This window comes from Papaver somniferum, chromosome 1 (genome assembly GCF_003573695.1).
Source record: "Papaver somniferum cultivar HN1 chromosome 1, ASM357369v1, whole genome shotgun sequence".
Lineage (NCBI taxonomy): Eukaryota > Viridiplantae > Streptophyta > Magnoliopsida > Ranunculales > Papaveraceae > Papaver > Papaver somniferum.
In genome coordinates, this window is record NC_039358.1 from 43,741,149 (window position 1) to 44,029,506 (window position 288,358).

General features: G+C 38.1%; 13 protein-coding genes, 1 long non-coding RNA gene, 3 other non-coding genes and 1 pseudogene across 17 annotated transcripts; 10 read left to right on the top strand and 8 right to left on the bottom strand.

Moving 5' to 3' along the window:
• Nucleotides 1-63,336: 63,336 nt before the first annotated feature.
• LOC113284545 (probable thiol methyltransferase 2) lies at nt 63,337-66,931 on the top strand. The gene is made up of 8 exons (XM_026534047.1): nt 63,337-63,694; nt 63,856-63,986; nt 64,220-64,306; nt 64,769-64,869; nt 64,946-65,045; nt 65,209-65,255; nt 65,414-65,492; nt 66,489-66,931. Exons 1-8 carry the CDS (start codon nt 63,577-63,579, stop codon nt 66,525-66,527), a joined length of 702 nt encoding a protein of 233 aa, XP_026389832.1. The 5' UTR covers nt 63,337-63,576; the 3' UTR covers nt 66,528-66,931.
• Nucleotides 66,932-68,374: 1,443 nt separating this feature from the next.
• TRNAT-UGU lies at nt 68,375-68,446 on the bottom strand. Its single transcript has one exon. It is a non-coding gene; the product is annotated as a tRNA-Thr (tRNA).
• Nucleotides 68,447-69,112: 666 nt separating this feature from the next.
• Nucleotides 69,113-71,028, top strand: LOC113328272 (L10-interacting MYB domain-containing protein-like). Its single transcript, XM_026575390.1, has 4 exons — nt 69,113-69,247; nt 69,384-69,428; nt 69,882-70,217; nt 70,319-71,028. The coding sequence occupies exons 3-4, from the start codon at nt 69,885-69,887 to the stop codon at nt 70,532-70,534; spliced, it is 549 nt and encodes a 182-aa protein (XP_026431175.1). The 5' UTR covers nt 69,113-69,247; nt 69,384-69,428; nt 69,882-69,884; the 3' UTR covers nt 70,535-71,028.
• On the top strand, nt 70,638-72,289 carry LOC113296452. The gene is made up of 5 exons (XM_026544777.1): nt 70,638-70,883; nt 71,217-71,306; nt 71,455-71,460; nt 71,643-71,700; nt 71,820-72,289. Exons 1-5 carry the CDS (start codon nt 70,638-70,640, stop codon nt 72,287-72,289), a joined length of 870 nt encoding a protein of 289 aa, XP_026400562.1.
• An 11,495-nt stretch (nt 72,290-83,784) lies between these two features.
• LOC113296661 (putative F-box/LRR-repeat protein 23) lies at nt 83,785-85,507 on the top strand. The gene is made up of 2 exons (XM_026545004.1): nt 83,785-83,906; nt 84,958-85,507. The coding sequence occupies exons 1-2, from the start codon at nt 83,785-83,787 to the stop codon at nt 85,505-85,507; spliced, it is 672 nt and encodes a 223-aa protein (XP_026400789.1).
• A 985-nt stretch (nt 85,508-86,492) lies between these two features.
• On the bottom strand, nt 86,493-87,161 carry LOC113296744 (blue copper protein-like). Its single transcript, XM_026545104.1, has one exon. The coding sequence runs from the start codon at nt 87,159-87,161 to the stop codon at nt 86,493-86,495; it is 669 nt and encodes a 222-aa protein (XP_026400889.1).
• Nucleotides 87,162-87,566: 405 nt separating this feature from the next.
• TRNAT-UGU lies at nt 87,567-87,639 on the bottom strand. Its single transcript has one exon. It is a non-coding gene; the product is annotated as a tRNA-Thr (tRNA).
• A 386-nt stretch (nt 87,640-88,025) lies between these two features.
• On the bottom strand, nt 88,026-145,747 carry LOC113296821 (annotated as a pseudogene).
• Nucleotides 107,083-109,327, top strand: LOC113284564 (probable thiol methyltransferase 2). The gene is made up of 8 exons (XM_026534059.1): nt 107,083-107,447; nt 107,572-107,702; nt 107,885-107,971; nt 108,112-108,212; nt 108,293-108,392; nt 108,558-108,604; nt 108,725-108,806; nt 108,940-109,327. The coding sequence occupies exons 1-8, from the start codon at nt 107,327-107,329 to the stop codon at nt 108,976-108,978; spliced, it is 708 nt and encodes a 235-aa protein (XP_026389844.1). The 5' UTR covers nt 107,083-107,326; the 3' UTR covers nt 108,979-109,327.
• Nucleotides 141,059-143,228, top strand: LOC113284553 (probable thiol methyltransferase 2). Its single transcript, XM_026534052.1, has 8 exons — nt 141,059-141,263; nt 141,398-141,528; nt 141,733-141,819; nt 141,964-142,064; nt 142,139-142,238; nt 142,371-142,423; nt 142,558-142,636; nt 142,872-143,228. The coding sequence occupies exons 1-8, from the start codon at nt 141,143-141,145 to the stop codon at nt 142,908-142,910; spliced, it is 711 nt and encodes a 236-aa protein (XP_026389837.1). The 5' UTR covers nt 141,059-141,142; the 3' UTR covers nt 142,911-143,228.
• Nucleotides 145,748-153,807: 8,060 nt separating the features above from the next.
• LOC113328281 (probable thiol methyltransferase 2) lies at nt 153,808-186,561 on the top strand. The gene is made up of 8 exons (XM_026575398.1): nt 153,808-153,841; nt 163,446-163,576; nt 163,857-163,943; nt 185,369-185,469; nt 185,547-185,646; nt 185,799-185,848; nt 185,976-186,054; nt 186,190-186,561. The coding sequence occupies exons 1-8, from the start codon at nt 153,808-153,810 to the stop codon at nt 186,226-186,228; spliced, it is 621 nt and encodes a 206-aa protein (XP_026431183.1). The 3' UTR covers nt 186,229-186,561.
• A 6,381-nt stretch (nt 186,562-192,942) lies between these two features.
• On the bottom strand, nt 192,943-198,685 carry LOC113284571 (probable glycosyltransferase At5g20260). Its single transcript, XM_026534065.1, has 8 exons — nt 198,257-198,685; nt 196,461-196,607; nt 196,165-196,229; nt 195,748-195,817; nt 194,931-195,149; nt 193,746-193,889; nt 193,534-193,669; nt 192,943-193,434 (listed from the first exon to the last, which is right to left on the bottom strand). Exons 5-8 carry the CDS (start codon nt 195,066-195,068, stop codon nt 193,205-193,207), a joined length of 648 nt encoding a protein of 215 aa, XP_026389850.1. The 5' UTR covers nt 195,069-195,149; nt 195,748-195,817; nt 196,165-196,229; nt 196,461-196,607; nt 198,257-198,685; the 3' UTR covers nt 192,943-193,204.
• Nucleotides 195,774-198,616, bottom strand: LOC113296911 (probable glucuronoxylan glucuronosyltransferase F8H). Its single transcript, XM_026545305.1, has 5 exons — nt 198,257-198,616; nt 197,523-197,585; nt 196,461-196,607; nt 196,165-196,229; nt 195,774-195,861 (listed from the first exon to the last, which is right to left on the bottom strand). The coding sequence occupies exons 1-5, from the start codon at nt 198,614-198,616 to the stop codon at nt 195,774-195,776; spliced, it is 723 nt and encodes a 240-aa protein (XP_026401090.1).
• A 20,898-nt stretch (nt 198,686-219,583) lies between the features above and the next one.
• Nucleotides 219,584-219,656, top strand: TRNAK-CUU. The gene has a single exon. It is a non-coding gene; the product is annotated as a tRNA-Lys (tRNA).
• Nucleotides 219,657-220,167: 511 nt separating this feature from the next.
• Nucleotides 220,168-221,189, top strand: LOC113296990 (1-aminocyclopropane-1-carboxylate oxidase homolog 1-like). Its single transcript, XM_026545396.1, has 3 exons — nt 220,168-220,334; nt 220,494-220,812; nt 220,929-221,189. The coding sequence occupies exons 1-3, from the start codon at nt 220,168-220,170 to the stop codon at nt 221,187-221,189; spliced, it is 747 nt and encodes a 248-aa protein (XP_026401181.1).
• A 934-nt stretch (nt 221,190-222,123) lies between these two features.
• On the bottom strand, nt 222,124-222,657 carry LOC113297068 (pentatricopeptide repeat-containing protein At4g18840-like). Its single transcript, XM_026545497.1, has one exon. The coding sequence runs from the start codon at nt 222,655-222,657 to the stop codon at nt 222,124-222,126; it is 534 nt and encodes a 177-aa protein (XP_026401282.1).
• A 4,650-nt stretch (nt 222,658-227,307) lies between these two features.
• LOC113328288 lies at nt 227,308-228,514 on the bottom strand. Its single transcript, XR_003349344.1, has 3 exons — nt 228,408-228,514; nt 228,141-228,190; nt 227,308-227,515 (listed from the first exon to the last, which is right to left on the bottom strand). It is a non-coding gene; the product is annotated as an uncharacterized LOC113328288 (long non-coding RNA).
• A 25,105-nt stretch (nt 228,515-253,619) lies between these two features.
• On the top strand, nt 253,620-256,265 carry LOC113284578 (alcohol dehydrogenase 2). Its single transcript, XM_026534072.1, has 10 exons — nt 253,620-253,838; nt 253,956-254,092; nt 254,203-254,249; nt 254,375-254,700; nt 254,801-254,883; nt 255,013-255,088; nt 255,220-255,281; nt 255,374-255,469; nt 255,642-255,803; nt 255,917-256,265. The coding sequence occupies exons 1-10, from the start codon at nt 253,802-253,804 to the stop codon at nt 256,028-256,030; spliced, it is 1,140 nt and encodes a 379-aa protein (XP_026389857.1). The 5' UTR covers nt 253,620-253,801; the 3' UTR covers nt 256,031-256,265.
• The last annotated feature ends 32,093 nt before the right edge of the window (nt 256,266-288,358 follow it).

Consider the following 288,358-nt stretch of genomic DNA (forward strand, 5'->3'; position numbering starts at 1 on the left):
GAGCAAATTCGCAGCAAACTGGGAAGGTCCTTTCACAATCCCAAAAGCGGCAGAAAACAGATACTATAAGTTACGACGCATGAATGGGACTAAAGTCAAGACCCCCATCAATGGCAAATGGCTGAAAAATTCTACGCATAAGTGATATTATGTAAGCACCCACTGCAATAGATAAAGTAAGTTGCGAAAAGACTCCTCGCATGAACAATAATCTACAAAAGGTCTCAGGTTAGCCAAAGGCACCTGGTCGACTGACAAGTATACAAAAGGTCTCAGGTTAGCCAAAGGCGCCTGATCGACTGACAAACTTTACTAAAGGTCACAGGTTAGCCAAAGGCGCCTGATTGACTGACAAACTCTACAAAAGGTCTCAGGTCAGCCAAAGGCGCCTTATCGACTGACAAGTATACAAAAGGTCTCAGGTTATCCAAAGGCGCCTGATCGAATGACAAACTTTACTAAAGGTCTCAGGTTAGCCAAAGGCGCCTGATCGACTGACAAACTCTACAAAAGGTTTCAGGTCATCCAAAGGCACCTGATCGACTGAAAAGTATACAAAAGGTCTCAGGTTAGCCAAAGGCGCCTGATCGACTGACAAACTTTACCAAAGGTCTCAGGTTAGCTAAAGGCGCTTGATCGACTGACAAACTTCAAAAGGTCTCAGGTCATCCAAAGGCGCCTGATCGACTGACAAGCATACAGAAAGTCACAGGTTAGCCAAAGGCGCCTGATCGATAGACACTCTACAAAAAGTCTCGAGTTAGCCAATGGCACCCGATCGACTGCAAAGTATACCAAAGGTCTCGAGTCAGCCAAAGGCGCTTGACCGATTGACAAATTCTACAAAAACCTCATGATAGCCAAAAGCGCCTGATCGACGAGGGGGAGTAGGCGCGTTTAAGTAACGCACGCCCAACCATCACCCCTTTGCCACAAGAAAAAATAGGGGAGTAGGCGCGCTTAACTAATGCATGCCCCACCCATCACCCCCTTTGCCACAAGAAAAAAGAGAGGGGGAGTAGGCACGTTGAACTAACGCACGCCCCACCCATCACCCCTTTGCCACAAGAAAAAAGAGTGGGATTAGGCGCGCTTAAATATCGCCCACCCCTCCAATCACCCCTTTGGCATAAGAAAAAAGAGGGGGAGTAGGCGCGTTTAACTAACGCACGCCCCACCCATCACCACCTTTGCCACAAGAAAAAAGAGGGGGAGTGGGCGCGTTTAACTAACGCCCGCCCCGCCCATCACTCATTTGCGATAAGAAGAAAGAGAGGGAGTAGGCGCCTTTAAATATCCCCCACGCCCATCACCCCTTTTCCATAAGAAAAAAGAGGGAGAGTATGCGCGTTTAACTAACGCACACCCCATCCATCACCCCCTTTGCCATAAAAGAAGAGGGAGAGTAGGCGCGTTTAACTAACCCATGACCCACCCATCACCCCTTTGCCACAAGAAAAAAGAGGTGGAATATGCGCGTTTAACCAACGCCGGCCCCGTCCATCACCCCTTTGAGATCAGAAAAAAGAGAGGGAGTAAGCCCGTTTAAATATCGCCCTCCCCGCCCATCACCCCTTTGCTATAAGGAAAAAGAGAGAGTAGGCGCTTTTAAGTATCGCCCTTCCCCGCCCATCACCTCTTCGCCATAAGAAAAGAAAAAAAAAGAAAGAACTGGGGGAGTAGGCGCGTCTAAATACCGCCCGCCCCGCCCATCACCCCTTTTCCATAAGAAAAAAGAGGGGGAATAGGGGGGTTTAACTGATGCCTGCCCCGCCCATCCCCTTTGCCACAATACAAAAGAGGGGGAGTAGGCGCGTTTAACTAACGTCCACCCCGCCCATCCCCCTTGCCAGAAGACAAAAGAGGGGGAGTAGGAGCGTTTAAATATCGCCCGCCCCGCCCATCACCCCTTTGCCATAAGAAAAAAAAGGGGGAGTATACGCGTTTAACTAACGCCCGACCCACCCATCACCCATTTACGATAAGAAAAAGAGGAGAGAGTAGGCGCGTTTACCCAACAACCACCCCACCCACCACCCCGTAAAAAGGGGGGTAGGCGCATGAGCCATCTAAAAGAAAGAGGGAATGGAATAAAGGAGCCGACGCGTTCAATAAACGTTTGACCCACAAAACAACCTTGTAAGATAAAAACAGACCACAGACAAGCCAAAGACGCGATATATTTGCATAAAAACAAACAACTTAACAAAAAGTAAAGGCGAAAACTTCGCTAACACAGGAGAAAACAACAACAGAACTAAACATTTGAAGGTTGTGCAACCTAATCGGCTAGTAGCGCTCGACACCTAGAGATGTCAGCATCCAAGGATTCTACCATCAGACGACCATCTTCCTGCTGCGCAGTAGCCAAACAAAGATCCTGGTCGGCTTCATGCACCAAATCAAGGATGTCCTGGAATACATTACCTTCAACCCCAACCTCACGGGCAATCGAAAGAGTATCCCCATGATTATCGTATTCCTTGCGCATCTTATCCCGGTGAATCAACCTGAGCTTCCATAATAAGCCCGCTTCCTCTTTCAGAATCAACAAACGAGCCAACTCATCCTCAAGATAATGATGAGGAACGAGCGTGGACGCAGCTGCTAAAGTTAGCGTATGACCAAGGAGTGGGGGAGTTGCCCGACCCGGAACCCAAAGATGACAATCGGAGATTGCACGGTCTATAGCATTTAACATCATCAAAGAGTCCGCGAATAACTGGTTAGCAGCATCACGAGCGGAGACAGCTTCATCCAACGCTCGCTGGATCTCAAACGACACCCGACCGAAGGAAGTATCTCGCTAGGCAACCTGAAACGATTCACGATGTGATCTGTAAGTCGCAGACTTAACATCCTTGTTTATTCTCCGTTGTGTCCGCAACTCTTCAATCTAGGCTTTCACGAGCAGAAGCTGTTTCAATTCATCCTGCCTGAATTGCACTGAGACCAACATGGGGATAGGCGCCAAAGACAATACATAACCATGAAGAGAGTGATCCATGAGCACAAACGATATAAATATAAAGGAAGACTGAGCTGAAAAGTGACTGAATGTGCAGCGCGATATTACTATATAAAGGAAGCAATCATAAATGCTTCGACAACCGCCCTTCCTACGATGATGCATGGCATGAAGAGGAGCGAGAGAAGATTTGACTATTAGATTATTTGATAAATAATCCAATAGTCAGGGGACTAATGTTGATACATGAAAAATACTCCCCTTAACGGGTTAAGGGTACCCTTAAGAGGGGTAACAAACTTGGATCAAGGCATGGATACTTGGGGACTAAGCCCAAGTCTAGGTGGAAAAGGCCCAAAAGGTTTGAGGGATTAAAAAGGAATTAACAAAGAAGAAAGGCTTTAGCTTAAGGAGTGGCATTAAAAGTAATTAAGAAGTATTAGGACACATGGCGTGATGTCACAAAATGAGGGGCTTTTGGAAAAGCCTATAAAAGAAAGGACAAGGTACAATGGAAAGGGGACTTTCTCTCTTACTATTATTGGAATTGTGAGGTTGTGTATGATAGCTAGGACGGGTAGAACCTAGACCGAAATTTGGGTATTAACAGTCATGAAAACAGTAACGACTCTAAAAAGTCGTCATTGAAACAATAACGACACTTTAGAGTCGTCACTGAAAACAATAACGACTCTTTAGACTCTTCATTGATTTAAAAAAATTGTAAAAAAATGGGTAAAACAGTATTTTCACTATATTATATTATTATTTATACGCCCCTGAAAATTTTGGGGTGCAAATAAAATGGGTGAGGCCCCAATTAGTATTAATGGCCCCCAATCAAACGAGGTAAAACATGACTAGAGGGACAAAATGAAAAATTTTAAAGCGCCCTAACAATGGGCTCAAACCCACGACCACAAGGTCGAGGGCCTTGCGCTCTATCAACTGAGCTAGACGGGCTAGTCGAGCTAATACAAGAACGGTTTTTTGTGGACCAGCCTTTTTTGGGGGATCATTGTTTTATTTTGGGTAAGACATTAAAAGTAAATCTAGGTCACCCCTTATCTAAATATTTATATTAATACCAAAATTACCCTCCTTATTATTTTTGTATAATGATTAGTTAGTGTGATTAATCATTGATTAAGGTTAAAATTAATAGATGATTTTTTTTTAAAAGAAGTAGAATAATTGAGTGACTAAAGTAATAGAAGAAGAAGAAGATCGAGAAAAAATTATTTTTTGAGATGGGTGAATATGGAGAAAAAACATCCTCTGGATACCGCAGTATGCTTGTAATTTAGTGAATGTTGTTACAAATAACCTAAAATATCTTCAAAATCAAAATTGTAACAAAAAATTTCAACCAGGTCAACTAAGTTCGGTTATATTATATGAAGAACATGTAACCGAACTTTCTACAAATGCAGTTCGGTTAATAAATCCAAAATCACAGGCGACCGAACCATAGCTTTAATGGAGTTTTTGTTTGTTCGGCTAGCTGATGAAAAATCAAATGTATCGAACTACTATGCTCGAGTTTACAAAGTTTTGTTCGGTTCAGTCGACTCGACCACGTTGTAACCGAACTTTAAGCAACAAAGTTTGGTAGGTTCGCAAAATCTCTACGAACCAGTCATTCTGTCGAACCCTTAGTTTTTCCATGCATTTAAAATCTATAGGTTCGGCATGATCGCAGCGTTTATAAAACATTGCGGAACTCTACGTTCGGTTAGCAGAAAAAATTGCGAGTTAACCGAATTCATTATATAGGTTTTCAGAGTAAAGTTCGGTTAGGATTTTTTTTTTTTTTTTTTTTTTTTGCGGTTAAACCGAACTCAACATTTGGCTATACAGAGAAGAATTTGGTTATGAAATTATTTTTGCGACTCAACCGAACTCAGGTGTTCGGTTAGGCAACAAAAAAAAAATCTTCGCCGAAGTGTTTTTCATTTTTAAAAGTTCAGTTGTAAAACTAGGGTTTTTTTCAAAATTATTCTAACCGAACTTACTACAGTAACCTCCAAATTCAACATATTTTGATGACTACTGCTCAAAATTTCAATGAAAAGAATTAGAAGTAATGGTTTGTGGGAAAATAACTTATGGACAAGTTTGTTTATAAAAGATTGATTAATCGACGATGAAAATTCAATGAATTGAAAACGATGAAAATTTGATGATTTTGATTAGATTTGTATATGACCAGGTTTAGATGATCACAAATTGATGAAGAAGAGACGAAGAAAAATTGTAGAATAGATGAAGAAGAAGTTGTAGATTAGTTATAATTTTAATTAGGTAAAAGGGTAAACTAGTCATCTCCACCTTTTAGGGGACACCCCTTATAATTATAGGGAAGGTGGCCTAATCAAATCATGGCCCAACAACGGTGCCCAAAAAATCGTTCTAATACAAATATAGAATACCAAGCACAGTTTGGACAAGTTAGGCAAGATAAAGAGAGGTCCAGATTTTTCTACGGAGAAGATAAATCAACGACCTTGGTTTGTTCAACTTAAAACCATTAAAAGTGTTTTATCAATTAGTGTCTCGTTAATTGCTCATAATGAATAATTTATTAGATTTTCATTATAAATGCCCTCTTAATTAATCTAATGATTATATATTTCAACAATAAATAATTTTAGTAAAAATTATATTGATAGAAATAAATGGTGGTAGTGGAGAAGTAGTGGCTGGTAGAGCGGGTGTTGGCGAGTGGTCGATGCAATAATATTAGTGATTGTGGAAAAAATAGTGGCGATGTGTGGTTTTATGGTGGTAGATGTTGGTGAATAATCGTAGACAATATTAGTTCTGAATATTTACAATACGAGAAACATTGTATTGTGAAAGATGTAGTTGACTGTTTTTAGCGCGGTTGATAAAAACAGATACCATATTTTGAGGATGATACTATACCATTTAGGAAAAGATGATCATGACCGTCGCATCAACTTAAATCTACGGTTGTGGTCTGTTTAACTTAAATGTTATTATTAGTGTTTTATTAATTGGTGTCTCATTATTGCTCATGATGAATGATTCCTTAATTAATCTAATAAAAAATTTCACTAAAAATTATATCAGTGGAAACTATTAATTGGTTGTTTCTCACAAGTGATAATTGTGATAGAGATTAAAAATACATCTAACCGACAAAATTTACTTATCATACTACTAATGTCTCATTATCTTTTTATAACAAATATATTATTATGTCATATTAAAATTATAATAAATAAATTACTATATTAATAATTATATAAATATATTCTTATAACTAATGCTTAGATTTGCTCAGAATTATATAAGGAAGTGGTGGTTGTGGTGGAGTTGGTGAACAGTGGTGATAGAAAAAATATTATGGCATTATGGACAGTGGTGGAGGAATTTGTTTCATTAGAAAAAGTGGTAGTGGTAACTATTGGTAAACAACGGTGACCAGTGAAAAATAAAATGCATTCATGTCCTTCGACCATAATAGCAGGTATTTGATAAATCTATTTTTGTTTCTTTAAATCGAGTTAGTTGCATAGTCTCAAATCACTATCACTTTTTTGCTTGCTCCCAGGTCATGTTCTATTTACTTTATATAACTTTGAATCTGAATCAGAACAAGCGACTAAAAAATAAAATTATGGTTATTTCATCGAACATTGTTTATTTTGGATGTTCCGTTGGGCTTTCGACGAGCACAATTCCCAAATCTTCAATAGATTATGTTATTTTTATGATGTTCACTTCCCCGAAAATTATTTTCCATGGTTATCTATTTTATTTATTTTTACTTTTTTTTTTTTGGTTAAACTTTGAAAAATTATGAAATAGTTTTCCTTGATAACATATTAAAACTAAATTACTTGTAGTTTCGGTTTTAATATTGGTTATCTAAAGTGGTATGTGAAACCTCTGTGCTTAACTCTTATAGGTTTTTTACAAGTCTTTTAGATTTGTAGGATCCTTTCGGTTTGAACTTTATTTGATCGAACCTTTGTCATTTTGTGAAAAAAATGGGGAGAAATATATGGAGTAAACAAGTGATTTGCAATCACTAATGAAAGGACAATTTTGCTTAAACGTTATATCTAATGAAAGAGTAAAACATTGACTAAGGGGGGGGGGGATATCACATTGTTGTGTAGTAATTCTGACTACAAAAGGGGAATAACAAAGATTTTCAGATTGAATATCTACATATCTTACCTTTAGGGGGAGTATAAGTTTTATTATTCAAATGTCAACAACGACATTTATTGATTGAATACATGCAGGTTATTGTGCTGCTGAAACTTGGAATAAAGCGTATGTATAATGAATTCTTGTAATTTGTTTTTCCATATGTAATAAGAGTTTTGTCACTAAAATTTACAAAGGAGGAGATCGTTAAGCATAGCTCGGTTGAACCCACCAAGCGTTGGTATGTCAAGTTTGCTTGTCATATTTTAGTGAATCAAAACTCATCTAAAAGTCGCCTGATTATGTACTAGAGGCAACTTCGTTTAGGTTAGACTAAAAAGTCTAGGAATGTTGAGACATACAAGTATTACTCAAAGACCTGAAGAACGTGAAGAAGTAACGAGCTACAACGACGACATCATCCTTCCTCTTGAGGTTAGTAATATTGACTTGAACTGTTTCATTCCTAACGTATCTTTCAAGTCGTGCTATATTGAAAACATAACTGCAAAGCTATGTATTGGATATATTACTCTAGTAGTGAGACATGATCACATGATCATAGTATTAGGGAATTAGACTAAGAAGTATAACACTTATCTTTTGAACTTCATAGATATGATACCGACATAATCTTATGAATGCTGCTATGATTATGTGAATGGGTAATGGTGAAGATTTCATCCTAGGAAAAAATGTTTCACATTTGTTTAAAGGAAGTACATTCATGAAATTTTTTTATGAATTGAAAGTGAAATCACGAGGCTTATTGAGTATGAGAATGAGAATAGAAAGGGAAACCACTAGAATTGAAAGGGAAATCGTTGCGGTTTGCAAAGTGAATTTGCATTCCTTAAATCATAAATGTTTTAGTTCATGAGTATGAGAATCATATATAACTTATTTTAGAACTTAACCACTGAGTTCACAAACTAGGTACGCGAACAGCAGCTCCGGACCTTGGCCTAGTCAAGCTGTTCGCAAACTCGGTTCGCGAACAACTGTTCTGGACCCAACTCAGGTATACCTGTTCACATACTAGGTATGGAAACAAGAGTTCTGGACCTTCTTAGGTAAATACGTTAGCATACTAGGTATGCAAACAAGAGCTCCGGACCTGAATCATCACAATACAGTTTGCATACTAGGTATGCAAACCGTGTTGTATCTAGACATGGGTAATTGTTCTAAACTCTCATTTAAATCGTTGAAACATCCTTGGAAGACGAAAATGGTAATCTCACACATACCATTAGCTTCAAGTAATTTTCAAGTGATCGAATGATCAATACGAAACTTCCCAAGTAAACATCAAATGACCGTCTCACACCAAAAATGTAAGATGTTCATGTACCTGGGGGTGCCTGATGGAGATATTTTGCATTTTTGGCCAATAAACATTTTTGGAAAATCGGCTCGAAAAGTTGTCCAAAGCACCCGGAGGCAGTGATTTTGGCACCCACACTTTGGATAAAGGGCACCACCAGAGCACCCCTTCTTCTTCACGGTTTGAACTTAGTTTTGGTGTGAAGTTTGCAGAGTCGAACTGCATACTTATCTGAACGAAGTTGGACGAGCTTTTAATGGATTTTTGTCGCGGGTTTGAGAAGTTTGGGCCTGGCTTGGTAAGGTCTTTGGTTTACACAAAAGAAGAAACCTTCACGTGATTAATCTAAAACAGGGAAGAGTTCTCTTCTCGGGTTATTTTTGTTACATGAATATTCTCGGAGATTTTTAAGGGATTGGTTTGTGATCATCCTGTGCGACAAGATAGGAGTGTTAACAAGTTTGGATTGGAAGAAAAAGGAAGGTTTCGATAAAACAGAGAAGGTTGAAATATCTTCAGAATTGTGTGATGATTTGGGAGTTATCTGAGACACAGAAAAGGGACAACTACCGCAGGATTGGACTACATATCCTCTAGGGAGTTTTGATAGTTCAGCAGAGACGCATGAAGAAAGTTTCATAAGGAATTAAAGTCCGAGACTTTATGTGAAAGAAAGGGAGGATTTTCTCGAGATATTTTGAATTTGTAGGCTATATAAAGGGTGTTGAGAGGTCATGGAAGGGCTACGTTCACTTTGGGGAGGTTTAGGAGCGTTGCAGAGAGAAAATAATCAAGTTGCAGAGAGAACACATGCGAGGGGTAGAAGAAGAACACAGAACATCACATAGGAGCAGTCGCAGATCCGTGGCCTTTACTTTCATATTCAATACCCTTTGTAACAATTCTTGCAACAATTATATTGAGTTCGCAACAGTTCTGTTAAGGTTTCTCTGTAACAGTGGTTCTGTAACAATTATATTAGTTACAAAACACGCTGCTTTATACCTTTTCATCCTTTTAATCAACCTTTGAGCAACAAACATGAATTTTGAGCAAGTGACTAATATGAGGAGCTAAACACCATTGTTGAGGCGATAGAGGAAGCTATTTCTCCAACAAAAAGTGGTATATTCTATTTTATCTATTTATTTGCAATTATTTTATGATTATTTGCCTTGATTGAAAATTGTTTTAATAATTTTTGTTAAACAATTGTTATTTCTTTTGATAGAGCATGCTTGGACCTATGTTTTTGATGTTCTATGCTTCGGATTTACACTTGTTATTTTGAAAATCTACATGTTGCAATAGTTTAGAATCAAATTGAACGAGAAATGCATGAATATAAATATTAGATTAAATCACTTTGAACTTGGAAAATAGTGGTATCTTAGCCTCAATGTTCTTTTAATATTGATATCAACTTTGTCAGTGTTTGCTATAATTATTAGTGAGTTTTTCTATTTTAATTTAAGTCCAAAAAAAAATCCTTCACAAGTTCGAGAATCGAAACTCTTTTTACCACTATCTATAATCACATCAATTTTTGGCGCCGCCGACGCGACCTTGTTTTTAGGGTTTTAGATTTTTTTTTTTTAGGTTTAGTTTTTTTTTTTTTTTTTTTTTTTAGATTTTTATTTTTTGTTCTATTTTACGTTTTTGGGTATTTATCTTTTGTCTACAGGTTCCGGGTCATAAAGAAAATTGAGCCAAGGAGTTTAGTGATTTCATAAAGACTTGGAGCTAAAGATTAAAGCGAAAAGAACGAAAAAGAAGACAATTTTATTTTATTTTAGTTATTTTTATTTTTATTTTTAGGGTTTTTTTTATTTTTATATTAGAAAAAAACTGTTTTAGGTTTTATTATTTTTGTAATTTTTCTTTTCTCTTTGGACACTTTGGACTTTGGGACATTATTTTTATTTTTACCCTACGGAAGGGTACTTATAAATATAAATTGTTTGCAGAGAAGGAGGACAATTACGATATTGTCTCTGCACCTTGGGTTCGTACACTGACATAGGAGTCAGTGGCCCGAGTCGACTACAATTGATTCATCCACCGTATGGAACGGGAGGTAAGACTCTAAACACTCGTGAATCCCCTGTCAGCGAGTTACTGGACTCCTTCGTATGCTTATATGTTGAGGACTGAATACATACATTTATTTTTCTAGTAAAGGGCAAGGCCTGGCCATACAAGATAAGGGTTCGGATTTCATCAGCGTGCTCTTCTTGCCCGCCTTAGGAACACGTTACCTACGCGAACCTAAGCCTTAAAATTTTGACTAGAACGAGACCAATAAGGTAACGAGATTATAGGAAAGTCGTTCAAAAGGATAGTATTGGGTATCTTGTTAGACTAGCTCAAAGTTCAGGAAGATTACTGGAAGTCGATTAGACCCGCCTTGTAACCGAGGGAAGCGTTGCCAAAGAGGTGGGGGTATCAAGCTCCCCTGAACTTCTCCTGCTTCTCTTCGACTTACTTTATTCGGATCGTCCTACGAGGTTTACTAAAATTGTACCTAGTTGCCTCTTGGAAGAGTAAAAGCTGTTCTAGAAACAATCTAAGTGGAGCCATCATGATTTTTGTTTGCTAGAAATCAATAGGTTTGATTTGGTTGAGTCAACCTTGATTTGTGATTGCTTACCCTTCCAATTTAGGAAATTCTCTTGTATGCCTGAACGTAGAAGAGACCCTCTAGGTCGATTTATTAGTTCTAAGAATCTCGATTCCTTAATTTAGAAAGTCCGATTTTTAAAAAATCCAGTTTTGAACATCCATTTTTCACTGAGGAGAGAATCCCTATTACTCTGATAGAGCTAGTACTGGAAACTTTGAAAGCTTTGTTAAATATGACTAGGACTACTCGTCCCTCGTGTATCAGGTTAGCTGACACGGAAGCAAATTATGAACTTAAACCTGGGACCCTACAGATGATCCCAATCTTTTTAGGGAAAGAAAATGAAAACCCCTATTTCCATGTTAGGGAATTTGAGGAAATTTGTAGTACCCTAAAAATTAGAAACCTTGATGATGATGCTTTGGAACTTAGGTTATTCCATTTTTTCTTGAAAGATAAAGTTAAATCGTGGCTATATAGTTTGGTTTCCAGGTCAATTGAAACATATGAACAACTTACATCTGCCTTTTTGAACAAGTTTTTCCTTAGGCACAAAACATCGTCTGTTAGGACGCAAATCTGCATATTTTCTCAACAAGAGGGAGAATCTTTGTATAGGTATTTGGAAAGGTTCAATGATTTGTTAACACAACGTCCTCATCATGGTTTAGAAAAGGTTAGGTTAGTTCAGATCCTTTATGAGGGTTTAGATTATCACACTAAAACCACAGTAGAATCTACGTGTACAGGTGGGTTTGAAAACCAAACAGTTGATGAAGCAATGACATTTTTGAATGAAACCGCTGAAAAGACCCACCAATGGGAAAATAGTAAGGAACCCCAGAAAAAAATTCTTCTAGGAAGAGGAAACGTTAATAGGGTAGAAGGAGGCTTTGAATCAGATGCCAAAATTGCTGCTATAGCAAAAAGGTTAGAAGCTTTAGAAGTGGGTCACACTAGTGGTAAAGTGGAGCCTTTTTGGGAAGGCCAGAATCATGAAGAGCAAGCGAATTCTCTTTATAATAACACTATATTTGATAATCGTCAAAAGTTTGACCCATATTCAGAAACCTATAATCCTTGTTGGAGAAACCATCCAAACTTTTCTTGGTCTAAGGGTCAGGGTCAAGGTCAGTTTAGTAATTCTAATGATCCCCCAGTTTTTGGTTCAAATAAGAACTCTTCAGGTCAGTTTCAGAACCCTTCAGAGAATAGAATGACTAGCTTAGAGGAATCTCTTAGTATATTAAGAAAGAGCCAGGATATGTTAGCACAGAGCCAGGAAATGTTAGTAAAGAGACAAGTTAGTTTTAAACAGGAAACCAAGAGGAACTTTCAAACTATAATGCTCAGACCCTTGCTAAGTTAGAACTTCAAGTCGGCCAAATAGCTAAGACCTTAAGGTTCCCTAGTCAGACTAATCCAAATCCTAGAGGAGTTCATGAAATAGGTGCAAAACCATCGAATCAATTAAATGCTATTAGAACCCTTAGGAGTGGTAGACTTGTAGATAATAAGGTAACCATGCCGTTAGTGAACATACTGTTGTTCACCCCTCAGGACCACCACTAGCTGAGGGGACTGATAAAATTTCTGATGATGCCAATTCGGTTCCTAAGAGGTCTGATTCTGTGCCTACAACCCCATTTCCCCATCTATTAGTACCAACAAAGAAGGAATCAAACTTTAATGACATATTAGAGGTTTTTAAGAAAGTTACCATAAACCTTTGTTTATTAGATGCAATTAGGCAAATTCCTGCTTATGCCAAGTTTCTTAAGGATATATGTACGCGAAAACGAAAACTTAGCGTCCATAAGAAATCCTTTTTAGCTAGTCACGTAAATTCAATCATTCAGAACACTACAACTCCAAAATACAAAGATCCAGGTTCCCCTACCATTGCTTGCACAATAGGTAACTTCCGAGTAGAAAAAGCTTTACTTGACTTAAGAGCCAGTGTGAACTTGCTGCCGTACCATGTGTACTTACAGCTAGGACTTGGTGAAATGAAACCTACTCAGATGACACTACAGTTAGCTGCTAGGTCTGTTAAAATTCCTCGAGGTGTTATCGAGGATTTTCTTATTGAGGTCGACAAGTTTATTTATCCAGTGAATTTCGTGATCCTAGATACCCAACCTGTCCTCGACCCAGAGAACCAGATACCTGTGATTTTAGGTCACCCATTTTTAGCTACGTCTAATGCGATCATTAACTGTCGAAATGGTGTGATGAATTTATCTTTTGGTAATATGACTATGGAGATGAACATTTTTAATGTCAGTAAGATACCTTATGAGCTAGATGACACATGTGTTGAAGAGGTCAACATGATAGAAGCCTTAGTTCGGGAGTCATTACCAAACATTTTGTCTGAAGACCCATTAGAAAGTTGTCTATCCCATTTTGGTTTGGATTTTGACGACGATAGCACTATTGAACAAGTAAATGCTCTATTAGATTCTACCCCTGTGTTAGACACTGGTAGATGGAAGGCTAGGTTCGAACCATTACCATACTAAGACTACCTTAATTCCTTCTTTAGAAGAGCCCCCTAAGTTGAACCTCAAACAATTACCAGATACCCTGAAGTATGTGTTTTTAGGCCCATCAGAGACTTTACCCGTGATTGTAGCCTCCAATTTAGATAGTGATCAGGAAAGTAGGCTAGTGAATGTACTTCAAGATAATAAGGAATCTTTAGGGTGGACTATAGCAAAATTAAGGGTATAAGTCTTACTGTGTGTATGCATCAGATTCATTTAGAGGAAGACTCCAAACCTTCTAGGGAGATGCAACGTGGACTAAACCCTAACATGAAAGAGGTAGTTCGAAAAGAGGTGCTTAAGTTGTTATATGGGGGTATTATCTGCCCAGTTTCAGAGAGTAAGTGGGTCAGCCCCGTTCAGGTTGTCCCCAAGAAATCAGGTATCACTGTAGTCCAGGATGATAATAATGAGTTAATCCCAACCCGAGTGACCACGGGATGGCGTGTCTGTATTGACCATAGGAAATTGAACAAGGTCACAAGGAAGGATCACTTTCCCCTGTTGATGGTGGTTTTCAATTTAGGGTCAAAACTGTAAAATCCCGTATGTAATGCGTTGTTATCCTGCAAAGGAGTAAAGGCCATTTAGAAATTAATGAGTGTTCAAACCTCTTTACTTATATATATATATGTTGAGCAATTCGATACGTTTATGAAGTTTATCAGGATGGTGCATCAATCCCAGATGCCCTATAAATTTCAACATTTCGCAATAATAATTAATGCATAATTAACCTAGTATTTTCCGTGCTATGTTCTCAGCCGAACTCTCATAATTGACACGACATGACGATAAGTGTTCACTCTCAGCAGAGTAGCATGAATCTCCCGAAGTGCCAGTGTTGAGATCTGCGCAAAATACCCGCACAAGCTACAAGAATCTCGTATTAACACGCTTTTAAATCGAACACGTTTAATTTTCTTAAAGAAAATCTAGACTATTAATGTCAGTTTCAGAAAACAATCACGGCCACACAACTTGGCCGCACGATTTAACAAGCATAGCTTACTCATAATAGAATTAGGCAATCACCGCAGTGACCACCGACGGGCCCACTAGTGCCCTAGTCGATCGGGTTCCATTTCGTCAGCCACAAGTGCTTTAAATGCCAACCCCCAAATATGGCTGATCGCTCTGTATAAAATAGCTCGAACGAGCCGAGACTGTTAAGAAGAGTCTCAAAACGCATCACGACCGTTCAAATTTTCCAGCCTAGTTGGACGGCTTAGATATTCCTACAAACGATTAAAGAAGCATCAACATGATCATTGGTGGCCCCGCTATCCCCTTGAACAACCGACTTGCTGGCGGCAAGCCTATAGGGCGCTAAATCGATCACCCAAACTCGAGCAGACACGCTGCATTCAAGAAAACCTAAATTTGGGTTGTGGAAGCTTACAACTTTCGCAAATAAATCCTGTCCTTCCAACTTTATCGGCTTAGTTAGACGGCTTGGATCGTATCTCGAGCAACCAAAGAAGTGCCAACGTGTTCACCGTTGGCCCAACCTCTCCCTTGGTCGATCGACGTCTCCATGGAAAAACCAGAGCATACTAAATCGTTTTCCCAAAGTAGCTTGGATGCGTCTACTTTAAATCCCTAATCGGTGTTTGCGACAATGCATTACTGCCGCAAATCAATCACGGTCGTCCATCTTCGCCAGCATAGTTGGACGGCCAGATCCAATTTTAGACAACCAACAAGATGCTAACGTGTTCACCTTCAACCCAACTTTATTGTTGGTAGATCGACTTGCTCATAGCAAGCTTGGAACACATAGAATCGTTGACCCAAAGTAGGGCGAACGCGCAAATTTTGAAACACTAATTGGCGTTTGCGGATGTATGTTACTGCCGCAAATCGATCTCGACCACTCCTCTTCGCCATCTGATTTGAGTGGCTTAGATTTAATCTTAAACGACCCCAAAGATGTCAACGTGATCATTTTGGACCCACCTTTACACGTGATTGACTGGCCTACGAAAACTAGGGCTCAATGCCTCGAAACGCTCGCTCAAAAAGGGGTTGGACGATCGGCCCCTAAACCCTAAAATTGCATCAAACGGCGTTGAACAACTGCCGCAAATGATCACGACCATCCAACTTCGCCCGCCTAGTTGTGAAGACCGGACATCCTTCTTCCACATGAGGCGATCGGCCAAGTAATGGTGGGCCCTAGAGTCACCAAATGTTCACCTAAAGGTGGTCGATCACGCTTCCACTTTTAAGACGCTTATTCGCAACTTATTTAATCAAGCTAAAAAAACAATGATGCTTCATACACATCGATTAATTTGAGATGCTTTACATGCGTCGAATACATACACAGTTTATTTTGGCCTCATAAACAACTTAGTTGTTTCACCTAATAGCACCATGCTATTCTCAGCGACAGGTCCCACGACTTGACCCACTCACTCGAGACATCAAACATGTCACAAATTGGGGATGCTTACTGGGGTATTGGTCTGGCGGTTTACAGCGTGCAACGCGCTCATTACGAGAACGTGTTAGGAAAAAACGGACGGTTAACAATGATGGAGTCGTGGATGAAGGTGTGATCACGCAATGTTCACCACCTCTTACAGAACTTCATTACTCCACCACTTAACTTTCTCCACTTTCCAACCTATTCAAATAAAAACATAAGTGTTATCAACACAAGTAGCCAGAAACCATTTTCTGATACACAAGTCATAAAAAACCACACCTTCATTCAACACTCTGATCTCAAACACCTTCTTCGCTTCCCTCCCTAAGATCAACCCTTCTCCTTCACCTTGTGACCGAATTGAATCTGGAACGACCATTTCTTGGTTTAGGCGAGAGTCTTACAGATTTATTTCTCGAACCTAAAAGCATTCCTATGCAGTGCATTTGTTTAGTGTTTAGATTCGTTTCTCATTCAACACAACCCAAATTACCAAAAACAGCAGAATCAGTTTTTACCCATAAACATCCCCTTCCTTTTATCGACCAAATGCTAGAGAGATTAGCTGTACATAGTCATTATTGCTTCTTAGATGGATACTCCGGTTATAATCAGATTGTTATTGCCCAAGAAGACCAAGAGAAAACCACTTTTACCTGTCCCTTTGCTACCTCTGCGTATAGACGCATGCCTTTCGGGCTATGTAATGCCCCTGCGACTTTGCAGCGTTGTATGATGAGCATATTTTCTGATATGGTAGAACGTTTTTTAGAGGTCTTTGTGGATGATTTTTCAGTGTTTGGTTCATCTTTTGATGAGTGATTGCATCATTGACATTAATGTTGACTAGGTGTAAGGAAAAGAATTTAGTGCTTAATTGGGGAAAATGTCAATTTATGGTTAAATCAGGAATTGTGTTAGGGAACATTGTATCTTCGAAGGGTATACAGGTAGACAAACCCAAAGTTGACCTTATTAAGACTTTACAGGTCCCAAAAACCATAAAATATATTAGGTCATTCCTAGGGCATGTAGGTTTTTACCGTCGATTCATTAAGGATTTTAGCTTGATTTCTAGACCTCTTTGCAACTTGCTTGCAAAAGATATTAAGTTTGTTTTTGATGATGCTTGTTTAGAGGCTTTTGAGAAGCTTAAGAATTTACTCACTACCGCCCCTATAATCCAGGCACCTAACTGGAACCTACCCTTTGAAATTATGTGTGATACTTCAAATTATGCTATAGGCGTTATGCTAGGTCAGCGAGAAAACAAATTACTTCATGTGATTTACTATGCTAGAAAAACTTTGAATGATGCCCAACTGAACTATACAACTACCGAGAAGGAACTGTTAGCCATCGTGTTTGCCTTGGATAAGTTTAGATCCTACCTATTATATCCGAGATCGTAATCTATACTGATCATGCTACTTTGAAATACCTTTTATCTAAGAAGGATACCAAACCTAGATTGATTAGATGGATCATTTTGTTAAAAGAATTTTGTCCAGACATTAGAGACAAAAAGGGTGCAGAAAATGTAGTAGCATACCACTTTTCTAGGCTAGTTGTTAGTTCCCCTAATGATTCCCTTCCTATAAGGGATAGCTTTCCTGATGAACAATTGTTCTCTATTTCCCAATCACCTTGGTATGCAAATATAGTGAATTATCTTGTTACTGGCCAAATGCCTCAACATTGGGGTAAGCAAGATCGTTCTAGGTTTTTAGCCGAGGTTAAGCATTTATTTTGGGATGATCCTTATCTATTTAAGTATTGTCCAAACCAGATTATTAGGAGATGTATACATGAGAGTGACCAGTCCAGTATTATCTCCTTTTGTCATGAACATACATGTAGGGGTCATTTTAGTGCTAAGAAGACTATTGCTAAGATATTGCAGTGTGGATTTTACTGGCCTTCGTTGTTTAAAGACTCTCATAGTCATTGTGTTTCTTGTGAGCGTTTCCAGAGATTATGAACCATTTCCCGCAGAATATGATGCCTTTGAACCCTATTTTAGTGACTGAGGTCTTTGATGTGTGGGGCATTGATTTTATGGGTCCATTTCCTAATTCTTTGGGTTATCTTTACATACTTGTCGCTGTAAACTATGTGTCTAAGTGGGTTGAGGCGGTTCCGTGTAAAACAAATGACCACATGGTCGTAGTCCAGTTTTTGAAATAGAATATACTTACACGTTTTGATACGCCGCGAGCTATAATTAGTGATGGAGGTTCACACTTTTGTAATAGAACGTTTGTTCTTTTAATGAAACAATATGGTATTACCCATAAACTAGCTACCCCATATCACCCACATACTAGTGGTCAGGTAGAAGTTTCCAATAGGGAAATTAAGCGTATTCTAGAGAAAACAGTTAATCCCAATAGGAAAGACTGGTCGTCGAGGCTTACTGATGCCTTATGGGCTTACCGTACTGTGTTTAAGACACCCATTAGAATGTCACCTTATCGTTTAGTGTTTGGAAAGGCATGTTACATGCCTGTTGAGTTAGAGCATAGGGCCTATTGGGCTATTAAGAACCTAAAATTTTCACTTGACAAGGTAGGAACTCACAGAAAGCTCCAGCTCAATGAGTTGGATGAGATTCGTAGAGATGCATACGATAGTTCTAAGGAGTATAGAACAAAATGAAACTTGTGCATGATAAGAATATTTTACGAAAGTCATTTTCTACAGGTCAAAAAGTTCTTCTGTATGAACTCGTTTGCATCTATTCCCCAGGAAGTTGTGCTCTCGGTGGACCGTTCCTTTTGTGGTCCGCACTGTTTTTCCTCATGGCGCTATTGAGATTGAGACACCAGATGGTAGTATTTCTTCAAAGGTTAGCGGTCATAGGTTGAAGCCATTTTTAAAGCCTTTTCCTACAGGTGATGTTGAGGAGGTCCCTCTGGAGGACCCTGTTTACCTTGATTGACCATCCAGGCGGTTTGTATGTTGTATATTATTTTTGTAGGTTTTTGGTTACACTTCACCCAGGTACTATGTTTCCGACTTCTCTCTGTACTGATTCCTCATGTTATTTATACTTTTGGTACTGTTCTTTCAATAGAAACATTGAGGACAATGTTAGATTTAAGTTTGGGGGTGGGGTAGAAATTTTTTGTTACCTTTTTGTTTCAATGAATAAACTCCAGAGCCTAGAAATTTATACTTATTAAGGATGTCACTAACCAATCTAAGTGGATGGAAGCATCTTGGTTGTAGGAGTTGAGGAACCAATCTGATTAGATGGAAACAATTAAAGAGTTTATTCATAAAACACGGAGCTCAGGTGTAGTTTCGCGATATCTCGTTGAGTCCTTTTCACTTCTATTTTTATTTTGTTTTCTTTTTAAAATATGTTTCTCTAAGTGATTAGGTGGAGCTCACGATTCAAGTTGTTACCACTGCTAGGGTGAAATAAAGTGATTGAGATACCAAAATCAAAAAAAAAAATGTGACCAGACCAACCAGAATAAATTCAGTAAAGTCGACCGCTGGTACCCTTGTATATGCCAGTTGTGTTGACCTAGAGTTAGGGTTATCGACCACTGGTTCCCTTGTATATTCCAGTTGTGTTGATATTAGTCAGACTACTATCTCAGTCCATTAAGATAGTTTCATTTTGGCAGTGGCCTTCAGAAAGATATGAGAAACACCGTTCACCTAGTCAACATCAAAACCATTTATGTTTTTCTCTATATCCATCTCTTAATCTATCCATGTGATTTGTTGACTCCGGATATTGATGTCCATAGTGGGACTATCTGAGTAGAGCTCTGTCACTTATATATGAATTTTAGTATGCTTGAGTGCAAACTCGTGTACAACAATTGGAATTTCGCATCAGGCTACTTCCTCCTGTAGTCAATAAGTATGTCAACCAAGGAGATTCTTTAGTGCCTTCCAAGGTTCTGCGTAGATATCTAAGGTCTGGAGTAAAGGTTTTGTGGGTACACCTCTTGTAAACCCTCCCGAGACTATAACTCGGCCACTAGGGCCACCTAGGGGTTCAAAGGCTTGTTGCACATGCTAAGTGCAATCGCGATGCCTGCGACAGTGAGTTAGGATTTTATTTTTTAGATTTGATTTGATCGAGGACTAGCAAATAATAAGTTTGGGGGTATTTGATGGACACATTTTTGTGTCCGATTTGTCTCGATTCTATATATTGTTAGGTCTCATTTTCGTACTTATTTTGGTGTTTTATGTATGTGTAGGTATTCTTGGCCAATAAACATTTTTGGAAAAATCGGGTCGAAAGGTTTCCAAAGCACCCAGAGGAAGTGATTTTGGCACCCACACTTTGGATAAGGGGCACCACCAGGGAACCCCTTCTTCTTCACGGTTTGAACTTAGTTTTGGCGAAGTTTGCAGAGTCGAACTGCATACTTATCTGAACGAAGTTGGACGATCTTTTAATGGATTTTTGTCACAGATTTGAGTTGTTTGGGCATGTTAGTACCAACCAGGCTTGGTAAGATCTTTGGTTTACACAAAAGAAGAAAGCTTCACGTGATTACGCTAAAATAGGAAAGAGTTCTCTTCTCGGGTTATTTTTGTTACGGGAATATTCTCGGAGATTTTCAAGGGATTGGTTTGTGATCATCCTGTGCGACAAGATAAGAGTGTTAACAAGTTTGGATTGGAAGAAAAAGGAAGGTTTCGATAAAACAGAGAAGGTTGAAATATCTTCGGAATTCTGTGATAATCTGGAAGTTATCTGAGACACATGAAAGGGACAACTACTGCAGGATTGGACTATATATCTTCTAGGGAGTTTGGATAGTTCAGCAGAGATGCGTGAAGAAAGTTTCATAAGGAAATAAAGTCCGAGACTTTATGTGAAAGAAAGGGAGGATTCTCTCGAGATATTTTGAATCTGTAGGCTATATAAAGGGTGTTGAGAGGTCAAGGAAGGGTTACGTTCTCTTTGGGGAGGTTTATGAGCATTCAAGAGAGAAAATAATCAAGTTGCAGAGAACACAAGCGAGAGGTAGAAGAAGAACGCAGAACAGTACATAGGAGCAGTCGCAGAATCCGTGGCCTTTACTTTCATATTCAATACCCTTTGTAACAATTCTTGCAAAAATTACATTGAGTTCGCAAAAGTCCTGCTAAGGTTTCTCTGTAACAGTGTGTATGAGCATTGCTCGGTCGAACTCGCGTGCGTTGCTATCTCAAGCATGTTTGTCAATGTTAGTGATCGAACTCGCGTGCGTTTCTAGCTAAGGTCTCAGACTAGGATAAAAAGTGTAGTTGAGCTCAAGAACTCCATGGCAATCATCATACAAGACGAAGGACTACTCAAGGAACCGGTGGATCTTCATCGACTAAAAGGTATGTGGAGACTTGAACTTATCCATCACTCAAAAGTCTATTTATATCCTATCTTGAGACAAAAGTCGTTTTTCTATATAGACTTAGATTATACACATTTGCTATTTCGAGCCGAGGTTATCTCGCCTATCTATTTCTCGAAATATGTGTTGGTAAGCTTTCGCTTTAGCCAAGTTCATCTTTACCTAGTGATGAAAGTCATGACAAGTTTCAATCACTTTGATAATTGCTTACTTTAACGAAAAAATAGTTTGTGAATAACAACTATAGAATATCAACGTCCTCTAAGAATGTTTCAATGATTGAAATGAGAGTTTAGATTATATAACCATTGGAGGATATAAGCATTGTTGTTGAAACACATATATGTATAAGTCCTTATTCCTTGAACCGAAGTTTGCGAACTTTGTTGGTCAAGAGAACCAAAATAGTGGTGTGAGCCAAGTCCACGAACTCAGTCCGCGAACTGGCGGAAGTTCTCCACCCGAGAAATTTTGCTGGAGTTTGTGAACTCCGTCCGACAACTTGAGTAGGTTATATCTAAAAACGATGTTTGTGAACTTATTCTTATATCTAAGGAATGCAAATTGCAAACGGTGGCTATATAGTTCATGAACCGATTCAAGTGAATCAAATAGTTTTTGCTTCGATTGTGTCTTGTGTAGTTACATAAGATTTCCTTGCAATTGAACAACTCTCTAACTAGTTCATTTGAGTCACTTGAACTAGTTATCGTTATGAAGAATATGGTTGATATGAAATTGATCCTATGGATAACCATTTTGTTGACTATTGTTGAACCAATAAATATACAAGTTTGGGTACGGTTACACAAGCCTAGAAACGTGCATTTCATTTGTGTGTAACAAGCTAGTTTTCGATCAAACGGTTGAAAGATATTAGCTTGAATCTAATCAGGTTTTCATCTAACGGTGAATATTGAATGCTTTGTTACCAAGCTAACATTGATTGCAAACCCTGATTTGAAAGACTATATAAGGGAGAACTCTAGCAACTGGGAAACTTAATCCCCACACCTTCTGTGTGATACTAGTTGTGCTAAGATAGAGTCGATTCTCCTTTAACTTTGGTTTCTTCTTCTAAACCAGGTTAACGACTTAAAGACTTCATTGGATTGTGAATCCATACCGATCCTACTTTCTTGTAGTTGTGTGATCTGATCTTGTTGTTTCTATCGTACGAGTACAATTGTGATAATTGGCTTGAGATTGATATCTCCGATAGGAAAGATATAAAAGTAATCACAAACACTTTGTCTCATCGTTTGTGATTTCGCAATATCTTTTTTCGCTGCTTTGATTAAGATTATTGTGAGGTGATTGATAATACTAGGTTGTTCTTTGGGAATATAAGTCTGGTTTATCAATTGGTTCCTGTTCACCTTGATTTATCAAAAGACGACAAAAAACTTGTAGGTATATTCGTGGGAGAAGAATTTATCTATTACCGTAGACTTTTCTGTGTGATACAGATTTGTTTATTAAAGTCTTCGACTTTGGGTCGCAGCAACTCTTAGTTTTGGGTGAGATCAGCTAAGGGAATCAAGTGCGTAGCATCCTGCTGGAATCAGAGACGTAGGAGCATAATTGTACCTTGGATCAGTGTGAGATTGATTGTGGTTCAACTACAGTCCAAACCGAAGTTAATTTGGAGTAGGCTAGTGTTTGTAGCGGCTTAATACAGTGTGTGTTCAAACTGGACTAGGTCCCGGGGTTTTTCTGCATTTGCGGTTTCCTCGTTAACAAAATTCTGGTGTCTGTGTTATTTATTTTCCTCATTATATTTTGTTATATAATTGAAATATCACAGGTTGTGTGTTGCTCAATCAATTAGAATATCTGACCTTTTGGTTGTTTATTTAAATTGATTGACACTTGAACATTGGTCTTTGGTACCATCCAAGTTATCTCTCTAGTATTTGATAAAGACTCGCAGATTTCTGCTTGCTTGAGTAAAGATCAAATCGAGAGATTGAGATATAAACTCTTTGATATACTTTTAATCTAGATTGAGTCTTACTGTCTAGTTGATTCTCTAGAAAGTATATTGGAGTTTGTCCATATAGATTGCTAAGCGAAATATTGGGTATGGACGTTGTTGTACCCCCGCTTTTTCACAGTGGTTCTGTAACAATTATATTAGTTACAAAACACGCTACTTTATACCTTTTCATCCTTTTAAGCAACTTTTGAGCAACAAATATGAATTTTGAGAAAGTGATTAATATGAGGAGCTAAACCCCGTTGCTGAGGTGATAGAGGAGGCTATTTTTCCAACAAAAAGTGGTATATTCTATTTTATCTATTTAATTACAATTATTTTATGATTATTTTCCTTGAGTGAAAATTGTTTGAATGATTTTTGTTAAGAAACTGTTATTTGTTTTAATAGAGCATGCTTGGACCTAGGTTTTTGATGTTCTATGCTTCAGATTTACACTTGTTATTTTGAAAATCTACATGTTGCAATAGTTTAGAATCAAATTGAACGAGAAAATTGCATGAATATAAATATTGGATTAAATAACTTTGAACTTGGAAAAATAGTGGAATCTTAGCCTCGGTGTTATTTTAATATTGATATCAACTTTGTGAGTGTTTGTTATAATTATTAGTGAGTTTTTCTATTTTAGTTTTGAATTTAAGTCTCAAAAAAAAAAAAAAATCCTTCAAATGTTCGAGAATCGAAATTCTTTTTACCACTATCTATAATCACATCAGTGCCCCGTATCGTATTAGTGTCTATTTTTAGTAATAATTGTATTTAGTATAATTGGTAGTTCTAATTAGTAGTTAATTGTCAGTTGTGTAACGGGTGGATGTGATGTAACCACCTGGAGTTGTTAGCTATTAGATATTAGGTTAGAAGAAGGGTTGCTATATTAGCCGAAAGTATGTAATGAAGAGGCTATCTGAATATAGGTTGGAGTTGTGAACGGGTTTGCACAACATTACCTCTCACTGAATTTTTTACTTCCACAACCTGTAAAGAAACATTTTCTTGTCATTTCACCTTGCAGTTAAGTGGTTAAGTGGTTAGTGGTTTCCAGGTCAAGTTTACCTTGGGGAAGAACAATCAAGAGTTAACTCCGCCGGTTTATTTTGAGATAGTAATTACACCTAGGAGATTCACAGGTAGTCTACAAAGAGGGCATTGGACTGTTGGGCTCGGTATGAAGGTGTTTATGAGCCTCACATGGGTTTTCAGTGGCATCGTAGGTTCTGATGAATTTTTTGATGCATGACTCTCCAACTTAATGGTTCACTTAACTCTCATCCGAGGAAAAGGATGTTTTGAAGGACAGTGGAATGTCATGTACCTGGGGGTGCCCCATATCGTATTAGTGTATGTTTTTAGTAATAATTGTATTTAGTATAATTGGTAATTCTAATTAGTAGTTAATTATCAGCTGCGTAACGGGTGGCTGTGATGTAACCACCTGGAGCGTTGTTAGCTGTTAGATATTAGGTTAGAAGAAGGGTTGCTATATTATCCGAAAGTCTGTAATTAAGAGGCTATCTGAATATTAATGAAATTAAATCGCTTGACGTTTTTATGCAGTGTTCTTCATTGAACTGAAGGCTTGATTCGTGAGAATCAGGAGGTTACCCCTAAGTCTCTATCCAATCTTGTCATCGTACAATCAAGTTCATGACAATAATTTTCACATGATCACCATTTGACTTAATATTTAGTTTCCAACAAATAGATTGTTTCCAACTAAACTCGTCAAGAATATGATGTACATAGTTAAAGCAAAAAGCTTCCAACACATATTTCGAGAAATAGATAAGCGAGATAAACTCGGCTCGAAATATCAAATATGTATAATGTAAAAGTATATATAGCTATACGACTTAGTCTCATTAGAATATAGAATAGAATAAACTTCTGAGTGATAGATAAGTTTTAGTCTCCACATACCTTTTGTTGATGAAGTTCCTCCAATCTCCTCAGTAGACCTTCGTCTTCAATTGGTGAACGACGTAAAGCCTAAATCTTAAATACACATTCTATCCTAATCCGAGACATAACTATAAGTAGACTAGAAATCAAGTATATAGTTTTGATCAACTAAACTTGACAAACAAGTTTGAGATAGCAACGCTTGCGAGTTCGACCGAGCATTTCTCTAACAATTAGGTGGCTTTGTGGGGAAATTATGATTGTAAGACAGTTAAAGAAATATTGTGAGAGATTTCTTGTGTTAGCTTTTCGGGGAAAAAACTAGGTTTTCGAGGTGAGTGAAAATTGGTGAGGAACAATAGACAAAGTAGTCGTCTCGGGTAAATGTTGTAGTGTAAGCAAGTATTTGCTTCGATTCACATGAAAGTGTTCTACATTGTTATCATTCCTTCATAATGGAGTTGAGTTTATACGGCTCAAAGTAGATGTGTAAGACTATACATACACACATTATATATGTCGTTCAACCACTATAAATCTTGTGTCTTGTGAGTTTCATTTATTTTTTCGTTTGTTATTATTGTTTGTGCTTGTTTAATTATTAGTCATTATAACATTCCAAGATCTTATGTTCCCCGATTAGTTAGTCATCATAACATTCCAAGATCTTAGGTTTCATTAGATTTTTTTTATAACAACTGGTATCAGAGAGCTACTTTTGGTACAATTGTTAATGGAAGTTATCAAGTTTATTGAAGTTTATTGACAACAAGGTTTATTTATTTTCTTCAATAATGATTGCATCGGAAGTTATAGGTGATAATAATAAAAGTACAGTAGCAAGGGCTAAATGTTTTAATGGGAAGAACTTTACGTATTGGAGGTCCCAGATGGAAGACCATTTGTATGAGAAACACCTTGGTGTTCCATTAGGGAGAGCCAATAAAAAGAAGTGCTCAAATAAGCGTGCTTTAGGTAAAACCAAATTTCTAACATATCTCAAGTAACTGATGCTTACGAGTTACACTTTTTCTAAAACACTATACATAACATAAAAATTCGCCAAATTGAAAAAGTGATAGTATCTCTTGTTTATATATTTTTTTAAATACGGAGGTAGTACATATGTTAAGAATCCAAATTGTAAATTTCATTTTAGTTGGATAAAAACTGTAACGAAATCTCACAAATATCTCGAAAGAAAGTTTAGAACTCTGTCCCATTAGAATTGTAAATTTCTTCTTACTTTAATAGAAACTGTAAACTTACAAACATCTAAAAAAAAAAAGTTTACAACTTTGTCCCATTAGAATTAAAAAAAAAAACTAACTATATGCAAGAATTAATTTATATGTCTAACTCGCTACCCATTGTTATCCCTCTTGAGAGGTGCTGATCGATTTGTCTTGACTACCAGACTTGTGGGAGTAATGGGTTTGAAAATAATCTAGCACCACTTAAAGAACAGTAACAAATGTAGCGATCCCGGACCAAGTATCACGAAAATATTCACCGAATAAAACCCTTTTCCTTTAGGGCCAAAATTTATGAGATATAAGTTTCATTTGCAACATAAACCGTCATATCAAAATTAGTTACTTCGACTCCCATGCCTATTTCTTTGATCTTCAGTACCAATTCTTCATGGCTTCCAAGTACATCATGGATAATCCTAATATAACCGAGGATTTTAACATGCATTCAGAGTTCACTAAAATATTCAATAACATCACAGAATTTTCAAAGACACATGTCGATCTTATATCAAACTCGATATCATAAAAGTATTCATGCATGGAAAAACTTAATATATATTCATATTAAGTTAATGTATTTTTTTCATTAGTACTGTTAACTAATTATTGTTATACATGCTAAGTGTGACCGTACCCTCGACGACACGGGGTTGTATGTATGTTTTAGAATAAGTTTTGTTTGATTTGCTCGAGGACTAGCAAAGTCTAAGTGTGGGGGAATTTGATAGGTGTCGTAAACACCTTAGTTATTATCTAATGTTTATGCTTTCTTTGCTATTTTTCTTGTAAATTATGTATCTTAGGTTTGCTTTTGAGTTTATTAGGTACAATGGAGTCATTTGGAGCAAAAGGAGGAGAAATCACTCATTTAAAGCGAAAAGCACAAAAAAATCAATTCACAGGCGATATTCGGAGCATAATAGGTCGTGCAACAAGAGGTATGCAGGAAATTAGGAGACTGACAGTTGATCACAAAAGAGAATAGACATGTCAGTTCTCTGGAACCGACAAGCCATATACGAAGTGGTTAGCCCTTATCCAGGAATGCAGGGTGCCAATATCAGTTTTAATCATTACATCCCTAAAACCTGGAGGAGAGTTTCTCATCATTCATTTCTTTTGCATCTGAAATTGAGAAAAGGAGGCGATGTTATGTGTCCATAGAGATGCAGAAATTCAGAGAAAAGGGAGATCGAGAAGATGATGCTATCATGCATCGATGAAGATGAATTAGGGTTGGTGATTAACAAAGAAGAAACTGATGTTGTTGGATTCAGAGATGAATAGCGGAGGTCGAAGAGATGGGTTATGTTGGTTGAATCTCGTGGGTCTGAGAATGGAATTAATTGAAGAAATCTAGAGCAGTTGAGTTGTTGAGACTTGGGTTTTCTTTCTAAAATTGGTTAGCAGTGAAGATGGGGGTTGATTTAGGGGTTTGGTTCACATCTGAAGCTGTTGGGGTTGCTGTCGGAGAAGTGTTGATGATGGTTGTCTGATGCAGTACTAAACGAAGAAGAAGGGTTTGAATCTGGTGTTATGTCTGTGGTTAATTAGACAAAAATGGTGTTCCAGTAAGTCAAGAATCTGAGAAGAAGATGTTGAGCAGCAACTGAGATTTGCAAATGAAGAATCTGAAATTGGAGAGAGGGTGATGAAGATTTGGGAATTAAGATGAAATTGATGGGGATAAAGTTCTCAGGCAAGAACTCAATTGAAAAGAAAATGGGTTGTGCTGGACTTGGAACAGTATTGAGAGATGCAAACTGGTGAGATTGTAGCTCAGATGGAGTTTGGTTGTGTGCAGACTAAATTGGTGCCAATGGCAGTGACGAGCATATGGAACTGAGCTGGAGGAAATGATATTGAAGCTGCAATGAAGTGAAAGGAATGAGGAGCTGAGTCTGGTTATGGTGGTTGGTTGCAGTTGCAATTGGTGATGCTTCTTCTAGGGATTGGCAAGATGATTTTGCAGCTGTGAGATAAGCAAGAGAAGACAGAACCAGTGCCACTGAGGTTTGAGAAGCTACAGTTTGCATTGATGTAGCAGTGTGTTGCTGCTGAGAAGGTATAGCCGTGAATGACCATTATAGGCTGAGAAGATTATTGCAGATGAAAGGACTTAATGGATTTGGATTACAAGGAAGAGCTGATGTTGTAGCTGTGATGTTTCTGGTGGTGCGAAATAACTGAACTGAAATGGAACTGAGTTGCAGAGGGTAAGGCATGAGCTGAATGGTTTCCATAGACGAATGTGTAGGAATGAATGCAGGATTTGAAGTGCCTGGAATCGTCCGGCACTGATCAGAAATTAGTCAAAACCCTACCGGAAACGGCTATACCTGAGTTAACTCAGTGAGTTAGCCGATTTGACTCAGATGGACTTGGACCTCGGCTTGACTCATGGGTTGTTTTATCAGGAACCAATTTCAGCAGGGGAAAATTAGAACCCTGATTTTAGGCATACCAAAATCTTTCAAGGCATACCACATGAAGACAAAAAAGGTTGTGAAATAGCAAAATCAGATTACCCCTTAACCCAATTTTTTTAATGGCAAATCTGCCCTTTACGATTAGTGTTAGTAGTATTGATTAGTGATTAAATATTTTGTTTAGTGATTAAGATAATTTTCAAAATTATAAAAGGTTGTTTAGATGATTTTTTTGATCATGGTTCGGCGAAACATGTTGAGGTTCGGCGAAACATGTTGAGGTTCGGCTCACATCTATGAGCCGAATCTACCAATTGATGAACGGTTCGGCTCACATCTATGAGCCGAACAACATCTTGAATAGCCCAGAAAAATAATAATTACTGGTTCGGCTTATATTTCGAAAATCGTATGAGCCGAACATCAATTTGTTATTTTTTGGGTTAAAATATTGTTATTGGTTCGGCACATATTGAGAATATCGTAATAGCCGAACCTCATAAATCTGCTAGGTTCGGCACATATTATGATTATCGAATATGCAGAACCCCTATGCATCTCTATCTGTGACTAGGTTCGGCTTGAAATTTCATGAAATTTTAAGCCGAATTGTTCATATACACTTACAGGAAGCTTTTGTGATGAACAATTTGGCTAAAAATGCAACTCAATTTTGAGCCGAACCCAACACTGTAACCGTCATTTAATCGATGAAAAACAACAAATAGGAGATTGGGTTTGTAAAACTTACTTTCTTATCCTTATTTACGGAGTTGGAGATGCAGTTGGTTCAGTTTCTGGTTCAATTGGTGGTTGATTTTCAATTTCTACACCTTCATCTTCAATTGGTTCTTCTTCTTCAACTGATGGATTAGAAGACGATTTGGTTTGCCTAGTCCCTAGTTTTCTTTGTACGAGTCATTATGTGGTTGAGTTTAATCGACGATCAAATTTTTACGAATCGACAATTAATCCCGATGATGAATTTTTTTTTCGCATGAGGGGGAAGAGTTCGGCTAGAGGAGGAAGAAGAAGAAGAGATGTTAAGGGAAACTGATTTTGATTAGAAAACTGATTTTAAATTTTTATATTAAGGGTATATAGGTAATTGAACTACCCATAGGGTACCCCTTATAAGGTCACCCAAGATGGGACTATTGTTTTGTATGCCTTGAAAGATTTTGGTACGCCCAAAATCAGGGTTCGAAAATTAGGCGCAGGCCCAAAAAAAATAATATTATCATTGTCAGGCCCACAATTAATTTTAAGTACCGTGACACCCATAATTATTTCTGTGACACCCATAATTATATAAAATTATTAAAAATGTCTGCATGACGGATTATGCATGCGCATGACGAGTTATGCATCGGGGGTATAATTGGAAAAACAACTTGGATATAACATATATAAAAATCCGCGCCTTTGAATCTTACAAATTTTATATCGTTGGAAATCTTTTTAAGAGAGATACGCAACGAGTACAAACAACAATATAAATTTTTTGTTTTTCACGAAAAAATCGGAGGTGATCATCATTTTAGGAAAAATTTCGAAAACTGACTACATAACCATTATGCATCCACCAAAAAAGATGCATAACACATTTTGCAGACGCATAACGAATTATGCAACCATTTTCTCAACTGCATAACAAATTATGCATCTGCATAACAAAGTTATGCATCTATAACAAGTTATGTAACCATTGTTTTGGTTGATTTTAGTGTGTACATAAAAAATTGATGCATAATGCAGTATGCATCCATATTTACGGATGCATATCAGGTTATGCATCTATTTTCTCGATGCATAAAAGATTGTGCAACAATTTTCTCGATGCATAATGCATTATGCAGTCATATTTTCACGACTGCATAACATGTTATGTAGATATTATTGTAGGTGCATGACAAGTTATGCAACTTTATTTTTTGTCGGTTTCAATACTAAGAAAAAAAGTAACTACATAATGTGTTATGCGACCGTTTTCTGAACTGCATAACAAGTTATGCAAAAAAACAACAACAATTGCAGAACGTGTTATGCAACCAATTTCGAGAATGCATAACAAGTTATGCAACCAATTTCGAGAATGCATAACAAGTTATGCAACAAATTTGTAGATGCATAACAGGATGCATCGATATTCACACTTCCATATTCTTTTAATTAGACCCCAAAATGTTTATTATATTTCAAATAAAATAAGCTAACAAAAATGTTGCTAATGTGTCACCGTGTAGCATACACCGTATAATTATTTTCTAATGAAGATACTATAGGAAGTTCTCCATATTTCACCTGCTACTAGCCACGTATGAGTGCATGACGTACAAGTGTAGATAGGTTCTAAAATGTAAATATAACACAGTAATTTGGTCATAGATAATGGAAGAAGAAAAGAATTAAATAATGTTATGGTGTCCTACTGTCTGTCTCCAATTTCTTGTCGTCTTTCCCTAGCTCGTCGACCGTCAAATTCATGAAAGCTTTATACCTGAGCCATGCTCAAAGAGGAAGAAATGAAGAAGAACACATAGTTATCCGAATAGGGTTATTGAATCGTTTAGGTTTTAGTTCACTAGGTTATGGAGCTATGAACGTTTCCGGTAGATCTTTAAAGGGCTCAACTGTTTCTTCTATGTTTGGGTTTTAGTCTCTATTGTTTCTTCTATGAAATCAAACATTGACCGAGAATCTTTCGCTTTTACCCTACATCGAAGGAAACCATGTCTTCTGGTTCGTTGAATGCTCGGTTCTTATCGAATTTCTTCAAATCGATCGTTTCATGGTACAAATTGTCGTTTTCTAAAAATATAAAAGTGGGTTTTGAAATCAATTGAAGTAGAATTGACTTAATTATCCTAATATGATTGATTTTGCAAAATTGGAAAATTGGAAAAGTGATTTTAGTTTCCTAATTGATCGATGCTTACCGATTTACTGGAAGTTTTTGAAAAAAACTTGAACTGTACATTTCTTTGTTTTCTATAGTTGATTGAGATTGATTATCTCAAATTGCATGATCTCAACTTCATGAAATTGGTAAAAGAGAACAACTTGTTTTCTTTTTCTGGGAGGAACATAATTTTAGAAAAAATGGGTGCACCAGAAATTTTTCCCCAAAAGTGGGTGCGCGCCTTAAGTTTTCTGCTCGTGGGTTTCTTAGTTGAGAAAAACTGAAAAATGGGTGTGACAGTAGTTTTCACTTTTAGCAGATGCGCGTGACTCAATTTTAGAGATCGGTGGAGAAAGAAAAAGCATATAAAAGGAAGCTCTCATTTATTCTCTAAAATCTTTATCTTTTCTTTTACTTTTGTTCTAGGGTTTAGAGATGAAAACTCTTCTCTTTATTCTTGTTATGAACTCCATAACATGAGTACTTAATTTTCTTTTGGTTATGGATTAGTCGGATTTCACATAACATGATTCTTTGATTCAATATATTAGTTTTGTCTCGTATTTATCGTTCATGATTCTCTGAAAATATAGTTGTATGATTGACGTATTACAACATGATTGATTGTTTGTTTTTTCAAGTTGCAAATTGGTAGAACCTGTTGTTAGAGCATAGCTCGGTCAACCTTGCATGCGTTGCTATCTCAAGAATGTTTGTCAATGTTAGTGATCAAAACTACGAGTCTTGATTTCTAGCCTATTAGCTAAGTCTCGGACTAGGATAAAAAAATGTAGTTGAGCTCAAGGAATTCATGGCGATTCAACTACAACGACGAAGATCTATACAAGGAACCGTGGAACTTCATCAACAAAAAGGTATGTGGAGACGTGAACTTATCTATCACTCAAAAGTCTATCTCTTCTATCTCCTACTTCTTATGAGACAAAAGTCGTATGCTATATAAACTAGATTATACACATTTGATATTTCGAGCTGAGCATTCATTGCTTATCTTTTATCTCGAAATCGTGTGTTGGTAAAGCGTTTCTCTTTGATCAAGTTTATCTTCACCTAGTGACGAAAGTCATGAAAACTTTCAATCACTTAGAGTATTGCTCTGACGTGAATCGGTTTGTGAATAACGGCTACATAACATCCTCTGAGAATGTCTCAATGATTGAAATGAGATTTTAGATTACATAACCATGTATTCATTGAACCGAAGTTTTCGAACTTTGTTGATCAAGAGAAATAAGGAGGATTGTGGAATTGGCTTGCCAAGTCCGCGAACCCAGTCCGCAGACTCAGTCCGCGAACTGTCGGAAGTTCTCGACCGAGAATTTCTGCTGGATTTTCCAAAACTCGTTTGTGTGCTTAGTCCGCGAACTGGCAGAAGTTCTCTTTCCGAGAATTTCTGTTGAGTTTGGAAAACTCAACCGATTAACTTAAGCCCGCGAACTTGTTTGTGAACTTAAGAGGTTATGATCTAAAGATGTGCTCTGAACATGAAACATTAAATTAATAAGGAATGCTTTATGCAAACCGTGGCTATAATGTTCATGAGCCGATTCAATCGAATCGAATCATATTTGTTTCAATTGTGTCTTGTGTAGTTACATAATCTCTTTAACTAGTTCATTTGAGTCAATTGAACTAGTTATGGTGAAGAAGAACAAGGTTGATATGAAATGCTCATATGGTTAACCTTTGGGTTACTATGTTGAACCAACATACACGTACACATTTGGGAATGGTTTTCGCAAACCCAATAAACGTATATCCAAGTGTGTGTGACAAGCTAAGTTTTCGATCTAACGGTTGAGAAATATTAGCTTGAATCTAAATCAGGTTTTCATCTAACGGTGAATAAGGATTGCTTTGTAACTAAGGTAAAACCCTGATTTGAAGGCTATATAAAGGAGATATCTAGATTTGAGAAAAACTAATCCCCACACGTATGTGTGATACTAGTGCGATTGCTAGAGTCGATTCTCCTTTAACCTTTGGTTTTCTTCTCTAAAACCAGGTTGACGACTTCATTGGGATTGTGAAGCCAGACCGATACTACTTTTATCGTAGTTGTGTGATCTGATCTTGTGTCTTCTATCGTACGAGTACAATCGATTGATTAGCTTGAGATCGTGAGAGTTCTCCGATAGGCAAGATAAAGAAGTCACAAACATCTTCGTCTCACTGTTTGTGATTCCTCGACAAATCGCCTATGTATTCAGGAAGGATTGTAGAGAGGTGATTGATTAATCTAGGTTGTTCTTCGGGAATATAAGACCGGAATATCAATTGGTTCCTGTTCACCTTGATTTTATATCTTAAGACAGAACAAAACCTAGGGTTTATCTGTGGGAGACAGATTTATCCTTTGATAGACTTTTCTGTGTGAGACAGGTCTGTTTATTATCAAGTCTGTGATTTTGGGTTGTGGGTGAGATCATCTAAGGAAATCAAGTGCGCAGTATACTGCTGGGATCAGAGGCGTAGGAGTACAAATGTACCTTGGATCGGTGGGAGACTGATTGGGGTTCAACTATAGTCCAGTCCGAAGTTAGCTTGGAGTAGGTTAGTGTCTGTAGTGGCTTAATACATTGTGTATTCAATCTGGACCAGGTCCTGGGGGTTTTCTGGATTTGCGGTTTCCTCGTTAACAAAATTTCTGGTGTCTGTGTTATTTATTTTCCGCATTATATTTTATATAATTGAAATAATACAGGTTGTGCGTTCGTGATCATCAATTGGAAATCCAACCTTTGGTTGTTGATTGACTCTTGGACATTGGTCTTTGGTACCGTCCAAGTTATTCCTTGTATTTGATAAAGACTCGCTATTGTTTTTAGCCTGAGTAAAAATCAAATCAAGAGAGAGATATTAACTCCTTGAGATACGTTTATCTAGATTGAGTCTGACTGTCTAGTTGATTCTCTAGCAAAGTATTTCGGAGTTAGTCCATACAGATTACTAAGCGAAATATTGGGTGGTGTTGTTAGACCCCCGCTTTTTCAATTGGTATCAGAGCAGGCAAATACGTTTAAGACCTAACAAGTCTGTGTTTGTAGCGATCTGACTATATGGACCGTAAAGTCTCAATTGACGCTTCACCAGGTGTAAAAAACAACCGTAGGAAAAGGTCTGATCAACTGGTTAATCTTCAAAAGAGATTGGAAGAACAAATCCGGATCTATTCTGGTCTTGTTGCAGAAATTGCAAATCTTAAGGATTTGATATCTAGTAAGAATCTCTAGTTGAATCTGAGAGAATCCATTTGTTCCTTTCTAAAGAATTGTCACCAGTCAGATAATGTTCAACGGTCGCTTGTTGAGAAAACTGATGTGACTAGGAACCACTCAGACAAATGTCAAGGGTCTGTCTTATATGGATGCTCATCGGATCATACTCAACAAGCCTGTATGTCTTTATTAAGGAGTCTGGAGACTGCAAGTAATCCTTGTAAGAATACTTTGCAACCTTGTGTTACTCAAAAAGTACATACAATTCTGTCAGGAAATTCAAAACAGAAGAGTACTGATAATATGAGTAACCTTGCCTTGTGTTCTACCTCTTCCCTTCAATGGTGTAGTGACAGTCGATGTGGTCCTTTTCTACATGTGCTAGGCGATTCTCCACGTTGTGTGTCGTCTATCGTTTCTAAAAGAGGAGAACTTACGGCTGGTTGTTATTTTTCTCAATCAGAACCAGAAAATGTTGATACAACTCTAAACAACCTCTCTTGGAAAAAGATATTGAATGATGAGTTAGATCAACTTCACAGACAAGCTGTGTGGAATTTTGTACCGTGCAAGTCCCAAGTCTATAATATTGGTTCTAATTGTGTTTCCAGGAATAAGGGAGATTGTTTAGACAGTTTCAGAGATAATCTCAGGTTCATTCCTCAAGGACACTCACAAATTGAAGAATTTAAGTTTAAATAAACGATTATTCATATGGAATGCCCTTTAGCCTTTCAGCCTACTTATAATTGTCGCAGGTCCTACGTGACAAGTGCTTCAGGGAACAAAAGAAGAAGAATATCTGCACATGTGCCTTATCTTAGAAAGTCACTATGGGATAAACAAGGGGAGCTTTTTGGTCCCATCATGTCTTCTTAACCCTAGACGTTCGCGTCCCCGTGTTTGTCTTGAGAAATGGGGATTTGTGTCTTTTGGCTCAAGAAGTGTATTTTTGGTTATTTTTGTTTTTATCTATATAAATCCCTAAAAATACAAAAGATCTTGTTTTTCCAGGGTTTCTGTCGTTCACGGATGGTATATCTCAAAAGCTTCTGTTCCATGACACCTATTACTAGATACAACACAAGCAGGAATGCAACTCTGGCAGCTAACATACGTCGGTGTACTGGGATCCCCTCCACAAGTTTGAAGAAAGTGAAGGCTACAATTAATGGTAAAAATCCTTCCTCAGACTGGTTCTTGTCTTCTTATCAATGTGATGTAAACTTCAGGAACCTGGTAAAAGAATTCGTCAGCAAAAGAAACAGCTTAAAATCTCGGATCGCTACATCCTTAGAAGATATAATTCACTATGACCGAATGTTGTCTCAGTCTACAAACACTGTACGAAAACTGGAAAAAAAAAACTTAGTAAGTTGACAGTGTTTTCAAAAGATTTGGAGGAGTTGAACGATCTCATTGTCAATGGATTCTTCAATAACGAGAAGGAGTTCTCTGAAGAAGCTTTGAAAGAGATTATTGATGCCTAGTATGTCTTATTTTTGGATTAGTTGGAAGAATAACTAGTGCTTTGAATAGCGATGATTGTGACTACACATAGCTATTTTTGTTTTCATCTTCTTATGTTTTTTTTAAGTTTATTGGTTTTAAATTCTAAAAATATTTGGAGGATGATGTTATTGCAGTATTTATCTTTATGATTGTGTGATATTGCAATTTGTTTATGGGATATGTATTGTTTGCGTCTGTGAACTTGAAGGTCCCATATTGCGGTCAAAAGTAAAGTCGTTCATGAATTAGTATTCGTATTGATGAAAGGACGAATGGACTTTTGACAATTACAAAAGTTATGCCTATGCAGTCATGTATTTGATGGGAAATAGGATAAAATCTTTTATTTGACAAGGATAAAGTCTATTATATCGTTATGATGGAAAATAGAATAGATCCTTGTATGTTATCCACGGTATTGATCTTCATTGATCCATCTTGCTATGTTTTACCGTGAAGGCTCCATTGTGTGTCTTATGTTGAGCACGATACAACTAAGTTGATTATTCTTATTGGCTTGTTGGTTGTTCCATAAGATAATATATGTTGAGCATTAGGAACTAAATTAATCAACCAGTTTGGTTATTTAGTTTGTACTCCATAAGTTTTCTTTCTTATGTCGAATACATGTACGGTTAAGGTTGTCATATTCTATGATGAACTTAGTCGTATTCCATAAGTTCTCTTATGTTGAGCCCAAAACAATTAAATTAATTACTTCGGTGATTAGTTTGGTTGTTTGTGTTCCAGTTAGATTAATTATAGGTTCTCTTGTAATTAATCTAGTTGAGTTTTCATATATTCTACAAATTCTTGTATTGAGTATATGAACGACTATACTAATCATGTTCTATTGGTTAATGTAGTCGTATATTCCGTAAGGTTTTCCTTATGTTGAGTATGTGAACGATTAAGTTAGTCATCTCCGCATGATTACCTTAGTCGTAGCTCCGTAAGTTTACTTATGTTGAGCACTTTCAATTAAATTGATCACTTTTGTGGTTTGATTTAGTTGCGTATTCAATTTGAATTAATCACGGGTTTACTTGTGATTAGTTTGGTTGAGTTTTGGATATAGAAAATCATTTCTATGGTTTTTGGTGTCCAAATTAAAAAATCCTTTTTTTCTTTCGAAATTAAGGTCGCTCTTTTTGTTCTTTCGGGAATGACGTCAAATGGGGGAGAGTTCTTTTGAACTTGTGCTTAATGGTAATATCTTGCGGGGTGGGCGGCTGTGGAATTTTATAGGGGTTATCTTGTATCTTAAAACTCATTGATGAATGAATTTAGCTTCGGCTTTATGATTGCATCTAAATTAAGTTGGTATGTATTTTTCTTTTAGTCTATGAAATGTCTCTTGTGGAAATTTCATTATGATCCCGTTCTTGTACCTTTGCCAATTTTATTGACAAAAAGGGGGAGAAATATTGTAGTTCACACTACAAATACATATGGTTTTCGGATCATTGTGTAAGGGGGAGTGGTTTCCATGATCGATATGGAGTATTGACTAAGGGGGAGTGATACATATCACTGTAGTATTATTGTTAAAGTCGTGATACAATTGGACTTTGATATTACATAATAATACTATATCACTGTATAATAATGATCGAGAATCTCGATTTCTCTCATTGTTAAAGCTACGGATCTTCAACAACGGTGATGCTAAACTTACAACCTTTGGGATCATTGGAGTACTTGGAAGGACGAAGATTTCAGGGAACGTTGAAGATTAGACTATGGAATAAGAGCCACTAAAGTTTATCTTTTTTGTATTCCATATGTATTAATAGTTTTGTTACTAAAATTGACAAAGGGGGAGATTGTTAGAGCATAGCTTGGTCAATCTCGCATGCGTTGCTATCTCAAGCATGTTTGTCAATGTTAGTGATCAAAACTATGAGTCTTGATTTCTAGCCTATTAGCTAAGTCTCGGACTAGGATAGAAAAGTGTAGTTGGGCTCAAGGACTTCATGGCGATTCAACGACAACGAGGAAGATCTATACAAGGAACCTTGGAACTTCATCAATAAAAAGGTATGTGGAAACTTGAACTTATCTATCACTCAAAATTTTGTCTCTTCTATCTCTTACTTCTTATGAGACAAAAGTCGTATGCTATATAGACTAGATCATATACATTTGATATTTCGAGCTGAGCATTCATTGCTTATCTTTATCTCGAAATTGTATGTTAGCAAAGGGTTTCGCTTTGATCAAGCTTATCTTCACCTAGTGACGAAAGTCATGAAAATTTTCAATCACTTTGAGAATTGATCTGACGTGAATCAGTCTGTGAATAACGGCTACATAGCGTCCTCTGAGAATGTCTCAATGATTGAAATGAGAGTTTAGATTACATAACCATGTATTCCTTGAACCGAAGTTTTCGAACTTTGTTGATCAAGAGAAATCAGGAGGATTATGGAATTGGCTTGCCAAGTCCGCGAACCCAGTCCGCAGACTCAGTCGGCGAACTGGCGGAAGTTCTCTTTCCGATAATTTCTGCTGAGTTTGGAAAACTCAACCGATTAACTTAAGTCCGCGAACTTGTTTGTGAGCTCAAGAGGTTATGATTTAAAGATGTGCTCTGAACATGAAACATTAAATTACTAAGGAATGCTTTATGCAAACCGTGGATATAATGTTCATGAGCCGATTCAATCGAATCGAATCATCTTTGTTTCAATTGTGTCTTGTGTAGTTATATAAGATCTCATAGCAATTGAACAACTCTTTAACTAGTTCATTTGAGTCAATTGAGCTAGTCATGATGAAGATGAACAAGGTTGATATGAAATGTTCATATGGTTAACCTTTTGGGTTACTATGTTGAACCAACATACACGTACACGTTTGGGCATGGTTTTCGCGAACCCAGTAAACGTATACCCAAGTGTGTGTGACAAGATAAGTTTTCGATGTAACGATTGAGAAATATTAGCTTGAATCTAAATCAGGTTTTCATCTAATGGTGAATAAGGATTGCTTTGTGCCTAAGGCAAAACCCTGATTTGAAGGTTATATAAAGGAGACATCTAGCATTGAGCAAACCTAATCCCCACACGTCTGTGTGCTACTAGTGCGCTCGCTAGAGTCGATCTCTATTAACCTTTGATTTTCTTCTCTAAAATCAGGTTAACGACTTAAAGACTTCATTGGGATTGTGAAGCCAGATCGATACTACTTTATCGTAGTTGTGTGATCTGATCTTGCATCTTCTATCGTACGAGTACAATCGATTGATTGGCTTGAAATCGTGAGAGTTCTCCGATAGGCAAGATAAAGAAGTCACAAACATCTTCGTCTCACTGTTTGTGATTCCTCGACAATCCGCTTGTGTAGTCAGGAAGGATTGTAGAGAGGTGATTGATTAATCTAGGATGTTCTTCGGGAATATAAGACCGGATTATTAATTGGTTCCTGTTTACCTTGATTTTATATCTTAAGACGGAACTAAACCTAGGGTTTATCAGTGGGAGACAGTTTTATCCTTTGATAGACTTTTCTGTGTGAGACAGATCTGTTTATTATCAAGTCTGTGATTTTGGGTTACATCAACTCTTGGTTGTGGGTGAGATCAGCTAAGGGAATCAAGTGCGCAGTATCCTGCTGGGATCAGAGGCGTAGGAGTACAACCGTACCTTGTATAAGTGGGAGATTGATAGGGGTTCAACTATAATCCAGCCTGAAGTTAGTTTGCAGTAGGCTAGTGTCTGTAGCGGCTTAATACAGTGTGTATTCAATCTGGACTAGGTCCCGGGGTTTTTCTGCATTTGCGGTTTCCTCGTTAACAAAATTTCTGGTGTCTGTGTTGTTTCTTTTCCGCATTATATTTTATATAATTGAAATAGTACAGGTTGTGCGTTCGTGATCATCAATTGGAAATATAACCTTTGGTTGTTGATTGATATTGATTGATCCTTGGACATTGGTCTTTGGTACCATCCAAGTTATTCCTTGTATTTGATAAAGGCTCGCTATTGATTTTTGAGTAGAAATCAAATCAAGAGAGAGATATTAAATCCTTGAGATACTTTTATCTAGATTGAGTCTGACTGTCTAGTTGATTCTCTAGCAAAGTATTTCAGAGTTAGTCCATACAGATTGCTAAGCGAAATATTGGATGGTGTTGTTAGACTCCCGCTTTTTCAATTGGTATCAGAGCAGGCAAACACGTTTAAGACCTTACAAGTTTGTGCTTGTAGCGATATGACTCTATGGACAATAGTGTTATCTCAATAAATGCACCACCAGATCCAGGGATTTCAGAATTCTCTTCCATGACTGATTTGATAAAATCTGTAGAAGAAATTCTATCTAAACCTCCTTTAAAATCCCTTGAAGTGTTTTCAGGGCTTGAAAAGAAGCTTGAGAGATTATCTCTTGATGTTGAGTTATACCTCCAGAAAGAGCAAGAATCTCTTGACAGGCTAAATCAAGTTATGATGAATAATATTCATGTTAAGGTTGATATTGATTTACTAATCAGTGAGAGCAATGCTCCTCCTCTGCGTAATCCAATTAGTTGTGATAAATTAAACGAATTACAAGAGGATTTTAAATCTCAGTCATCTGAGTGTATCACCTCAAAGCATGAATTGATTTGTTGCTCAATTCCTGATACTTCCTATCAAGATAGTAGTATTGTCTTCTTTTATGAAGAATCTAGGATGTCTCTTTTTATCAAAAGAGTTTCCCTTCGAAGTACTAAAAACTATCTGCAGAAACTGTTTTTTATAAGTTGGAAAACAAGAAATCAGAAACACAACTCTTTTTGGATTCTCTTGAAGTTCTTTGATAGACTTATAAAAACAGTTCCCTGGGTGTTTATCAACACTACAAGATTTAAGAGTTGTTGGAAAGAAACTCTTTCTTGGTTCCATGGTGAGCAAGACATTTTTCACCTCAACACAACTTGTTTGTGTTGAAAGTGCATCCTCACCAAGAAATTCCCTGCTATGTATACGGTGAGGGAAGCACAACAACTAGGGCGCACAGATTATTTTTGATAAGGCTGTAGAATTCTATTGGACGTTTCTAAAAAGGTATGTCTATAAACTTGAGAAAGTTTTATGTTTTCATTACTTGTTTGAGTACTTATAATGATCCATGTACCTTGATTATCGTTCGTTTCTACCTAACTTGATATGTGTTTAAGGTTCTTATATGTGTAGGTTTGAAAATAATAGTTCGAGATGTTTGGACTTCATGGTAGACATATCAAGTATGCATAACATCTTTAAAAATCAAAATCCAGGGGTTTAAGTCCGCAAACCCAGTTTGCAAACTGCTCAAAGTCATGAAAATTCGTTTGTGAACCCGTATGCATACTTGACTGTAGACGTCGATATTCGGGAAACTTGTTTTGGCCGTATTTTCTTCGTCCGAACTCGGAATGACCTCATTTTTTTTGCATTCTATTTCTTTTTGAATTCTCTTCAAAATGGAGATTAGAAACCTTGAATTTGGATGAGTTAAGATTGGTATTTGTCATGTCTCTTGTTTTTGAGTGTTTTGCTCCATTTCGTCGCACTTGTTCCACTTCTTGGACTTTGGAACTTGGATTCTTGGAGTAATACTCTTCTAAGATAATTTATAGCTTTTAAAAGAATGTTGTTCGTGAATCACAAAGAAGGAAGTTCAATAATGTACATTAGTACGCATTGCTATGCGATTCTTGAATGTTCACAATCATCCTTTGTGAACTATGGTGCATGGTCGTTAATGACATTGTATGTTCTTCTTTGTGAAAATATTTTTATATGCCTTTGGTATCTATTCTTGGTGTAAATCCGGGCGAAAAAGATTGATTCTACCCTCTAAGGACAAATCTTCTTATATACGCATTACGAGTTTGTCTTGATGCCTAGGAAACTTCTTATGAGAATTTATTCTTGTTTTGAGAAGGATTACTAGAGTTTGGAATAGCCATTATTGTGATTAAACATAGCTATGTCCAACGTTGTCATCTTCTTATTTTTTAGGTTTATGGTTTTTAAATTCTAAAAATACTTGGAGGATGATATTATTGCAGTATTAATCTGTTTTGAAGCATTGCAATATTTTTATGGGATATGTATTTTTTGCGTCCGTGAACTAGAAGCTCCCATATGCGGTCAAAATTAAAGTCGTTCATGAATTAGTATTCGTATTGATGAAAGGACGAATGGACTTTTGACAAATACAAAAGTTATGCCTATGCAGTCATGTAATTAATGGAAAATAGGATAAAATATTTTGTTTGACAAGGATAAAGTCTATTATTTCGCTATGATGGAAAATAGAATAGATCCTTGTATGTTATCTACGGTATTGATCTTAATTGATCCATTTATTATGTTTTACCGTGAAGGCTCCATTGTGTGTCCTATGTTGAGCACGATACAACTAAGTCAATTTTTCTTATTGGCTTGTTGGTTGTTCCATAAGATGATATATGTTGAGCATTAGGAACTAAATTAATCAACTAGTTTGGTTATTTAGTTTGTACTCCATAAGTTTTCTTTCTTATGTTGAGTACATGTACGATTAAGGTTGTCATTTTCTATGATGAACTTAGACGGCGTTCCATAAGTTCTCTTATGTTGATCCCAAAATAATTAAATTGATTACTTTGGTGATTAATTTGGTTATTTGTATTCCAATTGGATTAATTATAGGTTCTCTTGTAATTAGTCTAGTTTAGTTTCATATGTTCCACAAATTCTTGTGTTGAGTATATGAACGACTGTACTAATCATGTTCTATTGGTTAATGTAGTCGTATATTCCATAAGGTTTTCCTTATATTAAGTATGTGAACGATTAAGTTAGTCGTCTTCGTATGATTACCTTAGTCGTAGCTCCATAAGTTTACTTATGCTGAGCACCTTCAATTAAATTGATCACTTTTGTGGTTTGATTTAGTTGCGTATTCCAATTAAATTAATCATGGGTTTACTTGTGGTTAATTTGGTTGAGTTTTGGATATAGAAAATCATACTCATGGTTATTGGTATCCAATAAAAAAATCCTTATTTTGGTCGCTCTTGTTGTTCTTTCGGGAATGACATCAAATGGGGGAGAGTTTTTTTGAAATTGTGCTTAATGGTAATATCTTGCGGGGAGTGCGGCTGTAGAATTTTATAGGGGTTATCTTGTATCTTAAAACTCCTTGATGAATGCATTTAGCTTCCACTTTATGATTGCATCAAAATTAAGTTGGTATGTATTTTTTCTTTTAGTCTATGAAATGTCTCTTGTGGAAATTTCACTATGATCCCGTTCTTGTACCTTTGCCAATTTTATTGCCAAAGGGGGGAGAAATATTGTAACTCACACTAAAAATACATATGGTTTTCGGATCATTGTGTAAGGGGGAGTGGTTTCCATGATCCAGATGGAGTATTGACTAAGGGGGAGTGATACATATCACCGTAGTATTATTGTTAAAGTCGTGATGCAATTGGACTTTGAGGTTACATAATAGTACTATGACACTGTATAATAATGATCGAGAATCTCGATTTCTCTCATTGTTATAGCTACGGATCTTTAACAACGGTGATGCTAAACTTACAACCTTTGGGATCATTGGAGTACTTGGAAGGACGAAGATTTCAGGGAACGTTGATGATTAGACTATGGAATAACAACCACTAAAACTAAAATTGACAAAGAGGGAGAATGTTAGAGCATAGCTCGGTCAACCTCGCATGCGTTGCTATCTCAAGCATGTTTGTCAATGTTAGTTATCAAAACTATGAGTCTTGATTTCTAGCCGACATAGCTAAGTCTCGGACTAGGATAGGAAAAGTTTAGTTAAGCTCAAGTACTTCATGGAGATTCATCATACAACGATGAAGATCTATACAAGGAACCGTGGAACTTCATCAACAAAAAGGTATGTGGATACTTGAACTTATCTATCACTCAAAAGTCTATCTATTCTATCTCCTACTTCTTATGAGACAAAAGTCGTATTCTATATAGACTAGATCATACACACTTGACATTTCTAGCGGAGCATTCATTGCTTATCTTTTATCTCGAAATCATGTGTTGGTAAAGTGTTTCTGTTTGATCAAGTTTATCTTCACCTAGTGACAAAAGTCATGAAAAGTTTCAATCACTTTGAGAATTGCTCTGACGTGAATCGGTCTGTGAATAACGGCTACATAGCGTCCTCTGAGAATGTCTCAATGATTGAAATGAGAGTTTAGATTACATAACCATGTATTCCTTGAACCGAAGTTTTCGAACTTTGTTGATCAAGAGAAATCGGGAGGATTGTGGAATTGGCTTGCCAAGTCCGGGAACCCAGTCCGCAGACTCAGTCCGCGAACTGTCAGAAGTTCTCGACCGAGAATTTTCGCTGGATTTTCCAAAACTCGTTTGTGTGCTTAGTCCGGGAACTCATTCCGCGAACCCAGCCCGCAACTGGCGGAAGTTCTCTTTCCGAGAATTTCTGCTGAGTTTGGAAAACTCAACCGATTAACTTAAGTCCGCGAACTTGTTTGTGAACTAAAGAGGTTATGATCTAAAGATGTGCTCTAAACAAGAAACATTAAATTACTAAGGAATGCTTTATGCAAACCGTGGCTATAATGTTAATGAGCCGATTCAACAGAATCGAATCATCTTTGTTTCAATTGTGTCTTGTGTAGTTACATAATATCTCATAGCAATTGAACAACTCTTTAACTAGTTCATTTGATTCAATTGAACTAGTTATGGTGAAGAAGAACAAGGTTATATGAAATGCTCATATGGTTGACCTTTTGGGTTACTATGTTGAACCAACATACACGTACATGTTTGGGCATGGTTTTTCACGAACCCAGTAAACGTTTACCCAAGTGTGTGTGACAAGCTAAGTTTTCGATCTAACGGTTGAGAAATATTAGCTTGAATCTAAATCAGGTTTTCATCTAACGGTGAATAAGGATTGCTTTGTACCTAAGGCAAAACCCTGATTTGAAGGTTATATAAAGGAGACATCTAGCATTGAGCAAACCTAATCCCCACACGTCTGTGTGCTACTAGTGCGCTCGCTAGAGTCGATCTTCATTAACCTTTGATTTTCTTCTCTAAAATCATGTTAACGACTTAAAGACTTCATTGGGATTGTGAAACCAGACCGATACTACTTTATCGTAGTTGTGTGATCTGATCTTGCATCTTCTATCGTACGAGTACAATCGATTGATTGGTTTGAGATCGTGAGAGTTCTCCTATAGGCAAGATAAAGAAGGCACAAACATCTTCATATCACTGTTTGTGATTCCTCGACAATCCGCTTGTGTAGTCAGGAAGGATTGTAGAGAGGTGATTGATTAATCTAGGCTGTTCTTCGGGAATATAAGACCGGATTATCAATTGGTTCCTGTTCACCTTGATTTTATATATTAAGACGGAACAAAACCTAGGGTTTATCTGTGGGAGACAGATTTATCCTTTGATAGTCTTTTCTGTGTGAGACAGCTCTGTTTATTATCAAGTCTGTGATTTTGGATTATAGCAACTCTTGGTTGTGGGTGAGATCAGCTAAGGGAATCAAGTGCGCAGTATCCTGCTGGGATCATAGGCGTAGGAGTACAATTGTACCTTGTATCAGTGGGAGATTGATAGGGGTTCAACTATAGTCCAGTCCGAAGTTAGTTTGCAGTAGGCTAGTGTCTGTAGCGGCTTAATACAGTGTGTATTTAATCTGGACTAGGTCCCGGGGTTTTTCTGGTTTTGTGGTTTCCTCGTTAACAAATTTTTTGGTGTCTGTGTTATTTCTTTTCCGCATTATATTTTATATAATTGAAATAATACAGGTTGTGCGTTCGTGATCATCAATTGGAAATCCAACCTTTGGTTGTTAATTGATCCTTGGACATTGGTCTTTGGTACGTCCAAGTTATTCCTTGTATTTGATAAAGACTCGCTATTGATTTTAGCTTGAGTAGAAATCAAATCAAGAGAGAGATATTAACTCCTTGAGATACTTTTATCTAGATTGAGTCTGACTGTCTAGTTGATTCTCTTAGCAAAGTATTTCGGAGTTAGTCCATACAGATTGTTAAGCGAAATATTGGGTGGTGTTGTTAGACCCCCGCTTTTTCAATTCACTCATTCAAAGATAAGATAATCGGCCCAACAATACTGAAGTAAGTGACTCTACTTTTGCCTTGTCGAACGAGCTTTACAACCAAATGAAACACTATATTCAGAATTTGGATGGATCACTCCAAGAGATTCAAAGAGGTACTTCCAACGTAATAAAGGGAATTGATGAATGCAAAGAGGAAATGGACAATTGTGTTGAAAAGGACCAACCTTTAGAAATATTTGATGACATTAGTGTAGTTGACTCAACTATTGATCTTTATAATGATCAAACACCTATTAAAAAGGTACATGAGTATGATGAAACTAGTGTTTTACATAACTTCCTTGCAACAAGGTTTGACTCTACTGATGACGAGTGTGTTGAGAATGAGACCGTTATAACCAATATTGTAGAAGACCCAATTGAGCTTGCAAAGGATTTTAATGATGATGTTAATGCCGAGACTTTAGTTAAGTTAGAAATGGTTGAAGAATGGTTGCAAGGGTTGATAGAGGACCATGATATACAAGAGGTGAATAGTTCACTTGAATTTTTCAATGATGAAGAGGATTCCGTGCTACAAGAGATTGTGCGAGGTTTGTCTAACCCTTTGCATATTTATTCTTCTCCTTTACCTCTTATTGGTTTGAATGTATGTGCTTTGAGAGTATTGTTGAATGACTTTATTTCGCGATATCCTCCATTAGAGATACTTGATTCTCTTACTATGCAGGTTTTGGAACAAGAAACCGTGGAAGTTCGTGAATTCTATATTCTTTACCCACTTCCAAGTGTGGACAAGAATAAGTGTGGGGGAAAATTTTATCGGTTAATAGCTTCATTTATGTTTTATATTACTAATATTTATGTGACGCTAGTGTTTGCGAACCAGGTGCTCTGGGTGGATCCCCAACTTTTCCGATTATTGGTGTATGGAGAATTCGTCTTGCAAGTCGGGCTGACGACTTTAAACTAAGCGCTAAATGGGAGGCAACCCACTGGTTTTGTGTATCTATCTCTATCTTTTTATTTCTCAAGTCTTTTATCTTTATTTTTTTATTTTGGATATTTGCATATCAAAACTCCAACTTTTAGACATTTTTGAACAATTTAGAATAAACACTAGCCTTTCTAAGTAGATGGAATTTTTTCTTGACGATGAGGTATATATTGGCTGAGTTGGGATTAGATGCTAACTAAATTGCTTGTTTAGTGTTTATCCTCTATTGTTCAAAAATAGCTATGAGTTGGAGTATCAGTTTTCATTATGCATTTTGTTTTCTTATTGTGTGTATATATCATGTTACGAATTTCCCATCTTGAATTTTACTTTGATTGACTAAATTTTACATTAAGGACAATGTAAAGTTTAAGTGTGGGGGAGTGTTCTCATATAGACTTTTAAGCCTTGTTAGTTTTCCCTTGTGTTTATTAAAAAAAAAAGTAGAAAAACTAAAAAAAAAAAGTAAAAAGAAAAAAAAAGTTGATAAACTCCTAAGTCTAGAAACTTGTGCCTTACACTAATGGAAACATCATGGTTGTAGGAGTTGAGGAACCCATTAGTAGAGTCTATTCATATAAAAATAAATAAAATATAAAAACAAATAACATGATAGTTGTCACCATATCTCGGAGTCTTTACCATATCACGTTCTATTTTTATTTTTCCATATTTATCTATTGTTTCTCTAAGTGATTTGGTGGGGCACCAGCATCGAATTGTTATCACTGGTAGGATGAAATAGAGTGATTGAGTTACTATATATATATATAAAGAAAAAGAGACCATACCAATTTGACCAAACAATGTACATATATAGATATATATATATATATTAAAAAAAAGATTGACACTTGGATAGCAATATGTGTGTGTTCTCCCTGTCTCTGTCGCCTAAACAAGCGTGGAATGCAGGATCCATGGGAATTACCATGTAATCTGCTGACAAGAATCATGCGCTTGGATCCAAAAGATCCAATCATGTTGTCGATTTGAAAAAAAAGATAAAGAAAAAGAAAATATTATTATTATTGTGTTGAATAAAATCGATCACTGGTTCCCTTGTATATATCAGTGAATTGATCTAGAATTAAGTTTGTCGACCGCTGGTTCCCTTGTATATGCCAGTCGTGTTGATATTAGTATTCAGACCAGTAGCTCAATCCAATAGGATTTTTAGGTTTGTTTTGGCAGTGACTTCAGACAGATATGAGAAATACCGTTCACCTTAGTCAACAGTCCGCCACCATCTACTTTCTATATCCATCTTCTTAATCTTTTCATGTGATTGTGGTTGATTATATTTCGAGTATTGTGGTTGTGTTCAACTTTCAGAATAAAGCTATATCACTAATTTATGAATTGGACTTGAAAGTGGGTACTTCCTCTTGTAGTCATTGATAGTATGCCAATTAATAAAAATATTTAGTGTCATTCTTAAATTTTCACAGGTGGCTGGAGTTTGGAAGTATAGGTTTTGTAGGTACACCTCTTGTAATCCTTCACGAGACTATAACTCGTCCACTAGGGACACCTAGGGGTTTAAAGGATTGTTATACATGCTAAGTGTGACCGTACCCTCGACGACACGGGTTGTATATATGTTTTAGAATAAATTTTGTTTGATTTGCTCGAGGACTAGCAAAGTCTAAGTGTGGGGGAATTTGATAGGTGTCGTAAACACCTTAGTTATTATCTAATGTTTATGCTTTCTTTTCTACTTTTCTTGTAAATTATGTATCTTATGTTTGATTTTGAGTTTATTAGGTGCAATGGAGTCATTTGGAGCTAAAGGAGGAGAAATCACTCATTTAAAGCGAAAAGCGCAAAAAGATCAATTCACAGGCGATATTCAGAGCAGACTAGGTCGTGCAACAGGAGGTATGCAGGAAATTAGGAGACTGACAGTTGATCACAAAAGAGAATAGACATGTCATTTCTCTGGAACCAACAAGCCATATACGAAGTGATTAGCCGTTATCCAGGAATGCAGGGTGCCAATATCGGTTTTAATCATTACATCCCTAAAACCTGGAGGAGAGTTTCTCATCATTCATTTCTTTTGCATCTGAAATTGAGAAAAGGAGGCGATGTTTTGTGTCCATAGAGATGCAGAAATTCATATAAAAGGGAGATCGAGAAGATGATGCTATCATGCATTTATGAAGATGAATTAGGGTTGGTGATTAACAAAGAAAAAACTGATGTTGTTGGGTTCAGAGAGGAATGGCGGAGGTCGAAGAGATGGGTTTATGTTGGTTGAATCTCGTGGGTCTGAGAATGGAATTAATTGAAGAAATCTGGAGCAGTTGAGTTATTTCAGACTTGGGTTTTCTTTCTAAAATTAGTTAGCAGTGAAGATGGGGGTTGATTTAGGGGTGTGGTTCACATTTGAAGCTGTTGGGGTTGCTGTCAGAGAAGTGTTGATGATGGTTTTCTGATGCAGTGTTGCAACTAAATGAAGAAGAAGGGTTTGAATCTGGTGTTATGTCTGTGGTTAATTAGACAAAAATGGTGTTCCAGTAAGTCAAGAATCTGAGAAGAAGATGTTGAGCTGCAACTGAGATTTGCAAATGAAGAATCTGAAATTAGAGAGAGGGTGATGAAGATTTGGGAATTAAGATAAAATTTATGGGGATAAAGTTCTCAGGCAAGAACTCAATTGAAGAGAAAATGGGTTGTGCTAGACTTGGAACAATATTGAGAGATGCAAAATGGTGAGATTGTAGCTCAGATGGAGTTTGGTTGTGGGCAGATTAAATTGGTGCCAATGGCAGTGACGAGCATATGGAACTGAACTAGAGGAAATGATAATGAAGCTGCAATGAAGTGAATGGAATGAGGAGCTGAGTCTGGTTATGGTGGTTGGTTGCAGTTGCAACTGGTGATGCTGCTGCCAGGGATTGGCAGGATGATTTTGCAGCTGCAAGATAAGCAAGAGAAGACAGAACCAATGCTACTGAGGTTTGAGAAGCTACAATTTGCATTGATGTAGCAGTGTGTTGCTTCTGAGAAGGTATAGCCGTGAATGACCATTGCAGGCTGAGAAGATTATTGCAGATGGAAGGACTTAATGGATTTGGATTGCAAGGAAGAGCTGATGTTGTAGCTGTGATGTTTCTGGTGGTGCGAAATAACTGAACTGAAATGGAACTGAGTTGTAGAGGGTAAGGCATGAGCTGAATAGTTTTCATAGACGACTGTGTAGGAACGAATGCAGGATTTGAAGGGCCTAGAATCGGCCGACACTGATCAGAAATTAGTCAAAACCCTACCGGAATCGGCTATAGCTGAGTTGACTCAATGAGTTAGCCGATTTGACTCATATGGACTTGGACTTGGGCTTGACTCATGGGTTGTTTTATCAGGAACCAATTTTGGCAGATGGGCGTGGCTCAATTTTAGAGATCGGTGGAGAAAGACAAAGCATATAAAAGGAAGCTCTCCTTTATTCTCTAATATCTTTATCTTTTCTTCTACTTTTGTTCTAGGGTTTAGAGATGGAAACTCTTCTCTTTATTCTTTTTATGAACTCCATGAGCATGAGTACTTAATTTTCTTTTGGTTATAGATTAGTCGGATTTCACATAACATGGTTCTTTGATTCAATATATTAGTTTTGTCTCGTATTTATCGTTCATGATTCTCTGAAAATATAGTTGTATGATTGACGTATTACAACATGATTGATTGTTTATTTTTTTAAAGTTGCAAATTGGTAGAACTTGTAATCACATCTATTGCTAGTTTAGGGTTAATCATCGAGCGACAATCCTTGAACACAAGTAGCATAAATATGGTGAAAGCTTATAGTGATATATCCTTGTAATCATATGTGAACCATGACCTTTATTCGAATTGTTTGCGCAATGTATTTCAATTGCATTGATTAGTCTAATTTTATGAATCTTAATGCTTCATGGGAATTGAACTTGATTAGCACAAGGTGTTAGGTTATTCATGGTAGATATCATACTTGCATCGTTTTACATGTATGTGTGATGAAATCAGGAAATTGCAGGATATTCTTTCGATTAGGAATCCTATGGATTTTGATAATGAGAGATTAAGTATCAATTCTAGTTATTAAGACAAGAACATGTTAGTGAATGAAAACGAAATCCTGGACCAATACTTTCACATATTTATTGATTTGCTTGTTTTATTTTCTTGTTTTACTTTTATTTATTTTAGTTTACATAAATCAGAAAATCCCCCTATTGTTCTATATAGGAAACCAATACATATTGACAACCTAAGTCCTCTCTGTGGGAACGATCTTTTCTTTCCCTTGCTTCATTATATATTTTGAGTAGTAAGAAAGTGTAATTATTTTTGACGCCTACGACAGCGATCATGTAGCATGATGTTTTTTTGTTTGCACATGAATACTCTTTTAATGAGTTTGGGCATTTTGGTAATTTCATATTTTTAAATAGTTTATCCAGAAAAATAATCACCAGCTTAAGTAGTTAATTAACAACCCGGAACAAAATCTTTAAATAATCTTTTTCTCAGATATAGATAAATATTAATTGACAAAATCGTAATAAACCCACCATTTTGTCAGTTTAATATAATTCTTACTCGAGGAAATGACATGATTAGAAATATGACTTTACAGAAGAAGAAAAAAATGGCAACACTAAATAAAAGAAAAATAAAAAATGAAAAGATAGAAAAGAAGAATAAATGAAAAAAAGAATAAACAGTTAGATAGAAAACAAGAATAAATGAAAAGAAGAAAGACGTTCATTGTGTTTCTCAACCAAATAGTTAGATAGAAAAGAAGAATAAATGAAAAGATAAAAGACATTTATTGCGTTTCTCAACCACCCCAACATTGAAATTGAGCGAATTCAACGTAGCAAAGAGATGACAACACTAAATAAAAGAACACAACAATAGAATTATAATAATAATTAAATTTCAATGATACCGATTAAAATGTTCCATTTGGTAAGGGCTACAACATTCTATAGGGTTATTACCAGAAATATTAATCAACATGCAAATGCTTCCATTGTTATCTGTGAGATGTATACACTAGTACTAATTCACTAATTAGCAAAATAAATAAATTATTTGATCATTTGGTTCTCCTTAACCAGTGAACATATATTTGTTACATACTGATCATGAATATGGCCATTTATAAAGTAAATAAGGCTCATCCCTTCCCGTGAAACCATATATTCCATCTGATCGAACATCACATTTACACCACTCCTTGCATCTTTTAAAGTCCCTTTTAGCTTTGTAAACCTGAAATACTTTTTTTCTATGCTTACCATTCTCGTTCCATGGAAAGTTACACCAGTAAAGTGTGGCATCAAGATAATTAGTATAAAATGACCACTCCCAAGCTTCACGAAAAGCCAGATAACGTTCACCAAGATTATCATCCGCAGATTTTCAATAGAAAGTAAGCGTTATATTTGGAGATTAGTCATTCCTCACGACTGCATGCGTTTTATTGTTATGATATCCGAAGCCATTCGTTACCGACGAAAACCCAAACAATATTATTAAAATGACAAGAAAGAATTTGGAAGATACAAGACCAATAATACCATTGTACTGAAGAAGAAACAAGCCATTTTTTGTTGGTTTTGTTTTGCACAAGAAATGCATTTATAGTATTTTGTAACTTTGAAGAGAAAAGGAGCAAACATGATTAATATTCTAATTAAAGGCCATTAATCCTGTTTTGTCCTCTAATAAGATGTCATGTTACTAGGAAATGACCTTACGGCACGGGTTATTTCGCATTATCCTAAGTTTGGCATCAACTTTTTTCTAATATATTAATGTTTTCTTTTAATTTCCGTATTTAAAATTCGTACTTATCTTTTATTTTCTTGATATATATATTAATATTTTAATCATGCGTTTTGGTGGAATAATCAGGCGTATTATTACAAAAAATTCACCCAAATTTGACATCTATACAATATGTATATAGTGTTGTTCAACATATCTAGAGATTGCCGGTTTTAGACTGACTAAGTGGTTAACTCTTATCAGTATCATCATAATATTGAAAAGTCAAGGGATCCCTCTTGCGTAGAAGTACACGACAGTAATCCGCAAATGGGTGAAATGCTGATGTGGTTGAGGCAATTGGGATAAAGAGAGTAGATTTACTGACTACTTCAACATTCAAGCCACCACCAGAAGTCATAGTGTCAGTTGGAAAACTCTAGGAGTTGTATCCATGTCAATGACTTCATCACCTACACGTACTTGAGTATCTTACACTACATTTGGAGTATCACTTTCTACCACTACATTCTGCATAGAACGACTTCTCAGATTTCTTTGACTTTTTCCACTTCTATGACTTCCACGACTTCGCGACTTGAACCCCTAAGAGTCCTCTACCACCAAGACTTGAGCGTACATAAGGACTCGTACCTCTACCACCATGGCTTGGACCTGTACCATCATGACTCGTGCCACCATGACCGGAATATCCTAGGGTACTCATGTCAAACATCATACTTTGCCTCACTTATTGCATCTTACTCAAGTGGAATATCTGAAATCCATGTAGTAGATCATGATAATCATTCAACTAAGTCTGATACTTCTCCAATGTAGCATCTACCTAAGTATGGATAAGTCCGTTTGAGTTCACTATCTAGGAACTATCAGAACAGTAACAAATCTCCTGACATAGATCCAAGAAACTGGTGGCGTAGTCGACGATGAACCCGCTTGACTCGAAAATAAAAATGTGTTTCCCATCTCTGGTGGAGGTTGGGAAGATAATAATCTCCAAGTGGCATCCTACCTACATCTGCATAATCCATTCAACCCAAATTTTGCGGTTGCATAGCAATATCGGGCATGAAAATAGTGTTAAACCAATAACGGTAGTCATCTCAAGGAATCTTGGTTCATGGATCAAATTTTTAGCTTCTTCCCTATGTAGACCATCCCTTATCGATTTCTCTCAGTCATCTCAAGATATCTCTTCACTTGGATAGGGGTTGATGGATATCACCATTCTTTCTGCAACTGAAGAAGTAGTCTTTCATCGTAATATCGAACACCCTTTCAAAAATAGGACTGTATAACACAATCCTCTTATGGATTAGCTCTTGCATTCTCTGGGCTTCCACTTCTTCAAATTAAGGAAATTTTGCATACGACACGGAAACAAGGTAAAGGCTTGTTCTACACAACTGTTGAGTCCTCTAAACAATCACAACATGTAGACCATCTCCAATATGTTCTTTTTGCCAATTTTCTGCTCGTACTTCTGTATGACTAGAAAAATATTGGTGTTATTGTGAAGAAAAGATTCACAAACACGAAAAATATGTATACCACCATTATTGAAAATATTGTTGCTTAGTACATTTATCATGTCAAAATAATAAATAAATAGTGCGACAAATATTTGTTTTTACCCCCCCCCCCCCCAGAAGACATTGCTTTCTTTTGACACACGTCAAACACCTACCGAGGGTTATATAAAGTTATGATAAAATTGGACCCCCTCATTCATATCTGGGTGGGTGCTTTTTCTAAATCTTCGTCGAATGATTCAAGAAAACCAATTAACACTACCGAGTTAGCATTTATTTGTGTATATGCTTGACTTCCTTCCAGATCATTTGAGTATAAAGGAAGTTTATCTTTCCATCTATCTTTCGATTTCCATTTTAGTTTGTTAAATGGAAGTACATTTCCTTCACATGGAATTCTCGTCAACATGTACAAATCCAACGGTGTAACTTCTATTTAACAACATATTCATAATCATAGTTTGTTCATTTAATAAAACTAAAAACAAAATCTAAAAAGAGAAAAAGAGAAGAAAAAAAATCTAAAAATTTAATTACAAGAAAAAACAAACTTACCACATTAAAAATCTTTGAAAAAGAAAATATTTGTAGTCTTCAACCATCGTTCGAATATAACTTGAACTATTTGAGCCCCATGATTTCTACGTTGTATGTCATATAAACGCCACCAAGTATATCTTTGGGCTCTGTCTTGAAGAAAAGTGGGAAGTACATAGAGATAATCTTCGTACACCAAGGATGTGCACAAAGATTATCTCTTTGAACTGAATTAAGTCGGTCTGGATGACCAGATATGTGCACAGAAAGTGCAACATCGCCAGCTAGTTGTCTAACATGTTGAAACTCATATTTTTTACCCCAACACATAGTTTACTCCACCGGTTGGGGTGCTAATAGATCCTTTGACTTTAGGGTTCCTGAAACTGCAATTAGGGCATGATGTTGTTTCTGATGGGTTGTGGTAATTGATGGAGATAAATGGTGGAGATTCATGGGCATTATGAAGTTCAGAAAGTTTAGAAAGAATGGGTTCTGTTCGAATTGGATCTGGGATCTGAATTTGAGTTGCAGGCAATGAATTTGAGTTATGAATTGATAGTATGAATTGCAGGGGCTAATTTGGTTTGCATAGATGATGTTGTTAAGTGGTGCCGGTGAAGATGCAGTTGCAATGCTAAATGGTTGAGGCTGATGTTGTTGTTAGTTTGCAAGCAGCTGCAGCAATGGGTGTTATGGACGTTATGTTGTAGTTTGGTGGTGATTTACAAGATATGTTGCAGCTGAACTGAAATGGGAGTTGCAGTGGTGGTTGATTTCTTTATTCAAGTTGGTGATGTTCTTAACAAAGAAAATGGAACTGAGTTTAATATTAGTGAAGGCAACGATGGCTAATTTCTAGGCAGCAACATCAAATGGGCTCCGGTACTGGAATTGATTGAGCAATTGAGGTGTATATGCTGGATGATTTGAATTGGTTATTTGTGAGGATTTTGGTTCAAAGTGCTGCGACAGATTAATGGAGATGAGTTGAGAAGATACATATGATGGAGAAACGAGATAAAAGGGTGGTGTTCGGGTATCTGGAGTTTGGGTTTGTGGTAAATTTCTTTTGTGAACTCGTGGTGTTCGATTGAGAGCAGTAGGCAGCGAACATAGGAAATTAGTAGAGTTATGTGTTGGTTGAATGGCCGTGATTAAATGGTAGTCGTGAACGGAAGATGGCAGCAAACAAATTTCCTGAGATGCTGTGGTTGAGGGAATTACAGATGCACTTTGAATTTATTTAGGGGATTTTTTGCTTGTTGTGCAATTGGTGGAGGTGATTGATCGAAATGGAAGTTCGAGAAGGAAATGAGAACGGGAAGAGGCTTAGATCGTCATGGAACATCATTTGGCTGCAACCTCTTATTGGTGGTGGCTATATAGATAGAAGATGGAATCAAACTTGGGTTAGTGGTAGTCTGTATTATGCACACTTGAATTAGTGATTGTCTATATCTGGCGGACATTTCTACTGTGATCGTTGGGTGAAGATGAGATGATGTGATTCAAGTGGTAGTTATATAATGGTCAAATGAGTGGTGCTGCCATTGAGTTTAAGAGATGTTGCTGCTGCCGTTGAGTGGATGGGTTTTGCTTGAGAAGTATGTGATGTAATTTTCAACTGAAGAACAAGGAGAAGAGGATGAAGCTGTTCATTGAGAACAACGAGAAGTTGGTGCTGCAGTGAAGAATGAATTAGATGTATGCGAGGATTTGTTACAGGGAATTGGAGAAAAGGACTAAAAATGGTCTGAAAATTGCCCGGATAATGGACAGAACTCTGTCAGATTTTTCATGCCGACGAGTCGACTCAGAACCTGTGACCGATCCACTTCACTAAGTAAGATCCAGTAAGACCGAGTAAGGCAGCTAACTTGGCTGACTCTCTCTGCCTTGGCCCTTGACTAACTTGAGACCGTCTGTATGATAGTAAATACAATGGATCAGTGACGGAATAATCCGTTGAATGAGGGAAGATTCCAGTGATCGGTGGTGACTATTTTGGCCAGATTCCGGCGACGATAAATGCTATTCGGGCGATCCAAATATACTGAATTTTTTAATGAGTATTTCTCATGGGTTTGAAGACCTAGATTTGGAATTGGATGAAAAATTAGGCTTTGAATTTGGAAAGAGAAGATGGAAAAGTAATACTTTCACATTCTGTTTTAGGAAAGTGATACTTTCGCCTCGTTTAGGGAAAAGTGATACTTTCGCTCCGTTTTGGGAAAAGTGACATTTTCGCTCCGTTTCAGAAAAAGTGATTATTTTTCTGAAACGGAGCGAAAGTATCACTTTTCCTGAGACGGGACGAAAGTACCACTTTTTCGGAAACGGATGAAAGTATCATTTTTTCGAAACAGGGCGAAAATATCACTTTTCCCTAAACAGAGCGAAAGTAGTCGCAGACAAACCCATCTTCAGATTCTTCTTCGGTCGGCCCTCCCACCGTGGCAACGGTTGTACTAGTATATATGTATATAAATATAGAAGTGACATGGACAACACTCCAACCAAACACCTTAAAAATTCCAAAACTATCTATATATTTTCTAGAAGCCATATAAATTCCCTTAATCTAACGGGTATGGATGTCCAACGGATTTTCAAGGTTGCATAGGGGCCAATCCGTAATCCGTTGGATTTCAAAAAGCCCATTCACATCCAATCCATTAGCGAACCGTTCGGGCATCCATCCGCAAAAATATGATTGGTCCCGGTTAAATACACGGATTACGGGTAAAATGTTCACCCTAGTGTGACACAAAGAAAGAGACAGAGAAACTAGAGACAAAAGAAGATTTCTTATTAATGTGTGTAACAAGAAGGGAGAATACAAACTCTATTTATATAGGCTAGACACAAGGGCATCTAAGTAAAATAAACGTAAAACCCTAGATATTCCATATATTACAACCCGTGCAATAACGTTTATAACACTCCCCCTGATGACCACTGTGTCTAAGTCACAAAATATATCAGGAAAATCAAGAGAGAAAAAATCTGAAATGTGTGAGACTCAGAACAGTGTTGGACACGCATATGCTGCCTCATTAAAACCTTGACAAGTAAACCCAGTGGGACAAACCTTGACGAAGGAAAGAGTACAACGCGTTTAAGTCCTAATGATTCTCCCCCTGATGGATACTTCAACGAAATCTTGGCATACAAATATTTAAGTCGACGCTTTCCAATCTTGTGAACTAATTTCTTGAGTGTAGAAGTTCGTAATGCCTTAGTGAAGAGGTCTGCTAGATTGTGATTTGAACGTACTTGTTGGACATCAATCACACCATCATTCTGTAGATCATGTGAATGATGTGCTTTATTCGATCACCTTTGGTAAATCCTTCCATTAGTTGTGCAATGCAAGCAATATTGTCTTCGTATAATATTGTTGGTGAATCTTTAGTTGAAGGAAGTCCACATGATTCTTGAATATGATATATTATTGACCTTAACCAGACGCTCTCACGGCTTGCTTCATGGATTTCTATTAGTTCATAATGATTTGTAGATGTAGCTGAAATTATTTGCTTTACTGACCGCCAAGATATAGTTGTGTCTCCATAAGTAAACAAATACCCAGTTTGTGATCGTCCTTTGTGTGGATCTGAAAGATAACCTGCATCTGCGTACCTAATTAGTTTTGACTTAGATTCATAAGGGTAAAATAAACCTAAATCAATAGTGCCACTAAGATAACGTAATAAGTGCTTGATTCCATTCAAGTGTCTTCGTGTTGGAGCAGAACTGTATCTAGCTAACAAATTAACTGAAAAAGAAATATCTGGCCTTGTGCAATTTGCAAGATACATAAGAGCACCAATTGTACTTAGATATGGCACTTCCGGACCAAGAAGTTCTTCACCATCTTCTTTAGGTCGAAATGGGTCTTTATTCACGTCAAGTGATCTCACAACCATATGGGAAGTCAGTGGATGTGCTTTGTCCATATAAAATTGTTTTAAGAGTTTTTCTGTATAAGTAGATTGATGGACAAATATCCCATTTGAGACATGCTCAATTTGTAAACCAAGGCAATACTTAGTTTTATCAAGATCTTTCATCTCAAATTCTTTCTGCAAGTAAGCAGCGGTTTCAGTGAGTTCTTTTAAAGTTCCAACAAGATTTAGATCATCAATGTATACTGCAATAATAACAAACCCAGAATTGGATTTCTTAATGAAAACACATGGACATATAGCATTATTGGGATATCCCTCTTTTAATAAATATTCACTGAGGCGATTATACCACATTCTTCCAGATTGCTTTAATCCATATAGAGCTCTTTGAAGTTTTATTGAGTATATACTACGATCTTTGGACTTGTCTGCTTCAGGCATACGAATCCCTCGGGAAGTTTCATATAAATGTCACTATCAAGTGACCCATAAAGATAAGCTGTAACTACATCCATAAGACGCATTTCAAGCTTTTCTGAAGCTGCGAAACTAATAAGAAACCCGAATGTGATGGCATCCATCACTGGAGAATAAGTTTCTTGATATCAATACCTGGTCCTTGTGAAAAACCTTGCACAACAAGTCGAGCTTTATATCTCACAATTTCATTTTTTTCGTTACGTTTTCGTAAGAATACCCATTTGTATCCGACAGCTTTTACATTTTCAGGAGTTACAACAACAGGACCAAAGACTCCACGTTTTACTAATGAGTTGTACTATGCTTGGATTGCAACCTCCCACTTAGGCCAATCTTTTCTACGACGACATTCTTCGATAGATTGTGGTTCAAGATCATCAATATTTTCAATGACATCCAAAGCAACTGTGAAAGCAAATTTACTATCAGGAATAATTGTATTCCTATCTCAGTTTTATCTTGTACCAACATAGTTTATAGAGATCTCATTATTTTGAGGTACATGTGCCTCTTCAGGTGCAACTCGTGTATCAGTATTTGATTGATCAATCAATGTTTCAGAGAGAATGGCTTTTTCCGGAATGCCAACTACTGATCTCTTTTTCCGCGGAACTAAATCCTTTGCACCAAGAGGTCTTCCACGCTTTAAGCGTATCGTGGACTGATTATCATGATGTCCTTATGGGATACTTACTCTCGCAGGAGTATTTGCAGCAGGTATATGTGATTTTGTTACCTTACCTGTATCAGTAAATGTATCAGGCATTTGGTTTGCAATATTTTGCAAATGTATGATTCTTTGAACCTCAAGTTCATATTGTTTTGTACGAGGATCAAAGTGGGCTAATGATAGTGTATTCCATGAAATTTCACGGCGTTCCTCAAGTTTTGGCTTATCTCCCCCTAACGACGGGAAATTTGATTCATCAAATTGGAAATCAGAAAATCTTGCTTTAAAAATATCTCCTGTTTGAGGTTCTAAATACCGAATGATAGATGAAGAGTCATAGCCAGCATATATGCCGAGTCTACGTTGAGGACCCATTTTCGCTCTCTGTGGTGGAGCAATGGGAACATACACAACACAACCAAAAGTTCTAAGATGAGATATATTTGGTTGATGCCCATATACGAGTTGTACATGTGAGTATTTTTGATAGCTGGTTGGTCTTATACGGACCAATGCTGCAGCATGTAATATTGCATGACCCCATGCTGAAAATGGCAAGTTAGACCTTAAGATTAATGATCGGGCAATAAATTGTAAGCGCTTAATAAATGATTCCGCTAAGCCATTTTGAGTGTGCACGTGAGCGATGGAGTGTTCAACATCAATGCCAATTGACATGCAATAATCATTAAATGTTTTAGAGGTAAATTCACCAGCATTATCAAGACGAATAGTTTTATTAGGAAAATCTGGAAACTACGCTCATAACTTAATAATTTGTGCAAGAAGTCTTGCAAATGCAACAGTACGAGTAGAAAGTAAGCAAACATGTGACCATCGTGTTGAAGCATCAATAAGAACCATAAAATAACAAAATGGTCCATACAAAGGGTGAATTGGTCCACATATATCACCTTGAATTCGTTGCAGAAAATTAGGTGATTCGATGCCAACTTTCATCAATGATGGCCTAATAATCAATTTTCCTTGATAAAAAGCGATGCATGGACAATCATTAAATGATAAGACTTTTAGTCTATTTAGAGGATGTCCATATAAGTTTTCAATTTATCTACGCATCATAGTTGATCCCGGATGACCCAAACGGTCATGCCAAAGTTTAAAAACACCGGGATCAGAATTCTTAGGATGACTCACAAGATGTAACTCAATAAGGATAATATGATACAATCCAGAAGACAAAGCAGGAAGCTTTTCTAATACTTGTTTCTTTCCCGAGACAATGGTAGTAATACACATATACTCTATGTTGGCCTCATTTGTCGTCTCAATATGATACCCATTAAGACGAATATCTTTAAAACTCAACAAGTTTCGGTTAGATTTTGTTGAAAATAGGGCATCATTAATATGGATTTTTGTACCATTAGGTAACATTAACAAGGCTTTTCCATAACCCTTAATAAGTTTAGAGGTCCCTGATATTGTACTAACAGTAGCCGCAACTAATGTTAAATGGGAGAAAAACCGTTTGTCACGAAGAATTGTATGTGTTGTAGCACTGTCCACAAGACATGTATCTTCACCGTTTGTTGTAAACTTGCCATTAGCAAAATCCACATATTCCTTTAGAAAAAAAAAAGAAAAGAAAATAAATTGGTTAGACGGCATAGCCAGACATGACCAATAAATAATTAATATGCGATAAGAAAAGATACATAAAGTACAGAAAGAATGAGAAAAAAATTTGTGATAGTATATTATCATGGATACCAGAGTTCCCTTTATAAAGAAAGAAACATATATTTTTGGAAGTTTGACTTCTGTGTTTTGGCTTGGATGGATGTGTAACATAATTACATGAATTGTAAAATATTTTCACCAAACCAAGAACCTATCATCTTCTTTGTCTTGTCAAAGGAGACAGAGAACACATAAGGAAAAGAAAATAATAACATGACAAATATCACATGAAAATACAAAGGGATTGTAGATCTGCTCCAGGTTAAAAAATAACAAACAATAATAACCTAATGATGTCTAATATGTAAACTGCAGGCACCACAACTTTCGGTGAAAACAACAACAAACGATATAAGACAAAATAGACTACAACATCAGGTGTCGTATGCTGTTTAGTTGTCTACGGGTCCCAATAGCATCGATTCCTTCTGTTTCTTTATTGAAAAAACAAATAAATTATAGTCTGATATCTCGTGGGTACTCATCGATATCAAACACGCGTACCAAATACCCTAACGAAAAGAAAGGAAAACCTAAAAAGGTAAACCGTAAATAGCTGTACTGTTTTTATTTCTTTTCTGAGAACAAATAATGAAACGAAACTAAAATCAATCAATCATCACGCAGTACGCAATGTACGTGGATGTTTTTGATCGACAAAAGAGAAAATAAATGTTTTTTGCTTTTTTATACGACTACCGATCGATCAAAATCGATAAATATAAAACAAAAAAATATAAAATAAAAATTAGGATTTTAAAAAATTACCGATTAGCTAGTAGAGCTTCGTTGCTGATTAGGTAGTGTGACACGAAGTAAGAGACAAAGAAATTAGAGACATAAGAAATTTTTTTATTAATATAATAACAAAAAGGGAGAATCCAACCTTTATTTATATAGGCTAGACACAAGACATCTAAGTAAAATAAACGTAAAACCCTACCTATTCCCCATAATTCTTACAGTAAAAGAGGTGGTAGGTGCAGCAAAACCCCCTTGAAACCCCTAAAAACACAAATCCTACTCCTCTTTATCCTTTTCCACCACCACCGTTGCCGCCACCCTCTTCTTCCCCAACAACCCATTTTAAATTTTCTCCTTTGCCCTTGCGTATTCGTCCCCACATTAACTACCCATCAATTTGCCCTCCAGGTTGAGGTTGGGCAACAAACCCAAAAATGGAAGATAAAAACCCAAAAATGGAAGATAGAAGAGGAGAAGAAAATCATTCAAATCATTCTCCAATATTTAGTTCCAAGCTGGAAAAAATGCAGGGTCTCTCGGATGAGTACTCAGGTAACAATTGTGCTTTTCAATTGAGAGTTATACATCTCGCTATACTCATTCAATTTTAATTTTTATGCAAGCTGTGTGAATTCAATTTAACTTTTTTTTTGTTAGCTGTTAGGGTTTCATTGTTTTTTTGTGAACGGTGATTTTAATTTTTTATTTTTCAGGTCGTTGGGAGAAATGCTGGGAGCAAGGAGACACGGGATGGGATTTGGGTCAGCCAACGCCTGTACTGCTTCAACTTCTTGAGAAGGAAACCCTTCCCAAAGGCAGAGTTCTAGTGCCTGGATGTGGGGCTGTGAGTTTCTTATTATCAAACTTCTCTTTACAACTTTAATGTATTACACCTCGCAGTTTAACTTAATTTGATGAGAAATTGTGGTCACATACTATTCACCCGGGATAGTAGCTACAGATACATCGTGGTCTTATAATTCTGTAACTTAAGTTTACAATTTGTAGATTTAAGTAGCTACAGATGTTTTCTTCCCCTTACATTTTTCGTTGCTTACAGAATATTCAAACTGGCAGGGGCACGACGTGGTTGCAATTGCAAACCCTGAACGCTATGTAGTAGGCCTGGATATATCGGAAACTGCCATTAAGAGAGCAATAGAGGTAAGGGTTGCATACGGGATAATTAGATATATGTGCATGATTAGTGCTTATGCAATTACTGTACGGTATTGTTCTTTTTTAGATTTAAATAAAGAATGTAAATATTTTGTGGGAGAAGAAGTGCGAGGTCTGGATGATTATATTACCTTCCACTGTTACTGATCTGTAACAAGCTTGGACAATTGTGACTTAATAGATGAATTTGTCACCTGTGCCCATCTATTTCATGCTAAGAATAAGAGTTCATGTATCTGCCCAAGAATTAGTACGTATTCGGAATGTGGTGTAGGACTAGAAAACTTGAAATCAATCTCAGATTACTGGACTGATTAACTATGCCCATCTATTTCCTTTATTCTACTGATTCTTGTCCGCTAAGCACCTTAGTTTTGGTAGATCTCGGTTCCTTCTTTTGTGTCATTAAATATCACCTACCTAACCTTCTGTGAGATTGGTCGCTAGATATCTTCTTCATCGCCGAGTGCCAAATGTTTTGAGTTTGTAGAGGCGGACTTCTTCACCTGGCATCCAACTGAGATGTTTGATCTCATATTTGATTATACGTAAGTCGATAATATATCAACTTCTTTCATTCAGTAGATTGCTCCATGTTGCTGACGTTAATATGGATCTTTATAGATTTTTCTGTGCAATTGAACCTCGCACGAGAGCATCTTGGGGAACACGAATGCATGAGCTGTTGAAACCAGATGGGGAGCTCATAACTCTAATGTATCCTGTAAGAGCAAGGACCCATTTATTGCTCATAATATATCTGTCTAACTTGAGTTTTCTCAAATGATAAATATAGTCTATGAAAATTAGAAAATCTGAGAAAATCTGAGAAAATCTTACATGCTTTTAAATTAACTGTAGAATGTTCGTTTTTATTTTAATTGCAGACTAATGATCGTGATGGAGGTCCACCTTTTAAAGTTTCTGTGGCCGAGTAATTTCTAAATTCAGTTTTTTTTCTTTTAGTTCAGTGGCTCTCTTCATGTTTTTTTTTTCTCATACATTACTTACTACAGCTTGTACCAATAAATGAGTGTTTATGTTCTCTTGGTATCATCTGATTAAATTATGAATATTTTCATCTATCTGCAGTTTTGAAGAGGTTTTGCATCCCTGGGGATTCAAGGCGACTTCTATTACAGATAACGAGCTAGCTGTAGGAAAACGAAAGGTACGTGACATAGTTCATATTTTTAGGATAGAATTCACTGTAAGGTATGTGATCTCAATGCCAAACATCCAACTATGGTAAGGTGCGACTCTTACCACTGCTGTCATGCAGTTATTCGCGTGACAGCATGTCTCTGTCACTAATGTATGTCAAGGGCGGGGGAACTGGTACACCACCTCTCTACGTCCTGCATTAAAACCAGGGTTTGGGATCATCAACCTAGGTTACCTAGCATAATAAATATCAGTGCTGATATAGTTAGATGGTCATAACTTTCTCTAAAGAAATCAAGGTGGCAACAACATCAATTTTGATTATATGGTGTGTTATGTTGAGGCTCATGCCTAGTGTGCCATATTATGCTCCCATTTAAGTTTTGTATAATTATATTTAAACAAGAGAAGGATTCCAATCACATGCCCAAAGACATTTACACTTTGTCGGGCCTATGGCACCCAAATGAGAATAAATTTGAAGCTAATTTTTGGTGATGATGATTTTCCATTATGTATAACATCCTTAAGAAAATCAGCATATTTTCTAAAAGGTAACAGCATCATCTACGAGGAAGTTTGGAACCTCCTCCTCTTAACTTAGTAGGGTAATATAATCGCTAGCATACTAAATAACGGCTCTAGATCAAGTGAACCCTTCCTTAACTTGATACGATAATAGCATACTGTATAAGCACAAACTAACATATGCCGTACCTGAAGGTCCTGAACTGCACACCATAACAGAAAGCGTTTCAGTTAATATTAGGTGTGGACAACAGCATTCTGTTCCTGATAGTATTTGCAGAAACGACTGAATATGTTTCTCGTGGTACTATAATATTATTATTAAGCTCTGTAATCTGTTACTTATTTATTGATTTGGAGTCGTTTTACACATAGAATGGAAAAGATATACTCCGTACGATACAACTATTATGACTTCTGATTGCACAAATGTCTTTACTAGGGATAACAGAACTTGTTGTTTTCGCTTTTGCAGGGCAACGAGAAGCTTGGGAGATGGAAGAGGTGTCATTAAAAATTTCTCTCCATTTTGCACTAATGGAAAAGAAGAAAGCTAGTAGTACTCGCTGTATCTATCGTAAATATTTCATCTATCTTGGCTCGTATACACAAGCAGAGATGTGACAATCACAATGACAACCATCCTCGGATGATACAATCCCCATTTGAAGCTGTGAGAGAGTTGTGTGAGGTGTAACCTGAGTGTTAGAATAAACATTTTTATTTTATGTTTTTAGCTGTTACAGTTTTCTGCAGCTGTTATGACAGAATTGTTCAGTTTCAATTCTGTTATCTGTTATACACCTCTCTCCTCCTTCATCTCTAGTGTACTCTGTCGCCTGAATAAGGCTCTCTTCGTTGTACTTGTAATCCTTTGTTATCGAAATTAATAAAATATTTTGATACTAGAGTTCTAAATCAGGATCTGCTGACCGGAAGGGGATTGCAAACAAAATAATATAGTCACAGATGATGAATTATCAAAACTTAAAAATAATAAATAAATTCCATTGAAATTTTAATCAAAGTGCTAATGCAAATTTCTTATAAACACAAAAACAACTAGAGACAGCTAAGACTAGAAAAAGACTGTTGGAAGAAAACTTGGATGCTGAAGAAGAAGTAGGAGAATTAGGCATCCCCTCCTGCTGCCTCGGTAGAAGAAGTAGGTGACATAGTCGGAGTCGAAGCTGGTGCCGATGAAGCTGAATCACATGATACGGCTCCATTTATGTCTGCTCCTTCATCATATGGCCATCCATAACCGGGTACGACGAAATAGCCAAGACCAAAGGCTGGTTCGGTCCTAAAATTCCTAATATATTCAGAATTGGTAGCCATAATATCAATCTCGAGGCCGTTCCTACAGTCAACAGGATTGCCACTGATGAAATACTGGTGGCCTACTTTTGTTATAATCAAGTTGAGACTGACCGGACCAACCAGCATCATCACCAACATTCCAAACAATACCATTCACCATTAAAGGAACCGCAATAACCAAAAGCAACAAGGAAAACAAAAACTTGCTGTTGAAACCCATGACTGAAAAAAGAAGAAGCTGAATTTTGTTAAGTAATCAGAGAGTAATTCGAGAGGAGAAAAGAGATCGTGTGTGGGGATTAAGCACAGGCCATCAGGGGTATATATAGGGCTTGGTTTTGGGGATGACCTGTGATGCTCTAAACGGATTCAGATATCCTGTTTTGCTAGAAATTGGATCATAGAGCTTGGTTTTGTAATACAGTATATTGTTGTAGTCGAACAAATTAAGGATTCACAATTCTAGTAGCAGTAGGAATCATTAGGATGATCATAAGAAAGGAGGTTCCGCACTGTTGTACTCTAAAACGGATATTCAGAATTTCTAGTCTTGCAACGAATAGGGGAGAATCATAGATCTTGGTTTTGGTATGACTTGGTGGTGTGCTCTAAAACGGCAACGGAGGATTCAGAATATCAAAACTAGACACGTCTTGAACACGTGGAGATTGCGGTGATCTGCCGGGAGCTACGTAAGTTGATTGGTCGCAGATATGGGAATAAGTTTGCAGTGGAATTGCTCCAATATACTCCGCATCTGTCAGGTTTGGCTTTTAACCCATATTAATAGTTAACTTGTATGTGTCATTTGGTCTCCTATCTTAGTATTCTTGTTTCTTTGGCTTGTCATCAAAACTCCCGCAACTTTCTTTGAAAGACGTCAAGTTCAGATAGATTGATGAAAGAAAATTGCCTTGACTCATGTTAGACATACGTAAAAATGATGTTAAACTGATCGTTGTGGGGCTATAAATTTATGCAAGGAATAGTAATATAGTCTTGTCTTGCACAAAAACGAAAAGAAGTAAAAATAAATGGTGCCCTCACGCAGGATTGAACTGCGGACCTTCAGTTTACAAGACTGACGCTCTACCACTGAGCTATAAGGGCAGGCTTGACGTATTTACGAGAATTAAACTAACATCACTTACCAAATGCTCTCTTGTTTCGAAGAAACTGTCGCTCTGGAAAGCCAATAGGAATAGCGACTGTAATTTCAATTGGAAAAAGAAAAAAATATAAATGAAACAGATTCAACATTGTTTCTCGAATTGTGCATTATGGATGCATGACAGATCTTCTTAGTTGGGCAGTGAAATTTGAGGAAGCATTCACGTAAATTACCAGTATATGCCGAGGAAGCCAAATGCAGTTATATGGGGTGCATTATTTAAGCACATAATTAAAAATAAAAAATAAAAAAAATTCAATCACTTCAAAATTCATTACTGGATTTGTAGTTTAACGATGCACATATTTTTACAGATTAATGTTACCGAGCACTTTTATGCGGTGTGACCCAATGGTATAGAAAAAAGTGTGTTACATTGTCCACGGAAAAGTTATCTTTGCGAAATTCCCAAAGAATAAGGTCGCGTTTGGTAGCTTGGATATCCCCATTCTAGGATGGGTTATCCAGATTAAACGGTTTTATTGTGTTTGTCTCTCCTAAATTCTAATTTGGGATAAGAATAACAAAACCCACCGTGATTTTCGTAGCCTCAAAAAGTACGATTAAGGTATTCTCTCGAATACCTGTTTTTCTCATTTCCTCACCAAGAATAGAATGGCACAATCCCACTCTGAAACCCACGAATTCCAGTACAACCACTAAACCCACGATTGAGATTTTCATACTTCTTTTCCTCTATATATACCGATGCATATCTTCATCGTTTACATCGATACAAGGTACTCTTCTTTACATCTGATTCAATTTCTATGATTCAATTCATCCTAGTAATTTCTATGATTCAATTTCTTATCATGCAAATCTGATTTGCAAGTTGCTATAAAATCTGATTCAATTTGTTTTTGTTTTTTACAGAGGGTTTTCATATCATATCTGCTAGGAATCAATTGCAAGTTACTGGTACCATATTCATCCTCTTTCTTTTTCTTATCATCTTTGTTGATGCATGAATATTTATCCATCTTCTTATTATTGTGTATGTTGTCTTTTGTTTTTTTCAATTGCATGTTGCTGATATCATCTTCATAGATTAATGATTTGGTTTTTCTGTTGATAGTGGTTTTTCTTCTCATTACTACATATATTTTCTTTTGTTTTTATCAATTGCATGTTGCTGGTATCATCACAATTATAATGATTTAGGTTGTTTGTTTATAGTAGGTTGGTATGACTTATATTTGGGAAAGATTTTTTAGTAGATTTGGTTGAATCAGTAGGTAATTCATTTTGTTTATGACAAGCTTTGTTTGAGTAATTACTAGCTTCCCAAGTTCACAGGGTTAAGCTTTGTTGTGCGGCCAAGTTTCCTGAAAATTTTGTTTAGCAATAGCTTACATATTCAGTTGATTATAGAATATGGAGAGTGATCAATCATCCAACCCCCAAACTGGAAGGACAACTTGGACTCCTCCCATGGATAGACTATTCATAGGTCTAATGGAAGACCAAGTACAGAAAGGACAACTACTCGATGGTCAATGCAACAAATATGCTTGGACACACTTTGTTGATAATTTCAAGCAGAGTTTTGGTTCTTCTTTTACCAAGGATGTGTTGAAAAATCGTATGAAAACTTTGAAGAAGAACTATGTTGCTGTGAGTACTCTTAGAGGTCAAAGTGGATTTGGATGGGATCAGTCGCGAGAAATTGTGATTGCTGATGATGTTGTATGGGATGATTATATCAAGGTTTGTAATTTATGTTATTCTTTAACAATTGAATGAATTTTGATTTTCGTTTTGTATTTAGAAGATATGCTAATAGGAAAATTTTATAATTCCACTTGTAGAAGCATCCTGATGTCAAATGCTGGAGGACAAAGACCCTTGCTCACTTTGATGAGTTAGCTATTATATTTGGGGATAATAGGGCCAATGGAAGGTATAGTCGTTGTAGGAATGACAATATTGTGCAAGATGATGATGACCATGATAATGAAAATTTAGATAACACGCAATCTCCAGATACCCCTCAAGAACAGAATGAGAATGGATATAAAATATAAGGATGAGGACTTGCGTACATCTGACACTCAAAAAAGAGCTCGAGCTTCAACAGGTCTGAATTCACGTCCTTTTAGAAAGACCAAAAATAGTACAGGAGAAGGAATGGTAGATGCAATTCAGGTAATGGCAGCGACTGTGAACAATGTTGCGACTAATAAAGAAGAAAACAAAATTTCATCATCTTTAGAGGCAAGTTTAGTGTCCGCACTCGAGGATGTACCAAATTTGGATGATGATACTTTTGTGAAGGCGCTAGATTTATTGGAAGATGAAAAGAAAGCTAAGATTTTCATTGCATTGACTGGGAACAGGAAACGACAGTGGTTGTTATCGAAGCTCAATATTCCCGCATATTATCCTTCCAATTTAAGTGACTAGGTGTCTGATAGGGTGAAGTTTGGCCACATAGTATTCTCAGGGATTTCGAATTACTAGGTTATGTTTAAGTTTCTTTTCATTTAGTAGTTTGTGTCAGAGATTTAATTTGGTTAATGTTTAAGTTTAGTGTTGTTATGGTACTGTAATAGTAGTTTTCCTTTCATTTTTTATGAACTATGTTCCTGCTCTATGAATTAAATTGAAATGTTTTTATTTTTAAAGTTTCCATGTTGATTTTTAGTTTTATGTGTGTTTTCTATTGATATAATGATTTTTAATCTTCTATATTCTTTCTGTTGGTAGGTACATATAAGATATCGTAATATGGCGAGTTCTGACGATGAAGAAGATTTGGTAGTAGTTGTAACAGCAGCCACAACAACACTAATTGCTGTTTGTTACCAATATTTTTTGGAGAACTATTTGTCTGTTTTTTTAATGATTATTCCTAGAGCATGATATTTAATCTCATCTGTGAGCATGACATTTTAATGATTATTGGGAACTATTTCTCTGTTTTTTTACACTTCCCATGTCTCAGTTGCTGGTATCTTCCGAGACCCACTTAATCTCATCTGTGAATCCATTTCATTGATACTCACGGGTGGATCTCAGAAAAGAGCTAATAACTCATGGGTGCCTCTCAGTTCAGTGGTCTTCCAAATGGTAAACGAGTAAAATACGGGAAGTAACAAGGGTTTTGGTTTTGGTAGTTACTGTTGGTTTTAGCACTGCATTGCAATAGCTGCCATTCCTATTCCTACTGTTGCAGGGAAAATTGTACAATGTTTGTACTTCATTTTAGAATGGGGAAGAAGATCCTATATGCAGTAGAGTCTATAATCACATTTATGTTATATCCACGAAGAGCTTGATTGATAATTTAGCCTTTTTTTGTTTGTACAGGTAAATTTTATCTCGCTGATGCAGGATTCGCCAATATGCCGCAGTTTATTACTCCATATCGTGGTGTCCGTTATCACTTGAAGGAATTTGGTGGAAATCGTCCAAAATATGCAAAGGAATTATTCAATCTCCGACATGCATCGTTACAGAATGCAATTGAACGTGCTATCGGTATACTTAAAAGACGCTTCACTATTTTGCAACTGCAGCCTCAATATCCATTCGAATCACAAGTGAAAATTGTACTTGCATGTTGCATCCTTCATAACCACATCCGCAGAGAGTGCATTAATGACTTGATTTTCGATGATGAGAACTTACAAAACCTACTAGAAACCGATCCAAGAATGCAACAAGACAGTGAATGCCCTACACTTGGGAGAAATAGACAACGAGAAGTAGCTTCAGAACTTCGAACTTCAATCGCAGATGCAATGTGGAATGATTATCAGCGTCGCCGCTGCGGCTAATGTTTGCATACTGTTGAGTTAGACTTCGATACTGTTATTTGCATATTGTTGTTTAAATTGGATGAGTTAGACTTGGATACTGTTATTTGCATGTTGTTGTTTAAATTCGAGAGCGAAACAAACATGATTCAAGTTATACTTATGATTTCTGTTGGGTGATTGAGATGTTAACCAAACAACTTCTATGTTAATCTGGGATAAGATAAAATTTGAGACAAACACAATTCAAGTTAACCAATTCCTAGTTAGATAACTGATATCTCTACTTAGGATATGTTGTTGGGTTTCCAAGCTGCCAAACAGACCCTAAGAGATCTACGAAAAGTAGCTCTTGATCTCGCCCTTCTGAATCTGCACGAGGTATATTGTTTATATTGATCTCTGATCTGTAGATTGCTTTATTTGTTTGCTTTTCTAGGTTTCTTTTATTACTGGAATATTTTCTCTACCCAGTGATTTGGCAATTCTTATTTAACCTAGTATGCATTAATCCCCTCAGTTGATATGCAACTCGCGCACTGCAATGTACTCGTCTATAAAGCTATATTTTAATGGTGCTCTTATCTTTAGAGTGTCTGTATTTATATTTTTTGTTACTGTCAGTCTCACATGTGTAAACTAATCTGTTCTGACCACTGTTGTTACTACACGTGTATAGTGTAGATTGGTTTGTCTATATAATTGTAATGTCATGACAGCTCCTGTAAGAACTTTGACTGCTTTTCATTAAATAAAATATTCATTTCTTTTCACCTGTCATTATGGTATCAGAGCAGGTTAAGATTTTTAAGCTATTTTGATCCTTCAATGGTAATTTTTTCTTCATCTTCAACAAAACTCTGTTTCCTTTTTATCTTGCGACGGTGATTCACAGATACAATCTTTGGTGAAGATTATTTTTCTCCGGTATTATTTGTTTCCAATTCTTGCGAACTTTCTCAGATCTACTTTTATTTTTTTTGAGCTTTTCAATTCGTTCTTTAATCAAGATTTACTCAAAATCTTGATCTGTTTGTTCATCCTAATCACTACTATCTTGATTTACTTTTCTTTTCTCTCAAATCTTGATTTCTGTTTTTCAATTTTATCTCAAATCTTGATTTCATTCAATGGATCAAAGACCTAACGTTCGCATTTCCACACTTCTGCTCAATACTATTGCTCATATAATTCCTTTGAAAATCAAGGATGATAGTTTCATCACCTGGAAAGCTTTAATGTTACCATTTTACAAGAAATTCCAGGTTGAAAAGTTCATCGATGGATCTTTTCCATGTCCTGATCAAGGAAACACAAGAGCTCAACTAGCTGAATATCAAGATTGGATTGCTGAAGATACAACTCTTCTTCTTTGGATTCAATCAACAATTTCTGATTCTGTTATTGGTTACGTTGCTGGTGCTGATACTTCTAGAGGACTGTGGCTTAGCATTCAAGAGAGATTTGCTCATACTTCTGCAACTCATGCGATTCAACTTCGTACCAAGCTTCAATCTCTCAAAATGAGCAGTTCTGTATCGAAATATCTAATGGAGATTAAAAGCCTTCAAGATCAACTTGCAGCTGCGGGATATCAAATTTCATACACTGAAATGGTGGTAACTATTTTATCTGGCTTGCCTCTAGAGTATCATTCCTTTGCTACTTCTATTCGAATTCGTAATCCTCCAGTATCTAGCAAGGAATTGTTCAATCTGCTCATGAATGAAGAAATTACTGTAAACAATACCAAAACTGATTCTGAAGCCAAAGATTTTGCGTCTCAACATTATCAACAGTTCAAACCTACTTCTGGTTACACTCCTAGACCTTCATACTCAAACTCAGGTTTTCATAGAGGTGGATCAAGAGGTCGTGGTGGTCGACATCCAAATCCCAATTTCTTCTCAAGACCTTCTTATGGAAGAGGCACTACTTCTGAAATTGAACCTCGTCAAATCTGCAAAGGTAAGAATCATGATGCTACTGAATGTCACCAGAGGCTTAATTTCTCCTATCAAGGCAAACCTCCACCAGCAAATCTTCAGGCAATGTTAGCAACTGCAGATATTTTTGATGATTCTCCCTGGTATGCAGATAGTGAAGCTAACAATCACATCACTTCTAATGATGCTAATCTGACTAATTCTTCTCCTTATGATGGTGCTGAGATGATTTCAACAGCCAGTGGCCAAGGTATGCACATCTCTCATATTAGCCACTCATTAAAACATGTGAATGATCAATCCTTTACACTCAATAACATTTTAGTTGTGCCAAAATCCTCTCAAAACCTTTTGTCAGTTCACAAATTTACCACAGACAACCACTGCTCTTTAACTTTTGATTCTTTTGGTTTTTATGTGAAGGACTTGACCTCTCAGAGGATTCTTTTGCAAGGACCACATAAAAATGGTCTTTACCCTATTCAATTCAATTCACACACTGCTCCTGCTGCATACTCCAGTTCTCTCATCACCAGTGATATTCTACACAAAAGACTTGGACATCCATCTTCTCAAAACTTGCAAAGACTCTGCCATCAATTACAACTACCTAAAGTCTCTAGCACACCTTTATTTTGTAATGATTGTAAACTGGGGAGAATGCATAAACTTCCTTTTAGTCTTTCTAGTACTGTTGCTACTCAACCTTTAGAGCTTCTTCATATGGACTTATGGGGTCCCTGTCATGTCAGTTCTCTTTCAGGCTCATACTACTATGCTAATATTGTAGATGAGTACTCCAAGTATTGTTGGATTTTTCCACTAGTTAATAAATCTGATTTTAGACAAGTCTTCATTAATTTTGTCACTGAAATTGAAAACTTCTTTTCTTTGTCTGTTAAATGTATTAGAACTGATAATGGTGGTGAATTTACTGACAATCTTCTTAAAGCTTATCTTACTCAAAAAGGAATTATTCATGATTTTTCTTGTCCCAAAACACCTGAGCAAAATGGTGTTGCTGAGTTAAAACACAAACATATTTTGGACATTGACAGAACTCTTTTGATTCAATCTGGTCTCCCTGCCATGTTTTGGGTAGAGACTTTTCAAACTGCTAATTATTTAATCAATAGATTACCAGCAAAAGCTCTAAACTTTGTATCTCCTTTTGAGTTTCTCTTTCATAAGTCTCCTAATTATGATTTTTTGAAAGTTTTTGGTTGCTCCTGTTTTCCATGGCTGAAACCATATACATCAAATAAGTTACAACCTAGGAGTAAGCACTGTGTCTTTCTAGGCTATAGTCTTTATCACAAAGGTTATAAATGCTATAATTTCACCACTGGATGAGTATATATCTCTAGACATGTCTTATTCAATGAATCCAGTTTTCCTTTCAAAACTTTTTCATCACTTACTACTTCTGCAACTGTTCCATCCATCATTCCTACTTATGATGCTTCTACTGCTCCTTCAATTCTTGAGTCAGTCCCTCCTCCACTACTCACGACCTCCACTCCCACTCCTACAACTCAAGTCATTCCTCATAATGATCATTCCATGATTACTAGGGGTAAGAGAGGTGTGTTTAAACCTAAAACTATGTTTGCCACTAAACATTTATTGCCTGCAGCTTACTTAAGTGATAAAGCATCTCCAGTTCCAACATGCTTTTCTCAAGCAATAAAGAATCCAAAATGGAAGGTAGCCCTTTTTCAGGAACATGAAGCTTTACTAAATGCTGGTACTTGGTCTTATGTGCCTTCTTCTCCTGAGCAAAATGTAGTTGGCTGCAAGTGGGTCTTCAGGATCAAATATAATGCAGATGTCTCACTGGACAAGCATAAAGCAAGACTAGTGGCCAAAGGCTTTCATCAACAACCATGACTTGACTTCACAGAAACATTTAGTCCTGTTGCCAAACCAACAACTGTGAGGATTGTTCTTGCTCTTGCAGTTCAATTCAACTTGACCATTACTCAACTTGATGTGAGTAATGCATTTCTCCATGGGGATCTGCAAGAATAGGTATTTATGGCTCAACCACCTGGATTTATTAATCCCCAATACCCCAATCATGTCTTCCTACTTCATAAATCCATCCATGGACTCAAGCAAGCACCCAAATCATGGTATGCTAAACTTGCTCAAGCTCTTATTTATCTTGGCTTTGTTACCTCATATGCTGATACTTTATTGTTCATATACAAAGTTGGATCATTCATCATAATTATCCTAGTTTAGGTGGATGATATCTTACTCACTGGCAATAATCCAACTCATATGCATAATATTGTCACTCAACTGCAAGCTAGTTTTCCCATCAAGGATCTAGGCAACATACAATATTCTTGGGCTTAGAAGTCAAGATAGATAACTTTGTTCTGCATCTTTCTCAATCCAAGTATGCACTTGACCTACTGAAGAAAATTAATATGACTGGAGCCAAAGCATGTTCTTCTCCTGCCTCAGAAACAGTCAAGCTAAGCAAATCAGATGACACTTTACTTCCTGATCCTTCAGAATACAGGTCAATTGTTGGAGCTCTTCAGTATTTGACATGGAACAGACCTGATATCTACTATGCTGTTAATCAAATCTGCCAATTCATGCAGAATCCTACCACTACTCATTTTGAAGCTGTCAAAAGAATTCTCAGATATATCAAAGGCACAATTGAGTATGGTATCAAATTCACAAAAGGTTCTTCTTTTTTACTGGGTTTTTCAGATGCTGACTAGGCAAGCAGTATTGATGACAGAAGGTCAACTGGTGGTTACTGCATTTTTATGGGTGATAATCCTATCTCATGGTCCTCTAGAAAGCAAAGTACAGTTGCTAGATTTAGCACTGAAGCAGAATATAGGACTCTAGCTCATAGTGCTGCTGAACTTGTTTGGGTCTGCTTTATCCTCAATGATCTTGATTTCCCACTACCTGCTGTTCCCAGATTAGGTTGTGACAACATCAGCTCAATCTCCTTAGCTTCTAATCCTATTCAGCACAGTAAAATGAAGCATGTTTCTCTAGACTTTCACTTTGTCAGAGAACTGGTACAATCTAAAGCCTTGAATGTTTTTTATGTTCCCACTCTTGATCAGGTGGCAGATATCTTCACCAAAGCATTACATGGTCCCAGGTTTGGCTATCCGAGAGACAAACTGCAAGTTCACAAATATGCACTTTAGTTTGAGGGGGGTAATGGTGCCCTTATCTTTAGAGTGTCTGTACTTATATTTTCTGTTACTGTCAGTCTCACATGTGTGTTGTACATGTGTAAACTAATCTGTTCTGACCACTGTTGTTACTACACGTGTATAGTGTAGATTGGTTTGTCTATATAATTGTAATGTCATGACATATCCTGTAAGAACTTTGAATGCTTTTCATTAAATGAAATATTCATTTCATTTCACCTGTCATTAGATTCATCGGATGAGCAACCTATTATCATTAGAATGGGAACAAAGACAAAGGGATTGAGAAACTGGGCAGCTGATTTGCCTCAGGATGTGTTGCTTTTAATATTTCTAAAGCTGGGTGCATTTGAAATTTTATTTAGAGCTCAGTTTGTGTATTCTGCGTGGCGAAAGCTTGTTGAGCAACCTCAACTTTTCCGTTCAGTTGATATGCGGGAAAGAACGCTGGCTTTTCCTCATGTTATGTGTAGTTGTAAGATTTCTTACAACTACACTCCACTAAAAATAATCCAATTTCTAAGTGATCATTATGAATTCTTATTTGACTAATTGAATATTGAGAATGTTTACAAGATAGATTCAAGTATTACAACAATTTTACTTGAAACCTAGATTCACTTTCTGTTTCTCTCTCTATTTCTTGATCAAAACTCATTCCAACCTCTCATAAGTAATGACCTCTCTCCTTTGTATAGAATTTTACATAGTGGATGACAGCTAAGATACCCACTATTTTCAGGATCCCTATGCGACACATTCACCCATATACAATCGCTCATCTTCGCATAACATACCTCCTCGTACAGTTCTCCACACTTTACTCGTGACTTTGCTGACATCATCTGGTGCGTCATCTCAACTTTGCTGTGTGCGATGCTCTTCCCTTAGGTTGTACTCTTTACTTCGCTTGATTACTAACGTGTGCGATATTTTACTCCTACATTTGCCTCTTCTCATATTGCTTATTCTTTAGAGTGAGCAATAAGAGAAATTCCCCTTTTGCAAATCACACATGCTTGTCTTTTGTCATTTTACTTTGCCGACAATCTTCTCTATTTCAAGCTCTCCTTATGTATGCGTGTCCTTTTAACCACTCATCTTTCGACACGTCCTTTTTAACCGTATGTTTTTATCCGTTCATTTCTTCGCATTAATGAGAATAAATCTTGAAAAACGGGTCGCTCTTCCCTATATATTATCTTCTACCTTTCTCCTTTTATTTCTTTCATTCTTCTTCACCTTCTCTGCAATTTTATACTCTTCATACCCATTCTTCAATGGCTCCTGCTGGTAAAAAGATGGAGATTGAATTTAACAGATTAAAAACTGACTTCAACCAGAGGGGTTACGAACTCTCTCTTCCTCCTTCATATAATTTCGCATCCAAACTTAATCTTGATCTAATCAAATCTGATCAATGGAATAATCAAAAAATCATCGTTGCGTTAGGTCAACTTCAATTTTTACCAATTACTTTATATAACCATGAGATTCCTCTCTTCTATAGAATTCTTGCTGATGAAAGATTCACACGAGGAATATTTCAATTGAGTGGTGATGCTATTAGGATACCGTTAGAGTATGCTCGTCGCGCAGCTGGTCTTGGAAATTCTTACCCTGATGAAGTGCGAAAAGAGGATCATCGCGATAAAATTATAGATCCTGCAGAGTATACTCTCGATAATTTCTTTAAGAACTATTACGTCACTGTTATGAAAAGTAACATGACTAAATGGGCTGTTCGCATAAGGAGAGTAGATGGTATCGCTGAAGATGAGAAAATTATGCGAGATGTTGATTGGAATTCAAACTCTAATCGCGCTGCTCGCAGATCCAATGATTCTAGTTGGCTTAATTGCCATGTTATCTTAGAAGGGTCCTTTGTATCTGGTAAAGCTGCGGATGGTTCTGACAATCCTCTACCCGAAGATTTCCTCTTTACCAACCTTGGGAATTTAAATTACTCGCAAACGAGGAAAAGAAAGTAGCGGTATGCGATCCTCATGATCCAATTTGTAAATTCTCATAACTTTCCTCCTCTTATTTTTTCTTTTTCGCAGGATGCCAAAAAGCCAATATTTCGCGCAAGGTATCAACTTCGCAGAATAAGGAAGTAAGAAACACTTTTTTTTTTAACAATATTGTTGCCTCTGTTTCTTATCTTGATTATTTGCGTAGGTGAATCCTTTGAATGACAAAACTTTAGGCAAAACTCTAGGCAAGAGCACTCCTAAGAAACCCATGTCAAAATCTGTATCCAAGAAAACTTCATTAAAAGATGATGTCTCTATGAAGCGTGCGAGATATGATTCTTCCTCAAGTTCGGAATCTTCAAATGGAGATACTTTTGTTTCTGAAGAAGAGGTATCGATCGATTCGTATCGGAAGAAGTTGTATGATCTTTTTTCTGGAGATGCTTTTGCTATTCTCGAGGATGATGAAACGAATCGTACCTTTAAGATGGTCTCAAAGATCTGTACTGCTCCTGATTTGGGGGATCGATCTCTTCGTGGAGCTGCCTCTGCGATAAACCCAGATTTTCAATTTGCGATGAATGGCTTGGTAATATTCTACAACATTTGTCTTTTATCTTTTCCTTATTATTTCTTATTTTTCTTATAATGCTTCTTTTACATTTCATAGAGTGCCCGCATATCTTATGCAATTTCTTTAGACAATGAAAGAAAGCTTCGCAAGTTGCAAGATGAGAATGCCACACTGAAACATGAGAAATCTATTCTTTCTGATGCGAATGTGAATCTTACAGGCAAGAATACGAAACTTAGAAATGAGAATTTAACTAATTGTCAATTGGTTCTCCAAATTCGAGAAAGAAACAAGGAACTCATTGGTATGCAACTTATATTTTCTCTCATTTTATTTTATACGATTGTTCGCACTTCTTACTTAATTATCTTCGCAGACCTGTATGACCTTTCGGATGAAGCGGCTAATCTTCCCGATGCTGAAATTCTTTTACAACACCTCAACTCCTCTTTAAATAATTATCCTACTCGAGGATTTGAAAACCTCATCTTAGAAGAGTTAAGATTAAAATATACTACCCTTAGAAAACGCCATAAAAGTGCATTATCCACTGCCAATAATTTTAAATGACGTTTTTATGAGGAGAGAGAAGCAATTCAAGTATTGGAGGCAAAGAAGAACAAACTTATTATTGAAAAAGATAAGATCGCTCTTAGGGGTGCGAAGGCACTAGAACAATTTCAAGAATCCATTATTGAAGTTAAAATAGAACGTGATTCAGCTTTTCGTGAGAGAGACACTCTTATTGAGGAAAAAAACTTAATTCAATCTCAACTCCTTATAGAAAGTGAAGCTGAGTTTAATTGGGCTGCTAAAGTTCTGAATGATGCTAGAAATAATTTAGGTGTAAATATTATCCTTCACACTGAGCATTCTACACTGGTCGCAGACATTATTTCCAATTATGAAGGTCATTTGTTGTTCTTTGATCTTCATTCATATTCTTTAAGAATAATTCTGTTATTTTAACTCTTTTGTCGATGCTTCGCAGAGAAAGAGAGGGAGTCTCAAAAGAAAGTTGCAGAGCTAGAAACTCGCTTGGCTGCTAAAGAAGAAGAATCATTCACTCGTAACTCAAAGTATCACAATTGAAGGGAAATTGGTTTAACTTAGTCCAAAACAACAGTAACGATGCTAATCGCTCTCGTGAGGCTGCTGTTAAAAGATTTTGTCTAGAGAATGGTATTCCTTTGTCGAAATACAGCTTTCCAGTGATTCATGAAAATGTACCCATTCCTGATATCCAAGTTACTGATGGAGAAGAAGATTCTGAAGAAGAATTTGGTGATTCTGAGACTGAGCGAAATGAGGGAGATGAAAATTGATTGCTTCTTCTTTTCAAATTTTTGTAAATTCTTGTAAATTCAGTCTTCATCTTTTTAATATAATTCTTCTTTTATTCGCTTCATATTTATGACCTCTTCATATGCATATAAGACTATCAAAATGGGGAAAACAACACTTCCTTTGCATTCCCATTCTTGCCTCTTGTTATTTGTCATATCTTGATAGACCAAATATAATTGCTATCCTTTATCAAAAACTTCTCTTGGTGAGAGTACATGTGAAACTTTATAAATAATTTCTTTTCTTATATTATCTATGAGGTCTTATTTTTGCCTTCCTATGTAAAGGTCTTATGTTGCCTCTTTTTATGTGCGACGAAATCGCATGCAGTCTTTACACCATAGTGTATTGACCCATCGATCTCGTCTTATCATTTCCTATTTGTATTATTTCTTCTTCAGTTTAATTCGCATAAATATCACAAGTCTTAATACTCGTATGAGTTACAAGTCTTGTGACATTTACGACTTTTGACTCAATTCAGCTCCCTAATGGAGGGTCCCGTCCTTATCTTCCCCCTGGTTTCCCCTTCAAGGAAGCTTACCTCTATCGGGTGAAGATTATGGCTCTTACCATCCAGTTTTTCAACAACCAGTTGATTTCGCAGTCTGGCATACACTACCTATAGGGTTTATGACAGCAAGACCGCACCCTAAGTGGGGTATCTTCGGACCGAGTGCATCATAGTCAGGACTTGTCAAGAGTGGCAAGGTACGCTCCAGACGCCCCGAGCACTCTTGACTCAACCGTGTACCTCGGCACCCTGATCGAGTTTCTACACTCCTTGGGAGAGCTTTTCTCACCTTAGTCTCTCAATCTAAGATTACTATCTTAGATTGAAAGTTTAAGGTATCTCTCATGGATGGGCATTATCGTTTTATTCTCACCCCAAATCTCCACAACTCAAGTTCCGGAGTCTGTGTAGCCTTCCCTTGAGTCATGCCTTCTAGGTTTCTCCAATTATGACGTGCGATAGGTCTTACTATATTGCCTCTTGCATATAAGCGAACTAGGGTGCACGCCACATTTGGATTCCTAGCCAATCTGATAATAAATATCATTTTCTGTAGCCTTTTATAAAGGTCTTATTATAAAGATTTCTCTTTTTGTTTTCTTATTATGGGTTTACCATACGAAACTAAAGTTTCTCATTCCAATCTTTTAACTCGTACATAAATGCTTTTATTGAATCATCTTGCTCAAAGAAAATCATATACACTTATCATTCTACGCATTTGTCTTCTTCACTTTTTGAATCTTCTTAAGTTCGCATATGTTTTTCAGAATATTCATTCGCATAACCATTCAATCGGTATTGTGAGAAAGTCATTGTGCCCTCCACCTTTTGATATTTCGCCTCTACGCTTTTTCTTTCCATAGAAATTGTGTTGCTAATCTTGATTAAAATTTTATTTGCATAAGAATCTATTCCAGCACCTCGCATCATTGTTTCCCCAACTTTGTACACCACATCAAACATCAACCATTAATCTCTCTGCTCTTTGACTGTCTGCTGCATATTTTTTCCAATTCCTTCGCTTGGATTCTCTTTCTTCGCATTTATCAACATCAGTTTCTTGGCAATTTTTATTTTCAACTGTGTCTCCTCTTATAATTCCAACGCCCTGAGGTAAAGGAAACTTGATGCACTGATGAAATGTTGATACAACAGCTAATATACCATGCAGCCATGGTCTTCCAATGAGAGCATTATAAGGCGACTTAACATCTACTACAAAGAATGTGATATCTGTTGGTAAATTTTGTAGAAGAATTCGCATAGTCACCTCCCTTTTTGGTTTATTCGCAGAACCATTAAAGCCAAAAATTTTGTATGTTGAAGGGATCAACTCATCATCTCTTCCACCCATTGTTTTATATGTATGATAAAATGTAATATCTACAGAACTTCCAGTATCCATAAGTATCCTATTTATCACCCAGGTGTTTTTCTCATTTTCTTCCTCATCTTCTCCCTGTTCTAGCGCCAAAAATGTAGTTGTAAGATTTCTTACAACTACACTCCACTAAAACTAATCCAATTTCTAAGTGATCATTATGAATTCTTATTTGATTAATTGAATATTGAGAATGTTTACAAGATAGATTCAAGTATTACAACAATTTTACTTGAAACCTAGATTCTCTTTCTGTTTCTCTCTCTATTTCTTGATCAAGACTCCTTCCAACCTCTCACAAGTAATGACCTCTCTCCTTTATATAGAATTTTACATAGTGAATGACAGCTAAGATACCCACTATTTTCGGGATCACTATGCGACACATTCGCTCATATACAATCGTTCATCTTCGCATAGCATACCTCCTCGCACAGTTCTCCACACTTTACTCGTGACTTTGCTGACATCATCTGGTGCGTCATCTCAACTTTGTTGTATGCGATGCTCTTCGCTTAGGTTGTACTCTTTACTTCGCTTGATTACTAACGTGTGCGATATTTTACTCCTACATTATGGACGGTATGGTCGTACAAAATCTGACAGAAGAAGCTGTGATGAGGAGCGGCGTTCAACTAATTGAATTGTCTGCAGAATGGGTGGTCATTGAAGATCGGCTTTTACATCGTATTCTCAAGTAAGGGATTCATTTTTTTTTCCAAGTCCAAACTTGTACGTAACGGCAGCGCGGCTTCGGGTGTAAAATCCCGAGCTGCAGCGAGGCACGGGGTATACAACCATAATTCTTCTCACATAAGTTTCCATGATTTTTATATTAATCGCAGGAATATATATAATAATTAACGAAAGCAACTAATAAATATATGTTCTTAACAAAATTAGCTTAGGATTTTCTATATTAGCTAAAACTGAAGGCTGAAGATCTTCAAAATATTTGGAAAGATCTTTTTTCCTTTTTTTGAATCACAATATTAACAAGAACAGCTAGCAATGATATGTTTTTTAATGACAAAAATTTTGGAAATATTTTTTTCCTTTTTTTTTTTTTTTGAAGAAAAATACCACTTTAACGCCCAACCAACTGGCGCCTTGGCCTGGGCGCCCCTGGGCGCCACCTTTTAAAAGTGACATCTCCTTACCCACTGCCTGGCGCCCAGTGGAAAATAAGGCCACTTTGGCGCCTAGGCGGCGCCTTGCACAACATAGCAAGTAAGGGATTCAAATTACTCAATTACTTCGCTTAGAGCTCAGTTTAAATAGTGCACAATAAAATAGTGTCTGCTGAGGTTTACAAATCCAAGCACAAATTGAAACAACGCCTACTGGCCACGATGCTTGTACTTGTAAAGATTCTAAAGTCCATCTATTGTAATTTGTTTCTAGAGCTGGAACTGAGCATTCGAAAGCTTAAAGCTTGTAGAATACTTATCATTTTTTTTAGAGCTTCTTCGCCTGGTGTGCAGACAATGAATTGATAAAACCTTCCATATTACTTCAATTGATGAACCCTTGTCCTAACCACACGGTCCACCTTTTGACATTCTTCAGCGGTTCTGTATCACTTCGCTTTTGTAACAATAAAAGTGAAATTAGTAATTTCTTGCTTCAATAGGCATTACAGTTTTAAAAAATACACAACATGCTGTGAATTTTAATGCTAGAAGATTATTTTTGCATGACTGCGACTGTGAATTTGTAACTTCTCCAAATTAACTATCTGTTTTCAGGTCTGGTTCCTTAAGATGTCTTCGGCTTGCATATTGCTCTCAGATTAGCGGTAATGCATGGATTAACATGGACAAGAAAGCTGTTTTGTCGGAGGAACTTGAATTATGCCACTGTTCTTTCTTAGAGAATATGGTTGATATGCTTAAAATTGTTCGGAGGTCATGCCCCCGGCTAAAATTATTCCGGTTCAACTGTCGAGGCTACAGGCGTCCGCTTAGAGAGTTTGATGATGAGGCACTAGTCATTGCAGGGAACATGCCTGTGCTGCTCCATCTTCATCTTTTTGGGAATAAATTGACCAATGTGGGCTTGAAGGCCATTCTCGATGGCTGGCTGCACCTTGAATCTCTCGACCTCCGTCAATGCTTTAACGTTAATGTAGAAGGGGATCTACTGAAGAGTTGCAGAGATAGGCTTATAACATTGAGGCTCCCAAATGACTCCACTGTAGACTATGAATTTGATGCTACAATCAATGATGGCAACAGTGACTATGATGAATGGCGCTATGACAACCCTCTGGCGCAAAAGATGCGGTGGTATCTTTGACTGCTGTGCTTATTTAGATTTTTCTTTTACTTCATTCTATGAACCGGTGTTTGGAGTTTTGTTAGTTATTTCAACTTGGTTATCTGTCGTTGTGTACAATGTTTAGCATTGCTTGTATTAGTGTCTGTGCTATCACACTAGTATCACAAAATGTCACATGGGTTTGTAAATGTTACCAAGTTGATCATGAGTTTAGATTGCTAAATGATACAAGATTTAGAATATTTCGGTTTTTTTTTCTGCTGTTGTTTTTCTTTTTCACTTGGGAGAGTAAAGGATGCCTTAATCATGCCATCTTTCACTTTACCCATAACGAGGAAGTAGAGGTGGATGGTCACAGATATAAAGTTATCAACCAAAGATACTCAAAGTTGTGCCTTCTAAGTTCAGATGAAATGAAATCAATTTCTGCGTGATGATGCAGCGCTTGGTGATACGATTGCTGACCTTTTTCTGATTAACTAGTATTACGAATGCCTAACTAGATTGCAAGGTTTACACTTACATGTTTTTCTTTTTTTTTTGACACATGTACACTTACATGTTGATTAATGTATATTAGTGGATCAGTTTAATGGGATGGAGCCTGTCGAGAAGCTTTAGTTTTCTCATATTTTTTTTTTTTGCTTTGCACTTATGTTGGTTGTCTATTTTCAAATACACTTCTAGTTCTTTGTTGAGGATAGAGAGTTATATATGGGTTTCTTGACATCAGCTATTTTTAGGACATGCATGCATCCTTTTCTTTTCAATTCATTAATATTATGATATTTCCCCAGAACACAGACAATCATGTGCTTGGGGTGTCGTTAAGGATACTAGAGTTCCAAATCATGATCAGCTGACTGGATCGGAATGGTCACAGATGATGAATCATCAGAACTTGTAAATAATAAATAAATTACATTGAAATTTCCATCAAAGTGTCACTACAAATTTCTTAATACAACATAAATTAAAACTCCAGTTCCAACACTAATAAGAACTAATAAACAAAACCTAACGTAGGAACAACCAGAGCCGCAACTAAGACAAGAAGAAGACCGTTGGAACAAAATTTAGATGCAGAAGAAGATGTAGGAGGCAAAGACCAAGTAGGCGACATGTTAACAGTTTTGGCTTCCCCTCCTGCCCGGGTAGAAGTTGGCGACGAAGCTGCTGCCCCTCCGGTCGAATCACATGACATGGTTTGGTCTTCTCTAGGTTCCATGTAGGGTATGGCGATATAGCCATTGGGGCCATCGTCGGACCTCCAATACCTAAGATACGGTGAATCGTAAGCAATAATATCAACCTTGAGGCCATTCCTACAGTCAACAGAGTTGCCACTGATGAAATACTGGTGGCCATCTTTTGTTATTGGAACTGTGTCGTCCCCAGAGTCGTAGGTGGCGATTGGAGATGTTGCATCACATGATTTGAAATCACAATAAGTGACTTCTAAGACATTCGTAATGTTGGGATCATAAACAAAACGAAGACTGTCATCACCAACTAAAAAGGCTGGTCTCGCCGCCCAGTGAGCATAATCAAATTGAGCCTGACCAGACCAACCAGCAGCATCACCAACATTCCAAACAACAGCATTCCCCATTAAAGGAACCGCGACAGCCAAAAGTACCAATGAAAACAAGAACTTGCTGTTGAAACCCATGACAAAGAAAAAAAGAAGAAGCTGAATTATCTCAAATAATCAGAGAGTGATTCGAGAGGAGAAAAGAGATTGTGTGTGAAGACTTGAGCATAGGCCATCAGAGGTATATATAGGGCTTGGGTTTGGGATGACTAAAAGGAATCAGATATCTAGTTCTGTTAGAAATTGGATTATAGAGCTTGGTTTTGGAATATCTTTGTTGCAGTCGAATAAAGGATTCGAAATTCTAGTTGCAGCAGGAATCATAGGATGCTCGTAAGAAAGGAGGTTTCGTATGTTAGTACTGTTACTCTAAAACGGATATGATTTAGAGGATCTTAGAGCTTGGTTTTTGGTATGACTTGTGGTGTGCTCAAAAACGAAACAAAAACACAAAAAAAAAAAGTTAAACTCGCTGCCACACTCTGCCCTCACGCAGGATTGAACTGCGGACCTTCAGTTAACAAGGCATGACGCTCTACCACTGAGCTATAAGGGCAGGCCTACGCCATGATCATACCACTACTTCAGATGCCCTTGCTGGGAAGAAACAATCGCTCTGGAAAGCTGGGAAATCAAAACAACAGGAATAGCGACTGTAATTTTTTGATTGGAAAAAGAAAAATTAAAAATGAAACAGATTCAACATTGTTTCATGAATTGAGCATTATGGATGCATGACGGATGTTCTTAGTTGAGCAGTGATATTTGAGGAAGCCAAATGCATTAGAAAAGAGACAAAGACAAAGGAATTGAGAAACGGACAGATGATTTGCCTCAAGATGGTTGCTTTTAATATTTCTAAAGCTGGGTGCATTTGACATTTTATTTAGAGCTCAGTTTGTGTGTTCTTCGTGGCGAAAGCTTTATAGTAACAAAAACATGAAAGTGAAACTAGTGGTTTCTTGCTTCAATTAGGCATTACAGTTTGTTAGTTACTCTGCAAAAAGTAAAAAAAGAAAAACATGCTGTGAACTGTAACTCTAGAAGATGGTTTTTGCATGCCTTCGACTGGGGAAAAATAGCGTTTTTACATGCCTTGCAACATTATTTCTAACTTCTCCTTATTAACCATCTGTTTTCAGGTCATGTTCCTTACGATGTCTTCGGCTAGCATTTTCCATTCATGTTAACGATAGTGCATGGATTAACATGGCCAAGAAAGCTGTTCTATTGGAGGAACTTGAAACATGCCACTGTCATTTCTCAGAGAATGAGCTTGATATAGGAGTTCTACAGATTACACTAGCTAACTTTTGCGTAAATATAATACTGATAGATAGCTATACATCTAGAAATACGAGTCCCTAACTATATCGCAAAATATACAAGGTTTGGATCTATATGGACCAGAATCTTACGTTGATGAGAGAAATTTAAGAGAGAATCAGCAATGCTTTTTGCATTGTTTAAGTACATAGTGAAAGATTCAGTCACTTCAAAATCATTCTTGGTTTCGTATCCGTTGCTCTTTCTAATGCAGTTGTCATTTGGTTTCATGGTATTAAAGGATAACTTGTCGATCAATTGTACAAGGTTCTGATTGTCCCGCGTTAAGCTGTCTTTGACTGATTTTCTTCTGAATGTCCATTGCCCTGTATTCCAATTGAAACTGTACAATGGAAGGAAGCGATGGCCGTAAAAAGAAATGAATTCCAGAGCTGACAAAATGAAATCAAATTCTTCGCTCGACATGTAATATGGAAAGCTGATTCTTGTCCATCCCGGTTTTATGCCAAGGTAACCCTGCAGATGAAATGCAACACAATATAGGAACCAGGACTCAGGATTCCAATGTGTTTCATATTCAAGTGGCTCAGAAAATAATTCTAGGCGATTATAGCTCAAAATAAAACAAGTATTAACTCTATCTTTGCCAAATTAGATTCCATAAAATATTACTTGTATATGATAAGCATGGAACATCAAGAATCCCTAGGACTAAGCATGTTCCATCAAACAAAATCACAAGTAATTAATTGAAATCATAAATCAATTAAAATCGGTGCAAAAAGTGAATTAAGAATTATTTAAATAACCACATGGCTGAAAAACAGCTTCCTCCATCATCCCAGTATTGGGGTTTAGCTACTCATAATAATCATGTTCTTAAAATACATACTTGATGCTCAAAATATGATTAAAAGAGTGAAAAATATAATACAGTGAAACTACGACCCTCTTTAAGCGTCCAGAGAAGAACGATAGAATACCACTGCTGTAAAAACGATACCTCACGGCTGCTGTTGACGCTGTTATTTTAAGACCCTCGGATGCTAGTCGTTGACACTGTTGATAAACGACTGTCTATGCTGGTGTTTTCTTCGTGTTCTTCGAGCTTTGTTAATGGCAGCAGCAGCAGCAGGTACAATTCCTGCAACTCCTCCTGCGCCTCTCTGCTGGCCTCCCAATCGACCCCTCACTCTTGATAAAACTTTCTCTCACTTCCCACCAGCCTTTATATACCAATAGGGTCCAAATAACTCGATTAAATCCGAGTTTATCTCCCTTTTTTCTTCACGTGCAGTTGAGAGAGAAATCTCTTTTCTGTTGCTTTGTACGCGTCTTCTGGCAATTTCTTACGCTCCAAACTTCTCCTAATCCTTAAACAAGACTAGATACACTTTACTTCAACGTAAAACTCTCCCAGAATCTCTAAAAATATATTTGAAAACTTCACAGAGAACACGTATTCTGTTTGGACTTTGATCGCTTCTCCCAGCCATTCCAGCCCAAGTTGATCGATAAAATCACTTGCATACGATCTGTTTATTCTTAACAGGCCTAGCCCAATTGATTTCAGGGATTTAATCTCCCTCAAAACTGCCCAGAAATCCAACAGAGAATTATCAGACGTGAACTTAGTTTTCCCGCCAAATTCCATTATTTGAACTTGAATGTGGTGTCCCCTTAACCAGACCTGGTGTCCCTTTAGCAGCTGCTTGGAAATGGGTCACCCCTTAGTAATTAGGTTACCCCTTATCCAAAATCAAGGGTCCATATAGCAAGTTTCCTCTGGGGCATTTTCCGCACTTTTTTCGGGGTTCCTCCGGGGTATTTCTGGGGTACTTCCGGTACACTTCTGGGGCGCTTCCGGCACTCTATCAATGGAGGTTCAAACGCCGCATTTTCAGCCAATTTCGCCGCAAATCCTTATTCTTCTGAAAACACCTACAAATATATAAAATAACCAAATAAGTACAAAAATGGGTGCTAACACTATATACAATTGAGATATATTAGACACATAAATGCGTCTATCAAATACCCCCAAACTTATTATTTGCTAGTCCCGAGCAAATCAAAACTACAAAATAAAATCCTAACTCACTGTCGCAGGCATCGTCGATTGCATTTAGCGTATGCAATAAGCCTTTAAACCCCTAGGTGGCCCTAGTGGCCGAGTTAAAGTCTCGGGAGGGCTTACCAGAGATATACCCACAAAACCTGTACTCCAGACCTTAGCTATCTACGCAGAACCTTGGAAGGCACTAAAGAATCTCCTTGGTTGGCATACTTATTGACTACAGGAAGAAGTACCCTGATGCGAAATTCCAATTGATGTACACGAGTTTGCATTCAAGCATACTAAAATTCATATAAAGTGACAGAGCTCTACTCAGATAGTTGCACTATGGACATCATATTCGGAGTCAAAACTAATCACATGGTTAGATCAAGAAGATGGATATAGAAAAACATAGATGGTTTTGATGTTTACTAAGTGAACGACGTTTCCCATATCTGTCTGAAGGCCTCCGCCAAAATGAACCTATCCTAATGGATTGAGATACTAGTCTGACTAATATCAACACATTGGCATATACAAGGGTACCAGTGGTCGATAACCTAACTCTAGGTCAACACAACTGGCATATACAAGGGTACCAGTGGTCGACTTTATTGAATTTATTCCTTTTGGTCAAATGGTCTGGTCTCAATTTCTTTTTTTTTTTTTTTTTTTTTTTTTTTTTTTTTTTTTTTTTTTTTTTTTTTTTTTTTTTTTTTTTTTTTTTTTTTTTTTTTTTTTTTTTTTTTTTTTTTTTTTTTTTTTTTTTTTTTTTTTTTTTTTTCATGGTATCTCAATCACTCTAATTCACCCTAGCATTGGTAACAACTTGAATCGTGGGCCCCACCTATCACTTAGAGAAACATAGTTTAAAAAAAAATAAAATAAAAATAGAAGTGAAAAGGACTCAACGAGATATGGTGAAACTATCATGTTATTTCTAACACCTGAGCTCTGTGCTTTTATGAATAGACTCTTTAGATGTTTCCATCTAATCAGATTGGTTCCTCAAACTCCTACAATCAAAATGCTTCCATCCACTTAGATTAGTTAGTGCAATCCTCAATAGGCATAAATTTCTAGGCTCTGGAGTTTATTTATTGCAACTAAAAAGTTTCTCCCATACCCCCAAACTTAAACCTAACATTGTCCTCAATGTTCTAAAGATAAAATTAAAAACATGAACAAGGAGAAACTATTACCATTCGAAGAAAAAGAGTTAAGGAAAGATATTACCTGGTTGCATGAGTTTGGGTTACCTCCCAAGAAGTGCTAAGTTTAAAGTCTTCAGCCAGACATAGAAAAGGTTTAGTCAACTCGTACCGTATAACAATAGCCGAAATAACTGTGGGTCTTTAAAACCAAAAAGAGCTGACAAAAGGAAACTGCAGTGAACCAAGAAAATGTACAAGACTAGCATGCCCTTACCTAGTTTCTGGATAACTATCGCTAATTGCGGTTCAGGTTCAGGTTCTATGAAGGGGTCTAAATAGACTATTTTCCTCGGATGCATTTCCTCATAGGTAGGATTCAAATTATTAGGTCCTAGAGTCTGGAAAAACTCAGATAAGAATCTGGAATCACAAAATAACCTAAATAATTTAGGATCCTCTAAGTCAATTAGGTATGACTTACATAGTTGACCACAGTCAGAGTAGTGGTCATTCTGAAGCAAATGTGTCGATTCTAATTTCCTAAAGTACTTAGGCTTAGTCTTAGAACTTAATAAGTGACACATTTGAAATCTAAACGTTCCCACAGTTGGAAGAAAACTATTTGGTGGGAAAACAAAGTCAATCTGGGGATCAGAGCCTGGGCAAACCACATCAACCAGAGGATGGGTTTCTAACGACTGAACTTTTTTCATGACATCATTAGGTTCGGGAAACCTAGTAGGAAGATAATCTTGTAAGATGGTTGAGGCATGGATATCAAGTCCTATGTGAGGCGACTTTCTGAGAGTTAAAGGTAAAGCACTAGGAAAGTGATAATCACCCCCAAACTTAGAGTTTTCAGTGTTTCTAGTTAGACTAGCCACAATCTCCCTAATTTCTAGGTCATCAGATTCCTGAAAATGGGCAATTGATTCTTCTAAGTTGTAATCTTGCGGTGTATCCTCATTAATATCTACGAGTTCATCTAAGACTATTGTTTCTAAATCGTACGACTCTGAAACAGTATTCTCAGGGTAAAACCGTTCCTCGAAACCATCATCGATTACAGTTTCTAAATCGTTCGACTCGAAAACAGTAGTCTCAAGATAAACCGGTTCCTCTAAACCTTTATCGGCTTCGTAAACAGGAAATATTACATCGTCTAAAACGGTGGTATCCCTAATCAAATCCTCGTACTTTTGAATAGGTGAATAATCATAAAAATTATTTGGATTTGAACTAGAAATAATATAATCACTATACAGCTCAATTGGATTACTAGACTCCTGATCACTATGCCTACATATTTCAGATTCTTCATTACTGCTATCCTCATCATCATAGTACGAAAATGATTGAACCTTATCTAAATAAGTAGTGTCTTTTATTCTAACCTCGTCCTCTAAATTAGGCAAATATTCACTATTGATATCAAGGGTAAAATTAGAAACACCATTTTGGAAATTTAGATTATTTCGAGCAAGTCTTTCGTTCGTCTCTAACTCAAGTCTACGTGTCGACTCAGCTATCCTCTCAAGGGTCTCTTCCAAAGAAAGTTCCCTTAGTGTAGGATCTAAGTTTTGAGTTAATCTATTGAGGATATCTTCTACAGATTCAGTTTTTGTTGCAGTTCTTTCGTCCATAACTACGTTATTCACCTCATCTAATTTATACGTCGATTCAGCTAACTGACGTGAAGACTCAGCTAAATTCCTAAGAGTCTCTTCTAGAGAAGGAATAGGAACTGAAGGATCATAATAAGGACTAATTTTCAATAGTTTGATTGTATCCTCTAGAGACGAAGAACTAGTACTATAATCTTCTTGATCGTATGACTGATGCGCGTGCGGATAGTAATTGGGCTCACCATGGTATGAACCATAACCTTGAAAAGGTTGGCGTCCCCAGCCACTATTCTCACTATGGTCATAATACTGATGATGTCCATATTCAAATTCAGGTCGATATTCATTGTATTGGCTTCTATCATACCAGTTCGACATTCTTAATTACAAGGGAATTTTACACAACCACAAACAAGGCCGACTCGACTCCACCAAAACAAACCTAAAGATTTCTAGCAAACAAAAAGCATGATGGCTCCACTTAGATTGTTTTCTAGACCAGCTTCTATTCCTTCGAAAAGGAATTCGTTACAATTTGAGCACACCCCTCTGGAATCAATCCGAGCTAATGTAAGTTGAATCGAGGCGAGGGAAGCTCAGTGGAGCTTTGATACCCAAGGCCTCACCGCTATCACAAGGCGGCGCAGTCACGCATTCAACTCACAGAAACCATCATGAACTTTGAAATGTGCTTAAAGAGCAACCAATATTTTTCGAACGAGTTTCCTATTAAGCTCGTTACCCTATTGGTCTCGTTCTATTCAATATTTTAGGCTTAGGTTCGCGTTTGGTTTCGTTTTCCTAAGGCGGGCAAGAAGGAAACGGTGATGAAATCCGAGTCCTTATCTTGTTTAGGCCAGGCCTTGCCCTTTACTAGGAAATTAAAAACAGTCCGGTTCGTCCTCAAACAATTATCACCTTAAGGCAGACAGTAACCCGCTTGCAGGAGATTCGCGGGTGTTTCGATTGGACTTACCTCCCGTACCAGACGGGCGATGAACCGTTGTTGTCGACTCGGGCCACGACTCCTATGCCGTGTGCGAACCCGAGGGGCCGAGACGATATAGTAATCGTCGTCCTTCCCTGCAAACAGTTTGTATTTAATTTTTTTTTTAATTTATAACCCTTCCGTAGGGTTTTTAAAAATAATGTCCAAAGTCCAGAATAAAGTCCAAATAAAAAGTCCAAAAATTACAAAAATTATGAAAAATAAAGCCTATTTACAAATTCTAAAAAAAATATATAAAAGCTATATACAAAAATAAATAAAAATAATAATAAAAATAAAATTAAATCCTAAAAAAAAATTATGTCTTTTTTCTCTTCTCTTTTAGCTTTTAGCTTTAAGCTTTTTGTTCCCAAGTCCTTAGTATTCCACTTCGAACCTGTAAATCAAAGACACAAAAAGAAACGTAAAAAGGAACAAATAATAATAAATAAATAAAAAATTAAACCTAAAAACAAATCTATATACAAGTCCCCGGCAGCGGCGCCATTTTGTTGTAGTAATTCGATTGCGGTAAATACGGATTCGATGCTCGGACTTGAATAGATTTAAAAAACAAAAATATGTAGAAAATTTGTCACAAGATCAAGAGGAACCAGGACTCAGGATTCCAATGTGTTTCATATTCAAGTGGCTCAGAAAATAATTCTAGGCGATTATAGCTCAAAATAAAACAAGTATTAACTCTATCTTTGCCAAATTAGATTCCATAAAATATTACTTGTATATGATAAGCATGGAACATCAAGAATCCCTAGGACTAAGCATGTTCCATCAAACAAAATCACAAGTAATTAATTGAAATCATAAATCAATTAAAATCGGTGCAAAAAGTGAATTAAGAATTATTTAAATAACCACATGGCTGAAAAACAGCTTCCTCCATCATCCCAGTATTGGGGTTTAGCTACTCATAATAATCATGTTCTTAAAATACATACTTGATGCTCAAAATATGATTAAAAGAGTGAAAAATATAATACAGTGAAACTACGACCCTCTTTAAGCGTCCAGAGAAGAACGATAGAATACCACTGCTGTAAAAACGATACCTCACGGCTGCTGTTGACGCTGCTGTTTTAAGACCCTCGGACGCTAGTCGTTGACACTGTTAATAAACGACTGTCAATGCTGGTGTGTTCTTCGTGTTCTTCGAGCTTTGTTAATGGCAGCAGCAGCAGCAGGTACAATTCCTGCAACTCCTCCTGCGCCTCTCTGCTGGCCTCCCAATCGACCCCTAACTCTTGATAAAACTTTCTCTCACTTCCCACCAGCCTTTATATACCAATAGGGTCCAAATAACTCGATTAAATCCGAGTTTATCTCCTTTTTTTCTTCACGTGCAGTTGAGAGAGAAATCTCTTTTCTGTTGCTTTGTACGCGTCTTCTGGCAATTTCTTACGCTCCAAACTTCTCCTAATCCTTAAACAAGACTAGATACACTTTACTTCAACGTAAAACTCTCCCAGAATCTCTAAAAATATATTTGAAAACTTCACAGAGAACACGTATTCTGTTTGGACTTTGATCGCTTCTCCCAGCCATTCCAGCCCAAGTTGATCGATAAAATCACTTGCATACGATCTGTTTATTCTTAACAGGCCTAGCCCAATTGATTTCAGGGATTTAATCTCCCTCAAAACTGCCCAGAAATCCAACAGAGAATTATCAGACGTGAAATTAGTTTTCCCGCCAAATTCCATTATTTGAACTTTGAATGTGGTGTCCCCTTAACCAGACCTGGTGTCCCTTTAGCAGCTGCTTGGAAATGGGTCACCCCTTAGTAATTAGGTTACCCCTTATCCAAAATCAAGGGTCCGTATAGCAAGTTTCCTCTGGGCATTTTCCGCACTTTTTTCGGGGTTCCTCCGGGGTATTTCTGGGGTACTTCCGGTACACTTCTGGGGCGCTTCCGGCACTCTATCAATGGAGGTTCAAACGCCGCATTTTCAGCCAATTTCGTCGCAAATCCTTATTCTTCTGAAAACACCTACAAATATATAAAATAACCAAATAAGTACAAAAATGGGTGCTAACACTATATACAATTGAGATATATTAGACACATAAATGCGTCTATCAAATACCCCCAAACTTATTATTTGCTAGTCCCGAGCAAATCAAAACTACAAAATAAAATCCTAACTCACTGTCGCAGGCATCGTCGATTGCATTTAGCGTATGCAATAAGCCTTTAAACCCCTAGGTGGCCCTAGTGGCCGAGTTATAGTCTCGGGAGGGCTTACCAGAGATATACCCACAAAACCTGTACTCCAGACCTTAGCTATCTACGCAGAACCTTGGAAGGCACTAAAGAATCTCCTTGTTTGGCATACTTATTGACTACAGGAAGAAGTACCCTGATGCGAAATTCCAATTGCTGTACACGAGTTTGCACTCAAGCATACTAAAATTCATATAAAGTGACAGAGCTCTACTCAGATAGTTGCACTATGGACATCATATTCGGAGTCAAAACTAATCACATGGTTAGATCAAGAAGATGGATATAGAAAAACATAGATGGTTTTGATGTTTACTAAGTGAACGACGTTTCCCATATCTGTCTGAAGGCCTCCGCCAAAATGAACCTATCCTAATGGATTGAGATACTAGTCTGACTAATATCAACACATTGGCATATACAAGGGTACCAGTGGTCGATAACCTAACTCTAGGTCAACACAACTGGCATATACAAGGGTACCAGTGGTCGACTTTATTGAATTTATTCCTTTTGGTCAAATGGTCTGGTCTCAATTTCTTTCTTCTTTCATTTTTTTTTTTTTTTTTTTTTTTTTTTTTTTTTTTTTTTTTTTTTTTTTTTTTTTTTTTTTTTTTTTTTTTTTTTTTTTTTTTTTTTTTTTTTTTTTTTTTTTTTTTTTTTTTTTTTTTTTTTTTTTTGGCTGAAGGTATCTCAATCACTCTAATTCACCCTAGCATTGGTAACAACTTGAATCGTGGGCCCCACCTATTACTTAGAGAAACATAGTTTAAAAACAAAATAAAATAAAAATAGAAGTGAAAAGGACTCAACGAGATATGGTGAAACTATCATGTTATTTCTAACACCTGAGCTCTGTGCTTTTATGAATAGACTCTTTAGATGTTTCCATCTATTCAGATTGGTTCCTCAACTCCTACAACCAAAATGCTTCCATCCACTTAGATTGGTTAGTGCCATCCTAAATACACATAAATTTCTAGGCTCTGGAGTTTATTTATTGCAACTAAAAAGTTTCTCCCATACCCCCAAACTTAAATCTAACATTGTCCTCAATGTTCTAAAGATGAAACTAAAAGCATGAACAAGGAGAAACTGTTACCACTTGAAGCAAAAGAGATAAGGAAGGATATTACCGTGTTGCGTGAGATTGGGTTACCTCCCAAGAAGTGCTAAGTTTAAAGTCTTCAGCCAGACTAAGAAAGGTTTAATCTCCTCGAATCATATAGCAATAGCCGAAATAATTGTGGGTTATCGAAACCAAATAGAGCTATCACAAGTAAAAGGAATCTGCAACAAGCCAAGAAAATGAACATGTACTGCATACCCTTATCTAGTTTCCTGATTAAGATACCTATGTCCCATTGTGGTTCAGGTTCAGGTTCTATGAAAGGATCTTGATAGAAAATTTTCATTGGATGCACTTCCTCATAGCTAAGATCCAACAGTTCAGGTTTAAAAGTCTGGAAAAACTCAATTAAAAATAATAACAACCTGAATAAATGGGGATCCTTAAAGTCAATCAGATTTGACTTACACAGTTGACCACAAAGAGAGTGGTGGTCTTCCTTAAACAGATGTGTCGACCCTAATCTCCTAAAGTAATTAGGTTTAGTCTCAAAACTTAATAATTGACACATCTGAAATTTATATGTTCCCACAATTGGAAGAAAACTATTTGGTGGGAAAACAAAGTCAATCTGGTGATCATAGCCTGGGCAAACCACATCAACCAGAGAATGGGTTTCTAACGACTGAACTCCTTCATGGACAACATTGGGCTCGGGAAAACGAGTATGAAGGTAATCTTGTAAAATGGTCGAGGCACAGATATCAAGTCCTAAGTGTAGGGACTTTCTGAGAGTTAAAGGTAAGGCACTAGGGAAGTGATAATCACCCCCAAACTTAGAGTTTTCAGTGTCTTTAGATAGATCTCTAATTATTTCTTGAATTTCCGTATCTTCAGAGTCCTTAAAATATTCAAGAGATTCTTCTAAGTTATTATCAGGTAGTGCATCTTTACTCATCTCTACGGGTCTATCTTCTTCTTCCAAGACTATTGTTTCTAAGTCGCTAGACTCTAAAACAGTATTTTCGAAATGAACTCGTTCCTCTAAACCACTATCGGCTTCGTAAGCAGGAAATACTACATCGTCTAAAACGGTTGTATCCCTAATCAAATCCTCGTCCTTTTGAATAGGTGAATAATCATAAAAATTATTTGGATTTGAACTAGAAATAATATAATCACTATACAACTCAATTGGATTACTAGACTCCTGATCACTATGCCTACATATTTCAGATTCTTCATTACTGCTATCCTCATCATCATAGTACGAAAATGATTGAACCTTATCTAAATAAGTAGTGTCTTTTATTCTAACCTCGTCCTCTAAATTAGGCAAATATTCACTATTGATATCAAGGGTAAAATTAGAAACACCATTTTGGAAATTTAGATTATTTCGAGCAAGTCTTTCGTTCGTCTCAGCCATCAACTTGAGGGATTCCTCTATAGAAAGTTCTCTTTCGTCAAAAACTAAGTTATTCATTTCTGCTAACTTACGTGTTGACTCAGCTAATTTACGTGTTGACTCTAGTAAAGAGGAATTATCAGAAGGATCATAAAAATGACTACTTTTCAATAGTTTGATTGTATCCTCTAGAGACGAAGAACTAGTACTATAATCTTCTTGCTCGTAAGACTGATGCATGTGTGGATAGTAATTGGGCTCACCAGGGTATGACCCATATCCTTCCAAAGGATGGCGTTCCCAACCACTATTCCCAACATGGTCATAAAAATGATGATGTCCATATTCAAATTCAGGTCGATACTCATTGTATTGGCTTCTATCATACCAGCTCGACATTCTTAATTGCAAAGGAATTCTACACAACCACAAACAAGGCCGACTCGACTCCACCAAAACAAACCTAAAGATTTCTAGCAAACAAAAAGCATGATGGCTCCACTTAGATTGTTTTCTAGACCAGCTTCTATTCCTTCGAAAAGGAATTCGTTACAATTTGAGCACACCCCTCTGGAATCAATCCGAGCTAATGTAAGTTGAATCGAGGCGAGGGAAGCTCAGTGGAGCTTTGATACCCAAGGCCTCACCGCTATCACAAGGCGGCGCAGGCACGCATTCAACTCACAGAAACCATCATGAACTTTGAAATGTGCTTAAAGAGCAACCAATATTTTTCGAACGAGTTTCCTATTAAGCTCGTTACCCTATTGGTCTCGTTCTATTCAAAATTTTAGGCTTAGGTTCGCGTTTGGTTTCGTTTTCCTAAGGCGGGCAAGAAGGAAACGGTGATGAAATCCGAGTCCTTATCTTGATTTGGCCAGGCCTTGCCCTTTACTAGGAAATTAAAAACAGTCTGGTTCGTCCTCAAACAATTATCACCTTAAGGCAGACAGTAACCCGCTTGCAGGAGATTCGCGGGTGTTTCGATTGGACTTACCTCCCGTACCAGACGGGCGATGAACCGTTGTTGTCGACTCGGGCCACGACTCCTATGCCGTGTGCGAACCCGAGGGGCCGAGACGATATAGTAATCGTCGTCCTTCCCTGCAAACAGTTTGTATTTAATTTTTTTTTAATTTATAACCCTTCCGTAGGGTTTTTAAAAATAATGTCCAAAGTCCAGAATAAAGTCCAAAAATTACAAAAATTATGAAAAATAAAGCCTATTTAAAAATTCTAAAAAACATATATAAAAGCTATATATAAAAAAAAATAAAAATAATAATAAAAATAAAATTAAATCCTAAAAAAAAATTGTGTCTTTTTTTTTCTTCTCTTTTAGCTTTTAGCTTTAAGCTTTTTGTTCCCAAGTCCTTAGTATTCCACTTCGAACCTGTAAATCAAAGACACAAAAAGAAACGTAAAAAGGAACAAATAATAATAAATAAATAAAAAATTAAACCTAAAACCAAATCTATATACAAGTCCCCGGCAGCGGCGCCATTTTGTTGTAGTACTTAAGATTGCGGTAAATACGGATTCGATGCTCGGACGTGAATAGATTTAAAAACAAAAATATATACAAAATTGTCACAGGATCAAGAGGAACCAGGACTCAGGATTTCACCAATTCTTATACTCATGCGATTCAATTATTAATTCTAGACAATTAAAGCTTATATTGATAACAAATACCGACTCTTACTTTGCCAAAAATAGATTTTGTAAGTATTATATGTAAATCTTAAGCATGGCCTATCAAAAGGATTAGTCCCAAGCATAAACCATCAAATGAAATCACAAATAATCAATAAAAAATCATAATTCCATTCATAATAGTGCAAATAGTCATAAAAGAATTAAATAAAATTACTCATGCATAAAGAATGGTTTCCTCCATCATCCCAGTATTGGGGTTTAGCTATTCATATCAATCACACACTCAACATATTAATTCAAAGCTCAAAGTGTGATTAAAAGAGTCAAAAGTTATAAAATAGTAGTTCTGAGACTCACAAAACGCGTCCAGAAAAGAACGACAACAGAAAACTGCAGCGAACTGCGACACCTCTCTTCTGATGTTGAGCGCTGAAAATAAGACTGCTCTGAAGCTGCTGAAAATAAGACTGTCCTGGAGAGTCTGTTCTTCGTGTTCTTGAAGCTTTTTAATGGCAGCAGCAGCAGCAGGTGAACATTGCTGCTACTCCTTCTTCTTCGCTCCTCCTGGCTCTGTCTCGACCCCAAACTCTTGATAAAACTTTCTCTCACTTCCCACCAGCCTTTATATACCAATAGGGTCCAAATAACTCGATTAAATCCGAGTTTATCTCCCTTTTTTCTTCACGTGCAGTTGAGAGAGAAATCTCTTTTCTGTTGCTTTGTACGCGTCTTCTGGCAATTTCTTACGCTCCAAACTTCTCCTAATCCTTAAACAAGACTATATACACTTTACTTCAACGTAAAACTCTCCCAGAATCTCTAAAAATATATTTGAAAACTTCACAGAGAACACGTATTCTGTTTGGACTTTGATCGCTTCTCTCAGCCATTCCAGCCCAAGTTGATCGATAAAATCACTTGCATACGATCTGTTTATTCTTAACAGGCCTAGCCCAATTGATTTCAGGGATTTAATCTCCCTCAAAACTGCCCAGAAATCCAACAGAGAATTATCAGACGTGAAATTAGTTTTCCCGCCAAATTCCATTATTTGAACTTTGAATGTGGTGTCCCCTTAACCAGACCTGGTGTCCCTTTAGCAGCTGCTTGGAAATGGGTCACCCCTTAGTAATTAGGTTACCCCTTATCCAAAATCAAGGGTCCATATAGCAAGTTTCCTCTGGGCATTTTCCGCACTTTTTTCGGGGTTCCTCCGGGGTATTTCTGGGGTACTTCCGGTACACTTCTGGGGCGCTTCCGGCACTCTATCAATGGAGGTTCAAACGCCGCATTTTCAGCCAATTTCGCCGCAAATCCTTATTCTTCTGAAAACACCTACAAATATATAAAATAACCAAATAAGTACAAAAATGGGTGCTAACACTATATACAATTGAGATATATTAGACACATAAATGCGTCTATCAATATGCACTTAGCCATTCAAAAAGAAAATAACGTGCAGGCATACCAACGAACCTTGCAGCAAAATCGAAGCATGCAAATGCACCATAACTGTGAAGTAGACATGCAATGGCACGCGTATCGACCACTATTCCAGTGACGTTACTGCAAGCTGAGAATGAGCCTAACATTGGACGATTTTCACACTTAAATCGCTCAAGCTGAATTTTGAGACTCTCCATGCCTACCAATCCGTCATCATCTAACCTTATTTCTATAACTTCGGCTATGCTTTGACGCCATGAAAGAATGTTGGAATGATGTTCATATGGCCCTACAAAAACTACCCATCTTTCTTCGTTCTTTATAACTTGGCTCTGAATAATTCTGTCTCTGAGAATTGATGGAACCCAAATGCCCATTACTTCTTGTAATCTCTTAATGGCTGCGGTGGTTCCCGATCCACAGAAAAGCAGCGCATCATCTAAACTTCCACCCAAGCATTTCTTTACGTACTCTGTTGCTTCCTGCACCATTTTACTCGTTTTTCTCCCCACATAACTATCACTTGTATGTGTGTTTCCTGTTCCAATATAGTAACTAGAATTAGCTAAATACTTAAAAAAAACATTTCTCATAAATCCCTATAAATGCCATGTCGAAAAGCTTGAGCATCGACTATTTTAGTCAAATCAAAGCTGCTTTTAACATCAAAACCAATTTTCGTCCAATAAGTCTAGACCCAACATAACCGTTAACTATGAATCTTTTTCGAACTCCTAATCTCAAGAATGAGAGTTCATCTTTCGGCCAACTGGGAAATACTGTTAAAATTGAGGCTCTTTTCACGGACAACTAAAAGCCGTATCTTAAAAGTTTCCCAAATTTTAGAATTTCTCCCACAATGGGTGTTGTAGGAGTCAATTTTGACAAACTATCAAATATTTGGCTCACAAAGTTCCACCACATAATATCCCTTGTCCCCCATGGCCCATGCCCAACAAACAAAAATATATAATTTAAGCATTTATTACTTGGTTGACATACCAAATCATATCCATACAACACATTTAATAATGAGGGCCTCCCTAACTTTATTACTAAAAAGAACTAGCAGTACATTTCTGTGGTTGTCATCCGGAAAGACTTGAAGAATCCAAAATGTGTGAAAATGAAATTGCAATTTTTTTTTGTTTGCTATGCTGTGGATGGATTAGAGCAACTAAGCATGTGATATATGGATGCCAAAAGAGATAAAAGAAGGAAGTGTAGAAGTTACCGTAAAATGGAAGAACATTCTGAATGATGTAATGTTCAATGTAGTGAAGACATCTTCCGGAAGCAGTATGATCCGCATAAACTAATTTCCTTTTGCCAAAAGGTGTGCCAATTTGTAAATCATCTCCGATCACTTGTGACCTTAACCATCTCAACTTCTTCTCATTTTCATCATCATCTACTACTTTCTTCTCTTTATCAGTATGTTGATGATTGATTTCGCTGCGGCTGTCTTGCAAGCTCGACTCGAATGGCTGAGCAGTATACATGACCATAATTCCAAAATCAAACTTTTTTTTAATCGATCGGAAGTAATAATGAATAAAAGAAGAGATGAAAGGAGGAAGAAGACACTGGATAGGTTCAAATAAATGAAGGCATCATATATATAGTGAGAGAAGTCAAGTGATCTTGTACCTTGGTCATGGTCAATGGTCAGCTGAAGATAATGGTATATACGTGCAAGTTGTTTTGTACGCGCAAAACACATAGAAAAACAAGTGGCACACCATGTACCAAACTTGTAGCCAAAATTAAATAGTTTGACTGGAATTCAATTCGCATCTCTAAATGTAGTCTGTGTCATATTATTTGCTCAATAAAAAGTGCAATTTTGAACACAGTTTTTAAGCAAGTACTTTACATGTTTTCAAAAACAAGTGTAATTTTTGTTGACAGATTAAACTATAGTCTAGACTTAGATTGTCGATCCTTTCTAGATTACTTTTTGTTCTTTCTTTCTTCTTTGACATGAATTAGTCAGCTATGTGCCTGCGTCAGTGTGCTTTTGAATCGATAAAATATGTGGTCTATCTTTTTATTGGTCGAACGCACGTATATCTGTTGACACTCAACACCCCTCGATTCATGGTACATAATAATCTGTATGCAAGTTGATTAGCTTACTTAGCTATGTGCGTGCGTCAGTGGTTTATGTGTATTACACATCTGGTCAAGGTCATGGTTTCAAACCGATTCTCTAAGGGTTGGATGTTATAGGCATAGGTTACATTTTTTAAGAAATTTATGTTGGGAAAATTGGCACCCGAGCGCAGCAGAAAACAGGATCACAGAGGATAGTTGGTGATTTGAACCAAACAATGGAGAAATAATAAGAGAGACGGAAGATAAAGAAGCATATACACAAGCACAACACAAGATATACGTGGTTTACCTTTACAGGATACATCCACGGCCAACATCACCAGAAAAACTTCTATTAAATCAAAGACTATTACATGCTCTTTCTACAACCCAAGACAGGAACCAAAGAATTAACAAGACATACCCGAGAAGACTATCGAAGAAACCATAGAAATCAAATCTCTAACCATTCCTCGAACCAGCCTCATGTCTTCTCTTCTACACTTTCTTCATAGCTGCCACTAACAGAGGAGAAACATGAATACACTAGACACTTGGTTTTGGGAAAAGCCCCCAAACCCTAAACACTAGAACACCAAAATCCTTTCTCTACAAGTTTTTCTATCACACCGATATTGACCTTCACGGTAGCACACGATCCTCCTCTCAAAGAGACCAAAATCCTATGCACAAGAATTTACCAAACTTTTTAGATTGGATTGTTTCTACACCTCTAATTCTAATCCTTTATATAGAGAAACTAACTTGGTCCTAAAAAAGCCCTAACTTCGGGATCAAGTTTTCCTAATTTGTCTCTTAAGATTTCATAAACTTTAGGAACAAATTTAGTCAGGATAGAGTTTGACCAACCCAAACTCTTTGCCACCGATTATACGCCACAATTTAACTATATGATTTGTTAAGTAAGTGTAACAGTAAAATTTATCAGTTGTTTAGGGCTAATACTCAGGTCGTGATAAGGTACATAATGTACAATCTGATGAATATTTAGTAAAAGGGAATCTAGACAGGCTTGTCCGCTGTTAACTAGTTGAGTGTAGTTGTAGGAAATCCTACAATCTACACTCAAGTAATAATCTAAAGTAAATCTAAGACATGATAAGAAATTCTCTAAGTTATTTCATTAAGAACATGAACATATATAAAATGCAGTATGAGAAAATCCTAACTTGGAAAACAAATAACTTTCTCTCTCCTAAATTCCTTGCACGAGCTCTCAAAAAAGGTCTCTCTCATACAATGGCTTTTGGTGCCTTTTACAGGGGTTATACATAGTGGAGGACAGGTAATAAAGCCTCTTATTTCGGATCTGGGAGGGCGATACTATCGCCCTATCTTGTGGTTTTCGCGTTATTATCACATTGTCCCTCACATGTTTTGTGTGATCCTTGTGACGTCATAGTGCGCGTCAGAAGTGATGTATTTTCGCCTGTGACTGATGGTTTTCATTATTTTCACCTTCAGCTACCCGTTGATAAATGAATTTCTCGCGTTCCTATTAGTTGAGCGATATTTTGTATCCACATTGAGCCTAAGAGATGCATTTTCATCCGAATCTGCATCCAACACGTGAGGGGGTTCCATAACTTCCGTTTAAGTATGAAGCTAAAAATCGCGACCAAAGGTAAGATTATCTTGGCTTGAGAAGAACCTAAGAAGTGCAAGATGAGCGTAGCCTCCAAAGCAAATTCCAGATGAATGAGCTATCCTTTCAAGCAAGTCAATAATCGGCAAGCTTTGGTGGAGCATGATACTTTTTGTTATTTGGTGGACGGTTTGGAACGAGAAAAAACAAAAAATCGTTTCAAGGAAAATATTTCTAATCAAACTCTGAGATGAGATTAATCATTTCAACTGGTCAGCGTGCAGAACCACTTAGTAAAAATATCTCTCTGAGCTGGTTATGTAAAATTATAGCTACGCCTGTCTGGCTAGTTGTTTTGGTTTTTGTGTAATTTTCCTTGACTACTGTGTAGCAACCTTGTGCCTCTCTCATGGCAACCAGTACTGCTTTTTGGTTAGCTCTTTGATCTATTGAGCCCTGTCGAGTATCTAAACGCGTCATCGGCTATTTTACTTCAATCAACGTTGCTGCAGCATCACCCAGTTCAATTCTTGTCCAAAAAAAAAAGACTCGCCGTGGGAAATTTTGTGATAGTCGAGGGTTCATTAGTCCACGTTTTCATCATCCTTGGTACAATCAAGAAATTGGGTCAATTGTCCAAATATTTTTGAAACATGATTCTAATGGACGAGTAAAAATTAGTATGGGTGAAATTGACACCTAAAAAATAGCAAGAATGAATCTGGATTCATCCTGGCTTAAACTTAAAAAATAGCGAGGATGAAACTGGATGCATCCTGATATAAATTAAAAATAAGAAAAAGTATTTGAAAATGGGTAGGATGAAACTGGTTACATCCTGGCTATTTTAACATTCTCGTCCATTTAAATAGTATCAAATTTTACATGTCTTTTTCACGCAGGAATTGTCGTTATTGGGTTAATTGACCAATTTTGTGTAAAATCAAGTCCACCGTCTGAGACATTTAAATATTTGGCTCTCATGCACGTCCACCTCATAATGTGAAAAATAAAGTAGCATTCCTCTTATTCCTGTGACCCATGCCCAACAAATATGTACTCTTTGGGCATATCAAGTTTTCAACCATACAAAACGTTCAATAATGGCCTTCCTAATACTTCAATGTGAATCTAGAAGTAGATTTCTGTTGTTATCATCTGGAAATGGTTAGACAATGAGATGCGCTGTATTATCACAGTAGATATCTGTTGTTATCAGCCGAAAATGGTTAAACAAGAGATTCTCTGTATTATCACCAAGAAGCCAAAATGTACGAAACTGCTTTAGTTAATACTTATATGTTTGCTTTCTTTGGTGTGAATCAGACTCTTAAGTGATTATTAGGCTAATCCCAATTAATCTAAGGTTACTGCCCCATTAATTTTTCATCAGGTAGCCATAGTGCATTAGTTAATACTTATAACTTATCTGTTTGCTTTCTTTACGTAAGATTCACATGTCAACTATAATCTTTTTCTTATTTTAACTGTTCTCAGTATCCTTGGCCCTTGAGCCTTCGTCCCTGCATTAATACTTGAACTACCCACAAATTTGCCCTCCTAGTCGGGCCTTTTCCCTATAAATAAACCCTTCATTTCGATGACAACAACAAACACAAAAATGGAAGAAAAAAGAGGAGAAGAAAATCATTCAAGTAATTCTGCAACATTTCGTTCCAAGGTGGAAAAAATGCAGGGTATCATACATGAGTACTCGGCAGGTAACAATAGTGCTCGTCAAATTGAGAGTCATATGTATATGGGTAGATTCAATTTAACTTTTATGTAAGCTGTTAGGCTTCCGTTGTTTTTTGTGAATGGTGGTTTTAGTTTTGGAATTTTCAGGTGGTTGGGACAAATGCTGGGAACAACGAGTGACGCCATGGGATTTGGGTCAGCCAACGCCTGTAGTGCTAGAAATTCTTGAGAAGAAAACCCTTCCCAAAGGCAGAGTTCTAATCCCTGGATGTGGGGCTGTGAGTTTCACACTTCTCTTTACAAATTTAGTGTATTACATAATGATACTGGAAAATTGAGTTTTGGAATGTGCCCGCCAGTACTGATATTAACCTTATAGTTTGTAGATTTAATTAACCAACTACTTATATTTTCTTTCGCTTTATATATTTTGCCACTTACAGAATATTCAAACTGGCAGGGACACGACGTGATTGCAATTGCAAACCCTGAACGCTATGTTGTAGGCCTGGATTTATCAGAAAATGCCTTGAAGAGAGCAAGAGAGGTACCGTTTATATGCATGCATGGATTACTGTTTCTAACCTGATAAGCTCCTTTATTCTACTGGTTCTACTAAGCACATTATTTACGTCTGGTATTTCTTGAAATAACACCTGCCTAACCTTCTGCATAATTTGTCACCAGAAATCTTCGTCATCACCAAATGCAAAATATTTTGAGTTTATAGAGGCGGACTTCTTCACTTGGCATCCAACTGAGAAATTTGATCTCATATTTGATTACACGTAAGTCGATAATCTATCAACTTCTTTCATTCAGTGGATTTCTCCATGTTAACTACTGACGTTAATATGGTGCATTATAGGTTTTTCTGTGCGTTTGAACCTCGCATGAGAGCATCTTGGGGAAAACGAATGCATGAGCTGTTGAAACCAGATGGGGAGCTCATAACTCTAATGTGGCCTGTAAGAGCAAAGACCCATTTATTGCTCATACATAATATATCTGTCTGACTTTGAGTTTTCTCAAATGATAGAATATAGTCAATGAAAATTAGAAACTAATGTAAATCTGATAAAATCTTGGCATGCTTTTAAACTTAAGTGTGATTCATTTTTTTTATATTGCAGACTGATGATCGTGATGGAGGTCCACCTTATAAAGTTTCTGTGGCCGAGTAATTTCCAAATTCAATTTTTTTTTTACTTTTAGCTCAATATAGCTTGTCGTACAAAGTAAATGAGTGTTTATGGTATCATCTGATTAACTTATGAGTATTATTTACATGTGTCTGCAGTTATGACGAGGTTTTGCATCCCTGGGGATTCAAGGCGACTTCTATAACAGATAACGAGCTAGCTCATGTAGGACTACGAAGGGTATGTGATATGATTTGGAGGTGTTTTATGTCGTAGAATGTAAAACAAATATGATAAAATTATTATGACTTCTGATCGCCCAAATGTCTTTACCAGCTACAGATTACAGAACTTGTTGTTTTCGCTTTTGTAGGGTTGCGAGAAGCTTGGGAGATGGAAGAGATATCTTTAAAAAGTTCTCAATTATGAATAATCAAAGAGAAGAAAGAAAGCTAGTACTCGTATCTATAGTAATATTTCATCTATCTTGGCTCATAAACACAGGCAGAGATGTGACAATCACAATGACATCCTCTGATGATACAATTGGTGTATATGTGTGGAACACAAGCGTGTCAGAGATTGTGTGAGAGAGCTAGTGTAACTTGAGTGTTGGAATTGGTCAGTTTCAATTATGTTATCTGTAACGCCTCTTTTCTCCTCATCTCTATTCTGTCTTACTGCCTATGTAGGGCTCTTTTTATGTAATCCTTTGTTATCAAGATATAATAGAATAAAATCTTTTACTATTTCTCATCAAATCGCCTTAACAGCGGCTGTATGCCTGTATAAGCTTGTCTGGAGCTAACACCTTGTTCCTCCTTAACAAAGATAGGTCCCCTGCAAAGCCCATCATGAGATTTAGATGCAACCCAAACGGCATTGGTTAGATTCCAGATGCCAATCAAAAACATCGCCATACAATCGCATTCCGGTACATGTATGCATAGACCACTGCGAATATAATAGTGAAGTTTGTAATGGGAGCTTTGATCAGATAATCAAATGCACTAGTGTCTTACCCGTGCGTTGCACGGGATCAAGTTCATCAGACATCTAATGTTACACTCGTTACAGGTGAGATGCAACAAATGAAGTCTGCTCCCTACTTAGTAGTGTTTTAAGTTTTAACTATTTTCTGCCGGAAGATATTGAGAGGGTAAGTTTTCTTTGATTTATGTGTATTAATATGGACGATGAATCCATATTTGAAATATTTGATGGATTTATGTCAGATTTCTCGGAGAAAAAGACACGCGCACTACCCAAAGGCATTTGATTTAGCCAATTATTTTTTCTCAAGATCGTCTAAGGCCATGACAGTCATGAATGATATGAAGTCGATGCTTCTATATCCCATCTTCTAATTTGTAAGGACCTTCTTTTTCTAGTATTATGGATTGTTTTAATATAATGATCTTGTTAAGCACCCCCTTGCCCCAGTAGTATGGCCTGTATCATTCCTAACTTATGCAACTATCTTGATAGTGTCGGCAATATAGCAATATTCTGAACGTAATAAATTTAAATTTTGCAGTACGTAAGACAAAAGGAAAAGGGACATATTGTAAATTTACAACCAATTGGTTCGAATATATATATAAACTTAGCACAGCACCCAGAGATCAAACCGAATTACACAATCTGAAAGAAAAAAAATCATTTTTATAACTCAATAGAAGATATGTCATAAATAATTAATCCAATTTTATTGCATTCCTTTCAGTCAACAAAACATAAGATTAAAAAAGAATTAGAAGGGTTATGTCCAGTAAAATTAAGAAGAGCACATCCTTACCCTGTTTCAGCTTGATCAAGGCTTCTTTTGAGTTGAGTTTAGTAATACCTGACATGTGATTAGCAACGGACCGATTTCTCTAATGTAATGGAAAGGAAAAAAAACTTTTTCAAGGTTAAAACGATGTATCCATATACCATATTTAAAATATATATAAAACCTTACCATTCTAAGTGTCTCATATGCTCAGGTTAAAACTTCAGTTCATAAAGCCTTATCATTATACAAAACCTCACCATTCTAAGCAATATTATAAGTGTCTAATATATATAAAACCTTATCATTCAATTGAATAATTTGTTAGTTCACATGAAACCCGAAATTTGTTTTCGAAAATTATATGGAGTAGAAGTAATTGCAGAACACACTCTAGAAGGTTCCAAATTAGTTAAGATTTAAGGAAAATTAATTACCTTTTTAATGTGTCCTCCATTACTTGATCAACACATTCTTGGAAGTTCTCCAAAGTACCTAAGAAAATGAACTCAGAAATTTAACCATTTACTAATATTAGAATGAATTAGCGGATACCAACTGTAAATAGTATTCATAGGAAAAAAAATAATAATTATCCATACAAATTTAATAATTAACCTCAGAGAAGGAAACTCTCCAATACTTGGGACTCCTGCATCTCGAAACCACTCCAATACATTGGTTTTCCAGCATTTCGAAACAATCTAGTTAATTGCATGAGCATCAAAAAAGTTTGAGTGCAGCAAATATATAGGAACAAGAAATATATCCTAAATTGAGCGAGTGATAAATAAAGCATGAGCATGAAGTTTGTTTAATTTTGAGATTTAGGAAATGATACTCAATTCAACCTGAAATGTTATCATTTTTTTCACCCGTTAAAGAGAGCATGTCAATAATTTAGATGGTTCCAACTCTCCAATTTTTTTTTTTTTGAGAATTCTTCAACTCCAAAGGAGATCCTCGTACACCATTCAAACCACCGATACCCTAATCTGTTAGCTGGTAGATATTGTTAGCATATAGTCAGAATATATTAGCGCATTAGCACAGAGAATCTGTTTCAATGAGATGATTTTAAGATATCTGGTGATTAAATCATTTGACAATGAGATTCCTTGCATCTTCTTGATGCTGGATATTTACGCAACTAAGAAGCCATGTCAGAACTTGGTCTTGACCTTTTGACATAGTTTCCAGTGCAATGTCGATTTAACAAAAATTAAGTAGGTCATCATCAACTCAGAAAAGTAAAGAGATACATAAGTTTTACTTTGTACAAAGCCAAACCAACTCTGGAAATAATGCTTAAATGTTGGAAGGACATAATATTTCAAAAAGCTTCTAAATAAGAGTCGACTGATCTTCAACCTCAAACAATGATCCCAAAAAGGCAAAAACAATCACGAAAATTTACTAAGGCTCATCTACATTCATGTCATCACATCCAAACACTAAAAATACAAACTTAAGCCTGTAACTAAGTAGCATGTATCCTTAGTAGCAGTCAAACACTAAAAAAAATATACTGGTAGTTTTAACACAATCGATTTAATAAGAAAACTCAACCAAGAACAGATGTGATTGATAGATGTTGGGAACCAAGAACAGATGTGATTGATAGATGTTGGGTAGGCCAATGGTACGACCAATATCCAAGTTACATTTACAACTTTTTCATGTTTGTAGTCAAATCAATGATCCATACCCAAATAATTACTAGTACAAACACACATTTCCAACATTGAACTTGAATAAATAATTTCAACAAATAGTTAATGAGGGTCTGTTATTTTTCCCCCAAAATGAATTTTGTTCATGGAATGGATACTAATGATTAATTAATTCTTGAAAGCCAATCATTATCGATGATAAGATAAACTGAGGGGGAAAAAAGAATAGCGGAGGAGGAAATACCTTAAAAAATGAAGAATGTTTCCAAAGCAATCTTACAAAAATAGAAGAAGCATTGCGACTTCAATGGATGGAGAGGACAACACTCGACTGTGCATCAAAACAACCCAAATTAGCGTGTTGTTTAAAACTAAAAATGAACAATCATCAACACAGAATGAGATAATTAGGAAGTGAAACTCACGTAAAGAAACAAACTCCAGCAGCCATCTCCATGCTAACTGATTACCGTCTGCAAAATCAGAAATCAAAATGGTTAGGGTTCATTGATGAGACACAAAGTAGTTAGGGTTTTGGTTTAATGGGAGTGATAACAGAAAGCGAAGCGAACAGATACAGAAAAGGGAAGAGAATAAACTCAATGGGGGTGGAGACGTAAAAGAATAGAAAACTCAATCGGTGACCTACCCAACATCTATCAATCACATCTGTTCTTGGTTCCCAACATCTATCAATCACATCTGTTCTTGGTTGAGTTTTCTTATTAAATTGATTGTGTTAAAATCAATGACCCATACCAAAATAATTACCAGTACAAACACAGATTTCCAACATTGAACTTGAATAAATAATTTCAACAAACAGTTAACGAGGGTCTGTTATTTTTCCCCCAAAATGAATTTTTTCATGGAATGGATACTAATGATTTATTAATTCTTGAAAGCCAATCATTATCGATGATAAGTAAACTGAGGGAAAAAAAAAGAATAGCGGAGGAGGAAATACCTTAAAAAATGAAGAACGTTTCCAAAGCAATCTTACAAAAATAGAAGAAACATTGTGACTTCAATGGATGGAGAGGACAACACTCGACTGTGCATCAAAACAACCCAAATTAGCGTGTTGTTTAAAACTAAAAATGAACAATCATCAGCACAGAATGAGATAATTAGGAAGTGAAACTCACGTAAAGAAATAAATTAGAGCAGCCATCTCCATGCTAACTGATTACCGTCTGCAAAATCAGAAATCAAAACGGTTAGGGTTCATTGATGAGACACAAAGTAGTCAGGGTTTTGGTTTAATGGGAATGATAACAGAAAGCGAAGCGAACATATACAGAAAAGAGAAGAGAATAAACTCAATAAGGGTGGAGACGTAAAAGAATAGAAAGATTAGAATTAGGGTTTTGGTTTTGGTCTCGATCGGGAGAAGCTATTATAACTCTTTTATTCATTTCGTTGGCCAAAATAACCGAAAATATTTAAAAATTCTCAAATCTTATTGGCCGGGGATAGAAGCTCTAGAATTCAAATATTTGGCCTAACTTTCAATGTGAGGCCAGTAATTTGTGCTCAAATTATATATAGCAAAATGAATATTGTTCATGGAATGGATACTAATTAATTCTTGAAAGCCAATCATTATCGATGATAAGATAAACTGAGGGGAAAAAAAAGAATAGCGGAGGAGGAAATACCTTAAAAAATGAAGAACGTTTCCAAAGCAATCCTACAAAAATATAAGAAGCATTGCGACTTCAATGGATGGAGAGGACAACACTCGACTGTGCATCAAAACAACCCAAATTAGCGTGTTGTTTAAAACTAAAAATGAACAATCATCAGCAAAAAATGAGATAATTAGGAAGTGCAACTCACGTAAAGAAACAAACTCCATCAGCCATCTCCATGCTAACTGATTACCGTCTGCAAAATCAGAAATCAAAACGGTTAGGGTTCATTGATGAGACACAAAGTAGTTAGGGTGGGAGTGATAACAGAAAGCGAAGCGAACAGATACAAAAAAGGGAAGAGAATAAACTCAATGGGGGTGGAGACGTAAAAGAATAGAAAGATTAGAATTAGGGTTTTGGTTTTGGTCTCAATTGGGAGAAGCTATTATAACTCTTTTATTCATTTCGTTGGCCAAAATAACCGAAAATATCTCAAAATTCTCAAATCTTATTGGCCGGGGCTAGAAGCTCTAAAATTCAAGTTTTTGGCCTAACTTTCAATGTGAGGCCAGTAATTTGTACTCAAATTATATATACAATGAGTAAATACACAAATTTGGATAAATTAGTTTTTTAGCCTTTTTGGCACATATATGGCACAAATTTGAAACCGATAATTTTACATACTTAGAGTTGTTCCTATGGACTCAACAAACATGAAGTTTGTTCATTTTGATCCCACTATAGACTCAACAAACATGAAAAACGGATGGGCAAACCAACTAAATTGTTGGTTTGTTGAGTGAGACGGAAGAACAAACGCGCGCTTGATGAAACATCGGGCGATTGAACCAGACACGCTGGCGTGTGTTCCAAAGTCGCCAGTTTTTTCTTGACACTCCGGCGTCTCTAGTAAATCCCCCAGCGTGTGACACAAACCGCCAACAGCTAAATCTAGACGGCTGAAAAATCTTGTCATCCAACGGCTAGAATTTTGAGTTCTACAACTACTCCCCATTTCAACTCCAAATGCACACATTCTACACCTCTAGTCTTCTTTACTCTTCTTCTCTAATCTTAAAAAAATTCTTCAATTCAACAAATTTGTCGATAGAAGATGTCTCGGTGATAGATGCATTTATGTGTCTAATTTGTCCTCAATGTTTCGTAATGTTAGTACTCATTTCTATACTTATTATGGTGTTTTTATGTTTATTTAGGTGTTTTTGGAGAAGTACACTTATGTGTAAAAAGTTGCTCGAAAAGTGCTTTTCGGACACCCGGAGAAAAATTACTAAAGGCACCCTCACTTTGGATAAGGGGCACTTCAGTTGGGCACCTGCTATTCGCACCCCCGGTTTGGTTAGGGGGAGGTCGTCCTCTACATTTCAAATTTCTGTTTGGCGGGAAACGGTGTTCATCACTGGAAGAAATTAGGGTTGGCGATTTGAGCCTGTTTCAGTGAGACTAAAGGGCTATAATCAAATGGGTTTAATCCTTTGGGCCAGACATGTGTGTTATGGGTGTTTAGTTGGATCAAATTTGGATGGATATTCCGTTCTAAGAGAAACAGGGAGAGTTAACCAAGTCACCTGCGATTTCTTTTGGCACTGATTCGGACGAGATTCCATTGGATTTTTCTCTTAATTTGGATACATACCAGCCTGTTACATCACAACAGGATTGGTAAGTGCTTTGAATTCTATCAGAGGGAAAGATTTCATGTAATCTCGACTAAACAGGGCAAACACATTCTCGGGAAACTTCTGCGATATTTTGAGAAGGTCTTTGTGTATTTTCAGCGCGCTAAAACCCTTTTGGAGCGTGTATGATGTTGTTGGGAGTGTACATAGTACATGAAGACGCATGTAGGAGCTGCAGAAGGAAATTATTCCCGTGAAAGGAAGAAGAGAATAAACGGAGTTAATAAAGATTATATGGAGTTATTACAGCGATTTTTAGGCCATGTAGAGTATATAAAGAGTGTTCGGTGGTCATAGAAAGGGACAGAGAGAGTTTTGGGGGAATAGAGAACATTACAGAGGCGTGAAAATCAAGTTGCAGAATCAGCATTGCTGTTGCTGCATTTTCTGAAGTACACGAAGGACAGACTATCCACAACAGTCGTTTATCAGCAGTGATAACGACACTAAGGAGAGGGTCGTAGAGCTACAGTAACGACGACGGTTTCTTTATATCAATCTCTGTAACAGTGGGATTGCAACACCATAAAAATGTTGCAGTTTCCTGGTTTATTCAATTTGTCTCCTTTTCATCATTTGTAAACCATTTTTGAGCAATGCAATCTTATTCTGAGTGTGTTTCCATGATGAAGAGCTAAACCCATCCTCTGGGCGACGGAGGAAGCCAAGTTTCACAAATGTGGTAATTTTATTAATTTTTTTTACGGCTATTTACACTGTTATTCAATTGATTTATGAGTTTCATTGAATGGTTGTGATTACAATTGATGGGTCATGCTTAACTTAGATGTTTTGATGTCTCATGCTTTAGTTTTACATTCATTACTTTCGAAATTCTACCTTAGGAAATAAATTAGAGTCAATGAAACTTCATCATACGAGCCATTATTGTTTAGAATTGATATCTGAACCACATAAGTGCGGAAATTTGGTGGAATCTTGAGCCCCGGTGTCTCCATAACTTCCTCAACACCTTTTATTTTGAGTTTTTTCATACTTTAGTTTCAAAATTAAGTCTAAAAATCTTCTTTCACAAGTCTCAACGAACCTATTACTACAACACCATTGAAAATAACCATCAATTTTTGGCGCCGCCGACGCGGACTTGTCTTTAGGCTAGAGTTTTTAGATTTTTTTTCTATTTTAGGTTTTTATTTGTTTTATTTTATTTGTTCTTCTTTACGTTTTTGGGTTTGTGTCTTTTCCTTATAGAATTTGGAATTGGAGCGAAAGAATATTTTGCCAAAGCTTTTGGTGAATACTTAAAGACTTGGAGTAAAAGGCAAAGCGAAATGAGCGAAAGAAGAAGATTTTTTTTATTTAATAAAAAAAGAGAGAAAAGAAAAGAGAGACATTTTTATTTTTTTAGATATTATTATTTTATTTTATTTTTAGACTTTTCTTTTTCTTTTGCACTTTATTTTTTTTTGGACTGTGGATTTGGACTTTGGACATTCTTTTATTTTTAAACCCTACGGAAGGGTAGTATTAAATATTAAACAGTTTGCAGAGAAGGACGGAGATTGCGATATCGCCTCAGCCCCTCGGGTTTGTACATGACATAGGAGTCGTGGATCGAGTCGACTTCAGCGGTTCATCCCCCGTCTGGAACGAGAGGTAAGTTTGGCGAAACACTCGCGAATCCCCTGTCAGCGAGTTACTGTCTTCCTTCGTGTGAATATATGTCGAGGAAATGAATACGGCTGCTTTAATTTCCTAGTAAAGGGCAAGGAATATCCATACAAGATAAGGGTTCGGATTTCATCACCGTTCTCTTCTTTCCCGCCTTAGAAAAACGATACCAAACGCGAACCTAAGCTTAAGATACTGACTAGAACGAGACCTATAGGGTAACGAGCTTAATAGGAAAGTCGTTCGAAAAATATTGGTTACTCTTTTAAGCATACTTCGAAGTTCATGATGGTTTCTGTGAGTTGAATGCGTGACTGCCGCCTTGGAATGCGGTGAGGCATTGGGTATCAAATCTCCACACAGCTTCCCTCGCCTCTATTCAACTTACTTTTACTCGGAGTGATTCCAGAGGGGTTTGCTTAAATTGTAACGAAGTATCAAGCATCAATCATTTAGGTTATATGGCAAAAATGATGATGAAATGCGCCTAGGATCTGGCTGAATTACTTGAGGTTGAGATACATGCACAGTTTTTGGTGAAGTATTATGCCGTACTTGTGGTGAAGTACTCTATCGTACTTGTGTTTCTCACACCACTGTATTATCACTCTTGTGCCATGATTTGTTGCTCCTGGTGGAATCGGAAGGCTGTGAATGCCCATCATCATTACAGTTGGACCAATCCAAACATTGTGTTTGTCTGCCATTTCCGACAAACACCCAAGTGTATAGCCTCCATTTGCCGATTCGGCCGATACATATCGTTTAGTTGTCTGTTCAAGTCTTCGTTACTAGCATCCACATTGTAGTAAGGATAATCACGTTCTATAAGTTGGGAAACAATGGGGATCGTGGTTGGCTCACTTTGTGAATTAATACTTGGCATCTCCCAGCGAATTTCGGGCATATTTGGCGAAAATGATGAAGAACTTGCACCCAGAGGGGTAAGTCATAAAGCATGGATCTTTTGAAGGAGGCTGGCTAGGAACGATATCTGTATCATGAGCCAGGCGTGATAACCCTGGAAAATCAAACCCATAGATGTGCATGTTGTATCTCCCAATTACAGGCTTCGCAATCGACCTGTACCAGGTGACATACTAAGCTTCATCAATATTTCTCCTTGTATTTAGTTCATACCTCTCTGGGAGAAACTTTTTAGTTGCAATTAGTAAACTCCAGAGCCTAGAAATTTATGCCTATTAAGGTTTGCACTAACCAATCTAAGTGGATGGGAACATCTTGGTTATAGGAGTTGAGGAACCAATCTGATTAGATGGAAACATCGAAAGATTCTATTCATAAAAGCACAGAGCTCAGGTGTTAGTAATAACATGATAGTTTCACCATATCACGTTGAGTCCTTTTCATTTTTTTTTTTTTTAGTAACTCAGTCACTCTAATTCACCCTAGCAGTGGTAACAACTTGATGATATTCCCCTATCCTGAACTGGGGTGCGAATAGCAGATGCCTTGGGGGTGACCTGAGGTGCCCCTTAGTAATTGAGCTGGCCCTTAACCAATAACGAGAGTCCGAATAACAAATGTCCTCCAAGGGTGCCTCGGGCAACTTTTCGAACCGAATTTTCCAAAAATGTTTATTCCTAAAAATACATAAAAACACAATATTAGTACAAAAATAGAGTTCCAACAATACGGACATTGAGGACAAATTAGACACAAAAATGTGTCTATCACTCTCCCACTGGATTATTCTCAGCCGATTAAAATCTGATCCAGAGGTTTGCGTCTGCGATGGCGGGTTAATTGCAATTACATATATACCTTGTAACTGGCACATCAATCTTTCTTCCAGGTACCAAACCCCAATATCCAGTTCTGGAGTGTAAAAAACAACTCTACTGAGAGAATAATCAAGAATACATTCTACATCATCACCACCATACTCAGGAAAATCAAGGTAAGGGTGAACAACAACATTCTTGTGGCTCCGAGTCATCTGTTGGAACCTCTGAACAAAACTGGAACCCGGGACGTCGCTGCCAGTGTCTTTCTCCCAGTTGGTCAAGAGGTACATGTCCAAGATTGGAATCTATGGGTATTGTCTTTAAGGGTTGGTTTACCAACACGGAAGTAGGTATACCACCAATACTGCAAATTACTCCATAATTTTAGTATTTTGACTTAATCTATATTTGTTCATCAAAATTATTTAAATTTAAAAATAATAATTTTGATATTTACCTCTATAATTGTGGGTACACGAAATAAGCTCGCCACGTGTCGGACAAAAAGGGAAGGAGTATGGATAGAAAATCTCACTTAAAGATCCCCGTCAGGGACTTGTCAATTCGAATGTCAGAATTACCTCGTCACCGATCAATCCCGCGAAGTACAAAGGGATGCGTACATAAGCGAAGAGACTTACACGAAGAATTTAAGTTACGAAAGACCAAGCTAGAGTACCCAACAAGATATCAACGACGAAATCGAAAGGGCGAAGTACGGTAACTTGGTTGAAAAGATAGATCGCGAAGTAAGTATATTGGGGAGCAAGAAAAGAGACAGGTGTCCCGACAAACCCATGTGAATATAGCGAAAGAAGGGGAATAACTTTATAGAAAATTTCCAGGGCGAAGTATAAAGTGCTCCCGAGAGAACTCGGCGAAGTGAAATGAGCTGCACACCATTAGGGTTGATTGCCCTATAAATAGAGGTCCTTGGACAAGGCATAAGGGATCGTATTTTGGAGAGAAGAGAGAGCTTAGCTTAGGGAGTGAGACTAGGATTTCCTTGTATTCAAGAACTTGTATTTGTTTCTTTGATTAATTCATCAATAAAGATTTACTAGTTTATATTACTTAACATGTTCTAGATCTTGGCTACTTTCCTTTTGGGTGTACTACTGGATTTCCAGTAGTTACATTTTGACGCTAGAAACAGGGAACTTAGATTGGGGATTTATCCTCGTATAAGGAGTGGAGAGAAGATGAAATTTTAGGAGTGAGAGATCTTAGCGAGACGTCCCTTTTAAGATTAGGGTTTAAAGGATAATCGATATTGAAACTAAGACAAGTTGATGACTAGAACACCAGATCGAGCGGCACACATGATAGCGAAGAGGAGAAGCAAGCGATTGGAGGCCAAAAGAGGAGGAAGAATGGAAAGAGGAGGAACATAGGATACAGGAGAAAGACAAGGCGTGAACCAGCAGCGGACTGAGGAGGCTAACGAAGATAACTTTAGAGAGGGTTATGTACACACTTCCGACACGGACACCATTGCAGGAGAAGAGATGACTCGTGAAGAAATGGAGGAGAATATCTGTGAAGAAGACATGACGTTGGATCAGCTGAGGGAAACGCTCCGCCTTGAAAGGGAACGAGACAGGGATCTAGCGGAGCAGCATGCCTGATTGACGAGGAGAAACGCCTTGAAAGGTTAAAGAAGTAACAGAGTCATCTATCGCTGAAAGAGATACACTCATTCAAGGTAGAATAGCTTTAAGTGTAAAGGCGAATCAACTTAAAGAACAATATTCCAAATTAGAAGAATCTTATTCTTCTCTTGCGAAGAAAAATGCCTTTCTTATTTCTGAAGAGAAAAATCTCCAGTCTCGACTTAAAGGTTTAATTGGAGATAAATTCGATGATGCGATGGATCGTTGGGAGAATAGTTGTCTGAATTTGATTCAACATCTTATTTCGCAAAAGGAAGGTAGTCATAATAGTTTGACTGCCTTAACTATCTTTTCTTTGTCATATCTTTTTGAGTTCTTCGTCTTACTGAAATTTTGTATTCTACCTTTCGCAGAGTCTGAGAAAAATCTTCATTCCTCCATTTCTGCTTTGGAGGCTAAATATGCCAAAATTCGCAAAGAAAATGCATTACTCGTCTATGTCCTTACTGGTTCTCGCGATCGAGCAGAAAGAAGACTTGATTATCTTGCTTACTTTAAGGATAGTCAAGATAGGAATCATCAAAGAGCACTTCTTCGTCAAGTTCATCTCCGGGCTGAAGTCCTTGTAAATGATATTTTATTGTCTAAATCTCTTCCTCCTATATCAATTGAACCTTTGGAAGTAGATGATAATGAAGTTCCTCGACCTGCTGACAGTGATTATGATTATGAAAGTGGTGCAAAGGATAGTTTTTTGGAAGATGGAGAAGAGATTCCTTCTAAGGAAGCAACCGCTGGTGTTAATCAAGATGAAAGCGAAAAAGAAATTTCTTCTGAAGAAGTAATTGCTGGAGACAATCAAGGTGCTAATCAAGGTGAAGATCAGAATTGAAATGAAGGAGAGGTTGGCGATAATGAGAACGTTGGCGAAGAACATCTATTATCTCCTTCTACTGGAATTAATACTGAAGCATGAGCTTTTTATCTAGTTCTATCTTCTTGAATTGTCTCATCTTTATTATTTTTTGCGAATAATGTTCTTCAACCAACTTTGGAATCAATTTTCCCTTTTATTAATTTGCTGGTAAGAAAGATAATGCCTCTTGTTTATTGATTCCCATACTTGCCTCTCATTATCTTTCTTGCGAGAAATGATCTGTTATGAATATTTATAAATATTTTGTTTTTTCATGTGGTCTTATTTTGCCTTCCTAATTAAAGGTCTTATTATGCCACCTCTTGTCATTGCGACAAAATCGCAGGACGTTCTTGCACTTTCATGCAAGAACCCATTGATCTTGCCTTAACTTTTTCTTTTTTATTATGGCCTCTTCAGGAATGTTGCGACAATATGACAGGACTAAATATTCTTGTGAAAATAAAGCCCCATGACATTGCCGTCTTGCGACGAAATCGCAAGACTTCTTCGCACTTTCATGCGAAAACCCATTGATCTCGTCTTATCTTTTTCTTTTGTATTATTGCCTCTACAGGATTGTTGCACAAATATGACAAGCCTTAATACCCTTGCGAGTAAAAAGCCTCATGATATTTGCGTCTTAAGACACTTATCAGCTCCCTAATGGAAGGTGCCGCCCTTATCTCCCCCCTGGTTGCCCCTTCAAGGAGGCGTACTTCTACCATACAAGGTTAGCTCCTCTCATCCAGTTTTAACAACAACCAGTTGTTTTCGCAGCCTCTTATCCCTTTTACCTATAGGGATTATGGTTACGAGACTGCACCCTAAGTGGGGTTTTCTTCGGGCCGACTGCAGTATAATCCAAGACTTGTCAAGAATGGCAAGGTACGCTTCAAACGCCCCTGACACTCTTGACTCAACCGTGTACCTCGGCGCCTTGATCAGATTCTGCACTCCTTGGGAGAGTCCTTATTACCTTAGTCGCCCAACCTAAGTCATATGCTTAAGCTGAGAATCCAAGGTGCCTCTCCCGGATGGGCTTTATTGACCCCAAATCTCTATGACTCAGGTTCCGGTGGCGGTGTATCCTTCCACTGAGCCATGCAACGGGTACCCCCTTATATGACGTACTTTAGGTCTTACATTTGCCTCTTGCAAAATTTTATTCGCGAACTAGGGTGTACGCCATAAAGGTTCGCCCCTTTCTTTTGTGTCATTGTTCTATGATTATCTCTGCGAAAGTTTTTTGCACATCATGATCTTGTTTTGATATGAATATTCTCGCAATTATTCTTTCAGAATCCATAACTTCTCAAAGCTTCTTACGAATAATATCTTTTTAAGTACAACCTGTTCCATGGTCTGTCAAGTCTATGACCAACATATCTACCTTCTGGATCCATTAATTTATAAGCTCCTGTTCCAACTATCTCCTTAATGATGTAAGGTCCATCCCATTTTTTCGCTAATTTTCCACCTTTTTCTCGCTGATATATTGGTGTCTCTCGCAGAACTAAATCTCCTGGTTGGAATTCGCGTACTTTGACACGTTTATTATATTCTCGGGATAATCTTTGCTGATAATTCTCCGTATGTTGTAAAGCTCTTTCTCTTTTTTCTTCTAATTCATCAAGTTTGTTTAAGATCAAACCCGCAGTAAGATTTTTCTCCGAAGCTTCTCTCTTTGTTGTCGGAATAACAACTTCTGTTGGTAACACCGCTTCAACTATGTATATTAAACAAAAAGGTGACATTCCAGTAGCTTCTCTTCTAGTTGTATTATAAGCCCATACTGCATTATATACTTGTTCGCACCATGCTCTATGATGTCCTTCCAATTTCTTCTTTAATATATCTGCAATTTTTTTGTTTGTTGCCTCTACCTACCCATTATCTTGTGGATACAAAGGAGTAGACTTTCCACATTTTATCTTAAATGCATTAAGTAACATTTCTATGTTATGTCCTTCAAACTGTTTCCCATTATCAGATACCAACTGCGCAGGAATTCCGAATCTGCAAATGATATTTTCGAATATGAATGTAAAGATATCTTTGTCGCGAATATGCTGTATTGCCTTCACTTCTGTCCATTTTGTGAAATAATCTGTTGCGACTATTAAGTATCTTCTTTGTCTAGAACCTGGTAAGAATGGCCCCACAATATCTAAGACCCACTTTCCAAAAGGTCACACACTGTTTGAAGATGACAATGGTGCTCCAGGTGCATGTATTTTCTTTCCTTGTCGCTGACAATCTTCGCAACGTCTTGATATTTGTTTTGCATCTTCGTGCATGTATGGCCAGTAATAGCCTTTCATTTTTGCTCTATGTGCCAAAGATCTTCCCCCGCTATGATTGCCAGCATCCCCACTATGTAACATTTTTAACACTTTTTTTCCTTCCTCTCGTGTCAAACATCTGAGTGATGGTCCATTAAAGGATTTTCGGTATAGCAGCCCATCTGTTAATTCATAATTCGTTGCGCGGCTTTTTAACTTGTGTTCTTCCAATCTATTTCTTGGTGTTTCTCCTTTCGCCAAATATTCATGAAGTTCTGTTCTCCAATCTGCGATATTGTTCGTTTGTTCTTCTTCTTCACCGTCTATTATCATCACGTTCACTTCTTCTTCTTCTTTATTGATTGATGGTGACAAAAGTGTTTGTATTTTTATGCATCTCGCAGTTGGATCTGTTATCATGCTTGAGATGAAAGCAAAAGTGTCTGCGAGTCTATTATCCTTCCTTGAAATGTGCCTCCATTATATTTTTGGGATTTTCGGTGACAATTCTTCAACGAGCTTCTTGTATTTCTTCAAGGATGGTTCATTTGTAGTGTACTCTCCCTTTATTTGGCGAATAACTAGTTGCGAATCACTAGTGATCCTGGCATTTTATAGTTTCATTTCTATTGCGAATTTTAAGGCATGTATCACAGCTTCATATTCCGTTTCGTTATTAGTGGATGCGAATTCCAATCTGAATGAAAAAGCCATCTTCACTCCTTGTGGAGAAATTAAAACAATTCCAACTCCATTGCCTTCTCCATTTGATGATCCATCTACCAATATCTCCCATCTATTTGGTTCTGTTAATAAGTCTTTTGGATCTCCGTGTTCTTCTTCTATATCCATCATTTCTTCTACCGCTTCATCTTCTTCTAAAGGAAATTCTGCCAAGAAATCTGCAACAACTTGTGATTTTGGTGAAGACAAATTTTCATATTTAATATCAAATTGGCCTACTTGTGCATTCCATCTCTCCACTCTTCCTGATATTTTTGAATTCTTCATCACTGATTCAATTGGTACTTTTGTTAATACCTTTATCTTGTGCGCTTGAAAATATATGCGGAGCTTAAATGATGCATAAACTAATGCTAAGATTAGCTTCTCAATCTTTGAGTAATTCTTCTCGGCAGTATTAAAAGTTTTGCTAATGTAATAGATGGGTTTCTCCACTCCTGAGTCTATTCGCAATAACATGGCACTTAATGCATGCGACGTCGTCGCAAGATAGATCAATAATTCTTCTCCTGATTCTGCTTTTTGTAAAATAGTTGTATTCATAAGATGTTATTTAATCCCTTGAAAAGGCTTTTTCGCATTCATCAGTCCATTTGAATTTCGCACCCTTCTTGAGTATATCGAAAAAATACTTGCATTTGTCTGATGATCGCGAAATGAATCTCCCCAGCAAAGCTAAAAGTCAATTCAACTTCTGTACATCTTTTATTATTGCTGGTGTTGGCATGTCACGAACTACTTGCACTTTTTATGGATCAACCTGTATTCCTTCCTTTGATACAATGTAGCCTAAAAATTTTCCCGATGCAACTCCAATAGTACACTTCTCAGGATTCAGTTTAATGTTATATTGCCGCATTTGTTCAAAAATCTCCCTGAGGTCATGTACATGGTCTTTGGCTTCTTTACTCGTTACTAACATGTCGTCCACGTATACTTCTAATGTTTTGTGTATCCATTTCGCGAACACCTTCTCTACCATTCTTTGGTATCTCGCTCCCGCATTTCGCAAACCAAATGGCATTTTCGTGTAACAATATAGACCTCTAGGGGCGAAGAAAGCGGTATGCTCTTGATCTTCTTCAGCAAGAGGGATCTGGTTATATCCTTTGTACCCATCTAAACACGATACCCTATCATTTCCCGCTGCGGATTCCACCATTTGAGGAATATCTGGTAACGGAAAACTATCTTTAGGGCAAGCTTTGTATAAATCAGTGAAATCTATGCAAATCCTTATTCCTTTGTATTTCTTTGGGACAATGACCATATTCGCTATCCACTCTGGGTATTTAGCTTCTCTTATGATTCCTGCATCAAGCATTTTCTGTAGTTCTTCTTCTATTTGGGAATGGTAAGCTGTTGCGATTTTTCTTATTCTTTGTTTAAATGGTCTCATATTCTTGTTAATCTCCAACTTGTGACATGCAATTGATGGATCTATTCCTGGTATCTCATCCATGCTCCCTGCGAAGATGTCTTTATATTCTCGCAAAAGGTTAACAAATCTTTCTTCTTCTTCTTCTACATCCATCTTGGTTCCAATTCTCAATATTAGAGGTTCTTCTATAGTCCCAACGTTTACTTCTTTTGTTGGTTCTGCGACAGTGTAACTGGACTTGGGTTCTCCCATTGTTGTTGGTTCTTTTTATTGTTTTCACAGGTCCTTCTCCTTCTTACGAAATTTCGCTGGGTATTCCCCTGCCTTCTTTTGCCCTTATCATGTATACTCTAAATTCTTCTTCTTTCTTTGTCTCCTTTGCCAACTTTCTGCGAAATTGTTTCCTTTTTGCTTGTCCTTCATAATACTTTACTTCAATTTGATGACATAATTTCCACCAAGACCAGCACCAGTACTAGCATATGCACCCTTGGACTCCTCCTCCTCGACCTTCGCTTCGTCGATCTTCCGCTCCTCGTCATCTTCGCTGAGCCTCTATTCTTCGCTAGAGATGATCCTATCATCCTTTAGTTGCTCGTCATCGGAGAACACCTCCACAGGAAAAGAAGGATGAGGAAGGCCATGCACTAGTGGAAAATGAATTTTTAACCACTTTCTCGGTTTTACGAAAACCACTGTTGTATGGCTGACGTACTACAGAAGATGTGAGCCGCAGTAGTTTTTTTGGTAAAAAAATGGAAAAGGAAAACTTGTCTCAAAAACAGTAGTTCTTTTAGGGGGTATTTTTGTAAATATACTGATTTTGAAGAACTACTATGGGAAAAAATGGTTTCACAGCTTCAGATTATCCTAAAACCTTATCTCTCTCACACTCTTTTCAATCCATCCTAGATGCGTTTTCTCTTTCATCTTCTTTATCTTTTCCACTAAAACCCTAACCCTGAATCCGCTGTTTTACTGTAATTCGTTCTACCACAAAACCCTAGGTTGTCCCACAAGCTGAATTGATTCTCCCAGAACTATGCTTCGATCTCTAGCTTTGCATCTATTTCTCCTATCTGTAACATTTTATTCTTTCTTCAATTTCTTCGATCTGTTCAAATCAACCATTCTATTTCATTTTATAACCAAAGAAGAATCAAACCTCCTTTTATTTCATCATCAGTAGTATATTGAAGAAGAATACAAAAGAAATCAGTGATGAAGATATTTTGGTTTAAAGCAGTTCTTTCACTGGGAATTATCCGCGAATTTCTTTGTATTGGGTAATTCTCAGTTTCACATCTAATGGCAAGGTAAGAACACATGAAATAAAAACCCCTAATTTTTTAGATTTTGTAATATGAGCAGGACTAGGTTATACTTTGTTTTTGTTTTTTTTTACTTAATACCTGATTCATCGATAGTATTTGCAAAATTTGATTGATTTTGTGATTTCGTGGTAGGCATATTCAATGTTTTTTTTTTCTTCCCGAAATTCCCTCGTGTTCTCATGTAATCCCTGTATTATTCTAAGTGTGTTATTATTTAGATGCCACTATTATTCTTACTTCCGGATTTGATGGTCTCAGCCTTATAAGAATTAGGTTTTCTTGATAATTTTTTAACAGGGGATGGAAATACACAAAATTCTTCTATGGTAGCAAATCAACGTGACAATCCCTGTACAATCCCATACACCCTATTTTGCATGATGTCCTGTACCAGTTCTATATGAATAGCATGTTAGAATTTTCCATTTGGTAGTGGTGTAAAGATGAAATTTTCCATTATTAATAAATTATCATATATCTGTCGGGTTGAGGGGAAGTACAAAAATTATATTTTTCCGCTTGCAGTATAAATTGTTTTATATGAGAAGTATGAAGATAATCTGGATAACATAGATGCTGTATTTTATATTGGTCAAGGTGAAAATGATGTTAAAAGGTATATGTCGACAAACCAATGACCAAGTGCATGATGCCGCGTGGGAACTTGGCGCTAAAGGTGCATAGCTTAAATAATCTTGAATTTTTTTTTTTTTTTGTAAATTTTTAATCTTTTCCTTATAGTTTTTCACATTGATCGTCTTCCCATATGCAGAACAACTATAACCAAGATGTCTTTTCGAGACTCATTCGTGGGCATGTATCAGAAGATGAGAAACCTGGAAGATTTTACACCTTCGACGGGTTGTACAAGGTCGGTATATTTAGAAGTAGATCACTCACTATAAAGCAACTTAGTAATTCTTTATTTGTGTATCATTTTGATTTTACTTGATTTGCAGGTGATTAAGTATTAGGCAGAGAAAGGCGCTACCAAATTTACTGTTTTTAAGATTCACCTTAAACGACTCTAAGGCCAGCCTCCATTGACAACTAAACAGGTATGGTGTTTGATTAGCGTATAAAAGGTTTATTGAGCTTTGCTTGGATTCATTTTTATGATTCAATTGTTTAAATTTTACTTTAATAGGTCAAGTATTGTAAAGGGCATGTTCCTAATAGGATCGCAGAATTACACAGGTAAGCAGTCGGCGGGCCAAGTTCTTTTTCCATTTTCAAAAGCATTTATCTGACCTACGCATCTAATTGTTGTAGGTTTGTGTGCCAAGTGGAGGACAAGAAGAATAGAACTTCGATAGGCGAGAGGTGTAAGCATCGTGAGGTGTTCTTGGACCTGATGCCCCTGACCTACTGGATAGCCATTCTCATTCCGGCCACCAATTTAATTGATCCTCCTCTTGCACCCAAGGCAAGTTCAAAAAATTTCCACCGTATTTAATTGATCCTCATCATATACATTTTCAGATAAACTTCTCTTTTTGTGTAAAAAGATAATCAAAATTTAGACGTAGTTGATGAGTTGTTGGAAATGCTTGAATGATTCAAATACTAATGTGAAGCACCCTGTGACGCGAAAGGACTTGCACTAATCCAAGAATTTGTGGTTGTGCAAAATTAAATGTATTTGATTTTCCATATGTTAGCAGAGACGGGGGAAGGTATGCACCGTATGTGATTTATTGATTGAATGTGCCATATGAACCATCATCATATCATATGCATTTTTTTGTGGTGCTGCTTAGTTTCATCTTATGTTTATTTATTCCCTAAAAGAGGCTTACCTTCAATTTTGCAGACTTGTTGTACCAAAGTAAATTGTATATGAATGTGGTCCGCTGTGTGGTTGCGGTGATGGTTGTGCAAACAAATCATCAGAGTGTGGGATAAAGTACCGATTAGAGGTTGCATATCTGTTTATTTTGCTGATAGAATTTGTATCAATAAGAACCCATATGTAATGTATGGCTTTATATCTATCTTGATAGGTTTTCCATACGGCAAGTAAAGGATGAGGAGTAAGAAGTTGGGAATTTATTCCCTCTGGTGCTCTTGTATGTGAATGAATACACGCGTGTTTACAAAATGTAATCAGCTTTGCTGATTCGTAATAAGACAGTGCTTATATTGCATGTAGGGATAAATTTATAATACATTAGTCTTTACCCATATTGCTCAAATAACTTAATTTGAATCCTTTGGCTTTTCGTAAGATTCTATGGAACTGCTTATTTACAATAAACAAAGTTTAGGCGCAAATGAACTTGTACTGATAACCTTCCTAATAATTTAAGGTGGTAGAAATTCTAAGAGGGAGAAAAGTGAAACATGAACACGATAAAAGAACTGGACTCATCAAGGTAAATCAACGTACTTTTGTCTTGAGTGAACTCATCTACTTGAGTTTTCCATTACATAAGAATCATTTGGAAGATTGAAATTGTCTCTGCAGGTTGATAGTAATCTCTACTCCTAGGAGGATGATGATCATATGGATGTACTTATAACGTGCAGGTATGGTGTATGATTCACATCTTGTCACCACCTCTCATGTTTGCATGACCAAAAAATTTGAATTACGATGTTAATCAGCAAATGAAGACGCAAATGATGAAGTGGTGCAAGTAAAAGTTTAATAAATTGTATGGGGGTGTTTTTAAGTTTTTCTAGTTAAGTAGGTGAAAGGAATTGAAGTTGAGTACTGTTAATGTTGAAGTTTTCAGATTTGAAATATGGGTGATTTCAGTTGTAATGAAGATTGCAAAACGATGGGAATAAATTCATATCATCATAATTTTGATCTCATTTATAATTATGAATTTATATACTGTGTTGTTGGCTGTAGCTTTAGATTCTGCCGAATCAACTTTAGATTTAGCTGAATCAAATCTATTTTTTTTTATAAATAAAATAGATATAAACAACTGTGTCTATTAGTGTTACTGATATTACTATTGAAACCAGTGGTTTTTGAAAAAAATTAACTTGTGTGAGACACAGTCGTTTTGGAAAAAACCACTTCTAAATTAGAGCTGAGGAACACAGTCGTTTTTTACGAAATAACCTCCTGTTCTGACAGTGGTTTAACTTCCATTTTCCACTAGTGATGCTCGTCGCAGAAATTACCAAAAAGAGAAACAAGATAGTTCTGAGTGTTCTTGCGAGCTAACTTCTCTACCTTCATAGTAGTTTCAATCATCTCGTCCATATCAGCGTTCTAATCACTGAACTCATTTTTGAGGCGAGAAATCTCTGTGCGAAACTCATCTCTTTCCTGGGCGAAGGACTTGCTCTTATGGCACTCTTCGGATTCTGCAAAAACCAAACAAAACTTCATCAGAAACTAGAAGTTTGACATGATCAATAGTATCTCGCACTTCACCTAAAGCTACCTTCCAGTTGCAAGATAGTGGTATTCAAGGTTTCTTGGATGTCGGTATGCAAATGATCCAGCCGGGAGATCGCTAGATCCGACTCTTGAAGTTGGACACATAATTCGTGGTAGGCATTTTCCCAACCTTTACCATGACCGGACTTCGAGGTATCTTTGTCAGATTGAATGACAAGAGCACCCTTGTTTCTGCGAGGATCTGCGGACTTGGCTTGAGAGGAAGACTTAATAGACTTCGGGAGAGATGAGTTATCTAACTGAACTTGAAGAAGTTCCACTTTCTTCTTCAGACAGTCAATCTCTTCGTTTAAACCAGCTACTTTATTACGAGATTTGCGAAGGTCAACCACAACTTTAGCTTTACTATTGATCACACGCTCGTTATTCTCTTTCAGTCTCCTATAGGCAGCTAATGACGAGGAATGAAGGTTCCTCGAAGTAGTGAGGGAATTGCTGACCCGTTGAATTCCAAGCTTAAGGCGCTCATTCTCGTCGTGAAGATGATAATTCAGTTCCTCGTTACGAGAGAAATCGATAGACAGGCGGTCCACTTGCGAAAACAGAGTCTCGACCTTCTCATTCAAAATCTGGTTCTCAGAAACATAGCAATCATTCTGGGTCACAAGGTTCAGATTCTCAGCATGAATATCTTCTAGCGAGGTGGATGCGTCGGAGGCATTTTCTTGGCGTTGCATGCATCGAGCTTGACAAGATACAAAATAAGAAAATAAAAGAAATCTAAGTAAAGGCAAAGAACGAATCTGCGAGGGGAGGGAACTTACTCAGAAGCTTCTCTATCTTCTGACTCTGCTTACTGGAATGCTCATTTTCCTCTTGAATCTCCTTCGTCAGGACTTTGATTTGAGACTCGTCCTTCTTTGCTTTCTCACGAACAAGCTTAGTCTCCACGAGGCTGGCCATGTGACGGTTGACCTCCTGCGAGTTGAAGAATTGAAACTCAGGGTATAAATCTTGGGACAGGGAGAAGGCACAATCGAAAGAGCATAAAAGTCTCACCTGGTTCATCAAAGCTGAGTGTTGTTGGAGAGACAAGTTCATGGAGGCATTTAGCAGTACGAATGATTCCTGAGAGAGGAAGTTATCGACACTAAAAGTCACCAGAGATTCTAAGGCACAGGACCTCGTGGATGGGTCTTCACGAGCTTTGTCGTAGACATATTGGAGAAACTTCATGTCAGGATCAAAGATAGGGTTAAACAGCACCTAACGGAGCCGCCTGCTTCTTCTTCTCACCAGTAGGGAGATCCTCTGTGAGTCTCTTGGGCCGCTCAAACTTGGGTTGAACAGGAGGATTAGCAACTTTGGGAGAGGTAGTTGTGCGAGACTGAGAAGGTTGAAGCTTGGGAGGAGTAGAGAGACTTGAAAGTATAACAGATCTCGGAACTGCGATCAAAGCATCTAGATCCAAGACCTTTCGTTGCCTTTTGGGCCCGCCAGAAGGGGGGAAACCAGTATGCGAAATAACAATTTCATCATGAAAGGTGGCTAAAAGGTAAGAATAAGCGAGGTTATAATAATGACGAAGTAAAGATACCTGAGAAGAGGGAGGAGGCGGAGCAGGATGATCACGCCTTTTTCGCCCCTTAGTTGACTCAAGAACAAGATGCTTAACGAGGAGAGCGTCATCCTACAAAGAATAAAATGTTAGAATTTAAGGATATCACGAGAGGAAATAATAGGCGAGGTGGATACCTGTTTGGGAGTTGAAGACTCGGTAGTAACAACCCTTTCCTCACACGTCTTGAGAAAACCAGCGGCAGGAATTGCGAACTGAAAGGAAAAGGGAACATGAGAACAAATCGGGCCCTGAAACGAGGTGAATCATAAGGAAGGAAGTTATACCTTGGCTGGCACAGACCACCGAAATCTCCAGGGATCACAACCAACGAGATATAACTGTTTAGGAAGAGGGCCTTGGCGAGGAATCCCCTTTTCGTCAAATCCCCAAACGAAAAGGCCGCCAACCACCAGGGAAAACATCGCTCAATCATCATCATAATAGCGGCGAAGTTGGGAATCCACATCCAACAGAAGAGCTTTGGTCGGAGCCACGATAACATTTCGAACAAGCTCAATGCCCCACTCCTGGTACTCTCTCATGCTGGTGAATTTAGCCGAATAGTTGGCCACGAAAGAGTCCACATTGAAGTCGCGAGAATCGAATTCTTCAGCTGCTGATGGGACTTGCGAAGTACTATTATCTGAGCGAATCCTAAACTCGTTGGAAATGCGGATGGTGTTACCAGAAAGTTGAAAAACCCCACACTGCAGCTTACCCAGAATCTCGAGAAAGATGGGGTTAGAAGGGTTGTAAAGCGGGAAAGATAATTCAGCCCTCAATTGGCCCACAGTCATGATCATCTTATCGGTCGACCAAGTATCCGACTGAATCCACCTATAGTTCAATTCCATGTCTTGAGTAGCAATAACAGGCGGATTCACAGAAGAATCAACAGCTGGAATTAGGGTTAAACCCATCTTTTGAAAATATGCTTGGAATTCCTTTAGGGATTTGAGTGAGGTAGTTGTGGAAACCTTCTTGGGAGCCATGATAACAAAAGAAGAGTAGAGGGTTGAGAAGGGTAGCAACAATGACAAAAGAAGGAGAAAGCGCAGAAACCTGATAAACACAGAGCAAAGAGAGGAAGAAGAGGAAAAGAAACCCCAAACCTAAGTCAAGTTGGATATAAATAGCGCAGAAAAGGTGACTGGCTCAGTTGGTTGACGACATGTTCGAGGTATATTAACCGGCAAACTCATGTGAAGATAGCGAAAGAAGGGGAAAAACTTTATGGAAAATGGCCAAGGCGAAGTATAAAGTGTTCCCGAGAGAACTCGGCGAAGTGAAATGAGCTGTACACCATTAGGGTTGATTGTCCTATAAATAGAGGTCCTTGGACAAGGCATAAGGGATCGGATTTTGGAGAGAGGAGAGAGCTTAGCTTATGGAGTGAGACTAGGGTTTCCTTATATTCAAGAACTTGTATTTGTTTCTTTGATTAATTCATCAATAAAGATTTCCTAGTTTATATTACTTAACATGTCCTAGATCTTGGCTACTTTCCTTTTGGGTGTACTACTGGATTTCCAGTAGTTACAATAATGCCCCAGAAACCAGTGAAGTTAGATATACCAATAGATGCTTGATCCATCCCCCAGTACATTTCTGCTAAAATTGCAGAGCCTCAGTCATAATCTGGTGCTTTGTCAAGATCTTCTAACGCTTCAAGTCAACCAATATGAGAAACATAAGTTCAGTTTGGAAAGAACGTCTGACTCAGTACCCATAAGATAAGCACCCCATTTCGAGTTCAGGATCGTCATCTACACTTTCTGAGTTTATGTTTTGGTTAAGGAAAAACTTCAAAGATGAACATAATACCCCACCTCCTTTCAAATCTTTATGATCTTCGCGTACAGGTGATTCCATAAACGAGGGAAGAAGTGTCTTCCATTTATTATTTGATATCCATTCGTCTTGGTTTTATGGTACAAGATCTCCCACTCCACTTGGGATTCCAAAAATGAAATACAAAACAAAGGGCGTAATTCCTATTACAAGAATAATATCAACTATGATTAATTCTTTTGATTATTTGATAATTATTTAAAAAATAAAATTTATTAAGTTAAACAAACTTATCAATTTCAAAATCCATAAAATGGAACATGTGCATCGTCGACCACCACCGTTCTACCAATACTGTCGTAATTTTGTTATTGTGTCTTCTAGGCTTCACGTATTATAAAGCGCACGCCAGAGATATCTGTCAACCCTTTCTCGAACTGCAGGGTAGACCATCATAAATAGCCTTTAATTCATAAAATCCACCTCTCATTCTATAAAAACTCTCAAACCGCTCTTGATGCCCACCACATGACCTTGGACTACAGATGGAGTAGCAATGACACTCGGCGAAGAAAACTTTGCTTCCCGATTTTGAGTATAATCTACATCTGTGGCAGGCCGCGGTACCGGTTCATGTCTTCGATATCTTCTTTTCTTTACAGTATTGACCACTTTTCTTATGAAGTTGCTGATAATGTATCACACAATTTTGGTTTATAAGAGATAGTAGGTTTTGAAGAAGGAAATTTATAGGTTTTGAAATTAGTGAAGAAGAAGAATTTTATAAGAAGAGATGAAATAATTTTATAAGAATTTTAATAAATCCTCTCTTTCAAAAAAAAAAAAAAAAAAAAAATTTCTTATAAAATTCTTTTCATCTCTTCTTATAAAATTCTTTGCATGAACCCTATGACCTGCAGCCTCAGCCCAAGTTAGAACTAAAGTCTTGACTTCCAAAATGAGATCATTATCAGTTTTGAAGTGGTGTGTAGGTTCAAACCTTCTACAATTTCTTTCTTTCCAGATTGTGTGAACGATAACTGCTGGGATTAAATTCCAGATGTAGTTGCCTGATTGAGAGAAGTGCTGAGTGTGCCAGATATCTTCCAAGGCTCTCATTGATCCCGGCAAAACCCAAGACCAACCTGTTGTTGGTGTTAAGTTGCACCAAATATTGTATGCAATCTTACAGTGAAGAAAAAGATGATTCTGTGACTCCTCTCCTCCACCACACAAAGCACAGTCATTATGAAGACACATATGTTTCCGTTGTAGCGTATCTATAGTGTTCAACTTGCCGTGAACCAAACACCACATAAGAAAACATATCTTTGGAGGGATTTCCTGCTGCCAGATGAAATGAGTAAGAAAGTGAGGCACGCCATTTTCTGCCACTAATTGAGAGTACAATGATTTGACAGTAAACACACCAGAGGGATGCAGTTTCCACCTCCTTGTGTCTGTCAAACCGTCACGAACAGGGGGGATATCACCAATGGTTGCAATGAGCATTCCATATTCTTGAGCCTCTGCATATGAAAGGACCCGCCTGAAATCGAACTGCCAATTTCCTTCACTAGAAATCATGTCAGCAATACAAGCATTTTTATTTCTGATTAGCTTGAACAACTTAGGACAAATAGAAGATAGAGGTTGCTTCCCGCACCAGCAGTCATTCCAAAAGGTAATGACAGTTCCAGAATGTAGAAATAAATTCGAATGATCACTAATGAAGCCTCCCGACTCAACTATTGCCCGCCAACAAGAGACCCCATAGGATTGACTAACTTTTCCGGGAACCCAAAAGGAAAAATCTTTTCCATACTTATCTTCTATATCTATACCAAAGCTTACTCTTTTCAACCCCAAATCTCCAATACCATTTAGCTAACAAAGCTAAATTCATGATTTTCAGGTTGCACACACCTAGACCACCTCTATTTTTATTAGCACGAACTACATCCCAATTAACTAAATGTGATAATTTTGCCCCATCTTTATATTCCCAAAGAAAGTTACGCATCTTCTTTTCAAGAATCTTGATGACAGAGCTTGGGGCCTTAAACAGAGAAAAATAGTAGGTCGGAATAGAGGATAATATACACTTCAAAAGAGCTAACTTACCTCCCCTCGAAAGTGAAATACGCCTCCAAACTGAAAGTCTAGCGTCAAACTTTTCGATGATAGGGTCCCAGATTCTGATGGAGTTAGATTTGGCACCAAGCGGCATTCCCAAGTACATAAAAGGTAGATTTTCTAGTGAACAACCTAATTCTTCAGCCCAAAGAGTTAAGTCTGGAACTACTCCCACGGCAACAAGTCTGGTTTTCATGGTATTTACCTTTAGCCCAGCTATGTATTCGAAACAATATAATGCTGAAAACAGGTTATGGAGTTCTTCCTTGTTATCCTTTAAGAAGAAAATTGTGTCATCTGCATAATGAAGGTGATTGACCACAATACCAGTAGGAGCTACAGAAAAACCACTAATAAGGCCTTGATTAGCAACCCTATCAATATACCTTGAAAAACCTTCCATGACAATGTTGAATAAAAAAGGAGAAACTGGACAGCCTTGTCCCACGCCTCTAGAACTAGTGAAGTAACCGAAAGAAGATCCATTAATAATAACCGAGAAAGAAGAAGTTAAATAACAAAACCTCAGCCAATTACACCACTTCCTCCTGAACCCCATTTTCAGAAGTACGAATTCAAGGTACCTCCAATTGATTCTATCAAAAGCCTTCTCAAGATCAATTTTGCAAATAATGCCCGGAATTCCAGATCGAAGTCTAGAGTCTACCAGTTCATTGGCAATAAGAGTGCCATTAATGATTTGTCTGCCATGAATATAAGCACAATGCACCGGAGAGATCAGCTTATTCATAACAAGCTGCAGCCGTGAAGCTAGAACTTTTGCAATAATCTTATACACATTTGTAAGCATACAAATAGGTCTACAGTCCTTGATAGACTCAATATGATCTTTTTTAGGCACTAGAGTGATGAAATTAGAGTTGTGTTTAGGGTAAATAGTACCTGTAGTGCAAAATTCGTTCACAGTACCCATGATATCACCTTTGATAAAGTGCCAACACTTGTGGAAGAAAATAATAGGGAAACCGTCCGGACCAGGTGCTTTGTCTTTTCCCAAGTCTCTAATAGCATGCAAAACCTCCTCCTCAGTAAAATCAGCTTCTAGGATATCATCTTCGGTGGAGGTAATTGAATCAAAGTCAATCCCTTCCAGATCAGGTCGAATGATCTCTTCTTCAGAGAAAAGAGTTTTGTAATAACCTACTATATGTTTTTGCAACCTGGTTTTATCAGAAACCAACTCATCCCCAATGTAGAGTTGCCTGATTCTGTTATATCTACGCCTGGCAGAAGCATTGCTGATGAAGAAAGAAGTGTTTCTATCACCCTCCTGTAACCACTTTTTATTTGATTTAATCTTCCACGAAGTCTCATCCATCTTAGAAATTCTTTCAAAGTCCGCTTTGTATTGTAAAAGTACATTCTGCTCCTCTTCATTTAAGTTATTATCTTCAGCCAAGTCATCAAGAGTTTGAATTCCAGAGAGAATAGATTTCAGTTTGGTATTGGTATATCCAAAAACTTCTTTGTTCCAGACCTTCAACTTTTCTTTAAGTGCTTGTAACTTCAACCATAGCACTGTGCTAGGAGTACCTGCAAAACAAAAAGAAAGCCACCAATCTTCTAGTAATTTTCTAGTAATTCTAGTAATCTTCTAGTAACGAAGTCTCTACAGTTACTGTCTCTTCTTTAGAATAAGAAAACGTTGCCTTTGTCTTGGGATAGATCGGCCGTCCAAAATAGATGGGACAAATCCGAGCGTCCATACATAAAGGAACCAAACTGCGTGAGGCTGGGATCTACAAATCCGAATCCAAACGTCCATACATAAAGGATTATGCTGCGGCCCAACCAAACCAAACCAAACTGCGTGAGGCTGGGATCTATATTGCCTAATATAACTAGGTTTCTTAATCTAATTAACACACGGTTAGGAAAACTATGGAGTTAGGAGAAAACTTAGGGTTCAAGTATCCGTTCTACTTTCTTACTCCACATGTCAAGTTGGTCAAGTTGGTACAGAGTGTTGTAGGAACCAAATATAGTTCTGTTTTTGATATTCGAGTATTAAAATTTGATGTTCGAGAATTAAAAAGAGGCGAACTTTTTTAGTTGGCCGGTGACTATTGGATGGGGTGAAAGGCAATAGCTAGCTAAATTCATTTTTTAGTTGGCCGGTGCTAATCTGAATTCTATGACAGTGGGGAAACTGGGAATTAGGCGGTACTCCTTAATTCGGAGGTGTGCAACATATATAATAGCTATTCGAAGCTGAATGTAAACTTCACATAGTGACAAATCCATAATACCACTAACTTCAAAACATCCATAAAATAATTGATTGTGGAACATTTAAATTGTTAGTTTACATGTAGCTATTGGCGGTGAATTTCATTGTAAGTTGTCGTCTCCAGACTGAATAGCATCATACAATAAAACTATACACTGATCAAGTGAACAACTTTTTCCTATTAAAAGTTTCACATGCAGAATTATTTGTTAGTGTTGCTGGATTTTACACTTTAATAAGCTTTGGATATTATTCGGTCTTCCATAGCCATTCTTAATTCATTGAGCATGTCTTTTTGGGAGCTTGAAAATCAGAGAGTGGAGATTCCACAGATACAAAATTAGGCGATTGTGCTTGTGCCGTTAAATTTGTAAACGAAAATTGAATCAGAATTCCAGTTTCCCTTATAAATTAAATAACCTCATTGTGAGTATCTGAGCATCATATGTTTCTTAGACTTTGTGGCTTGAAAAAACATACATATATAATCCAAGAATTCTCAGTTTATGATGAACACATGACTCGACTACTTTGGGTGGACCATCTGAAGTGAAGAACAAATTCCTGTATTGCGGAGCTTATAGGAATCATACGTATAATCTTTGCAAGTTGATGCCCAGGTGCCCATCAGCCATGAGTAAACCTGCTTTAAGTCTTTATAAGTTGATGCCCAAGTGCCCATGAATAAACCTCTAGAGACAAACTACCATTCGGACTAACGGGGGCTGCGTTTTTTAAACTAGCCAGTTCCATTGCTTATTAAGGAGTACGACTGCCGTCTAGCTACTTTGGTTACATTCAAAGATCAACCGATCCAAAAAATTTAGGGAATGTACCCAGTAGATTCTCCTTTGCAGGATATTGTAAGGATTTGATTGTCTTGATTCTTGAATGTGGTGGCTTATTTTAACTATATATACCACTATTTGTCATTTTGAATGAGTGCTTCTTTTACAACAATTAATGTTTCCCACTTCCATTTTCAAGTTTCATCACCCATTAATGGTGGAGGAAAACACTGCTTACTATCGGATTTTAAGCAACTACTAGCATATACATCTTCTATGAATGGTTACAACTTCGCTTTTTTTATTTCAGGAGGTTGAGGTTCTAATCTCATCATGGTAATGAGTAGCAGAGTAAGTGCGCCGTGCGCAGGAGTGTGAATAGTCATTATTAATCCATAATCGCGATCCTGACCTTCTATGAACATCTGCAAAGAATGAAGTATTTTTGGTGGTCATATTTATAGTGATGATGGCGATGGCGGATTCTTGCATGGCTATCAGGAAGTTGGAAGAAGCCGCTGATCTAAGCATAAGCGGGCAAAGTAGAGAAAAATGCTCGAGGTTGAGCTGTGACGGGTGAATTAAATGATTACCAAAAAAATAAACAAGAAAAGTAGTACAACAACACCAAATTGTCTTTGGAAACAATTTCTCTCATGATCAGACTTGGGCGTGACATTTTTTTTTTTGGTTTGTTTGGCAAGTATTGGAAACCAGTTTCCGAATGAAAATGGGAGACTTATTGCCTATGCTGATCCAACTAACCTAGAAACTCAACCCCTGAATGGATGTAGAGTGTAGTATTATTCAGTGAATAAGGCTGACTTTCCCCTAGAGAAACAGTTCTATCCTTGGCGGACATATTATAAGTAGACTAACGATACTATGACCTGATTAACTAAACACACGGGCGGGGGCTGAGTAAAACATTATGGGAGGATATAGATCGGCCGACTAAACAACAAAAACTTATATGAGGTTGAGCCCCGGCCGTACACCGGGGTGATACCTAGCCTCTCTATAAGACTGTGACGCTCTACCACTGAACTATAAGGGCAAGACACCACAAAGTGTCTGCTGATCTAGGCATTACGAGAATTGAACTTGGGATCCCTCCCACGCAGTTGGCTTCTTAGTTCAGCTATTTTTAGGACATGCATCCTTCTCTTTTGAATTTAATCAAACGCATATTTCCTCCCAAAAGACAAGAGAATCATGTGCTTGGGACTGTTTGATACTAGAGTTCCAAATCATGATCAGCTGACTGGACGGGAATTATAAACAAAATATTATATCACATATGATGAATTATCAGAACTTATGAATAATAAATAAATTCCGTTGAAATTTCAATCGAAGTGTTACTTCAAAAAAAAAAAATAAAAAAAAATAAAAAAAAATAAATCCCAGTTCCAACACTTTTGGAGTTGTTTGATTGCTTCTTTTTCTTATCAAATACTCCAGTCAAATATCTGGCTCTACGATTTTTCACTTCCACCTCATAATGCAGTGTGCACTGTATCCCGTGTTTCAAAAAATAATGTAGTATCCGCTTATTGTTGTCTGTGACCCGTGCCCAACATAAATGCACTACTCTTAGACATTAAAAAAAAATATAAAATCTTAAGTTGGCATATCAAGATTTCAACCGTACAACACGTTCAATAGTGGCCTTCATACTAATACTTTAATGCAAAGCTAGAAGTAGATTTCTGTTGTTGTCAGCTGGAAATGGTTAGACACAGAGATTCGCTATATTATCACAGTAGATATCTGTTGTTATCAGCAAGAAATGGTTATACAGGAGATTCTCTATATTATCACCAAGAAACCAAAATGTACGAAACTGCATATTTGCTTGCTTTGTTTGGTGTAAATCAGACTCTTAACTGATTATCAGTCATTCCCAATTAATCTAAGGTTACTGCCCCATTAACTTTTCAACTTCTGTACCCAATAAATTTGACCTCATGTCACTGCATCAGGTGCCATACTGCTTGCTCTTAGAACAATCGGTCTACATTCAGAACGGAAGGAAGAGTAGGGTGCAAATAAAAGACTAAACTCTGTGTTCACGTAAGATTCACATTACAACTGTAATTCTATGTAAATGTTGAATTTGCCCTTCAACTACCAATAAATATACCCTCCAAGCCTTTTCCCTATAAATGAACCCTTCATTTCCATGACAACAACACACCCAAAAATGGCAGAAAAAAGAGGAGAAGAAGATCCTTCAAATAACTGTGCAATATTTAGTTCCAAGGTGGAAAAAATGCAGAGTATCATACATGAGTACTCCGCAGGTAACAATTGTGCTCATCAAATTGAGAGATATATGTATATATATATATGGGTAGATTCAATTTAGTTTTCACGTAAGCTGTTAGGCTTCGGTTGTTGTTTTTTGTAAATGGTGGCTTTGTTTTGGAATTTTCAGGTGGTTGGAACAAATGTTGGGAGCAAGGAGTGACACCATGGGATTTGGGTCAGCCAACGCCTCTCCTGCTACAACTTCTTGAGAACGAAACTCTTCCCAAAGGCAGAGTTCTAGTGCCTGGATGTGGGGCTGTGAGTTTCTTTAATATCAAACTTCTCTTTACAACTTTAGTGTATTACACCTCGCAGTTTAACTTGATTTGTTGAGGAATTTTTGTCACACCGCCAGGTTAATCATAACGATACTCAAAATTGAGTTTTGGAATGTGCCAGCTAGTACACATATTTTTCCTTTTCTTATCTATTTTGCCGCTTACAGAATATTCAAACTGGCAGGGCCACGACGTAATTGCAATTGCAAACCCTGAACGCTATGTTGTAGGCCTGGATTTATCGGAAAATGGCCTTAAGAGGGCAAGAGAGGTAAGGTTTGCACATAATTTAGATATATATGCTGATATGCATGCATGGATGACTGCTTCTAGTCTGATTAGCTCCTTTATTCTACAGATTCTAGTCCGCTAAGCACATTGCGTTTTTTGTTTATCTAAATTCTTCTGTCACCAGATATCTTCATCATCACCAAATGCAAAATGTTTTGAGTTTATAGAGGCGGACTTCTTCACTTGGAGTCCAACTGAGAAATTTGATCTCGTTTTTGATTATACGTAAGTCGATAACTTCTTTTATTCTGTGGATTTCTCCATGTTACTGACGTTAATATATGGAGCATCCCTTGCAGGTTTTTCTGTGCGATTGAACCTCGCATGAGAACATCTTGGGGAACACAAATGCATGAGCTGTTGAAACCAGATGGAGAGCTCATAACTCTAATGTTTCCTGTAAGAGCAAGGACCCATTTTACTGCCTGAAACATATTTCTGACTTCAATGAAAATTAGAAACTAAATGCAAATCTGAAATCTTACATGCTTTTAAAATTTAACTGTAGAATGTTTTTATTTATTTTTTTAGTTGCACACTGATGAACGTGGTGTTGGTCCACCTTATAAAGTTTCTGCGGCCGAGTAATTTCTAAACTCAATTTATTTATTTTCTTTTAGTTCAGTGGCTCTCTTCAATAGCTTGAACTAAGTAAATGAGTGTTTATGTTTTGTTGGTATCATCTGAGTAACTTATGAATATTTACATCTATCTGCAGTTATGAAGAGGTTTTGCATCCTTGGGGATTCAAGGCGACTTCTATAATGGATAACGATCTGGCTGTAGGACAGCGAAAGGTATGTGATATATTTCAAAATTGTAGGATGAAATTTGCTGTTAGGTATGTGATTCTAATGCCCAAAATCCAACGGTGGTAAGGTGCGACTCTTATCACTGGTGTCATAACGGCTCCAAAGGGAACCCCAAACTTGATGCCATACAGGCACAACTAAAATATCATATGCCATACCTGAAGGTCATCGCTCAAATGTCTTTACTAGGGATTACAGAACTCCTTGTTCTCTTTTGCAGGGTAACGAGAAGCTTGGGAGATGGAAGAGGTGTCTTTAAAAGAATCTCAATTATGAATAAAAGAAGAAAGCTAGTACTCTCGTATCTATAGTAATATTTCATCTATCTGGCTCATAAACACAGGCAGAGATGATGTGACAATCACAATGACAACCATCCTCGGATGATACAATTGTTGCATATGTGGAACACAAGCGTGTCTGAGAGTGTGTGAGAGAGCTGTGTAAGGTGTAACCTAAGTGTTAGAATAAAAGTTTTATAACAGAACTTTTCAGTTTCATTTCTGTTATGTGCGACTGTAATCCTTTGGATAAATTAGTTTATTTAAAGTTTTAGCCTTTTTGGCATATTTAAAAACCGATAATTATACACATTTAGTGACACAAAATTACAGACCTTTTTCGGATTAACTAGTAATACGAATACATATTCAGATTCCAAAATATACAAGGTTCCTATCTATATCGACCGGAACTTTACGTTCATGACAGAAATTTAAGAGAGAATCAGCAATGCTTTTAGCATCGTTTAAGGAGATAGTAAAAGATTCAGTCCCTTGCAAATCATTCTTGGATTTGTGTCCGTCGAACTTTCTTATGCAGTTGTCATTTGGTTTCATACTAGTTAATGGCAAGTTGTCAATCAATTGTACAAGGCTATGATTGTCTCCCATTAAGCTGTCTTTGACTGATTTTCTTCTGAATGTCCATTGCCCTGTATTCCAATTGAAGCTGTACAATGGAAGGAAACGATTACCGTAAATGGATGAACTCTAGAGCTGATAGTATGAAATCGAACTCTTCATTCGACATGTAATACGGGAAGCTGATTCTTGTCCATCCAGGTTTTACACCAAGGTAACCCTGCACAGATGAATGGGAACACAACATTATCAAATGATAGACAATAACAAGCCTTTTTGATATGCTATATACAGCTGAAAATGTGATTATATATGAGTGCCTCCGTAACTAGGCAGTTGAAAATACCTTTTGAATGGTTGCTCGAAATGAGAGGGAGAGATTCTCATCTACACCAAGCAAATGGTTACGTAGGGTGAAGCACAGGCACAGCCACCTCTAGCTTGAATACCGAAAAGGTCGTTGAGAAGCTTTGCAGCAAATGGTCCATGTAAAGGCTTCTGCGACTCTCTTGACATGAAAAGGCTCCTTTTCCTTTCATCAACAACTGTGGTGGTAGTGTGTTGGTGTTTCATTTCATCTCCTGCAGAAGATGTGAAATTGATAGTTTTCGGGCAAATTAAAAAAGAAAGGATGGCTAGTCTTTTAACCCTGGCATTTCCTAGTATCCATATGTTTGGATTTGGGAGGAGTCTCTTTAGAGCTTTTTCTATGTAACATTGCTCCTTATTTCCAATGTATTCTTTAATCCAAAATGCCAATGATGCTCTTATCTTTTGAATGATTGGTGGTGTACCGGCATCTTCTCTTTCTTCGATATCGTCGTAGTATATCGTGTCCTGCAGTTATCGAGCATAACATTATAACATGCACATTTTAATTAAGAGTTAATTCAGATGCAACAAGGCAGAGAATTGTCGAGGGATTTAGGAGTATTACCTTTGCATTGAAGTAATTGACACAAGTGACAGTTCCTCCTCCACAGGTTGAAGGGGGAGAGGATCGCAGCTGATATAAGTTCTTGTTCGTCATAAGAATTCCTGGTGTTCCAGGACCACCAAGGAACTTATGCGGGCTTAAGAAAATAGCATCGTACCCGTCAATTTTTCCAGACTGCATGTCGATCTCCACATAGGAAGCACTGTATCAAAGACAAGGCAATCAAAGTTAATTAAAATCATGCACCTAATACACTTGGCCATTCAAATAAGTAAATTTTGCAGGTGTATCAACGCACCTTGCGGCAAAATCGAAGCACGCAAATGCGCCATATTCGTGAAGCAGACAAGCGATGGCACGCGTATCGACAAATATTCCAACGACGTTACTGCAAGCTGAGAATGTACCTAACATAGGACGATTTTCAGATTTAAATCTCTCAAGTTGAATTCTCAAAGTTTCCATGTCTACCAATCCATCATCATCTAACCCTATTTCTATAACTTCGGCTATACTTTGACGCCAGGAAAGGATATTCGAGTGATGTTCATATGGCCCTACAAAAACTACCCATCTTTCTTCATTCGTCATAACTTGGCTCTGAATAATTCTATCTCTGAGAATTGATGGAACCCAAATGCCCATTACTTCTTGTAGTCTCTTAATTGCTGCAGTGGTTCCTGATCCACAGAAAAGCAGGGATCATTTAAACCTCCACCCAAGCATTTCTTTATGTACTCTGCTGCTTCCTGCACCATTTTAGTCGTCTTTTTCCCCACATAACTATCACTTGTGTGTGTGTTTCCTGTTCGATAGAGTAACTAGAATTAGCTAAATACTTAAAGTAATTTTCTTATATATCGCGATTAATGGCATATCGAAAAGCTTGAGTGTGTGGACATGTCATCGGATGTTTTACTTCAATCGAAGCAGCCTATAACCTCAACATCCACCTCGTGACGGGTTAGAGCGCAACTAATTAACGGATGTGAAATATGGACGCAAAAAGAGAGAAAAGAAACATGTAGCAACCAAATTACCATAAAATGGAAGGACATTCTGAATGATGTAATTTTCAATGTAGTGAAGAGATCTTCCAGAAGCAGTATGATCAGCATAAACTAATCTCCTTTTCCCAAAAGGTGTCTCAAATTCTAAGTTATCTCCAATCACTTGTGACCTTAACCATCTCAGCTTCTTCTCATTTTCATCATCATCTGCTACTTTCTTCTCTTCACAAGTATGTTGATTGCTGCCGCCAGTGACGGAGCCAAGATTTTTGGTTAGATGGTGCATATGGAAATAAAACTTGTACCTTAATTAATGCTGGTCTTTCTGCAAGCAATTCATAGCGGTTCGCATCAAACACAGTAAAGAAGAAAAGAGTAACAAAAACAAATGAATAAGATTGTTACCTGCTTAAAAAAAATAAAAAAATGTACCTAAAAAGCATACGATGAAATCATAGTTTTCCTTTCCTACTTTTTATATTTTTGGAAGCGTTCCATGATTATCTCATCACTGATGGAATTGAAAATTGCTTTCTCGTGATTAAGCAAACATTAACCTTGAAAATTGATTATTTAAAAAGAACATTAACCAAAACCTTAACTGAGACTACATCATTAAAATAATATTCATAATAAGAAATGAGTACACAACCTTACGAAAGAGTACTAGAGTAGCTTAAGCCAAGCCATGATTGACATTCATAATAAAGATCGCGGCAAATCTTATTGTCCTTCGGATTACGTTAGATCTTATGGCTTCAAATCATATTCCCAGATTTTAACTCGGCTTAAGCCAAGCCATGATTGACATTTTTATGGTGAACGAAACAAGATATTCGTAAGTCGTAACTACTCTAAAACTGAAAACTTCATTGTTTCGATAATACTTCGTCTTCCTCGTTAACTTTCTAAAAACTACAAAAGAAAATTCTTCATTTCATTCCTTCGCAGTAAATATTTCCATTTTCTTTCTTCTTTCTTCATATCATTCCTTAATTACCAAGAACGAAAACGACACACAATTTTGTTTCAATCCCGGTGGCTATCACTTATTTGTGAGTGAAGAGACTTTATATGTACATGATATCTCTTGCCGTTTTTTTTTAAATCAAAATTTTTTTTTTTTTTTGTGTGTTTGATTAATTAATGCTTGTTATGTGATAAGTGACATAAGTCGATAGAGTAACAATGATTATGAAAAAGACGATGTAAAATTGTTGCATAAACTCGGCCATAACTCTAATCAAATCACAAGCAAGATTTGAACGATCACTTGTTTCGTTTTGATGATTATACGGGACAGGGTAATGACCATATCATAGCATGGTCTTCATATAAATAATTAATATAATTTTTTTTTTTTTTTTTTTGCTTTAGCCAAATTTCATCTCCCATCTTGCAAAATGTGCAAGGACTAGTGCTAGCTTATTGTTGAAAAACGATTAATAAAAAAAATAATTTTTTAAAATTTTAATAAAAAATTATAATTTATTGTTTTATTTTGTGAATGAAACTTTTTAGTCTCACATCGTGGAGTTTCCAATTTTTAGTAGTTTTAAGAAACTATATAAAGCTTTTAGTCCCACATCGGGGAGTTTTTATTCTTAAGTTGTATTTGTCAATTATATAAAGAAATTCACTACTTTTGTAAAATCTATGGGAAAGGGGTTGCTCTATATTTTAGAGGGACCCCTAAGGGAAAATATTTTATACCGGTTTTTAAGCATTCGCGATTTTCCTTAATGGTTTTTTCGGAGTTGTCAAGCTCAAGTTGAGCATCTACTACATATGCTAGTAGTAGGTGTATTAGGGTGTTTTATCCTGGAGATATCCGTCCTGTGAGGGCTATAGCATCATTCTTGAGTGTAGCCGGGCGCTAATGTCTTAAGGACAACGTATTGAACACGTGACTCACTCTATTTTCCAAAGTTTTTCCTTGTTGCTGTTGCGGAGATACGGGGAGCTTGTTCGTTTCGTCAAAGCAATCACTTCCATTATAAAGGAGCTAAGTATCAATAACTTTTGCTTATTTGATTTTTCTTTGTTTTTGATTATTGCACCCAACAATCTTAAGACATTATCATTTGTAATAATCGAAAACGATTGATTGGTTTGTGAATCATGGATGTTAATTGTGGAGTGAAAAAACAAAAACGAATTTCTGGTCATCTGTAGAATTTCAATTTTATCTTTTAATCTAGAAGGAATTTCGATGAACCCTTTAGACACAACGTAGTAGACATCCTGATAGTTACCCGCGTAAGATTTCAGAATTTTTGGAGTTGTAAAAGTATTTTTTTGATATTTTACAAAACAAAAAAACGTTTCTGAAAAATTCTGACGAGCAGAAAATTGTTGTTAACTAAATTAATTTTTGTGGGGTAACCATGAGTTTTTTGAAACGCTGATTCAAACGAAGTTTGTATATATAGATGTTATCTTCAAAACTCATATTTTACTTTCTGATTTGGAATTGTGATTTGTGAATAAAGGTGTCATCTCCGAGGGACATATGAAATAGAGGTTGCATAAAAGGAAAAGGTCGAGCAGAAGCTCATATCTGTAATATTCTCACATTGAATGAAGTTTTCATGTTCCGAGCATATGCGAAAATCTTGTATCTTGTTCTGTTGTAGATGGAAAAATATTTAAGATCTTAATTGAATCTGGAAAACTTGTTGTAACTAGGCAGTGATTTTTTAAGCAAGAGTTATAGGACTTTGGGTCTATATAAGCTTAACGGAAAAACTGATGATGTGAACGTAGTTGATTCTTGTGATATCTTTGTGTGATTGATTGTTTTACGTGGTAGACTTGGAACCGTAAACTTATAAGTCAATGCTTAACTGGCTAGCATAGGCTTCGTACCCAAATTTAGTTTGGATTTTGAACACAAAAGTGAAATCTGTGAAGAATCAAAATATGCTATAAAATCTTTTAGCACAAATGTTCAGAGTAATTCTAAGCCTTTAGAATTAATTCAGTTAGGCCTAGTTGACATGAGTTCAACCCAAAACCACTGTGGTAAAAGATGGTTATAACTTCCGTAGATGATTGTACGAGGTACTATCTTGTATACTTGCTTAGGATAAGGATGACGCCTTAGAAGCCTTAAGATGTATAAACTTGAAGTTGGAAACCAATTAGAAGCCTTGAACATAACAACCGTATCCTTAGTTCAGGATTACCTGCGGCCTTGTGGGGGGAGGCAGTCCTCTTAACTAGTATATCCTGAATAAAGTACCCTTTTTAAGAATCAGATGAAACTCCATATGGTTTATGGAACGGTAGATGACCTTCTTATGAATGTGTCAAAGTGTGGGGGCATTTGACTAAGATTGTAATTCCTCTTCCTAAAAGAACTAGATTGAAACCAAAAATGTTGATTGTGTTTTCGTATAGGGTATATTGAGTATACTTCTACAAATAGATTTTTGGTTCTGTGTTCTGATTTTTTCTGACATTGGTGTGAATATTATTACGGAATCTAGGGATGCTGAGTTATTTGAACATGTAAAATAATTAGACTTGAGACTTCTTATGAAACCGACTTCATAACATGCCTAGCTTAGTCTGAGCCACAGACTTGTAAAGAAGCCTTAATATCTACTGAAACCCCATTCTGGTAAGAAGCTTCATTTAGTGAAATGGACTCAGTCCGTTGGAACCAGACTTGGGAGCTTTCTAGTTTACCTCCAGGTTGTAAGACCATGGGATGTAAATTAGTCTTTAAGAGGAAACGATAGGTAGATGAAACCTTGGAAAAATATTAAGCTAAGTTGGTAGCTAAAGGCTATAAACTAAAATAAGGTGTAGATTTCCTTGATTCTAATTCAATTGTGACGGAAATTACTTCCGTTGAGATACTAATTGTTATTGCTGCCATAAAGAACGTAGAGATACATCAGATGGATGTTAAGACAGCTTTTTCTAAAACCGTGAATTAGGTAAAGAAATTTACATAGATCAACCTGAAGACTTTGTAGTGAAAGGTTGTGAATACAAAGTTTGTAATTTGAAAAATCTTTGTATGGTTTTCAAATAAGCACGTAAACAGTGACATGGAAAATTTAATCATGTGATAATGGATAGTGGATTTAAATTAATGAATCTGACAAGTATGTCTACAAGTAACTTGTTAAGGATGTCTGTGTAATTGTATGCTTGTATGTTGATGATATTCTTGATACAAACATAGATGTGATCAATTCCACTAAAAACATGCACTGAATGAGAACATTGACTTGAAAAACTTGGGACCTTTTGATGTAATATTAGGGATGAGGATTAGAAGATAATCAAACATTTATAAGTCTTAGACGTTCTCATTATGTTGAGTTGTGCTTAAGAGATACAATCAGTCTGATTGTAAACCTGCTTGTACTTCGTACGATTATTCTTGTAGTCTCAAGAAAAATAAGGGTAGTGGAGTATCTTAACTTGAATACTCAAAAGTTATAGGATGTCTGATGAATTTAATGAACTGTAAGAGTCCAGACATTGCCTATATTATGAGTAAGTTAAGTGGATATAATTGTAGTCCAGAGCAAGAGAATTCAGATGCACTGAGTAGAGTATTATGGTACCTAAATACTCTTTTGATTTATGAAAGGTATCTTGTTGTCCTTTGGACTTTATGATGCAAACTGGATAGTTGACTCATAGGAGTCTAAGTCTACGAGTGGATATGGTTTCACTCTAACATGTGGGTTTGTTGTTGGAAGATTTCCAAACAAACATATCGTTCAATTCATTATGGAATCTGAGAGTATTGCGTTAGATAAATCATGAGAGGGGGCCGAGTGCCTAAGATGATTTTTAGAAGACATTCCTCTTTGGCATAGGCATGTGCCAGCTATATCTATACATTGTGTTAGCCAAGCTATAATAGTTAAAGCTAAGAAATAACTAATATCAATCGGCGTTATTTCCATTGATTGGATAAAGTCCAAGGAGAATATCGCGCAATCTTTGACGAAAGGTTTATACAAAGAGATAGTTAAAAATGCATCGAGGGGTTGGGGCTTAAGCTCATATATTAAACTTGCCATGAAGGATACTCAACCTTGCTGACTGGAGATCCCATGATCAAGGTTTCGAATGAGACAACTAATTTGTGGTGGGTAAAGGTAAACACTATCAGAGATTTTCATTCTCTGTCCCTTCCCTATGGTGTAGACGTGATAGTGTGACTGCATGTGGAGGATGACTTTTTAATAAGTCTTAATGAGTTCTATAGTTTCAATTTAAGATTGAAGTGGGGTGTAGCAGTAACACTCTTTATGGAAACTCACCTATCTGAATGAGGAAGTGGGTCGCTTCCTGTGAGAATATGAGCTGATTCTCTAGAGCATTCTGAGAAACAGGATACGTCCAGGGCCAAAACGGACAAAACGGCACGAGCTTGGCAGCAATCTTGGAGATATCACCCGTGGTTGTTATCACGAATTACATCAAATGCTAGCAGTTCAAGACATAGTTCACTGTCTCTAGCAAGTAATTCTGGTAATATCTCACTAAGCAAAGGTTCAAGACCTCATGGACACCTCTGCCTAAAATGGTATTTCCTGCGTTTTTTATGTGATTTTCATTTTGATGGTTTTGGTATTACTGGAACTTAGGACCTAAAGGTCACTAAGGGTTCACTAGTTCATGCTTTTTCACTTTGTTGAAATATACCTATAGTCTCACCATGTGAGAATTAAAGATGAAAGCTCTCAATACTATTATGATTTATGCAATCCATAGTATGACCCTGGGGTCAACACACTTTTGTGTGAGGGAGAGGACGTAGAAATGACTAGTATGATTTCAACACTTGCACGATCAGTCTGTTTGGATCGTGAGGTTGGGATGTTTATTTACCAAGATCTATCTGTGTTTTCATGTTTTATTGAGTTTTCATTCATGTGGGGGATTGTTGGAAAACGATTAATAAAAAAAATAATTTTTTAAAGTTTTAATAAAAAATTATAATTTATTGTTTTATTTTGTGAATGAAACTTTTTAGTCCCACATCGTGGAGTTTCCAATTTTTAGTAGTTTTAAGAAACTATATAAAGCTTTTAGTCCCACATCGGGGAGTTTTTCTTCTTAAGTTGTATTTGTCAATTATATAAAGAAATTCAATACTTTTGTAAAATATATTGGAAAGGGGTTGCTCTATATTTTAGAGGTACCCCTAAGGGAAAATATTTTATACCGGTTTTTAAGCATTCGCGATTTTCCTTAACGGTTTTTTCGGAGTTGCCAAGCTCAAGTTGAGCATCTACTACATATGCTAGTAGTAGGTGTATTAGGGTGTTTTATCCTGGAGATATCCGTCCTGTGAGGGCTATAGCATCACTCTTGAGTGTAGCCGGGCGCTAATGTCTTAAGGACAGCGTGTTGAACACGTGACTCACTCTATTTTCCAACGTTTTGCCTTGTTACTGTTGCGGAGATACGGGGAGCTTGTTCGTTTCGTCAAAGCAATCACTTCCATTATAAAGGAGCTAAGTATCAATAACTTTTGCTTATTTGATTTTTCTTTGTTTTTGATTATTGCACCCAACACTTATTACCTAGATTGTTTTCATATGCCTAAATCCAGGATGATGCTGGTGCAGAAAAAAAAGAACATGAATAAAATTTTACAGTAGAGTAAAGGTAGAAAGAAAGGTAACGATCAAGGAACGAAAAGGTAGAAGAAAGATCTTCCAGTTGTGATTCCAACACAAAGAAGCTCATCTCGGCTTGCCTCAAGATTAAAATCTGGAGATATGGCTGCCACGTCAACGTGAATCTAAATCTATGGGGTTTAACGTAATATGAAGGCCAATAAGATTTGTTATAATCTTTTGACAAAACAATTGTCCCAGGAAGCCTCCCTCGAGGGAAACGCTAGTTTAGCGAGTAAAATAGTACTACTCAAACTTATCTAATTTTGCTTCCGACTGCCGAGTTCTTGGATATGTGACGGCTAATAGTACTACTTATGGTGGGTTTAGATGTAAAACTTTAAAAGTGGGATTTATGGGTCATGGGATTTGGTGTAATTAAGTTTCCTTTAGTATGTTTGGTTGCTCAAATTCTTGAAATCATGTTTTTCATGGGAATCGGTTTTCCAGCAAATCCTTCATATGGAGTCCGACCCCTCCTCCTAAGATTTGTTGGGAAACTTATTAAGAGATTTATGGACCCATTTTTTTTTAACTTTAAATCATATATACACACAATTTTAGCATTCCAAGGGTAATACCAAAATATATGGACTTTAAAACATGATAATTCTATGAATCATAAAAATTTTAAATGAGTTATCAAACACACGAAGGATTTACATGAAATCCCATAATTTGTAATCCCATGGAATTATGAATCCTACAAATCGTGAATTCTGCGAACAAACCCACCATTAAGTTATTTCGTAAGTTTGGGTGAGTCCACGGTTCCACACACCCCATTAACAGCTCCGTCCCTGCACATGGTGTGCTTTCTCAAGACCTAAGAAAATAACAACAACTACAAGCTTAAACAAACATTGAATTCCAAACTAGGCTTAAGCACAACTTCTATAGCATTGCAACACCCCCATCCATACCTTCTTGACTAAGGAGAATATGGTATGCTTAGATCCACAACAGGAGTTCCAACTTCTTCGTGCATTTCACCAAGAGTTCTTTTAAAAGAGCGCCTTGGCGCCTACTGAATAGCACTGACATCTATCAGTTCTCATATCATATGGACTCACAATCTTCAATCCCTTGACAAAACATAGGGCCCTGGGGTCTTGGATGAACAACCTACTCGGGTGAGACATCACTATAGCTTGCAATGTTAAAAGCAAGTTATTTCCTAGGATCATCTCAAATTCATTGAGATACATAAATCAATAGTTCATCTCTATTTACCAACTTCAATATTTTCTACTGTTATTCCTTTGATAGCTTGGAAATGTCATCCACAGTCTTCATATAATGATCAGCCTTGTACACTTTCAGACTGAGATACTCTGCCAATGTCAAGCTCATAATAGTATGTGATGCAACAGTATCGACCATCCCCCACATTTTGTGGTTATGGATACCAATTTTCACGAAGACCAAACCAGCACCAATTTGACTTTGCTGTGATGTTTGTTTATGTGCCACAATATTGCATAATTGATACGGATTGACATGATGTACTTCCTCAACTTCATCGCTCCTAAGTGACCATTGCACACATGTTTCCTCTCTTAGGACAATCTCGAGCCAGATGAGGGCATTTGCACAAGAAGCATCTGCTAGTCTTGTTTTTCGCAGATGTATCATCATCTTTTGGTACGTGCTTATCCTTCATATCCGAGCCTTTCTTGTTGTCCTTATGATTATGGCCTTTCTTGTCCTTACCCTTTTTCGCATCATTCGAGGTATTAACTAATCGATAATAGGAAAGATTGTCTACAATGGCCATAGTTGAAGGTAGTTCTTTGGCACCTTTCCTTTAGACTTCATCTTAAGCCCAGGTTGCACACCAGAAGTAAAGTTAAACAACTTGTCTTCCTCTGACATGTTGTGAATATCTAGTATCATGGACGAGAATTCCTTTATGTAGCCTCATGGTGTACCAATATGTCTAAACTTAGTGGTTTACCAATATGCCTCAACTTACGCAAACTCTCCCGTGCTAACCAAGCAACATTGCTCGGAGAAAACTGATTCTTCAGTTCCTCCTTCATGACTGGCCAAGTCATGATAACAGGACGACCAGCGGGTAAGTCTTCAAATTTTCTTGTTCTCTACCAAAGTTTAGAATCACCAACCAGGTGCATGCTCACTAGAGTAACTTTATGATCTTCTGCAGTTTTGGAAGCCTTGAAGTATTATTATATATCCCATAAAAAATTCCCAAGCTCTTTGGAATCACGTGCACCATAAAATGTTCTTGGCTTAGGGACCTTCATCCTCGCAACACCAGCACCAGCAGTGATGTTAGTCATTCTCATCATTCTTCTCAGCATGTCTGTCTTAGAAGTTAGTTCATCGAATGAATCTGTGAACATTGTATTTACAGTATTGATGTGGCCTTCCAAATCAGTATGGCTAGCAGTTGCAGCTTGGATAGCTTGGTTCATCTCAGCGGCATGACTATCCAAGGTCTGGATACGATTCATCAGAGTTGCGTTAAAGTTAGCATCGTTAGGATGGCGCACCTCTTCCCCAATCGTATCTTTTATGTGTGATAATATACCCATATAAATCTGGCTCCTCATGCTAGTTATATTGAATCAGTTTTTCAAGCGACAAAAATGAGAGAAAATCCTCCAAAACCAGATCAAAACAAAGCAACCTGGCTCTGACACCCAACTGTCATGTCCTAAAAATGCCTATGCAAGTTTTCTTAACCCCGTAACCAGAAACACAATGGTTCTATGCGCAATTCTATGATACATAGATACTTCATCCTTATAAGTTTGCACTACCAAATACAAACGGCAATAATCCTTCAGATTGGCAACGGAAGACTTGGGATTTTCTCTCTTTAACTCATAATAATTTTCATACAGTGCTAGAGGTTTTTCCGTGCAATTATTTCAAGAGATTAATAGGAAAAAATTCCAAAGCAATGCAAACATAATCCATTTCATTGCATAAAGGGAAAGATAACAACTTTGCCCAATAATACACTTTAGAAGCTTATTCACTCGAACTAAGCTTAACTCTCAATCTGTTACAAGGGGTTCTTCTACCAAAAACTGAAGACTAGTGAGTACCTTATTCTCCTAGTCTATTTATAGTGCCAAAATCGCGTGCTAACAGGTGCACGGGCTTAAGGACAACCATCTGTCCATAGGCAGTTTCCATAATTACCAACATTGTTTTTCAACTGCCATTCTTTTGTGTTGTATGCCAATCGAGGTTGCACTTGTCCTTGGTAGTAATTCTTGCTAAAAGAAAGTTATAAACCCTTGTCATAACCGTTCCAATCCATCTCCAAACTCTGCTACGTGTGTGATGCGCACAACTAAATCGTGAGAGTCTTCCTGAGCCATAATGTACCATGATGGCACAACACTTAGACTGGCCAAGAACTTTACTCCCTTGGAAACTATCATATGAGTAAATTTATACCACTGCAAGACTTAGTATCATGTTGTTTAGCTCAGCTAATAAGGATTATGCATAAACCAACTGGCATTAGCCCAGTTGGCCAGGGGTTGGACTCCGAACCTATAGGTTGCGGGTTCAATTCCCGTTGTTGATCGATCAAAAAAAAAAGAGGATTCTGCATCACTCACATTATTTTGGCCGACATATATACAACAATTGCATGTTTGGCTTTTCCACTGTTGCGAATGTATTGCTAAATCCTTGGACAAGACTTAGTCCAATGCTTAAGTCATTCCCTGATTTGTTTCGTGTCCTTAATTCATTACTTGAGCTGGGACAACTCAATCTATGAAGCTATATTTTGTCGCATGATGCATATGTCAATGGCATTCCTAGTCCCTGGCTATGAAGCTATATTTTGTCGGCCAATACGCTTCATGCCTATTCCACTAACTATCAATGTAGCGCCTTGGTGACGTGGGTATACGTCATACTAAATCAATATGGCAAGCTGTGAATATAAAGTCTATTCAGATTCTGGTGATTACTCAAACTTTGTTGATTGGGTCAACAAATGGTTTCAAAAGGTAAGTGGCTCTAACTATGATATGAATACTGAAACTCATCTTTACAATTGTATGACAAAAGCTTGAATGATGTGAAAAGAAAGATGCTCATTGATTCTTCAAGGGGATAAGCCTTGTATCCTTAATATATTGCGAGAACTAAGCATATGGTTAGCCAATTTACCTATTCAGTTATTAATGGTTCTCAAAATAATAGTTATCTCTAAAGGTTAAGGATTTGATTTCCCAGAATGCCACTATGTGCAAATAAATGCGGATGGTTCCTTCATTGAATTTACAGGTGAAGAAAGTATAGGATTGATCATTCGTAATTTTGCAAGGAAATGCCTTAGGGTCAAGGGTAGATACTTTCATGCATATGGAGGAATAATTGCGAAGCGTGGAGCAGAAATGATGGTATGTAAAGCTATTGATGAGGTTGTGGACTGGATAAGATATCTTGGTTTCGAGAAAGTTATCTTAGAATCAGATTGTGAATCAGTGGTGAAGTCCATCAATGTACCTAGTAGTAATGTACATGTTAATATATATCCTTATTTAAGGATAATATATTGTTTCCTAGTATATAGGATCTTTGCTTTATCATAATATTGTGCTCTATATATTCATGAGTTGTGTAACAAGAATAGATAAGATTATCATAATAAGAATTATCTTCTTCTTGATCCTATATTTGTGAAGATGGTATCTATGAGCTAGGGTTCTTGAATCATGGGTAGTGATTCAGAATTATACCAAAATAAATCAAAACAAAAAGGGCAGATGAAAAACAAATTTGCTCCTATTATCGTTCAATTTGAAGGGCAGTATTCAAGCCTGGGATTGTTCTTGATGAAACAAACTATGATTTGTGGTCACAAATCATGGAGATGCATATCGCTGAAAAAGAAAAAACCTCCTTTATTATGGGAAGGACAAGAAAACCTACCGAGGAAGATCCAAGATATGAGAAGTGGCACACATATAATCAAAAATTCAAGAGATGGTTGTTAATGTCTTTGTCACCTGAAATCATGAAGAGATATATTCGGTTACCTACTTCTAGAGAGACTTGGGATGCATTATCTAAAGCCTTTTATGATGGAGATGATGAGATGCAGGTATTTACTCTAAATCGACGAGCGTTTTCGACAAAACAAAATGGCAGAGCACTCTCAATTTATTATGGAGAACTAACTGAAATATTTGGAGAGCTGGATCATCGTGACAAGGTGGTTATGGAGAATTCTAATGATATTGAAGCCTATCGAAAATCAATTCAGCGCCTAAGGGTGCATATATTCCTTGCTGGATTAGATGAAAGTTTTGAACAGATTGGAATCATGTTATGCACTCGTTCGTCGTGAATCTGTTCGACGATACAACGATGGCAAAAGAATCGGAAGAAGTTGAACCTGCTGCTATGGCAACTCGAAAACGGTACAATCAAAAAGGGTTTTTTCAGAGATACTCAAAGACTGAGGTGGACAAGTAATCACTTAAGTGTACACACTGTAATCAATCTGGACATACAATTGACATGTGTTTCGATTTGGTTGGATATCCAGATTGGTGGGATCAACATCTGGAGAGGAAGAAGGAGACAAAAAAAAATTCTGGTTCTCCAATGGCTTCAACAAAGAAAGGAAGGATTCCATGGTAATATCTGCATCAGTATCAAGGACAGGTAACGATGGTAAGTTATTAAATGTTTCTTCACTTGTTTTGAATAATTCATGGATAGTTGATTCCGGTGCCACAGACCATATGACATGTGATTCTAAACAAATCTCTCCCCTTAAACCATCCTTACAAAAAACAGTGTCTACTGCAAATGGCTCACAATCTCCAATTACTGGTGAAGGGTCAATATCTCTCCCTGAAACTTTAAACTTAGATTTTGTCTTAGTAGTTCCTACATTAGACTGTAATCTCCTATCAGTTTCCCAAATAACTAATACTTTACATTGTGTAGTGATATTTTGGCCTGACTGTTGTGTTTTTAAGGACATCACAACGAAGCAAACGATTGGTTATGGTGTTAAGCGTGGGAAGCTGTATTATATGGATTTGGTGTCAAGTAGTTCGGATAAGCTGCGTCAAACTCTTCTTGCTGATGGTTCTGAGGGGGAGAGACAAAAATCTCAAATTTTGTTATGGCATCGACGATTGGGACATGCGTCGTTTGGTTATTTAAAAAAATTTATTTCCTAGTTTGTTTGCAAAACTTGATATTTCTAGTTTTCATTGTGAAGTATGTGAACTTGCAAAAAGCCATCGTGCTTCTTTTCCATTATCATTCAATAAGAGTGCAGTTCCTTTATGATCATACACTCTGATGTTTGGGGGCCATCTAAAACTACTACCCTGGGTGGTTCAAGATGGTTTGTTACTTTTATTGATGATTTCACTATAATGACGTGGGTGTGTCTCATGAAAAACAAAAGTGAAGTTACCGCCTTGTTTCAGAAGTTCCATAAGATGATTAACACTCAGTATAACAAACAGATTCAAGTACTTCGTAGTGATAATGGTGGTGAATATATGGATTCTGACCTTCAACATTATTTTGAGGGACACGGGATTATTCATCAAACTACTTGCTCTAATACGCCTCAGCAGAATGGAGTAGCAGAGAGAAAGAATTGTCACTTACTGGAAGTGGTACGTACTTCATTGATAGAAGCACATATGCCACTGATGTACTGGGGAGAGGCACTTACTTCTGCAGCATATCTTATCAATCGAGTGTCATCCGGTACCATTGTGTTTCAAACACCCCATCAAGCTCTTGCTGAAGCAGTTGTGGCTCCAACTGTTCCTAATCTGCCGCCTCATGTGTTTGGTTGTGTAGCTTATGTTCATCTGCACAAGAACCAACGTGATAAGTTGGCTCCTAGAGCTCTGAAGTGTGTATTTGTGGGATATGCAACAACTAAAAAGGGATATCGTTGCTATCATCCTCCAACCAAAAGAATGTTTGTTACTTTGGATGTTGTATTTCATGAAGATACTATGTATTTTTCATGTGAGTCTGAACTTCAGGGGGGGTACCATAAGGAAATTCAGACTCTTAACTATGATGAAGATATATCAAATTTATGTATATGTTATTGTCAACTCTGATGATATGGTAAGAGAATCTGTTGATGAAAGTTCTTCACGAGAAGAAACAGAAAGTACAATATTAGATCGTGATATAGAGATTCAAGATGAGGTTATGATACAAGAGATTCCAGAGTCTACATTACCTCAAGAAGATGAAACACCAAACCAATCGTCTGCTACGGATGTTCTTGAAGAATCTAGGAGACAACTTCCACAACGTGTAAACAGAGGTATTCCTAAACCCAAATATGAACCTGAAATATCTAGTAAGGTTAAGTACCCTATGATTCATTATGTCTCTCACCATCGTTTGTCTAAAGCTAATAAGGTATTCGTGAATCAACTATCTACTGTTTTTATTCCTAACAATGTGCAGGAAGCATTAGCTGATCCAAAATGGAGAGCATCTATAGAAGAAGAAATGAGGTCCCTTTTTCAGAATGATACTTGGGATTATGTTGATTGTCCAGAAAGAAGAAAGATTGTGGGTGTCGTTGTATTTTCACCATTAAATACAAGGCAAATGTTGAGATTGAACGTTATAAAGCAAGATTAGTTGCTAAAGGGTACAGCCAAACTTATGGTATCGACTATACAGAAACTTTTGCTCCAGTAGCGAAAATCAACACAGTACGAGTATTGTTATCGCTTGCTGCAAACTTGGATTGGCCTTTGCAACAGTTTGATGTAAAGAATGCCTTCTTGCATGGTGAATTAACTGAAGAAGTTTACATGGAGCTCCCACCTGGTATTTCAGTTCCAGGATCTCATGGTAAGATGGTATGTAAGCTAAACAAGTCATTGTATGGAATAAAACAATCTCCAAGGGCCTGGTTTGGAAGATTCACCAAATCTATGAGGAACTTTGGATATCGACAGAGTAATTCTGATCATACTTTGTTCATAAAGAAAAGGAAGGATAAAATTACTGCTCTTACCATATATGTAGATGATATGGTGGTGACAGGAAATGATCCATAGGAGAGGAAATCTTTGCAAAGATACTTATCAAAGGAATTTCAAATGACAGATCTTGGTTCATTGAAATACTTCCTTGGGATTGAAGTTTCTCGATCCAGTGAAGGAATTTTCTTATCACAAAGGAAATATGTTCTTGATCTGCTAAAAGAAGTGGGCATGTCAGCATGTTAGCCAATCCATACACCTTTAGAAGAAAAGGTAAATCTATGTATTGAACCTGATCAAGTTCCTGCTGATAAAAGGAGATATCAAAGACTTGTGGGGAGATTGATGTATCTATCTCTCACAAGGCCAGATCTTGCTTATGCACTCAGTGTTGTTAGTCAATTCATGCAAAATCCAGGTGAACAACACATGGATGCAGTTTTTCGTATTTTGGGGTATTTGAAGTCTGCTCCTGGAAAAGGAATTTTATTCTCTAAAAATGAAGATTATAAAAAGTTTGTGGCATATACAGATTCTAACTATGCAGGAGAAATAGATGGCATACGTTCTACTGCAGGCTGCTTTACCTTTGTGGGAGGTAACTTAGTTACTTGGAGAAGTAAGAAACAAAATATTGTTACACGATCAAGCGCAGAGGCTGAATTCAGAGGTATGGCAGATGGCATTTGTGAAACTTTGTGGTTGAGGCTTCTCCTTAAGGATTTGGGGGTTCCTCTCAAGGATCCTATTACTCTGTATTGTGATAACAAAGTTGCGCGTGATATTGCTCATAATCCTGTTCAGCATGATCGTACTAAACATGTGGAGGTTGACAGTTTCTTCATCAAAGAGAAGCTGGACAACAACATTATTGAGCTGCCACCAGTTCGGTCTGAAGAACAACTTGCATATATTCTCACACATGAAGTGTCATGCAAAAAATACTTGAGTTTTCTGGACAAGTTGGGCATGTGTGATATCTATGCACCAACTTGAGGGGGAGTGTTAATATATATCCTTATTTAAGGATAATATATTGTTTCCTAGTATATAGGATCTTTGCTTTATCATAATATTGTGCTCTATATATTCATGAGTTGTGTAACCAGAATAGATAAGATTATCATCATAAGATTTATCTTCTTCTTGATCCTATATTTGTGAAGAGTACATTGGTCTAATGAGAGTTATATTCTGAATATTAAGTTTTGGTTATCAAGTAGTAATTACTGGTTTTGTAAAGCAGTCAACAGACTTTTTAATAGTGTGGCTCACAATTTAGCTAAAAAAGCCAGAGAGGATAGGGCTAATTGAGTTTTGTAAATAATTTTCTTTCAAAAGTTAATAACCAGATGGAAAAAGACTATTATGTTTCTTCTATTTAAGAAACAAGTTTATTCTCTAGATAAAAAAAAAAATGTATGTTTTTCAACTGGATAGTGGGTTGAAAACTTGGAAATATCTCTATCAGCTCGGTTTTGTACAATTGGAATGGAGTTAATAGCTACTCCTTGGGCTAGTTGTTCTGGTTTGTGTTATTTTCCTTTTGGTTACTTTACATCACCTTTGTATTTCTCAAGGCAAACACTACTGGCTTGTGGTTAGCTATGTTTTCTCTTTTTAATCTATTGAGTCTTTTCTGAGTAAATTTTTTTTGACTTCAGCAATTATGGTATTCAATTGATGTTGCATGTAACACCACAAAATCTGCTTCAAAATAAAAAGGGGGGAAATCACAACATTCAATTTTGGTCCAGAAAAGTTTTTCTCTTTTTAATTTATCGAGTCCTTTTGAGTTAAATCATAAGAAATATAACACTTTTAACACATGGATTGATACACTCTGTAACAATCCAGTACCCCATATTAGCAACCTTGAGAAGTTTTTGTATTTGAACACGTCATCAGCTATTAATGAGAGATGATAGAGCTACCGAGGGTCGGGCACCGAGGATTGTCCCAACCCTCGCAGAAAACTCTCCCACCCCCCAAACCACTGATCAACAGGGGATCATTATTGGTGTGGATCCCGCGGGATCGCGGGATCTCAACCCGCGGTCAGTTAATCATTCTCGTCGGTTATTTTACTTCAATCAAAATCCACTTTGTTTTTTTAATAAAATGTAGTGTTGTAGACCCACAGTTGGAAATCGCGTAATAGTTAAGGTTCATGGCACTTGATTTCCACGGCCAATAATAGAAGAAAAAAATCACCTCACAGAAGAGTTTCAACGGCCAATAAAAAAAAGAAATCACCTCACATAAGAGTTTCCACGTGAAAAACACTTGGAACTCTCCCGATGAATATTAGGCTCAATTTAATAATGTCAGAGTGTCAGATACTCCTATCAAATATCGAAAAGTATCAACAGACAACGAAAAAAACTAAGAAAAAACCGCCACACAGCCCACTCCTACACGTCTCCCGAAAAAATGAGCCCCACAAATTAGAAAAGAATTGTGAGAGGCGGTTTTAACATGGTTTTTTTTCGTTGTCTGTAGAGAACCACCGATTAATATTTGGCTCACCAAGTTCCACCTCATAGTGTGGTGTATTCCTGTATTCAGAAAATAATGTAGTATCCCTGTGACCATGCCCAACAAAAATGTCCCATAATGTAGGCATTAAATTCTTAATTAAGTTGGCATATTAAGTTTTCAACCATACAACAAGTTCAATAATGGCCTTCCCAATGCTTCAATGCAGAAAAGTAGATTTTTTGTTGTTATCAGATGGAATTCGCTACATCATTACATTAGAATCACATTAGAATTCTGTGGTTATCAGCCGGAAATGGTTATACAAGAGATTCGCTATATTATCACCATGGAACCAAAATGTACGACACTGCATTAGTTAATACTCATGTTTGCTTTCTTTGGTGTAGATAGGCATTCCCAATTAATCTAAGGTTACTGACCCGTTAATTTTTCAACTACTGTACCCAATAAATTTGCCCTCGTGGTCCTGATCTGCATCAGGCGGCTATGTGCTTGCTCTTATAGCAACATCACAACTGTAATTCTCTGTAAGGTTTTCCCGTTTTATACTCTAATCTTTTTTATTTTAACTGTTCTCAGTATCCTTCCCCCCAAGTCCGGGCCTTTTACCCATAAATAGACCCTTCCTTTCGATGGCAACAACACACTTAGAAATGGAAGAAGAAAGTCATTCAAATAATTCTGCAATATTTTGTTCGAAGGTGGAAGAAATGCAGAGTATCATACATGAGTACTCCGCAGGTAACAATTGTGCTAGAGAGTTATATATATATGGGTAGATTCAATTTAGCTTTTATGTAAGCTGTTAGGCTTCCATTGTTTTTTTCAGGTGGTTGGGACAAATGCTGGGAGCAAGGAGTGACACCATGGGATTTGGGTCAGCCAACGCCTGTACTGTTACAACTTCTTGACAAGGAAACCCTTCCCAAAGGCAGAGTTCTAGTGCCTGGATGTGGGGCTGTGAGTTCCTTATTAACACACTCATCTTTAGAACTTTAGTGTATTAGAATCTGACAGTTTAACTTAATTTGTCTCACACCCCGGATAATCATAAATTTCATAATGATATATACTCCACAATTAAGTTTTGGGATGTGCCGGCCAGTAGAGATATATGGGTTATTTTTAATTATGTGACTTAAGTTTGCACCTTACAATTATATGTAGATTTAAGTAACCAGCTGCAGTTTTTTCCTTCCCTTTACATTTTTAGCCGCTTACTGAATATTCAAACTGGCAGGGACACGACGTGATTGCAATCGCAAACCCTGGACGCTATGTTGTAGGCCTAGATTTATCGGAAAATGGCCTTAAGAGAGCAAGAGAGGTAAGGTTTGCATACGGGGCATAATTAGATATGCATGCATGGATGACTGCTAACCTCATTAGCTCCTTTATTCTACTGATTCTGTAGTTGCAGGAAATCCTACAACCACATCCATTCTATACTATATAATTCTCTAAGTAATCATGATGGAAATCACTCATTTATTAATCAAGATCTTGATATCGAATACAAAATATTACAAAGATTTTATTTGCTCTCCAAATAAATTTTCTCTCCCCTAATTTCTTGTCTATCACTCACCTTAAAGATCCCTCCCAATACACAGTTTCCTTCCCCTTACATAGGATAATACATAATGGATGACAGCTAATAAATCCCCTATTTTCGGAATCACTGTGCGTTATAATCGCTCATGTACATTCGCTCAACTTCGCACACTCTACTCTTTCGCACAGATCATCACACTTTACTCGTGATTATGTTGACATCATTAAATATGTCATCCTAATATTAGTATATGCGATGGTCTTCGGTTAGATTAGATGACATTTACTTTGCATACATAATGAATGTGCGATATTTCACTCCTACATTTTGCCTCTTCTCACACCATTCTCTTTATAGAGTGAGCGATGTGAGAAATTCTCAATCCAACTTATCGGCACATGTTTATTTCTTCATATTTTGTTTTGTCGACATTCTTCCGTAATTTCAGCCTTTCTTTCTGCACGAGTCGATTCTTCTGCTTTTTACCAATACAACCCGTCTCTAACCGGTCATATTTCTTTTCTATTTATTGATTTGTCCTTGAGAAATAACTTCTTCGTTTCTTTTGATTTTGTTTATATCTCTTTTCTCTCGAGACTTCTACTTCCCAGATTCATTTGTTACTGTTGCTGCTGTTTTATCACCATTATTCTCATGGATCCAAATCCAAGGTTTGTACATTCTATCAAAATCATCCTCTTTTTCTTCTGTTGACTACGATTGTTGATCATAATTGTCAATGTCGATCTTATGTTTTTATCACCATTTTTCCTACTGTTTGCAGGAAAAATTCCTCTTCGAGTGGCCTCAAAGTAACTGTTTCCAACCCTAAATCTTCTTCAGACATCAAGGACAAAGAATCTCTCAAGAGGAAGACTTCTCACAACAAAGGAGTAAGAAATATCCCTTTTTTTTATTAAACAATATTGTTGCCTCTATTTCTTATCTGCGTTGTTTTCGTAGGATTCCGATTGTGAGACAGGTGAAGGGAAAGGACTGAAACTTAAGAGAGTTTGCAAGCCCACAACTCTTAAACCAAATATTTTTATTCCTGAATTTGGTATCACAGACGTCATTCCTCCTTCTCCAGTTCAAACTAATATTTTTCCTTCTCATGTGAATGTATTTGTTACTCTCGAAGAAATTTTTCCTCCCGAAGAGAAAACCGTTACTGATCAAGGTCTACAGGATACCCCCACTCCTGCTTCTACACTTGCTTCAGATGTTATTCAAACTGTTTCCACCTTTGTGAACTCCCCTTTGCCCATTAGCACTGATACCCTGCAAAATAATATGGATATTCACAACGCTGCGAATTTTACCATTTCTTCTCCTTCTATTTCTATTTCCCATTCTTCATCTTCCTCTTTCTTATTGGAATCTCTTTCTCTTGATAAGAAATCTTTGGATAGTGTAAAGTTTGCTTCTCAAACTTTTCTTGACATTATCAATTCTTCTCAGTCATCCACCAATGATCCTCACAAAGTTCGCATATGTTCTGCTTTAAGCAAACTTCTATGTGAATTTCCTTCTAATAGGGCTACAAGAGAGGAGATCCATTCTCAAATTTATCCAAGTTTTCATACTGCTCTAGATGTTTTGGTAAGTACCTCTTATATATGTTGTTTCGATTATAATATTTTTATTACTTATCCTTATTTTCTTTCTTACTTAGGGATCTCATCGTCGAATGATTTTGTATGAAAGGCGTTTTAAATCCAGTTGTTCTCAATTAGAACTTTCACACCAGAACACCCTTTTAGAAAAGGAAGTAGGTAAACTGAAAGGAGAACTCCAAGTTGCGATCCTTGATTCTGATGGCCTTCGCAACCAAAACCAAAAACTTAGAGGTATTTTTCTTCTTACTTATTTCTTCTTGTAATATATTTCTTCGCTTATCCCCACTCTTTAAACTTATCCATGCATTTATTAAGATTTAAACCAGAAGCGAGTTGCGGAAAGATTCACCTTCCAATTTCTTGCTGAAGATACTCGTGCGAATAATGAGACGTTGCAGATTCAATTAAATCAATTAAATAACCAACACTCATATTCGCTTGACCAGATTAACAATCTAACTCATGAAAATAGTCATCTTAATCAAGAGATTGAAGTATTAAATGCTCAAATTTCCCATATGTCTAAATTGTTATATAGTGCTGATTTAAGACATCAAACCTTATCAGAAGAGAATCATACTCTTTCTATGGAGAAGCACTCTTTTTTGAAGAAAGAAGCAATGTTTTCGCATCAGTACTTAATTCTCCAGAAAATAAATGATGGTCAAGAACAAGCTCTTCGTTCACTAGAAGTTCAGCATGAAGCCTCATTTAAGGAATTAAACACCCAGAATGAAAAAATCATCCAAAGTAAAATAAACTTGACTGTGAAGATGAACTAACTTCAAGAACAATATGATCAACTGAAGCATTCCCATGATGACCTTAAGAAAAATAATAATTCCCTCTCTGCTAATAAAAAGAAGATTCGATCTCGTATCAATGGTTTAGTTGGTGACGATTTCGATAAAGCTATGGAAAGTATGAAGAATAACACTCTTGCCTTTTATAAATTCTGGGAAGGTAGTCAGCTTGAGTTGGTTGCCTTAAATTTCCTATTCCTTTTATTTATTTCTTCGAATTTTTGTTTTCAAATTATGATTCCATGTTAATCTTTGCAGAGTCCGAAAAGTTGAATCAATCCATTATATCACAGTTGAGATCTGACTTAGCTAAAGTTCGCAAGGATCGTACGAATCTGAAAATTGCTTATATGAATCTTGAAGTTTTTCTTACCGCTTCTCGAGACCGAGCGCGAAGAAGATTCGCATATCTTCAAAATTTCGCAGAAATCAGTGCTAGGAATGTTGAGGAATAAGTTATTCGCAAGGCTCATGTTAATGCTCAGACTTTAGTTAATCAAATCCTTCTGAGCAATTCTCTTTCTCCATTAACTGTCCCTTCCCTTAATATAAGCGAAGACGAGAAATATCCAGAGCCAGATAATGATTATGAATTTGTAAGCGATGATGAAAAAGATCATGAAGATGATATTGATGCTTCTTTTTCAGAGGATCAACTTGAAAAGAACAAATCTGGCAATGTTTATTTTGTTGATAAGACTACTGTCGAAGCTAAGGACCCAACCCCAAGCCACAAGATTGATGATGTACCTTCCAACAATGCTTAGTCTTCGCACTCCTTAATTATCTGAATTCCCCTCTTATGTTTTGATACATTTTGAACTTGTTTCTTAATCAAGAAAGATAATATCTTTTTATTTTATCTCCCCTACTTGCCTCTTATTAAATGTATTGTAAGAAACAAGTATATGAATTTTACGGATCCTGCTATTTTTCGTGAATTTCCTGCAAAACAACATTAGTTTATATATAACCTTTCTCATAAGGTCTTATGTTGCGTTCATAAGTAAAGGTCTTATCTTTCCTTAATTATCTTTAATTTTTGTGCGACGAGATCGCAGGCGGTCGTTACACTTAAATGTAAGGACCCTTTGATCTCGCCTTATCATATTCTTGTATTATTGCCTCTTCAGTTTTTTCTCGTGCGTAAATATGACAAGCCTTAATACTCCCTTAAGTAAAAAGCCTCATGACATTTACGTCTTTTGACACAATTTAGCTCCCTAATGGAGGGTGTCATCCTTATATTCCCCATGGTTTCCCCTTCAAGGAAGCTTACCTCTACCGGGTTAAGGTTGGCTCCTCCCATCCGGTAATACAACAACCAGTTGATGTCGCAGCCTCTTATCCCTCCACCGATAAGGTTTATGGTTACGAGACCACACCCTAAGTGGGGTATCTTCGGACCGAGTGCATCATAGTCAGGACTTGTCAAGAGTGGTAAGGTACGCTCCAGACACGGGCACTCTTGACCCAGTATTTCTCGCAACACTAATTCTCCTGGTTGAAATTCTCTTATCTTAACCCGTTTATTGTATTCTCGAGCTAATCTTCTTAGATAATTTTCCATATGTTGCAAAGCGATTGTTGATACATGAAAATAATTAACCCTAGAAAATGGTTTCCCCCAAATGGTTGCCCCTTAACCTATCAAGGCTTCTACACTAAGGAATAAAGAGACTTGGGGACTAGGCATAACCCATTAAGATGTAAAGTCCTAGTTCATACAAGAGCATACTAAGGAAGTTGGGACATGGGTGAAAGCCCTTTAGGGTTTGGTGCTAACTTAAGGAGAGGGAAATGGCAGTTTAGTAATATATTAATCTTATGAATGTTTATTCTTAAGAGGGATGTTATAAAAGGAAATGAAGGTACACTTCATGAGATCATCATTAATTCCCCATTACTTCTACTTATCTACCTTCTCCTTGGGAGTACTTTCTGTGATTAGGGCTGGTTCCTCCTTCCCACATTTTACCTATCAACATTGCGACCACAGTGGGAGGTTCTTAGCCTATAGTCCAGCATGATACTCCCAGGTGCGAGCCATGAGATGCCAGCGGGTAGAGCACTTCCCAACCCGGACCACGTCACTATGGAAGACATTCAAGGAGAAAGCGATGAAGAGGTACATGTCCGAGCAGTAATCACTACACCTATCGTACAAGGAGCAGGAGGATCTTAGAGGAAAGAAGAAGCGCCTAAAGAGAGAGCCGCGGCAGAGACCAGCGAGCGAGAACTGTCCGAATTACAAGAGGAATTAGACGCATCCACTAAGAAGCAACAGGACATACGCGGGCGACTGAAGCGAGCAAGAGAACAAAGCGCGGGGACAGCTAAAGTTGCTAGTACAAAGAACACGGTTCCGATCATGACAGAGGAAGCGATCGCCAAATATCTAGAAGCAAACTATCGAGTAACAAAACACAGCGCCTATGATTCATTAGAGCCACCATACTCTATGGAGGTCGCCGATTACTCATATCCTAAAGATTATACATCGCCGAAGTTCAAGACATATGGAGGAAAGGGAAATGCACGCGAGCATGTGAGTCGCTTCATATCAGCAATGAATGCGTATGCTCAAGAAGAAAGCCTTTGTATCGGGGAGTTTTCTAAGTCACTGACGGACAATGCTTTTACCTGGTACGATAATTTGAAACCCGGAAGTATCAGTTCATGGCCTGCCATGGTACAACTCTTTCTGAAGAAGTTCTATTCCGCCCAAAGGAGAGTCACCGCCATAGATTTGGGAAGGTGTACCCAGCGGGTCGGAGAAGAAATTGGAAAGTTCATCACCCGCTTCCGAGATTTCACACTCGAATGTCACGAGGACATCCCAGAAGAGCGCTTGGTGGAAATTTGTATTCGAGGAATGGACGTGATCTTCCTGCTGAATTTAACAAATTTTAAGTTTCAAACTTTCGTAGAAGTGGAAGAGGTCGCAGCTCGGATATCAGACTGCGCGGATGCTGGAATAAGTGGGCATGGCTGGCAATTACATTCTGTTAATGCAGAGTCAAATGATCAAGAGGGCGATAGAGGTAAAGGAGGAGTTGCTGCTTTTGTCCCTTATCAGGGAGGAAAATCAAGTAGGAGAGGTGGAAGAACAGACGGAGGGAGACCAAAGCCGCCGCCACTACCATGCAGCAGGTAATAGATACTAGGACTTCTAGAGCAATGGGTACCTAACAAAGAAGAAACTCTACCACATGTGGTTACGGAACCGACCGCAGCGGATAAGATGCATGAACGGTACTGCCACAACCATAGAAGAGTCCATCATCCGACTACGGAATGTTTTTCTCTACACTATATAGTGCAAAGGAAGTGAGCCAGAGGCGATCTAGAAATAGGAGAGCAGAGCATTCAGAAGGATTCTCTCCCTCATCACCAAGTCATGGTTATCTCCCATGAACCTACATGAGAGGAAACCTGGAGACCATGGGAATATGAGAAGGAAGAGGAAGCATACGAGGCAATTGAGATGGACACCTTCTCAGATACGACCAGAGTTGCTAGTAAATTCTCCCAAACAGTTTTATCCCAGCAATTCTTTGACTCACTTGGTTTTAGCGAGGACAATCCGCGAAGCATCCAAATCTATTGCAGCCATCGCGTTTGGTAAAGCGTACAATCCGTTGTCGCGGGAAGCTATCACATTCACTGATGAAGATATATGTTATCCAGGAGAGCACCTCCGACCCTTATATATCACAGCCCATATCAACAAGAAGCCTCTCAAGTGAGCTTTCATAGATGGCGGAGCGTCCCTCAACATGATTTCCTTGCACACATTGGAATCCTTAGAAGTACCAAGAACGTCGATCAAAACACGTGCAACAACTGTAAGAGGGTTTGGCGGACAAACCCAGACGTTAATGGGAATAGTACATCTGATGATGAAGATCGAACCCATCAGAGCGCTAACTCCTTTTTACGTACTCGAGGATGACACCACGTTCCATGTCTTACTAGGGCGAGGGTGGATTTTGAACCACAAAGTGGTCGCATCTACGTATCATCAATGTGTTAAGACTAATATCGGAGGAAGACAATTCCGGATCCCAACCACGAACAATCTGTTTGGTCTAAAAGAGGCTTACATAGAAGATGCAGTCCTCTACACACAGCCGGGCGTAGACCAAGACGAACAAACAGAGTGTTTTATCACCCTCCCTAAATGGGATGAATTCTAGTCGGAGGCAGGAGTAAAAGGAAAAGCCAAATACGTTTTTAGCCCGTCAAGGATAAGACCCGCCGCGGGGGAATAAGCGAGTTATAGTCGAAACAAATAATACTCAATTCAAACCCTTCTCACGACCAGTGGGCAGACACGTTTACCGCTTATAGCAATTAGCCGGGGAAGCTTCCAGTCAACAACACGACTGTGTCATGTCATCGGCGGACGAAGAGAACGTGATGGAAGCAACCCCAATTGGTGAAGATTGGCGAGAAGAAATATAACCCTTGATTTCGGTAGAGAAAATGATAAAATATTTACCTGAGGAAAACATAAAGCCCGATCCAACCATGGACGGACTAGAAGAGGTGAACCTCGGCTCATAGGGAGAACCCTGATGCGTCCGTATCAGCAAGCATATAGAAGAAGATGAAAAATCACGTTTGATTAAACTGCTTCGCGAATATAGAGATGTGTTCGCATTCACGCATGACGAAATACCGGGCCTCGACAGCAACCTGATTGCACACAACCTCAATGTCTCACCCGAGTATCAACCTGTCAAACAGCGGAGGCGTAACTTTTCTGAGGGGATAGAGTTGGCTATCAAGGAAGAGGTGGAGAAGTTGTTAAAGGATAACTTCATTAGGCCAATCCAACACCCCACGTGGTTAGCAAACATCGTCCCAGTAGAGAAAAAGAATGGTAAAGTCCGATGTTGCGTCGACTATCGAGATCTAAACCGAGCGTGTCCTAAGGATGATTTCCCAGTACCAAACATTGACATGATGGTAAATAATACAATCGGATATGGTATATTTTCTTTCATGGACGGATTTAGCGGATACAACCAAATCAAGATGTCGGTGGAGGACGCGCACAAGAAGGCCTTCCAGACCCCATACAGAAATTTATTTTACATAGTCATGCCCTTTGGGTTAAAGAATGCGGGCGCCATTTACCAACGAGCCATGGTAGCAATATTCCATGACATGATGCATCAAATCATGGAAGTGTACATTGATGATGTGGTAGTATAATCTCGAGCACGAAAGGATCATCTTAACCATCTAAGGCACGTTTTCAACAAATGTAGAAAATACCACTTGAAAATGAATCCTCTCAAATGCGCGTTTGGTGCCACCTCCGGAAAATTTCTAGGGTTTGTTGTCACTGACAAGGGAATACAAATTGATCCGGATAATGTCGGAGAAATAACCACTGTAATATCACCGGCAAATGTAAAATAGCTGCAAACTTTTATTGGAAGGGTATCCTATGTTCGGAGGTTCATTCCGGGCCTGGCACAACTGATGTGCGCGTTTACACCACTACTGAAGAAGAACAAACCGTTCGAGTGGGGTGACAAGTAAGAGCAAGCCTTCCAGAAGCTCAAGGAGTGTTTGATAAGTGCAAGAGTCCTACGATCCCCTGTCAAAGGCGATCCCCTCTATCTATATACGGCGTTTACCAACGTGGAAATTGGAGCGTTATTAGCTCAAGACCTTGGTAACGACCAGTTATCCCAATCCATTATATCAGCAGAGGGTTCAGAGACGCGAAACTCAGATATTCAATGGAAGAGCAAGCATGTTTAGCGCTTATCTATGCCACGCAAAAGTTACGATCATACCTGCTTGCTCATGAAACCATAGTGATGGCTATGGCTAATCCAATTGCCTACTTAGCAACAAAAACCGTATTATCCGGAAGAACAGCTCGCTGGCTGCTACAATTATCCGAGTTCGAACTAAAATATCAGCGATCGAAAGGAGTACGAGGGCAAGCATTTGCGGATTTGTTAGCAGCATTACCAGGAATGGACATGACATAGATAAGTGAGGAAATACCTGGCGAGGTAGCTGAACTTGAAGAAGAGGAACGCTGGACAATGTTCTTTGATGGGTCTTCGTACGGCTCTTATGGAGGAGCAGGGATAGTCTTCGAAACGCCTAAGAAAGAATTGTTATCTTTCGCTTTCAAGCTGGACTTCGAGTGTAGCAACAATGTGGCGGAGTATGAAGCATTGATCGTCGGATTGCGATTGGAGGAGGAACTCAACCTGGGAGCCATTGATGTCAAAGGGGACTCAAAGCTAGTCACAAACGAAATATCGGGCGACTTTCAGGTGAAAAAAGCACATCTTGCGCCATATCGAGCGGAAGCCCAAGAGTTGATCGCAAGAAAGGGAAGCACCGTCGTGGAGCATACAGGAAGATTTATTAATAAACACGCGGACGCTATGGATACGCTAGCGGCTAAGATACAATTAAACGAATCCGATGAAGGCACTATAGTGGTAAAAAAGAAAGCAGTGCCCAGCACATGGAAAGAGGACGCCGCATTCGAGCTAAAAGATGATTGGAGAACAACATATATCGAGGACCTGACTAGAGGAGCGAACGATCAAGTATTTCCCGTAAAAGTACTAAAGCAATTTGTTTTAATACGAGGAGCATTATACTTTCGAACATCTGGAGGCGCTTTATCACGGTGCGTAGGAAAATCATAGGCACAAGAAATACTGAATCGCGTCCATGAGGAGTCATGCGGACAGACATGAGGAATCCTGTTATATCGACGGTTGCAAAGGATGGGCATGTACTGGCCAAGCATGGCAGTTCAAGCAGTTGTGATCCAAGACAAATGCGACGACTGCCAAGCACCTCCGCAACAGACAGAAATATGCAGTGCAGAGATAGTGGACTGCAGACAACCCTACATGGACTTCATCCAGCATGAGCGCCTGCCGTCAAACAAACAGGAGGCGTTAAAAATTCAAAGGATGTTCGGACGATTCTTCATAAGTGAAGGCGTCCTTTAGAGGAAAAGTTTCGGAGGCAAGGTATTACATTGTCTATCACAGGAAGAGGCGGAAACATTCATGGCTACAACCCACAATGGCGAGTGCCAGGGTATGCGGAAGCACTTTCTGCAGCTACACGAAGTAGGATATTACTGGCCTGCAATGGAGTTCGACACCGCCGAACACTTAAAGAGATGTCAACAATGTCAAAGTCACAGATTGTTGATCCATGCCCCACATACTTGGTTGCACAGCGTCGTCACCCCATGGCCTTTCCATAGCTGGGGACTCGACATCATTGGGCATATAGATCCAACCTCGTCCGGATGTCACAAGTATATCATCACCGCGACTGAATATTCTACCAAATGGGTTGAAGCTATACCACTCCGAGACTAATCATGCGCAAAAATTGTCGCGTTCATCAAAGGGCACATCATCTGTCGATTCGGGGCACCTATGATCATACGCTCGGATAATGGCACTTCTTTCGTTAATTAGACTGTCATAGATTTGTTGGACCAGTATGGGATCAAGTTCCACACTTCGACTGTATAATACCCGCAAGGGAATGGACAGGCTGAGGCTACCAACAAAACGTTATTAAGGATATTAAGCCGGAAGGTATATTATCATCACAGGAGCTGGCACGAACAACTATCACTTGCACTTTGGGCGTATCGTATCTCCAGAAGAAGTTCCACAGGAGCATCCGCTTATTCCCTGGTGTATGGAGATGATGCGATCCTACCAGCGGAAATTACAATACCATCTGCGCGCGTGGCTATGGCAAGTCTCACTACTCCGGATGATGTCAGTCGGTTTGCACACCTGAATACCTTATAAGAACGACGAGCCAGAGCTGAGCGATTCTCGGATAAGTACAGGAAGCGGACAGCGAGATACTATAATCAAAAGGTGAAAGAACGAGTCTTCAACGTAAATGATGTAGTGGTGAAAATCGCACCGCACGTCCAATGCAATGAGAAAGCAGGTAAATTCGCTGCTAACTAGCAAGGTCCCTACATGATAAGTGAGCAGCGGAAAACGGATATTATTACCTAAAGCGGATGAATGGCTCCCACATCAATACCCCTATCAATGGAAAATGGCTCAAAACTTACAATGCTTGAACGGTCTAATGTACGCCGAATGGCTGAGAATAATAAATATTATCTATATTATACTGCGCTGTGAGTGATGATATACCCCGATTAAGCATTATTAATAGTCCAAGAAAGGGCTAGGCTCCGTGCATGGATTTAGATGAAGTGCATCAATAGTCCAAGAAAGGGCTAGGATCCGTGCATGGCTTTAGATGAAGTGAACCAATAGTCCAAGAAAGGGCTAGGCTCAATGCATGGCTTTAGATGAAGTGCACCAATAGTCCAAGAAAGGGATAGGCTTCGTGCATGGCTTTAGATGAAATGCAACAATAGTCCAAGAAAGTGCTAGGCTCCGTGCATGGCTTTAGATGAAGTGCACCAATAGTTCAAGAAAGGGCTAGGCTCCGTGCACGGCTTTAGATGAAGTGCACCAATAGTCCAAGAAAGGGCTAGGCTCCGTGCACGGCTTTATATGAAGTGCATCAATAGTCCAAGAAAGGGCTAGGCTCAGTGCACGGCTTGAAACGAAGTGCACTAATAGTCCAAGAAATGACTAAGCACGCACATGATCTAGATAAAACGCGCCAATGGTTCAAGAAAGGACCAAAGATCTGCCTACAACTCGATGAGAGGTGCGAACAAACACATTAAAATACATGATAAAATTGACAAGACAATCAAGTAGAATATGCAGAATTCATTTATTGAGACAACAAAACAGCACAAAACTTTATAATAAGAACTTTCTTAAAAGAAAAACTTTCACACGCCCAAGACAAGGAAAGCGTAAAAAAGGGGGAGGGCGCAGTAAAATAAGTTAAAGGAATGAAGAAAGAACTGAGTTCGCGCGCCTCAATCAAACGCGAGCAATGGCCAGGCTATCTTCCATGTGTTCCATCCGACCACGAGCATCTATAAATGCCTCAAGAGCCTTATCAGCGGCCATCAAATTTCTTATCGAGGGGTCAATCCGACTGGTGCTCAGTCGGTCCGGGTAAAAATCCATAGCTTGAAAATATTGCACTTGGCTGACTCCAAATACCCCCTCGCACTCTTGGACAAGTCGAGCGTTACCAGTGACAATAGCTTGTAATAGTTCTACCTTTCGTTGCCTTAGAGACAAACGTAACTCATTCACTGACTCTTCCATTAAAACTTGAACAAGAACAAGATCATAATCTTTGTTTACAAAACTAAGTTATATACCCAAAAAAAAGGGGGGATAACCTTCAAGTCGACTCAGCAGCAATTAACGTGCGGCGATGAGCAATTTCTTGGTCCACACCTTGCATCATCACAAGCGCCTCTTCACTCTGAGTGGTGGCTACAGCTAAAGCTACTCGAAGATCGCCCAGTACTTGCTCCACCTCGAATAAAATACGTTCAGATGCGTTACCTTGATGAGCTATTTTGGTAGTCTCCTCTTTCTCCTCCAGCGCTCTGCAAGCATGCCCTTGTACAACTAACCTACGAGTCCGCAAAGCTCTCAATTCACTCCTCAACACCAACAGTCGTGCCAGTTCCACTGGCTTAAGCAAAGGATGCATCAAGGCACGTATCATATATAAAGACAAAGTATAACCATGCATGCGGAGACTGGGAAGATGAGCAGCGTCAGCATTATAATCCGCAATAGCATGATCAATGTCTAACAGAGCACGATTTATGTCTCGTAATAACTGATCAGCTGCATGTCGGGCGGAAGCAGCATCATCCAAGGCACTCTGCACTTCGAAAGAAACTGGTCCGGACGACTGAATTTCCCGAGCTTTTAAAAATGCCTCATATCGCTGGACAAACTGAGCGCGTGCCTCTGCACGACCCTCCAGCCTCCTATATCTGATTAATTCTATCTCAGCTCTCACAAGCCGTAAGCGGTCTAGTTCAGAACATCTCCTAAAAGGGGATATCAATGCCGGCACAGAAACTAGAGCTAACACATAACCATGTAAGCGCTCAGCCATACGAAACTTACTGAAAATACAATAAGCAGAATTAGAAAATAAAACATCATACCAACACTAAAAGTCTATTTATAAGAAATTTGTACACTTATGCATTTATTATTACTTCATCACTACCGTCATAACTACCCAAAAAAAAAAAATCATGGTAATACATGTAATGCTAATCGAACTTCAGATAAAGCGGCCTCAATAGACCTCACGCTACGATACGCCTCAACACAGAGAAAATGGGTAAGCATGCGTTGCTCACGACAATAACCACGATGCTCGAGAAGTGATAAATCAGGAAGACCGCCTTCACTCTGAATCCTCTTCACAAGGTGATCCGCAGCAGATAGTTGCTCATGCCAACTTGCATTGTCAACTTCAAAATTATCTCGAGCAAGGCACATCACGCGGAGAAGATGACTTAGACACTTCATCTCAAGAACCAATCTAACGCGATCAGCCATAACTCGGATAAATGGAAAAGAGAAGAAAGCTTTAACAATGTTTCAGTGATTAACTACAACAAACTCATATATAATCCAAATAACACGATAATCAAGATAATACTTATTGAAAAAAAAGAAAAAAAAGGAAGATAATATTTATATAACTCGAAAAAAAAAGGGGGACTCCTTAAGATAACGAAGAAGAGCCTGCAACAAGAGAACGACAGTGGGAAATGTCTTCGTCCAAGTCTTGCATCATCAACTGAGCTTCCCCGTATTGATTAGTAGAGTCAGTAAAAGCGCTACGCATTTCTTCCAACACTTGATGAACTTCACGCATGACTTCACTATAAGCACGAGCTTGCTGAGCTATGCCCAACGTTTCCATATGCTCATCATAAGCCTTCCGGGATTTATCCAAAACCATCGAGGAGAGTGGTCTGCAACATACCAACTTTATCTTTAATCGTCCGAACAATTAAAGGACGATTATAGTGAAGAGTCATACGGGAGAAAGTACTTCAGGGCCGCTTTGGCTAACCGACCGACCAAGCTGACGCTCCATACGCTCAATAAAAGTATCGGCGGATGATGACCCCACTTTTGGAGCCTGCGGGGAAACTGAAGGAGAAACATTAGCAGTCCGGATAGAAGGAAATCGCGGATTGGGTAGCACACCAACATCTTGTCTCATCTTCTTAGCAAGCTGATCGTCCCTCCACTCTTCAATGGGAAGGTTAATGTACTCTTCAAACATGAGGCATCTAGGTTTGCAGTCGATAGGCGGAGAATTCTAAAACATGTGGCGAATCAAAATAACTAAGCAAGAGACTTGAAAATGAATAGCATAATAAATAAAAGGAAATACCTTAGGAGGAGGAGGAGACACAGTCGAAGGAACTTGCAAAGGCTTCATAGGAGGAACGCGCCTCCTTTTCTTAGAGCCAGATGGAGGAAGAGCGCTACCCTTCCCATCTTCTCGAAAAGGCTCATCAACAGGATCTTAGCTAGTAGAATTGGAGAGGCGACCCTTGTTGCTGGAATACAGTTTATACTTTATAGCGACCTCAGCATTCAATTTCACTCGACCTGAAGCATGCATCTTCCTGAAATCCTTCTCGGTTAAGGGGCGGGGAGCGTAAGGAACTTTAATGAGCAAGTTAAGCACATTCCGATTGACACTATTGCGATATGCAAGCCATTCCTTGGTAACATGGAATGGACGGCGGGGTTGAGGGTAACTAAGATCGAAAAAGGATTTTCGATCACTCATCTGAAGCCTACTCTTGAAAATAAAACGATAGAAACTCCTCCGGACTTCCATGTCCTCATCCATCGAAGAAGGAAGAAAAGCCTTGAGGAACCCCCTGATCAAAGCCTAGCTGCCGCGCGACGCGAACCATGTTGTATGATTCAGAAAAAACCCTCCCACTATAAAAACCAGGAAGACGCTCGGGCAAAACAGAAACAAGCATATCAAATTCATCCGCCGAAGGCATTTCCGCCGAAGAAATCCTTCTTGGGGCTTGACTAACAAAGTTGTAATGAAGGGAACCAGTGCGACCGTCATGGTCTGTAAGGGGGTTAAACTCCGCCCCCTTATCCATGAACTCCTTAAGCTTCTCCTTAGGATTATGACCCTTTTTATTGTAAAGAGCCATTCGGGGATGACACTCGGGCTTTGTCACCAAACGCTTGGAACCATCCTTTCGAGTGATTTCCTCTTACCGAGAAAGGGACAAGGGATTCAGATGAGAAGGCCTATATTTTGGGAAGCGCTCCCAAGTCCACACTTGAATGAAGTTGGCAGGAAGAAAAGTCTCAACCGTGTAAAACCCATCCACGCGACGAATATCACGAACCAGTAGGTCTAGATGATGATACAGACCACCCAAAAACATAGGGGCGAGCGGGAAAGACACACCATGAGACATCAACACCGCCATAGGAATCAACTCATTCTTAATAGTGTCCCGGGGACTATACTTAAAGACATCATGGCAGAGCCAAAAGAGCAGAAAATCAGCCAATTCTGCTCTGTCTGTCTCCCCTTCTTAAGGCGGAACACCCTAGCCCGGGCCATATTGCAAAGGAGCCCAGTATTTGATCCAACATGAGAAGGAAGCCCGACGATGTCCAGGCTTCTGCTTTTGCCCACCTTTCACCTCCTTCACATCATCATCCCCATCAGCGCGAGATGGCTTTTGTCGAGAGGCTTTCATGGAAGATTTCATGAGCTTTGAAGAAGGTGAAATGTTCGCGGGAGAGTCATGAGGGGCTGACGTGGTAACCTTACCTTTTCCCTTATTCGTTGGGGTGCCTGCCTCGTCCGGAGTTTCAGTCTTGAGCTCTTCAGGTAGTTGATAATACATGGAGTTCATTTTGGCCTTGATTAAGCGGTCCTGAAGTGCCCTATCCTCATCATCCATGGATTTGTAGAGACATCAGCTGTCGTAAACTGCGGTGCCATGAACTGGAAAACCAGTAAGCGCCACTACATCCTCTAAAATAGGAGTCGCTTCCCCCAAAAAAACAGAAATGTGTGAAGGTCAATACCCCAACGCGCACATAATCGATTGATGTTGTCATAATCTCTCCGAACATCCCTGAACTTGGAGGATTCCAAATCCTCCTTTATACCTAAAGAATGAATGACATCCGCGTTGTCTGGATTCGAGCGGATGTAGTCAATCCATGGCTCCCAAGAATCGTGCGACTCAGCGGTTGAACGATGGTCAATTGTAGGGAAAGTATAATCTCCCCTGTGAACTGCCAAGCGAGGAGAATCTTCGAAAGAAGGCACGGAAGGCGAGTCGTCCTGGGGGCGGATAAGCCATTCTGCAGACCCGGACGAAGGAAATTGATGAGGATTAAGCATACGAGCAACCCAAATATCGTTGGCTGGAAATAGGACAGCGCCATCATCTCCAGCGGAAGGTCGGATTTTATCTTTAAGAGTCGGATTATATACAAATTCCTCTAATGTGTGTGACTCGATCCTGGAGGAGAGTCATGATCAAGTGATTCATTAGACATGCTTAACAACGGAGGGTCAAGAGAGAGAAAAGGAGATGGTAAAAGATGAGAATTCTGAGGCGAGATCCCCTCTATTTATAGGAGGGTAAAAGGAGGAGCGGATACTGGATAGTTTAATAACCGTCGTCTCCCAAGAGTCACAAACTTAAATTTTCCATAACTTCCTTTCGCAATCATAACTTACACGTGTGACTGTTGACATGGTATGTGACCAGTCAAACAGTCAGGGGACTAATGTTGATACATGAAAATAATTAATCCTAGAAAATGGTTTCCCCCAGATGGTTGCCCCTTAACCTATCAAGGGTTCTACAATAAGGAATAAAGAGACTTGGGGACTAGGCCTAACCCATTAAGATGGAAGTCCTAGTTCATACAAAAGCATACTAAGGAAGTTGGGCCTTGGGTGAAAGCCCTTTAGGGTTTGGTGCTAACTTAAGGAGAGGGAAATGACAGTTTAGTAATATATTAATCTTATGAGTGTTTATTCTTAAGTGGGATGTTATAAAACGAAATGAAGGTACACTTCATGAGATCATCATTAAATTTCCATTACTTGTACCTATCTACCTTCTCCTTGAAAGTACTTTCTATGATTAGGGATGGTTCCTCCTTCCCACATTCTACCTATCAATAGCGATCTCTCTAGCTTCTTCCAGATCATCAAGTTTTGTTAAGATTAAATCCGCACTTAGATTCTTCTCCCAAGCTTCTTTCTTTGTAGTAGGGATAATGATTTTTGTTGGTAACACTGCTCCTACCTCATATGTTAAACAGAAAGGGGACATTCATGTTAATTTTCTCCTTGTTGTTCTGTATTCCCATACTACATTATGTATTTGTTCGCACCAACCTTTATTATTTCCTTCCAACTTCTTCTTTAATGTGTCTGCGATGGTTTTGTTGGTAGCTTCTACTTGTCCATTACTCTGCGAATAGAGGGGGGTAGACTTTCCACTTTGAATTTTGAACTCATTGAGTAGCATCTCTACATTCTCACCCTCAAACTGTTTTCCATTGTCAGATACTAACTGTGAAGGGATGCCAAATCTGCATATGCTATTTTCAAAAATAAACGTGAATATGTCTTTATCACGAATATGCTGAACTGCTTTGACTTCTGCCCACTTTGTGAAATAATCTGTTGCGACAATTAGATATCTTCTTTACCCCGTTCTTGGTATAAACGGACCAACAATGTCAACTCCCCATTTTCTGAATGGCCATGCGTTTGCTGACGTGTTTAGCATTGCTCCTGGTGCGTGTATTTTCTTCCCATGAAGTTGACACTCTTCGCATCGTCTTGATACTTGTTTTGCATCTTCGTGTATGTAAGGCCAATAATATCCTTGTATCTTCGCTCTGTATGCGAGTGATCTTCCTCCGCTATGATTTCCAGCATCTCCGTAATGTAATGCCTTTAAGATTTCCATTCCTTCTTTTCGCGTGAGACATCTAAGTGAAGGTCCGAGAAATAATCTTCTATACAAAATACCATCCCTTAATTCATAATTCGTCGCACGACTTTTTAACATGTGTGCTTCTAATCTTTTTCTTGGTAGCTCTCCTTTGTCTAGATATAAATGAAGCTCAGTTCTCCAATCTTTGTCTTCGTTCATTTTGTCTCCTTCCTTGTCTTCTACTATCATCACATCTGCTTCTGATTCGTCTTCTTTCTTTATAGATGGTAAATAAAGCGTTTGTATATTTATATCTCTCACAATTGGATCTATTAACATGGAGGGTATGAAAGCCAACGCATCTGCGAGCCTACTATCTTTTCTACCCATATGTCTCCAACTTATTTTTGGAATTTGCTCTGCTAATTCCATGACCAATCTCTTGTATTTCTGTAAAGATTATTCATTTGTACAATATTTACCTTTTATCTGTCGAATTACTAATTGGGAATCACTAGTTACTCGCGCTTCCTTTATCTCCATTTCAATTGCTAACCTCAATGCATGTACAACTGCCTCATACTCGGTTTCATTATTTGTGGATGCGAACTCCAATCTGAATGAGTAAGCCATTCGCGCTCCTTCTGGTGAAATAAAGACAATACCAATTCCATTTCCTTCTCTATTAGACGATCCATCTACTAATATCTCCCATCTGTTTGAATTTCGATCTGTTAATAAATCTTTAAGATTCCCATGTTCCTCATCCACGTCCATCGTATCTTCTACATACTCATCTTCCTCCAATGGAAATTCGTCCAGGAACTCTGCAATGATTTGTGACTTTGGTGAAGACAATACTTCAAAACCAATTTCAAAATTTCCTAATTGTGCATTCCATCTTTCAATTCTCCCTGATCTTTTTGAATTTTTCATCGCAGGCTCAATTGATACCTTTGTTAATACCTTAATCTTATGAGCCTGAAAACAAATGCGAAGTTTATATGACGCATACACAAGTGCGAGAATTAGTTTTTCAATCCTTGAATAATTTTTTTCTGCAGAATTGTACGTTTTGCTTATATAATATATTGGCTTTTCTACCCCTTGATCTGAACGTAATAAGACCGCGCTTAATGCATATGGTGTGGATGCCAAATATAACAACAATTCTTCTCCTGGCTTTGCCTTTTGTATAATGGATAAATTCATTAAGTAATTTTTTATGCTTTGTAACGCCTTGTCACATTCCTCTGTCCACTCAAATTTTGCTCCTTTCTTCAATATGTTGAAGAAATGTTTACACTTGTCCGAAGAATGTGAAATAAATCTTCCCATCGAAGCTATTAATTCATTTAACTTTTGAACATCTTTCACCGTTGCAGGGAGTGGCATATGTCTAATCGCTTGTACCTTTTCTGGATCAACTTCTATTCCCTTTTTAGAGACTATATAACCCAAAAATTTTCCTGATGATACCCCAAAAACACATTTTTCTGGGTTCACCTTGATATTGAACTTTCGCATCTGCTCAAAGATTTCTTTCAAATCATCAACATTATCTTATGCCTCTTTGCTCTTTACTAACATGTCATCGACATAGACTTCTACTGTTTTATGTATCCATTTTTCAAACACCTTTTCTACCATTCGTTGATACGTCGCACCCGCATTCTTCAATACAAACGGAATTTTTGTATAGCAATATAATCCTTGGGGTGCGAAAAAACGGTATGTTGTTGATCTTCTTCAGCCAAAGGAATTTGATTGTAACCTTTATACCCATCTAGCAATGAGATTCTACCATTTCCTGACGCTGATTCTACCATTTGTGGAATATCTGGTAAAGGATAACTGTCTTTCGGACATGCTTTATTTAAATCACTGAAGTCTATGCAAATTCTTATCCCCTTGTTTTTCTTTGGCACCACCACCATGTTTGCTATCCATTCTGGATATTTTGCTGGTCTTATAATCCCTGCCTCTAACATTTTTTGTAACTATGTTTCTATTTGAGGATGATATGTTGTTGTGAACTTCCTTATTCTTTGTTTAAATGGCTTTGCATTCTTTTTAATATCCAATTTATGGAATGCAATAGACGGATCTATTCCTGACATTTCTTCCATACTCCATGCGAAGATATCACTATATTCCAGGAAGATGTTTATTGTTTCTTCTTCTTTATCCATCTTAGTTCCTATTTTCAGTATTTTTGGTTCTTCTTCTGTACCAACATTTACTTCTTTCGTTGGCTCTGCTGCAGTGAAATTCGCTCTTGGTTCTCCCATTGGTGTTGACTCCTTAATCTCTTGAATTGGTTCACCTTCCTTCTTTGGTATCTCGCTTGGTATTCATTTCCCTTCCTTCGCTCTAATCATGTATATCCGAAATTCTTCTTCTTTCCTTAATTCCTTTGCTTTTCTCCAGCGATCTTTTCGAATCTTTGCACGTCCTTCATAATTTTTTACATCTACCTGATGGAAGATCTTCGCACTTGTAACATCTCCTCTAATTTCACCTATTCCACTTGGAATTGGGAATCTAATGCATTGATGTAGTGTGGATGCTACGGCTTTTATCGCATGCACCCATGGCTCCCCAATAACATGTTATATGGTGATTCGATATCAACCACACATAATGTTGTTTTCACTTCTACTTCTCCCAGCAGTATTCGCATTGTAATCTCTCCTTTTGGTTTTGTGACTGCTTTATTAAATCCATGTATATTGTAAGCTGGGCATGTCATGTACGCATCTCTATATCCCATGGCTCTGAACGCACGATAAAATAGGATATCAACAGCACTTTCAGTATCCACCAACGTTTTATTAATCGCCCATTCTTCTGAGTTTTTCGTCTCCTTACCAGTTTTGTTTCGCTCAGCCGTTATTGTAATCACCAATGGATCTGTTCGCTTTAAATTTTCTTCCGGAATTTCATCTGCTGCAGACGTTATCTTCATTTTTTCCCACTCCTTTAGAGGAGATTCTTTTTCCACCGTCGTCACCTTCTTTCCCTTATAATCTCGTTTATGTATTCTTCTTGTGATTTCTGCTTGAAAATCCGCATCAGAAAGTGGTGTTTCAGTTATAGAATTACACTGTATGTTTTTACCTCTTCCTTGGATCTTCATGATTTTTATTTTTCCTACAGATCCTACAGATTCTTCACTTTTCATCTTTATCTTCTCCAGAATCTCCAAATCCAATTTTTCAAGATTCTACATACTCGTTGACAGGATTTATCACTCCAAGTTGTTTCTAGCGCCAAAATGTAGTTGCAGAAAATCCTACAACCACATCCATTCTATACTATATAATTCTCTAAGTAATCATGACGGAAATCACTCGTTTATTAATCAAGATCTTGATATCGAATACAAAATATTACAAAGATTTTATTTGCTCTCCAAATAAACTTTCTCTCTCCTAATTTCTTGTCTATCACTCACCTTAAAGATCCCTCTCAATACATATTTTCCTTCCCCTTATATAGGGTAATACATAGTGGATGACAGTTAATAGATCCCCTATTTTCGGAATCATTGTGTGTTATAATCGCTCATGTACATTCGCTCAACTTCGCACACTCTACTCTTTCGCACAGATCATCACACTTTAATCGTGATTATGTTGACATCATTAAATACGTCATCCTAATTTTAGTATATGTGATGGTCTTCGCTTAGATTAGATGACCTTTACTTCGCATACATAATAAATGTGCGATATTTTACTCCTACGGATTCTTGTCCGCTAAGCACATTACTTTTGGTAGTTCTCAATTCTTTTGTATGAAAATGTCACCTACCTAACCGTCTGCCTAGTTTGTCACCAGATATCTTCGTCATCACCACATGCAAAATGTTTTGAGTTTATAGAAGCGGACTTCTTCACTTGGCGTCCAACTGAGAAATTTGATCTCATCTTTGATTATACGTAAGTAAATATTTATCAGCTTCTTTTATTCTGCTGATCTCTCCATGTTACTGACGTTAATATATGGAGCACTGTAGGTTTTTCTGTGCAATTGAACCTCGCAAGAGAGCATCTTGGGGAACACAAATGCATGAGCTGTTGAAACCAGATGGGGAGCTCATAACTCTAATGTTTCCTGTAAGAGCAAGGACCTGTCTAATGCTTATAATTAATATATATATCTGTCTGACTTCCAGTTTTTTCAAATCATAAAATATACTAGTAAAAAATCTGATAAAATCTTACATGCTTTTAAATTTAACTGTGTTGGCTTGTTTTTTTAATTGCAGACTGATGATCGTTATGGTGGAAATCCACCTTATAAAGTTTCTGTGGCTGAGTAATTTCTAAATTCACTTTTGTTTTCTTTTAATTCAATGCTGCTATAGCATGTATCAAGGAAATGAATGTTTATGTTTTCTTGGTATCAACTGATTTAACCATCAATACTTTTCATCTATCTGCAGTTATGAAGAGGTTTTGCATCCCTGGGGATTCAAGGCGACTTCTATAACAGATAACGAGCTAGCTGTAGGACAGCGAAAGGTATGTGATATGATTTGGAGGTGATTTATGTCGTAGAATTTGTAGAAGAAATATAATACAAATATCATGACTTCTGATCGCTCAAATGTCTTTGTTAGCCAAGGGTTACAGAACTTGTTGTTTTTGCTTTTGTAGGGCTGCGAGAAGCTTGGGAGATGGAAGAGGTGTCTTTAAAAAATTCTCAATTATGAATAATCAAAGAGAAGAATGAAAGCTAGTACTCCTATGAATCTGTAATAATATTTCATCTATCTTAGCTCACAAACACAGGCAGAGATTGGACAATCACGTAGACAACCATCCTCTGATGTTACAATCCCCATCTTAAGCTGTAAGAATGAGTGATTGTGGTGTATGTGTGCCTATATATATATAGTAAAAAAATAATAAAAAAATAATAATAATGATAAAAAAAAATAATGATGAAAACGAGCACCAAGCTCAGCTGATCATCCCCGTTTTCTCTAGGAGGTCCCAGGTTCGAGTTCTCAATGGCGTAATATTACAGGAATTAACATGGAAGGTAGAGTTAGCTTGCCCCCTTGTGACACAATCTCAGTTCTCATCCGCTTCGATTCCCTTGGCTAGGTTACCCATGAGACTCACTGGTAGGCTAGCACAACAACCTGTTCAATTAATGTAGTAGTATGTCGTTGGAGCTTAGCTTGTTAGAATTTCCAACTAGTTTCATGTAATGATCGTTATCCAATAATAATAATAATAAGGCTCTCTTTGATGTGATCCTTTGTTATGTTATAACAATAATAAGGCTCTCTTTGTATCAAATTCGAAAGAAAGATTTCAATTAGTTCCTCTGCAGCTACAACCTAATGTCTATAATTCTTCTAATCTCGACTCCACAATAACCCTTATCTTTATCTAACTCTTCTCATTTCTTGAAATTCTTGAATTCATATTGAGTCTACATCAGTTCTTTAAAGGGAACATTATTTAAATACCTTTATTATAGGGCTCATTCCAAAATACCCTTATCATCTTTTACAAATACCCCTAGGCTTGAAAAATCCCAAACCCGAATTGTAAGATTACTAAAGCACCCTTCAATAAATACAAATAACCATTGCAGCGGATTAAAGCGTCAGCTATTTCCCATTTTCATTCCATCTCTCTCTCTCTCTCTCTCTCTCTCAGTTTCAGACAAAGAAACGAAAAAAAAACTGAAATCACCACTGAAAAATTCAAAAATCAACTCAAATCTGAAAGAAACTTAGTAGATCTGAAGTGTTCTTTTATTAAGAAGAAGAAATTCAACTGAAAACAGAAGAAAAAATCGATTTCATTAGGTTTTAGAGATGCAATGAGCAACAACAGCAAAATAAATCGTAGGTAATACATAGATTTTGTGTTTCGATTCAATTTAATCATCATATGAATTCGATTTTTTAGGGTTTCGGAAACGAAATTGTTCAAAAAAATTATTGACAAAATCGATTTATATTTTCTCAATTACTGATTCATACTAATTTGCTTCGATTTCATGTTGCATGTGATGAAAAATCAACTAAACGACTGATTATGTTACTGATAAAGAAGTAGAAGTCTTCCAGTTTGAATAAAGAAAAGTAAAACAAACTTTTATCATCAATTTTGATTGTTTGTTTCTGATTATTAGTCTATTTTGTTTCTGATTCAATGAACAGAAGTTATTTAGGTTGTTGAAGTTATTTTGATTCAGAAGTTATTTTGAATCAGTTAGGATTTTGAATTAGCAGTTGTTGATTCAGTTATTGAGGCTTAACTGTTTCATATATGATTTCTGCCTCTTGTATGAGGGTTTGATGGTTTGTGTGAGTGTTTGGTTTTAATCTGTAAGTTTTTGGACTTCAACTGCACAATAAGTATCACAGAACATGTTATTTGTCAATTCTCTGGCTCCAGACATCGATACAATTTGTGCCTTTCTACTAGATTCGGAAGCAACTAGAGTTAGTTGACTACATTTCGAGGGAACTTGATGAAGTTGCTCCCATATGTGGAAACAACTTTTGCTAGTTTCTCTCAACTTTTACTTTGTTCTATTTCATAGTTACTTTGTTTCATTATGTTGAATTAGAGCTGTAGTTTATTTTGAATCTCTGCATAATGGTTCTAATGGAGTGTATGTAAACATCATCGTATCTCTTGCAAAACATTGTATGGGAAAAGGTATTTTACTACAGATTTTGGAGAAACAACCTGTACTAGTTGTCTTAGTACAATCTTTTTGTAATTGTGTTTTCTTCAATACTTTTATAGAATCATACTGATCATGCTTTGGTGTTTGTACAATCTAGTGAATTAGGTTACTTTGTATGCTTTGATAATTATCATCAACAAAACATAGAACACATGTGAAAAATATTTGGTATCTGTTTTGATATCCAGGGTGCAACACCATTCCCTCTAAGAGTGTATGAGCGTGTTATTTTCTGGATCTAGACTTTGAGACAACTTGTGCCAGTTGCTCTCAAATTCAGAAGCAACTAGAGTTAGTTGACTCCATTACTAAAGGCTCCTTGTGCTAGAGTTAGTTACTCCCAGATATGGAAACAACTTTTGCTAGTTTATCTCATATTTGAAAGCAACTTTTGCTAGTTTATCTCATATTTGAAAGCAACTTAAGATAGTTTATCTCAATACCTATTGTGGTTTGATGCTAACTATTTTTATTATCTGAACAGAACTAGGAAAAGATGACGAGAAGATCACCAAGACTGAGAGCCAAAGCAACCAACACTTCAGATAACGCTCCTAGCAACGAAGCAGCAAAATCTGTTGATCAAGTTGATGACAAAAAAGGTAATAATGCCTAGCACCATACAAATTCGTGAAGAAGGACTATGGAAGGTTTGCAACTCGATGAAGCACAATATATCCCAAACAACAAATTCGTGCCTTGACAAAGCCTCTAAGTAAAGTTCTTAATGATATGGGACACAGAGACAAAGATGGTGCACTGATAGTTGAAACATTGAAGATTATTGCAGTGGTTCAACAAGAAAGATACCCAGACTGCGCAATTTTTGTTTGTTGGTTTATGAAAACGTTGGTGAAATACCAGTTCTTCGAACTTCTAACAGGAGGAGAAACATATGCTTACATTGAAAAGTTCAACAATAAGAGGGTGAAGCTAGCGTTCCGCATATTAAAGGAAACAGATGAATTGAAGCAGCATCAGAAAGGAACATCTATCGGTCTGTTGGTAATACACTCCCAATAGGACTAATTAAAAAGGAAAACTTGTTAGTATTATCTGATTGAACTAAATCTGTTAGTATTTATCTGATTGAACTATATTTGTTAGTATTATCTGATTGAACTTGTTAGTATTATTGGTTGTAAACATTATGTTGTTATTATCTAATTAAAGTAGACTTCTTACTATTGTCTAGTTAAAGTTGGAATGGTTTGATTATTTCCCTTGATTACATTCAGTGTTGAAATATTTCTTTGTGGTTGCAGGTATGTATAGGTAAAAAATACAGAGAGACAACTTGTAGAAGTTGTTCCAAAAATGGAAGCAACTTGAACAAGTTGTCTCCATAAAATGTAAGAAACCTGCAGAAGTTGTCTCCATAATATGAAAGCAACTTACAGAAATGGAAGCAACTTGAACAAGTTGTCTCCATAAAATGTAAGAAAATTGCAGAAGTTATCTCCATAATATGAAAGCAACTTGCAGAATTGGAAACAACTTGCAGAAGTTGACTCCATAAAATATACGGAGAGACAACTCGTAGAAGTTGTTCCAAAAATGGAATCAACTTGCAGAAGTTGTCTCCATAGTATGAAAGAAACTTGCAGAAATGGAAGCAACTTGAACAAGTTGTCTCCATAAAATGTAAGCAACTTGGAGAAGTTGTCTCCGTAATATGAAAGCAACTTGCAGAAATGGAAGCAACTAGAGAAAGTTGTCTTCATAAAATGGAAGCAACTTGCAGAAGTTGTTCCCAAAAATGGAAGCAACTAGAACAAGTTGTCTCCATAATATGGAAGCAACTTGCAAAATCTGTGGACATAACCAACAAAGCAAAAAAAAAATTACAGACCAAAATGATTTCATAACAACTGCAGAATAACTAAGAGTGTACCATTATCAATTAAAAAGACAACCAAGTTCACAAAAACAGAATCAGAACTTCAGAAAAACATAAAAGAAAGGTTCAGAAAAACATAAAACAACTACAACAAATGAAAAAAGTTGACAAGTCTAATGCAGTTGAGAGATTTCATAGGAACATCAACCTATAGAACCTTTCAATCCTACACTGATTCTTGAATATTGGTGGGCGATGGGCCAATGGAGCACTACGGCATGTTCTACGATTACGGTATACAAGCATTCCACAACGACCACACTTTCTCTTCTTGCGGAATTTCTCACGATAACTGCGTTTACGAACCAAGTTTGGTCTTCCAACTTGTGGTCCAATAGGGGGAGGCATGACGTATTTGGTACGAGAAATCTCATCCGGCTTGTCACCATCAGGAATGGGATAGATAGGTTTTGAGTACAGACCTGTATAGTATTCGACTGTATAATAAGGTGAGATGTGCTTGTATACCTCCTCCTCACCAATATGCACCATAGCTTTCACAGTAGGTAGTTGATTCGTAGATAACATGAGAGATGCTTAAGTTGCAAAAGTTGATCTCTGCGACAACCATATTTACCTGGTAAAAGAAGAAAATCAGTAAATTGCAAAGGATATATAATAAGATACAAGTTGAAAGAAACCAACCAAAGTTGTTTCCACAACTAGAAGCAACTACCACATGTTGTTTAGAGAAAGTATTGAAAGAAACCAACCCAAGTTGTTTCCACAACTAGAAGCAACTACCACAAGTTGTTTTCAGAATTGGAAAAAACTTGGACAATTTGTCCTGGGATTCAATATGTGTGTTTTCACTAACAACGACATTCAATATAAACAGGTTGACAAGCTACATTGTTTGTATTCACTAACATAATGTAATCAGTTTGAACTACTACATTATAACATACAACATGTCCTAAGATTGAATATGTGATTCAGCATATCGTGTAGCTTAAAATCTGGTCATGACGCAAATCACTCGGGGCTGCGCCCCTCGTGAGAAGTATCTTCAGGGTAGTCAGTGGAAAAAGATGAAGTTTACACATCATAAACTACATTGCTATTAGTGAATATGTGATTCAGCAGGTAACAGGTTCAACAACTACATTGGAACACCAACAATACACATCAAAAACTAATAATATGAATTAATATTCAGTTTAAGAAACAATATGACCTGAAAATACATGAGATTTGTTTATTAACAATTTATGAATAATTGTTATCAATTTCATTCTGATTCAAAATAATAATCATGGACTGAAAAAACAAATTATTCATTCAAAAGCTACAAACCTATCAAATTCACGGTATGAAGACAACAAACAATTCGTAAATTAAAATCTTAAAACAAAATGTTAAAACAAAACAAAGATTATAGCAAAAAAAGTAAATCTTACCTGTTAACGAGATTGAACTTGAATAATGAGAAGAAATCAAAAGGTTCTTTTACTGAAGTAGATATCTGCAATCGATGATTCAATCAAACTCAAATAATGAAAGAAGTTTATTGAAGTAGATCTTCAAACTCAAATAATCGATGATGCAATCGAAATCTGAAGTAGATCTTCAGATTCAATGATTTGAATATGCAAAACAACTCTGATTTCAGTTGAATCGAAGAACAATTATCAAAAACTTCTTCTTCAATGGAGAATAAACTGAAATTGCTTCACTGATTTCGATTCGATGGAGAATAAAAAAAAATCTTACTCTAATCTGAGCTCTCTCTGATCTGAGCTTGAGTTCAAGATTGAGGTCGATTAATTCAATGGAGATTCAAGATGGAGTTCGAATTAATTCAGTTCTCAGCTCCGATCTGAGCTCTCTCTGCAAATTCTCTCCGAAACTTTTTTATTTTTGAGAAAAACCGAATAAACGAAATCTATTTAATCTCCGACATAATAAATATTTTGGAGGTTAAAATCGGGCTTTAGGCACTGAAGGATATTCAGCCCGTTGTAAAGATGCCCCTGAAGGGTATTTGTGCTAAGCTCATGGATAGTAGGGGCATATATAACATTCCCACTTCTTTAAACTCAAGTTCTGCATTTTATACAAAGAACTCATCAGTACACAGTCTTCCACGGGTTAAACAAAAAAAAACGCACACAGTCGTTATTCGGCGTGCTCAACAAAAAACAAATGATGCCCTCATGCAGACTGCGGATCTTCAGTTTACAAGACTGACGCTCTACCTCCAAGAATTCGAAGTCAGGACCCGCACGCAAGAAAGCAAGGGGTCAAGCAACAAGATTGACACTGTAATTTGAATTGGCAACAAGTGGCCACACACGAAATAGTTTCAGCCAAAAATGAATACTTGAATTCAACTCTGTGATCGCATCCCTTAAGTACCTCGCATCACTTGGTATTCTTTGTATTCCAAAACTGAGGGTCTAACATTTTAAACAGTCTTTGAAACTAGACTGTTAGATTGTTGATCGTTTTCTAGCTTGCTTTTTCTTTTCTTATCTGTGCCTGAGTCAGTGTGCATTTGGACTATCTTTTTATTGGTCAGCATACCGGTTGACATCCCCCTGTTCATGGTGGTACATAATCTCATAGCAAGTTGATCGTCTTACTTTAGTTATGTGAGTATTGGATCAAAATGACACGGCATATATGTCAAGTATTAACGATCTGGTAAAATTCCTTGTTGTGCTCGGTGTTACCAAATTCATTTTCTTGAAAGGGTTGGATATCAACGGGCAGAGGATCAAGGCTGTGATCGGTGTTACCAAATTGCACAAAAGGTTCAGTAACATGCAAAATAACTCTTGTAGCAGCAAATGTAGTGTATTGCAGTCGAAGAATTTCTAAGAAATTTAACTAAATTTGTTAAATAAATTTAGCCGTAAATATTATTGCTCAAATCATGATGTACAATGTGATGATTTCTAGTAAAAGGGGTATTATCGAGAGAAAAAGAAGGCTTGTTGTTGACTAGTTGAGCCCTCAAAGACGCACTCCAAGACTTGAAGAAGTGCAAGATGAGTGATTGGCAAGGGATGTTCATATACCAGATTGTTGAAGTGATTGGCAAGGGATGTTCATGGCAAAGGCATGGGAGGTTTCCATTCATGGAACTGTACGAAGTTTCTGTTTATAATAGACCCGTTGTGTAACCAGAATGTTTCTGCAGATTGGTGAAACTGTCTCACTCTTCTTTGAAGTTCCCACAGTATTCCAACAAATGCAGAACATGGTTGTGTTTCTGGAGCATACGCATATAAGCATCTAATCTTTCTGCCACGGGCAATGATGGCATCTATCTCTTTATCTGAAGATAACCAGCCAAATTATAAAAAAAATGAAAATCCAATAATAATAGGTGATCAATATTTGAATTAAGACATAAGAAGTAGAACTGAAGACTCACCCGGAATTGATTCTAGGTAATCTAACAGTTGAGGACTAATATGTGTAGATGGCCACTTGATTGATATCTGGCTGTAATCAACGACATCCTGGAAAGGAAGTTCTACCTGATCGGATAAGATCACAGGGACGCATTCCTAATAGCATATAAAGAGCTTGTTTAGCAAATACATACAAGTTTGATATACATATATGAGAGAGAGAGAGACGTACCACAAAAAAGGACTCATAAAACCGCAAAGTCCACGATGATTCGCCGCGTGGGGCTAGGCAGAATTTTGCATTCCGTAAGTGTTCAAAATACTCTTTACGACCGAGTTTTTCAGGGCCACTGAACTTCAACTCTGGAGATTCCAACTGTACACAAAATCAGTATACATACTTCGGAAGGAATCACAACGACAGAAAACCAGACAATTTACTGCATTCCACTCGCCAAAATATAAATTTGCACCATCAGTGAATTAATACTCACAGAAACGAAAAGTTTAATATTGTTTTACACCAACTTTCGCCACATAGCTAAATTGTACTTTCGTTGTTGATGCTTCAAGTAGTTTTGAACCTAGCTATCACAAAGAACCTCTTGATTTTACATCACTATCTATACATTATATGTATACCAACACAGAAAACTAAGTTTAGGTGCAGGTTCAGGGACTTGTTCCACATCTTTAAATGGTCATTTCCCACCTTCTGATGAACATGCATCACTAAAAGCAATATGATCTGCCAGATCCACTAAATTACAGCTTTATTAAAAAGAAATAGAAAACTTTTAACTTAGTAAATCAGAGGATTGGGGCAACTTCTCCACATATTCTTGTTTGGTTCCTATTCAAGCATGAAACATAGTTACCTTTCAAGGGAGGCGATAAAAGTATAGTACAAGGTATAGACAGCTAATTGAAATACATGCAAAATCTAACATTTTGTAGAGATGACTAAGACTCTCAACCTTATCACAACACAGAGGAACTGGGTGACCAGGGTGCTCGAAAGTTAAGCTTAACAATCAATCTACCAATTTAGAACTCCTCAATATGAAGACCATAATCATCCAGACCCGGAACGCCATTCTGACACTATTAAGTAACTTAAAATTAAATCTATGTGAGACCATTCAGAGTGCTCTAACTTGAATTCTAAACTACTTAGGTGATCTGCTCATTAGAGAGATCAATTTCTGCCAAAAACAGTTCGTAAATGCTTGTGAGGGCTAGATTCAATTTTAACGACAAATACATATGTAACACGTAATAAAAAATATGCATCAATGTGTAAGTGTAAAAATTCCAAACAATTTGAAGGAAAAAAAATCAAATATGAAATATGTCAAAAGTTCATATCCTAGGCATAAAAATTGACACAAACATGAGAACATAGATATCGGCATACCTTATCTGGGAAATTCTTTGCAAGCTCAACCAGTTTAATACGGCCAATTTTTCCCTGAACCCGACCTAAGAAGTTTGCTAAAAACTTCCTCTTTGATAAGGGCAGAGGGTTGACTAAGCTAGCTCCATAGCTTGTCATACTATCATCAACATTTCCAGGGATAATAATATCTTTCCATGTATTAAAAGCACTTGTGTCTCTCTTATCCGTGCGGTCCCCCTGAGTCAAAACATAAAAGGTGCAAACTGTTATGAATTACAACGTTACAGGGACCTATGGACAATAGATAGTGTTCAACTTAACTAAAGACAAGAAACTGTGATATATAACCACCCAGTGCATGCTAATAACTAAAGGCTTCTCCAAGGTGCATAACTAAAGAAAAACAGCTAGGAACCTAAATTTGGTCGCAAAACGACAATACCAGATAATGGGATTAACTTACCAATCTACAGTGGAATCTCACGTGGAAAGCACTACAGTTTGTTTTAACAAAGTGCCGAATACATAACTGAACCTAAACTTCTAAGGAAGAAGGTTATGGCTCTATAAGAAACTGAACAATAGACGGCAACAAATCTAAGATGGAGGAAGAAAATTATAAAGAAATATTTTTTTGATATTACTTGGCCTCTTTCTTATAAGTAAAAATAAATGCAGAAAAGCACCTGAAACACTGACACGTTCAATAGCAGCTTATATTTCTTATAAACAGATTTATTCTGGACTATTCTTCCAGCTTAAATTTATGTTTCCAGGTAAATATGAACATATGATTCTAGAGCATCGAAAATGTACAAGTAAATGTGCAGACTACCTCAGGAGTAAGAATGATGGATCGATTTAAGTATTTCGGCTAAGATCTGAAAATGTGAGCTCCGGCACCACTGTGTCATTCAAGAGAAGAAACCATACATCAATGCAAGAAAACCTGAACATGTAAGAAACAAACCACCAACACATGTGTATTTGAAGCATTTCTAAAATTTTGCATGATTAATGATAAAACCTCACAGATAAATAATCTTTAGTTTCTTCCTCAGATCTCGATTTGGTTACTATTCTTAAAGAAGAAAGAGTTGATTCAATATTGATAGACAGTCATAAGTCTGATATTCCCCCTTGCTTTCTTGTTGGTTCTACGGATTCATATTGTCATACTATAATCTCATTTACTTCTCATAAAACCCAGAAAAGAAAAAGAGAATGTGAAGTCAATAGAAACAAAATCTACCTGGGGAAAACAAATATATGGTCGCGCCCACCTGATAATCGAAAATATGGCATTTGACTCAAAACCTGAATAAGAAAGAAAACCCCAAGTCAAAAAAAGCAGGGATTTCTGAACCGAGCTTAGGAACATAAAACTCATGCCATTGGAAAGAAATGTGAATCCAATCTCATCTTTCAAGATTCCTAAGCTCTAAAACTAAAACCTAAAAGTCAAGTGAGTGATTCAGACTTCCAGTGACAGAATAATAGGAAATTATAGTTAGCGCAACTTACACAAGGACATAAAGAAAAGGTTACCTTGACATATGTTGAGTTTATTTCCTTATCAGTCAGACCACCCATCATCCTAACACATTTCACATAAGTCGGAACAAAGAACAGATCCGCATCCTCTTTCTTCAATGTACGAAACCTCGATTTAAGGAGCAGCTGATGGATTTTAACCTATAAAATAAACCAATTAATCGAACAAATCCAAAAAGTATCCTACAAAAACCTCTTGCGAACAGCATAAGGTTACTTTGCAACATGAGCACATGGCCTCATAACAAGATTTGTTATACAAGGAGGGCAATGGTAGAAGGGTAAATTTCTGGCACAATGTTTGATTGGGGGACACCTCACTGAAGATTACACTACAAAGGTCGTAAGAGGTATCCAGGAGAGTGAGATTGATGGGTAGCATCTAGTACAGAGACAGTGCTTACATGGATCTTACTTTTGAGAAACAAACTGACAAACCATGAAGTCAATGAAGCTGCTGAACTACGTCTGGCCCTGTCTGTAGCAGCACCCAACGAAGAACAAGACAAAGGAGATGGACATGGGAGCAACATGGGGGTATTCACATTTAATTCCTGCTATAAAGCCTTAACAAGTGACAACTCTAGCTGTACATTCCATCATAACAAGATCTGGGTCCAATTTGCTTCAAGTAGAGTTCCAGTAAACCATTTCTCCTTCTGTTTTGGTTTTCTTTTCCTTTCTGATCATTATAAATGGGTGTGTTATGGAGAGATTTTTTAGATAGTAACAAATTTCACAATATGCTGCATGAATTTGTTCTTTGCGGTTGCTTAACAAATGTTGATTCATATATCTTGTGCAGTTATCATGTATGAGGTTACACATACCATATCTCACTTGTCTATGATTTCTTTAGAAACAGCTGAGAATAAGCCAATCTCTTAATGCAATCAGTCTAAATGCTTTAAGCTAGTAGCACTCTTGAGCCAATATCCTAGTACGCCTATAGGCTCTAAACGCGACTATATTTAATGCTTATAATGGCACAGAGTCTTAGTCTTATTGGAAAGCCAAATTGTTTCCCCTTAAGTTATGATTAAAGGTGCCACCAACATCATTTTCAGCTACCTTATCTTCTTCCTCAATGGCATCAAATACACTGGCCATAAGCTCAGCCTAACACAAAGTTCAAACTATGTAGATAATAATAATACATGAAAAACTTGGAGTAAACCAAAAATATATGTCAATCAGTGAAATACACATTGGTCTTTAGTTACAAACGTAATATGTCGAATCCAGATGTAAGCTCACAACAAGACAAGTTTACATAACACGTTATTCTCTCGCTAGTCATACTAAACTATAGCACCTAATTTACACTCACCCAACTTAAAAATCCCAAATTCCACACTTTCACTAAACATCAGAAGCCCAAGTTTTTCTTACCCTGGTGAAAAGTCTCCCAAATTACATATTTAAACCTAAGAATTTCAGCACCCAATCATGGAGATTCAGACTTTCTTTCTGGAGTTGTCACAAACCCTAGCTCAAAACTTCAGAAATTTCACTTAATAAAAGGTCAATATCCAATATGCGTTTTATAAACAAACATTGAGAACTAAACAGCCACAGTACATAAGTGGAATTGAAAATGTAAACAATGGAGGTCGTCATAAGGTTATGAACCAACATTGCATATAATATAATTTTATTTTACTGAAACAAATCAAATGCTAGAAAAAAATGTATATCCATAAGGAACAGTATAAGATCACTCTCTAAATATACTTCAATCTAAATTCAGAGATCAAAATTTGAAGGAAAAAAAAATAAAAAATCAATACCTGAGTTCCCCATTGGCCTTTCAAGCAAGAATCGACAGTAATTTTCCCATCTCTGCCATACATCAACTCTTTAAGACCATCAATTTCATTCTCATCATAAACATAGATCTTCAAAGAAAGTTGATTTCCAAAACCTCTATTAGGCCAAGCATTATTAACAAAATAAAGATCCTGCGATGATGATGATGATTTGCTGATAGAAGAGGTGGAAGAGTAATTATTAGGGCAAGATTGATTGAAAATTCTTGTAAGAAAGAATGTAACTGTAATTAGAATCAGGGCAAGGATTTGATTTGTTCTTGTGCATACTGCTTGATTATTTGACGTGAAGTTGTTTCTGGTTTTATTTGAACTTGCCATCATTTGATATACACTCCCTTTAATTCCCCGTTCAATTCTCCTCTGAACTGAGTTTTGTTTAACAGTGGAAAAATGATAATTCGAGGATCAGTCGAAAAAATGGGGCATTAATTTGGACATGCTCTGTCGGTTTGCTGTAAACGACATCGACATTTGATTTACTTGGGCTTCCTTTTTCATGTCCAGTAACTCCATACAAAATCTTTTGAGCTTTCTTCTGTCGGTTTCAAGACACCGAGAAGCTTATTTGCTTCACTCTTCATGATTTTTCAAGTTTGTGCCTAGGTTCCTATCTAAATGTTGTTTTTGTTGGAACACTGTCACTAGCACTGACAATGGCAGTTGGTGAATCGACCATGGAAACTCTTGATGATGGTAGAAACCAGTGGGTTGTGCACATTCTAATAATGGCAGCTGCAACAACTTGAGCTACACGTGGATATTCGTCTATAACTTCCAGGATTAGTCACAAATCTGGGCTCAACGTATTTTCTTATTGTCTTGTTCGTCCTAGGCAACGTAATAATGCAGTAACATAGGAATATTTAGGATTTCTAGTTTAACTACTTACGAAATGTTACAAGGGGTTAGTCAATTGAGATTTATAGGGAATTTTGGAGACATTTCAAATCTCTCATTAGTCGATAAGGAGTTTATAAATCTATGAGAGTTTTTGTTATTGTATCGACACTCTTGCATGTAAATGAAACTTTTGCATCGAAAAAATAAAAATTTAAGGTTGTTTTACATGTAACATGGCTTCTCTTGTGCACGTCAGAAACATGAATTTTTGGTGAATTTCGTGTAATAATCAATTTGTATTTGGTAATTGGTGCAGGGCTTAGGAGAAAAAGATCCTAACTAAATTGGAGTCTATAGAGATTAATTTGGGCCTGTGATTATAAGACAAAAAAGAATAATTTGAAGTAAAATGGATAACCACTTATCCAATTATTTTACTAAATGGCAAAACTACCCCTGATTGATTAGTGCTAATTTGGGTGATTAAATGATGTTTAATCAAGTTAATCCTGAAATCAACTACCATTAATTCATCATCAAAACTTGAAAAAAAATAATTTTTTCTAAAACTCGGTCCAGAATCGGCTGATGTTAGCGCAGTTGTAAACCGATTCTGGGTTGAGTTTTTTCAAAGGATGAAGTAAACCCGTAATCGGTTTTTTTTAATACCCAAATAAACCGATTATAGGAATCGTTGTTTATATATGCCCACATAATCCGATTATACCTTACTTTCAGAAACAAAATATTCATTACATAGCTTAGGAAATTAACGCATTACATATATAGGATTTAGTATGGGTATTCTAGAATTTGACACATCAAATGTTCGTCAATGAACCTCCGAGCACGTCGGTACAACGTCGTATATTCTTTGTGGTGAATGAACTTAGTTTCCCTATTACGAATTCTCCATATCCAATTGAAACGTTCCAGCTGAAATTCAATGAATTCTTAAATGTTAGTATGAGAACTTTTAACGATGACATAAGTATAAATATTATCGAATTACTCACTTTTTTCCTATGAGGAGCTTGTGGATGATAGTCGTACACCATATTTCTAACTTTTACGTACTCTCGCATTGCACTTTTTATGTAGTTGAACCGAAATGCCAAGTCTCTCCATTTGTGTTTATTGGGATTCCCGGTAAGCCCGTAAAAGAACTCTTTAACTCTCTTCCAAAACATTGAATGGATTTCATTCGAACGTTCACGGAATGTATTAGCAAACGATTTAACAAGACACAAATCTTCATACGGTTCCCATTCCATTTTCTAGGCTAGGTGTGTGATATGGGAGTGGCTCAAAAAGGTTGTCCTTATATAGATAAGGACTCAACGGCTATTTTTTTGAAAATTTAATTCAAACAATCGGAGTTTAGGTATGTCCACATAGTCGGATTGCGTCCTTGCAAAATCATATAAAATGTGCCTCTCAATAATCGGATTTTAATATTGCGCATGTAATCTGATTCTTGGCAAAAAAAGTGAGAGAAGAACTGCCACTTTTCCTTGCAAGAATCGGATTACATGTGATGCCAACATAGACCGATTATGAAGGTTGTCAAAATCTGCCTCTCAATAATCGGTCTTTAATATGTCACTTGTAATCCGATTCTTGTCAAAAAAAAGATACAGGAACATTGTCACTTTTCCTCACAAGAATCGGATTACATGTGATGCCCACATAAACTGATTTCTAAACTGATTTCAAGTCAGAATCGGACTTGAAAAGTATCATTATAAACCAATTCTGAAAACTTAAAAACCAGGTGAACAAAATTTCCCGAATCGGTCTATGTGGTGCGCATTCAAAACCCGATTCTGAAATTGTACCCCTGGAGAATTGTCAAAATTGGATTTTATACTGGTAAATGTAAACCGATTGTGACAGAAAAAACTTCCAGAGTCATGCATTTTTTGCGCACGCACATTGTAGTTGGTTCTTTTGTCGCGTCTTAGACAAACTAATGTAGCACAAAACATGATTGATAGAGGTGAAAGCAAACTAGTTGTTGGAGATAAGAAGAGACTTTAAGTTCCGTCAGAAACTTAACAAATCTGATTGAGAAATCAAGACTTGAGTTTTAATGATCGATAATAAAGATAATTCAATAATAAGATGTGATTTTCTAAATAAAGAGACCTAGTCTTTATATAGGCTTAGATGAACTGATTAAAATAAAGGAAAAAGAAATTATACCTAAATTAGGAAAGTAAAAGACTTGCAAATCAAGTAAGCTAGACAAAGTTGATTACAGAATGGAATCAACTTGTCAAAGTTGCTTCAGAAGATTGGGAGCAACTAGTCATAGTTGCTTTAGTCGAAAAGGGATCAACTTGTCATAGTTGATGTTGTCTTGAAGTAAAGGATGTCCTACATCAGTCCCCCTTTCTTGAAAGAAACTCGCCCTCGAGTTAGCTAATAAGAAAAACTTCATTCTCTCCAAATATTGCTCTAAGTTTCGAGTTGTCATCACAGAATATGAGTTCGCTTCTTCCATGGAAGTTGTAGATTCCGCATTTACCGTCTTACCACGATCAAACACAAATCTCATAGCTCTAGAGATCATAAAACAAAGTAGCCAAGAAATGTTGCCCAGAACATCACAAAATGTGTGTTCAAGTCGTTAGCGGTGATAATGTAAACCATGCCAGCAACGTCCACCATGAGTACATCATATGTATCTCCCAAGTTCTGAGGTACTCCTTCGAAAACGCATTCAACTGACTCGTTCCTTCGCTGGTCCAAGAATAGCTCATTGATTTCGGTATCAACATTTCTGTTTTGAAATAGCATCGACCAACCAAGTCTTCTAACCTCGACATAACGTCTAGCTTCAATAGTAATATCTAGAAGTGTTCCGAATGCAACAACAGGTGGAGAAAAGAATGTCGCATTAAAAATGTAATTGAACCATTCGCAGATGATAAACTGATCTTTTAGTTTGATTACCATGTCATACTGTTTTGTAGTTGTTGAGATTACTTTCCCTCTTTCAATATAGTTGCCAATGTTGTTATCCTGAAAAACAAAATCAAAAATAGATGTCTGACTGAACCCAAACTTCGAAAATAGAAAATCATTAAGTTGTGATTTCTGTTTATGGTCTCCAGAATTGGCCTTAAAGGATTTGTAGGCTTCGGGACTTTCTATTATAAAATTTTCCACATCTTCAAAAAGCTTTTCAAGGTCGAAACATGCATTCACCATAAGCACATTACCCTGTGCAGCTAATTTTATACACCCTGAAAGTGCAGTAGTATTGATTTTCAAAGCATTCAAAAACGTCAAGTGGAGCGGCGGTTCTGGATGTGAAACTTTGTTGCCATCTGGACCCGTGAAGCAAAAATGGTAATCTGTAAAGCTATTTCTCAAATGATATGCATCAAGAAACGCATGTTTGAAATTATTTTCTTTTGGGTTCCTCTTCACCAGTATTGTGCACCCTTCTCTGAGATGGTGTTCGCATCCATATAGTTATGTGATGTATCCAAGGCAACAGCACCAGTCCATAATTCACGTTTAGAAATTTTCCGTTCCTCTCTTTTAAATTGTCCACTAAAATCATTTATGAGACCACTCTCCTTATTTCGTATCTCAATAACTTCATAAATATGTGAACCAATCGTAGGAATTAAACGAAACACCAAGACTGTCGTACCGTCCATAAAGTCTACATTAGACATACGATTATGGAGATCAATGAGAGTATTAGTTTTCTGAAACTTCGAGTAGGAAGAAAAACTAGAACCATATCTTCCTAAATTTTTACTGCCATGAAGGTTCACAGATAGGACGATAAGACGCCATGGACTCGTACAGCAACTAAGTACTGATTCAAAACCAAAACCAGAAATGTCACACATCGCTATTATTAAATCCATCAGATGCTTCACTTTGGTATCCAACACTTTTGTGGAGCCTAGAGAACGGTACTCCCTATAATGGAAAACGGATGCGCCGGTACGATGATGAGACATATTCCATGAAAACAGAGAGACAAAACCAGACGTAATTGCTATGATACTTGGAACATTTGTTTCCCTTCCATGACCTTTGTCACGATCATTTAATGCAACAACGTCGTTCATGTGCACAACAATTTCAAGAATATTTAAATTTGATGAAACCAACATTTAAATTTGGGATTTTTGTGTTAATTTTGTTTTGATGGGTTTTTGTGTTACTTTTATTTTGATGGGTTTTTTGTGGAAGAATGGTAAGACCTCTGGGTTATAACTCGCGGACCTCAGAACACATGGGTTTGTTTTAGCAGCAACTCCATAAGACCATCGTTACATACTGGAGCGAGAAAAACATTTGACTGTTCACTACCGATGCAATTCACTTCTACACCAGATAATGTTTTATAGCCAAGAGAAAAATGACAAGGCATGGTGTTCTCACAGTGGTGAGATGTAAGAAAGATCACCAACTGCAGTGGCAACGAGGTGATAATCTCCATGACTTCTGTACGATATTCAAACCGACACTCTTGATCTATTATTAGAGCAACTGCATACAAACTAAAGTACGAACCTGGAGAGTACTTCTGGCAATGCAAAGAAGATGGAATTTTGCACCTGCCATATTGCAGATGATCATTAAGAAATCCAATGGTTGTCAAAAGATCACTGTAAGGGTTCAATTCCAATAATAAATTTCTGTAACTCTTGATAGGCACCCATTTAAAAACATAACTTCTATGCAATGAACGAAATCCGACACTTGGTATCAACAATTCCAGTTTCGTGACAGATGATAAGATATCAACACAATTACTTGCCGAACTGTCTAACCAAAGTGCAGCATGAGTAGAGTAAAATTCATAGTTTCTTATAGAATTAATTCCACTGGAGCATAATGGACTAACTTCCGAATCTTTTGCTCTGGTTAACTTCTCCGAGTTCGACAATATTCTACCACGGACTTTTCCGGAGTAATTTTCTATACTTATAGCAGAAATTAGCCAAAGAAACTCTCTGTGATTTCTCAAATACAAGATGTTGTTGAAGTTGCCATGCCAAGACTTAAAAACAACATGATTTTTCAGCAAAGTCCAGTTCGGATCAACCTGAACTATAGTGCTTGGTTTGTTAACACCAATCAACACAACATCATGGCCAAGTGTGCTTATTGGATTAATTCTTAAATCTTCTGCTAATGAATCTCTTTCGGCTTTTGAGAATATACGGCTGCAAATTCTTCCGGCATAATTCTCAGTAGTTATATCTTCTTGATATTGACATACAAACTCATCCACGGAAATATAAGGCGGCACAAAAGAATTTTCATATGATGATTCAGTACGTTCTGCCTTGTTAGGGAATGTATGGAATACCATTCGTATATCTCGATGAGCAACAAATTGATTAATCTCAACTATAGACAAAGAGAATAAATCTTTAGCAGAATCTATTAAATCATTAGGGTTCTCGAAATTTGAAGACTTACCTTTAGGCTCGAACGAATCATCCATCACCTATTCAACTTGATTTCCTTCATCCTTACGAGAGGTACTTATATCTTCCTCTTTGTCAACTAAAATAGCCGAAATATCTCCAGCACCCCAAGATGACAACAAATTCTCTTGAGTTGACGACGACACTTCATTAACCTGTTTTTCTTCATCCTTTTGCGAAGTTTCTTTTTTATTCTCCTCGCCAACTGATGTGTTCGAAACAGTTATAGAACCATTAGAAAACGATAACTCCTCTTGAGTTGATAATGAAATATCTTTTAACTGACGGTCATCTTTCTCTTCAAAATATTTTATGAGAGCTTTGATTCTTGTTTCCTCGGTGTCAAGCTTAGTTTCAATATTTGTAAACGAAGTTTGAAGAGATTTCAAGAGTTCTGCGATTTCAGCTAGGGTAGGAGATTTATCTGCCATTGAAAAGCAAAGTATGGTTGTTGTTTTTTTAATAGGGTTTTGAGTTTAGCGAAAGCGGTTATGGATCGGTTTCTAGATAAGAATCTAAAAACTCTGTATCTGATACCAACTAATGTAGCACAGAACAGGATTGATAGAGGTGAAAGCAAACTAGTTGCTGGAGATGACAAGAGACTTTAAGTTGCGTCAGAAACTTAACAAATCTGATTGAGAAATCAAGACTTGAGTTTTAATGATCGATAATAAAGATAATTCAATAATAAGATGTGTTTTTCTAAATAAAGAGACCTAGCCTTTATACAGGCTTAGATGAACCGATTAAAATAAAGGAAAAAGAAATTACACCTAAACTAGGAAAGTAAAAGACTTGCAAATCAAGTAAAGTAGACAAAGTTGATTACAGAATGGAATCAACTTGTCAAAGTTGCTTCAGAAGATTGGGAGCAACTAGTCATAGTTGCTTTAGTCGAAAAGGGATCAACTTGTCATAGTTGATCCTGTCTTGAAGTAAAGGATGTCCTACATCACAAACACAAACAATTTTCAAAAGAAACCAGATTCAGTCATTCATAAACTAGGAATATAACCAAACATTATTCGACAATAAGTTTAAGACATAAGTTTTGAGACCATAATTATCTATAGTTAAATACATAAGTTTGAAACTATTCATTCATCAACATCCCCACCACGACCACGACCACCTCGTCCTCGTTTAGCATGTTAGGCGTTGCTCGATGCACCTTCAGAATACTTTTTTGGGGGGACTTCTTCCTCTTTTTTTTGGCTCCTCCTCCTCCACCGGTTCCCCAAACTTTGCACCCGCTTCCACATCTTTGAGACTGTTCAATTCATCGATCAGCTTTTCATTGGCATTAACATTTTTCCCTCCCCTGATAGTTATTTGTGCTTAGGTTATCAAGTGCCCGACTCGTCTTCTCTGTTTCCATTTGAGAAACAACAAACATTAAACAAATAATGCTAAAACAATTAACAAAACCGTAATTGAGAAATAATACGCACCAGGAATTCGAGAGTTGTATCTTTGTCCTCTATCCGGGGCCTCATATCTACTCGTATCACTCGAGTATGCGAAATATTGAGGTACCACGACATGTAACCCGGAATTGCCTCGTCATCTGTTTTCAATCGACCATCCATAGCATATCCGTTGTACCTTCTTTCATCCCAATATTTACATGTTGGTAAAGGGTCGTGAACAATCTCAATATCATTATCATATGACTTAGTTTTTTCTCATCGATTTTAAACTTCTTGTGCTCCTGTGGGATTTTTTGTATGTATCTGCATTGTCTTGCGACTCTCATCGGGTTGTACATTACATATCCTCTTGGGTGAAACAACATCCCAAAATAACAATTTTGCTCTTCGCACCCAACCATCTTTCCTTTTCCTTTGGCCAAACTAGAGCTGGAAAACGGGCGGGACGGGGCTGGCTTGTGACCAACCCGCGGGTTACGGGTTAATACAAGCCTAAGCTTGCGGGTTGAAATTCTTCACGGGTGGTCATTTATCCAACCCGTGCCCGTCCCGGGTAAAGCTTGCGGGTTCACGGGTGCTCACGGGTTAACTGATTTTTTTTGAGTCAACTCGCCAGAAATGGATTTCTGGGCTATTTCCTTCCACATTCAGACCATCTAAAGTTCCTTTCCTACAACCTAAGTACCTAACATTCATCCAATTCATTTGGTATATCAATTCAAAAACTCAAAATTGCAAAACTAAACTAATTTTTCATTTAAAGAAACACAGACACATTCAGGCCATCTAAAGATCCTTCCTGCAACCTAACATTCATCAAATTCGAACTCAATTCAATCAACGGATTCAACACCAATAAAATTTACTCATCTTCTCAAACGGGAAAAGGGAAAACACATATAATAGGTTTTTACTGTTCAGGGAATTGAAAATCATCGATTCCACAAAATCAAACAAGAAAATGCTAGAAATCTAGCTCCAGTTCACACTAAAAACAGACTACGTATTCTTGCTATAAGCCTCTAACCTTCATCAATCTCTTCAATCTTCATCTTCAATAGAGAACAACAACTTCTTGTTCTTAAACAACAGAAAATTTTCATAGTACTGACCACCACCTCTTACAAATTGTACATACAAATTGAATCACAACCCTAATCTTCTTCTTCTATCATAAACTCAATTATCTTCTCAATTTCATAAAACCACAAACTCAATTGAAGCCCTAATTTCTTCTGGATTTCTCAATTCCAGTTCTTCACTGAAATTAGCCCTAACTATTAGTATGAATGTATGATAATCTTCTTCTTCATATTCTACTTTTAAAACCCACCCTTAATCACTCAGTTTCACTTCCAATCTCCAACTCAGAACCCACATCAGTAGCCGACTAGATCACTAGAACTCAACCCAAAAACAAAAAGAAAAAGAAAAGTGAAGAAGCAAATAGCCACATCAGTTACTTGAGCTCAGATCCATTATTGTTAAGCTTAGATTTACACATGCAAAGAAGAACAAATGAATAAAAGAAAGTAAAAAGAAGATGGAGGTGGTGTTGGATGCGCAGAGGAAGAGAGTAGAGTGGAGAAGAAAAAAGATAGGAAAGAAAGAAAACGAATTATTTAGGGTTTTTTGAGTTTTATATCACAAACGAACGGACATGATTAAAGGTAGTAATCATACGGTTGAATTATTAGGAGCGTACGGGTTGACAGGTTTAACCCGAGGACTTACGGGCCGGGACGGGTTAACCCGTTTTCTCACAAGCCGTTAATTCTCCAACCCGCACCCGGCTTGTTTAGGGCCAAGCCGGGACAGGCGCGGGTTTTTCACGGGCCGGGCGGGTCAACCCGCGGGTTTTTGGCTGGTTTGCCAGCTCTAGACCAAACCCCCCTTGTCAGGGTCAAAGACAACATCTTTCGTCGTCAAGTTGTCCAACTGGCGTCTCAACTTCAGATAAACTGCATCTTGGGACTTTTCCTTACTCTTGTAGATGTACATGTCCCTATACGAGTTACCGTCCCATTCCTTGTTCTCAAAATCCCTTGCAGCAAATATTGGGAATTGCAAATATATTCACACCTGCAGAAAAGCCATATTCCTTCCGATTTAGTTCCTGTCAGCCCTAGAAGACTTTCTCAACTCGTTCAACGAGTGTGCAAGGATGGCGGCGCCCCAAGAGTATTTGTGAATCTTATCACATGGTTACAACAGCTGAATAAAGTTGGCGTTCGCACGGGCACCGGAAATGTCGGGAAAGATAACAGATCCCAGGACGTATATGACATACGCATTGGCGGTGGCGAAGATAAGTTTATTGGTCACCTATTTTCCCTTAGCACGAAGTTTCTTTGTTCCACTGAAGAGTGCCCTCGACTTCGAGAGATGGAATATCCTCTGCTTTGATTTACCTACTAGCATTTGTGACTTGGTCATCTCCTAATCCTATTGGAACACTTCCTTGGTGAACGCGTAAATCTTTTCCCACTCAAGCTCTTGTGCGTACTCTTTGTGCTTTACGGCTGTACCATATATGCTTAACCCGGTAATGAACTTCGCATCATTTGGAGTCATCGTCATTTCGCCAAACGGAAGATGAAAAGTATTTGTTTCCCCGTAATATCTCTCGGCAAAGGCAGAACAAAGAGGTTTGTCGTAACCAAGATCCAAATTCTCGACCGCAGGCAACAGCCCCGTAGATTGGATTAGATCGATTACTTCCTCAAATTCTCCGATGGTTGATTCTATTGCTTGCAGTGTCCAGCTCTTCATCATAGTCCCTGACGTTCCTGGCTTCATACGACGAACGACATCCTTTTGATCCTATAAAACAAAACAAATTCGATGGACAATAATCAAAACACTACACGGATAATAAGTTTTATGTTACATAGCATAAAGTTTAGGTAGTTACTATGGTATGGCAGACGACCGCGGCCCAACTCTCTTTGTACCCCCATAACACCCGTCCTCCATCACCGAGTAACCCTAAAACAGGATCATTAGGGCCGCGAGGAAACATCTTCTCCGGGTCGGGAATGTGGTCCCCTTTCTTCTTCTTTGGACTATCTTTCTTGCCGTCTGTCTGACCTTGTTCTTGAGCGTCTCCTCCTTGGAATTGTTTTTGAACTTCTCTTATCTCTCCATCACCTTCATCCTCACTTTCTTCTCCATCATCCTCATCCTCATTTTATTCTCCATCACCTTCCTTGCCACTATTTTATTCTTCATCACCTTCCTCGCCACCACTTTATTCTTCATTAACTTCCTCCTCGCCACTTTCTTCTTTAGCAACTTCTCTATCACCACTTCCTTCTTCAATAAGTGTATCAGCCAGCCGTAAGTCTCCTATAAGGACCGACAGACCTGCCTTTAGCGCGTGCGAGTGGCTCCTAGCAGCTTCCCGAGAATAGCCGGTCACGCTCCTTTTAAGACATTAAGTTCCACGACTAACTTAAACGAGCTTTGTACAATGATGCTTCACATATATCGATTATTTTGAGATGCTTGCTTAAAAGCGATGCTTTACATGCATCGAATACATACGATATTTTATGGTTTCACGAACAACTTAGTTATTTAACCTAATAGCGTTACATGTTATTCTTTGCAGCAAGTCTCATGACTTGACTCGTCACACATGACCACCCGTCGCATGGCTTGCGCGTGATTGGTCAAAATAACTAGGTCTTGCAAATAGGACCACTCAGCAACTTGCTGCATATTTTCCCACGAAAATACTCGAGACAACAAACATGTCACGAACTGGGGGATGATCATCAGGGTATTGGTCTGGAGATTTACAGTGTGTGGCGTGAAAAACACCCATTATGAAAGAGTGTCAGGAAAGCGGACAGTTAGTGGCGACAGAGAAATAGTGGGTGTAAACTGACCCGTCTTCCCCTCATAGTAGGGACGTGGTTTTCTACATTTTCACACGATCCCACTTCTCCATCACTTAACCACTCCCACTTCTTATGAGATCAGGGTGCGTTCAACTATGACTTGCATAAATAGGTTTCAACTTGTTTCAACCAACAACAGAGTTTTGGTTATCAACACAAGTATCCAGAAAAACACCAAGAACTGATAGCTCAGATTCCGCAAGCCATTTCCATATTCTGATACAAGTCATAAACAACCACACCTTTAGAGTTAACCATTCTGATCTGAACACCTTCTTCGCTTCCCTCCCTAAGATCAACCCTTCTCCTTCATTTTGTGACCGAAGCAAGACTGGAACGGCCATTTCTTGGTTTAGGCCAGGATTGTAGAGATTGATCTCTCGAATCTAAAGTACTCCCGTGCAGTGCATTTGTTTAGGGTTTGACTTCGTTTCTCATCAACACACCCAAATTAGCCAAAATCAGCAGAATCAGTTTTTACCCCAAAACAACTGGCGACCATAGTGGGAGATTAATCTCTTGGTTGCGAAGTTAATTTCTCAATTTTAATTTCAATCTTCCCAATTTCAAGATAGTGGATCTTAGGTCTGGATCAGCAACTAATCCCGATGTTACTGCTGAAAACACCCCTGGCGTCAACACTCCTGCTGGTGACAGCAACGTACCGCCTTCCAGCACAATCAACGCATCTAGTGGTGTTACATCCTCCACCACTAATACCAGCGGCTCAGGAAATGTTCCCTCCGGCGTGACACCTCCTATCACCAGAGCAAGAGCCGCTGCCACCCTTCCTAATGTTTCTTCGAGCGTAACGCCCCCAATTGTTACCAGAGCCACTGCCACTCCTCCTTCAGGACGAGAGGCCGGAGGAGCCAGAGGAATCCAACCTCTTATTACATTGTTTATTTGATGGAAAGACAAGAAGATCTTGCCAAATCTCAGACGGACATGGCTACAACTCGGAAGGAGATGCTCACTTTTCTCAAGACGCTAACGGAAATATTACCACCAGAACCGTGTCGACCCCAAATGGAGCAGACAAGGAACACTTTCATGACACCTGGCGCGAGTACTTTAGCAGGGCGTATATTTATGGATGCAGAAGTTCGTGTAGCTCCTGAACGACCAACAAAAAGGAATCCACAGTCCAACTTTATCACACGAGAGTACTTGGAACGACTTCTCCAGAATCGAGGCAGAGAAAATCCATCCACCATTCATCAACATCAACCTCCTTATCCTCCTGATGTGCAAAGAATTCCCTTTCCAAGAGGATATTCTTCTCCCCAGTTCTCCCTTTACGACGGTACTGGTAACGCTCGTGAACATATCTCTCGTTTTTTGGAATCACTAGGGAAGCATGAATACAACCACGTCCCCCGCCTGAAAGAATTCTCAAAATCACTCACTGGAAGGGCGTACACCTGGTACAACAACATCGCACCAAAAAACATAGCCAATTGGTGTGAAATGGTTACCGCTTTCTATAAGAGGTATTTCTTTGTGTCTGAGCAAATCACTTTATCATACTTGGGAAGGATGTTTCAGCGAAACAATGAACATCCAAATGATTATGTCAAGAGATTCAGGATTCAAGCGCTAGATTTTCATGATCCAAATGTAACTGAGCTGAACATCAATTGGTGGAGTTGTGCATTAATGGAATGGTACACGTGTATCGCGCTTTACTGGAGAACCTGCGCTTCCAAACATTCTTCGAACTTCATGAAGCTGCTAAGCGGTCGGCCACAACAGCACCATCCTTGCTAGAAAGGACCCGGCCCGCCAGGAATGAAGATGCACGCGAGACTCGAGGAAACATTTCTTTTTTCTTAATCATGAAATTTTATTACTGAAATTTTCATTTACATCTTACAGAAGGCACAGAGATTTTCAAGGCATGAAAAATCAAAAACAAACTAAAAACCTTAAAAGCCCATTATGCTCAGCCCACTAACACAACAGTTGTCAAGGCATTTTAAGGCAACTCAGTAACTAACTTACAAAAAGTTTAGAATATGAAATACAAATCATCCTCATTTTCTAGCTTACCTAGAAACTGAGTTTTTTCTTAAAAATAGTGTACTTCCCCTTTACTAAGAAGAGCACCTCTCTTGGACAGTTTATCAGCAGAAAAGTTAATTTCTCTGCATGAGTGTCTGAATGTGATTGCAGGTATAGCTCTTCTAATTTTAATCCATCTGTTCTGTATTATCCAAGGTACCTTGTCATTTAGGAATGCCAATATCACAGTTTTAGAACCCAAGCTGAAACATACATCCTTCAATCTTTTTGATACAGCCCACTCACCTGCAATGATTAATGCCATCACCTCTGCCAAGTAGTTTGTCGCAATCCCCAAACCACCTGAAATTGCACCCATATGATCTTCATAATGGTTTCTGGCAATAAAACTTATTCCTTCCATTCTTGGATTACCTTGAGATGCACCATTACAACAAATGAGAGTTTGGTTCTGAGTAGAAAAAGTAAAGAAACATTGCTTCACTCTGACAGTATGCACTTTTATCCCTGAGATCCCAAAATGTAACATTATATGCAGGTCAAACATATTACCCCACATCTTACCTCTCATCCTGACACTTCTTTCTTTTGCACATCTATGAATTTTCATTTTCATTTTATCCACAGATGGAGTAGCTTCATCATAAATCACATAATTTCTTGTAAACCACAATTCCACCATAACATTGAAGGCACATATGAACCATATCTCCTTAATGGCTGGACTTTTCCCTTTTGAAAATTTCAGAATTTCATCAAAACTACGAGGACAAGAAGAATGGAAAATCCCACACAACCAATGCCATACACGTTCACTAAATTCACATTTCCACATAATATGCTCCATTGTGTCTTGAGCTTTGCCACACAAATAACATTTAAAAACAGTTGAGAAGCCTTTCTTTCTTACTGATTCCTCAGTTGCACAGGCACCTCTTAATATCTTCCATAAGTTTGTAGATGTGTAAGGATGAATACAAGGTTGCCATACCTAGTGAGCCCAAGTTTTAACAGGATACTTCTTCCTGATCATTTGAGCAGCATTTGACACAGTAAAATTCCCTGTTTTTTCCTTGGCCCAAATTTTTCTATCCTTCTAAAACTGGCAGCTCACTAGCATCAAAATATTGTAGCAATTTTGCAGGAACACACCATTCACCATTATGAATTAAATCCTTTACTCTCATTGTGCCATTCTGCATAATATATGAATCCAGAGAATGCCTCTCAATCGGAGCATAGTCTTTTATCCATTTATCTCTCCAAACTGATATATTTTCACCATCACCCACAATCCATCTGCTCCCTTCTTGTACCTCAGAAATAACCATTTAAGTCCTTGCCAAATTGAAGAATTTTTATGATATTTAATCCAATCACCATTCTTGTCTTTGTATTTAGATCTCATAAACATAGTCCATTCCACATCTTCATTCTCAATTTTCCAGAGTAACTTCATTAGTAAAGCTTTATTTATAACTTCAAGTTTTCTCAATCCTAATCCCCCTTCTTCCACTGGAGAATTAACTTCATCCCACTTGACAGTCACTAATTTCTTCACTGAAGGATCCCCTGACCATAGGAAGTTCCTGATAATTCTTTCATAAACTTGAATCACACTCTTGGGCCATTTGTATACTGACATTTGTAAATGGGCATACTGCACAAAACAAATTTTACCAAAGTTAGTCTTGCAGAAAAAGCTAGTAGCTTACCCATCCATATCCAGCTAACATTTTTTGCATCATTTCAACAATCCCACATGTTTGGTGTGATTTGACTCTTCCTTGATTAAGAATGACCCCAAGTACTTGTCTGGGAAATGAGATAACTCCATCTGCATTTGCTCTGCAATACTGTTTTGTCTTGAAATTGATACACCTCCCACAAAGCATTTGCTTTTGGCATTATTAACTTCTTGACTTGAAGATCTTTGGTATTTATATAACAGTTCAATTAAATTTTCTAAAGTTCTTTTGTGGGTTAAATTATGTTTGGAAGGCGCATTTGGGGGTATATTTATGCTCAATACCACGACTTCCAAATACTTATATAAACTACCCCCAAATTTCCAATATACCAGAGCCGGGTATTATCTAATTAGCGAATTCCGAATGTGTCCCAAAGAATCTGTCGCACGTATGTCGCGGTTCAATGGCCGATATAAATCATGAAAGTACTTCATTTTACTATTTTGTTTCTCTCTTTTCAAATATTGGGCGAGTATCTCCTAATAGAAAGCTTCAAACCCTAGTTATTTTGGTGCAAATTGTGTTTGAAAGGCACATTTGGGGGTATATTTATGCTCAATACCACGACTTCCAAATACTTATATAAACTACCCCCAAATTTCCAATATACCAGAGCCGGGTATTATCTAATTAGCGAATTCCGAATGTGACCCAAAGAATTTGTCGCACGTATGTCGCGGTTCAATGGCCCATATAAATCATGAAAGTAATGCGTTTTACCATTCCGTTTCTCTGTCTTCAAATATTGGGCGAGTATCTCCCAATAGAAAGCTTCAAACCCTGGAGTAAAGGTTTTGTGGGTATATCTCTAGTAAACCCTCCCGAGATTATTACTCGGACACTAGGGCCACCTAGAGGTTTAAAGGCTTGTTGCACACGCTAACTGCAATCGCGATGCCTGCGACAGTGAGTTGGGATTTTTATTTTTTATTAGTTTTGCCCGAGGACTAGCAAAATATAAGTTTGGGGGTATTTGATAGACACATTTTTGTGCCTTTATTAGTTCTGAAAATATATATTGTTGGTGCTTATTTGTACTGATTTTGATATTTATTGTATTTTTTAGGTACATCAATAAAATGGGCTCTGGCGAAGAAAAGGACTTCCCATTAAAAAATTGCTCCCTTTTTTTAAGGAAAACAATACTCTTACTTGTTCAGTTTGACCTATTTTGCCTCCCTGGTTTGAGGACTAGGCATATTATTTATTAAGGCCTATCACTATAAGACAAAAATAGATATTTTGAAGTAAAATGGAAAATTCCTTATCCAACTATTTTATTTAACAGAGAAATTACTCCTGATTAATTAGTGTTAATTCGAGCGATTAGTTGATGTTTGATCTTGTTAACCTAGAAATCAACTAATCTTATACCATCATCAAAACACAAAAAAAGTTTGACTTTTTTTTTTTTGAAAAAACTCAACCCCTAATCGGTTGGTGTTCGTGCACTCGTAGACCAATTCTGGGTTTCGTTTTTTCAATTAACGTAGAAAATCCATAATCGTTCTTATTAATGTACACATAAACTGATTATTAGTTACGGATGTTATAAATACACACATAGATCGATTATATGATACTTTCAGAAACAAAATATTCATTAGGTAATTTAGGAAATTAGTGTATTTCAGAGGACAATTTAGTATGTGAATTCTTGAATCTCGCACATCAATACATCGTCAATGAACCTCCCAGCATGACGATACAACACCACGAATTCCTTGTGGTGAATGGACTTCTTTCCCCATTACGGATTAAACATATGCCATTAAATTGTTCCAGCTGCAGTTGAATGAATTATTCAATGTTGTATGCAAACATTAAACGATGAGATAGATATTAAAATATCGTATTACTCACTTTTTCAAGAGGAGAAGCTTGTGGATGATGGTCGTTCATCATTTTGCTAACTTTAACATACTCTCGTATTGCTCTTTTTATGTATCTGAATCGGTACATTAAGTCTCTCCACCTACGTTTTTTTGGATTCGTGGTGCGCTCATAATAGAACTCTTTGAATCTCTTCCAAAACACTGAATATAGTTTGTCGGGACATTCGTGGAAGGCGGGAATGGACGATTTCACGAGCTGCATATCTTCTTCCGGATCCCATTCTATTTTCTCGGCTCTATCTGAGTAGTGTGTAATATAGGAATGTCTCAAAGAGGTTGTCCTTATATAGATAAAGACTCAACGGCTATTTTTTTTCGAAATAAATTCACACAATCAGATTTTAGATTTGTCCACATAGACTGATTTTGGCCTTACAAAATCATTTATAATTTTCCTCGTCACAATCGGCTTATAATATTGCACCTGCAATCCGATTCTTGTCAAAAAAAGATACAGGAAAAATGTCAGTTTTCCTTACAAGAACCGGATTACATGTTCATCATAATATTGCACATGTAATCCGATTCTCCGTATTCATCGTCATTCCTCTAATAGTTTTAAGCGCCAAACAAATATTGTCACTAACACTGACAATGGCGATTGGTCAATTGACCATAGAAACTCTTACTTTTGGTGATGGTGCACAAATGACGAATAAACAAGCGTGTAGTGCACGTTCTAATGATGGAAGCTCCAAATAACTTCGAACAGGGGTTTTTACTTTTGAACAAGGGTTTTTACTTGAGATGCACGTGGATATTCTTCTATAACGTCGAGGATTAGTTGTAAGTTTGCACGAATAGAGCCTAGAAAATGGAATGAGATCCTAAAGAAGATATGCAGCTCGTGAAATCGTTCATTCCCGCCTGATTGATAATTTTTTTGTCTCCTGCTGAATTGGGAAGTTAGTTGTAATCGGTCACAAGCTACCTTTGGGAAGCAAGGTGTAACCGGTCACAAGCTACTTCGGGAAGCAAGGTGTAACGGGTCACAACCTACCTTGACATACCAACGCTTGGTGGGTTCCATCGATCTATGCTCTAACATTTGGAAATGTAGATGTAGAGTTGTTTAGTAATACAAAAACTCAACGCTAACATGGTCATTCGGCAATTAAGTTACTACATTGCACACCATCATTGAAGTACTTCTTCAGTGAATGACTGTTAAACCCTCAAAAGTGGCACTACTCCTGATGGGGTTCCAGTTTATTAGGTAGGATACCATAATCCATGTAACCCAGTAAAACTGATATCCCATAGTAACCGTGAAAATTGGGGCACACAGAAAAACACGAGAAAAATTGCTATAACATTGGGGTGGTACAAAAATATGCATTGTATTTGTGTTTCATCAGGGAAGGACCTATAGTAGTGATGAAGGGCTAACTAAGGCTCTAGCCCGTCCGTTATATTATAAGAATTATTTTTGAGTACATACATTTTGTAAGAAAATAAACAACAACCCATATCATATTAAGCCCATAAAAATATGTGTTATTCTGATCATTGCTTAACCGCAGTAGCCAGTAGAAAGCAAATTGATACGATATGTATATTAACTAATTTTTTTTAAATGAGTCAAAATAATGTATACTTAGCGGGAGTGATATTGCAAGTTTACTAAACCTTAGAGTCCAGTTACTTAGATTTAGAGTAATATTGCAAGTTTACTAAACCCTTTATTGTATTTGTGATGTATCTTATATTGAAAAGAATTAAAAAACAATCACAACAAATATATCCATTAAATAGATAAATATCTTGATCAAAAGAAGAAAAATAAACTCACCGGATTGGGGTATACCCAAACTAATTGGGACATATAAAAATTTAAGTAGACTTAGTTAAAAGGCTAAGGGGTGTCAAAACAGAGTAAAGTTACCTAACTGCCCTTGCCAACCTCAAATCAATTCATTTTGCTTCCTAACCTAATGTTCACTACTTTATTTTGTTGTTTGAATGTCAAATGAGATCAGAATGATCGAAATTTTTAATTTGCAGTTATACAGTTGTTGGAGTATCTCTTTATCTACCTTGACAACATATTTAATTTTAGCCGTCTTCTTGTTGAGATGAATATCGTGAAGACTTTTCATCTCTGAAAGTAACATTCACAGGGTCGTCATGGTATTCACCCCAAAACCTTGACGACTAGTTGACGATTATGATTAGTTGTCAGGTTATGAAAATCTGAATCATGCCGATAAATGACTGTCAAAACTGGTTTTTCCTGTGTTCAACTTTGTAATTAGTTGTCAAATTAGGTTTTCAAAACCTTGACGACTAGTTGATGGTCGTCACTTTGATGCATTTCTACCCTGACGATCAACAACTGCCAAAATCGAAAATATCCCGTGTCCATTTTTGCTATTGGTCGTCATGTTTGTGAAACTATATATAACTGTAACAACGTCTGGTAATAGTTAGTCGGCATGGTTGAAATAAATGCATCATGACAGCATTCGATTAACTATTAAAAGTCGTCATTTTGTTATTATACGAACATGACAACCATGCCTGGTCAGCATGTTGTTGCGCACTCGAGCATGACAACTTTTCATGACCTGAATTCTGAATCTCTGAATTCCTTCTGTCATTTGAAAAATTAAACCAACAAAAACTTGTTTTATTCCATTTTGAGAAGTGTTTCACTAGAATAATTCATTTTCGTTACAAAATTCTCGAAAATAATTTTTTTTCCAAACAATTTTTTTCTGACAAGATTCATAAGTTAAATGTAACAAAAACAATAATTAAAATATTTCTAACATTATTCTTAATTCACTGTACCTCCAATTAGTTTAACTAATTTAAATAATTCAATAGATATATGGATAAAGGGCTTTGGATTTTATTTTCAGATGACCATATTTTGCCTAATTCACTGTACCTCCAATTAGTTTGGGTATATCCAATCCGGCAAGTTAAAATAAGATAATTAATAAGGGGAAAGCCACTTTTACTACAGGGAAAGCTGGCTCGATTTAGGATATTTGACTTCTACTTAATATTGGGTGTGTTTGATAATAAGCTTTCCCCCGATCATTTTTTTCTTCTTTGGAGATTACGATCATCTCTGACAGCGAGATGATGAACTTGAAATTGTGATGGGGATAAGAATATTCGTTTACTACATTCCAAAATTGGTTTGTTGTTGATGTTCATCGTATTAAGGAAACTGAAGGGTTTCGTATCTTCTATTATCTTGTTCAGGATTAGACTTGAATTAGCTTTGTGTTCTCTCTCATTTTAAATTAAGCCTATATAAATCAGAATTTGTGTATCGATAATCATCTTCGTGATCGATGAATCACAGAGGTTTTGTTTCAAGGTGGGTGGATCACTTGCGCAGTGGTTTTATTACTCGTATTCTTATGTTCATCGGCTATCTGTAGTCTGTTTATCGACGTTTTTTGTTCGGTTAAATGGGTGTTCGTGTCTGTGATAGACAATCTCTCTTTTATAATGTAAGTCTGAATGGATCATGCGATGCAGTATTTGGTGGAAAAAAAACAAACAGTGTTTGGTGAACGGAATTAAGATTCAAGAACAACTCTGATACTGGAAACTAAAAACAACTCCAAATATCGGCCGATAGGGACTCTCTGCTTTAATAATCTCAGTATTTGGATGTTATTTAGGGTTTGTTAATACGTAATTAATAAAATAAAATTAGGGTTAAATGGAGGTGGATGTGCGGTATTATGGGAAGATTATAGGAAACTAAACTCTAAAGTTAATTTTTGATAGGGGGAAAGCTTATTTTAAATTCACCCAATGATGACCCCAAGTCAAATATCTTAGGCCGATGTCAGCTTTCCCTCTAGTAAAAATAGCTCCCCCTATTAGTTATCTAAAATAAAGGTATCCATTAATAGGTACACGAGGAATCAGGATCTTATTTGTGAGGAGTTGCGGATGATGGTTGTAGAATAGATCTAAAACAAATGCTTTCAGAACAACGAGCCCGTCTAGCTCAGTTGGTAGAGCGCAAGGCTCTTAACCTTGTGGTCGTGGGTTCGAGCCCCACGGTGGGCGCTTTATATTTTTCATTTTTCATTTTTCATTTTTTTTTTTCCATTTGATCCCTCTAGTCATGTGCGATATGTGCTTCTTCTTTCCAATCTCCGACAAAAATCCCATCCTTATAATCTTTTGCATCATCCCACTTAATAAGTGAGTGATGTGGAGTAGTAAAGGGAAATAAACGCGTGGGAAGACTAAACCCTAAACATCACCTATTGTGTCGCTAGGTCCATCAAAAGAAAAAGATCTTACAAAAAAAATTCATTTTAATCAGTTAGAATTGTCTTATATAACAAGCAACATAAATACCAGTCGAATGTTCGTTCGACCACTGGATGAGCTCACTGAAGAGTTAAATCATATTGAACTTGAAAATAGCAATTTTGAGATTCATGTGATTGATATGAAAAGCGTAGATCAAGATGACCATTGCCAACGCAAGGAAGTTATTGATGAAGTTCGACGTGCATCAGGGACTTGGGGTTTCTTCTGATTGGTGAATCATGGAATTCCTTTAACTGTAATGAGTGAGATTGTTAAAGGTATAAAAAGATTTCATGAGCAAGATACAGAGATTAAGAAAAAAATTTACTCAAGTGATTTGTATGTGTCAAAATATGCCAACTGGAGAGACAGTTTAAGATGTAACCTATTATCTCCTGATCCTCGAGAATTGCCAGACACTTGCAGGTAAAAAAAAATCTACACTTTACTAACAGTTAACTTCTAGTACTATATGTTGACTCATATATGGGATTAGAATCTTATCCTCTGTAATCAAATCCAATATTGTTCTTTACTACTGTTTTTGTTATTCGAAAGCTGATCTATCACCCATTTAAATTTCAGAGATATAATACTTGAGTATTGGAAGCATATTACGAAGTTGGCAAGTAAAGTTACTGGGTTGTTGTCGGAGGCTCTAGGATTAGAACAAGACCACCTTAAAATGATTTTTACTGATTTTTTGGAACTTAGTGGTCATTACTATCCAGCATGCCCTGAACCTGAACTAACCTTAGGGACAAGTAAGCATTCAGACCCGAGTTTCTTTACACTTCTTCTCCAAGATCATATCAGCGGACTACAAATTCTGCATCAGAATCAGTGGGTTACTGTAAAACCCATCCCGGGAACTGTAATAGTAAACATTGGAGATCTTCTTCAGGTACATAAACCTTTCTCACTCAGAAGCTAGAACTAATACGAATTAATTTATGTTCTGCATCCCTCATTATCTGCTGCATGATTGCCTAAGTAGACTTACCTTTCCATTTCAAACAGCTTATCAGCAATAACAAGTTCAAAAGCGCTGAACACAGGGTACTAGCCAATCGCAATGGACCAAGAGTATCAGTGGCATGTTTTCTGAATACAAAATCCAGTGACAACACAAAGATTTATGGTCCTTTGAAAGAGATACTATCAGAGGAGAATCCCCCTATTTACAAAAATATTATGATGAAAGAATACATTGAGCATTACGTTAAGAAAGGACTTGGCGGTGTTTCCGCCCTGGATCACTTTAAGTTGTCTAGTAATTAGTTGATACAGCCTATGGGTGTCTATGGTTTTGTTTCTTGGGGTTTGTTGTAAGTGTCTATGTTTGTTCAAGTGAAAGTTTAGTTTCTGTTATGCTATTATAAAGTAGTATTTTTCCTTTTCCAGAATCTAATGTACTATACTACGAAAATAGAATAGCAAAACCACCGATACAGTAGTCACCTTAAAAAATTTAGTAATTGCAGTTAACCTTCAAACAAGCATATAAATTAGGATAGGCTCAATTGGATGACCAGTAAACAGTTGGGATGAAAATCATGATACCTAGGCATTGAGGAAATGAAGAACTGTAAATGCAAAATGAAACCATATCCTAGCACCGAGTCTCATTTAGTTCACATACCTTCAAAGTGTGTCCATGTAACAATGTTATTTTGATAATTACTCCTTGTGCTTTGGATCACATCCTCGAACATACCATTGGGATTACCAAATTTCACTCCTTAGCAGAGCATCTCTCCGAAAAAGTTGAAGATAATGAGTCAACATCTGACATGGACCTAGATGAAATTAGATATTACAAGTCAGAAACTGAATCACTCTCAATCAGTTTTAGAGCCTCAACTGGACTCTTGAGGAACCATACATATTACAAGTTTCTGTTTATTTGGAACTTCTTACTTACCATTCTAGAATCATCAAACATGGACATTGTTTGATGTAAAGAAGTCCCTGCTAGTTATGACCGAAAGAAAGAGCTGAAGACCTTGACTAAAAACCCGTTGTCCTTGTTCAACTAGTCCCCCATGAGTGCAAGCGGAGAGAACAGCAATGAAGATGACATCATCTGGTTGTAGTCTTTCCACACACATCTCTTCGAAGAGAGCTAAAGCTTCTTTACACTGACCATTAAAGGCTAAGACTGCAACCATTGATGTCCATGTGATAATGCACTTCTTTCTCAGTTGATTGAACATTAAACTTGCACTTTCAAGATCACCACATTTTGCAAACATATCCTTAATGAAGTAGAAATTTCAATATCCCGCTTTTGAATATAAGACTTGATCCATTTTCGTTGTTCATGAGCACCTAGGTGAGTACAGGCAGAGAGAACACTCATAAGAGTAGTTTCGTCCGGCTTACATTCACCAGACATCAACATTCTATGAAGAACTTCCAATGCTTGATCAAATTTATGATTCTGAACAAAACTCGCAATCATTGCATTCCAAGTAATGACACTCTTAACTGGCACTGAATAGAAAAGGTTGTTCATTTCTCCAACATCACCAACTTTAGTGTATCCAGAAATCATAGCAGTACAAGAAACTACAGATTTCACCAGCATTTGATTAAAAATCAATCTTGCATTCTTCACCTCACCATTCCTCATATAACCAGATATCATAGCATTCCAAGCTACTTCATTATCAAGACCCAACCTTGCATTCTTCATCGCAGCATTCCAAGTTATCATCTCTTCAAACAACAACCTTGCCGACTCCATATCTCCTTTCTTGGCCAAACCACTTATAACCAAATTCCATGAAACAACATTTCTACTTAAACAACTCAATTGCCAACTTCATCTCACCATGATTCATATCAGCACAAACCATAGAGTTCCAAGAAACAACATCTCATTCAGCCATTTCTCCAAACACCTTGAATGCACTACCCACCCAAATCCAAATTTCACAACATGGTTATGTAACTCTCTCCCAATATCAACATCCTGATGAGATTGACGTGACTTAAAAAGAAATGTAAGTGTGAAATTATTAGGCGAGACCCTTATTGAATTATAAATAAAAAATGCATCTTTTTTATGGTTTTTCTGTAAGATACACTCAATCATTCTATTATGAACAAATACATTTGGAAAAAGAGAGTTATTGAATACTTGAATTGAATTTAGTAGAGAAACTTATAATTTTGGTACAATGAAATTGCTTTGTTGAAACCCATGAATCGAAATTCAGAGATGGGTTTGTTTCAATTCACTCATATTTCTACATTTTTGTAGAATTTGGAGTAATTTCTGTTCCATTCAGTTGCCAATTCAGACTATATATTGTTCCATGTAGCCAAGGTCAAAAATATGGAAGAAACAAGTCTTTCCCACAACCCTAGCTCTAACTAATGAAGACTCTCTTTCTACCGTTTGGGTCTCAAGTGACATGCCATTTGGTCTGGTGGTATGATTCACTGCCCTCCATTCCCATCCCCTATGATATGTCGCCACCTCTTACTGTCTTACCTGATGGAGCAAACAGGGGTCCATTATTATTTAATTGGGTCTTTCTTTTCTTTTTTGAGAACAATTTTTTTGGGTACCATGGTTTTTTTGACCATGGTTTTATTTTGAGTAAAGGTATTAGAAGTAATTTAAGATCACCCCATATCTAGTTATTTATTTAATACCTAATCTATTCTCTTAATTAATTTTAGGTTATGATTAGTGAATGATTAGTTAAAAACAATTAGTGAGATTCAATTAAAAGATGGGTTTATCATTAGTTGAGTAGAATTATTGAGAGAGTAGAGTTAGAGAAGATGAAGGATAAAAACATGGAAAATAATTTTTTTTCCAATTCACTAAGTTTGAGTATTCAAATGATGAAAACTCATCTGATTCTTCATCTCCATCCTCTCCTACAATATTTGTTAATCTTCAAAATGATCCGGGTTTGAACTGGATTTTGAACAGTTCGGTTACTTTATATGAAGAACAAGTAACCGAACTCATTTGAAGCTGTAGTTCGGTTGCCCCGTGAGATGAACAAGTAACCGAACTCATCTGAAAGTGTAGTTCGGTTACTTGTTCCAAACACGCAGGTTACCGAACTCTCTAATAATTTCTAGGAGTTACAGCGTTATGTTCGGTTGGTTCTCAACGAACCGAACTTTGGTGTACAAAGTTCGGTTGGTTCGCAAACTGCATGCACTTTTTATCTAACCGAACTTTACGTAATATAAGAGTATATAAGTTTACAAAGTTCGGTTCTTTCGCAAACTTGAACCTAACAACTAACCAACCGAACTCTGAGTTCGGGTTTTGCGATAAAATTGTGAAGTTACCGAACTTAACAAACAAACAAAAATGTGAAGTTCCAGCATCTATTGGCTAAGTTCGGTTACTTTGTAGTTTTAAAATTATTTGCGAACAAACCGAACTCTATTGGCTAAGTTCGGTTATTTTGGAACTCAACATAGTGGCCACAACAACACAGTTCGGTAAGACTGGATTTGTGTTTTTTTCGGTTCTAAGGGTGGAGTTCGGTTACTTTGTAATTTTAATTTTTTTTGCGAAACAACCGAACAGGGAGTTCGGTGACTTAGTTTTAAATCCAATAGAACCTAACAGTTCTTCGTGCTCTTCATTTTCAAGAAGTTCGGTTAGTAAACTAGGGTTTTTTGGAAAATCGACCTAACCGAACATGGTTCTGTAACTCCTATTAAAACCCTATTTTGATGATTTCTATTCGATTGAAGCAATCAAAATCAAATTAAAGCGAAGGGTTTGTTGGAAAATACCTCCGGAGTGGTCCCATGGCAGAATCAGGTTGCGGCTGGCGTCTTTTATACTCGATAAAATTATTATGTAACAGAACTTAATTGTGATTGCATTGATGTTGTTACATTTCTTAAATAGGCGGTGGTGGTGGGAGGAGGTGGTGGTAACCGGTGGTTGGTGGTGGTGATAATCGGAGGTGGTGGTGGTGGTAATCGGCGGTGGTGAGCGGTGGTGGTAATCGGTGGTTGGTGGTGGTGATAATCGGAGGTGGTGGTGGTGGTAATCGGCGGTGGTGGGTGGTGGTGGTGGGAGGAGGTGGTGGTTATATATATATATATATATAGATGGTTATTAGGTTGGTTTTAAATTAAATTAGGTTAAGGGTAGGTTAGTCATTTCAACGTTTTAGGACACCCCTTATCACTATAGAGAAGGTGGTCTAATAAAACCATGATCCCCTCAAAAAAACCATAGTCCCTAAAATATTATTCTTTTTTTATTAAGAAAGAGGAGTTACACCTTACACTCCTTGCGGGAAGTTGGGTTATATCCATTACAAGTAATAGGTGGGATGTCTGTGCTATGCACGGGCCCAGATATTTTGCGCAAAATAAGGATGTTTTGTTGTGGTATAATTTTTGGGATATAAAAGTGAAGTTTGGAACAAAAGAATAGGTGATTATAATAGCAAAATGGTAAAACTGATAATACTAAAAAAAGTTTGCAAAAATTATATCTAAAAATAATCAAATTTAACTCCAAAAAAATTCATTGTAGCTCTTCAAGCCTTGTTGTCTAATAAGATGACTATTCCCTAAAGATTATAGAACTGGCAAATTTAGTTTGTGAATCTCCAGCTGGATTAACCTTTCATGCCCTTGGATTTTCCGGGTAATTTGTTCAGTCAAACCTGCATGTTGTACCTATATTTTGTGCATCAATGCAGAGAAATTGGTTTTAACATTACTTGATATCCATTTTGGAGTTCCATCACATTCCTTACATTCATATTATTTTACTGATTTAACTGTCGGAATATATACTGCACCTTCCATGTTTTTTTTTCTTTTCACTGTTTAGGCATGCTTATTATTAGGCTTGATATACAAGTATTGTTACCCAAACACTGTTACCCAATTTATCATATATCCTTATTTCAAATAAAAATTAACTCAATTATTATCGTATGCCAACTTAGCCACATTTATCAAAGATAACCATGTCCTGAAGTACTTCGTCGGTTTTGCCTTTGAACACCTAAAACAGTTTAGGACTTGGTACCCAGAACTTATGTTTGTACGCGTATTGATCTGCATAAAAATTATAATCAAAAATTAAAATATTAGATTCGTAGTCATTGCACAAAAACTTAACTTATATGCCGTATGTGGGAGTCGAACCCACAACTACATGGCCTTCGGCCATGCGCTCTACCAATTGAGTTAAGATGGCAAGCAAGAAGTTACTATCAGACGTAATGAATGACATTTGTGCACTAATGATATTTGAACCCTAAACTAAAAAATATGTTTGACTAATGTGAAGGTTCTTGATGGTATATTGATATGCACCATCAGGAAAGGAACACAGAAAGATTTATGATCCCTATGGTTTTTCATATGTTTCGTTTTTGTTGTGAATCAATGTTTGTAATACGTAATATGTAAACTCACCTATTACCGCAAAGCTTATGCATATGACCGTGAGTTAAGATGGCAAGCAATAAGTTACTATCAGACGTAATGAATGACATTTGTGCACTAATGATATTTGAACCCTAAACTAAAAAATAAGTTTGACTAATGTGAAGGTGCTTGATGGTATATTGATATGCAACATCAGGAAAGGAACGCATAAAGATTTATGATCCCTATGGTTTTTCATATGTTTCGTTTTTGTTGTGAATCAATGCTTGTAATAAGTAATATGTAAACTCACCTATTACCGCAAAGCTTATGTATATGACCGACGAAATCCACTCCTCGGCCTACAAGATTTCCAAGATCGATTTAACCCTGCAACTACATATGTAAAGAACTATGGAATGTAAGACGTGTGTTTCATAGTTCTAGAACGGAACTATGTTAATCAGGAGTGAACATACCATTTGAACTCTGCGGTTTTCTCACAATGGATGTCATTGGCACTTCAACAGCTTCTTTATCTGAATACCTACAATGTTCCATATTTGTAACCACGGTAATCGTTTTTTTTTTTAATTTCTTTTTTATTGCAATAATTCTGAGAGGAAAGTAAAACCACATCTGGTAGATTTTACTGATCGTTAAAGCCAAAACTGAAACATGCAAGTATATAATTGGTCAGGCAAATATGCTGATCTGATCACGGCTGCACCAATGATAGCATTCTAAGTCGTATACCAAGCCTAAAGCAATGCCTCCAACAGATTAAGACTAAAACCATAATCAGTATCTGCTGCAGTGATCAGAATAAAATCGGCATAAAAACCGAAATAAGTAAATAACAAATGGTAGATCAACTATGATGTTACAACAGTCTACAAATTTACTTGCAGCTTCCGATGACCACAATTGTAAAATAGTGGTGCGTCAGTGCTTAACCACAACTTAAATTCTAGAGATTCTCATTTGGTTCTTACCATTCGTTCACGCCCTTTATTTGAAGTTTACATATAACATTGCCATGCCCTTATTTGGCTCGATCAAATCTTCGTGATGCAGGAGCGCTTAATCATTGTATCACTTCATAGATCCATTCATTAAGATCGCGTTATACCGTTTGTCTCACGTTCTTTATACATCTTCTTTCTCCACAACCCCCACGGTTGACACCCACTCTTAACAGCAAGCTACTTAGTATAGTCAAACTGAAAAACAATAAAAAATTTAATTAACCAATCTGGATTCCAGACTGAAGATGAAATACATGGTCCTCTCATTAAATATGTGTAACTAATACATCAATAAACTCCTTCTGAAGTTTGATTTCACTTATTAGTTATTAGGCACATTTTTATGCTTCAAAGGCGGTTGCCTGTTGATGCGATAGACAACTAAATAGATTTACAAAACTAAAAGGCCTTTTGATTAACAACGTATATATATGTTTTTCTATAAAAAAAAATGAGTGTAAAGTTTTGGGATGGCTGCTACTTTGAGTTGATAATAGAAGGCCTCAACATCCTCAATGATCTTAGAAATATCAGTGATCACAAAACTTTAGTTTAAAAATTGAATACAAATATTCAAATATAAAAAATTTCATTAATTCGTTTTTACAATATCTGCATTAAAAAAAACAAATCAAACTATAGAAAAAATATTTAATCAAATTATCGAAAACAAAAAAGTTGTTAAGAATACGAAGATATAAAATTACCCAATTATTATTTCTAATAGCTACCTCACATATTTCTGCATAAAAACAAATCAAAAGATGTTGAATATCCTTCATAGGAACATGAGATAAATGAAGATCAGGTAAAGGTTTACCAATAAAAGACTGGATTTATTTGTTTATCAAGAGCTATGGAGACTCGTGTCTACAAAATATACAAAAAGTGTTAGGGGTCCATTGATTCAGGAAAAAAAAAGAGAAAAAGGTTTAGATTTTATGGTAGGATTGGATCTACAAAAGAAAACCAATGTAAAATTCATTAGAAAAACAAATGAATCTGAAAAACTAAACAAAATATAATGAATCATGAAGAACCGACGACCAAAAAAGAGAGAACCCTAGATTGTAATTGGAAAATATACCTGCAGGAGTCTTTCTTTCCAAAAACACAAATTATATTGAGAAGAATGGTGAGGGGAAGAAAGAGCGAGGGAGAGAAAGGAGATCGCAAAAGAGAAAATAGGGCTTGGAAAACGTTAGATCTTGAGAAAATAAAGGAGCAGTAGGGTGAACAATATGCAAGTTTGGCAGTGTGGAAAAACGAAAGTTTCCTATTGGTCAAAATATCTTCCGGCGGGGCCAGAAGCTCTAAGAAGAGAGCTTGATTCAAATTTTTACCACAACAGAGGAAAATCACCTGAAATCATATTATTAAAGGAGATAGAAATGTTGGGGTTGTATCAATCCAAATTTCTTACAGAGTCTTGATTTTGAGTAGCTGAAGTGTCTGCTCCTCTATTGGCTAACGTGTCAGCCACTTGATTTCCTTCTCGATATATATGGGAGATGTGCACATCATGAATTTTTTGGAGAAGTTTGTGAATGTCTTCAATTAGTTGATACAGATGCCAAGGATATGTTGCCTCGACCGTATGAGTTGTGAGCCACCTGACAAGTGTTGAAGAATCCATTTGCAGATGTAAATGGCTAATATGCATGTTAACCATTTCTTTCAGACCAAAATAACATGTCTTTGATTCCATCACTATTGCCACAGAGATTCTGAGAGGAATAGATGATGAAATGATGTGATTTCCACGTTGGTTCCTTAGAATGTTTCTTGCTCCTGCGAACCCCGGTTTACCTGACAACCCTCTTGCAACCCCGTCAGTGTTCAGTTTCAGCCATGGATCGTCTGGAGGTTTCCATATGACAGAAATAGTGTGATAAGGTTGTTGTCTATCAATGTTTCGCACCGGAGCTTGTCCTACGATAGTTGAAGTCGTGTGAGTCGATGAGAATTGATATTCCCAGAACATGCCAAGGATCATATATGCGGGTTGTTGGTGATCGGGTGCCTTAAACATATGTTTATTTCTTGTAAGCCATCCGCCCCACAGAGTAAAGCATATAGGGATGTGAGGTTCCCCTGACTTGTGTTGTCCTTCGCAACAATACCCTATATTTATTGTGCAAGGTGTAGAGCATATTAGAGTCATAATATCTGTTAGAGAATGACATATAGTTGCAAGATGTTTCCATATTTATTGTGTGACATGGCATTAAAAGAACAAATGTTTAATCGATTCCGGTTGTAGGTGACATCGAGGAAAAATTGGAGATGAAGCCATTTTTCTATTGTACAGAAGTAGATGAGTTGCCAGTCCTCTCATGATAGCTTTCCAAATAAACAACTGTATCTTAGGTGGGCATGAAAGTTTCCATATCGCCTTGAACTTCACAGTATCATCTGTGGATGATTGTTGGTATTCCATTGATTGTGTAATGGCTGAGTAAGCAGATCTGACTGAGAAGTTCCTATCTGAGGTGAGACCCCAAACCAATTTATCTAGGCAGGTGGAGTTCGGAAGATTTATGTTAAGGATGTGGTATGTAACTGCATGGGAAGGCGAGATGGATTCTATCTTTTGCCTATCCCACTGATTGGTGAGGGGGTCAATGAGTTTTTCTAACTTAGAGAAATTAGAGCATCGGTTTGGATTAAGGGTGGATGGTTTGGAATCCAACCATGGTTACATAGGGGTTTAGACAAACCATTACCAATAATGTGAGTCTGACCTCGACTGAGAATTGTTTGAAAAGATTCTATAGCTTTCCAGGATGGGTTAGGATTGGATACAAGTACCTATTGAGTGTTGAGAATATCCTTTCCTTTATTTGGAGTCATAGAGAATAGCCCGTGATGAAGATGAACGATGATGAATGAACCATTTTTTTCTTTAAAGAAAGCCTGGTTCATTGGTGCAGCTGCTCTGATACCTAGACCACACTCAGCTATTGATCTTGTAACTTTTTGCAACTTAATCAGATGGAACTTTCTTTCTGAATTATATGTCCCCACAAACAGTTGATTTGATATAGTTTCTTGTGTACGAGTCTTGGCAGCATAGTGTTTTGCATTATATGATTTGTATTCCGAGTCAGTGATAACTTGATCAGATTCGGTCTACCCATTTTCCCAAGAGTTTGCGTCTTCCATCCATCAAGCTTGAGAGCAGCTTTGTTGAGGAGGGGATTAAACGCATATCGAGATTTGCACACCCAAATATGATGAAGATTCTGATGTGCATGTAATTTTAAATATGTCTTGGAGTTTTTGAATGTTCGGAGGAGTGATAAGTGCATAATTCATATGATTTTAGTGTCCATTCCATACTTGCTTTAGCTATTATTCTTGCATATTTTCGTATTATTACTTTGGTTTTCTCTTATTTGTCTCAATTAGGTGAATCATCCAAAAAGGAGGTGCTGAAAAGATCCATGAAGAGAAGTATTCCAAGTATCCAAGCGCCCAAGTCCAAGAGAAGTGGAAGAAGTGCGACGAAATGTCGCTAATTGATTTGTTATTTGTTTAGCTTGTTTTTATTTTTTTGTTATTTTATTTTTTTTGTGAGTCGTCAAGTTTCCTTATGGAAATAACATGTACGTAGTACAAGATTACGAATACAACAATGGTAATCAATATGGTTTTCAATCTCATTCATATGAAAACTACCAACCATCCTATGAGTATAATCAAAACCAATCTTTTGGTTATGATTATTATCCCACAGAACCTTATGGATATTCTCATACATGTCAACAACCATATGACGGGCATGTAAGTGAACAATCACAAGGATGGGAGGATAGTTATGCTTCTAATCGTTTATCTCCTGAACTTGAACAGAAGTTTGACCAGTTTATGCTTTAGTTTAAGGCCAGTTTTTCCACATGGGAGTCACTTAAAGAGCAACGTCTACAAAATATTGGTCAACATCAACAAAGTGTTGATCAATCACTCCAAGAACTTCAAGAGGGCATTAACAACTTAAGGAGAAAATGAAGAAAGATGAGCAACCTTTTTAAAGCCTTTGTAATAGTGATGAAGTTATTCCAACTCCGGATCTTTATAATGATCATTCGCCCATTCAAAAGGAGGAGCTTTGGTATGACCAAACCATTGTTATGAACGGTGTGACATACTCAAATGCATATCAACGTTACAATGAACATCCATATTACAATGTTTTTAGGCCGGTTGATTTGCAAGAAGTAGACCCGACTTTCTATTTGTGGGAGACTCATATGGAAGACCCTACTATTTGCACCAATGAACTAGAATTTTTGGGGGAAGATTCCGATTCCGATTCCGATGACGAGAGTGTTGAAGAGATGGATATTGAGAATGAAACCAAATTGATTGAAGTCGTGGAAGACCCAATTGAGCTAGATAATAATAGTTCGGTAGAAGACCACGATATACTTGAGGTAAATAATTCACTAGATATTATTATGAATGAGGATCCGAAATAAGGTTTGTCTAATCCTTTGCATAATTCTATATCTATTGATCATTTCCATCCAATTGAAGTAATTCTAAAAGAGTTGTTAAGCCAACTTTTAAGAAAATACCTCACTTAGGATTGGAGCTGTGTGCTTTTAAAGTTTTAACGGATTATTTTTATTCTAAGTATCCACCACTTGATGTGTTTGATTCAAGTATTTTGCAGGTTCACCAAGCTGAGGAACCTTTTGAAGTTCCTGAATTCTATGTTCTCTATCCACTTCCGAGTGTAGAAAGGACTAAGTGTGGGGGAAACTTCAATGAAGTGATAGCTTCACTATTTATATCTTGTGATAATGTTTTTGTGAAGCTGTTATTTGAATTGCATATTGTTATTGGAAGGATTACCAAATTTTCAGATTATTGGTGTACGGACGATAACAATAACGTCGGGCTTTGACGACGTTAAACCAAGCGCTGCGTGGGAGGAAACCCATCGGTTTTGTATCTCTATCCATTTTGTTTTTAGTTTTCTTAGTTTTTCATATCATATCTTGCATTCCTATATTAGATTTTACAAGTCCTATATCTATAATGAAAGTTTTAACGAATTCTCGTCAGAAAATTCTGACTGCGTACTTGTCACGAAAACAACTCTTGAGACTTCATACGGAGTACGACTTGAGTGGTTGACCCAAACTTTTAAAGAGGACAGACTCACCTTTCTTTTCCAAAAAGAAAATATTAGTTCGGAGTCTGTTAAGTTGGACCGATTGGCCTGGAAATTTGAGTTTTGGTATTTTTCCAGAACTTTTTCAGATAGCATGTCTATTAGTCCGGAGGCCATAAAAGTCAGACCGTTTATCGAAACACTGTTCCCTTTTGACACCTTGTATAAAAGACGTAGGAGAACAACTTTCATTTAGGATGTTTTTCCTAGTTTCTTACCCATTGGTACAGTTTTTGAGTTTTCAGGGCTGTTATGCCAGAAATCAGAATTTTCGGTTTTGAACATTGAGGACAATGTTGAGTTTAAGTGTGGGGGAGTAGTTAAGCATGTTTGGAATATATAAAATAAATAAATAAATAAAAAATCATATATTTGATTTCTTGCATTCTTGAGACTTCATCTTTTGGAGTTAATTATGAGTTATTTAGGATGACACTCTAAACCTTTTAAGGTTGAAACAGTACTTGCGGCTATAGATTGAGTTCCACTTTATCGTTCTACAATACTTAATTATATATACGTTCATAATTGATTGTGAAACTAAGCTATGGTAGTCATTTGAAAGATTCATCCTCGCAATTAATCATTACTGAATCACTTTCTTTTTATTTTTGCAGTTTTATGTTTCTCTAAAGTGATTTGGTGGGATCCTGATACTGCCGTGGATGTTGTAGCAAGGTAATCATTGGTTGAGTTTATATAAAAGCCCCATAAGATAATTGTCTAACACTCATAAAGAGTGAGCCGAAAAAATAAATAAATAAGGATCCTCTTCATTTATCGACATTAATAAATGATAGGTCCGGAATTGCGGATTAATCATAGTCGATGAAAACAAAAACCATATCATCACTATATAGCAAGTCAAAAAGACTATTGATGAGGTTCTTGACACTTGGATAGCAGTATGTGTGAGACGGCGTCCCTGTCTCCGTCGCCTAAGCAAGCGTGGAGTGCAGGATCCAAGGCAACTATCATATACTTGCTGAAAAGGAACATGCGCTTAGAATATCTAATCATGTGGTCAAGTTAAATGGGTGTTTCTCTCAACTAGTGCGCTATAAATATACATCCTTTGACGACATTCATACAAGTATTGTGGGTAACATCTTTCACTTAAGTCAACATTTGCACACTTCACTTTTCTATTTCCATTTTCTTATCTATCCATGTGATTTCAGTATGCGAGTGTTGTGACAAACGTTGCAACAAGGACAATGACTATCTTAGTAAATTTTTGCAATCAGGTTGAATGTCATACGTAAGTAATTTCTTATGCGTGCGGATTGGAATGTACGTGGGATGTTTGTGGCTAAAGAGCATATGCAAGCTAATTATTTGGCTTTTTTCTTTATGTCTATCCTTAGTGGTTCTTTCAAGGAGATAAATTAGAGTAGGTTTTGTGGGTATACCTCTTGTAATCCCTCAAGAGACTATAACTCGTCCACTAGGGACACCTAGGGGTTTAAAGACCTGTTATTCATGCTAAGAGTAACCGTATCTTCACGACATGCAGTTGTTGTATTTAGGATTATTTTGCTCGAAGACTAGAAAAATCTAATTGTAGGGGAATTTGATAAGTGCATAATTCATATGATTTTAGTGTCCATTCCATACTTGCTTTAGCTATTATTCTTGCATATTTTCGTATTATTACTTTGGTTTTCTCTTATTTGTCTCAATTAGGTGAATCATCCAAAAAAGAGGTGCTGAAAATATCCATGAATATAATTATTCCAAGTATCCAAGCGCCCAAGTCCAAGAGAAGTGGAAGAAGTGCGACGAAAAGGAGCAAAACGCTCATAATCAAGACTCAGGCCAAAGACCGATCTTAACTCATTCAAATTAAGGATTTATCATCACCATCTTGAAGATAATTGAAATATAAAAATAATTCAAAAAGAATGAGGTTATTCCGAGTCCGGATGAAGAAGTTGTGGATAAAACAGTTTTCATTGAATACCAAAGACAGTGAAGTCCGCGAACTGGGTTTGCGGACGGGGTTCGCAGACTTATTTCCGAAAATATCTGACGGAATTTGAAGTTTGAGGACTTTGTACGCGAACTTATCAAATGGGAAACATGTATTCACACCTTGGAAGGCCTAAGGGCACGTTTGGAGTCGTTAGATCATATTTTCGGGTCGGGTTCTTAAACCTAACTAAATACTTGGAAGCCAAGCAATGTAAACTTATAAAAAGGTACTAGGTTATGTATCTATCATCGAATCTCATATCACAAGTTCTATATCAAAACCTAGGGTTTACCCCTTTAGGGAGAAACCACCCTTATTCATCTTCTTTATAATATGAGTAGCTAAATCCTTTGTTGATTAAGGATGAATTCAATGTTCTAAGCGTGAAGCTTTATTAATAATACAAATCTATTGAGAGTTTTTATCATCATCGTTTGTATTTACCATATCTAGGATTTATGAGTGATTCTTAGATTGATTTCGGATGTATACTAGATTAGTCTATTGATTGTTCTATTGCTAGTGGAAGTGATGAGATAAGTAATCGTCGATTAACTCTCTACACAAGTAGAAATAGCGAGACCTTACAGAGGGATTATGTGGAGCAATCGTGTGTGAAGACAACACCAGCAAGTAAACCTTGATCTAAGAGTTTAACTACTGGTATCAACCTAAATTCACAAAGCTTAAGGCTTTCAATTGGATTACACCTTGAGTGATCTACTACTTGGTGGTTAGTTGGACAGATTCTGGTAGTCTAGAACTTCCGTATCCAATGATTGAAGGAGTTTTGGGGATAACACTGATCTAGCTGTTATTCTACGGTTGGTGATGAATGGTTCTTACGAAAGATAAATAAGTATATTAATCCAGTTATCGCTTGGTAACAGCGAAGGATTCCTTCATCATCCCTTTCATCTTATTGTCTTTATATTTATCTTATAAACCAAAACCCCCCCTTTGTGTTTTACTTTATCTTGCTGATAAAAATAATCTATCAATTATACATCTCTCTGTGGGAACGATCTCTTACTACCGCTATATTACCAGTTAATTAGTGGGAAATATATTTATTAATTTGTTGCATTAACGACACGCATCAAGGAGGAAAGCGAGGGTGATGAATGAGAGACGACTTGCTGAGATTGAAATGCTGCGCCGAAGAGGTACTGTACTTTTATAAGAGTTGTATCATATTGTAACACTTATTAATGAGTGCTTGGCTTGTAAGGAGAAGATCATAAACATACATCAAATGTGAAATTCGAGGTGCATTCGTTGATATCTTTAATTCTTTGATAGAACCTGTAGACTCGAGAGATGCAAGAGATTAGTAGAAATAATTTTTGAACACAAAATAAAAATGTATGGTGATAATGGATCCCCTTGACATATCCCACAATTTGGTTGATAAACCATGTAGCAAGCCATTGATCTTTACAACATAAGTAACTGAAGTCACACAGAATAAAATACGATTCACTATCCAGACAAAAAAATCTCAAGGCTAACAACACATGATTAATGAATTTTCAGCTGATTTGATCATATGTCTTGTGGACATCCAGTTTGATTGCAAATTTTGGTATATATCGTGGGGGATTCCGTTATCATTTAATTGGGACACTAACATGGTGACATATCATGGGGGAGGGAATTGGGGGCATCAAGCATTTTCGCTTGTAGCTCAGTGTCTCAGTGGTAGAGCGTCAGTTAGTCTTGTAAAAGTAGTTCCACAGTTCAATCCTGCTTATATAGCTCAGTGTCTCAGTGGTAGAGCGTTAGACTTGTAAAAATAGGTCCACACTCCAAAGTTCAATCCTGCGTGAGGGAATTCTTTTTACCTTTGTTGGGTGCTTAAATACCGGAAGAATAAGTCATAAACAAAACTTATTTTTACTTCACAAAAAAATATCTTTTTGCCTCTAGAAGTAATTTTAAAATCTTATATCCAACCTAGTTTCAAAAATCCAAAAGTTGCTGCCACTTAGAGAATAAATTTAGGTGAATATCTTCCACATTTTTCTCGTGGAGATGCAAAACTTATTTATAGAGGTTTTTCGTACAGATGGTCACAGATGCAGTTACAGATTCAAAATACAATTCAGAGTTTAATAACAACTCTGAGTAGGAGATATTCTAGGGAGACTAGACTTTGTTGTAGAGAGTCTTCTGCTCATCTGGTTGAGGTTGTTGAGAGTCTTCAGGACTGTTAGCTAAACTATCCTTGACCCCCCCCCCCTTCTCAAGCTGAACCTGAGTTGACGAATGTTCAACTTGTCTCGGATGAACAGAAATTACGGTGATGCCAAAACCTTTGTAAACACATATGCAAGCTGATCTTTGGAGCTAATAAAATTCACATCAAGTTGATTTCCTTCCACTCTTTCCCTAAAAAATGGTAATCTATCTCGATGTGTTTGGTACATGCATGGAAGACTGGGTTGGAAGTGAGATAAGTTGCACCCAAGTTGTCACACCACGGTGTTGGAGTTGTTGTTATGATTCTCAGCTCTTTCAATAAGGATTGTACCCAAATAAGTTCTGAAGTGGCAATTGCTACTCCTCTATATTCGGCTTTTGTGCTTGGTTTTGACACCGTATTTTGTTTCCTAACACTCCAAGAGATGAGATTCCCTCAAAGAAGATGCAATAACCACTCATAGATCGAGAATCATATAAATGACCTTCCCAGTCTGCATCCGAGTATGCATGAAGCTGATTGTCAGCAGTTGCACGGATAAATAGACCATAATCAATTGTTTGTTTCAGGTATCTCAAGATATATTTTACTAGATCCCAATGTCCAATGTAAGCGCCATGCATATATTGTCACGCTTTATTGACTGCCACTGAAATGTCTGGACGAGTGATATGTAAGTACTGTAGAGCACCACCCAAACTTGTGTACAATGTTGGTTCCGAGAATTTTTCATTTCCCAGCTTCTGAATTTTAACATTTCGTGGCAGTGGTGTGCAAACTGGTTAGATACCATTCAGTTTGGTTTATCACAGTAGATCAACCACGTATTTGCATTGTGTAAGCACCAGACCACTACCTTGCTTGAGAACTTCTACTCCAAGGAAAAATGACAGAGCACCCATATATTTAACTGCAAAAGCTTCACTCAGGTCAATAATTAGTTTTTGAATATCATATGACCTTGAGCCGGTGACAATTATGTTATCAACATAGATTATAATATAGGTGATTGAAGTAGATGTCTGCAATACAAATAACGAGTTTTTTGCAATTGAACCCTTGAAACCAAGTTGAAGTAGATAGCCACTTAACCGCAAGAATCATGCCCTTGGGTCCTGCTTAAGTCCATATAGCGACTTATACAGTTTAAAAACATGGTTAGTGAAAAAGCGGGGGTCTAACAACAACACCCAATAATTCTATTAGCAATCTGTATGGACAAACTCCAAAATATTTTTCTAGAGAATCAACTAGACAGTCAGACTCAATCTAGATTAAAGTATCTCAAGGAGTCAATATCTCTCACTTGTTTTGATTTACTCGAGCTAAAACAATAGCGAGTCTTTAATCAAACACAAGGAATAACTTGGACGATGCCAAAGACCAATATCCAAGGATCAATCAATATCAATCAACAACCAAAGGTTGGATTTCCAATTGATGATCTTAACGCACAACCTGTATTATTTCAATTATATAAAATATAATGCGGAAAAGAAATAACACAGACACCAGAAGTTTTGTTAACGAGGAAACCACAAATGCAGAAAAACCCCTGGACCTAGTCCAGATTGAATACACACTGTATTAAGCCACTACAGACACTAGCCTACTCCAAGCTAACTTCGGACTGGACTATAGTTGAACACCAATCAGTCTCCCACCGATCCAAGGTACAGTTGTACTCCTACGCCTCTGATCCCAACAGGATACTGATAGACGCATTTATGTGTCTAATGTGTCCTCAAAGTTCCGTATTGTTAGTACTCGATTTCGTACTTATTATGGTGTTTTATGTGTTTGTAGGGGAAATAAACATTTTTGGAAAATTCGGCTCGAAAAGTTGTTTGGGACACCTCCGGAGAACATTTGCTATACAGATCCCAGATTTGGATAAGGGTCACCCATGGTTATGTGTAGCCCAAATTCATCTTCAGCACCCAGGGCTATATGTAGCCCAAATTTGTCCACATCACCCATTTGTTATTGGCACCCAAGCAACTGGTTAAGGTGCACCTTCATCCCCTTCGTTTGAACTGAATTTTGGCGGGAAAAAAAGATTTCTTCGACTGCAGATTAGGGTTCGAATTTTGATCAAGTTCCAGTGAGACTCAACGTCTGAAATTGTTTGGGAAGATTTGTTTGGGCATCACAGGCATGGTATGGTCGTCAGAATTGATTCAGTTTGGATGGAAAATCGTGTGGAAGCAACACAGGGCAGCGCAGCTTTTAAAACCCGATAATCCATGTTTCGGATTTCGAGGATTTATAGGAAGATTCAAGTGATACAATCGATTGGATTGGGCTTGTTGCAGCTAAACAAGACCGGTAATTGCATCAGATTCGAAAAAAATTTGGTTGAATACGTGGATTTGGTGAAACAACGTGTATGGAGTTATTCACGGGATAGCATGACTCACTGTGAGTTACAGATGTACATTGCTCGAGTTTTGAAGGACTAGGACACTGTTTGGAGCGTGCAATAGATAAAAAGGAAGGTTTTCTGCGTGTTTGGAGTGAGTTAGCCGCAGTCAGGTGCATGGGAAGATAAATCAGGGAAGAAAATATTCCGGTGAGTATTGTTTTCACTGTCGAATGAATGGAGATCACGGTGAGTTATTAGGGAGGATTTTGTTCGCCTGTTGAGTATAAATAAGGTTATGGGATGTCTGAGAAAGGTATGGAGAGTTTGGGAGAGGAATAGAGCACCACAGAGTCGAAAAATCAAGCTTCAGAAACCTCCATTGCTGCTGCTACACGAAGAACACAAAGAACATTTGACCCACATGCACTGTCGTTCATGCTACAGTGACAACGATACAGGAAGATAGACTTATTTGCTACAGAGTTTGCGACAGAGCATCGTGGGTCTTAGAGAAACAGTAACAGTGACACATCCTCTGTACCGTTCTTTGGTTTGTAACAAATATAATTGTTACAAACCCGGTTTTGAATTATTTCTCCCTTTTCATCATTTGTAAACACCCTTTGAGCAATAATAATGATTTTTGAGCGTGTTTCCAACAACATGATGAGCTAAACCCTATCACTGGGACAACGGAGGAAGTCGTATTTCATCCTTGGGGTAATTTAATTAATTCCTTATTTAATTTTTGCACCGATTTTAAATGATTTATGATTTCTATTAATCAATTGCTATCTTGTTAGATAGTGTATGCTTAGTCTTAGTTTCTTTAGATACACTATGCTTGTAATTTACAATCGATGTTTTACGAAATCTATTTTGGCAAAGAATAGAGTTAATATTTCTTTTGTTTTGAGCTATAATTGCCTAGGATTAAATTCTGAACCACTTGAACATGAAAAACAGTGAAATCCCGGGTCCCCGTAAATTCTTCATCCTGTGACATATTTTGTATATATTTTAGTATTTTTTTATATTTAAGCATAGAATCAATTCCAACAAAATCTGAGTGAACGATAACCTTTCTTATCACTATATAAAATTCGATCAATTTTTGGCGCCGCCGACGCGGATTTGTTTATAGATTTGTTTTTAGGTTTTATTTGTTCTTTTTTACGCGTTTTGTTATTTTTGTTTGCTTTCAGATTTGGAGCTAAGCTAAAGAAGAAAAAAAAGTGCTGAAAAGAAAATCCCAAAAAGTAAAGAAAAGAGAAATCCAAAAGGAGTGAAGAAGAAGAAGATTTTGTATATTATTTTATTTTATTTTTTTAGAAATTGTAATTATGGTTATATTTTTGTAATATTTTTATTTTTGGACCTTTTTTCTTTTTGGACTTTATTTTTGGACATTGGACATTATTTTTTTTTAAAACCCTACGGAAGGGTAGTTTCAATTATAAACTGCACAGGGAAGGACGACAATTACGATATCGCCTCGGCCCCTCGGGTTCGTACATGACATAGGAGTCGTGGCCCGAGTCGACTTCAACAGTTCATCCCCCGTCTGGAACGGGAGGTAAGAATTCTAAACACCCGCGAATCCCCTGTCATCGGGTTTACTGGATGATTTTGTATGCATATATGTTGAGGACCTGAAATCGGATTTAATTTTCTAGTAAAGGGAAAGGCCTGGCCAAATCAAGGTAAGGACTCGGATTTCATCACCGTTTCCTTCTTTCCCTCCTTAGGAACACGTAACCTACACGAACCTAAGCTTAAAATACTGACTAGAACGAGACCGATAGGGTAACAATCTTAATAGGAAAGTCATTCGAAAAATATTGGTTACTCTTTTAAGAATACTTCGAAGTTCATGATGGTTTCTGTGAGTTGAATGCGTGACTACGCCGCCTTGTAATTCCGGTGAGGCCTTGGGTATCAAAGCTCCACTGAGCTTCCCTCGCCTCAATTCAACTTACTTTAACTCGGTTTGATTTCAGAGGGGTTTGCTCAAATTGTAACGAATTCCCTTTCGAAGGATTAGAAGCTGGTCTAGAAACAATCTAAGGGAGCCATCACGCTTTTTGTTTGCTAGATAAAATAGATTTGTTGTGGTCGAGTCAGCCTTGTTTGTGCTTGTGTAGAATTCCCTTGCAGTTAGGATATCAAACTGGTATTATAATAGCCATCATAATAAATATGATTATCCAACTGAACAATATGGAAATTACTCTTACCATAGTGTGAATAGTGGTTGGGAACGCCAACCTTTGGAAGGATATGGGTCATACCCTGGTGAGCCCAATTACTATCCACACATGCATCAGTCTTACGAGCAAGAAGATTATAGTACTAGTTCTTCGTCTCTAAAGGATACAATCAAACTATTGAAAAGTAGTCCTTTTTATGATCCCTCTGTTCCTATTCCTCCTTTAGAAGACTCCCTCAGGAAGTTAGTTGAGTCGACGCGTAAGTTAGCTGAGATGAATAGTATAATTATAGACGAAAGAACTACAATAATGAGTGAACCTTCTTTAGAAGACCACCTCAAGCGGATAGCTGAGACGAACGAAATAATTACTCGAAATTATATGAATTTCCAACACAGTGTTCCCAGTTTTACCCTTGAAAATGAGTATAGTTACTATTCACCTAATCAAGATGACGAGGATAGAATTGGAGACACTATTTTAGATAAGGTTCGATCTCTTTCATGTTATTATGAGGATAGTGTTGATGGAGAATCATACTTATGTAGGAATAGTGATCAGGAAATGGTTACTCCAATTGAGATTTACAATGATAATATTATTTCTAGTTCAAATCCAAATAATTTTAATAATTATTCACCTATTCAAAAGGACGAGGATTTGACTAGAGATACCCTCGTTTTAGACGATGTAGTATTTCCTGTTTACAAAGCCGATAGTGATTTAGAGGAACGAGTTTATTCTGAGAATAATGTTTTAGAGTCTAGCGATTTAGAAACAATAATCTTAGACGAAGAAGATGAACTCGTAGAGATTTTAAATATGAGTGAGGATGCATCACTTGAGTATAACCTAAAAGAAGCAATTGACCATTTTCAGGATTCCGATGATCTAGAAATTGTAGTTAGTCTATCTAGAGACACCCAAAACTCTAAGTTTGGGGGTGATTATCATTTTCCCCGTGCTTTACCTTTAACTCTTAGAAATTCCCACCATCTTACAAGATTATCTCCATACACGTTTTCCCGAACCTAGTAATGTCCAAAAAGAAGCTCAGTCGTTAGAAAACCATCCTCTGGTTGATGTGGTTAACCCAGGCTATGATACCAAGATTGACTTTGTTTTCCCACCAAAAAATTTTCTTCTAATTGTGGGAACATATGATTTTCAGATGTGTAGGTTATTAAGTTTTGAGACTAAACATAATTACTTTAGGATATTAGGATCGACACATTTTCTTAAGAATGACCATAATTATGGTCAACTTTGTGAGTCCAATCTAATTGACTTAGAGGATCCCCAATTATTCAGGTTGTTGTTATGTGCTTCTAAGTTCTTAGTTGAGTTTTTCCAGACTCTAATACCTGAACCGGATCTTAGCTTTGAGAAAATCCAACCGATGAAAACCTATTATTTAGACCCTTTTATAGAGCCTGAACCTGAACCACAACTAGATGCAGTTGTCTTAAGCAAGGGTGTATTCGGTATCTTCTTGGTCTGTTGCAGTTTCCTCTTCTTGTGGGTAATACTTTTTGATCTAGATGACCCAAAATTATTCCGGCTACTGCTATATGATTCTACGAGGTGACTAATTCTTCCAATGTCTGGCTGAAGACTTTAAACATAGCACTTCTTTGGAAGTAAACCCATGCTCATGCAACACGGTAATATCTTTCCTTGACTCTTTTGCTTCAAGTGGTAACAGTTTCTCCTTGTTCATTCTTTTAATTTTATCTTTAGAACATTGAGGACAATGTTAGATTTAAGTTTGGGGGTATGAGAGAAACTTTTTAGTTGCAGTATAAATAAACTCCAGAGCCTAGAAATTTATGCCTATTAAGGATAGCACTAACCTATCTAAGTGGATGGAAACATGTTGGTTGTAGGAGTTGAGGAACCAATCTGATTAGATGGAAACATCTAAAGAGTCTATTCATAAAATCACAGAGCTCAGGTGTTAGAATAAAAAAAAACATGGTAGTTTCGCCATATCTCGTTGAATCCTAATCCTTCTGTTTTTATTTTTTAAGTGATTTGGTGGGGCACACGATTCAAGTTGTTACCTTTACTAGGGTGAAATAGGGTGATTGAGATACAAAAATAAAAAATAAAAATAAGACCAGACCATCTGACCAACCAGAATAAATTCAATAAAGTCGACCACTGGTGCCCTTGTATATGCCAGTTGTGTTGACCTAGAGTTAGGTTTATCGACCACTGGTCCCCTTGTATATGCCAGTTGTGTTGATATTAGTCAGACCAGTATCTCAGTCCATTAGGATAGGCCCATCTTGGCAGAGGCCTTCAGACAGATATGGGAAACACTGTTCACTTTAAACCATCTATCTTTTCTCTTTATCCATCTTCTTAATCTTTCCATGTGATTGGTTGACTCCGGTTATGATGTACAGAAACTATCTGAGTAGAGCTCTGTCACTTTATATGAATTTTAGTATGCTTGAGTGCAAACTCGTGTACAACAATTGGAATTTCGCATCAGGGTACTTCCTCGTGTAGTCAATAGGTATACCAACCAAGGAGATTCTTTAGTGCCTTCCAAGGTTCTGCCTAGATAACTAGGGTCTGGAGTTAAGGTATTTATGGGTACACTTCTGTTAAACCCATCCGAGATTATAACTCGGTCACTAGGGACACCTAGTGAGTTTTTATTTTCTAGAATAAATTTGCTCGAGGACTAGCAAATAATAAGTTTGGGGGTATTTGATAGACGCATTTATGTGTCTAATGTGTCCTCAATGTTCCGTATTGTTAGTACTCGATTTCGCACTTATTATGGCGTTTTATGTGTTTGTAGGGGAAATAAAAAAATTTGGAAAATTCGGCTCGAAAGGTTGCTCGGGACACCTCCGGAGAACATTTGCTATACGGATCCCAGATTTGGATAAGGGGCACCCATGGTTATGTGTAGCCCAAATTCATCTTCAGCACCTAGGGCTATATGTAGCCCAAATTTGTCCACAACACCCATTTGTTATTGGCACCCAAGCAACTGGTTAAGGGGCACCTTCATCCCCTTCGTTTGAACTGAATTTTGGCGGGAAAAAAAGATTTCTTCGACTGCAGATTAGGGTTCGAATTTTGATCAAGTTCCAGTAAGACTCAACGTCTGAAATTGTTTGGGAAGATTTGTTTGGGAATCACAGGCATGGTATGGTCGTCAGAATTGATTCATTTTGGTTGGAAAATCGTGTGGAAGCAACACAGGGCAGTACAACTTTTAAAACCCAATAATCCCTGTTTTGGATTTGGAGGATTTATAGGAAGATTCAAGTGATACAATCGATTGGATTGGGATTGTTGCAGCTAAACAGGACCGGTAATTGCATCAGATTCGAAAAAATTTGGTTGAATACGTGGATTTGGTGAAACAGCGTGTATGGAGTTATTCACGGGATAGCATGACTCACTGTGAGTTACAGATGTACATTGCTCGAGGTTTGAAGGACTAAGACACTGTCTGGAGCGTGCAATAGATAAAAAGGAAGGTTTTCTGCGTGTTTGGAGTGAGTTATCCGCAGTCAGGTGCATGGGAAGATAAATAAGGGAAGAAAGTATTCTCGTGGGTATTGTTTTCACTGCCGAATGAATGGAGATCATGGTGAGTTATTAGGGAGGATTTTGTTCGCCTGTTGAGTATAAATAAGGTTTTGGGATGTCTGAGAAAGATATGGAGAGTTTGGGAGAGGAATAGAGCACCACAGAGTCGAAAAATCAAGTTGCAGAAACCTCCATTGTTGCTGCTACACGAAGAACACGAAGAACATTTGACCCACAGGCACTGTCGTTCATGCTACAGTGACAGCGACACAGGAAGACAGACTTATTTGCTACAGAGTTTGCGACAGAGCGACTTGGGTCTTAGAGCAATAGTAACAGTGACACATCCTCTGTACCGTTCTTTGGTTTGTAACAAATATAATTGTTACAAACCCGGTTTTGAATTATTTCTCCCTTTTCATCATTTGTAAACACCCTTTGAGCAATAATAATGATTTTTGAGCGTGTTTCCAACAACATGATGAGCTAAACCCTATCACTGGGACAACGGAGGAAGTTGTATTTCATCCTCGGGGTAATTTAATTAATTCCTTATTTACTTTTTGCACCGATTTTAAATGATTTATGATTTCTATTAATTAATTGTTATCTTGTTAGATAGTGTATGCTTAGTCTTAGGTGCTTTAGATACACTATGCTTGTAATTTACAATTGATGTTTTACGAAATCTATTTTGGCAAAGAATAGAGTTAATATTTCTTTTGTTTTGAGCTATAATTGCCTAGGATTAATTTCTGAACCACTTGAACATGAAAAACAGTGAAATCGCGAGTCCCGGTAAATTCTTTATCCTGTGACATATTTTGTATATATTTTAGTAATTTTAGTATTTTTTATATTTAAGCCTAGAATCAATTCCAACAAAATCCGAGTGAACGACAACCTTTCTTACCACTATATAAAATTCGATCAGATACTGCGCACTTGATTCCCTTAGCTGATCTCACCCACAACTAAGAGTTGCTGCAACCCAAAATCGCAGACTTGATAATAAACAAATCTGTCTCACACAGAAAAGTCTATCAAAGGATAAATCTGTCTCCCACAGAAAAACCCTAGGTTTTGTCCCGTCTTAAGATATAAAATCAAGGTGAGCAGGAACCAATTGATAATCCGGTCTTATATTCCCGAAGAACAGCCTAGATTAATCAATCACCTCTCAACAATCCTTCTTGACTACACAAGCGGTTTGTCGAGGAATCACAAACAGTGAGACGAAGATGTTTGTGACTTCTTTATCTTGCCAATCGGAGAACTCTCACGATCTCAAGCCAATCAATAGATTGTACTCGTAAGATAGAAGATGATAGATCAGATCACACAACTACGATAAAAGTAGTATCGGTCTGGCTTCACAATCCCAATGAAGTCTTTAAGTCGTTAACTTGGTTTTAGAGAAGAAAACCAAAGGTTAAAGGAGAATCGACTCTAGAAAGCGCACTAGTATCACACAGACGTATGGGGATTAGTTTTTCACAATGCTATATGTCTCCTTTATATAGCCTTCAAATTTGGGTTTTGCGTTAGTTACAAAGCAATCCATATTCACCGTTATATGAAAACCTGATTTAGATTCAAGCTAATATTTCTCAACCGTTAGATCGAAAACTTAGCTTTTCACACACACTTGGGCATACGTTTACTGGGTCTGTGAAAACCATGCCCAAATGTGTACGTGTATGTTGGTTCAACATAGTAACCCAAAAGGTTAACCATATGAGCATTTCATATTAACCTAGTTCTTCTTCACCATAACTAGTTCAATTGACTCAAATGAACTAGTTAGAGAGTTGTTCAATTGCTATGAGATCTTATGTAACTACACAAGACACAATTGAAACAAAGAGGATTCAATTCGATGAATCCGCTCATGCACTTTATAGCCACGGTTTGCATAAAGCATTCCTTAGTAATTTAAGTTTCATGTTCAGAGCACATCTTTAGATCATAACCACTTAAGCTCACAAACAAGTTCGCGGACTTAAGGCAATCGGCAGAGTTTTCCAAACTCAGCAGAAAATCTCGGGAAAGAGACTTCCGCCAGTTCGCGGACTAAACACACAAACGAGTTTTTGGAAAATCCTAGCAGAAATTCTCGGCAAGAGAACTTCCGTCAGTTCGCGGACTGAGTTCGCGGACTTGGCAAAGCCAATTCCTCCGGTTTCTCGCAATCAACAAAGTTCGAAAACTTCGGATTAAGGAATACATGGTTATGTAATCTAAACTCTCATTCCAATCATTGAGACATTCTCAGAGGACGTTATATAGCCGTTATTCACAGACCGTTTCACGTCAGAGCAATTCTCAAAGTAATTGAAACTTTTCATGACTTTCGTCACTAGGTGAAGATAAACTTGATCAAAGCGAAACGCTTTACCAACACACGATTTCGAGAAAAAGATAAGTAGTGAATACTCAGCTCGAAATGTCAAATGTGTATGATCTAGTCTATATAGCATACGACATTTTGTCTCATAAGAAGTGGGAGATAGAATAGATAGACTTTTGAGTGATAGCTAAGTTCAAGACTCCACATACCCTTTTGTTGATGAAGTTCCACGGTTCCTTGAGTAGATCTTCGTCGTTGTATGATGAAACGACATGAAGTCCTTGAGCTCAACTACACTTTTGTATCCTAGTCCGAGACTTAGCTATAATAGACTAGAAATCAAGACTCATAGTTTTGATCACTAACATTGACAAACATGCTTGATATAGAAACGCATGCGAGGTCGACCGAGCTATGCTCTAACAATCTCCCCCTTTGTCAATTTTAGTGACAAAACTATTAATACATATGGAATACAAAAAAGATAAACTTTAGTGGCTCCTATTCCATAGTCTAATCTTCAACGTTCCTTGAAATCTTCATCCTTCCAAGTACTCCAATGATCCCAAAGGTTGTAAGTTTAGCACCACCGTTGTTGAAGATCCGTAGCTATAACAATGAGAGAAATCGAGATTCTCGATCATTATTATACAGTGTCATAGTATCATTATATAACATCAAATTCCAATTGCATCACGACTTTAACAACAATACTACAGTGATATGTATCACTCTCCCTTAGTCAATACTCCATCTCGATCATGGAAACCACTCCCCCTTACACAATGATCCGAAAACCATATGTATTTGTAGTGTGAACTACATTATTTCTCCCCCTTTTTGTCAATAAAATTGGCAAAGGTAAAAGAACGAGATCATAATGAAATTTCCACAAGAGACATTTCATAGACTAAAAGAAAAAAATACATACCAACTTAATTTAGATGCAATCATAAAGCCGAAGCTAAATGCATTCATCAAGGAGTTTTAAGATACAAGATAATCCCTATAAAATTCCACAGCCGCACACCCCGCAAGATATTACCATTAAGCACAAGTTCAAAAGAGCTCTTCCCCATTTGATGTTATTCCCGAAAGAACAACAAGAGCGACCTTAATTTCTAAAGAAAAGAAGGATTTTTTAATTGGACACCAAAAACCATGGAAATAATTTTCTATATCCAAAACTCAATCAAATTAATCACAAGTAAACCCATGATTAATTTAATTGGAATATGCAACTAAATCAAACCACAAAAGTGATCAATTTAATTGATTGTGCTTAACATAAGAAAACTCACGGAGCTACGACTAAGATAACCACACGGAGATGACTACCTTAATCGTTCAAATACTCAACATAAGGAAAACCTTACGGAATATACGACTATATCAACCAATAAAACATGATTAGTATAGCCGTTCATATACTCAACGCAAGAACTTGTGGAATATATGAAAAACTCAACTAGATTAATTACAAGAGAACCTATAATTAATCTAATTGGAATATACAAACAAACTAATCACCGAAGCAATCAATTTAATTGTCAAAATATTTTGCTCGACAAAAGAAGACTTTCGGAGCAAATAACTAAATAACCAATCAAGATGATTAATTTAGTTCAAGAATGCTCAACATATAGCATCTCATGGAACAACCAACAAGGCCAATATTAATCGACATAGTTGTAAGGTGCTCAACATAAGATACACAATGGATCCTTCACGGTAAAACATAACAAAATGGATCAATGAAGATCAATACCGTGGATAACATACAAGGATCTATTCTATTTTCCATCACTATTTGCATAACGACATAATAGACTTTATCCTTGTCAAATAAAAGATTTCATCCTATTTTCCATCAAATAAATGACTGCATAGGAATAACTTTTGTAATTGTCAAAATTCCATTCGTCCTTTCATCAATACGAATATCAATTTATGAACGACTTTACTTTTGACACAATATGGGACCTTCAACTTCACGGACGCAAACAATACATATCCCATAAAAATATTGCAATACTTCAAAACAGATTAATACTGCAATAATATCATCCTCCAAATATTTTTAGAATTTAAAACCAATAAACCTAAAAAATAAACATAAGAAGATGAAAACAAAAATATCTATGTGTAGTCACAATCTTCGCTATTCAAAACGCTAGTTATTCTTCCAACTAATCCAAAAAGAAGACTTATTAGGTATCTATACCTCTTAACAATCATTTCACTTACCTTGAATAATCTTCTCGTATTCTCTATATTCTTCAAGCTCATCTTCGATTAGGTCAATCCTGGATCCAAGACTATCCATTTTCTCTTCAAGTCTTTTGGAAGAAACTTCAAGTTCATTTTTCAGAGTACGAACTTGTTCCAAGACGAGATTCATGGTTAAAGAGAGCTTATCAAACTGAGAGACAACAGGGTTCTCATCAGAAGAAGAGACATGTTTATCATAGCACATCTCATTGTCAGAAGAATCGAAACGAATCTTCTTTTAAGGAAACATGACCGTCCATACATCACTTTCTTTACTTGAGAGACTAGAGGATGACATAGTAGAAAAGATGAAATAAGAAAGCTGAAGAGGTAGAGCTTTAAAAGGGAATAAAGGTGTAGAAATCCCAGAAACACCCTCTTTACCAAATCCTAACAGAAGTTAGTTATCCAAAAAGCTGGAGCCGTTCACGAACAAGACCTGGTAAAAGCACAAACACAAAATAACAAGATTATATTATAGTCCTCTTGTATATCATGATTCTTGTGTAAGAGGAAGAGAATACAAGAACCATTTCTCGACAAGATTACTGAGCACAAGGCCTCCAATCCAAGGTTGGACTGGTATAATCCTTGCAAAGAGAGAAACCACCCATTGCACTAGGTTTCTGCTTATCCATTTGAAAAGGATAGTTATGAAGAACTTTCCTATCCAATGTAATCACAGTTTTAAAAAACTTGATTACTGATCTTTGCAAATCCTGCGCTGTTTTTGAAAACTCCTTTTTATGAAAGGTAGATTTCCTTTTCTTTTTCAAATAACGGTTAGATAGGCAGGACTGTTTTTGATTTATCGTGCTAAGAAGATCCTGAGAAGAACTCAAATGAATAGAGAGATTTGGTAGAGTCTTTTCCGAGATACTCCTGGAGTTTAACACAACTCAAAGGAGGTTTGCTGACCCAACTCATGAGACACAGACGGACTTGTCATAAAGGAATCTTGTGAATGATTTTCAGCAAAAAAATTGTGAGAGCAATCATAGATTTCTTCAGGACAATAATCAAGAGTATTCATCCATGCTTTAGTTATCTCTCTTACCTCCATTTCTGGATATTTCGAAGTGGCATGAACACTTTTATAGCATGCAAGACCAGTTTCATTAGTACGACTTTTCTGGATATTATTATCCTTTACTTTGATTAACGGAGTTTCTTTTTGATACTTTCTTTTGCTACGTCTGAGTATTTTCTTAAGTTTCTGTATAAACAGAGACAACGTAGAAATAAAGCAATTCTCACTTTTCTCGTTAGTTTTTCACAATGCTAGATGTCTCTTTTATATAGCCTTCAAATTAGGGTTTTGCCTTAGTTACAAAGCAATCCATATTCACCGTTAGATGAAAACCTGATTTAGATTCAAGCTAATATTTCTCAACCGTTAGATGGAAAACTTAGCTTGTCACACACACTTGGGTAGACGTTTACTGGGTTTGTAAAAACCATGCCAAACGTGTATGTGTATGTTGGTTCAACATAGTAACCCAAAAGGTTAACCATATGAGCATTTCATATTAACCTAGTTCTTCTTCACCATAACTAGTTCAATTGACTCAAATGAACTAGTTAGAGAGTTGTTCAATTGCTATGAGATCTTATGTAACTATACAAGACACAATTCAAACAAAGATGATTCGATTCGATGAATCGGCTCATGAACTTTATAACCACAGTTTGCATAAAGCATTCCTTAGTAATTTAAGTTTCATGTTCAGAGCACATCTTTAGATCATAACTACTTAAGCTCACAAACAAGTTCGCGAACTTAAGGCAACCGGCAGAGTTTTCCAAACTCAGCAGAAAATCTCGGCAAAGAGACTTCCGCCAGTTCGCGGACTAAACACGCAAACGAGTTTTTGGAAAATCCCAGCAGTATTTCTCGGCAAGAGAACTTCCGTCAGTTCGCGGACTTGGCAAAGCCAATTCCTTCGGTTTCTCTCAATCAACAAAGTTCGAAAACTTCAGATTAAGGAATACATGGTTATGTAATCTAATCTCTCATTCCAATCATTGACACATTCTCAGAGGACGTTATATACCCGTTATTCACATACCGTTTCACGTCAGAGAAATTTTCAAAGTAATTGAAACTTTTCATGACTTTCGTCACTAGGTGAAGATAAACTTGATCAAAGCGAAACGCTTAACCAACACAAGATTTAGAGAAAAAGTTAAGTAGCGAATACTCAGCTCGAAATGTCAAATGTGTATGATCCAGTCTATATAGCATGCGACTTTTTGTCTCATAAGAAGTATGAGATAAAATAGATAGACTTTTGAGTGATAGATAAGTTCAAGTCTCCACATACCTTTTTTTTGATGAAGTTCCACGGTTCCTTGAGTAGATCTTCGTCGTTGTATGATGAACCGCCATGAAGTCCTTGAGCTCAACTACACTTTTGTATCCTAATCCGAGACTTAGCTATAATAGACTAGAAATCAAGACTCATAGTTTTGATCACTAACATTGACAAACATGCTTGATATAGCAACGCATGCGAGGTCGACCGAGCTATACTCTAACAGTTAGGATATTAGGGTCCACATATCTTGTAGGTTGCTTCATATACATCTCTTCATCAAGTACCCCATGTAGGAAAGTATTTTTTACATCAAGTTGTCGTAGTTCCCACTTTTTCATCACGGCAATTGATAACACAAGCCTTATTATGCACGGTTTAATGACCGAACTGAACGTATCGTCGTAGTCGCTACCCTCTTGTTGGTGGAATCCTTTGGCTATAAGACGTGCTCTATAGCGTTCAACACTGCCATCAGGGTTTTGTTTGATGTGAAACACCCATTTGGAGTCAACTACATTCATTCCTCCACGGGTGTGGTCTGTTGAACAGGTGACAAACTGACTGAAGCAGAAGTATTGTCGTCATTAGATGTGCTGAGACAGTTGGTGAAGCTATAACTACAACATTATGACTAGCTTGCTGACCTGATTGCGGCATCTCTGGCCGAGTGATGTGTTGAGCATGTGCCGATGTAGTTTTGGTGAAAATTAGCAAGTCTAGAAATCCAGTGCTTGGATATTGAGTTTGTTGATTTATCACAGGGTCCTTCTGCTGCACAGGCCTGAGACATGTACATCCTATTTGTTTGGCGATGAAGACACACGATAGGAATCTCGGCTCTAATTTGTTGACTAAACAACCAAAGACTCTTAAAAACTTGTAGTCAGGGTGTTTGTTAAACAAGAATTCAAACAATGATTCTAGACGAACCGTCAAAAAAAACCACGAAAAAAAATGGGCCTCACGTATTTTCGGAATTTATGGTCCTCAATGGACCCTCACCCCTTGGGAGTTTAGGAGAAGGCACCTTTAATGAGTCTAGTTCGTTTTTTCGTTGTTTCTCTGAGCAGTCTGTTCAGACTTTTTGTAATTCAAATGGAGTTTTTGACTCGGATGTATCTGGTGTGCTTTGGTTTCTAGCTTTACGTTTAGTTTCGTATTTAAAAACTCATTAGTTATTAAACAAAATTTTGATGGTTTTGTAAACCAGTGGGCAAATATGGTATTAAGACTTGGTGATTGGGAAACATCAATGAGCACGGTAAAGCCTCCAATAGAAGTTCCCCAAAGTGGGCAAGAAAACGCCAAACACTAGCTAAGGTGTTCTGGGTAAGCTTAATACAACGAATAAATGTCATATCCGATATCCTTTCCTATGCACAAAAGGTTTCTGATGTGACATCCTAAGTTAAACACCGGTGGTCAGTGGTTCATTAATTGAACTCATGACTCGGCCAGCCTTGACTTTTTTAGATTTAACTTTGAACTACGTGTCACTTTGCTTTTGCCTCGTGTCCCGAAAAGTTATAACGTGTCCTACTTCTTTAGGAACATGCTGACCTGATCTGAACAGAACCGGGAATACTCCACTTTCTGAGTCTATTGTCAGGCATGAAAACCGTACTTTTATCGGATTAAAAGGGAAGGTCACCGGTCACCCTTCTTTGTACTATTTGAAAATCATGGGTTTATTAAGGGTTAACTCCGTAGAAATAGCTAGAAAACGTCTATACGCCTATTCATTTGGAATCGGATGACAATTCGTTCCTAACCCCGTAGCTTAAACACGGCTCCTAATAACAATTCCAAACTCACCCCGCTAATCAATGGCCCCTATGAAGCAGTCAAGTGATGAAACCAAAAGCGGAATACCAGAAACAAGAATTCCAAGGCGCCGTTGGATAGTTTCTGGTTTTGCATAAACCCCACAATTATATGAACAATAATCTTCATATAAATACCACAACATTATAGCATCTTCATTTCCACCATAACAAAACAAGTCAGAAACACAGAACAAATCAAGATCAACTAGAAATTTCAAAACAAATGGCAAACACAACTGGTCAGGTCATCAAATGCAAAGGTAAACTTCTTTTTTTTTGTAGGCTACTCTGTTTTTCCTGATGATTTTGGGCAAAATTTAAGTGATTTGAACTGTTTTAATTACTTGATGAGTGATGGAGTATTATGGGTTTTGTAGCTGCTGTTGCATGGGAAGCAGGGAAACCACTAGTAATTGAAGAAGTTGAAGTTGCACCACCACAAGATATGGAAGTTCGTATCAAGATTCTTTTCACTTCTCTCTGCCACACCGATGTTTACTTCTGGGAAGCCAAGGTATCATTTCTAATACACTAATTTTACTTTAAATTTGAAAAAATTTTATCAAGTTTTTTTTACTGTAATTGATGCTGAATGATAGATTACTTCATTTTGAAAAATTGCAGGGACAGACACCCGTATTTCCTCGAATTTTTGGTCATGAAGCAGGAGGGTAAGTAAATTTTCTGAACAGAACCATACATTTTTGTCAAGATCTATGATTTTTCAGAAATTTTATACAAGTAATGTGGATAATAATTTATGCTTCTAATTGAGTTTTAAATGTGGGTATTTCAGGATTGTTGAAAGTGTTGGTAAGGGTGTGACAGATATGCAACCAGGAGATCAAGTACTTCCGGTATTCACGGGAGAATGTAAGGAATGTCGGCACTGTAAATCCGAAGAGAGCAATATGTGTGATCTGCTTAGAATCAACACTGACAGAGGTGTAATGTTGAATGATGGACAATCAAGGTTTTCAATCAATGGCAAACCGATATACAATTTCGTCGGTTGCTCTACGTTTAGTGAGTACACAGTTGTTCATGTTGGTTGTCTTGCTAAGATCAATCCTGAAGCTCCCCTGGACAAAGTCTGTATTCTTAGCTGTGGGATCTCTACAGGTTAGGATTTTAGTTCCATGGAAATCTCATTTTTGTATCTCAATTGATTTGATTCCTACAAGTTGTTATTGAGTTTTGGTGGTGTATATGTGTTTTCCAGGTCTTGGTGCTGCTCTGAATGTAGCGAAACCAAAAAAAGGTTCAACTGTTGCTGTTTTCGGATTGGGAGCTGTTGGCCTTGCTGTAAAAAATTTACTTTTCTTTTCAGGATTGTGCATGTTGAAAATTCTGGAATAGACAAATCTAGTACTGTGGTTGTTTTGTCCCATTTTCATTAAAATGTTGCATCTAATAGAGTATATACTTGATTAGGCTTGTGAAGGGGCTCGACTATCTGGTGCTTCGAGGATTATTGGGGTTGATCTGAACGCTAACAGATTCGATGAAGGTGAGACAAACAAAGCCACTTAATCGAATAGTTGATTTATACAGTTCATGTTTTGCAATTTCTTTGTTTTTCCATGGTTTGCTCATATATGCGGGAACTAAATTGTTGTCTTATCGACATCCCTTTATCAGCAAAGAAATTTGGGTGTACAGAGTTCGTGAATCCAAAGGACCACACAAAACCAGTTCAAGAGGTTTGCCTACCACAACTCAATAGTGCTAACAAATCATCTAGGGAACTTGATTCGTTCAATAAATATCTGATTGCTTCTGGTTTGATGAATAGGTGATTGCTGAGATGACTGATGGAGGGGTAGACCGCAGTATTGAGTGTACAGGGAGTATCCAAGCCATGATCTCTGCGTTTGAATGCGTTCATGATGTAAGCTCTTTTCTGTCTCAAAATAGTTTTTGTGTTGGTATAGTTCACACGTATGTTTTAAATTTTGTGAATCTCAATGGAAACATCAATACATCCTTTCACTTACAGCACCCCATAATTCAAATGACTTGCAATGTTAATGAAATTGTTTAACTTGTTGTGTGGTGGACAGGGATGGGGTGTTGCAGTTCTCGTTGGTGTGCCAAACAAGGACGACGCATTCAAAACTCACCCAATGAATCTATTGAATGAGAGAACTCTCAAAGGTACCTTCTTTGGAAACTACAAGCCACGGTCAGACCTTCCTTCAGTTGTGGAAATGTACATGAACAAGGTAAAAGAATAAGCTCAATTTTGTCAGCATTGACATGGTACAAATATTTTAGCACCACAGTATAATTCTACAATCCCGTCTTTTATTTGGAACTGGGTTTCTTATTTGTGTAGGAACTTGAACTGGAGAAATTTATTACCCATGAAGTTCCCTTTGCTGACATTAACAAAGCTTTCGATATCATGCTTAAAGGAGAAGGTCTCAGGTGCATTATCCGCATGGAATGATCCAAGCAAGGTCATCTATCTTATGGCCTGGCATTTATGGTTCTGTGTTTCAAAATTAGTATTGTGATTCTGTGAGATGCTACATTTGTGCCTGGCTTGAGAATTGAGAGTAGATTCTGCAATAATATAGTTCGTCTAGTAATTTGTTGCTGGAACTTGTAGTGATGGTTTCTATTCGATGTAGTTTCTCTATTGCATTTATTAATAAAGAGAATTGATACTTGTTTTGTTTCAAGGCCTGCCAAATTCTACTTGCACAGACGATTCTCTTGTCTTTCTATGGTGATCTTTTCTTGGCTGTGTCTAGGCCTTGGCTATTGGATGTTGTAGACGTGCAACATGCTTAGCCAAGGCTTAGCTCTTAAACTCATTTTTCTGCCAATAACTTTTTAGGTCAAGTACCGACCAAACTTGGGCCGGATACTCAGAATGCGGCTACATATAGCCAACGCCCATTGCAGTGCATATATATTTTCATAGCTAATGCTTAGCAACATCTAGGGTTTTAGAGTGCCGGCTCATTTTGGATTCTCTGCTGCTGGGTTTGACAGAATTGTGACAATGGATGCGAATGGGTGAGTAATCCAGACCTATTTTTTCATCCTTAATCTGTTTGGGGTTTCACTGGATTTCTGTCATGGGGACGTTTTGTTTGTAATAATATATATATATATATATATATGAGGAGGGATCCATTGACAGGCCCTTATTTGACAAGTTTTCACAGTCCCATATCAGCCCTTAGATTAAAACATAAGGATTTTGACAAGTTTTCACAGTCCCATATCAGCCCTTAGATTAAAACATAAGGATGGTTGAGATTAACTCAACCTAATAGTGTTAATCCGGGTAAAACTTATGACCCGTGATGGTGTATATCTTGTTTACTCACTCCTCTCTCTTCTCCTTCTCAGATCTCTCAAATCTGTTTACTTATCAGAATTGCAGCAATCTAAATCAAATGTAAATAATACTAGATGAAAGTTTGGTGTCCTTGAGTTGACATTCCACGGATTGCAGCAATCTGAATCAAATTAATGTGTCCTTCCTTCCACCGTGGTTGGCTAATTGGAGATTGATTATTCTTTGAGATCTGAATTGTTTGTCTGTCTTTTTTTTTCGGGAATTTGAGTTTTGGACGGAAGCTGAAATTGGGAATTTAGAGAATCTGTATCTAGACCCTAGTTCCATTCAATGGAATTCAATAGATCCAAAAGTACTGAAGAATTGGCGTAGTCACTCAAATGGCAGTTGATGAAGAGGCATCGATTAATATGTGATGAATATGAGAATAAAACCAATTGAATGGTAAATGAAAACTAAATGGGTTTCTTTGTTTTTTATTATACACATTCTTTTGCTTTGATGATCAAGCCTTTGTCTCTTAACATTTAACAAGAGAAAAAAATGAAAATAGAAGACGACGGTCGACGAAATAAATTGCGGGTCACGGGTTTACCCAGATTTACCCTATTAGTGTAAGTCAATCTCGACCATCCTTATGTTTTCATCCAACGGCCAACCTGAGACTGTGAAAACTTGTCAAATGAGGGCCTGTCAAGGGATCCCTCCAATACATATATACTAGGTATCACCCCGGCCTGGCCGGGGCTCAACCTTTTTCAAGTTTTTGTTTATTATTCGGTCGACCGGTCAATCCTCACATAAAATTTAGTCAGCATGTAAAGTCGTGTCGTGTTTAATCAGTCGGGTCATAACAGCCGAGGCCTACGACCCGCCATGGATTAAAAAATTTAGAGTCAAATATAATCCATGTATTATAATTTAGTCAACATGTAATGATCGTGTCGTGTTTAATCAGTCGAGTCAAAATAAATAATCACGACAAACATAAGGTTAATGGTGACTTTTACCCAAAATAAAAAATTAAAAAATAATGCGGACCAAATATGAGCTTTAGCCTTTAGGACTTAATTACAGTAAAACCTCTCTGGAAGAATACTCCATATAGGAATAAACTCCATATAAGAATAAAATTTTATGGTCCCGACTTGGGCCAGTTATATTTAAGAATAAACTCCATATTGGAATAAGTCATAATATTTTCCGGTCCCATCTTAAGAAACCTACCTCCATATAAGAATAATTGACATTATAATATAAATACTATAGGTCTTGTCATGCATCAAAGTTTAAGATTAAGAGCTTCTTGTAACCATTTTACAAAATCATTTGGCTTTAAAGTAGATTCGTTGCTTTTTTTGTGCACAATTTACTGCAAATAACTTTCACTCATATAGTTTCGTTGGTCAGTTTGCAGTACTATCTTTCACTTATATAGTTTCATTGGTCAATTTTAGGTCTCAAAGTTGAGTTTATATTTTTCTAGATATATTTTTGTGTTTCCAATGCATATATGTGTATTTTCTCAAGTGCATGTATAAAAGTTTTTCTTTCGGTCTATTCAAGGTATACCTCCATATAAGAATAACCTCCATATAAGAATATTTTTTTATGGTCCCTGGAATATTCTTATACAGAGGTTTTACTGTATCTTAGAATTTATCTAAGAAAAGCCCAATAGTATCTATTTAACCGGCACAGAACATACCAGGATGTTTGTTGGGCGCAAACAATATATCTCTCCATACGTTTCTTAATTTTCTCCGTTCGCTTGAAGCTCGAAAAATGAACTTTAATTTGTCTTCCCTGCTGGATGTTCTCAATTATTACGGTTGCATAGATTGATTAACGTACTTGAGGGGCCCAAGTGTGTGACGTAGATGTTTTCAATAATGGGTGCCGGAACATATATTTGTCTGAGAGAATGCCCCCTTGTTCCATGTGCAAACAGAGAATACTAGCAATTAGGAATGATTATGGAAACCCACGCTGGGGAAGGAATAAGGAAACCAATTGTAATTAAGTGATCAGATTTTTGTTCTCCAGAAGCCTAACAAAAGTTTAGAAAATCCAGGACGTTTTTCCATTTTTTTTAAATGCATTTGGAAGTTTTAAGTTATGGAAGCTTAGCCGGATCAGGAAATCAACGATCCGACAGACGTCTATATACAATATATAACCGATCGATCCGTGTTGTGGGATGATGAAATCGATGGTCGGATTTGTAAGGCCAAACACACACACCACTTCTTTTTATAATATAGATTAGGTATCACCCCGGCCTACGGCCGGGGCTCAACCTTTTTCGTTTTCGTTTTGTTGTTTGATCGGCTGGTCCGTATTCTACCAAAATCTTTTTTAGTCATTCGCAAAACTAATTAGATTATAACGGTCAAACATCGAGCTTATAAGTTAGTTCGGACTTGCGTCCCTAGTATTTGTGGTTGTGTCAAATTAGCCGGGCTTACAGCCCCGACCGTGGTTCCTTGAGGATACCATAGTATTTTGTTGATCGGGTCAAATTAGCCGGGGCCGTGGTCCCTTGAGAATACTATAGTATTTTGTTGGTCAGGTCAAATTAGTTGGGGCTTACAGCCCCGACCGTGGCCCTTAAACATTCCCTAATGTTTTGTTGGTCGGGGTTGTGACACTTAAATCTCGCACATAAATCTTTATCACGTTTTTTATTTTATTTGTTTTTTAAAAATAGCTTTTAGATTAGTTGAGGCTAACTTAAATTTTCTTGAGAAAGTTATGGTACAAATCATTATGCTTATTGGATGATTGAACGTTCGATGGACCAGAGTATATCTGGTGAATACGAATAATCTTCATGGAGGGTCATCCGCCAAACATAAGCCAAACAGACCCTTAGCCATATGTTTTCCGTGAAGATGTATTAGTAAGGAGATATTTGGTTGCATTAAACATAAAACCTCTTACCCAATTCACTCCTCTTCCTTTATTAGGTTTTTTTTCTTCTCCTTTCCTCTTTAGACCAATTTTTTTTTAAATCATCAGCTCTGTTTTCTTTTATTTCACTGTATCCATCCTTTAAATCATCCATAATAATAACTTAGTATTAATAACTCAGTATTATTATGATATAGAGAGACGAAGTTAAGAATTAGAAGTCGTTAATGGAGGGGAAGAACTATAGATAAAAGACCATCTGTTGGTGAAACCATTAAAGAATGATGCTCCTCTGTTCTATAAATACATCTACTTAGTGTTAGCCTATATTAACGGAAACTTAGTCAAATTAGGAAATCCGATGCTGCAGTCAAATTAAGAAATCCAAGGATCCGACGCCGTTAAATAATCTTTAGAATCATATTTTTATTAGGAAGCCAAGGGATCGGACGGACGTCTATATAGGACAAATAACCGATCAATCTCCATCGTGGGATGACGAAATCGATGGTGGGATTTGTAAGGCTACACACACACCAAAATTTTCGTTTTTTTGTTTGATCGGCTGGTCCGTATTCTACCAAAATCTTTTTTAGTCATTCGCAAAACTAATTAGATTATAACGGTCAAACATCGATCTTATAAGTTAGTTCGGACTTGCGTCCCTAGTATTTGTGGTTGTGTCAAATTAGCCGGGCTTACAGCCCTGGTCGTGGTCCCTTGAGGATACCATAGTATTTTGTTGATCGGGTCAAATTAGCCGGGGTCGTGGTCCCTTGAGAATACTATAGTATTTTGTTGGTCAGGTCAAATTAGTCGGGGCTTACAGCCCCGACCGTGGCCCTTAAACATTCCCTTATGTTTTGTTGGTCGGGGTTGTGACACTTAAATCTCGCACATAAATCTTTACCATGTTTTTTATTTTATTTGTTTTTTAAAAATAACTTTTAGATTAGTTGAGGCTAACTTAAATTTTTTTGAGAAAGTTATGGTACAAATCATTATGCTTATTGGATGATTGAACGTTCGATGGACCAGAGTATATCTGGTGTATACGAATAATCTTCATGGAGGGTCATCCACCAAACATAAGCCAAACAGACCCTTAGCCATATGTTTTCCGTGAAAATGTATTAGTAAGGAGATATTTGGTTGCGTTAAACATAAAACCTCTTACCCAATTCACTCCTCTTTCTCTATTAGGTTTTCTTTCTTCTCCTTTCCTCTTTAGACCAATTTTTTTTAAATCATCAACTCTGTTTTCTTTTATTTCACCGTATCCATCCTTTAAATCATCCATAATAATAACTTAGTATTAATAACTCAGTATTATTATGATATATAGAGACGAAGTTAAGAATTAGAAGTCGTTAATGGAGGAGAAGAACTATAGATAGAAAACCATTTGTTGGTGAAACCGTTAAAGAATGATGCTCTTCTGTTCTATAAATACATCTACTTAGTGTTAGCCTATATTAACGGAAACTTAGTCAAATTAGGAGCAGTCAAATTAAGAAATCCAAGGATCCGACGCCGTTAAATAATCTTTACAATCATATTTTTATTAGGAAGCCAAGGGATCGGACGGACGTCTATATAGGACATATAACCGATCAATCTCCATCGTGGGATGACGAAATCGATGGTCGGATTTGTAAGGCTACACACACTACTTCTTTTTATAATATATATATATATATACATATATTTTTTCTTTGAATTTCAGAGTAAATTGTCAGAAATTACTGGAACTATTGAAGAGACTTCCAGAAGAAATCATCCTTGAAATATTTGGGAAGTTACCATTAAGATCTCTCTTGATATTCAGGTGTGTATCCAAATATTGGTGCATCCAACTCTACTAATCCCGAATTTGTTCGTATGATTAAAAATAATTATAGTCTCTGTGTACACATATATCTCACTACCGGACACGTGTATACAGAAAGGTACGTGGAAAGCATGCAAGCCAAGACATCAAAACACGATGCGTCGCGAAGCACCAAATAAACCCCTAGGAGTTGCTTTATCTCATCCCCAGAAGAGGAGCTAAGATCAACGGTGGGGAGAAAGTCAGCTGACACGGACTGACAGGGGCAGAAGACACTTGTCTGACACGAGCAGACCCCTCAACCACCCGCATTAAACACTCTGAGCAGTGCACATGTCGACCGACCTATGGAACGAGCGAAGATGCCTCCGCGGGATCGAGGGGGAAACGCAGACCTCTGCGTGATGGACACAAGACACTAGAAGATAAGGTTCCAACGGTCTTCAGAGATGGGTCCCACATTCCTACCTTATAAATACCCAATCTCCACAAAGGGGGAAGGGGATCGAAAAAACATCAGGAAAGAGAGAGAGAGAGTAGCAAAGGTAAGGAATCCCATAGTGGAGAGAAATATGTAAAACCCAAGTCATTCAACTATTCGTGTAATCGTGAATAATATAGCAGAACAACAAACCCCGTGGATGTAGGCCTTAGTGCTGAACCACGTAAACCTTGGTCTTATTTACATTTCAGCACTTTACATTCATTTAGTTCCGCATGCATTTACTTATATATGTTGTTTTCCTTTTATATTTGTACCCCATGCATAATCGCTACGCATGGGGAAGATGGAGGAGGCCATGATAAACCCACGGGTTTTGAGCCAATGAACCCACATCAGGGTATCATCATCGTAATCTCTTTAGACTTTAACAATTGATTGCGGGCATTCGGACCCCGCGTAGTTCGTGTGTCCACAATTTGGCGCTAGAAACAGGGACTTCGTCCCGGTAAAAGATTTATCTTGTCCTGTGATTTCATTCTAATTTGGCATACGATTGCTTCGATTTTATCAGCTCTGACTGTATAGATCATTCGTCAACAGTATTATATTCAAAATCCCACCTTTTGCCTTCGATAAGAGTTAGTGTTCCAAGCATGGGTTATTGTCCTAATCCGTCGGATTTACAATTTTCATATACTAAAGATCGCCTTTAATAAACCCGCTTTTGAAAAATTGTATTTCGACAACTAACCCGCTTCACGCGGACATCCCCGTTTCTGTTTGAATAAATTTATACAGAGAGAACGTGTTGTGAGTAAGGAAGGCGAGTTTACGCTAGATTTCGTCAACAAAAAGGCACGTGATGGAGAAGACGCAGGAAGCAGGAAAATCCAAAGCTTTGTCAAAAGAAACACCCCGGACAACCCCGATCATCACCCGAAGCAAGCAGAAAGGAGATAAAACTAAAATGACCAATCGAAGGCAGGATACCACTGAAATCACTTCACCCATGAACGCTAATTCTGTTGCAATGGCGGCTCTCAGAGCAGCAACGATAAAATACGGGGAAGCCGCGGTAGTCCCGAAGGCTGCGGAGGCTAGAAATACCTTCGCCATGAGTCAACTTAACCAACCAAGGGAGAGGGTGGATGAATCCAGAACATTCCAACCCGCGCATCTGCTAACCTTTGGAATGCCGCTAACAAATAACCAGAATCAAACCATACCGGCGGCTCGGGCACCGCAGAGGGGCGCTCACTCCAATTTGGAAACACCAACAACAGAAGTTGAACCCCTGCCACCTTTAGTACAGACCATGGAGGAGGGCGGCGCCACGGCTGTAGCTGCACGTGCGGGGACTCCCAATCAGGGGTCCAACCAATCACACCAACTAATGGCAGAGCTCGAGGAACTGAGAAGGAACCAACAGGTTTACGCAGAAGCTGTAGCACTTTTGGCCAGAGAAAATCAAGATTTAAAGGAGCGGATTGCTCTAAGCACAAAGACCAACCAACAACTTGATGAAGCAAGCTCCAAAGCACCAGAGCCAAACCAAGACTGCAGAGTCGTCCTAGCGACCAATGAAGACGCGACAAGGAGACATAGCGTATCCGACCCGGATTATGACGATGGAGAATCAAACGGAAATGATCTGAAGAATTTAGAACACCAACGCGCAATGGAGGAACTGCGAGATGAGATGATGGCAGAGATCAGGCAATTGAAAAATAAACAAGGAGGGGGAAGGTTAGAAGAGGTTATGAGAGAAGCTAACTCCACGCCCCTGACGCATCGCTTGGCCAACACCCCTATTCCCCTGAAATGCCCTGTCCCGACGTTCGAATGCTATGATGGGTCCAGCGACCCTGCTGCACATGTTCGGTACTACAACCGCGTCCTAGCAAGATGGGGACAGAACGACGTCGTACTCTGTAGATACTTCCCGTCAAGTTTGAAGGGATCGGCGTTATCATGGTTTGATAATCTGCCACCAAACTCCATACACTCATACGACCAACTGGCAGAGAAATTCTTAAGAACATACATGTACAACAAGACTGTAAACACTGGGATGGATAAGCTTTTTTCACTAGCAATCGGCTACAAGGAAACCACGAGAGAATACACAAACAGATGGCATAGGATCTGCCAAGCCATAGGAAGCGTGGACCCAGTGGTAAGCATCAATTGTTATAAGTGGGGCTTGGACCGAATGAGTCCCCTATTTGTTGAAATTCACGGGAGCGTGCCCAAGACAGAAGGCGATCTCCGAATAATTATCGAGAAGCACGCTCTACTTGAAGAAATTCAACGGGAAAACCCGAGGGCATATCCGCAGAGGTCTCACCGCACCAATTCAGCAGAACAAACCAATGGGGCCAAAAGGGGTTCCTCAGATGAGAGACCTCACGAAGATAGAAAGGAACGGAGGGATGAACGAAGAACAGGCGACCGAAAATTCGAAGACCAAGTTTACACGAAACTCAACGCTAGCTATGCTCGTATCCTGCGGGAGATCAAAGGGAGGGAAAACTTAGAATGGCCATGGTCTAAGGGAAAGCAGCCCCCAAGATCCGAAAAGTCTAAAGATTACTGTGAGTATCACTGTTTCAACGGACACCAGACCGAAAAATGCAAGAACCTTAAAATAATGATTCAAAAATTAATTGATGCGGGTGAGCTCAAACATTACATACGGAAGGAGGTTACCGAGGACAGATCCAAACGAACCAAGCCAGTCCAACTTCCGGAAGAAAACCGAACAATCAACACCATCTCGTGTTCCGAAGCCACAGGACCCTCGCTCACAGCACAGATTGGAAAAAGGTTACGGAAGCAATTCGAAGATCGCTGCGAGTTATATAAGGTCGATGGGATAACAGTGGACGAACATGAAAAATGGATGGAATTACCTGTCATCTTCGATGCCGAGGATATCGAAGAAGATATGGAAGACCATAACGATCCCTTGGTCCTGACATTACCAATAGCGGGATGTAACCTCAAAAAATCCTCATAGACGGGGGAAGCTCTGTGAATGTCCTATTCTATGACGCATTCAAGCGGATGAAGCTCCATGATGAACAGTTGATGACCTCTTATCACACCATCTACGGATTCAATGGAGCGGCCACGAAGCCCTTGGGAGACATTGTGTTACAGGTTAACGCAGGGCCCATGAAACTGGATACCCGATTCAGTGTGGTGGATACCCCTTCCCCCTACAACGCCATTATTGGACGACAGTGGGTACACAAGCTCAAAGGAGTTGCGGCAACATACCACCAGTACCTAAGATTTCCAACACCTGAGGGAATTATGGAGATCAAGGGAGATCGAATCGCTACACGAGAATGCCAGGCCACTCAGGATCATATCAACAACGAGCAAGAAGAACAGCGAAAAATCCGAAGAGTAAGAAATCAAGAAACCACGCAAGAGAAAGCCGTAGAACTATTCCTTAAGGAAACCACAGGAAAAGGCTTGACGAAAGGGTAATGTCCGAGGCTCGGAAACAAGTACCTCAACAATCAACAAAGAGCAGAAACACGCCAAATAGCAATTAAAGAGCGCCCCAGTCCTCGGAAACCCAAGGCCTATGTTCACACCCGTGGAACCCACTAAGGAAATCAACATAGGAACGGAAGAAGACCCGAAGAGGGTCAAAATCGGGACCATCATGGGCGAAGGGAGAGAACATTCCTTAACCAAATTACTAAGGAATATGCGGATGTGTTCGCCTGGAAGTTAGGAGATATGCCAGGGATCGACCCAAAAGTAATCCAACATGAACTACGCATCAAACAGGGCACACCCCCGTTCAGGCAGAAAATACGAAAAGTGGCTCCAGAATATCATGAGGCGGTAGAAACAGAACTTCGGAAGCTACTAGACGCAGGATTTATCAAGGAAGTCAAGTATCCTACCTGGATATCCAACATGGTCATTGTTCCTAAGAAAAATGGAGGGGTTAGAATATGCATCGACTTTACTAATCTCAACAAGGCGTGTCCAAAGGACAGCTATCCCCTGCCGAGCATAGATCAACTGGTTGAAGCAGTTGAAGGGTACGAGGAGCTGTCGTTTATGGACGGATACTCTGGTTACAACCAAGTAGCCCTGGCAGAAGAAGATCAGCAACACACAGCATTCTATACACCACATGGCCTTTATTGCTATACCAGAATGCCTTTCGGGCTCCGAAACGCAGGGGCAACATACCAAAGGATGGTCGATGCTATCTTCAAACCATGGATTGGAGGAACCCTAGAAGTCTACGTGGACGACATGCTCGTCAAAAGCAAGCTGCGTAAAAATCACCACCAGGACCTGAGGAATATTTTCAATGCAATGAGACAACATCACATGAAAGTAAATCCGGAGAAATGTACTTTCGGTGTCACCTCAGGGAAGTTCCTCGGTTATCTGGTGACGAAAAGGGGCATCGAGGTAGACCCAGCTAAGATTCAAGCCATAGTAGAGATGCCGTCACCAAAGAATCTAAAGGAAGTGCAGAAGCTCAATGGGTCCATAGCAGCGTTGGGCAGATTTATTGCACGGTCTTCGGACAAGTGCAAACATTTCTTCAATATTCTTAAGAAAGGGAGCAGGTTCGAATGGACCGCCGATTGCGAGGAAGCATTCCAAAAGATCAAAGAACATCTAGCTTCGATCCCTATCCTGCAGAAACCTGACCCTGATGAAGTTTTGGCACTGTACATAGCAGCAACGGAGGACGCAGTCAGCGCGGTATTAGTCAAAACCAATACAAAGATAGAACAGCCTATCTATTACGTCAGCAAGACACTCAATCCCGCGGAAAGAAATTATACTAAGATTGAACAACTCATCCTCGCACTGGTATGGGCTACCCAAAAACTGAGAACCTACTTCCTAACTCACTTCGTCAGGGTACCATGCAGAGCACCATTGGAAGCAGTCCTCAAAAGCACAGGAAAAGTGGGCCGAATAGCCAAATGGAACACCCATCTGGACCAATTCAACATCATTCATGAAATTCAACATTCTCAGAAGTCCCAAGTTCTGGCAGATTTCTTAGCAGACCTCCCTCTAGACAACGACGAAGAGATCAAGGGAATACCAGAAGCGCGAGGAAGCAATCAAGGATCCAATAGATATCCTCGAACCTGCGAGTCATAGACAATGGGAAGTCTTCGTCGACGGATCTAAAAATAAGGAAGGGGCAGGAATAGGTATTGTCATCATCACCCCAACTGGAGAAAGGATCATACAGGCACTTAGATTGGAATTCAAAGAGCATACCAATAACATTGTTGAATACGAAGCTGTCATACATGCCCTACGTATAATAATAGAGATGGGGGTAACCGATGTAAGGCTGACAAGTGATTCGCAGCTGGTCATACGGCAAATCGCGCTCGAATATAATGTGTACGATGACACCCTTTCAGCTTACATGGCATTGGTCCAAACATTGGCTTCACAAATCCCGAACATTAAGTTCCGGCACTTATGCAGAAGGGACCTCAGGCATGCGGATGCCCTAGCATACATATCATCCATGTTGAGGGATAAAAATGCCGAAGGTATTAAAATAGCAAGGGTATACGAGCCTTCGATTGCATCTCAATTCTCCTTCGCTACCAATCAAGATACGATGGAAGAATATTTTGAAGACCAAGTAGGAGAAGACATCCATAACGACTTTGATGAAGAAGACATCTTGTCAAAAGCAAATCAAGACGAAGATTTCAGCAATGAAGATGACTGGAGGGTGACAATACATGCCTTCCTCGACAAAGGAAGCCTACCTGCGGATCGGAAGCAAGCTAGAAAGACGCTCTCCAAAGTGGGAAGATACGATCTTCGGGACGGGGTCCTATATAGGAAATCTTTCCTCGGACCATTACTACGCTGCTTATCCCGAAAAGAAGGGCATCGAATTCTAAAGGATATCCATTATGGTGACGCAGGGAATCATAGCGGTATGAGATCACTAGCTGACAAGGCAAAAACGCAAGGATATTACTGGCCGACCATGATACAAGATGCTGCGAGGATGTCCCGACGATGCGAAGAATGTCAGCGCTTCGCGAAAAAAATCCACGCGCCGGCAACATTGCTAAACTCTGTCGATAGCCCGTGGCCATTTGCAAAATGGGGAGTAGACATCGTCGGGCCTTTCATCGAAGGATCAAGGAAGAGACGATTTTTGATAGTAGCCACGGACTACTTCAGTAAATGGGTGGAGGCTAAGGCCTTGGCCAGGATCAGAGACGCGGATGTCTTCACTTTCATATTCCAGAACATCATTTGCAGATTTGGTATACCTGCTGAAATTGTATCTGATAACGGCAAGCAATTACAGGGAAAAAATATAGACATGCTCTTCGACACCTTCAAAATAAGAAAAAACAAGTCCACCCCCTTATACCCTCAAAGCAACGGACAAGCGGAAGCTACCAACAAGACCCTCGCCCTTATACTCAAAAAACAATTAGACGAGCATAAGGGAAGATGGTGCGAACAACTGCACAATGTCTTGTGGGCATACAGGACAACACGAAGGTCCGCTACCGGGGAATCCCCGTTTCTTCTTACTTATGGAGCTGAAGCAGTCATACCTACGGAAATCCTCATGCCAACCACGAAGACCGAAGCCTGGGAGAAAAACCTCACAACAGATATGATGTTAGAAAGGTTGGACGACTTGGAAGGAAGAAGGGAAGTAGCATTGCAAAAGATGGAAAATTATCAACGAAGACTAGCAAGGGAGTACAACAAAAAGGTAAAGCTACGAAATTTTGTAGAGGGACAGTATGTGTTGAGAACAATCCCACGATATCAGCAAGAAAAGAAATGGGGAAAGTTAGTGATGAGTGCCAAATATTGTATATATTTATCCCTTTTTGTTGGCATTTTAACTCATCTTTTGTGCATTAATTCTACATTTTATCCCATATTCTGTATTTTCAGTGTTTTCAAGAATAAATATTTTTATTAATTAATTTTGCATTTTTAGGTAATAAATAAAGTTCGGATGAGTCGTGGAGCGAAAAGAGCAGAAAAGTAGTGAAAAGCTGGGAGAAATTACGCAAGGAAGCCGCGAAGAATGGTGCGCACAACCTCATTTTCTACACACAAAAGCGCCTCCGTTCTCAGCCATCAGATCAGTTCTCGGAAGCATCCGACGGTCGCTCCTATGCCTGTGCATCAACTCCCGATGATTCCGCCTTACACTACAGTACCTAACTCCATCTGGTGCCGTTAACTTCGTTGCACATCAGAATCCGACGGTCGCTTCACACATCCTTCCATCTACCCGTTCGATTCCACTCAGATCCAATGATCCAACATCTCAGATTCGCCAACATCTAAATTTGATATCCCGCCTCACACAGTAGCAGCCTATACCTATATCCTGAACCCGACCCAATCTTCTCCTCTTTCTTTCTTCTCCTCCACCCGACAGTAGCTCTGCAACTGCAACTGCACCTCCCCTCTCTGCCATGCCGCTGTCGCTTACACCACCATCACCTCCACAGTTCTGCCACCACCACCAGTTCCATCACTGCCACTACCATCCCCAACACCCTAGCCTAGCTATTTTCTTCATCTCACAACCTCTGAAACCCTAGGTTTTGGGGTGAGTAAAATAGCTAGAAATTAGGGGACAATAGGAGCAGGAAGAGCATCAGAGGGACATCAAGAAGCATGGGTCGAGCAAATTTTGGAGTTTGGAAGCTAAATTTTGGGTAATAATTTAAACCCTAATTGTACTGTGTATTGATATTTTTGGGGAAAATGTGTTTAAACCCTAATTTGCTAATTTGGGTATAAATAGAACTGATGTATGAGATGTAAAAACTGTTCTTGGACTAGCCAAGTTTCCACCCAATTTGGGTTAGCTTAATTGTTACTGTTATTATCTTGCTCCTGTTACATTGCACTGTTAACCATTTGCATATGTTTTTATTGTGCTGTGTATGATGTTGTTGTGTGTATCTGTTTGATGTTTGTTAGTTTAATGTTCTAAATTCACCACTAGGGTGAAGATGAAACCTTAATGCCACTGTGTAGGAGACTACAATTCTGGCCTCTCATCACATTGCTCTCACATTGTATGTCATGCATATAGTGTAGTTAGGATCCCCCTGTGACTGAAAGTGCAGCAACCCATGTGAATTGCTTATGGTCCAAACCTCAGACTAGTTATGCTTTAATCAGATAGCTAGTACCTTGGGAGGACAATTTGGTTGCAATTGGAATATCCAACTTAGTCTAGGTGGAATCAATGCCCTAGTTTGCCATCAACCTTCCCTGTCATCCATAAATCCATCTTCAACTGATAGTCTTGTTTCCTTTCACTTGTTTAGTTTACCTGCATTTTCTGTTTTGCATCTTCACTGCTTACTCGTTTTCCCTGCTACATTTCTTCTATTGCTGCAATTGCTGCTGCAGCACTTGTGCTGCTGCACTGTTTTTCCTTCTTCTTGGCCTTGTGGTGTTTTGCTGCGGCTGGTGCCTGCTACTATGCCAAAGTGCTGCTGCTGCCACTCCTTGCCCTGTAGCTGCTGTTGCATCCTGCATCTGAGCCTCTGCAACTGCTGCTGCCAATCCACTTCAGTGGCTGTTGCATTGCTGCTGATTGCTTTGCTCTCCAAAGCTCACTTCCAAAAGCCCAAAGCTCAGTTCACTCCCAAAGATAACTGAGCCCAAGTTCAACTCAGTGAAGTCCAAAGGCCCAGATTCTCAACTGAAAGACCAAAACCAAGGTCTAGTTCACTAAGGCCCAGTTAAGGCCAAAGCCTAGTTCACTACTAAGCCCAACTCCTAGTTGAACTGTTGAGCCCAAGCTCAGTTCATTTTATGTTTACAAACCCATTAAGCCCAATCCATTCAAAGGGCATTCAAACCCAATAGTACATTAAGCCCAACACTTCCAAAGGGCTTCTAAGCCCAAAGCAAATCTAGGAACCCAATTAGCTAAAACACTTCCGAAACACACCCGATCTCTGTGGATCGACCCGTACTTGCACGAGCTACAACCGACGACCGTGCACTTGCGGTATTACTGTAGGCCCGTTTTCATGCGCTCATTTTTATACACATCTCCGGGCCTGCCAAGTTTTTGGCGCCGTTGCCGGGGATAATTTTTAGGACCTTTTAGAAGCCTACCAAGTTTTTGGCGCCGCTGCCGGGGATTGGTGCTGTGTTTTATCTGTGTTTTTCTTAGCTATTTTTGCATTTCATTGCATAGCATTTGCATCTGCATCTGCTTCACTTCATTTGCTGTTGGACCTGCTGTTCTGAACCTGTTTTTCCTCTGCTGGGACGCCACCAAGGAAAAGAACCAAAACCCAACTGGGTTTTTGCAACAATATCAGAGCAGCTGGGCTGTGCTAAAAAGGTAAGCCTAAACCCATTCAATTGAGAGAACCCAACCTGTGGGCTTCCAATTTTTTTATTGTGGGCTTGTAATAATTAACCCAATTTTTTGGGCTTTTTATTTTTCTATTTTGGGTTTGTAATAATTTATTTTTGGGCTTGTTGTTTAATTTGTGGGCTTCCAATTTTTTTATTGTGGGCTTGTTTAAATTCTTTCATTGGACTTGTATTTTAGACTCTGGGTTTAAACCCAGCTGAGCTTATAACTGATTGTGGACTTGTAAGTGAACCTCGAAACCAAAGTTTTAAAAACAAACGTCGGGCCTTAACCAACTGGGCCAAATTAAACTTTCAAAACTAAAACTTGAATTTTCGTAGGCCGCAGCGTCCATTTCATTAGAGGCTTGCACAGTGGGCTTGCTCCCATTTCAAAAACCAAATTTTATTTTCTTCATTAAAAAAAAAAAAAAAAAAAAAAAAAAAAAAAAAAAAAAACCAAAATTTTCTTTTGCTCCCAATTTTAAACCAAATTTCTTTTATATCCCACCAAAACCAAATTTTTCCCAAAAATCCAAACCCATCAAAAACCAAATTTTTGAAAACCCTTTAAAAACCAAATAGTGGGCTTTGTGTCATTTCAAAATGGACCAACCTCGTGCTCTCCATGAATACATGTATCCATCAATACAAATTCCATTATCATGTATTGTCTTACCTCAAACCAATAACCCTTTTAAAATAAATGCAAGCATGATACAAATACTTCCTATATTTCGAGGGTTCGATTCTGAGAACCCCTATACTCATGTAAGGGAGTTTGAACAAATTTGTCGGACTATGCAACCTGATCATTTGTCCGAAGACTCTCTGAAATTGCGTTTGTTTACATTTTCTTTAAAAGAAAGGGCCAAAACATGGTTTTACGGTTTGAGACCACAATCAATCACCACTTGGGAACAACTCACTAATCAATTTTTCCAAAAATTTTTTCCACACCATAGGACCATCGCTATTCGTCAAAGTATCAATTGTTTTGTCCAATTGGATAAGGAAACTGTTTTTCACTATTTTGAACGTTTTAATGATTTGTTGAGTGAATGTCCGCACCATGGAATTGAGAAGTGGAGACTTGTCGTCATCCTCTATGAGGGACTAGACTTTAAATCTCGAACCATGGTAGAGTCTATGTGTAATGGTGAGTTTATTGATAAATCTGTGGATGATGCATGGAATTTTTTAGCCGAGATTGCAGAAAAAACCCATCAATGGGAATCCGTTAGGGAAACAGGAACAACACCACATGATATGAGTCACCCTCATGAATTAGAGTTTTATTCTTGTAATAGCTCCGACCTTAGGATTGAAAATTATCCTAGATTGCAAAATTCCTATCATGATGATGATGATGATTATGATGTTATGTTAGAAGAACATGTCTATACTGAAAATGTTATGGAACCTTTGGGTTCAAATACATTAGGCTTCTCTGCCCCGACCTTAATGCATGATATTTCTTCTAGTATTCCATGTGATGTTTCACCTGATGTGCCGATACACGAGAATAAATCTGTTGATGATGTTGATAATTCTGATTGTGATCTTGCCAATTTGATTGATGATTGTGAGCATGATGTGACATGTGTAGATGATTTAGAAGATTTTGATTTGATTGATAATGATATGCCTATTCTTCTACCTAAGTCACAATCTGATGGCCTTCCACCCAACCTAGATTTGGTTTGTACCAATATTATAAAACCAATTTCTCTGAGAATGCCCAACCTAGGTTTGGAACTGTGTGCTTCCCAAGTCCTCTTGGACTATTTTGCTTCCAAATATAATACATTTGAGGAACCACAGTTGGAAATAGCATGTTTGCCCGTCCCTAGCACAGTTCATTTTGAGCTAGACCTTGTGCATGATGAACCCCCAAAACTGCGCGATTTTGTTTTCAAAATTATATCTTCTGTAAAATCCAGGTTTGGGGGTAGCTCATTTTGTTTCACAGTTTCAGTTAGCACCTACATGGGGAGGACCGTTTATGATCCACGACATTGCGGGTAATGGTTCTTACTACCTTCGTAATCTAAAAGGTGAGGTCCTCCGGCATCCTTGGAATGCTAAATGGCTCAAACCATACTTCCCATAGAAGCAACGCAGATTTGAATCTGCTGGGAATATACCAGAAGAAGAAAGGAGCCTCCCCGCCCAACATGTTTCTATCTCTGGAAGAGGAATTGCAGACCTCAACTTATCAATTAAACAAGCTTTTAAACTATCAAGTCTGTGGAATCTACCTACAATATTGGGGAAAGTAGTTAATCTACAATCTCTCAGGGCTCCCCCATCAGTGTCCATAAGTGTAGGACCAGGGGGAAGGCACCCAGCAGAAAGAGATACCCAACCAATCTTAAGGCAACGGGTCGACGGAATGGGTGCATACATATTTTACGCCCCATATCCTAGAACGTTGCCCCGGCCCCCACCGTCTGGGAATCCTCTGGCCCAGGATTTGCCAGCGGGGTGACAGGTCTCAAGACGATCACGAAGGTACCTTCCTTTCGTATCGCACTCAAAAACACTTAAACTTTTGTTTTGATTTTTCACAGACTTAAAATACAAAAACATTGTAGGTATATCAAGAAGAGAATTCATTTCATAAAGGGTGATTACAAGAAGTGAACGGCCAAAGCCAAGGATACACAATCAAAAAACATTCCTTTTACATCGTTACAAAAAGCACAATTATGCCGCGGACCCTACAGAACGCTGCCATCTCTACCTAGGTGGCGGTCCCGTCATCCGGATTCTTCCTCAGACTTGATGGGACGCTCCCACCAGAAGAGGGGCCCGAGGAGCTGGGCAATGCAGCAGGAACGGGACGACGAGGGTAGTTCTTCACGAGACCATGTTCATTCCTTAGGCCAAGCTCTATCCTCTCCAGCATCTTGTTCGTCTCCTCAGCCAATTGACAACGAGCCTTATGTTTAATAACTGTTGTCCGTTGTTGGGCTTGGGATAATAACAAGGATAGCCGATTCACTTCTCTGGAAGCAGCACCAACGGCCTCCTCGCGGGTGGCTGCTAAATTCTTGAAGTGATTGGTTTGTTCCTTTTGCTGTGCTAAGGAAGATTGAGCCTTTTCAAGTTCTTCATTTGTGACGCGAAGCCGTTCCTCGAGCCCTGAAAAAGACAACACCACGGAGTTAGCGTAGAAAACTAACAAGATCACACTCGATGAATTGGGATTATACCTTCGACACAAGCCGAAGCCTCTTCATATTCATTAACAATCGCATCTCGCGCTTCATCAAGATGATCATATTCCGCGGATAATTTCTTATAGTCTAGTTGAAGGTTGGTGAGAGTAAATTGACAGGCATCTAATTCTACCTGCTTCATCGAGTCCATATGACGAAGGTGGTCGACCTCCTTATTTATCTCTGAGACCCCTTTGCTGAGTCTATACATGCACACTTCAAGATTCCTCTCAGACTCAGCAAGACGGGCTACATCGGCACGAGACGCGGAAAGAGCATTGCTGAGAGCATAGACTTCAGCACGAGCATCATCTCGTTCCCTGGCAAGACCAAGCATATTATCTTGGACCCCTGAAAGAGGAATGGACCGCGCCGTCTGTAATTCTTCTTCCAATAGCTTAATCCTAGATTCCAACAAGGAAGTACGCTCGCGGGATTCCCGCAGATTATCACTGGTCCACAGCAGTGTGCCATCAAATAAAGCACGATCATGGTTGTACAGATTTTGCATGTCGACCATCTGAACATGCCGCGCGCGCCATACTTCAGCCCGAGCATCCCATTTCCTAGCCTCACTCTTAATCTTCTCAACCAAATCTCTAATACGAGATTTTTGCCGAGCTCTTTCGTTTCGAAGCCATACCAGCTCGGGGATGCCACCCACTGGACATAGGGTGGGGAGACTCAGACAGAACAACTAAGAGAAAAGAATGACGACAAACGGCGAAGGAAAAGAACCAAACCTGTGAAAGTGGAAACTTGGCTACGAGTTTGCTCTAACTCAGCGCGCACTGCAATAAGTTCTGAACGAAGATCAGCCTCTGCTTCACCCAGTCTTTCTTTCTCCTTGAGGCTTTTCTTCAGCTCTTCTATTTCCACCTCCGCCGCAGATAATTCCTTTTCCCGATGACGAAGCTTCGCCTCGAGCTTCAGAGATTTTGCTTTAAAGAACTGATATAGCACGTGGTTGCAATGCTCGCTCCTCATCATCTACACATCAAAATGACAAAACATTATTCAACCGAAGCGTCCTATTCTCACGAACAAGAATGTACGAAAATTTACCTCCAGCACACGCTGTTGCGGGAAGCCATATTGATACCCGTCGGCAATAGCCATCATATCGGCAACAGAAGTAGGAGGCTCCGGCACGAGGGTAGCTTCGGGAACGGTCAACCTTGTTCCCCAGGCTTCAGACACCTGCGCCTTCGAAGACATCTCCATCATACGACGGGTATACGCGGTTGATTCCTTTTCCCCAACAACCACAGGAGCAGGATGAGAGACAAACAGAAGATTCTTCTCCTTGAACCAACTCATGATGGCATCCTCACCCTCAGACATCGGCGACTGGGGAAGACTATCGGCGGGCGCGTCAACAACAGATTTTCCTTTGACCGACTCGACCCCCTCAGCATGAACGTTGGCATGTTCTCCCGCGCCTACATGCACAGCAGGCTCCTCCGCACCAACACATTCTACAACATCATCACCATTACCATCACCACCAAGAACATCCCAATTGTCATTAGGGGAAAGTAAAGAGAAGTCCTCGGGAAAATCGAGGGCTTCGTCAAAAAACTCCCCCGTGGAATACATCCGATCGAAAGAAAATTCTTGAGAAGTGGGGAGGGTATCCATGACATCACCAGCAGGGACGGAAACATCCTCGATGACAACATCATCCGCCACTACACCCTTGTTCCTTCCTCCATCACCGGCGGGACCAGCGAAGACCTCTTCTTCGGCATTGATAGGGGAGGTACCAGTACGTTCCTCCCCATCTGTAATCTCGTCCTCGGCAAACTCTTCGTTCACAGGTCTAGTAACTTCTTCTTGGGCCTCAACCTCACCCACCACCATAGTAGAAGACTGCTTCGGCCTAATCTTTGTCTTCTTCAATACCTGAAACCGACACCACAAAGGAATTATTCTTCCCGTCCAATGGAAGTTATAAAAACGAAACACAACTATAATCTGCGTACCTGAGCAGCTGAGATATTCTTCGATGGGAGTATAGCACCGGAACCATCCTCCTCGTCTCCCTCTACGACATCCAGGGCATAAGGAAAATTCATGCCCGCGAAGTTCAGACGCCAGGGGCAGAAATCTCCATAGCGAGCGGGAGGAGATTCGCGCGGCTTACTATTCTCGGTTGGCCTCCATCCGCGGGAACCGGGAATCCAACCGTAAGCCCACGGACCTACTATCTCAATGACAGTGGCGTGCCACTCGTAGTCATGATCACGCTTGATCCTTTCTCGCGCGGGGAAGAGTTTCCGACGATTGGACGCCTCCGTGCCAGGAACATACTTCAGCTTGGCATCGCTGACCTCATTTAACAGACGAATCTCGCCTCGAGGAGCAGGAAGATTCCGAAGGCTGACACTCCACGGCTTGCGATTCCTGCTATTGACGTAATCACCGAAGGAGTTATTAAAATTCTCAGGAGTGTACCATTCCTTCTCCAAGGGATTGGGGACGTAGCAGGTCATCGACGTTTCCCCCTTACTCCGCAGATAGCATTCCTTCAGGGCGCGGAGATAATTCCCCGATAATTGGGATACGGAACGGCTATGAGTATTTGTGGAAGAACCCTCACGACTAGCGAGCACGTCGTAGTAGAAGGAATCACCCGATTTGTACAACGGCAGCATCAGACCAGCCTCGAAGGCCCCAACCGTCGTTAACAAGTGAAATTCATCGAATTCGTACTTAGAGATCAGCTCATACGTATATCATCCTCGGGGGCATAAAAACGAACCCCGAAGGCTTGGAGCTCATGCTTCTCCTTGAATATTTCAAGATCGATATGCTTGAAGGTTACTTTTCTCCTGCTAACAGAAACACTGCGTATCAAGGGAGCAGCCTCTTCCTCCTCGGCGGGGCCGGATGAACTAACAAACGCTTCAGACGCTTTTCTCTTCACGGGGGGATTCTTTGAAGATCCAGCCGCAGGAGCTACGCCCTTTGTATTCTTCCCTTCAAAGTTGGAGAAGACCGTGGATGATGCTCGGGCACTAACGAACGTAAAGGAGGAACGTCAAAAGCAACAGCGCGGGGAGGAGCCTGCGTACTCCGAGTCTCTTCACGAGGACGCACCATTGAGTGATTAAAGACTCTCCGTGAGCCAGACGGAATTATCGGAGGAATCTCTTCCCGAGAAGACGAGGCTCTCGCTCCGGAAGACACTCGACTCCGACGAACATCATCTTGAGACTCTCGACGCTGAGGAGATCTCGACAACCTAGAATCAGGAGTCTCATAGGTAGGCCGCGGACGGTCAGACATGGCTGCGGAAAGAATAAAATCAAGAACAGGTTACACACAATAACCAAAAATCAAAAAACACATTCATAGCAATACAACCACGACAACATAGCAACCCTAAAATTAGGATACAATCTCAATACTCCACCCTCGAAGTAATGGCTGCCTTAATTTAAGATGAAGAACAGGGGCAAACTAGTATGCAAGCATCAGAAAGAGTTCTTCATCACAAACAAGGAACAACAATAGCAGAAAATTCACAATTCAACACGGCATAAAACAGTGAAATCAAGAAAAGAAAAACTCACCGGCAAAAACAGCAAGTAGAAGAAACGAGGGGAAGATCCCAGGTGCAATAAAGACTGACAGAAGTTAAGATCACAGGTGCAATGAAGACTGACAAAGAATTTAAGGTCACAGGTTTAATGAAGGCAGGTAGGAAACTTAAAGGAAGAATGAACTGAGAGAGTGTTTAGGAAGAATGAAATTAAATTTCCTCTCTATCCTTAAAATACCCGAAAGAAAAGAGGAAATTAAGGGAGAAATAGGAAAACGTGCCCGTTACATAAGCAGTTAATGCACGAATAAAAGACGTGCCCAAGTATCTAGGAGAAGTTATTAGGAGTGAGAAGAATGTGCGACGATAGTTTTTCTTCAAGGCACCCATTAGTCAGTTAAGCCTGAAGAAAAGGGGCAAATTGTGTACACATATATCTCACTATCGGACACGTGTATACAGAAAGGTACGTGGAAAGCATGCAAGCCAAGACATCAAAACACGATGCGTCGCGAAGCACCAAATAAACCCCTAGGAGTTGCTTTATCTCATCCCCAGAAGAGGAGCTAAGATCAACGGTGGGAGAAAGTCAGCTGACACGGACTGACAGGGGCAGAAGACACTTGTCTGACACGAGCAGACCCCTCAACCACCCGCATTAAACACTCTGAGCAGTGCACGTGTCGACCGACCTATGGAACGAGCGAAGATGCCTCCGCGGGATCGAGGGGGAAACGCAGACCTCTGCGTGATGGACACAAGACACTAGAAGATAAGGTTCCAACGGTCTTCAGAGATGGGTCCCACATTCCTACCTTATAAATACCCAATCTCCACAAAGGGGGAAGGGGATCGAAAAAACATCAGGAGAGAGAGAGAGAGAGAGATAGCAAAGGTAAGGAATCCCATAGTGGAGAGAAATATGTAAACCCCAAGTCATTCAACTATTCGTGTAATCGTGAATAATATAGCAGAACAACAAACCCCGTGGATGTAGGCCTTAGTGCTGAACCACGTAAACCTTGGTCTTATTTACATTTCAGTACTTTACATTCATTTAGTTCCGCATGCATTTACTTATATATGTTGTTTTCCTTTTATATTTGTACCCCATGCATAATCGCTACGCATGGGGAAGATGGAGGAGGCCATGATAAACCCGCGGGTTTTGAGCCAATGAACCCACATCAGGGTATCATCATCGTAATCTCTTTAGACTTTAACAATTGATTGCGGGCATTCGGACCCCGCGTAGTTCGTGTGTCCACAGTCTCATGCTTATTGATGATGACAAAAGAATAGGCTCTCTGGATAACAATACATTGTCATTGTCGTTACTAGATGGTTTTACCCACAGGTTCCATTGGGATGGGATTTTGAGCTTAGAAATTTTGTGGGTTCTTGTAATGGCTTGGTTTGCATACTATGTAATGAATATGAGTCGTTTTGTTTTTGGAATCCATGGAATCCAGGAGCTAAATATCTATGGGTTAAGGACATCACGCTCTGCATTTTAGACATAGGACATGGGTTCGGTTATGACTCAAAGAGCAATGATTACAAGTATGTGCGTATTTTCCGTCATAACTGCCGCGAAAGTCCTTCAGTAGTCGACACTTGCTCATTTAGCACGGATACATGGAGAAAAATGCATATTCCATATGCAGTTACCTATTGGGGAGGCGAGTGGGAACCAAATGGGGTATTTTGTAATGGAGCTCTTCGTTGGTTTGTAAGAAAGATATCAGCTTATTACCCCAAGGTGTTATTAGCCTTCGATATGACAGAAGGGGGTGTCAGAGAAATTCCACAGCCAAAAAATTTGGATACCAAGAAATTTGACACCAACAAATATGTTGATGTGTTGGACGGGTGTCTTTGCATTCTTTATAGTAATTCTGCTGGTTTCCAAGTATGGGTAATGAAGGATTATGGAATGAGAGAATCGTGGACAATAATGTACAACATTCCGGAACTGAAATTACTCCAGGTTAAATCATTTGTGTAGGATTGAGTATTTAAAGACCGGTGAGATTTTACTTGAGGTTCACTACAACTCTTTTAAAACAGGGGCTTTGGTGTGATATGATCCGGAAAATGAAATGGCTATGTGGACACACGAACTACGCGGGGTCCGAATGCCCGCAATCAATTGTTAAAGTCTAAAGAGATTACGATGATGATACCCTGATGTGGTTTCATTGGCTCAAAACCCGCGGGTTTATCATGGCCTCCTCCAACTTCCCCATGCGTAGCGATTATGCATGGGGTACAAATATAAAAGGAAAACAACATATATAAGTAAATGCATGCGGAACAAAATGAATGTAAAGTGCTGAAATGTAAATAAGACCAAGGTTTACGTGGTTCAGCACTAAGGCCTACATCCACGGGGTTTGTTGTTCTGCTATATTATTCACGGTTACCGAATAGTGAATGACTTGGGGTTTACATATTTCTCTCCACTATGGGGATTCCTTACCTTTGCTACTCTCTCTCTCTCTCTCTTTCCTGATGTTTTTCGATCCCCTTCCCCCTTTGTGGAGATTGGGTATTTATAAGGTAGGAATGGGGACCCATCTCTGAAGACCGTTGGAACCTTATCTTCTAGTGTCTTGTGTCCATCACGCAGAGGTCTGCGTTTCCCCTCGATCCCGCGGAGGCATCTTCACCGTTCATAGGTCGGTCGACACGTGCACTGCTCAGAGTGTTTAATGCGGGTGGTTGAGGGGTCTGCTCGTGTCAGACAAGTGTCTTCTGCCCCTCGTCGTCCGTGTCAGCTGACTTTCTCCCACCGTTGATCTTAGATCCTCTTCTGGGATGAGATAAAGCAACTCCTAGGGGTTTATTTGGTGCTTCACGGCGCATCGCTATGTTGTCGTGGTTGTATTGCTATGAATGTGTTTTTTGATTTTTGGTTATTGTGTGTAACCTGTTCTTGATTTTATTCTTTCCGCAGCCATGTCTGACCGTCCGCGGCCTACCTATGAGACTCCTGATTCTAGGTTGTCGAGATCTCCTCAGCGTCGAGAGTCTCAAGATGATGTTCGTCGGAGTCGAGTGTCTTCCGGAGCGAGAGCCTCGTCTTCTCGGGAAGAGATTCCTCCGATAATTCCGTCTGGCTCACGGAGAGTCTTTAATCACTAAATGGTGCGTCCTCGTGAAGAGACTCGGAGTACGCAGGCTCCTCCCCGCGCTGTTGCTTTTGACGTTCCTCCTTTACGTTCGTTAGTGCCCGAGCATCATCCACGGTCTTCTCCAACTTTGAAGGGGAAGAATACAAAGGGCGTAGCTCCTGCGGCTGGATCTTCAAAGAATCCCCCCGTGAAGAGAAAAGCGTCTGAAGCGTTTGTTAGCTCATCCGGCCCCGCCGAGGAGGAAGAGGCTGCTCCCTTGATACGCAGTGTTTCTGTTAGCAGGAGAAAAGTAACCTTCAAGCATATCGATCTTGAAATATTCAAGGAGAAGCATGATCTCCAAGCCTTCGGGGTTCGGTTTTATGCACCCGAGGATGATATCACGTATGAGCTGATCTCTAAGTACGAATTCGATGAATTTCACTTGTTAACGACGGTTGGGGCCTTCGAGGCTGGTCTGATGCTGCCGTTGTACAAATCGGGTGATTCCTTCTACTACGACGTGCTCGCTAGTCGTGAGGGTTCTTCCACAAATACTCATAGCCGTTCCGTATCCCAGTTATCGGGGAATTATCTCCGCGCCCTGAAGGAATGCTATCTGCGGAGTAAGGGGGAAACGTCGATGACCTGCTACGTCCCCAATCCCTTGGAGAAGGAATGGTACACTCCTGAGAATTTTAATAACTCCTTCGGTGATTACGTCAATAGCAGGAATCGCAAGCCGTGGAGTGTCAGCCTTCGGAATCTTCCTGCTCCTCGAGGCGAGATTCGTCTGTTAAATGAGGTCAGCGATGCCAAGCTGAAGTATGTTCCTGGCACGGAGGCGTCCAATCGTCGGAAACTCTTCCCCGCGCGAGAAAGGATCAAGCGTGATCATGACTACGAGTGGCACGCCACTGTCATTGAGATAGTAGGTCCGTGGGCTTACGGTTGGATTCCCGGTTCCCGCGGATGGCGGCCAACCGAGAATAGTAAGCCGCGCGAATCTCCTCCCGCTCGCTATGGAGATTTCTGCCCCTGGCGTCTGAACTTTGCGGGCATGAATTTTCCTTATGCCCTGGATGTCGTAGAGGGAGACGAGGAGGATGGTTCCGGTGCTATACTCCCATCGAAGAATATCTCAGCTGCTCAGGTACGCAGATTGTAGTTGTGTTTCGTTTTTATAACTTCCATCGGATGGGAAGAATAATTCCTTTGTGGTGTCGGTTTCAGGTATTGAAGAAGACAAAGATTAGGCCGAAGCAGTCTTCTACTATGGTGGTGGGTGAGGTTGAGGCCCAAGAAGAAGTTACTAGTCCTGTGAACGAAGAGTTTGCCGAGGACGAGATTACAGATGGGGAGGAACGTACTGGTACCTCCCCAATCAATGCCGAAGAAGAGGTCTTCGCTGGTCCCGCCGGTGATGGAGGAAGGAACAAGGGTGTAGTGGCGGATGATGTTGTCATCGAGGATGTTTCCGTCCCTGCTGGTGATGTCATGGATACCCTCCCCACTTCTCAAGAATTTTCTTTCGATCGGATGTATTCCACGGGGGAGTTCTTTGACGAAGCCCTTGATTTTCCCGAGGACTTCTCTTTACTTTCCCCTAATGACAATTGGGATGTTCTTGGTGGTGATGGTAATGGTGATGCTGCTGTAGAATGTGTTGGTGCGGAGGAGCCTGCTGTGCATGTAGGCGCGGGAGAACATGCCAACGTTCATGCTGAGGGGGTCGAGTCAGTCAAAGGAAAATCTGTTGTTGACGCGCCCGCCGATAGTCTTCCCCAGTCGCCGATGTCTGAGGGTGAGGATGCCATCATGAGTTGGTTCAAGGAGAAGAATCTTCTGTTTGTCTCTCATCCTGCTCCTGTGGTTGTTGGGGAAAAGAAATCAACCGCGTATACCCGTCGTATGATGGAGATGTCTTCGAAGGCGCAGGTGTCTGAAGCCTGGGGAACAAGGTTGACCGTTCCCGAAGCTACCCTCGTGCCGGAGCCTCCTACTTCTGTTGCCGATATGATGGCTATTGCCGACGGGTATCAATATGGCTTCCCGCAACAGCGTGTGCTGGAGGTAAATTTTCGTACATTCTTGTTCGTGAGAATAGGACGCTTCGGTTGAATAATGTTTTGTCATTTTGATGTGTAGATGATGAGGAGCGAGCATTGCAACCACGTGCTATATCAGTTCTTTAAAGAAAAATCTCTGAAGCTCGAGGCTAAGCTTCGTCATCGGGAAAAGGAATTATCTGCGGCGGAGGTGGAAATAGAAGAGCTGAAGAAAAGCCTCAAGGAGAAAGAAAGACTGGGTGAAGCAGAGGCTGATCTTCGTTCAGAACTTATTGCAGTGCGCGCTGAGTTAGAGCAAACTCGTAGCCAAGTTTCCACTTTCACAGGTTTGGTTCTTTTCCTTCGCCGTTTGTCGTCATTCTTTTCTCTTAGTTGTTCTGTCTGAGTCTCCCCACCCTATGTCCAGTGGGTGGAATCCCCGAGCTGGTATGGCTTCGAAACGAAAGAGCTCGGCAAAAATCTCGTATTAGAGATTTGGTTGAGAAGATTAAGAGTGAGGCTAGGAAATGGGATGCTCGGGCTGAAGTATGGCGCGCGCGGCATGTTCAGATGGTCGACATGCAAAATCTGTACAACCATGATCGTGCTTTATTTGATGGCACACTGCTGTGGACCAGTGATAATCTGCGGGAATCCCGCGAGCGTACTTCCTTGTTGGAATCTAGGATTCAGCTATTGGAAGAAGAATTACAGACGGCGCGGTCCATTCCTCTTTCAGGGGTCCAAGATAATATGCTTGGTCTTGCCAGGGAACGAGATGATGCTCGTGCTGAAGTCTATGCTCTCAGCAATGCTCTTTCCGCGTCTCGTGCCGATGTAGCCCGTCTTGCTGAGTCTGAGAGGAATCTTGAAGTGTGCATGTATAGACTCAGCAAAGGGGTCTCAGAGATAAATAAAGAGGTCGACCACCTTCGTCATATGGACTCGATGAAGCAGGTAGAATTAGATGCCTGTCAATTTACTCTCACCAACCTTCAACTAGACTATAAGAAATTACCCGCGGAATATGATCATCTTGATGAAGCGCGAGATGCGGTTGTTAATGAGTATGAAGAGGCTTCGGCTTGTGTCGAAGGTATAATCCCAATTCATCGAGTGTGATCTTGTTAGTTTTCTACGCTAACTCCGTGGTGTTGTCTTTTTCAGGGCTCGAGGAACGGATTCGCGTCACAAATGAAGAACTTGAAAAGGCTCAATCTTCCTTAGCACAGCAAAAGGAACAAACCAATCACTTCAAGAATTTAGCAGCCACCCGCGAGGAGGCCGTTGGTGCTGCTTCCAGAGAAGTGAATCGGCTATCCTCGTTATTATCCCAAGCCCAACAGCGGACAACAGTTATTAAACATAAGGCTCGTTGTCAATTGGCTGAGGAGACGAACAAGATGCTGGAGAGGATAGAGCTTGGCCTAAGGAATGAACATGGTCTCGTGAAGAACTACCCTCGTCGTCCCGTTCCTGCTGCATTGCCCAGCTCCTCGGGCCCCTCTTCTGGTGGGAGCGTCCCATCAAGTCTGAGGAAGAATCCGGATGACGGGACCGCCACCTAGGTAGAGATGGCAGCGTTCTGTAGGGTCCGCGGCATAATTGTGCTTTTTGTAACGATGTAAAAGAAATGTTTTTTGATTGTGTATCCTTGGCTTTGGCCGTTCACTTCTTGTAATCACCCTTTATGAAATGAATTCTCTTCTTGATATGCCTACAATGTTTTTGTATTTTAAGTTTGTGAAAGATCGAAAAAACAAAAGTTAAGTGTTTTTGAGTGCGATACGAAAGCAAGGTACCTTCGTGATCGTCTTGAGACCTGTCACCCCGCTGGCAAATCCTGGGCCAGAGGATTCCCAGACGGTGGGGGCCGGGGCAACGTTCTAGGATATGGGGCGTAAAATATGTACGCACCCATTCCGTCGACCCGTTGCCTTAAGATTGGTTGGGTATCTCTTTCTGCTGGGTGCCTTCCCCCTGGTCCTACACTTATGGACACTGATGGGGGAGCCCTGAGAGATTGTAGATTAACTACTTTCCCCAATATTGTAGGTAGATTCCACAGACTTGATAATTTAAAAGCTTGTTTAATTGATAAGTTGAGGTCTGCAATTCCTCTTCCAAAGATAGAAACATGTTGGGCGGGGAGGCTCCTTTCTTCTTCTGGTATATTCCCAGCAGATTCAAATCTGCGTTGCTTCTATGGGAAGTATGGTTTGAGCCATTTAGCATTCCAAGGATGCCGGAGGACCTCACCTTTTAGATTACGAAGGTAGTAAGAACCATTACCCGCAATGTCGTGGATCATAAACGGTCCTCCCCATGTAGGTGCTAACTTTCCCCATTTCTTTTCTTGCTGATATCGTGGGATTGTTCTCAACACATACTGTCCCTCTAAAAAATTTCGTAGCTTTACCTTTTTGTTGTACTCCCTCGCTAGTCTTCGTTGATAATTTTCCATCTTTTGCAATGCTACTTCCCTTCTTCCCTCCAAGTCGTCCAACCTTTCTAACATCATATCTGTTGTTAGGTTTTTCTCCCAGGCTTCAGTCTTCGTGGTTGGCATAAGGATTTCTGTAGGTATGACTGCTTCAGCTCCATAAGTAAGAAGAAACGGGGATTCTCCGGTAGCGGACCTTCGTGTTGTCCTGTATGCCCACAAGACATTGTGCAGTTGTTCGCACCATCTTCCCTTATGCTCGTCTAATTGTTTTTTGAGTATAAAGGCGAGGGTCTTGTTGGTAGCTTCCGCTTGTCCGTTACTTTGAGGGTATAAGGGGGTGGAATTGTTCTTTCTTATTTTAAAGGTGTCGAAGAGCATGTCTATATTTTTTCCCTGTAATTGCTTGCCGTTATCAGACACAATTTCAGCAGGTATACCAAATCTGCAAATGATGTTCTAGAATATGAAAGTGAACACATCCGCGTCTCTGATCCTGGCCAAGGCCTTAGCCTCCACCCATTTACTGAAGTAGTCCGTGGCTACTATCAAAAATCGTCTCTTCCTGGATCCTTCGATGAAAGGCCCGACGATGTCTACTCCCCATTTTGCAAATGGCCACGGGCTATCGACAGAGTTTAGCAATGTTGCCGGCGCGTGGATTTTTTTCGCGAAGCGCTGACATTCTTCGCATCGTCGGGACATCCTCGCAGCATCTTGTATCATGGTCGGCCAGTAATATCCTTGCGTTTTTGCCTTGTCAGCTAGTGATCTCATACCGCTATGATTCCCTGCGTCACCATAATGGATATCCTTTAGAATTCGATGCCCTTCTTTTCGGGATAAGCAGCGTAGTAATGGTCCGAGGAAAGATTTCCTATATAGGACCCCGTCCCGAAGATCGTATCTTCCCACTTTGGAGAGCGTCTTTCTAGCTTGCTTCCGATCCGCAGGTAGGCTTCCTTTGTCGAGGAAGGCATGTATTGTCACCCTCCAGTCATCTTCATTGCTGAAATCTTCATCTTGATTTGCTTTTGACAAGATGTCTTCTTCATCAAAGTCGTTATGGATGTCTTCTCCTACTTGGTCTTCAATATATTCTTCCATCGTATCTTGATTGGTAGCGAAGGAGAATTGAGATGCAATCGAAGGCGCGTATACCCTTGCTATTTTAATACCTTCGGCGTTTTTATCCCTCAACATGGATGATATGTATGCTAGGGCATCCGCATGCCTGAGGTCCCTTCTGCATAAGTGCCGGAACTTAATGTTCGGGATTTGTGAAGCCAATGTTTGGACCAATGCCATGTAAGCTGAAAGGGTGTCATCGTACACATTATATTCGAGCGCGATTTGCCGTATGACCAGCTGCGAATCACTTGTCAGCCTTACATCGGTTACCCCCATCTCTATTATTATACGTAGGGCATGTATGACAGCTTCGTATTCAACAATGTTATTGGTATGCTCTTTGAATTCCAATCTCAGTGCCTGTATGATCCTTTCTCCAGTTGGGGTGATGATGACAATACCTATTCCTGCCCCTTCCTTATTTTTAGATCCGTCGACGAAGACTTCCCATTGTCTATGACTCGCAGGTTCGAGGATATCCATTGGATCCTTGATTGCTTCCTCGGCTTCTGGTATTCCCTTGATCTCTTCGTCGTTGTCTAGAGGGAGGTCTGCTAAGAAATCTGCCAGAACTTGGGACTTCTGAGAATGTTGAATTTCATGAATGATGTTGAATTGGTCCAGATGGGTGTTCCATTTGGCTATTCGGCCCACTTTTCCTGTGCTTTTGAGGACTGCTTCCAATGGTGCTCTGCATGGTACCCTGACGAAGTGAGTTAGGAAGTAGGTTCTCAGTTTTTGGGTAGCCCATACCAGTGCGAGGATGAGTTGTTCAATCTTAGTATAATTTCTTTCCGCGGGATTGAGTGTCTTACTGACGTAATAGATAGGCTGTTCTATCTTTGTATTGGTTTTGACTAATACCGCGCTGACTGCGTCCTCCGTTGCTGCTATGTACAGTGCCAAAACTTCATCAGGGTCAGGTTTCTGCAGGATAGGGATCGAAGCTAGATGTTCTTTGATCTTTTGGAATGCTTCCTCGCAATCGGCGGTCCATTCGAACCTGCTCCCTTTCTTAAGAATATTGAAGAAATGTTTGCACTTGTCCGAAGACCGTGCAATAAATCTTCCCAACGCTGCTATGGACCCATTGAGCTTCTGCACTTCCTTTAGATTCTTTGGTGACGGCATCTCTACTATGGCTTGAATCTTAGCTGGGTCTACCTCGATGCCCCTTTTCGTCACCAGATAACCGAGGAACTTCCCTGAGGTGACACCGAAAGTACATTTCTCCGGATTTACTTTCATGTGATGTTGTCTCATTGCATTGAAAATATTCCCCAGGTCCTGGTGGTGATTTTTACGCAGCTTGCTTTTGACGAGCATGTCGTCCACGTAGACTTCTAGGGTTCCTCCAATCC

Coding starts and splice junctions, on each gene's coding strand:
- LOC113284545 (XM_026534047.1), top strand. CDS start 63,577: ATGGAAGATAAAAACCCAAAAATGGAAGATAGAAGAGGAGAAGAAAAT. Junction 63,695..63,855: donor TCTCTCGGATGAGTACTCAG/GTAACAATTGTG, acceptor TTTATTTTTCAG/GTCGTTGGGAGAAATGCTGG. Junction 64,307..64,768: donor CCATTAAGAGAGCAATAGAG/GTAAGGGTTGCA, acceptor ATTGGTCGCTAG/ATATCTTCTTCATCGCCGAG.
- LOC113328272 (XM_026575390.1), top strand. CDS start 69,885: ATGGAGAGTGATCAATCATCCAACCCCCAAACTGGAAGGACAACTTGG. Junction 70,218..70,318: donor TATGGGATGATTATATCAAG/GTTTGTAATTTA, acceptor TTCCACTTGTAG/AAGCATCCTGATGTCAAATG.
- LOC113296452 (XM_026544777.1), top strand. CDS start 70,638: ATGGTAGATGCAATTCAGGTAATGGCAGCGACTGTGAACAATGTTGCG. Junction 70,884..71,216: donor TATCGAAGCTCAATATTCCC/GCATATTATCCT, acceptor TTCTGTTGGTAG/GTACATATAAGATATCGTAA. Junction 71,701..71,819: donor TGCAGGGAAAATTGTACAAT/GTTTGTACTTCA, acceptor TTGTTTGTACAG/GTAAATTTTATCTCGCTGAT.
- LOC113296661 (XM_026545004.1), top strand. CDS start 83,785: ATGGACGGTATGGTCGTACAAAATCTGACAGAAGAAGCTGTGATGAGG. Junction 83,907..84,957: donor CTTTTACATCGTATTCTCAA/GTAAGGGATTCA, acceptor ATCTGTTTTCAG/GTCTGGTTCCTTAAGATGTC.
- LOC113296744 (XM_026545104.1), bottom strand. CDS start 87,161: ATGGGTTTCAACAGCAAGTTCTTGTTTTCATTGGTACTTTTGGCTGTC.
- LOC113284564 (XM_026534059.1), top strand. CDS start 107,327: ATGACAACAACAAACACAAAAATGGAAGAAAAAAGAGGAGAAGAAAAT. Junction 108,605..108,724: donor TATAAAGTTTCTGTGGCCGA/GTAATTTCCAAA, acceptor ATGTGTCTGCAG/TTATGACGAGGTTTTGCATC. Junction 108,807..108,939: donor CTCATGTAGGACTACGAAGG/GTATGTGATATG, acceptor TCGCTTTTGTAG/GGTTGCGAGAAGCTTGGGAG.
- LOC113284553 (XM_026534052.1), top strand. CDS start 141,143: ATGACAACAACACACCCAAAAATGGCAGAAAAAAGAGGAGAAGAAGAT. Junction 142,065..142,138: donor GATCTCGTTTTTGATTATAC/GTAAGTCGATAA, acceptor CATCCCTTGCAG/GTTTTTCTGTGCGATTGAAC. Junction 142,239..142,370: donor TCATAACTCTAATGTTTCCT/GTAAGAGCAAGG, acceptor TTATTTTTTTAG/TTGCACACTGATGAACGTGG.
- LOC113328281 (XM_026575398.1), top strand. CDS start 153,808: ATGATTATGGCCTTTCTTGTCCTTACCCTTTTTC. Junction 185,647..185,798: donor TCATAACTCTAATGTTTCCT/GTAAGAGCAAGG, acceptor TTTTAATTGCAG/ACTGATGATCGTTATGGTGG. Junction 185,849..185,975: donor TATAAAGTTTCTGTGGCTGA/GTAATTTCTAAA, acceptor ATCTATCTGCAG/TTATGAAGAGGTTTTGCATC.
- LOC113284571 (XM_026534065.1), bottom strand. CDS start 195,068: ATGACAAGCTATGGAGCTAGCTTAGTCAACCCTCTGCCCTTATCAAAG. Junction 193,890..194,930: donor CAAAGAATTTCCCAGATAAG/GTATGCCGATAT, acceptor TTTTGTGTACAG/TTGGAATCTCCAGAGTTGAA. Junction 193,435..193,533: donor TTACCTAGAATCAATTCCGG/GTGAGTCTTCAG, acceptor GGTTATCTTCAG/ATAAAGAGATAGATGCCATC.
- LOC113296911 (XM_026545305.1), bottom strand. CDS start 198,616: ATGGCAAGTTCAAATAAAACCAGAAACAACTTCACGTCAAATAATCAA. Junction 196,608..197,522: donor ATAAGGTAGCTGAAAATGAT/GTTGGTGGCACC, acceptor TTTATTTTATAG/GTTAAAATCCATCAGCTGCT. Junction 196,230..196,460: donor TAAACTCAACATATGTCAAG/GTAACCTTTTCT, acceptor TTTCTTATTCAG/GTTTTGAGTCAAATGCCATA.
- LOC113296990 (XM_026545396.1), top strand. CDS start 220,168: ATGAGTGAGATTGTTAAAGGTATAAAAAGATTTCATGAGCAAGATACA. Junction 220,335..220,493: donor GAATTGCCAGACACTTGCAG/GTAAAAAAAAAT, acceptor TTTAAATTTCAG/AGATATAATACTTGAGTATT. Junction 220,813..220,928: donor ACATTGGAGATCTTCTTCAG/GTACATAAACCT, acceptor CATTTCAAACAG/CTTATCAGCAATAACAAGTT.
- LOC113297068 (XM_026545497.1), bottom strand. CDS start 222,657: ATGGAGTCGGCAAGGTTGTTGTTTGAAGAGATGATAACTTGGAATGCT.
- LOC113284578 (XM_026534072.1), top strand. CDS start 253,802: ATGGCAAACACAACTGGTCAGGTCATCAAATGCAAAG. Junction 255,089..255,219: donor CGCTAACAGATTCGATGAAG/GTGAGACAAACA, acceptor TCCCTTTATCAG/CAAAGAAATTTGGGTGTACA. Junction 255,804..255,916: donor TGGAAATGTACATGAACAAG/GTAAAAGAATAA, acceptor TTATTTGTGTAG/GAACTTGAACTGGAGAAATT.